Raw genomic sequence first — 213,752 nt, forward strand, 5'->3', positions numbered from 1 at the left:
TTTTTTGTCTTTCAATCTATCCGTTTCCTTTTTTTTTTGGAGGGGAGGAGAAGGGTGGATTTCTGCAACGGGGTAATCGTATCCAGGTGATTCCCTCGATGTAGTCAACGAATGAAATTTTCGAGCCGGGCGAACATCGCCGCGGATTGGAGAGCGATCGAGTTGAATTGAATCCCGGAATGGTGGAAGTTTCGTAACAACGTGTGTACATAGATTTCTTCGGACTCGGGATTCGCGGCGCGGAATAGGCTTGATTTTCGGGATTGTTGCTTGCCGGTTATCGAACACCATCGCGCCGCGTATCGGGAACGTTAATCGGTTGCTTGCGTTTGTTAATCGGGAATTAATCGAATTGCAAACCCTGCGGGGAGAAATTGAATTTCAAACACGGTAAAACGGTAACTCGAGCGGAAGGCTTCGGTGATTTTTTGACGAAGCGTCAAATTCTGTTCGTATCCTGTTAAAGTCAAACAGATTTTCATTGTATTGCCTACAGTCGTATTTTGGACGAAACGCAAGAAACAAGCGATCGACTTGTACTTTAAACTTGTTATATCAATGCACAGTTACGGTAGCACAACTGAAAAAAGTGAAAATGTAAAATAGGACAAATCACAGAACGATCATTTTTGCAAATTAGATCTGTTAGTTCTTCAGATTCTACACGTGAAACGAATGATATATCCAATTTCGTACGATCTCCTTATTCGTACCTGTATTTTTAAAATAAATTGTCTAACTCTAGCGCACATGTGCTATCTTTTCGTCGAGGAATGAAACTACAACTCTTCAATTTTCATCTTATCACTGTACGATTATTACAGAAGACTTTTTTACACGATGTATATAGATCGAGCGAAGATGTACGAATTTTTATGCTGCGAGAATATCGATCAACGATTCTGCAATAATCGGGCAGTCGAAAAAGAGGCGCAGAAGCGTAAACGACGGAATCGTCGCGACAGATCGTTATCACGCGTAGGCCATGATTTAAGATGGAAAAAAAACGCATTAGCATTTGCCGATATCGTGTCAGAGCATTAAAGAGGCTAAATGCCTTCTCGCGGAATATCACGGCGATATTGCCCGCTTGGAAAATTTATTTCTTAGCGGCGTTATTTTACGCCGATTTACCAGCTTTATTACAAGCCATCTTGAGCAATCTTCATTGTGTACGTACGCGCGTTTAACGACGGATAAACACCATAACGTGTAGCGATGATAAATTAATAACCACGAAACTGGCAACGACAACGTCGAATAATCAGGAACTTTTATCTTCCTCCTTTGAACAATGGCCGATAGGTGAGATAACAATGTAAACGAAAAGTGTGACGGTTAAGAAAAATATGAAGATTAGGAGAATCGTTGAATTAATTGACGACACGGCAAATCCAAAGACAGGATTTAATAGGAATAATTAGAAAGATGACAAAATTTTCTGAACACCTTAAATAGATACGCAAACGTTCCAAGCTTGGAGAAGTTGAAATTTACTTCGTACGTTATATAAAAGTCCTTTCATCTTTATTTATTTACTTATCGATCGACTCTAGAGAATAAGTCGCCAAGTAAATAAAAGATGAAAGATGAATTTTACATGACGTACGAAAATGTTTGAAATAAATGTCATTTTCACTTGAGGTCGTTTATAAATAACGTACAACGTGAAAATTTGTGAGACGAAATCGGGTCGCCTCGGCGGAATTATTTGCGACAACCTCGCCGCAGACTTTACAGCCCACGCTCGGAAATCGATAAATTTTGTTTAACTAAGGAATGAATTCCGCGAGCAGAGCCAAGGAACCAACTGGCACACGAAATCTCTTCTCCTTATCCAAAAGCGGAGATGCAACAGCGAGAACGGCAAACACCTGTGCAATGTAACCAACAATCGCCGGCAAGTCAAATAAGCGATCGAGTTCAGCAAATATTGCGCCCCGTAATATTTGGACAACGTGACGCACAGGTGCGTACCATCAAAGATAACGCAATCAGCATTAACGGAATCTCGTCGAGGTATACGCTGCGTAAATCAAAAATTCCACGCTATTAACTATTCCAAGGGTGTAAGGGGGGAGCAAATATATTTGGAGAGAACGTGGTGAACGTGTTCCCGCTGCATGGTGAAACTAAACGGTGAATGAGTGAGAAATTCGCACTGCGTGTAAGTGTGACGTGGCGGATTTCAAAAAATATCATTTTCACGTTGAAATGCAGTTGGTACGCGTCAGAATAAATTTCGCAAGTAAAAGAGAGACTTAATTATCTGAATGAATCCTCGTAACGGGAGGAATTGACAATTTTCAAAATTCTGAAAGATTCAAAGACAAAGTTTGCGATTTTAGAAATTCACATGATTTCTCAGAATTGTGTTGTAAACATTTTTCCTTTCACTTCGGTTTCAACTTTCGACAAAAAGAAAAAAAAGGGGACAGTTAATTTCTGATTTACCGAGGATACAATTAAACAAACGAACGCGAAACTTTCCACGAATAATCGTCGGTTGGGGTGGGAGGGGTGTCTACGATTAATACTGGATATATATTATGAGATCGCGGTGGTCTTGATCGTTCAACAGGCGTTAATTCCCGGTTCGTGCCCGTACTAACGACGGGTGCTTCGCACTCTCGCGTTTCTTTTTGCCAGAGAATTTATTCCTTGAACGTGGCCCGCTGCGGCGACAGATGTATACTAGAGATTTACGTGACCCTCGAGGACGTTGACTGCGCGCGCCAGTGCTCGATAATTAATGGTCACTTTTAAGACATTCTAAAACGCGTCAAAAAGCCGCCAGAACATTTGCCATGATTTACGATGTGCAAAATGTAGCCGAGGCTACCTGAGGGTTCGTTCCGCGGCGTGCGTGTCTTCGGCTCTCATTTGCATGCGTCCATGGTCTACGTATTCGCACGTATGTACACGCCGGGCTCACCTCGGCGGATACGCGAAGCTCCAAGTATATATTTCGTTGAAACGTTCACACCATTTCGCTGAAATTCACATTTGTAGAATGGAGAAGAAGATGAAACGTACAGAAGATGAAACGCTGAGGTGAGATGAAGACGGTGAAATTGAGAGATCGTTAAATCTCCTCTCCCCGGAAAGTCGAGATAATGGTTACCAAGGAAATCGTGGTCGTCCAGCCTCGAACGTTATAAACGTTAAATAATACGCGTAATTATCTATGTGTCGGAACAGAAAATCACAGACGAAAGTTAGACGTTATACTCTGTATGTGCAGTTAACGTCGTTAACAATTAATCAACTCAAAGCGAAAGTATGATCGTTTAAACGAACCTTAATAAACTGCGTGAAGTAACGTTAGAATCACCTTTCAGAAAAATGTACGATCGTACTTTACCGCCCACGGACACAGAAATATAGAGAACATAATTTACACAATTTCATCTTGACGTTTCCCTCCATTTGTAACCGTTTCAAAAGCTCTCGCTTGCGTGAAAATGTATCGCTTCGACAGGTAACGAACTATCGGCTTTGTTCCATGATCCCGTTTCGAAAAAAAGAAATTTTCGATTCGACGATGTATATAAATCATAATTGAAGGATGCCCTCGACTCGCTGTACAAGAGTTTGTATTGTTCGAAAAGGGCAAATAATTCACGTACGAATCGTAATGACGATTATTCCCTCTCTGCGTCGTTCCTATTGTAGGTACCTTTCCAACCTATTCAAAAGTATTCGCCCCCTTGTAATCCGGATCGCCAGATGTCTTTTCACCTTTTAGGTAGCAGCAATAATTATTGTACCTTTATGTCTCATTAAATCTATGTCTTTCTCTTAAATCACTCGCCTGCTTGCTCGCTCGTAATTACGCTTCCCTCTAATCATTCTTTCGGATTCCCCCTCCCCCTCCCCCTCCCCCCTCCTCTCGTCGCTCTTCTCTTCACTCGTCTTCTCTCGTCTCCGCTTCTCTTTTCTTCTTGAGTTATTCAGCATCCTCTCCGCAAACAATCGCTTTCCCATTTGTTTCACGACATAACAATCCCCTCTTTATTCTATCTCGAGTTTGAACAATAAATTAAATCCACGTTCTCAACATTTTCTCGTCCACGTCGCGGACGTCGTATTTCTTTATTACACTTGGCCGGCTTGGTTTTTAATCGACGTCTCTCGCACGATTTATCGCTAACGCGCGACGCAAAACTTTCAAATCACACTCGAAGTTACGAACTTTCCGTCTAACCAAAGTGACCCTCGCTCCTTTTTTCTCTAAATGGAATGTTGCCTCCCTACCTTTATTGAAATTTATCGCGCACGCGGCGAGAATATCGCCGAGTACCCTTTAAAAAGGAAATAAACCTGACCCTTATTGCTTCGAACATTAGGATCCTGAACAAGATTTGAAATATATATATACGACGCACAGCGCTCTTCGATATTAAACAAGCCTCCCGCCACTACGCTAATTCCCTTTAAACTGATTTACAACCGCACCTCGTCGAATCAGGAACATTCAATTTGTTTAAATTGCGATAAGTCTGATGCATTTCTCATACCGGACAATTAACAGACTACTAAATGACCAGTTCGTGTAGAAGAGATTCAGAAATTTCCTATGACACGTAAAAGTTTCGTTTTGTTGCTCTTTCAAAAAAATTCAGTAAATTTATCAGGACAGTTGTTATTTATTAATCAATCAATTCGTTCGTTTAATTTGTCATCTTCGATGTTGTAAACCGACGTATGTTAGTGTAACTCACATTTACGCGAAATTGCTAGCAAAGTCTCACAACGCGTAACAAGATTTTTGCCTTTCGTCGACGAAACATTACCGCAAAATGGGTCAGATCGACTCTTCGAGTCCGTCTCGTTGGTTGTAAGTTTCTTTGGCGGCGCCGTGGCCGCCGAATTTTCGAAGCTTCTACGTTTCAGAACGAAATCTTCCGGCTGAGGAAGCAATTCCCAATACTTCGTCCCGAGGTTCTCGTAAAGATATATAACGTGTGTGTATGTGTGCACATGTGTATTCAGTACGTACGCGTACATACTCCGGGCAAGAACGCCTAATGATAAATTTCACCGGAAATAAGATCTTCGCCGGAAAGGACATTAGCTAAACAGTGACAATTCTCATCAGGCAGGTGGAGTCAACGTACGAGCCGAGTATTTTGGTACAAACGGTTTAATTATCTGGCTGTCTTACGTCGCGATTTAACGCGATGAAATTATATCGTAAAGGGAATTTAACCGAGCGTAATTCGCCAAGGAAACGAAAATTTCACGTGACGCACTAACACACACACGCGCGCATGTAACCACAATTGTGCCAGAAATTTGGCAAGATCGACTCGTTATCGATTCTACTGATGAAAATTTGTCAGGGAACGGCGAGTTCCCTCGTAAATATTTACGATCACTTTCCTCGGCAAACAACGAACAAATTTGCGAAGATGATCGAAACGCGCAGCTCTTAACGGGCTTCGAAACTACCACTTAACCGGAGAATCGCCGAATTTAATGGAACTCTTGTCACCGGCGCACTCTGTTTCACGTTCGATTCTTCTTTTTTTCCTCTCTCTCTCTCTCTCTCGTGCGAGGCCTCGAACGAATCGTTTTTAGCACCGGCATTAGACCGTGTAAATACCATCGAGAACTTGCATGCCGGCGCACGTAGGTACTATTGGTAATTCAAACATGTCAGCAGCGAGCGACGAAGACCCCCCGCCCCAGTTCGTCACGAACAATAAGAGAGCATCAAGAATCGGTGGAAAATTCACCCTCGTAAATCACTTTCGCCCCGTGTTACGTGGAAATTAAACCGGGGCCGTACACAGCCCGCGAGAAGATAAGACCGCCGGGTAAAGTAATCACGAAAATAGTTGCCGCGCGAAGTTGCCGCCAAGTTATCGCGCGATTATATGGATTTTTTAAGCACTTCTGCCGCGATTACAGGGTCGTGAGCAACGACCGATCGTTGGATCGCCTATTTTCCCCACGGAAGATAGAGGGAGCGAAAAAGTGCTCGAAGAAAATGGGACGATTAACGAGAAGCTTGTTATCTCCCGCGGACGATGAACGAGATCGCGTAAAATATAAAAATCTAACAGCGCTTCGTGTTAGAAAAGAGGAGACAGGGAGAAGGAGAAACTTTAGCGTGAAAATATAATATCTCGAGATGAATCTGCCGATATTTACGACTCTGTAGAGATGTATATCTACGCATATATATCGCATCTTTGTGTAGGAAATTTTTGGCCTTAAATTGTCGACGTACAAGGGAGTTTTGTCGGCGATCTATCGAAGAATTGATCGAGCATCAAACAACAGATTGAAACTACTAGAATACCAACTGAACCCAGAGATATTTAAGATCACATCAAAGTGATAAACAGCTGAAATTTCGAAACAGCCAATATATATTCCAAGCGACATCAATTTCATTTATCGACATTTCAGAAGAACAAATTAGTGTTAAATATTTTACCATTCACAGGGGATGATCAGGGATTTCACAAGACCAATTTACACTTTTAAAATGTTAAACTTATATAAACTGAAATATCAAACTTATTATATAACTTCCGAGATATTAAGCCTTTCTCTCCTACGAGTAAACATCGTTGATAATAAGTTGACGCAACAGCGACACAAACAGAATTAATATCAAAATTGCGATGTTCGAAAATGTATTTAAAAATGATACTTCTCGACGATTATTTCGCGGTATTCGAGTAAACCTCGAACTCTAAGAAAAACTCGATGGAATCGGAAGATCTTCCAGCTTTTCCCGAGATTTAAAACGAAATTACACAGGCAAACGTATAATATAATATTCACCCGCGTTTCGCATCGATTCGTCGCGAAACACAATTGGTTATTTAAAGTCGACTCGCCGCTCCGGAAGGAAATAAAACGGGACGCACGCTCAGAAAGCGTGCTAGAACGTGCAAGATATGGAATAGCATTGACCGTTTCGTCAATATGTGCACAATTAATGCACGTACGGCGCGCGAGGAATCGTTTTATCCGGTCCATTTTCAATATCCACAATTCGGTTGGCGGTAGCCTAGGAAATGCTGCCGCGAGCGCACGAGCGTGAAATCGTATAAGTTTTATTTCGCGCAAAACTGACATATTTCCTCCTTTAAAAATTTCATACGGAAGTAGGCAGCAGCGAGACACGAACGAGCAAAAACGAACGAAAGGACCATAACGGAGCCGAAACGTATGTATACGAGTGCATACATACATACATACATATGTACATGAGTATAGACACAGACATGTGGCGTATATTCAAATAGAGATTTCGCGGCTGTCATTGTATCTCTTCTTATACCGCCGACACGAAATTTTCGATTTTACTTGGCCCCGGTTGACCAACGATGGAGACAAACGAGATCGAAACATTAACGATCCAATAACTCGCGGTGCACGTCGCACACACGCGCGACAGAAAAGAACGTTTCGTGTCAGGAGCAATATCGTCGGCGTTATCTCGAGCGACGAAAAATGTATTACAAGACGGTTAGCCCCGTCGACCGAGCCGCATTTTCGCGAACCAGCAAATCAGATTTACGACGCGTAATATCATTACGTCGAGTCGCCGTGGTTCCGTTCGCGACGTTCTGTCGCGCTGGTTTGAGCGTTCGTTTTCGCTCGTTTCCCTTCAACTCACTTTCTTCCCTTTTCTTCCTCTTTTTCTTTCCGTTTCCACACGAACGACAGTAGAAAAGGGGGTGCGAAAGAGAAAAGGCGAGACCAGGCGAGCAAAACCGTAATATCCGAAGGAAAATTTGTTCGGCGAAATGAAATTATCCAGCGACGATCTTGCATTATACTCGCGGTCGTACGTGCTCGGCATAACGCATCGAAGCTGCCACGTTCCTCTAATACGTGGAATACGTATCGAACGTATCGTATCGTAACTTCCATTCTCGAATCAGCGAAATGTCTTGACCAAATTGCTCGCGACTCGATTGTCCCTTTTTTTTTTTCTTTTTTACGAGGCCAGTTGATTCATCCCCATTCGAATGGTTCACTTTCGTTGGCATAACGATGGATTAGAGAGACGACGATCGGGAGAGAGAGAGAGAGAGAGAGAGAGAGAGAGAGAGAATGAAAAATGTCGGCCAAAGTTCAAGACACGATCCGCGGATATTAAGTTTACTTCGATCGAGTGTAAGTCGCGGAACGGAATGACACAGAAGGACGTATAATTAAACGGTGCCGTGTTCCTCGGCCGTCGCGGACTTGCACGAGCCCGACGACGTCCGCCAGCGAGATATAGAAGAAATGGAATTAATGAGAAAAAGTTTGAAGCGATGCGACGTCGTTTTAATTAAGACGATGATGCAACACTGTGCGCGCCAAGCTATATTTTAATACATCTTATACACCGACTCTACCTTGGAAGGGTTCTCGTTTTTTTCTTTCTCTCTATCTCTCTCTCTCTCTCTCTCTCTGTCTTCTCTCTGTCTCTGTCTTCGAACAGCTATCGACTCGAGGCACCTTCACAAATTAATTCCGTCCCCCCTCCCCCTCTCCTCCTCCTGCTTCCGCTCGAATGGCAAAGGCAGGTGTGTTTTTGAAAGACACTCGCGACAGATGTTCGAAATTCATCCCGCAAGATTAATAACGCGATCATCGTATGGAAATCGTTCGCGAGGTTCACGTATTCCCCGATGATACGTGCAGAAGTTAAATTTTCATGCGCAGCCATGCGTTAAACATTTTCCGACCGCACGAACAGATGCCGAGATTCTAATCGTCGATCGTTTTCAACCAGGTTCCCCGAGGTTTGCGAGTTTCAGTTTCGCTGTTGCTGCCAGCGTTATCCAAAGGATTCACCGCGAGATCTCTTATTTGAGAAACTTTTCCTTTCGTCCCTTTTACGGTACCGGAATGAACGAAGTAATAGGAAAAGCAAGAAATGAAGCGAAGCACGTTGAAAAATATTATACACACAGACATATTTCATCCCCTCGCGCCCTTCTTTCATCGCCACTCCTCCTCACCACAAGCGACAGTGGCTCAGAGTTAATTGCAAATAAATTTTAAATCGCAATATCCTGCGCCGCGATGCAGGAAGCTGTCTCGTGCGTCGTCCATCGTCCACAAAATCTCTTATAAAGAAGCACCATAGCGAAACTGTACGGTCGACCGATATACGATACAACCTAAAACCCGAGTACGTTATATCCCGAGAGCGTCATAAAAAAATCGGAAAATAGAGAGCGGATGCAATCAGCACTTACATGTTCGTCAGAGGCTGGTAAAGCGTAAAAGCGTAGCGAAAGAAAGTCAATCGTTGTGGTGGGTCATATCGAGACGCACACCCACATACGCGCACGCTTCTCGATCCCTCGATGCTTCTCTCTCTTTTCTTTTTTTTTTTTTTTTTTTTTTTATTCGAGGAACTTATGATCGGTTACGGAGAGGATACAAAGAGCCCGGCTTTTTCACAAGACGGTGAAATCCTTCGGAGTGGGTTACTAGTGACGGAGACGCTGCTCTAAACGTGCTCGATCACGAACAACTACCGATCCGTCACTTGCTGGATCATTCCTTCACGGGACGCGAGCGAGACAACTCCTTCTCACCTCTCTCGGGATTCGAAACTCCTCGTTTTGAAAACGCGCCACCTCGAGGCGCGGTGCTTCGCGGCCGCGCGACCGATTCCTCCGATTGGTAACTCGTCGTCGTCGTCGTCGTCGTCGTCGTCGTTGTTGTTGTTGTTGTTGTTTCACAGATTCAGAGTGCGATTATAATCGCGACTATTATATCACGACGCTAGATCACGAAAACGGTAGATAAACGAAATCGAAAAGGCGATCAGAAAATCCACCTCTTTCTACAGAGCCGAGCACACTTGTATTTTTACCATGCGTGCGCGCGTTAAAACGAGGAACGAAGAAAAAATGTGATGCTTCCGCGAGCACGAAGCGTAGCAGAGGTTCGGCGAACCGTGTGCGGCCCGCACCCTCGCACGAGACGTACTCGTAGGTCTGTCCTCGAGCCGGTAGGATGCCAACACCGACGTCGGCGCTGCCACCGCTGCCACCACTGCCCGCCGGGGGTCGAGGATGGCTCCGGCTTCGCGACTGCGCCCTTTCGCCTCTCTTCAACCCATTACGGTTCTCACCCGTTCGAGCGCGCACAGTCATAAACACACGTACACCGAGGGAGACCCTATCATACAGAGGCCCGCCGCACGGCCGTACGATGTAAGACCAACACACGTTTGCCAGTGGCGCGCTCGTACTCACCCTATAATAACGTTTCCTCCTTTGTATAGGTGAGTTGCTTCTTCCTCGCGCCCCCGTTCGTCCCCCGGTTCGTCCTGGCCTTCGTTTCATCCCCCATGGCCTCGTGCCGCGTCGCAAACCCTCTCTCCCTCCCCCCCCCCCGTTAGCCGCAACACGTAGCCGAGCCAGCTACTCCGGCCTGCCTCCGTTCTACACACCCGCGATACATCATCGTATCGCTTTATGTCTCGCGTAACGTTTTATTAACCAGAAATCAAGCACGCCGGGTGCTTCTTTCCGGGCGCTTCGGCCTGTCAGACCACCGACGACTGAATCTCGTCGCCCGATCGCGGCTGAGCAACCACGAATCGGAGATTTCCCGTGGAATCAGTTTCGCCGATAGTCACGGGTAATTGACTCTTCAACGGCGTAACGTGACACGGGGGGGCAATCGCGTGTCCCGATCGCAACAAGGGAAACGAGTGGGCCGACCACGTGCCCTATCGAGCCGATTCTCCGGATCGTGGAAGAATTATCAATAATTATTAATAGTGGGAAATGGAACACATCGCGGTACACAACGCTCGGCTGGTTGATATATCCTTGGTCGATCCGTGTTATCGCTTCTCGTCGTCGCGTAATTGATATCGCGAACGTGGAAACCAAAATCTGTGGAAGTAAATCGTGCGATTGGATTTAAAGCGAGGAGGATCGGAGGATCGGGGATGCACAAGGATACGGCCATTGTAGTGGATGCTGAAGAGTTATTGGGATGTTGAAGACGTTCGCGGAATAATTAAGATACAAGGGAAATCGAGTTTGGCGCTTATGAATACAGAGAACGACACAGATGAAATCATATCCGCGTGTATTGACGAACAATGCGTATTAATAAACACGAGGAAAACGTTTCTACGGTTCGAGAGGGTTTTTTTGGATTTGTAGAATATCGATAGGTTTTGTTCCATTGCTGATTCAAATCGAACAAAAAGAAAATGACTGAAAAATATATGAGAAAATATAGAATGCATTCAATTTAATTATTTAACGTTGATCTTAAAATAACAATTTAATTAATAACGTTGACCTTATCTGCAAAATTCTTCACAAAATATTAATTGATTAGTATAACTGCACTGTTGAACGTTTGTTCATTGTTACAGAGATAAACCTTGTGTACAAAATGCACATAACAGATAAATCGATCGAATAAACAGTCATTAATCAAGCAAATAGTATGTCTTTTGATTTACAGTTATCACTTTACAAGTTTTTTCCTGATTTAAAAAAATGTTTAACCGATATGTAATAAATAACCGGTATTTATGTTGTTATTTTTTCGTTGCTTGCATTTGGAGAAAAATCTGTCATCGTTCCAAGTGACTCAATATCCATTTGCGCGATATCTAACTTTTGCAACGATAATTCGTGACATTGCAGAATTTGGAAAAGGAATCCGACATATATAGATATTACAATTATTCCAACGAAATAGGACACGATGCTATTTGGATAAGCTATTCATAATTTTGACGAAATCAGAGAAATTACAGAAGCATATTTCGGCAATGTCGATGTCAAATTTCTAAATTCCATTTGCAGTAATCTTTCATTGCTTTGAATGATAAATTGAATGCCCTTGTTACTTGTTACAATCCAATTCTTTTTTGGTAAGTGAAATTTGCAAAACTCTTTAACGTTTCGAAGATTATAAATTAAAATCTCCGGCGAATGTAAAACGTTGCATAAACAGCCAGACCGGGAGAATTGTTTTTTAATCGTTCTTAAAATTTTACGGAGTTTCTACGAAATTGTGCTCCTTAATAATGGAAGAATATACAATGTACATCTAAGAGGATTTGCCTAAAAAACGGTTCAGCTCTATGAACGAAGAACCAGCAAAGAACAGAAAAAAGTTTTCACGGTGTTGAGAGGTGCTTTTAAGCTGCGTATAATTTACCAACGGATCAATTACATGATTCTCTGTGAAATAGATGGCAAACATTGCCGAGAATATTTCAATATATTTGTTCGTTTTAATCCGTTATCTAGTTTTTATTAAACGTAACTTTCCACAGTGTACTTTCAACTTTCAAACACGACACGAAAAATGTGTAATAAAAACATAGTTGGGAAAGAGGGGACGAATGCATTCTGATCTGTCTCTTAAATGAAGAATTTCTATCTCGTTATTATTATAATCTAATGAAAAAATTAACATTCACATTAAATATTAAGCATTTAACAAAATAATTTAATAAATAAAATTAGATGAAGTGTAAATCTGAAGATAGATCTGAAAAAGATAGGAGAAGGACCAATAATCATAATAGCAATCCTTTGCGATTAAATAGTTTATATTATTATTATTATATAGAAAGCTCTGAATCCAATCATCAACAGATCATTTTCCATTAAAACCACTTTTATTTTATTAAAAATAAATTGTGCTCTGGGGTGTCGAAATCTTCAGTCGATCAAATCAACTATAATATAATTATCGATTGAACCGTGTCTGTAAGATAATTTAAATTAAAAATTTAATTTTAATTTAAAAATGTCTTACATTGATCAGCTCCTCTATATGTACAATTCAATTGTGGTCGAAGTTTCATGGAATAGAATTTCAGGCTATATCAAATCTTATCTCTTCCCAGAATAAATTCAAACTGGCAACCGGGTACCGCAAATTGAGCCAGAAAGAAAAAAAAAAGGGAAAAAAGACACAGAAACCCGCGAACGAAAACTAACACGTATTTGCAGACAAGCGCGAACAGCGTCGAACCGATCTAATCGCGATCGAATTTCGTCGCTGGCAGAATTTCAATAACGTCGTATGAGGTGGTCGTGAGAATGCGAAGCGGAGATTCCGTTTAATGCCGTCGGGCGAAGAACGATCATCTCGTCACCGCCCCGCTTCATTTATCTTGATAACAAATTTTTCCGTCGGCTCGTAGAATTCTTTTTTCTCTCGCGGATAAGCGAGCTCGGCTGACACAACTGCAAAAACGTTTTGAAAAACAGAAACACGCTCCGAACTCGTCGAAAAATCTCCAAACACTCCAAAGTACCGAGATCCCATCTCTATCCACTCAACGTTCGAGTTTCATTTGCGCAAGTATTCGTGAAAAAAAAAAAAAAAAAAAAAAAAACAGAAAAATTCGTGACTATCCCGCCCCGAGTGCCTTTTGAAAATATTTATAAAGAAGCTCGAAACCCGACAGAAGATCGACGCTAATCCCTCTCCGCAAATGCGCGAAAACGAAAGGACGCGCCGCGTAATCGCGCGTGTTGCACCGCACCGGTAAAATAAGAGAGTCACGCTGTCACGGGAAAATAAACGTCGAGGCGTAAGGTTCAACGCGACTAACCGACAGCCAGTCGTGCATCCGTGACGCTTACGCACGTGTAGAGACGCTCCCGAGTATTCCTCTACCGGCTAGACGGTATTTACGCGATTCCGAGTGACGTGCCATCGTTGAACCACCGCCGCGTTTCGTTTCTGAAATATGAAGGGCGAGGACCGAGACGCGAGCTGGGGTGTTGTTTGGTCTGAAGCGGAATTTTCTCCGTGTGAGATTCGAATTCATCGGGCGGAGGGAATCCGTGGGTAGCGCGGAAGTGTTGCCGCGACGAGACGAGACGAGACGAGACGCGACGCGACGCGACGCGAGACACGCTCTTTCAAATTGTTTTCCAGCGTGAACGGCTCCGTCCGGAGCCGAATACGACGAACGTCACGGCGAACGTCGCGCGAATTCCTGACAGAGCTCTGCGGCGAAGGCGAGCTGAATCGATCCTTTTACGAGCGCTCCGGTTGTCCATGCAGAAATCAAAGTCACTTGACACGGCGGGTTCAGAGGAATTTCATTTGCCAGATTCTAGCAGCGCGACGAACCCTCTCGACCGACTAATTCGCGCGACGCTCTAGATACGGGGCTAGAACTTTGTAACACGGACGAACCGCGTTTTACCTGCTCCCGCTATCGATTCTTCCTCCCCCACCTCCCCTCCCGACGTAACTGGCGTAACTGGCGTGCTTCAACCAAACGATACCAGAACGAATACAATCTACTTAATGAAATGTTTTCGTACAAAATCTTAGTTCCGACGATGTGTCACGAAATCGAGAGAAAGAAGGAAATTCTCGCGATTGTTCTTCCCACCTGGAGCTATTTGGCTTTTCTAACTGACTTCGTTGAGTTTCTTTCACTTATCTGGTTTGACAGTCTTCGTTCAAACTTTATAGACGAATTTATAACTGTAGTATCGGTTATTATAATTAATCTGTTACAATTTTAGTCGTGTTTAAATATAACAGATGGCCTGTTTGTTGATCGTAGTGTAGCGACCGTTGCCTCTTCAGAATTAAAATCAGCGCCATCTACGTTTGTAGGTGTAGCCGTATTTTCTTTTTATCACGTCGGCGTCATCAATTTTGTAGGTACTATGATTGAGAATAATTACCATCATAGTATCTACAATAGAAATATGATAGAGATCAAAATCTATGATCATCTCATGATCAAAATCAATATGAGAAAGATACATTTACATATATGTACGTAAAACTTAAATCTCTGGACATTAGTGTTCTTAATATCTATCTGAATTAATTTTTTTTTTTTTTTTTACCAGCAATACGATGCAAGTTGTATGAAAAAAAGAGAAAACATCAATGACTTTGAGAATCCTGAAAAAAATGATCTCGGAAAAAAGATATTCTTACTAGAGAAAATTATCGACTATTCATGTTGAGCGAAAAATATTTTTTGCATCGTGTATGATTCTTGAATAGACCACTCCGCATATCTATTTGTGAGACGATTATATAGGTTGAGGATACTTTGCTGTAACTTCTACTGTGCGTCACGACACATGCATAAGTCACGTCTCTACATATACATAATATATAGAATATCAGTCAATGGCGGACAACGAAAGCGGATGAATTATAAAATCTGAGCATTCTCTTAGGTCGAAGCAGGATTTAACATTTAAGCTGCTCAGGATCGGTCGTCGTTCCCCCATCGTGGCAAGTCTGCTCGTGTGATTTACACATGGCTGGCGCGTTTGGCCGATATGTGTATGCATGTTCCCCTTATGAAGGGGAAGGAAGAATCGGTCTCGCAGTAGTATGGGTAAATTAACGATGATACGTATGTCTTGACGCCGGTAATTCCCCGGACAATTGCCATAACAGCTTTTGAACGTGCGTGCATGTGCTCGATCAGGTGCAGTTGATCACGAAAATATTCTAATTCATGATCTATGTACGTCACTGCGTCATTACTTTTGAAAATGCACACTGATGCAACGAGACGAAAGAAATGCTACTAAATATTACTCTATTATAATAGTCTTATATATTCTTATTAAATATATATTATATATTCTTTACTTTATCATGAAGTATATTACGTTATTAATTTTACGTTAATTCATCGCAACATTATTGAAAAGTATAATTTCACTCGCTAAAAGTATTTTCTCATCACTTGTTCCTTAGCACTGTAACATTACGTGAATTTCAATGGTAAATTTTTAATGCTAACGCCGAATAAAAATTAATATAATAAAATTATATATAATTATATAATAAAATTTAATTGCTAACGCCTAATAAAAATCACACTAAGTAATCAGCCAATTATAGTATTGAATCTTCTTTTGTTCATCATTATATAAAAATATGTAATAACAAATCAATCTGTGTGTTTTCAAGTGTCCTGCTGTCCTCACACTGATCACAGTTTCATCTTAAAAGCTGAAATCTAACATCGATCGGACAGAAAGTAAAGTTTTTGAATGTTTTCGCAAGCAACAGTACGGTATATGTCCATCAGCCTGTTCAAGTTGTATTAAATGTTCGCCAAAGGAGGCAATAATTCGCTAGAACGACCAGTGTGCACGGAGCTAACAAAGTTAATCGTTTCCACCGTACCGTAAGAAGACGAGGCCGTTACGCCACGTCTTTCGCTGTCCGTGACGCCAGTCGCGAAGAAAGGAACAAAAATAAACGAACAACTCGTAATTACCTTGCACCTTGTTGTACAAAGATTTGATTGAGTGGCTCGAACAATTTCAGGATCAAGCGAGTTTCTTGAAGGTGCATATTGATAAAGAAACAAGATAATAATCGTACATATTGATAAAGAAACAAGATCTTTAATGTATAATAATTCTAACACTTTAAAATATTAATCATTTTCCCCCTTTTTTTAATATACTGAATTTGTCACAACAGTGAGTCTAAACGAGATTTGTTATTTAACAACAATATCTAAGACAAGAATATAAAGAACAGTTATTTGCAAAATCGAACAAATCTCTTTATTTTATATTTGCGACACATAAATACAAAGCGTAAATAAATTTATGAGTGCAGAAAAGGATTTGCTTGTAAGACGAAACAAACAGTAGAAACGGAGTGTTCCATGCAGCACTCAGACGGTGGTATGCTTTTAAGACAATTAGAGATAGAAAATTATTTCAAAGAGCAAAATTAAATAGTGTTGCGGAGATACCCTTTCTATATAATTTTGTATCTGTTCTTATATTTAGTTCCTAAAGATTCAATTCCTCCTTAAATTAGAATTACACGCGTAACGACTCGAAGCATATCGTAAGCAATACGAAACATGATTATATTCGAATTAATTTCTATTTCGAGAAATTGTGCGTCTACATGCAAATTTAATAACTTTTATTCCCGCGACAGATACCAATTAAACAGGCGATTGATCACTTAAGTGAATAATACGGCGTTTAATTTTAGATGTGAAATTATTTTCTAATCTTTAAATTTTTAAAATACAGACCCGTGTATATTTACGTGAAACACGCTTTATTTAACTACGAACTTAAACAACGTCGACAAACAAACCGAAACAAACAAATTTAACATTTGAAAGTTATTATTGTATCGTTTCATAAATTTCGATGTACGGTCGATCAAGACGATACTTTACATAAAAATGATAAATCCGTTGCAATTATCATTCAGATTATGTTACGTAACATTCTTCCAACATCGTTCAATTATTATTTCTTGGCTCATTTTTACGAACTTTGATATCTTTTTGTGTCAGACGTTATCTGTCTTCCGGTTTTAATAAGAATTTCTGCGCATCAAGAAGACGAATTGTAGCAAAGAAAGGAACATATATTTCTGCCAAGAACGCGTCGTAAGATATTCCTAAGTAGATGCTACTATGGCCAACCTCTTATCTCTTACTCCAAGGATACGTATATACGTGAAAACACAATTTCTCTCTTAATCATCCTTTTGTACAAACACGTCTTTTTATCTAATAACGTCTGCTATACTGATGTCCAAGCTTGCTTACAGTCCACGTGATGAAACGATAACATACTCGATATTTTCGTTTACTTCTCAAAATGTACAAAATATATATTGCACATTCCGTTTCACATGGAAAATTGCTTCCGTAAAGAAAGCGATTTATGAGAAAATTAATGTAAGTGAAAATACATTGAGACTAAATTTGATGCGATCTGCTTGCAAATAAAGTACGCTTTTAATTATTGTTTCTCCCTTCCGCTAAATTTCTCTCTGCAAGATTTTTCGCTACGATTAATCCATCAAAACTAATGCTGTAAAATCTTTATTTATTCTCCGGACGGTTTCTGAGCGTTTTCTAATGCAACTCTCTACCGGAGATCTCATTATTTATGCGATTATTACGCCAGGCGAATAGTAGCAGTGGTTAGAAGAGGGGTGTGTAGCCGTGCATGTTCAACCATCGGACCTGAAAATTCTGAGGACGTGCTAGGAACCTCTCGAAGCAATTGGCCATCTCCCCGCTACGACTTGACACACTGCTCACGTATAATCTTTCCAGATTAGCTGATTCCTCGCCAATCCGCTGTACGCACAAAACGTGCAATACGCGTGCAAATACTCGAACCATTGGTGCATCCGCGCGTAATTGCTCGACGCGTTTCGTACAGTTTCTTCGTGCTGTTCTTCACCAGAATTGTCGAATGCAAGAAGGACGTCGATTGCGTTCAAAAGTACAATTAATACAAATAATAAAATTATACCTATAATAATAAAATAAATATAAATTTAATTTATATTTATTTTATTATTACTATTATTATTAATAAATATTAATTTTAATTAATTTTATTATTATTATTATTATAAATATAAAATTATACTATAGCAAATGTTATTTATATACCTTACAAATTTAATATTTCTAATATGCGAAGTTATTGCAAGACTCATATCAAAAAATACGTAATATCAAAAAATTTAACATTTCTTCCTAATAGTTTTATTAACACGATTTGAGTTACGTGTTTTTTTTTTTTTTTTTTTTTTTTTTTTTTTTAGTATAGAATACTAATATACGTTTTTTATTCGAAAAGGAATAAAGTCTTTTCGGTCAAGTCCTTTCTTGCGTCTGACAATACAATTGCAAGCGTTGATAGAGAACAAACCATTGGCCAGAATTAATACCTATTCGCAGCAGTCGCAGTTCGTACGAACAAATGAATGAATGAACGAACGAATGAACGAACGAACGGACGAACGAACGAACGAACGAACGGACATAACATAGGTAGGACCAATGGCGTGTTCAATCAACGAACGTTTAAGAGCGAGCGCCTAGCATTAAGCATATCTGCTTGATATAACTAGTGATCAGTGAATGCTAATAATCTTACTATAGACAACGTAGATAGGGATAATCGGAGGAGCAACTAAGATGATTACCGCTTATTGTTGTATTATGAGATAACTACTAATGAATCGCCATTACGGGGCAAATACGCAATGATCGTATCGTATGCTTAATACCAAGTCCGCATTCAGCTCACTCTCTCGTTGAAGCAAATAAGTTTATGGAGCGATGCTGGCCCAAAAGTAGGTGAAACGTCTTGGAAAATTGATAACCAATTTTGTTTTAAACGACAGATTTCGTTACAAAAGAAAGATAGAAACGAGAATGATCTCGGTTTGACATGTATGATAATTCGACGTGTAATTAATGCTTTTTGTTGGAAACATTTATGGAAATCTCGTCTTGAAAACTGAGAATTTTAAAAGACGAAGAGAAAGATAGAAATAACAATAATCTCGATCAGATTAATACGACAATTCGATGTACAATTACTACTATTGCTTTCATTTGGAGGAATTATAATAAAAATCCTTCAGTTGGAGATAAATTTTATATTCCTCTCGTAAAATTCACATAAAATTCACACGAGATACATGCAAGTTTTATTCGTCTATTATTTTGCATTCTACTTCACTTACCGGTTTTTTTTTTTCTCGAAAATATCGATAACGAGCAGAATTCTATACTGACTTCACTCTACTTGTTACTGACTAAAAACTAGTGCTCTCTCCTGTTTTGTTTCATTTTTCATCGAATTTCGATAATTAATCGGAAGAAACGTTGAAATGCGTTTACTAATAATTTACGATATGCACGTCAATTAGAACGGAAACGGAGCAACACGCGTCAGGTTAATTTTCAAAAGCTTATCCTCTCTTTCGAAGAAAGGAAGATTAATCCCGAACACTTTGTTATTGTCCTTTGTAACTTCTTTTTATCTCCAAGTAATGAAATGGCGTCGTTAATTTGCGCTACCTTTAAAACTGCCGTTGACAATATAATATATTATCCCGCGCTTCCCTCTCGCAGCATATCTCCGGAGCAATTAATAATTGCGGATGATCAATTGCGAATTAAAATAGAATATTTAAAATCAACAGCAACGAAACGAGAGCGTTTTATCTATTATTTGAAACTTTCGTTTCAAATTTCTAAACGTAATTTCATTAATTAAATAGATAATTTCACTGCTACTACCACTGCTATTAAGTTAGTTGTTATTAAGTAGTTATAGTACCATTGAATTCTAATAGCTTGTTTGAATAATTAAAATTTCTATTAAATTTCAAAGAGAGGAACGCCACTTTTTATAGAAACTAGCAACTACCAACCTAAACTTAGCATCTGTGCCGAACACAATTGGGTCGATAGGAGGAATTGGTACATATTGATCGTAAATTGACATTTCATTGGACACACTTTTTGCGATATATATTACTAAAACAAAGGTGGCAAAGATTTATGAACGGCAAATATCTAGAGAAAGAGAGAGGTGGCTGCAAGAACTTCGAAGGCGTACTGTATTAGATTTTTCTACCGTATTTTAGATTTCTTTTATCTCAAAGTATAAAACGTTTCGTACATAAATTGAAAATTGATTTAAAAATACATAGTCCGATATATAATTATTTATTTATATTTATCCTGATAAGTTAGTTCCATTCGCTGCATCTTAGTTTCTGTCAGACTATTAACGCATATTCGAAGATATGATCAAGAAGTAAAAGAATTTGAAGTATCAAATCATTGCAAACTTAAAATTTGAAACTTGAACTAACAGCAATTTCCAAACCGTCTTCTCATTTCTTACTAATTAAAATTTTCTCATTAAATAAAATTTCTTACAACTTACTGAACAAAAGCTGGAAAATTCAAATTCCTGCTGTCAGTTACAACTAATCTATTTATATTCTTATGAACATAACAAAAAGAAATGAAACTCATCCCCACTAAATATCGTAACGAATATTATACTTTTTGGTATACTTTCATTCACAGTTTTATCCATTACATGCATTTTACGCATTTTATACATTAATTTTCCCATACATTTATAACAGTGCAATGCTTAATACAACGAGCCTCAAAAATATTCGCACCATCGTTCTCCAATTGGCAATGATAATTTCAAAATTTCCTATCAACAAGAATAACTAATAATTGTTTAACATTACTCGTTTTCGAAAATACATCGTCGTCGGCAGGAATCTCGAAACAATATCAATCAAATATTCAAAGTCGACAACTGAACAAGCAGAAATATTTCTGTGACTCGCTGTGTCGGTCATTTTTCAAAGATCACCAGTTGCGCGTGATTGCGTGATCCTTCGCTATTTTCTTCATCCGCGAGGCTGTATTAGACGCACGGCGAGCATAGGAGGCTGTTGGTGGATCGGCGAACTTCGAAACTCGCTGCGGCAATACTCTTGCATGACATAGCCGGTTCAAAGACTTTTCAGCCGCGGCCGCGGATCAAAGTACCGCGCCGAGTGAACTTTCAAAGGCTTATGAAATTCCAGCAGTCGCTTTTGTGCGGGAATCGTTGCGCGGTCGCACGACGGTAACGAGCGAATCCGTAAGTTTTTTTTCTTTCTAATTAACGGGACGGAAAACGTGGTCGCGCCGGCACTTTTCAGTCGTCCACCGTTGAAGCCGTGTGTATGTTGCTCGCAACTCGAGATCCCAAGGAGAGACGAAGAGAAAACCGAGAATTCCGCCGAGTGCTCCGCGTTTTGCGGCGCGAATGGAGAAAAGAAACGCGGGATCGGCCGATCAATAAATTCTTCGTCGATTACTGTCTCACAACGCGGTAGATATCGCGAAAAGTGGTGACATAACTATTTAATTTGCTGGGGATGCGATACATACGCTCTTTAATTCATCACGTTATGATCATGATACGCTCTATAACCCATAAAGTCCCACTACTTTCCAAAATTCCTCGAACACCAAAAACTTGTATAGCTACTTTTGTTGCTAAGGAAAGCGCAGAGTATAAGGTGTAAGAATGACTTGTGACCCGAAAAATAAAAAGAGACATATTTAATCTTCAAATTTTTGTCTCCGACCTAGAGTTAAGCCTAGTTAGCCGATACGTCGCTAAGAATTCAGGAACCGCTAAATCTTGATTTTTCGACTTTGTCGTTAAAGGATCATTGGCGAGGTCTTTACGCGAACCTCCGAGCTAATCATTTCCTTCCGACCAGTCGATACTTTGTAACATAGAGACTCGTAGTATCTGGCGATCCTATCAAACTATCTCGTCGAAATTGTCGCGCATTTATCCGTTGGAATTTTTCGGAACCGTGGCAATAGTGTGGAAATTGTCAACGATATTTAATTATATGATTTAAACAACTGTGAATTCACTGTAAGTAAATAAGTGATTTTAGTAACCGATTTTAAGTGATTCCTTAGCGACAAAGGTAGCTTTACTTGAACACGACAGAAGAAAGTTCGAAAGGCAAACAGCACGAGACGATTCATAATTCTGTAAAACGGAGTTAGATTTGACAAAACCAACGAATATCAGAATAGATAACTGTTACTCTACATATAACTTTTTATTCATTAATGAATCATCGCTCTCAATTGACCACATATATGTAAGTCAAAGTCAACATTATCGGCAAGTAATATCGTTTCCTGGCCACAACGTAGTACTAACTAATCACGCGACTCGACGACCTGATTTAAAACTACTTCACGTTCCCTCCGTATTACTTACTTTACATATGTCGCGATGCCAGTTTGACAGAGAGCGAAGGCTTAAAATTCCAGCAGGCCCGTCACACCGGATACGGAATAACAAGCGTATCTCGTAACAGCCAATTCCCCTGACAGCGTAGCTTGTGAAAGCAGGCGGAAACTAACGCGTCGCCTGGCAAGACAGTTCGTAACTCTGCGGAACTCGTTGAAACTCGTAATATCTTTGCTACTTCTCCCCGCTGACAACGAAGAGAGAACAGATTGCAGATGTATAGAAAAGGTAGCTGGCATCCTCCTGGGGAGAAAGATGGTCCCTACTCTTCTTGTCCCGCACATCTTGGCGGTCGATGTTGCCGGCGGTCCTGGACTTCGAAACGTAGCCGCGCCGATGGCCGTGCTGTTAGTCAACGAAAGCCTTTGATCTTTTACCTCTGCCCGTTCGTATCGGTCGCCCTGCAGCCTCCCTCGCTATCGAGCAACGAATATAGTATACGAACGCCGAGCATGCCTTGGCCCGTGCTTTTATCTCATCGTTTTTTTGATTTCATTAATCTCGGGAAACCTCTGTTGTTATCGTGACGATCGCCGAGACGCAGATTTCGTCTCGTCGCTGAGCTTTGTCGACAACCAGCTACAAAGTAACCACGGTGCAAATCTCATTACGTTACGATCGAAAGAGAGAGAGAGAGAGAGATTACAAAGGAGTTTCGTGGCGCTCGGGTAACGAAAACACGGTTAGTTCGACGAGACAGATGGAAACGTGTGGAAGGAGACAGAGAAAAGAGGGTTGAATATGGTTGTATAATCGAAGCTCGGCCGGTTGAAAATTTATCACTTTTGGCCGGTGGCCGTGCTCGTAAAATACATCTGCCCTTAACGGGATATCGATGAAAGCGATCGGCGCATGTTTTCGAGAACGGCGGCCGACCACCTCGTATAAACCAGTCTCCACCTCCCACCTCCTCCTCCTCCTCCTCCTTCTCCACCTCCTCCCGTTCCCCTAGAATGTGTAATAAAGTGGATCAATTAAGGCGGGCAACGATGGAAATTTAGATGTTAATTAACCCACGGTCTAGAATATGGATGGTGTTTGAATGTAGCGATGGATTAATTTCGCCGAAACGTTTACCCCCTCCCGCTTAAGCGGGAATGCAAAGAATTGTTGGCGAAGCTGTGCCCCGCTAATTAGATGAAAAAATATCGCGCAGCAACTGCTGCATTCGTCGTGGGAAATGCGTTTCGCGTCTCGTTGATAAAAACAGCGTGGAGTTGAATGATACGGCAGACATTGCTTTAACGTCGTTGGAAATATTTTGTGACTTTTTAATTTGCCTCCGTTTCGACTCGCGTCGTGTTATTTGCACATAATCTGAATAATGACGAAACCCAATGGTACCCCGACATTTGCCAGGTAACACCCGTTGTGAAATATTTATCGACAACGTGTTTCGTACGAATGAAACTTTTGACGATAATCGTGTCGGTAATTAGACAAGTTTGTTAAAGCTGTTCAGCTATTGCTAATAATACACGATTCTGACACGAATATGTTTGTTCGAGCGAAAATAACGCGGCGTAAACATGATCTCGACGATGTGGTGAACAACCGGTTAACTATCGCACGGTACATTTGAACTGATATATATTCTCGTACGAGATGCGACAAGCGACGAGCGTTAAATATTTATATTAATTTTAATTCCAATTTGCAAGTTCGTTTCCATATCTAAGTTAATAATTTGTAATTTTTTTTTTCAAAATACTGCGACAAGTTACAGGGCGTAACAAAATTTTCATAGCATTGTAAGAAATATTAACGCGTGCAATGTTTGTTTTTCTTTTTTTTTTTTTTCTTTTTGAAAATGCCTACACTCAATGTACGCGGCGTTTCAACATTTAACGAAGTACGTACGTTCTAATAATTTTTTCCAGACAATAGAGCGTAGCGAAATCTCAATAATAAAAAATATTAACGCGTATAGTGTCCTTTTTTTTCAAAAATACCTACACTCGATGAATGTAATGTATTTTTTGTTCCTCGCATCTATTCGCGAAGCACAACGAAATACAAGTTGAGGTAATTTTATACCTTTTGTTACGCATTCTCGTGCTCGTTACTCATTCAATAGAGAACGTAATACAACTGCCAATAACGTATTTGACTTTATTACAGAATTTCTCGCATGCACCCATTACATAAAATGTAATATTCATTCCAAGCTTTTAATCTCTAGAAATATCGTTTCTTATGTCATCTGCTTTATTCCTATGGGATATTCGTAATTTGAAATAGAAAGTATCATTACGCGCATAAACGAATCAATTATAAATAAGACTTATACTTTAATTATAGGTTTTTTGCTTCTCTCAAATCATGTATGAATATATATATAGTTGCTTTTTATAAATATATCAAATGTTTTAAATAAAACATTTGGACATTTCGTTAAAAAAATATTTAATACAAGCAGATATACGTGTCACAAATATACGTGTGAAAACCTCAATATAAACCCAGTTTACCAATAAACCTCAATATAAAGTGGAATCATTTTTAAACATTTATTATACACTCTTTAAACTGGCTATTCGTGCTACATATTAATTCTTTACTAAATATACACTGGTGGACAAAAGAAAGATTACAATAAGGATACTATAAACGTGTCAATAATATATACTTGACATTGACAATAGTAGTCCGAATATATTTGTTCATTATTCTTGTTAAATACCATGTTCTAAAACTATGATATATTTGCCTCTCAACCTCTTTACACTTACACTCGTGGGATATACCAGGACGTAAGTAGAAACGTCCAGTCTGTAATAAGACCACAATATTCGGCGATAGAGTCGATATATTCGTCACTTGGTGACTTGATTACTAATATTACCTGATCGAAACTGCAATATTTTATACTCGGACATATGTATAAATTATTTTGTTAACATTGCATATTAACTTTGTATATTATAAAAACTTTCTTTCGTCCATTACTATATTGTAAATTCTGCATACATTTCAAATTCTGCCAATATAATCTTAATAGTCGTCTCTCGTTCTACACTATTCTCCCACGTTCTCCTACAATAAGCGTTCAAATATAAATATTCGACATCTGCAAATAGTAACTGATTGGTCATCGCTTCTCGTTCAACACCCTCAAATGGAACACGTGGAGCAAAGAAACTGTTTGGCCTGTTTCGACCTCGTATCGAACAATTAAATCCGATCGATCGCCAGTCAATCGGCGCAGAAAGATGTATATTAGCGGGCTCTCTCACCAAAGCGCATCGTTTCGAATCGGCAACGGGCAAATGATCTCCGTTGGTATGCAGCATCGACCGTCATAAAAATTAAACCAGGCCTTCCATCGAAGTCTTCGAATTATTCATAACCTACCGAACAAAGCTATTTCTACAAATGAAATATTCACGGGATTGTACTGGATTCCCAGCGCAAATCCAACTACCGACGGTACTCAAACATCGGCGACGTTGTTGCCGAGGCGAGAAACGCCGCGCTACGTAGCACACTTTCGTACTCTCGCGGTCGCAGTTGGCCGGAAATAAATTTCCGAAATTTCGCCGCTGAGAGAATGACAATCGCGCACCTGAGCCGCGACTAATAAAACCATTGACTAAAGGCAGCCAGCGGTCTACCGATCGCAGCGCAAAACGATTCAACGTATTCGTCATCGATTGTCCGTACGAACAAACGAACGAACAAACGAACGAATGAAACGAGGAAGAGACGATCGGCGAGAAATACAGAGAATGGGAAATTAACGAAGCTGGAGGAGTGGGACGGGTCGCCTGGGCAATCACACGAGGATGGGCGCGAGCGTCAGAGCGGGAACGAGGATCGAAACGAAAGCGGCTAGGCTATCTCGGGCTAGATGCCGCATTTCCATGACGGCGTCGATGAGCCGAGAACGATCGCGGCTATTCCATTTTCCATTCGAGTGGATTCGCTCGCTTAATCGATAGTTACAGCGCAGACACGCCCGGCGCTAGCTACGATAACTCGGTCAACGCGCGAGTTCGGGGCGAGACTGGAGGCCAGGTCAGCGAGCCGACCACCGACTACCAGATGCAAAATCATTCCGCGACGTTATCGACGGTCGGCCAGACGCGATAGCGGTTATCAATATCATTCCGCGGATTTAATGGACGGCCGGCCGATCGACCCAGCTTTGCAACCGTTCTCTTTGTTCTCTTGTTATCACGCGAGTTCCCGCTCGCTTCGCTCCGAACGTGTCCGCGTCGACGTACGGAGATTTTTAAGATTCGACGAGAGAATCTCTCCGAATCGAATCCAACGTTCGAACGTAAACGATCCGAAGGTTTGATCGTACCAACGGTAGGTATTAGATCCGCGCCGGGCTTGCCGCTTTATCGTTCGTTCCGTCTCGTTACACTTCCAACAAATCGAACCTCGTGGCATTCGTCAGCAGCGAATGGCAACGCGTAAATAATTGACGAAGCACGAGCGATTGCTACGTATTACAGATGATTTGAGTTATTACACGCAGAGGGACTCGGTTGGTTTGTGCGTCGACCACGATCGACCAGAAACAGATGGGATTTCTTTCCGGCGAATTTCACCGGAAGCTGGACATTGTTTCATTGCAGCGATTGCGTTCGGGAATGTCTCCGAGACTTCTAGAAATTGGCTAAACTTTGCCAATTATACAAGGCGGTAAGTAACAGCGTGATTGGACACAGGGCAAAAATAAGTCGAGTACAATAGCTGTTTCTAGAGGGATGAAGAAATCTTTCTCTGGACGAAGTGGTATAAATTGCGAAGGTATTTCTATCGTTTGATTAAAAAGCACTAAGCATCTCTGTTTGGAAATATGATTTGTAATAAAAGTTTTAAAATCGTCTGAGATAAAAAAGAAATGTAAAATATAAGTGGGAGTATTTGTTCGGCGTGGAAATAAAGTAATCCGTGACAAAAACTGGTGAAATTGATAATAATGATATAATAGCAAACGACAAAATTAAAAATGACTCCTCAACGTGCGTGTAAAATGAACCAGAAGATTTGATAGCTCTGCGTGCAGTAGTGGTAATTGAAATTTATTGAGCTAATTTCGGCTAAATTGCCGTTTCACTAACTCCAAAAATCAATGTGACTATAATTAAACTCGGCCGATTAAACCAATGTTTTCACCATGAATTTTTAATTTAATTTGTTGACGCAAGAATTATGATCATCAAACGTAGGAATTATTCATTTAATTTGAAGAGGAGAAAATAAAATTTTATTCAATTACGTAGATCACGCAATATACGTATGAATCTTGTAGCATATTTTAAGTAGAAAAAAATTGAGTAATTATTAAAGATAGTCTTAGTCAAAATATCTCCCAAAACTAATAGTTTTCCGAAATATATCAATACTTCTTTATTTAGAATAAAAAGATGCATCTATTGGGGTATAGAAAATTAGAGTTTAATTTTAAAAAATTAAATTGACTTTAAAATCTCTGAAACACCTTTACAAATAAATTTCATCGAATTACTCCCTCGTCGAAACGTAACAAGATTTGTCTGAAATAATCAATAGTTTAAAAAGTGATTTCATTTATAGATTAAAACAACTTCTGTCAATTTTATTAAAAGTACTTGGAATTTTAAGATTTCTGTCACAAAACGTAAAAAGAGAATTTGTTTTGAATAAAAAATTTTGAGACTGGTATTCACGTTATACTATATTCGCACTATATTTGCTTGATAACGACATCAAAAATATACAATGCAGAATAAAGTGCACTGCACGATGGAACAATATAATATAACCTATGGCTACAGTTAACAACATCGGTGACGGTAATGGAGAAAAAAGGGAAACAGCTTTCAGATAGCAACAAAATAGCAAGATGAGTGGACTGGTAACGAGAATTGAAAACGATCGAGCTTGGTATGTTCGATTGTATAACTAGTTGATTAAACTTACTAAAGTTATTGTACATTTAATATCTGTCCACAAATATTCGCATATTTTCGCAACGATGCTTTCTCGCATCTAATATTTATAAATTTTCCACGCAACCTATATGTATATATATGTACATATATTTAACGCAACGAATAATCAAATCGTGCACGTAGCATTTTAAAATTCGATAACTCTCAAAATAACAAAATAACAAAATAACGACTGTGAATTTCGATCATTCGAGATTACTGAGAGATATTCCTCTGTTTGATTAAATATTACTGAACAATACGATAAATTCTTCACACGGAATTTTGTCGCTTTGTTTCAGTTTTCAATGGCTATGAAAATACGAATGTAAGTGAAAAATTATAACAAGAATAAAGCTACAGAGTATATTAACTCTTACGATCGACAATCATCGAATTGCAAATTAATACCAATAAATGTTGAAATTTTTCATCAATTATGTGATTATACAATTTGTATAATCCCAAACTCTTGCAAATAATAAGCGAAATTCTTCTCGCCTAAAGGAATTCTATATTTTTATCCTTTTTTTGTCCCATGCCTCATCTAAGCATCTCCAAAATCCTGATGCTCCACCCATGTGACACATAATTCTTATTATTCAAAAAGTGAATTTTCGACGTGGAGGAAGCCTAAAGGGCCATTACAACTTCAAGGTCTAAACAAACTTCCAAAGAACATCCAGGAAAGAAAAAAAAAATTAGAAAATTTAATTTTCATTTAGAAAGAAATGCAAAAAATTCTTTCTCATTCTCGACTTACTCCCCTAAAACTCTAAAAAAATCATAATTGTCGCCACGTTGAGAACCACGGGGTCAAAACGATTGATATGTTCAAAAATTCGAGGAAATTTATCCCCATACAAACTCTGCGAAAGTTCATTCTATAGCAAATGTAGAAAAAAAATTCCTTCTCGTTCCTAATCTACAGGTCGAACTGTATACTCGATGGACTGAGAGTGAACGAAAAAGTGGATCGATCGATTAACGTAACGGACATAAATCGATCGTTGCCTCCGTTAACAGAAAATATCGTGAAGTTCGTTAACCGTGGACCGACGTGGTCTTTATTTACCGGGCCGGGCATCGGTTGATAATCGTTTAAATGGCGATTAAAACGAAAACTCGTCGCCGAGGCAGTACGCGAATAAATTGAACGAGGGCGCGGCCGCACGTGGACGCATTCATTCGCGACCAAATTACATGCTCGTTCGCCGAATAATCGATGTTTCTAGTTGTCCGTGACATCGTTAAAACGACACGTTTTGCTGATGCTCCGGCGGAGAAATAATTGGCGCGCGGCAATGAGCCCGCGTATCCCACCGTATGAATTTATGGACAGCCTACAGCGCACACGGTGCGTTACAATGGCCGGCGCCAGTTTATTCTTAGTCGCGCAGACGCCGAATGTGTTCTCGCAGCCAATTAAAATTATATCGCGGTAACAAGTCACGTGTAATTGTCCGGTAAAATGAGATCGCGGCCCGGCCTCCCCAGGTGACGACGGTAATGAAAGAAAATTTATTGAGATGAACGAGCCAACGCAAACGTTCGCCCAAGCGCTGGCGACAATTCCGTGTATCGCGTGCCACCAGCCAGACAACCAGTATCCTTATAAGAGTTATCTCTCGCAAAGCGGCTCGAACACGACGCAGCCACGATGGTATTACGTCTTCATTTTTCTTCGTTCCTCTTCGTTTGGCCTTTTTTCCTCCTTGCACGCAATACGATCGACGACGACCGAGAAGAAATTTATGAACGAGAATGGATTCACCGTGGTTGCTTTACGTGTAACGATCTTTGATTCGCGAGTATCAAGCGTCTTGTTTGTACAGTGTTCGAAACAAAATTGGGAAACCTAATCCTAAAAATCCACTTTGTTTTAAACAAGAAATTAGTATTTCGCTAGAGTTTTATTATACGGTCATGCTTGTGGACATTGATAATTTGCGAGGAGAGCATAATAATCACATGAATTTGGTAGTCGATAATTTGCCAAAGCAAGGACAGAATAGCACGTGTTTCGTTCGTACAATTTTGCAAACATATGAATTAGATCTTTACGAGCAATAGAATATGTAATTGATTCAAATAACGTGGCATCAACACGTGAAATGAAACTCTTGATACGTGCTTCATCTTCCCATATTTCTTCCCAAGTACGCTGTAGCATCTTAAATGATGCTGCAGTGTGATGCAAGTGAATGATATCAGCATTTCATGGAATTTATATGAAATTTACCGGTAAGATGGAGCATTAACTTATAACACCTGTACCGTGACAGGGTACTTAACAGAAGCCTATGCAGCAAAGTGACATTGCACAATCTAACGTCTTTGCCTATGAGTCTTCGTTATCTTCTCAAACATCCGATATTTTATTAAATATTTCAACTTGAATGAAATTTACATACATAAAAAGAAGAAATATCGAAACATTCTAACACCTGCTGCAGATTTTCGAAATTTTCTTACCAAACAAGCGAGTTTGATCTCAACCGAACTGCGTCCTAAACGATTGCAAATCACAGAATCGTTCGTCTCCAGTCGTGTAGAATTTTCCAAAGGTTCGCAAATGTTATCCAACGTTTGACAAAATACGTGCCGCCGAAACGAGCTCTACGAACGCGCAGCTACTAATTTGTACATTACTTTGCACCGGTTTGAAACAAGCTATAAATAATACCCTGTCCCAAGTGGTCCCCGATGTATGTAAAACAATTGATAGAACAATTCGCTGCAAACGTTTCGCCTAGGATTTGTTACACCACCCCCCAGTTCCCGTTTATCGTAAAACACACCGCGGCTGTTTTGGGTTTCAATCGTAACCGCCTGCAGCCCGGCGAAACGCTTGTTCGCAGATTAATACGATTTTCCCTGTCCTGGACCGTCAACGTTGCCCGACAACGTTCCGACGTTCGTAACCATAGCCGGTAGTACCTGCGCCCTGTATCCCCGTATCCGATACTCTCGTGGCCATATCCGTGCCAACCCACCTCCCTTCCTCTACACCATCTTCCACAATAGCCGGCACTACCCGTCAACCTGTCCCGATCCGACGCGATTACTTTTCAGTTTCAATCGCGACCACCCGGAGGCTTGTTTTCATATCGATCGTGCCGATTCAGCCTTCGAAACGCATCCCACGATGTCGCCCGTTACACTTCGACGCTTATGTTTGGCATTACGACATCGCTATGGCAACTCGGTGCAACCATTCGACGACGCTTTTGTATTTGCTTTGCTTCGCTGCTCTCTCTCTCTCTCTCTCTCTCTCTCTCTCTCTCTCTCTCTCTTTCTCTCTTTCTCTCTCTCTCTCTTTATTCGCGTTCTGTTCATGCGATTTTCCGCGGCGTAGCCGACCAACCGACTCGTGTCGTTTTGGTACGTTATTTTGTCAGTCAGTTATCCGGGCAATCAATTAGAAAATCGTTAACACGCGCGCGCGAATGAAATCCAGAGAGAAATCCATTCCGCTCGGGCGTGCTAAATCGGACGCGAACGAAAGTGTCGCGAGGGAGTTGAAAATGCGTCGCCTGAAGGAGAAACAGTACAGGGATAAAGGAAAGTATTTCGTGATACTAATTGGCGTTAATTTCATTTCTTGTTTAATTTTGGTAATTTCGTTAAATTAATATCGAGAAGTGTCTAGATTCTGACATTCCAGAGTCACTCTGATACTTCTCTTGCACTTCTACTCATGCTTTTTAATAACACCATCACATTCTATGTGTTACAATAACATGCATGAGAGTAGAATAAAAAATATCATGATATTTCAATGAATTCTGAACAACAAAGTAATAAGAAATAATAGAGTTTGTCTATCTAAAATGTAATTTGTCTGACAATCGCTCGTCGATTATACTTATACGTTCGTAAAAGATTTCCATAAGATTTCGCGCGACCCAGTCAGTAACCTTCCGATCCGTAGGATCTGAGTCACAGTAATCACGTATATTTGTATGCGAGCCGAGGTACATGCGAATGCAAAACGTAAAGATTCGTAAGATTCTTTATTCCGGATCTACCGTATAAAAATCTCGTTTGCGTAATCACGTTCGTTTCAGAAACGAAAGAAAGGACGGAATAGAATCCCGCTGACACGAGAAAGGCCTGAAAAGATGCCGATTGATTTATACTACTTCGTGTGTAGCCCGCCATGCCGGTCGGTACTACTACTGGCGAAAGCAATCGGTGTCCACTTGAACTTGAAAACGATTTCACCCTTAAAGGGAGAACACATGAAGCCTGAATTCGTGAAGGTTCGTTTTCATTTCATATTATCATAACTAGACTCTTTTATTTGGACTAATTTTTTATGCAATTTCGTACTTTCATAAAGATAATTAAACGAATAGAATCTACTTACTATAGCTTTGTTTCCATTCTTTAGTGCTATAACGAGTATTAAATTTCGATATTTTATATATTTCTAAATATTACGCACGTTCTCTATTTTTCTTTTCTTTTTTTTTTTTTCGCGCTCTTAAATTTCCCATAAATGCATAAAACTCTGCAGTCCAAACATGACAGTATCTACAATTTTTGTAAAAAAGTTTCTCCTAAAATATTAAATTAGTGTTTTATAACGATGTTTTACATTAAAGACGAAACACATCGATTCCTCTAATACTACGATTAAGACACAAAATTTCCATCAAAGACATTAAAGTAAAAAAAATGGAAAAGTTTTATAATACAATAAAATATTATAATTATAAATATAAGCTTGTATTTGTATATCAGAAAAATCGTTTAAATCTTTAAAATCTTTTTAAAATCTTTTTAAATCTCTACACTGTTTTAAATTTATAAAATTTCTAACAAAAATTACAAATTGATCATTCTAACAAAAATTACAAATTGATCATTCCAGTGGTTAAATTTTACACGATTGTAAAATCTAGAAGGTAAAAGAAATAGCAATGAAAAAGTCAATAAACGAATCGTCGGAATCCTCTTTCACAGCCACGATGTTGAAAAACAGAATTTCATAAGTCCTTGAAAAAATAATTGCAAGTGAAATGTTAACACAAAATTTACTCGTTAATCCTTAATGGATTAATTCGTATAAAAATTACAATGTGTATAAATGAATGACAGTAATGTTTAAAACGTCGCACCTATTTATACAACGTAAAAACATTGCGGTATGAACAAGCTCAAAAAATTAATACACCCGCTGCTGAAAAATTAAAGGAGAGACGCGTGCGTAGTTTTTTTAAGAAATTAGTCGAAAAATATTTCTATACTAAATGCTGGAAATTCAAAAAAAAAAAAAAATGTAACAATTGTAAGTCTAATAATTTTTGGCTAACAAATTCACCAAAGATAGTAAAAAATAAATATTCTTTTACGCATATATGTACATATATTGTATTCTGAGCGTAAAGATGAATTACTCGTGTAAAAATTTCATGCATGTGTACATTCAAAAATTAAAAAAAAAAAAAATTAAATCCACATAAGGGTAATATGACATTGAATGTTTTAATTAAATGCAGTTGATAAACAATGATATACTATAATTACGTTCCTTAGCTAAATCCACAGCATGTAATACCTACGATAGACGACGACGGATTTATTTTATGCGAAAGGTATGAAATAATGATTTATCGTCAGAAGCAAACCTACTCTTTCATAATATTATCACGCGCTTACAGTCGACCAATTATGGGATATTTAGTAAGCAAGTACGCCAAGAATGACTCTTTGTATCCGAAAGATCCGAAAAAGAGAGGCATCGTGGATCAAATGCTATATTTTGATGCCGGCTCGCTTCACGAGAACATGATTAATTGTTACGTATGTATTCTAATACTCTTATTGTTGTAAAAACAGCTTTAATAAGTGATGTAACATTCGCTGTTAATAGCAGCATGCGTGTATGTGTATGCATCGATGTCGACAGTATGATAACAATTCTACTTTATTATTAATGAATTTTAAATATGAAAAAAATTTGGATTGGAACCAACGTTTATACAGGGTGTCACAGTTTTAGATTAGACGATCAAATTTCATCAGTTTGTTCTATGAGTAGAAACAAGAAAAAGAAATATGAAACACGAGTTCATTGTTGTCACGTTACAAGATAATTTAACAATATCTCAAAATAATTTAATAATATAAAGGTGTTCATATGGAATATGCTGTTGCAACGAGTTTCAATTAGCAATAATGATAGCGAGCTAGCGATCATTTCCAAAGCGTCGAACAAAAAGTACGCTGACGCTATTTTTTGCTCACAGCAAATATGTATATGTATATACGTTGGTTAATTTCCATTTTCTTCTAATTTTCTTGTACAGCGCTCGCAAACCTACATTTATTTAACATTAATCACAGAACAAACATGAAGTTTGATCGTTTGAAACTGAAACACATTGTGTGTATGTTTGTTTTATAGCAAATTTAATATAATTAAATCATCACAAGAAATACGCGTTGATTTACGGATTAATTATAGCAATTATAGTAATTATATTATAGTACATAATCGACAGTTATTTATCCTTGATACATTAGTATCCTGTAGTATTCTTTGGAGCACATTCCCTAAACGAAGAAAACGTACAAGCTGTGGAAAAATCATGCGATTTGTTAAACACGTATCTCGCTGATAAGGAGTTCGTTGCTGGTGACACTCTAACCATCGCTGATTTTGCCATCCACACGACTATTTGCGTTTTATTGGTAAGTGTGCATTTCGAGAAGGTACAAAAATTAGAATTTCTCTCGCACATAAACAGTAATTAGATATTTATTTGTACATAGCATGTATATAAATTTAAATAGAAAACGAAAGTGACATTCGATATTTAAATAACTTGCAAAACGAGACGTTGACGTAACTTTTTATGGACTATCAACTTGGAGCAATGGTGAATTTAAATGCTGTAACAAGTAACAAGTAAAACGAAGGAAAAAAAGAATGTCTCAAGAAAAAGCGGCTTTCAGGGTTAAAAATAACTCTTGACATGAAACATTTCACGTCAGATTGACGTCAAAGTTAGGATAAAACACAGCGGGAAAAAAAAACGGGACATAATATTCTTTCTTTGATCGTTTAACGATACGAGTACATCAATCTTTATCTCGAGCCTCATTAAAACCGTTATAACAGAGAGTGGCTTGAAGAGCTGGAGATTTGTAATTTATAACTTGTCAATACTTGTATATTACAGTGTAAGAAACAATCGAACATTTTACAAAATTTACCTTTTCAATTTATAAAATTTAAAATTCTAAATTTGAGTTTCGCAATGCAATTTGATATAAAAAAAAAAGTATACTACTTTTAATTCTTTTTCAATTAATAAAGTCATTTTGTTCCTAATTGGTCTGTTAAAAATATCGTGATCATCGTTTTACGAAATATTATTCTCCTTCTTACTCTCCTAATTATAGAAACAGTGAGCGAACGATATTATAATAAAAAAAATGTTAAAAGGTGAGATATTATCAGCAGAGTGTAATATATGTACTTTGTCAACAGTGCTTCGACTTTGATATTGGCCGATACGACAACGTAGAAGCCTGGTACAATCGTTGCAAGCAACTTCTGGATAAATTCGGTTTTGAGGATGTGCACTCGCCTGGAACAAAATTGTTTACCGAATTGTATCGATCGAATTTACAAGAATCTAGTTAACACTGAGGTCGTACAACAGGATGGTAGAACCGTGAACTCGGTTGCCAGTGCACCGATCATCGAGATTAGACATGAAACCTATTAGATCGTTTCGTAAATCATCGTTTCACTTTAACGAGAACCTCGTCTTGTTGAATAGAAAAGAAAGTGAAAGAAAGTGAGGCGATGGATTTGCGTATAGAGTACAAACATTTAGCTATTTTCAATTTGTTTTATAGTTTACCGATGTTATTCGTAAATGGACTTTGATAGTTTGCACAATTATATATGTTATTAGTTATATACATGTTCAATTTGTAGTCATAGCAATATACACACTGTATATTGTTACTTCTTCACAAACAAAGGATGTTAGATGAAATAAAATCATTTCAATACGTATTTGCACGTTTGTGGTATCGATCTTTTGAAAATGATGTTGTATCGGCATCCCATTTATAAGGAGACTCGATAACTAACTCGTTTACATAGTTTGTAATTATCTCGTCGCGAGCTCTCGAAAAGTACACAGTTAGATTTGCTTTGCGTGTTCCAGCCAACTCCTTTATCCCTATTCCGATTATCTGTCGCAAATCAAGCGACCAAAGTTTCAAACAGAGAGTTTCGGTACATTTCAACGACTTTCGTTTTATAGTAGAATCCATTTATCAATCGTGTCTAAATATTGTTTTCAGCGAAAATTATTACATAGATACTCGACGCGAAATTTATTCGATTCGTAGCGAAGAATCGTTCGTTCTTGTATGAAACATACATACATTTATGCTAAAACATTTATATAATTCCAGCCGAACTCAATCCGCAGTTAGTACGGATAAATAAAGTTTTTAAAAGATTAAACATCGATGTAGAAAATATGTCAGTTATTAGTATCTATTAGTTATTAGTTAATATTGTTAATAGTTAATATTAGTTAATATTAATTAATTATAAAATATTTAATTTTTTCTCGTTTTTCAGGAACGGACTTTATATATGTAGAAGATTGAAATTATGTGTAAATATAAATATCTGTAAATTAAATAAAATAGTTATCTATCATTTATCTAATCATAAAGTTACACTATAGATAGTATCATATGTTCGATGTAAGATCCATTTTATACAAAGTTAAGTTTGAATTCCTCCGCGTGCAGTGTTGTACAATTTTGGATACACTAATGATGCAAACATGAAATATAAATAACCTATCATTCATATTCTAAGTAATTCATTTCACCTTTTTGAAGCGAAAGGTTTATGTAATTAGTAAAACTCGTAAATATTAACTTTAAAAAAGTTAAAAAAAAATAAAAAGGAAAAAAGGAAAAAGAAAAAATTTTTCTTAATTTCGACAGACACGTGTGAATATTGAAATAATTATAATCGAAGCAAAATCGTTCATTGAAATGATCATTGAAATTATGAAATTGGCTGCGTTCAATGCAGACAATTTATGTCAGCGATAGTCATTCTATTGAACGATGTTCACTTCCCAAAGCCTAAGTCAACTGTACTTATCTACGTTATTAACTATGTAAAATTAAACATCTACAATATTTAGAATTTTAACGTGAAAATTTTAATTTAAATTAAATAAATAAAACATTGTCTTTTTTTTAATTTATTACATGTTCAAACGTTTTCATCGAGATTACGTAATCTGATTTCATAAAAATATATCGGTTATATAAATATATAATTTATGACATAAATATATAATTTATATATTTTATATATAATGTTATCTTGTCTTATTTATAGATAGAAATAAACTTTGGTGTAATTCAAATCTTTTGTAAAAAAAATTAAAAAATATATATTACTCGTCCCGAATAACTAAGTTGTTACACAATAATAACAATAAATGAGCTATTGCGTTCATTTACCAAATCGATGAAATTACGTTTAAAATTTAAACTCAAATAAATATTGTATTATTACAAGCATAACTTTTATCTGGCTATCATAAAACATGCACAAAACATTATGAAATATGGAATAGTATTTACAAGTATGGAATAATTATATTGGCTTTTGAAAAAAATTATTTATTATATCAAGGTCAAAAAAATTTTTATCATTCAAAGAAATTGAAATATTTAAAAAAATTCAAAAAGTAGAAAACGACTTAGGTTCTGATTGTATGGTCACTTTTATTTTACTTATTTTATTACTAATTACTTTTGTAATTATTACTGAGATTTTTTTTATAGATTGGCTACTTTCAATAAATCGATAAAAGAGAAAAAAAGAACTAGTGCAATCTACAGTTATCGCGATCTTTTACACGTGCATAGTCATCTGTAACTTTGCACTTTTTATTTCGAAAATATGATTATTCAGCCTTGAGCCTCGTCACATTACTTGCTACGATTAACAACAAAAACTTACGGATAGTAATATTAGTGTCAATGGCAATATTTATGCACGTGACATTTTCAAATATTTGTCACTTCTACGATTCCTAATATAATATAACATGTTACCTATCTAAAAAAAATTAAACGACCACGGACAAACGTCGATAAACCAATCGCGAGAGAATAAAAAACAAAGTTACTCCGAATCCCTTTGAAAATAAAAGGGAAACTCTATTGTTGTTCCCATGTTTCTTTCTCATCTCTCTTTTTCTTTCCTTTCTCGTTCGCCTTCCATCGAAGATGTTTCTTTTTCCCTTTTATTTTTTTCACATGCGTTGACCGATCATGCGTGAGGCTACGTGCCGAGAATTACGCAACACGGACAATAATTTCGGCGGACGATTCGACGATGATGCGGCAGAAACTGCGGAATCCTGGCCGAGCATGCCGGCTGAAAAACCCGTTGCGCTTCCGTTCCCGGAATTCCTGTTCGACGGTCCATAGCATTCTCCTGTTCCTGAATTTAATTAACTCACGGTCCATTTCGCGAATGCGGCCGCGCGGATCGCCCTCGAGGAATCATTGAAGGGAAGGTAATGTTTTTACCGGTGAAATTGAGAACGCCCGCGAAGAAACTTCCGCAGCCGCCGCCGCCGCCGCTGCACGGAAAATCAACCGCCTCACAATCGCTCGGTACTCTCGCTCTCTTCACAAACCGTTTCCTCCGCGCTTTCCCGCCCGTTGTTATTTTTTCTTCTGATTTTTAACCCCATCGATCGGTCGGTTAGGAAAACTTCTTGCAACGTGTGAAAATTCTTTCGTATTCTCGACGGCGCTCAAAGTCAATTCTTCTTCTAGCTACCAAAACAGAGTCTGAGAGAGACTTCCATATATAGATGTTCACTTTGATACAAGTTATTATTACGCAAAATAAAACAAAACGCAATTAATCATTGTGACCTTATGTGATTGGACAGCGATTTTACTCTAGCAGATCCGATATCCAAACAAGAATTTTGTAGGTCCATTGTAAAAATAAATCACAAACCGCAAAGGATGATTACGACCTTAAGAGAATGCGTAATAATAGTGAATCATTAAGAAGAATTATTAGAAATGTTTTACAAATCAAGTAGTTTAAGAAATAATTCGGAATCTCGTGCATATCTTTGAAATAGAAGTTTTTGTACATGTTTTATACATTCGTAGTGTAAACAGTTATTTGACATAATATATATGTTGCTAATGTTAATATTCAATATTTATTATTACTGATATTTTATTAAAAGAAAATAAATTTAAAATAAACTAAGAAAATTACTGATATTATTACTGATATTTTATTAAAAGAAAATAAATTTAAAATAAACTAAGAAAATTAATGTTTCTAAAAGGTTTTCACCAGGTATGATTTTATTCAATACATAACTATCGCTACGTATATTATAGTTGTTTCATTATAAGAAAAGTTTGCCAAGTATTTTAATAATGATTCATCCTCGTTCTCGAAAGGGAAGCAAATATTTAAGAAATTACAACTGCATAGTTTCTCAACGTAATTTTACTCTATTAAATGAAAAATCGAATTCTCATTTTTTCCTTGACAACGTCAAAGACTGTCTTACTATCTATCTCACAATTTAATCACATTATTATTGCAATGAAATAATAACTATGTAAAGGAATTGATGTTAATAGATAAAGAAAATTTGTTTCGTTTATTGAACGATATAGTTTATCAAATAACATAAATACGAAACATTTCTTAATTATCATTTGTCGACATCTGAAATTTTATTTTAAAAAAATATTGTAATATCGTGAATCATCAGTCGGTTCATCATTTCGATGATTAAATCATTCCTAAACAAATCTAATTGTAATATAAAATTAGCAACACTTGAGACTTATGTATATTGTAAAAGCAATTCGACAAAGAACATTCAGAACAAAGAATATTCAGAAGGAAATTGGAATATTCGCGTAGATGCTCATTGATTTGCAAGAATTAAATTAGTAATTAGTAAAATTGCATTTCCTCTCAATTCTTATAACTTACTTTCGACCAAAAGCAAAATCAAAAATTACAATGAATTCTGGAACGATTAACGTCACGGAACGATTAACGTCAAAGATCGCTGGACTTCGACGCTAGGCGCACAGCCACTTTTGCGGCTTGTACAAGTTGGTGTTCGAGATTCGTACTTGAGGGACTATAGGCCGCTACAAGACAATGAAACGATCTCGATTCATCGTTTAATACCGAGTAACGTGCATTCAATCTGCCGTCATGGTGTCGCTTGTATCAGACTCGAAATTGCAGACGGAGCTTATGAATCTTTCCTGGGTGAATTTTCCGCACGATTCGATCTACATGGGTGAATTCAATTTTGCCGTGCTATTCGTAATTAATCCGCGTCTTCCAAAAGAGCGTTCCGCATCCACGGTATGGCTGTAACCGCAACTGATTAGAGCTACATTTCCGGTGGCGTGGACGTGCGCGGCGACGTTAAATCGAAGGATTTGCGGTCTTCTTGGATCTCTCGGTATTTCCACGGTGCATGCATCGCGAGAATCGGCTGGGTAACGAAGGAAAAGTGGGTCAGCCCGTTTACAAGCTCGTGATCGATTCGCGTAGCCCGTGAACGCACTGGCATTGTGCCGTGTATCGAACTGCTTTCTCAAAAACGATGCAATCGTCTATGAACCTCGTGCAGCCCATTACACGTGGCAAAACGAACGAAATATTTATTTATACGCACGAAATGTTTGACAATTATTTTGTTTAAATGTTCGCGATTATTACGCAAAATACAGATACGACGAGTAAATGCAAATGTAAAACAGCTTGAATATGTTATGATAAAGTGCAAATTTTAAGTCTCAGTCACTTACGTAACATCAAAGGTCGCTCAATAATTAAAAATTTAAAACAAGTAACTTGTAATGTTGTTGACGCACTTCGCTAATGTAAGCTAGTCATTGCTAGTTTACAATTTATTATAACTTGCTAATATGAATCTATATGTGCACTCATTTTTACAAAAGTTTAATTTTTAAGGACATGTTTTTAAAACGTTTGAAAATACCGTGGAATCAAATAATTTTCTGTAAAGATTACTACACACACTGTACTCAACTTGTTTTTCAAAATTCTAAGCTTACTTGCAAATATCCTTTATAGTACTAGTGTAGAGAAACATCGCGAATTATTTAACTTAAATTATTTAAACGTTTAATATATCTTCATTGCTATCAATACTTTAAGTCATAAAACTTCTTAATACTATTTGCATCAACACTTACTTTTTACGATAAGATATTTTTTACGATATTGTACGATATTTTTATAGATTTTTTTTTTTTTTTTTGAGTCTCTTACACAGCTCGTAAACACTTGATTTGAAATAATCTATTCTATATCTTTCGACAAATATCATTCATTCATTTTACTAACATATCTAAGCTCTAATAAATTTAACGATCTGAAAATTTAAAAAAGATGGGAAAAGATCAAAGGGAAAAAGCATAGACGATGGCGGTGAACTACGTATTCGTAACAGGTTGAAACCGATCGGACATGCGCATGCTCTCTTGCTGGGGGATTTATAGTAGATATGCTGGCATTTATAAAGAGACTGGAGAGCTAACTTCTTTAGACTGTACGCAATTTTCCTGGCACATAATTGGGAAGCTTGTATTTAAATTTGCTTTGCGTGTCCCTACTTATCTGTCACAAATCATTTTTGTTTTCGTCGTCAATTACATATAAACGGTATGGAGTTTCCTATATATTGTGTTTTCTGATGTCATTTTAATCGTTCATTTTATGTCTTTATTGAATATAAGAAACAAAATCTGTTTCTCGCTGTATAATTAATATTTGCGAATGAGCGAATTAATATACTGTTTTACGAAAAACGTTCGCAGCTTCCAAAAATTAAATATAATAAATATAATTTAACGTTGTAATGAAAAGAAATTTAATTCATAATGCAATTTATTTTATTAGTATAACAGAGATGACATGTTTCGATTCTTTTTTCGTGTGTATTTAAACCAATGTTTACGTAATATATTAAAATAATATTATATTAGTATATTCCAAAAATTATCTAGAACTCTGTTGAGTCATATTATTTAAATAAATACATATTACATAAATAAATATATGCCGCGATAAAAAAAGCAATGATTTATTTCACGTTCAAGTCCAAGTTACACAAATATCAGCTTGACATTTTTCAATCATTTGACTCTTTTTTGTAAGTCCATTTTTAACTTTTCATTTTTTTTATTACTCTATAAATAGATAATCTTTACTTTTGAGATTAGAAAAAAATTATTATTCGAAGGAATAAATCACGTTTCATCTGAACTGTTACTTTCATTTTAAAAACAATTTACAAAAAACGGCTTCATTCGAGTGTATTTAATTGAGAGATAACAATTCTTTAAACAATGAATCGCACGTGGTTACAGAAATCAAAATGCCGATTATTAGTTATGAAACTACAGGAAGTCCTCCATGCCGTCTCGTTAGATTGGCAGCTGCCGCGCTTGGTGTCACACTGAATCTCAAAAAAATCTCTTTCGAGAATCTAGAACATCTAACACCCGAATATTTGAAGGTACATAGATGATACAACAGTATTTCATGTAAATTGAAGGTTATTCTATTACACTTCAATTCAAATTCGATATTAAAACACAAAATAATTATATTTATTTATATTCAATACTTTTGGTAATATAATTAATGTCTTTATGTATGTAGATGAATCCACAACACATGGTACCTACAATTGATGATGACGGTTTCATCATGTGTGAAAGGTAAAATTTATGTAAACTTCAATATTTAATATCTAACATTTTTTCTTGTTTCTTTTTTGATACATTAACTTGCTATTGTACGTATAAATATTTTTATTAATTTATATATAAATATTATTTAGCAGTTTTATAAATGTTTTTAGATTCGATTTAGATTAGATTTAGTTTATGCAATTAAATTGACGTATACAGCCACGTGATAATATTTCAAATAACGATTCGTAAAAAAGAAATTAAAGAAAAATAGAAATCTTGTTCGAATTAGAATTATATTATTATTCCAACGCGATTTTGTAATAGGCTTGCTTTAGTTTGTAACACTTACTTTACATTTATTCTACACGTGTACAAACATAGGACTAATAGAATAAAAATAGAAACATTATACATGTTTTCATTAGCCGAGCTATTATAACATACTTGGCAAATCAATACGGCAAAGACGACTCACTATATCCAAAGGATCCGAAGAAACGTGCGCTCGTTGATCAGAGATTATATTTCGATGCATGCACGTTGTACAAAGCTTTCATAGATTATTACGTAAGTTTCACATTACTTAATAATTTTTAACGTCAATTTCTCTATTATTAGTTTTAGTATTTCTCTATTACTAAGTATTATTATTTCTAAATAATTCATTTAGTTCTATGTAAGTGAACAGTAATATACTGTACTTTAAAATATACACATGTGAAGCAAATAGATAGTTAATCGTAAAATCTTTGTTATAGTACCCTATATTTATATATAAGGCCCCTAGAGATCCAACGAAATATGTAGCTATTGGCACGGCTTTGTCGTTTCTTGAAAAATTCCTCGAAGGACAAGACTACGTGGCAGGGAAAACCATGACTCTCGCTGATCTAGCAATTGTCGTCACTGTTTCTACATTAGAGGTAATTCTCTTGAAAACATTGCCTTATTGAAACTCTACTCTAAAAGTTGGAAACAAAAAAAGTATAAGTTCTTGAAATGAACTGAAACTATTCTTTATTCATGCAAAGCCACATTCATTCGTTGTATTATTTTGATAACAGGTCTCCAGCTACGATCTCAGCAAATATAAGAACGTGATAAGATGGTTTGCGAGGATCAAATCAGAAGCTCCAAAATATGAAGACAACGATGTTGGAGCAAAGGTTCTTAAACAATGGTCGGAAGGTGTGATGAAAAATTGAACAACGTTACACAAGATAATTTAAATGTTAGAAATTAACATTGGAATCGTGCTTTTAATTCTTTTCATTTTTAAAAAGTTCTGCTTGAATTTAAAGAAGCCTCATTACTTGTGATGATGCACACAGGTACATAAATTATATACTATGTAACTTTTGACAGGGTTCAACTAACTATCATTCAGCCACAAGATTAATATTAATCCCGAAAGTTGTCCTTTCTAACAGTAAAGAACACTCTCTATTCAACGAGGGAAGACATTGAACGATATTATAAATGACCATGTATGACCTCGAAAGATCAATATATCACAAGTTCATAAAGTCATTTCAAAATAGATGTTCGATCCCGAAATTACTGTCGTTTAGTTATTATTAGCGAAAAAAAATGTAAGTAGTAATTACTGACAGTAGTAATTAAAAAACACATTTTTAACGTATGCATACGCTAAGTATTATAACACGTGCAAAATTGTGACATTAAATATATATTTCGTAAACTATTAATAAACAAAATTTAAAAAATGAATATTACGTTTAGAAGTTATTGCAAGAGAATAAGTGAGAATGAAGCAGTACGTGATACAAATGTCCAATTGTTTCGTTCAATTGTTTCGTTCATACTATATGAACACAAATGAATATTTTTCTTTAACATACTGACAAGTGACAGATCGCATTCGTCGATGCTCGTTCATGTTCACAGCACTATTCACATTTTGATCGTTCATGTTCGTTCGTGCTCATCCACGTTCGTCAAGTCCACCCTCAACACGCTCGTAAATACACACTGTAGTAAAGGCGTTATAACAAAATGTCGATGCGTATAATATAGTCTGTGAAATTTACGTTTTCTCAAAAATTGTAAAAGTTCGATTTTAAAAACTAAACTTTAGAAATATTAATACATGATAATAAACATATAAATTCTAGAAATTCGGTGCAAAAACTAAATTTTAGAAATATTAATACATAATAATAAACATGTATGCGAATACTAAATTTTGCAATGGGATATTAACTCTTTAAGTGTTTAGTCCGTACTTGAATATTGTACAAATAATTTCATAATCAACAATAATAAAATAATTAGTTTACTTGATAATTAGTTTACTTGTCTCAAAAAGTATGACATATTGCAATATATTGAATAAATATCATATCAAAAAATGCATGTTTAAAAATAAATGTGTTTTTTAATTTTGTCGTATATTCCTCAATTAGTATTAAATTTAACTAAGTTAGTAGTATTCTAGTAGTTTTAAGCGTCCAAAGGGTTAAGTAAGAAAATTTAACTTAGCTAAAGAAAATAAGAATGAAACTTAAAATATTAAAAATAAAATCTAATTTAAGAATAAACTTAAAGATTTAAAATAAACTCCCGATGCTTTTCAAGATAAACTAAAAGCACAGTATAATTAATGTCAAACTGACTGACATAAGAAGAAAAACCTGTTTCGAACTCATTTAAGGTGCAATTAGTATTATCACGTAGGATATGGTAAATAGTGCCATCAGCATCGAATACGAATTAATGAACCTTGTAATTATAGTAGCCACTTGCTGTTCGCAATGCGGCCAATTTACTTTAACAGTGACCATCCTTTTGAAGTTCATTTGCTAATTATCTTCGACCACGGTTTTATGTACGTTTTAATTACACTACAATGATCAGAAAAATTCTTTTTAATCAATACTTTATATTCTCTTATTGATGTAGCCAAACAAGGAAGATCTTTCTGTTTTCGCGAAGAAACTTTGAATCCTACGTTAAACATTTCCTAATGAATAAAGCATCATCAAACAAGAATAAATATTCTTAATAGATCTTAGAGAATTTTTATTATTTAATTTTTTTATTCATTTATTTTATTTTTATTTTACAATTTATATGTAGAATATTTACATTTATGTACATATATAATTTATGTATAGATTTCTATATATTTACATATAGAAACTTACATTTTTATTCCCTTTCAAAACTAATATTATTATACATAATTCTGATAGTAATATTTCGTCTGAAGAAAAATATAATTTAAATATTCCTCACGAATGTTCCTCACGAAAATAACAATATTCATTAAAAGAATTGAAACTGACTTTAATAAAAATGAAAGACAGAGTCAGTAAATGAAACTATTTCCAGTCATTGTGTCAATTTTAAAATATGACATTTTTGTATCAATGATATTTATCAGAAGTGAAAAACAAAAAAATTAACTGTGGTTATAACCAAGCGATGGAATTGCCCTCCCTATTATAGGTAATGTATCTATTATATAGTATATATATCGAATGTGCCAGCGCATAAGTTCTACACACAATCAATTCACCCGTACGAAGAACTGTACTGTACTTTCTTTTTATCATTCGCAAAAAAAGCATCACACTTATATCTCTCAAAGAATAATAGTTGCAATCGTTAACAGCGCACGCTAATTGTATTCATTATTACAAAATTATTACAAATTATACTACAAATTATTACTACATTATTATAAAAAATATTAATTATTTCTTTGCATGTCGTGATCGTTTACTGTTTCGTGCGATTAGAACGAACGCCAATTAAGACAGGTAAGAAATGTAATTTACAATTTATTATATTACATATTCCATTTTTCTTCTTTACATTATTTATATTTTTGAACTTTACTTGTACTTGTACACATTTCGCATGTATGCTCGTTAATAGCAGATAATAAGCTGTCACATAGTTTAGCTACGTACTTAAGTTTGTTATATAAAAAGTAGAACTCTATCGATTACATTAATTGAAAAAAAAATTAAACTACTGAAATACATTTCGATTGGCCAAGAGATAAAATTCATACGTAAATGTAAATGAAATTCATATTTGTGCTTGTCGCAGGTTTGAAACCCATTAAATTTCAGTTAAGCATCGCTTGTTTTATTCATCACAACAACAAGCAAATTTTATTTTGTTTGTTTTCGATTTTAGCTACATCATTTTTTTTTCTGTCTCATTTTTGCTTCATTTTTTCTCTATGCAAATTCTCAATCTTTATTAAAGCTTGAGAAAAATCGAATATTCATAACGCAAACAATGCAAAATCGCTCACAATAACTCTTGGCATTGATGAATAATGAAGGGAGTGTGATGTGAGACGCATTAAATGCGAAGGAAGGCACACAGGATAGTTCTGTAACTTTCGTATATGTGTATATTCATTTAGTCAGTGATATTGATTCTATCGAAAATCGTTGTGAACGAAAGCGGCGACGCTCAAAAGAAGAATGTCTGTAATGGAATATTTCAATACTTTTCGCTAGCTATATCAAAAGTTTGAAAGCAAAATATTTTTTTCGTTGGAAATGAAACGCTATTCGACAACAACAAAAAAAAGTATCGCGATAATAATTTTAAAAACAGCGGTTTTTTGTGAGTTTTATTATAATTTAGTTATTATGTTTTACCACCTTGAATTTTAATTATACTATATGACATTGGTTGTAAACCGATTCACTGATTCACTAATATTAAATATATTCCTTTAGTTAACAAACAATCATGTCAGTGGATTTGTATTACACGCCAATAAGCTCACCTTGCAGAGCGGTACTTTTGACTGCTGAGGCAATTGGTATTTCTTTAAATTTGAAAGAAATAGATTTATTTTCTGGTGAACAGCTAAAGCCAGAATATGAACAGGTGAGCATGATTAAAAATCCTTTACAAAGTTTATTGGATTAAATATCTATTATCGAGATAATATATATATATATATAATATTATTAATATATATATATATATATATATAATATTTATATAATATTGTATGAAATGTATGAAATTTATGTATTTCTATAATATTTATTATGATCAATATAGGAAATATTATAGATAATATTACAAAAATCAAAAATTAAATAAATATCAAAAATTAATGAAACATTATAAACGGTTCCTCAATTGTACATCATTTCGAACAATTAACTGAAAGTAATTAATAAAACGCGGTAATTAAATTAAATTGCATTTATTCGGCTTTCTTTCTTTAGTTCTTTGTGTTCATTTTATTCAATCGATTCTCACCTAAGTTAATGCAATATCAAAATGCAATTTTACTTGATTGTAACTATATAATTCTAATGTTAAACAGTCAAAATAACATTCGATATCTCTATTACAGCTGAATCCACAGAAAACTATTCCGTTTCTTGTAGATGGTGATTACAAACTGAGTGAAAGGTTTGCAATTAACTAATACACATTGCACATTTCGTTTGAACAATGTAACATAAAATAGAATATAATCGTACTTATTTTTGTACTTTATCGCCTCTTTTAATAAACGATTACAGTCGCGCCATCATGTCATATTTAACTGATCAATACAGTAAAAACGTTCATTTAAATCCACAAACACCGAGTGGTCGAGCCTTAGTCAATCATCGATTACATTTTGACATTGGTACTTTGTATAAAGGCATGAAAAACTATTATGTAAGTATTCAAAATGAATTATTTTCTTATTTTCATATTTCTCTTTTCTTGTTTCTTTTTTTTTTAAATAAAAAAACTATAGTTCATAAGGTAAAATAAAAGAGACAGTATCATAAGATTCAAAAATTATTAGGTAATTTCCAATATCAATCGTAGATAACACCGCGCCGAACTGTTTTTAAATGAATAATTTCGGGAAATGATAAGAATAACTCATAATCATGTTAATGGACAATACATACTGCACCCTAAAATTCTTTTGATACCTAATAAATAAATTTGTTACAGTATCCAGTTGTGTTTAGAGGAGCAAAGAATTACAATCCAGAACACTACAAGGTACTGGAAAACGCATTTAATATACTCGATAAATTTCTAGATGGGCAAGATTACGTCGCTGGACGCAATTTGACCATTGCTGATCTGGCAATAGCAGCCACTGTATCAACATCAGAGGTAAATGTAAATTATTAGGAAAATGAAAAGTTAATTAGAGATTTGAACGATGATTATTGATTGTAGGTTTTCGGTTTCGAAATCGACAAATACACAAATGTTGCTAAATGGATGGATAAAATAAAATCATCCGCACCAGGTTATCGTAAAGCCAATGGCGGACTAGAAATATTGAAGAAATTTGCCGATAATTCAGAAACAGAATAATCTATGCCAGTATTAATATATTGACATGTTATTTATTAAATTCAGAAAAATTTAAGATTTTAATGAATAGGCAAATTTAATGTAACGTAATATTTTTAATAAAATGTTATATAATCATCTTACAACACAAAGTGCTCCTACAAAATAAACTAGCATCAAGTTACAAATATGCTTAAACTGCAATTTTTAGAAACAAACAATGTCATTATCAGCCTTCCAAACCTTATTCGATTATTTCCATTCCTACTCTCTTTCTTAAAATCATCGCGTTCTTCTTAAATCTAAATCAATTTTTCTCCAACCATCATAAGAACTATTACATGATTCGCACAATTAACAATCGGTCAATTATATTCAATCCAAATTTATTAGCTCTAAATAAAAACTCGGTAGGAAATCAATCGCCTGTACCCATTAAATAACAATGGAAATAATTCAAACTTTCGAGCATTCATGATAGAAACAAGCAAACAATGATACGCACTTCGTCCAAATTAGTTTAACTGAATATCGTATCATTTCTTTATATGACAACAAAAAACTAACAAATAGAGGCCAACTTATCATCATCATAACGTATCTGCAATAATGTTCCAATATCATATAGACATGTTTTTAATGTTTAATATATAATAATATTAAACAATATATTTGTAATTACACAAGGAATATGTATTTTATGAGATATCCTTTTTTGGCCTTTCTCCAAATATAGCAGTACCAACTCTAACATTGGTACTTCCCAATTCAACCTGCATAATATAGTATTATATTTTAATATATTTTTGACATTTTTATGAAAGCACAAAAACAATTCTTATTGAAATTACCGCATGTTCATAATCACTTGACATTCCCATTGATAATTCTATCTTCTTTGAATCAATACCTAATTCTTTTGATACTTCTTCCCTACATTCTTTCAGACACAAAAAGTCAGGATTTGGTCCTTTAGTGACATCATATCCAAACATACCTATTGTCATAAGACCTACAAATTCTAAGCTTGTACAGTTATCAATAATATATTGAACAAGAGAACAAACTTGTGTTCTTTCACAACCACTCTTCTCTAAAAATATAATATATTTAATTGATTAAGTTGTAAAATCAGAATGATTAAAATTAACCAATAGTTAAAATTACAATATATAATACCTTGCTCGTTGCTAGTATTGACCTGTACCATTATTTTTAATTTCAAATTTTCATGTGTTCTACATTTAGACCAAGCAGCATTTAATGCTGATGCAATTTTTTCAGTATCTACTGTTTCAATAATATACAAATTTGGAGTAGTTAATAGTTTGTTTATTTTATTACGTTGAAGATGACCAATAAAATGCCAACATATATCTGTACACATTTCCAAAATACTTGAATGATTCCCCTTTTCTGCTAATTCATTGACATAATTCTCTCCAAAATGTCTTTGACCAGCTTTATATGCATCGACAATTAATTCAACTGGTTTAAATTTACTCACAGCTACTAAACGAGGCTCAAAATACTTGTATTCCTACAAAAAAAAGGTTAAAAACATAAGTTATTACTGTTTTTATCTCTAGCTTGTTTGTATTTTTATACGATGTATCTGACATATTTATACAATTCTAAACTAATCATTACTATATAAAATGTGATACTTATAACATACTAATGGTCTTCTAGCAGAAGCAACATTAATTTTATCCCGTACTACTTTTAAATTCGCTATTAATTCTGCCATTTTCACTGATTTGTAATCTCTTTATCAACATTTCTTATCAGTATGAATAATTTATGATTTATTGTGTAACATTTAAACATTTTATGTATGCTTCTAGCATACACAAAAATATGTGTTACATATTCTATTTATATAAGAAACTATCTTGACTGAAGTGTAGCACATTTATTATTACAATTACAAACGATCATAATCCATGTCGTGGATGAAGTCATTTGAGCAGCAAGTAAACAATGAAAATAAAATTATAGTGTATCACAATCATAGTTATAGTCTTATGTATTCGCCTTAACTCATTATGAATGAAACTGAACATTATTAGTAACCTAGATGTCGCTGACGAATATAGGGAAAACTCCTATATTAGCCTTATGTAAGAATAGAATAAGATGTATACTCTGTAGTCCAATATTGTGCAAATCAATTTTGAATGCGAAAAAAAGTATTCTTAGTTTGAGGATAACTATAAGATATTGTAATAGTGGTAATTCTAACCGTAACTGAATAGTGTGTATATTGTGAAAAGTGATTGCATGAAGTGAAATTAATTTAAAATTCCAACATGACATTTCTGAAAACTATACAACCAGGTAAATTTAATAAAGATTTTTTATTTGCTAGTATTTTTTAGGTACTTGATAATATGTAACCTACAAATCTATATTTTATCTTAGTTGTATGCTTAATTTTATAAAAGTATAATTTTTGCAGGTTTACAATTACTTCAAATTTCTACAAAAATCTTGTATGTACCTGTACGAACTAAATATTTCAGTATTGCAACAGACCCTATTCATAATCATACACAGAGAACATTCTTATTAGAAATCATTCGTGGCATGGGAATTACTCTAACTCACGCATTGACTGAGCCTGCAACAATAAACTATCCTTTTGAGAAAGGTCCATTGAGTCCAAGATTTAGAGGTGAACATGCATTAAGAAGGTACTAATCAATTTTTTTTATTAATTAATCTCTAAAAATATAAATATTCACAATTTAGCGAAGAATATGTTCTTTTAAATATCATTTTATCTATAATATATAAAATTTAAATTTTTTAATTCAATTAACGTAATATTTATGTATAAGTAAAATTAATAATTTGTTTGATTATTCTTAACTGTAAGTGTTTAAGAGTAATTGTATATATAAATAATATTAATTTTATTGTGAATATTAATTTTATTTAGATATCCTTCAGGTGAAGAGAGATGTATTGCATGTAAATTGTGTGAAGCAATTTGTCCAGCACAAGCAATCACTATTGAGGCAGAGGAAAGAGCAGATGGGTCTCGTCGTACAACAAGATATGATATAGACATGACAAAGTGTATATATTGTGGATTCTGTCAGGAAGCTTGTCCTGTGGATGCAATCGTGGAGGTAATAGAGCTTGAATAAATTTCAATATAGTTATTTTTTCCAAATTTAATAATCTAGCTCCATCATTGGACAGTTTTTTTTATTTCTTTTGAAAGTGACCTAAAAATCCAAATATAATAATATAATAATAATAAGTATATAAAAGCAAAAAATAATGTCTTTATCACTTGTTCTTCCTAGATTAAATTCTTTTCCTTTCTCAAAGATCTGAAAGTACTTTTAGAACAAAATTGCTATATGTTCTGCAAAAATTATAATTCTATCTCCATAATTGAAATTTGAACGAACACTAATATATTTTCTTTTTTTATATTTATTTTAAATAACACGAAAATGAAAAATAAAAAATTATACTTATTTGTTTGTTCTTGAGATTTAAAAATTAATAAAAGATTTTTTTAGGGTCCAAACTTTGAATATTCGACAGAAACACATGAAGAATTATTATATAATAAAGAAAAATTGTTAAATAACGGAGACAGATGGGAATCGGAAATCGCAAGTAATATTCACGCAGATTATCTGTATCGATAAATAAACTATAAAATGTAGTAAAATATTCTATTTATAGTACTAATAATAAAAAAATGTAAATATTACATTTATTAGTACTAATAATAAAAAACATTTAGTATATTACTAAATATTATCTATATAGTATAATTTTCATAAAAGGATAATTCTATTTTTTTTTTAAGAATACAAATTGCATTATAATTCCTTTTCTTTTATAGTTACATAAAATTTTTTCAATGCTTTACTATCTTTTATTTAAAATTATTTTTTATCTTAAAGTTTATTTAAAATTATTTTTTATCTTAAATTAATACTTTGACTGCCACAATAAAAATTTGAAGTAAAAATAATTAATTATTAAAAATAAAAAATGCGATTTTATTGTAAATTCCATTTTTTTCTGTAACAATATTTAAATAAAAATTAAATTCTGTGAAACACATTTCACATGGCAGTCAATGTATTAATTACACATTGCGCTCCTTCAATCTGAATAGAAATTTCAAATCCTTATAAAAGCATTTCTTAGAACAAATATAAAAGAAAGTTGAGAATCTAAAAACAAAGATACAACTGTAAAAGTTCATAAATTAATTCTTTGAAGTAGTTCTTTTACAAATAAAAATTTAGTCAATCAAATCATGAAACGAATCTCGTGGAACTAAAAATTTATCTCTGTCCTTATCCCCTAATCTATTGTGCCCCTTGTCTGATGGTGCTACCGTCTAAACACTGCTTAACTTCGCCTATCACTATTAACTAACTAGGATAGACCAAATATTCAATGTTTTTTCGTGTCCCTTATATTGAAGACACAGACGAGATATATGACTAGATCAAGCATTTTATGGGATTTCGTGTCTCATACTCTGGAATATCAATATATGTAATAAAAAATCATTGGTTTTTTAGCGCACTCTATGCTTAAATAGCAGTAAGTTGGGAAACTATATAAAATAAACCGATCAAAGTTGATCAAGTAATAAATGCGTCAGAAACATGATTTTTAAAATCCATTACAGTGCTATTAAATTTTTAATATCAAAATGTGAAGCTAATAATTAACCGAAATCATTCTATCATATATCAGAAAGAGCTCTATCCATGTTTTAAGGTATTAAGATGATTTTCTTTCATATAGTAAATTAAAATTTTAACGTTATTAATAAAATATTAAAGAGCCTGCCAGCTCAAATAAATTTTATCAAAAATTCGATATAATATGAGAGAAATTAAAAAAAAAAGAAAGAACAACCCTCATTGTAGAAGAAATAATTAATCCTAGACTTTCTAAAATATTTTTGTACGAAAAACATATACATTCAGATGAAATATTTTTCATACGCTTACAAATTAGTTACCCATATATCAAAACTACATATTATTTATTTTTCATTAATCTAATGGATGTGTATATTTACATAAACACCTAACCGAGATCGCAGCCAATCAGTTCGTGCCACATAATTGTATCAGTTATGCAATTAATTGTTTAGCCATATAATAATGCAATTAGTAATTATATATCAAATAATATCGATTGCACCACGTGGAGGTGCTGCGAATCTAAAACAAGAGCCAAAAGTATTACTGAAAAGAGAATTGCGACACAGTAATCAGAAGAACCACTGAAAAAAAAACCGATACAGTAGTCAGAAGAGTTACTAAAAAACAGTTCCTTCTCAACAATACAATAACTAAAGGGATTATCTACATTACAAACCCGAGCAACAAACTTCATCTTGTTTCGTAACATTACTTTACTAATTGTGAGGTAGGAAATTTTCAAAATCAAACGCGAAAAGTGCTTCGTTATATTTAAAATTCTCGAAAATAACTACGCTATCTATGTACTCATGTTTAAAAATATGCAATACTAATTGCGACGTGTCCAGTACAATGATATTGGAGGTTACTGATGAATGGCCATCTCTGTACAGCTCTTGTAATTGCATCAGATGATCTAAAAGCAGGAACAACTTTCCACGAATCCAGTGGAAGAATTTTATAAACGCAACGCTACTTCAAGAAACGCGATCATTCATTATCGCAACATTAATATAAGAGAAAAACTAATTTGAACAATATCGCAAATTAAGAGTAAAAGTAATTGGAAATCGCGATGAAATAATGCCGCAACACTAACTCTAAAACTAAATTCAATGAAAATTATTATGAACAATACAAAACTGTATGAACAAAAAGCTATTTCAAATATTTTAACACTCTAAAATTAATTAAAAGCAATGACTCTATAATTTAATTTAAAACAATAAAGCAAGATAAATTTTACTATTAATACTACAAAAATTCAAACCAATCGCGAAATCATAATTCGCAACTCTAAAACAAACACGATTATCATTTTTTCGCAACTCTAATTTAAACCGTAATCAAATTTCTCGCAACACTAATAAACAGGCGCGGAACTATTTCGTAACTCTAATTCAACCTGTAAACGATTTCTCGCAACACTAGCAAGAAAAAACGCGATTTGCCCAAAGAAGATGAACAATGATGGAGAAGAAAAAAAATACAACTACAAATACTAAAAGAGCACAGTGACAAAGTAGTAACGAGAATGACTTCCCATGCTATGGAATCATTTAAATGATCCAGAAGATAAGAAGCCATTTGTTGTGACCCTCTTCGTGGCAGTTTGCCGGGCCTCTTCGGCATCTAGCCACTTCTTTCTTCGAGCGCAATGCCCGCTGAAACTTACATCTAGCTCGAGTCTTTCTAATCGCAAACTAAAATATAACTTATAAAAGTGAGATAATAATATAAATCGCAAAAGCTGACCTCAATGCACATGGACGGTCATCGATCGTAGTGATCGTTGTCCGTTCGTACGTGCGTACTCGAGCAATACCTACATAAACGTTCGTTTCGGGACCTACTCGCGACCTATTCGCGACCGCGACCGCGATACTAAATTCGAAAAATCGAAGAGTAAAACCAGAAACAAGTGGCATGTTCCATTGTACCAATTTCATTGTCGATTTTTCAAATTAGATTTCCTGAAACAGGTTGGACACGCGACCAAAGACTGTGCCAACCTGCCCGGCCCTACCTACTTATAATTAAACACAGGCACTCCAGAAAGTAAGCTACCTATCCTAATCAGTCGCTCTATATTTAAAAAATAACAAAACAGGCACACCAACACACTCATACCACGATTCTCACACATACCACTCGGGCGCAGACCTAAACTAGGGAGAACGTCCCGGGACGTCTCCGACACCCGAGCTTAACATACAACTTTCACACTCTAATTTACGTACCATTTTCCTGAAATCGACTGACAATGGCTAGCAATCATTGCGTAAAACGTGATTGAAACACGTTTACAACTATATGTGAGATATTAATAACTGAGATAGAATACATATAATTTTTATAGAAATTACATGTCCAAGTTGACATGGAATTATTATTATAATTGATTGTATAATTATTAATGTAATTGTAGTGTATTTAATAGGTATTATTATAATAAATTCATACATCAAATATTTGTAATGAATGAAACAATAGAAACGACGCAATTCCACATCCTAACCACACACACATGAAGAAAATACGTCGTGCACGATACGCTAACATATTGTCAGTCGCTGAGAAATTTTTTATAAAATTACAAACTATGGTCATCGTGCTCAATGTCTTTCACCCACCCAAGTAGCACCTGGGCACGTGAGTGAGATCCTGACAATGGACACGGAAGGGATTAAACCTGAAAATCCTGAACTGAAAAAATGATTAATTTATATAATTTGTATCTAACGGACTATTGTATTATTTTATTTCAAACTGTAATGACTCTACTCTTTCAGAAATTATTCAAATTGCAAGAGAATAAAGACAATGAATAATTTGTTAAAAAAAAAAAATACCATGAACAATCTAACAATTGACTCTAAATTAAATATTGATAGAAATAATCTCAGACGACTTCTTCATCAAAGCACATTTTCGAAAGCAGTATCCAAACTTGTTGCTTTGATTCAAAAATCTGTCTATCACGAAATAGCTTCTTGCACATAAAATTTCATACATATTTTTGCGGAAAAAATCCCAATCTATTATGTTTCAAATTCTATTAAAGTTCATGATTATAAAACTTAATTAATTAAATCATTTAATAGCATTATAAAAGGGTAGATGAAATTGAAAATTATTAATTATTAATTACTATAACAAAATATATCAGCAGTATCAAGTAATAACTGCATCTTTCAAAGCTACGAAGGAGGATATTCGTCTTTTCTACTATGAAATGCTCAAACGGAGTCGTTTTAATAATAATTATTTATAAATATTTATAATTTATCTATTCATATGGATATTTTACTTTTGGAAATATTTATACTGAAGATATTTTGATTTTATAAGCAATTACAATAAATGTATATATCCTAATTGTTAAAATCGCGATGTGCAAGAAGCCCTATCCTGATCTAATACATGAAAAAACCTGAAAAAAATGTTACTACTCACGGGTATAAAATATACCCGCGGTCACTATGCTCATCAAAAACTCTACGTATACAACCAGTCACCCGTGCCGATTCGGACCTTTCGTCCTACGACATGATTGAGTGACCGGAGGAACATAAATGCATGCGACTCACGCGATAGATGTGAAGAACGTTGTCATCGATGCTGCACTGGAGCAGGGAAAGTTATCGTAAAGACTCTCATCAAGTAAATACCACTGAGAATTCCATGGAGAACGCCGTGAAAAATTTCTTAAAAAACATAAAATATTTTGTTTTTAAAAATACAATATTTGTGAAAATTTAAATTTTAATAATGATAAAAATTGGGACTAATAATTTTAAGTGCTTTTATTTTATAATTTTAATTTTACATTCGATTTCAGTAGAAAGAAAACTATGAAGAATTTAAATACACCGTGCTAAAGTACTTACATTTTTAGCTTTTGAAGCATCATGTGATTCTTGGAAGATTAGGGGAAGTGTAGAAGATCTGTAACAAAACATCAAACATTATACTCCGTTGTTAAATTTGAAAAATTGAGTAAATTAAAGTACAATATATAACTTACAATCTTGATGTCCTGGAGAGGCCTTATCCTCTTGAGCACTGACTCTATATCTCGAAAACGAACACTGAACAAGAAAAAATACAAAAAAAGAAAAATAAAAGACTATCAATGCGCGCGTTTAAGTAATAATCGACGAACTCACTGACTCCAATCTCACGAATTATAATTTAAATGAATTGATTATTTAATCTAATGAGAGCCATTTTGCTCAGAAAAATATAAAAATATTTCGCAACAAACACTGACTCTACCGACCGCATTGCGCGCGGTCACTAAAATTTTCTGAAAATAAAGTTGGATTAGTTGGAGGAGGGCAGAGGATAAGTTCATTTAGAAAATACTGCTATTTTTCTAGAACATGATTGTAAACATGATGATGAAACTTGAATATGTATTAAAGATATTAGTTGTAAATTAATAGAGTATATCTCAATACTGAATACTGTAAATGAAAGACGAGTATTGTATTCTAAATGTTCATTATTAGAGTAAGAAGTATGCACATTAATAATATATCACGTCAAATGTTATAAGTATCCAAAAATGTTTCACAAATCAAATGTACTTAAAAAATAGTATTATGAAAAACGCGTGAAAAATTTTGCTTTGAATAATTAATTACGCATTAATCGTTTGTGTATACCAAAAATAAATGAAATGTTACCAAATTTCCGTCAAACAATATCAGAGTGTCCATTAAATTGTGGCGTCTATGTGTTCTATCTTATCTCTGGAATCAAGGAATAACCTGCACAAAAATAAACCAAAAGTTAGAACAAATATATCAAATGAAGGCAAATATGTAAAAATGAAACGATAATCACCTCAAATTCTACTAAAGAAATGTACGAGATAAGCTACCGGTAACCGTACGAGTGAAATCGACGATTGAAATAAAATCGACACGAAAAGTTTCAAAGTATTACACGATTTCGTTACCGTAATGCTCAATTAATTGTTAAATATACGCGTATTAATTAAATGATACTATTAATAACGTATAAATGCACGTTTTATCTTAAAAAAAATACACAACACAAATACAAATCTAATAACTATTGATTTAAATTTTTACCTGAGAATTTCTGAATGACACTTCCTTCTGAATGACTTTTTTGGATAACACTTTCTTCTTTAGAAACGAAATGTGCTACCTTCCGCCATTCTTTCCGTTTAAAAATCGATCGTGAGAAATATCGATATGTTCGAGAAGTATACTCAGCACTGGGGCGCTGTAATCTCTAATTAATTTAACCTGACACGCGCGCATTTCACACGATATGTTAACTGACAATGAGACTAAAAATAAAAAATTCTGATCTAAATACACAAAATTCATGAGAAATTCTTAAAAAAAATATTTTTATACTTCGAAAATATTCATACACTAGATGAAAAATGATCGATACTTTAAACTGTTATAATTTCGAGAAAAAAAATGTAGAATAATTAACTTGATTTTGTTTTAATGAGTGAAGTCTCCACTTTAACAAACTTGAGTTTATTTCGTTCAAAAATATTTATTTTTATTATTGTTCGATAAAGACAGCAATAAAGATTAATTCCACCCTTCCACTCCTATGCAGTGCTAACATTTCAATTTCTCTAGGCTTGCTAATAGCAAAAAACTATATATTTAATTTAACAAACATTTTAACAGATATGACTTCTCGCTCTTGTTTTTCTATGATGTATAAATATTTACAAATTCTGTTTTATAATAATCGAACGGCTTCATCAGTGACATCTACTGTTACGCAATTTATAAACGTCAAAACAAAATCCTAACCTATGAGTCGCGAGAAGTTCGCGTCAGTCAACTTTTGAGGTTAGCTGTCAAAGCATAAAGATGTTTATCGTTACGAAAGAAATTGACAGCGAAAATATTGGTAAATTATGTCGTACATGTCTAAGAGAGGATGGCGACAAAATGGTTTGTTTATTCGTGGGTCCGGCCGAGTCGTCTCTTGCTGCTAAATTACGATCTCTCTCCTGTCTCGAAGTAATACACATTTTCAAACTCGTGATTGTTTGATTAGAACGAATATGAAACTTGATTTTTCTACATCTGAAATCAGGTTTGGCAAGGCGATGGTCTTCCAGAGAAAATGTGCGACCGTTGTGTAACCAGAGCGGAATCAGCTCTATTGTACAGAGAACAATGTCGTGCAGCTGACAGAGCATTAAGACAAGCTGTTTTAAAGGTAATAGGATTTACCACGATGTCTGATATAGATCAAATCTTCTTTTAAGATCTTGCCTGAAGTAAGAATCACATCACTTTCTTCATTATTTTTGTTCAAATCGCATTCTAAATAGACTTGATTGAATGTTTCAACCTGAATTTTGTACAAGTATCTATATTGAGTCTTACTTTCTATATATGTATAGTTTTATAAGAAAATCTGGTGCTATATGTCTATACTTTTATTCATCATTAGACTGAGGATTTTTATGCATTTATGAAAAATTTGAAAATGCAAACACAAGCATAATGCATGTAATATACAAAAAATATATAAAATATTCAAAATATAATATTTCTTATAATACTATGTAAATAAAATAATTTTTCACTTAGGTTTCACTTAAATTATCTTTATAAAAGTATAAAATTGCATAAACATTCACAGTCTATTCATGACCACATGCGCATCTCATTTAGAAAAGAATATGAACTTTTGAAATACAGGTTTCAGGTCTAACATCATATGCTGCAGGTTACAAATTATACCAACAAAATCAAGGTTTTATGCCTATTCAAAACTCCCATAAGACTTTGAAATGCATAGAATGTGGAGCAGTATTTACAAACTACCAGGATCTCTGTGCCCACAGCAGATCACATTTGCCTTTTGTTCAAGATGATATACCAATGCAACATATGCACATAGTAGAATCGCAGAATCCATACTTCAATTTTAACTTTGGTCACCTAAGCTCTAATTTAACTCATGAGAGCATTCAACATACGCAGCTATCTCCATTAATTAGATCGAACGTGATGCAAATGATTCCAACAAATGGAGAAAATCCTACTCGAGCTGCTTGCGCGCTACACTGTTCTCTGTGCAATCGCACGTTCACCAATAGGACTCAATTAATTAGTCATAGTATTACTCACACTTCGGAAAGCATTGAAATGCCCTGCGATAACGAGAATATAGATATCTGTGAGAATTCAAATCAAATTCCACAAAACCTAAGTTACGAGAGATCGATTAATTCTGTTGGGAATTCTATTCAGAACTTGTCTTATCACAGGTCAACGACAAACGACAATAACGAGATGCAAACCTTGGGATTTCCAGAAAATATGGATCTAGGAGACGAAGTTCGAGAATGTAGCTCTCGAATAAGAAATACAACGATACCTGATTCAGATTCGTACAACATAGATAACTGTCGTGCTGCAAAATTTGTGAAAAGTTTCGAACGTACGGACAACAGAGAAAGCATCGATAGATATCAGTCATACTCTTCAAATCTTAATTATAGCAAGCAGCAAATCGAAAACGGACATTCTGTAACTGTACAGATGAAAAAGTACAAATGTGATGTATGCTCCAAGTCATTTTCTCAAAAATCAAAATTGTTAACACATCGATTCTCTCACTCTGGCCAACAACCTTTCAAATGTCTCAGTTGCGAGAAAGGTTACTCGTCAAAGAGCAAACTAAATGCTCATATGCGTCTACACACGAAAACTAATGTACATCCATGTAAAATGTGCGATAAAATATTTGCATATCCATCTTATCTACGGGAACACTTGAAAACACACAAACGAAGCAGTAACAACAACGCGAAAATCGAAGAGAACAAAACTTTCGAATGCGTCAACTGCAAGAAAAAATTCCGTCTACTAAAAAATCTGAAAGCTCACGAACGACTTCACACTGGAAAAGGTCTGGTACGATGCGAAATATGCGATAAGACATTTAGCCGAAATTACAATCTGAAGATTCACTTGCGAACGCACAAAGCAACGAGGCCACACAAGTGCGAGTATTGCAATAAATGTTTCGTACAAAAAGGCAATCTCGCGGAACATATGAGAATTCACACGAAAGTAAAACCTTTCGAATGCAAAGTATGTGGAAAGCGCTTCTCGCAGTCGAGCCATTTGAAAAATCATGAAGTATCTCACACTACCGTTAGGCAACATCAGTGTCGATTGTGTGGGAAACGATTTAAACTCGCGAATCATTTGAAGAGACATCTGATTTTGCACAATGGTACGAAATCGTACAAATGCCATCAATGTAATCAATTGTTTTCTCAAGCGTTTAGCCTCACGAGGCACTTAAAAAGACACGAATCGCATACTTAATTGATATGTATACGACTTTCGTATGTACATATCATCTTACAAATATACAGTTCTATGTATATAACTTTTTAATATTGTCGTCAATCACTTATTTCCTCTATCTTAATTAAAGATATTTTATATTGACATCATACTATCATATTAAATATAATTCGTATAATTAGTTCGTTGTCTTATCAATGTCAAATAGGAGCAACTTAAAAGTAAATTTATTTTTTAGAAATCAATTATTTATTTACAAAAATAGATGATACTTTATATTATTATATACTTTTTTTAAGGCAGGAAGATTAAGAGTTATGATTTTTCATTGCAAGATGATAGATTTGTATAAACCTATAAGAGAGTTACCTGTATAATGATAACTAATTCATTTGTAGTTTTTAAGGACAGTGGTGAGTATGTGAAGACCTTCTTGAAGTTGTTCTTTTGTGATCGTGAGTGGAGGTGATATTCTTATTATTTGACTATGTGCGGGTCTAGACAGCAAACCTGCTTCTTTCAATTTCAAACAAATATCCCATCCTTCGGCAAAATCTGAAGAATATTAGAAATTAAGCGAAGTAAGCAATGTATATCATCACAGACTTAAAGAAATACCTTTATTGATCACTAAACCAGCCAACAGGCCTCGACCTCGAAATTCTACCACTATGTCTTTCGGAAGTTTTTGTAATTCCTTTCGTAGAATTTCTCCAAGCTTGTACGCGTTCTCTGCAAGATTTTCTTCTTCCAAAATTTTAACTGCTTCTAGAGCGACTCTATTACCAAGTGGACTTCCACCGAAAGTGCTACCGTGGGACCCGGTTTCTAAGCACATAATTATCTGACAAAATGGTAGATTTAGATTGAATTAATGTTACGTTATGTTTAATACTTGTTTATGCGAATTTTTAATCTTTTCACATTCAATGATATACATACATGCGACATTGTACTTTAACATATCGTTATTAGAATAATTTACATTTTCATTTTAATGAAATAATTGAAATAGGGTTGGAATCAGATTTTCGATAAAACTGATCATAAATCTTATCAAATTCTCAGAAAAATGTGTTTTCGTTATTAGTAAGTAATAAAAAAACAACTTTTCTCTCAGACTAGGAAAAGATTCGATCTTGAAAATTGCACTTACCTGTTCGTCCGCTAAAATACCAGAAACAGGATATAACCCTCCAGACAATGCTTTTCCTAATACGAGAATATCTGGTCGTTGATTTTCGTGATTTACCGCCAATCGTTTGCCTGTTCTACATAAACCAGTTTGGATTTCGTCAGCAATCCATAATACGTTGTATTTGTTGCACAGATCTCGTACACCTTTCAAGTAACCATCCTGCATATGAAAGTTTAGGATTTGGAAAGATCAAGAAATGTTCTTTCAAAAAATTTTACAATAAAAATAGAACTCCATTCATCCGAACTCCAATTATTGAAATTATTGTTCTCTGGTCTATATAATTCGAAATAAGTTAATTATATACGTTTAAATTTTATTACCTTTTGTCATACTGTGCTTTTTATGAATAAAATTTTTCAAAATTTGAAAAGACAATGTATATCTGAAGATACACAAGCGTGAGAAAAGTCAGGAGAATAACAAAGTTAAATGAATTCCAGTCGATTTTATTCGAATATATATTTTCCTTATTTGAATTGTTTGTTCCCCGATGAGTTTAAATAAATGAAATTCTACTGCAATTAATTTTACGATAATTTTTTACTATCATTCTATACAAATTTTGTTAAAAATGAAAATAACTTACATCAGGTATCACGACACCAGCTTCTCCTTGAATTGGTTCCATCATGTACGCGCAAATGGTTGGATCTTGTTCAAATTTTTCTTCCAAAGCTTTAAGATCATTATATGGCACTTTGTCGAAGCGGGGAACATAAGGTCCGAAATCGATATAGCAATTTGGGTCTGTAGATGCAGACAACGCAGCTATAGAACGTCCCCAAAAGTTATTTTTTGCAAAGACAACGGTTGCCTGTTCTGAAGGTATCTTCTTTATTCTATAACCCCAACGCCTAGCCACCTTAACAGCGGTTTCAGCTGCCTCAACTCCTGTAATAAATATATTTATGTATTTTAATTTTTAATTTTTTTAATTTTACTCGCTATGCGCACATGCATTGTCACTCAAAAAATTCGAACACTCATTTACTTTACTACAGTGACTTTAATTTTTATAATCATTATAATTATACTGCTGCTCATAACCATTCGAACGACTTTGAAAATGTCGGTGGACGCTGCGTAAATAATTTAAATTGCCTCAATTAAATTAAAGAATCATATGTGTTAACAATAGATAACAAAGAACTTGTTGTTAGAAGTAAAGTGTAAAGTATACCTAAAAGGAATATGTGTTGTTCAAATAATTATATATAACACTTTCAATTTATTTTCCATTTTTCTTTTTTTTCTCATACCAGTATTCATCGGCAAGAATTTATCCCAACCCAAAAGCTTCGTCAAATATTCTGCTAATGCACCATGAGGCTCCGAATAAAAAGCTCTGGACGTGTGAGCGAGCTTCCCCACTTGTTCTCTCATTATTTTCACCAAGCGTGGATGACAATGACCTTGACTGACCGTTGAGAAACCCGCTAAAAAATCGAGATACCGTTTTCCTTCGACGTCCCACAAATAAACGCCTTCGCCCCTCGCGAGGACCACCGGAAGTTGTTTGAAATGTCTACCGCCATATTTCATATCACGATCGATCAGTTCTTGCGAACTCAGAGATCTTTTTAAATTCATTCTTTTCGTTAAATTAAAGATTCGTGACGTTATAATCGGCTGCATTTTAACTTTCAAGTGTAATATTCTAACTAATTTTGAAGTTGTAGAATCATTCGGAGAAGAAACCTCCTGTTACTGTGTTTTCAGAGTCTGTCTTACATTTATATGGAGAAAAACGGAAAGAGTAGGGGAGACGTGTATTGCTTATTTACACGGGATGTTTTTGTATATAATTGATATATGTATCGGGGGGATTTAAAATAATAAAGGTTACAGTGTAACTGAAGAATTCATATCTGATAAAATATCGTTATGGCGCCATCATGCTAAACCAAACGAGAAACTGCAAACAATACATATATCATAATAATCTGATCGCGAAACGATGTATCTGAAACTCTCTGTAAGTATTTGGAGTAATCCTGGTTTACTAAAAAATATTGTAATAAATTTTATTAGAAAATAAATTTTATATAGTTGCGACAATTTAAAAATGTCCAAATACTTATAGATGTACTTATTTACTTGCGTAAGCGGGAAATTATATATATATATATATATATATATATATATATACATATATGTATATACACACAAACTTTCTATTTTTTCTTATTTGCTTCATACTCTTCTAAAACGGAGAAACAAAATTTATAATTATAGTGTGTACAATTGCTAACAACAAAGATTACGAAGCTTTCAAGTAAAAAAAGGATTATTTGATTAATATATTAAAATATATATTATTAATATATTAATGTTTTTTTTTGTTTTCGTCTTTCAAATATCCGATAGGAAATTGATTATATATGACAAATGCACAAGTTAAGCATGTCTTAAAAGAAGCAATTGTCAACGTTGACCTATAATGTTCAAATGCGATATTAGCATTTAAGTTTAAGCCAAGATCCAACGTCTGACAAACGTCAGAATAAACATTGATCTCGTGACGGTACAGGATAGAACCATATCACATATAGCTATTAATAACCAGTATGTAACTCGGATAATTGTTTTCTCTCTGCATGTGGAAGATAACAGCTTCGACAGCTTTCTAGTCGAACGATGTTTTCTTACTAAACCTGTCCTTAGTTTAACTTCATCGAATTTAACTTCATTAATTTACAATCCATCCAGATTATATAGAGGATTGAGAATCATAGTGTTTTAATAAATTTACTATAATGTTCCAATATTTATGAACGGTAAGGTATTGAAATCGGAGAAGATGTAAAATATCTGGTCTTTTTATAAAAATTTTCGAATTTATCATTGAAAAAAAAATTCATTGCATGTTTTTCTTAAAACTGCTTAATCTTTCTCATGTAAACTATTCTATAATGAAAAAAAGAATGAAAGTCTGCTGGTATTGGCAAAAACGAAAATTTTGCTATGTATTAATTTTGTACTAAGCACATATTCTTTCTATTTCGTCGATATAATTATATAATATAAAATTTCAAAGAATTTTTTTATAATACAATTTATTACTTAGCATACCGGGAAATAACTCGAGAAATGATATCAGCGCATTCTTTTATTTGCGATTCAGTGATGACTAACGGCGGAGCTAATCTGATTATATGACCATGCGTTGGTTTCGCGAGTAAACCTTCGTCTTTCATTTTTAAACACACATCCATGGCATCGATATCTTCTTTGATGACAATAGCATTAAGTAGACCCTTCCCACGAATAAGAGTAACTACATTCTTTGGTAATTTGTTAAGCTCGTTTCGGAGAATATGTCCGAGCTTTTCGGCATTTTCCGCTAATTTTTCTTCTTCTAGCACGCGAAGCGCTTCAAGGGCAACTCTGCATCCTAGAGGGTTGCCACCATAAGTCGAGCCATGTTCACCAGGCTTTATAGTCAACATTACAGAATCATTGGCTAATACACCAGAAACAGGATAGAAACCACCGGACAGAGCCTTTCCAAGGATCAAAATGTCAGGTTTTACATTTTCATGATCTACGGCCAATCGTTTTCCTGTCCTTGCTAAACCAGTTTGTACTTCGTCGGCAATCCACAAAACGTTGTACTTCGTACATAATTCTCTCACACCCTTCAGATAGCCATCCTTAAATATATTATATCAAAATAAGAAATAATCTTTCATATATAAAGGCTACGGAAAAGAAGAACACGCTAAGTACATTCTTATTAATTTTTCCGAGTCACTTTATGATTCAAAAATAATATTTTTATATAGAATCATGATACCTTTGGTACGACGACACCAGCTTCTCCTTGGATGGGTTCCACCATGAAAGCACAAACATGAGGATCGGCCAAAGTTTGTTGAAGCGCTGCGAGATCGTTGTACGGCACCACCTCGAATCCAGGCATGAATGGACCAAATCCACCATAACTACTAGGATCCGTGCTTGAGGATATCGCACTCATTGTTCTACCCCAAAAATTACCTTCCGCAAAAACAATTTTCGCTTGATATTGTGGTATACCTTTACACGTGTAAGCCCATTTGCGTGCTAGTTTACAAGCAGTTTCTCCGCCTTCTACTCCTGTGTTCATCGGAAGCCATTTCTCATATCTAAACATTTGATATTTCATTCGATTATTGAAATTTCGTTTAATTATCTAAAAATATTTAACGTTTAAAAATATTTAAAAATATTTAACGTTTAACATTGATTATTAAAAACATAGGAGATATTTTATCCACTCTGTTGCGAGAGATTTCTACTATGTACTATATACTAAATACTAATTACACTATATATCAAATTACCTGAATTTGAAAAACAAACAGTTTATATACATTAATGCTCAAAAGAGTTCAAACACTTGTTTATCTTTCATAAAATATAATTCAATCAATAAATTTGCGGAAAGAAACAAAATTAGATAAAAAATATTCCCCTTCTACTGACACAGAAACTGTCGACATTATTTTAAATAGATATAAGCGAATATAGTAATGCTTTTTAAACAAAATTTACATTTAAGAAGGTAATAAACATTGTTATTAATTTGAAAAATACTATATTTTAAATTCATATGGTATAAATTTAAAATTTTTTTTTGCTGTCTATTATTTTTCATTCCTATAACAGATTTTCACGTATAGATTTCTGAAAATGAATTTTTTTGAAAAACAATAAATATTAATTTTGATCATCAGTTGCAAATCATTGATTTGTATATTTTACTAACATTTATGTATTGCACGAAACGGTATATCGTTATATGCGGAATTAGGCCGATTATCTGGTGCGAGGTGCGAGAGCAGACATTGTGTAAACATGTGAGAGCATATCTCCGCAAATTGCAAAGATGCAAACAAAAGGAAAGAGAAGGAGAATATGCTTACCCGAAAAGTTTCGTAACATATTCTTCGAATTCTCCTAATGCATCCGAGTAAAAAGCACGAGAAGTTAATGTTAAAACCTTCGCTTGTTCGATCAAAACCTTGTAAATTCTTGGGTGGCAATGACCTTGATTAACGGCAGAATAAGCACTCAGAAAATCATAATAGCGCTTGCCCTCAACGTCCCACATGAAAACTCCTTCCGCTTTGCATAACGCAACGGGAAGGGGATGATAGTTGTGAGCGCCATATTTTGATTCACGTTCGAAAACTTCTTGTGACGTTATAGATCGACGATTTCTCTCAGCCTACGATTATTATTATTATTATTATTTAAAAGGTTGAGAAATTCGACAAAGAACGTTTTTATTATAAGCACCGCAATACATTGTGTCTTCGCATACTTTAGATTTGACATTTCTTATTACCTGGCAAACCAGATTCAAAAGATATTCCTTCCTTCTAGATATCACACCAATTTTTCTGAACATCATATTTGTATCTTTCCGCTCACGTACTTCTATAAAAACAAATCGTTTAATCGAAATCTCGCATTAATCAGTAGAATTTAATTCATAAAATCGACATTGCGTGTATGAGTATCTCAGTGCAAAAATACGATATTTTTTTATTGATATTTCAAGTTTCGTATCATTCTGATTAAAAAGAAAAACAATTCTTCTGCATCACTTGATGTCACTTGAAAAAGTAGTTTAAAGCCCTTTGATTTTTCTTCAGTGCAAAAAAATTAAAAGAAATAGGAGACATTATCACCGCAGGTATTAATATTTGCCAGAAAAATTATCACAATTGTACCCCTCCCCCCGTGTTATCGGTGTGGCAAAACAGACTATCAACACGGTGTTTGTTTAAATTATAGGTAAGTCTTTACCTTTGCAAATGATTGTTCGTATTAGCGGGATCTACGCGTTGCTACCAGTGATCGATGAATGCAACGACCGACTGACTAGTCGGAACCTCTTCTCCTTCTGTGCTCTTGAATTTATTCCGAACTATCCTCCGAAATATCCTCTCTTTTTCTTTTTCTCTCTCTCTTTCTCTCTTTCTGTTTTCCTCCTCTAACAATATTTGTTCTACATTAGGTTTTTCCAAGACTGTCAAATTCTAGAAGATACGATATATCAAATACATCTCTACATAGTTAATCTTATCGCATAGCTTAATATTTATTTTTATCCATTGTACGTACATTCGTATTCATATCGGAGATAAGAAAAACGATATAATTGTACTCTATTAGCGGTAAAAGTACCACGTCTTATTATTTAAGCCCAAAAGTCTCAGTTGGAAAATAAATGTGATATTCTTCTCCAAATGACATCGAATCATCATCCATTTCAGTATAAGGCAATTTTGTATTTTACGAAAGATTCAGGAACTGCATTGGATAGTGATGAATATCACAGTAGATAGTTCCTTTCATCACTACATGATAAACAGAGAATTGTATTGATAAATTATATAACTTGACGATCTTTCTCTTTCTTCTTATTTTAACTGTATTTTCGAAAACTCCATGCACCGAATTGGCTGAAATTTTAGAAATAGGTTCCTTTTCAATAAGAATGAAGATTGCAAAAAAAACTTTTTGAAACTTAATAATTAAGACACTTTTTTTTTATTAAAACATTTTTTTATTTTTTTCCATGTCGATAAAGTAGATTTCTATGAGATTTTACCACGTGATAACAGCCACTATTATAAATGGAGTAACATGTCAATAGAAATATGTTTTAAATTCGTCTCGATGTTCTCTACAATACGGTGGGAAAAAAATGATGTGTTTCCTATTTGTTTAATCCAAAATGACCTTGATTTAGCTATGAAAACAAACAGTTTTCGAAATTTTTTTTATTGACACCTACTGTACATCCTGTACCGTTCAACTTTTGTTGTAAACTTTTTTTTGTCAGATGGCTGTAAGTGGGTAAAAAAATCGTGCATTGCGTTACAAGTAACAACCTGATATAACTTCCTATGCCTATAGGTACATGCTTATAGATGTCGGGTCGATATTACCCGCCAAATTTATGGCCATGTTTGTTAGTTCTTAGAATTTGTGATACGATTGAAGCATAAAATATTATTTATTATTTATTCGTCTCCTTAAAATTCGATTATCGTTATTATACGTTCCTTGAAGATTAAATTTTTGATAAAAATGAGCGAAAATGATTATGATGATTTACGTAAAAGAAATATAGCCGAAAAAAATGCTATCGTAAGTACTTCTGATTTAAATTTCTAACCTATAAGCGACCGGTATATGTGTATTTAACTTTTTAGTTTGCCGAGATTTTCAATGATTTAGAAAAGAAAACAAACGAAATAAAGGAACTTGAAGAAAAATACAATGACGCGAAAGATGCAAAAAAATCTACATCCACAAAAAGCCGTAAAATTCGATCTATTAACAAGTTTAAAATTAAACGCTCGGAACTTGATTCATGTAAGAGGTATAATACTAGAAGTAGATCGAGGAATGTTTATGAAGATAAGGGAGAAGAAAAGGAAAACAATTTGACTAAATCCGAAAAAGCTAAACGTAAATGGTTAGTTTTATTTCCGTGGGCAAAACCATTCCAACGATCAATCGATTTAATGAAAATAGAATGCGATGCGGACGAAGAGCAGTACAATGATAATTTGTCTGAAACCAAAGTTAAAATTAAAAAACGAATTTACAATATGAACAAAGTTACTTATAACTCAAATAACATACCATCTGTCGATGAAATTACGGATGAAATGCTAGCTAATGTTGCAACTAAATTTTCTTTAAAAGAGTATTGCAGCATCAATGGATCAACCTGTCATCAATGTAGACAGAAAACTTTAGATACAAAAACTGTATGTCGTTCAGGAGAATGTATTGGACTTAAAGGACAATTTTGCGGAGTTTGTTTAAAAGGCAGATATGGTGAAGACATTGTTACTGCATTAAAAGATCCTGTATGTTTTATATTTTCATATATATATATATAATTTATTTATTTATTTTTTCTTATAATTATTATTTTTACAGGACTGGGCTTGCCCACCTTGCCGTGGTTTATGTAATTGTAGTATATGTAGAACAAAAAGTGGTTTATCTCCAACTGGAAAATTAGTTCCAGTGGCAAAGGAAGAAGGATACTGCTCAGTTATGGATTACCTACAATTTGCCGACACAGACGATACATAATTTGGAATGTTACAAAATTTATAATTGAATCTTGATGAATATTTTTTACTGACTGTAACATTTTTTATTTTTTTTTACAATTATTTTTTATAAGCATAATTTTTTATATATTTATATTGTTTCTTCTTTGTTTTTAATTTTCTTTTCCATTGTTATTTTACTGCAATGATGCCATAACGTCGTGGAGATAACATAGGATCAAATAAACGTAATATCGCAATTTTAGAACACTGATTACTGTTCTGTAAAAATATTATTCTATCCAACATAATGGCTGCTTCTAATACAAGACCAACATGTACCCTTAACATTTGAAATATATAAAACTTCTTCGTTAAATGTGCATAAAGTTGAAATGTATTTGTTAATGTTTCCCGTGATGGTATCTAGGAATGTAAGTATTCTTTAAAAAAAAAAAAAATGTACAACTGTAATATTTATAATGATGTTGTTATACCTTCTCCAAATCTATTCCAATTTTTGAAAATGCCCATTGAGCGTAACTTGGAAAATCGTGTAAAGGTCCTCCGCGACCTACTTTAGCATTATAAATACCTATTAAGAAAGAAAAAAATAATAACGTATACTATATGAAATAGAGTGAAATTAATGTAAAAACAAATATACCCAAGGAATGAAAAGTCACTTGTAAAATTGCTCTATAGAACAATGACGAAGGTACAAACTTATTTTTCATGCTCCTTTCAATAGATTGTTGTGCTAACATTCTAGCATTCTTAGAAAAACTAATTTTTTTATTAAATGTTTCATTTGACAAATGATAACAACAAGGCACTATGCATAAAATATTAATGTCTTTCGTAGCTAAAAATGTTCTAATAACTGAATCAGTGAGAGAACCACATGTATGTAAACCAGTTAATATAAGATTTTTATTTATATCCCAATTGCAAAAATTTTGTTTTATCATTTTTATATAATCGGTTCTATCATTTATTTCTTCAACTACATAGCGTACCTAAAACAAAGTGTGATTTATTTGTATGTTATAAAAACTTAATACACATTTAACTATTATAACTACCAGCACAGGAGAAAGTATTAGTTTCTTTTGTAATTTCTTCTGTCTACAAATTGCTCCATTGCTACATAATTGTGAAGAATCTATTGCAAGTACGGGAACTTGATGATTTTCTGCTAAGAATGTTGATAGATATGCTTTCCCAGCACCAGCATCAATTACTAAATTATTTGTTTTTGCAGCAATTTCCCCAATGATATTACCAAGGGATTCAACCTCGTGTAATTTTTTTGCATTTATAAATTCTACCTTAATACTTTCATACATACATTTATTTTCATTGTTAATATGTGGCAATGTATTTGAGAAATCTTTTGAATTTATTTCCATAGAACATGATTGCAAAGATAAAGATTTTGCCAATTTCATAAAATTATTTAACATAGGATAATCGTCATTTTCTGTCCAATTCATCCAATTTAATTCGTTCTTCTCTAATTCCGATCTTAAAGTTTCTGGTAAACATGTCATCCATAAGTTTTCAGTAACAAAATCAACTATATGACAATTTATCAACTTGTGATACGTATTAATGAAATATATAACTTTGTCGAAATGTTCATCATACATAACTACAATATTTATAACATTGAACTTAGTACAATATTTATTTATTATAAATTTTTTCAGACAGATAATAATAATATACTTAATATGACTATGAGAAACAAAAAATATGAAGCCAAAACATTAGTAATATTATTTTGGTTTTTGTTCATTTAAGTATATTCTTGTGTAATTAAAAATTCAGTTTATCCGTTTCTGGGTATGACGAACATATTTTCGCTAGTGCACAAAATTTGGCATATTGAGATTTAATATTATCTATGGTTTTCAACATATCCACCGTCTCGTCATTAAATTTGGGAACATTATAAATATCCTGCAAAAGCTTTCGTGCAATGGAAACACTCTTCTCTGTGTTACATTCGTTAGTACTCAAGTATTGTTCCAAAATACCACTGTAATACCCCAATTGTGCACCTAACGAACTGCCTTTATGGTGTCCATAATGAAATGCAGTTACAAAATGTTTTTTGCCAAATTCGAAACCTTCTTTGTAACCTATATCTTGGGCATTTTCTTCAGCGAGTAGTAAATCTTCGAACTTCTTATTTATATCTATATCTTCTTCATCAGACATAATTACCGTTACGTATACATCGAATAATCTAATTTAATTTAAAAATCTAATTTTAACCATTCCAGATTATCAGTAGCTACGAAACAAGCAAATATCAAATAATTTCGAGTTACTATATTTAAGTACAAACATGTTTGCCAATGGTTAAAACCATTATCTGCTTCGTTCATAGTTAATAATGAATATTCAGTTAAGGTTATAAGTCCGTACGAAAAACAAATATATATATTTCTTTTTTTTTTTTTTATTAGAAATTGTCATACATAAGGTTGTAGAAATATCATTGATTTCGAAGAAATTTACAATCGTAGATCGGAATATATTTGTATTGGAATAACATGGCTAGAACCAACTTCAGAGGTGTGTCATGTTTGCAACAAACGCGCTGTCCTTTCACGTAGCGTATCCAACAATTTTTTAAGTTAACATTTCGTAAAGAATGCTCGCGTTAGGACCTAAAAAAGACGGTGGACCCAATACGAAATTTTTTGAGTCCCAGGAGATCCTCACACAATTAGATGGAATTAAACAATGGCTGTTGAAAACCTGCAAAAAGGTACATCAAAACGTTTGGCTTCGAGATATGTATATGATCAATTGTTCACTAGTTTATATGCTATATTCTGACACGAATTAGTTTCTTCATATTTTTTTCAATTGTTTTGTTGCTCTGTCTAATTGTTACTCTGTAATTTATTAAGATCATAACTTTATTTTTAAGTTAATGTAGATATTATAAACATTAGTAATATGTAAATTAATCATTTGTTATGTCTCTTTTCTGATAAAATGTTGCTTTTATACATTCAAATAATAATTTCATTATATAGCATATGAATATTTTATTTTATAAATTACATTGCACAGAAATGTATTGAATTTTGTCTAATTATTTTGACATTTTAAAATATTTTTCTTATACCTCTATCAAATATTTTTTAGTATGTCCAAACGGATCCTCCCACAAATAAAAGTTTAGCTACGTTGGTAGTACAATTATTGCAATTTCAAGAAGATAATTTAGGGAAGAATGTTTCGAAACCTCCAATGACAAGACTTCCTGTATGTATTCTTCGATTGTTAGAATGTAAAATATTTCTTTGGAAACTAATACATTTATGAAATTTGTAGATGAAATGTTTCTTAGATTTTAAACCTGGTGGTGGCTTATGTCATATTCTTGCTACAGCATATCGTTTTAAACAAGAACAAGGATGGCGTCGATTTGATTTCCCTGTTGGAAAAGTAAGCATGACATAAACATAATTTAATAATTACATAATAAATAAATATTGGCTTTTAGTCAGGATCTCGTATGGACAGAACAGTAGAAATGTTAATGGCAGCTGAACGAGCTTTGGTACAGAATCGTTGTATGATTATACCAAATGTATATGTTAGACCTGATGTAGATAAATCAACAGCTGCAAAAGTAAAAGAAGCAGTTCGGCGACATCAAGGTAGTATTGTTGAAAATGAAACAGATGCAACACACATAATTTACCCTCCAGTTGATCCTATGGAAGAAGAGTATGCACGACCTTGTATGAGACGAGAAAGATCTGTCCTTCTTCATTGGTATTATTTCCCGGATAGTTATGATTCTTGGACTACATTAGATCTACCCTGGGACTTTCCAGAAGGTACACTTACAAATACAAATATGAAATCGGTATACAAAGTATCGGCAACGTGGGCGTTAGACTTAGATCAATATAACGAATGGATGAACGAAGAAGACTACGAAATAGATGAGAACGGTCAAAAGAAAATACATAAATACCGACTTTCGGTAGAAGATTTAATGGCTCAGCCGTCTCATCCTCCACCTTCAGCAAAAAAACCAAAAAGAAAACGATCTCCTAGTCCGTCACCGAAACCAGGAAAACGTAAAAGCGCGAGAGCACCATCAGGTGTTCAAAGTACTTCATCTTCGTCATCACTTACGACTCCAAAAAAATCACGTGGCGGAGGAGAAGAGGAAGATGATCTCACTCAAGGAATGGAAGATCCACCGGCGGAACCTCGGATCGTAGAAGTAGTTGCTACTCCTACGAATCCTCCTGTTACTGGTCAAGGTAACATTCCAACAAGTGGCTCTACTTTGACCACAACAGGCAGTAAAAAACAAGATAACGAACTTCAACCGCTCAAATCTGGTAATATGGCAGATTTGGATGAACCTATGGAAGGGGATAAGGGAAGTTCTCAAAGCACTCAAGATAGGGAGGAACGAGACGCAAGCAAAGAAAGAGGAGAAGGGAATAAAGGAGACGAACCGGAAGATAATGTTACTGAGCAAACGCATCATATTGTTGTTCCTAGTTACTCAGCTTGGTTTGATTACAATTCGATTCATACCATAGAAAAGAGAGCTTTATCCGAATTTTTTAATGGTAAAAATAAATCTAAAACACCGGAAATTTATCTCGCATACAGAAATTTTATGATCGACACCTACAGATTAAATCCTACGGAATATATTACATCGACTGCTTGTAGACGTAACTTAGCAGGTGATGTCTGTGCAATTATGCGTGTACATGCGTTTTTGGAACAATGGGGACTTATTAACTACCAAGTGGATGCAGAATCAAGACCGACACCTATGGGACCACCTCCGACATCACATTTCCATGTGTTGTCAGATACTCCGTCAGGTTTGGCCCCAGTTAATCCAAATCCTCCAAAAACACCACAGCCTTCTGCCGCGAAAACATTGCTCGATTTAGAGAAAAAATCATCTAGCCTAGCAACAGAGGAGAAAGCTACGGCCGGGGTGATGGCAAACTTTGGATTAAAAATCGATCAGTATTCGAGAAAACCAGCGGTTTTGAAAAACAAACAAGCTGCTGGTGCTACTCGTGATTGGACAGAACAAGAAACGCTTTTACTGTTAGAAGGACTAGAATTACACAAAGATGATTGGAATAAAGTTTGCGAACATGTTGGTTCGAGAACGCAAGATGAATGTATCTTACATTTCTTGCGGCTTCCCATAGAAGATCCATATTTAGAAGAAGGCGGTCCAGAAGGTTTAGGTCCATTAGCTTATCAACCAGTACCATTTTCTAAAGCTGGCAATCCAGTTATGAGTACTGTGGCATTTTTGGCCTCGGTCGTTGATCCTAGAGTTGCTGCAAGTGCAGCCAAAGCTGCTATGGAAGAATTTGCGGCCATTAAGGATCAAGTACCAGCAGCCTTATTGGACCAACACTTGAGAAATGTTCAAGCTAGTGCCAATTCTGATGGTAATTAACCTTTATTTTACCTTTTACCTTTCTTTTTTATTTTCTTCTTATTATATTAGAGCATTAAATGATAATTTTGAATAATACCTTGTCATATTAATTATTTTCCAATTATTTAGGCAAATTTGATCCAGCCGCGGGGCTAGCACAATCGGGTATAGCTGGGACAGGACCACCCGAACCTCCAGATGATACACCAGCTTCAACTACTGGAAACGTACCAACAACAGTGGCTACATCTCCACATTCGGCAACAACAGCTTCTATAGAAATGAAAAAAGAGGAACAAGAAAAACCTAAAGAATCTGAGATTGACCAAAGTCAATTAGATATAACAAAGAAAGAAGATGAACTAAAAGAAACCGAAGAAGATACAAAATCAACTGTGGATGCTGAGTCTATGGAAGCGAAAGAAAAGAAAGATAAGGTAAATTATTATCTTTATTAAATATTATTCATCTCTGTTGTCATTTATATGATTTATTTATTTTTTTTTTCACTGAACTATAGGTGGTACGAGACGCTCAACTGCAGTCTGCAGCTGCAGCAGCATTAGCGGCAGCTGCTGTTAAAGCAAAGCATTTGGCAGCTGTAGAAGAACGTAAAATTAAATCTTTAGTGGCATTGCTCGTTGAAACGCAAATGAAAAAATTGGAAATTAAATTACGTCACTTTGAAGAACTGGAAACTACAATGGAACGAGAACGTGAAGGTCTTGAATATCAGCGACAACAACTCATTACAGAAAGACAACAGTTTCATTTGGAACAGTTGAAAGCTGCGGAATTTAGAGCTAGACAACAGGCACTTGGGCGTTTAGCTCAAGAGCAGCAGCAACAGCAACAAAATCAACATCCTACATGGCAACCTGCTGCACAACAACAACAGCAACAACAACCGCCAAGTCCACAACCACCAGGTCAACAACCACCATCGCACACACCTCCCCAACAAACATAATTTTTTTGTAAGGTATATATCATATTTATAAATTCCAATTATTAATCAGTATAACAATGTGTTATTATATGTTGACAGAAAGTATGAATGTAGGAGGAAAAATTTTTTTTTTTTTTTTTTAATGGGGGTTTAGCGTCGCATTGACTACGAGGTCTTTAGCGACAGGAAAAATTGTGACTGAAATTTTTAGTATCAAGTATAGTATTTTTGCAACATAGAATAATATTCGTTTTATTATTTGCTCTTATTTAATGTAACTAGACATTTTCAACAAACTTTTATATCATGTAAATGTCAGATCTTATAGAAATTTACATAATTTAATCGCGTATAAACATATACATAGTTTACGCGATAATTTTACAATTACATTTGATTTGTTTTGTTGCGATACAAGAAAGATATTCAAATAGTCGTCATAAAGATTTTATATAATTCAACCTATAAAGCATGATTATGGACGAGTTCCAAAACTAGATCAGTCATAAGTCGCGCACATTCAGCTCCTCCTCGCGGTGGTGCTCGTGTATTTTGTTTTCCTTCACTTGTTTCTGATTTTTCATATAAATCTGGAGCCTCTTCGCTTTCGCATGTGGCAATTGGCAACATATCCAATGCAAGTCCTATACCGAATCGCCCGCATCGCCGCATTTCCTCGTTTAATCTATAAATGACGAGAGCCGCTAGATTAAAAAATGTACTAAGAATTTAAAAAAATTTAGCCATAATCTTTTTTCTCTTACAAACATATGTTAAATATTATTATTATATGTTACTATATGTGTTATTACTATATGTAGTACTATATTACACGTGTTGCTTACAGTTCCCACATTACGGATGGATCTTTTGGTGGCTGTTTTGGATTAAGCGTTTGTAACGAAGACATTAGATGAAAATGATAATGTTGAAGAAGTTGTGTCATGTGCGTTCGTCTAATTTCTCCGTTTGCACAACAATACAACAAATTCGCAAGATCAAGAGCAAGTGAACCAACTCGAGATAGTTGAAAATCAACTAAATAAACAACCTGTAAAGTCATTAATCGTAATTTAAAATTTGATTCAACTAGATTTTACTATTTCCAATTTCTATTCCCTAAATTAATCTAATCGAAATTTAATCAGTATTGATATTCATATTCAAATTATTTGTACTTTGTGAATGAAACAGAAAACCAAAATAACTATTTTTGCACTATACTTATATCTGTTCTTTCTTTCCTTGTTTCAATAAATTGAATAAGTATGGGAATAGAATTTATAAAAATCCTAACTATTTCGATAAGAAAACACGATTTATTTATACTTATCAAGAATTCTATGCTTGATGCTGGATAAAATTAAGTCGATAATTAAATTCGAATAATTTTTATTTTTATGAACTATACGAATATTTGTTATAATATTGAGACACACAATTAACAATTGATAAGAAGCAGGAAAGAGATAGCATCTAAAAATCTTATTAACGAGAAATTCAAAAAAATAGTACTTGTATAAGACAATTGGTAACAGACGCAAAAAAAGTTAGTATCTAAAAATCTTATATAAATTAATGAATAATAAAATTATACCGAGAAACACTATTTCTTGATTCTTCGATTCCTATATAGTTGAATCGTATAACACGTGTTTACACACTTTTTTATATATTTTGATACGATCATACATGTAAAGAAAATATTCTTTACCTGGTTATTAAATGATAATAAACATTATCTATACATAAGACTTACTTCTTCGTTTGGTAATACCAAATCGTCTTTAAATAAAATATTATTAGTCCAACAATCACCATGACAAAAAACAGTAAGGGGACCTTGCATGGCTGTTATTTCGCTCATAGTACGAAAAAATACATCATCATTAAGAAATGACCGTAATTTTTCCATTATTTCGATTCTTTTGAATTCCATATGAGTAGGAAGACCATCAGATACCATTCTGATAGCATTCTTAGCAGCAACTTGATAATATTGACGGTACCAATCCTCGTTTTCTGTCCGAAAAAGAACTTCTTGTATACCTTGACCACTGCTTGGGTCTGTCAGTCTTGCAAATTCTTCCGGCCTTGTACATCCATACGTACACGTTAATATACATACTTATACGAATATAATAACGTAACATAATAAAAAGAAGCGCAGAAAAAGAAATATTATTTGACTTGCCTTGTTTCTCTAAGAGTTAAACTGAGCGCATGAAAACCTGCTAAAGCTTTCAGCGCTCGTTTCAAATGTTCAAGTTGTAATCCTTTCCTCCTATCTGCCATTTTAAAGCCTCTTTCTCGTAAATCTTCCATAGCAATAAGATCAATTCGCGCCGTGTATATTTTTGCGACTCCGCTAAAAACCTCTCTACCATTTGTTTGTAATTCATTCAAAGCAGGCCACACATGCGTATAAAATGCTACTTCGTTTTGAAATAGAAGTTCGCTTTTAAAGGCCTCACGATGTTCTCTTGATCGAGGTAAAACTTTGTAAATAATCGCACGTTCATAATTGACCCATTCACAATTTTTTATTTGTTTACGGCCTTTTGCTCGAACACGATATAGCATGGATGTATAATTGTCACCTCTTCCTGAACCAAGTTCTTCTTCCAAGCTGGTAATCTGCACATTAGGTTCATCTTTTGTTATCAATTCACGCACAGATTCTAACGTAAGACGCACGTCTCCTTCCTCATCCATCACTTTGATACTAAAGACAGAAATTACAACTTTTAAAATTATAAAAAAGAAATTAAAAAGAAAAATTTCGTGTGTCTGCAAGATTCTTGAATCAATAAATATCGTAACACTTTAGCCTTTGAACGTGAACGTGAACGAGTGAGTTACGATGTTACAATGCAGGAAATAAGTATTTGAGTGACGAGAGAATAGTAGCTCCCACTATCACAGAGCTTAATTTATTAAACGTAAGTACCCTAGCTAGGGGGGCAAGGACATTAATACATACCAATCATGCATGTAATTTTTATTCTTTGAATGACAAATTGATTGAAATTTTTGTATATATAACACAAATTTAATAAAGGAATAATATCAATTTTTTAAGGAGTAAGAAAGAGATGCCCACTTAGTCTTATTCTATTTAACATAGAATACAGAAGATATAGAGAATATGGGAAAAATAAAAGAATGGAGACCCAAGAAAATTTGCAGAAGATATGATTGCAATAGTGACAGATGCTACAAAGAGATTGAAAAAACTGTTAGAAAATCTAGAATCATACACCAAAAGGAAAGAATTAAACATAATGAAAATCACAATCTAAGAAAAAAAGAAAAGAAATTGAAATAATAAGCAACCAACATACATTTACTACAAGAAATAGACACAGGAAGCGGAAACAGATACAAGAGAAATTATAGAAAGCACTAAACGCGATATGAATACAGTAAAAAGAACAAAAAATAGGAAATTCGACAGATGGTTTTAGCTTATTAAACATATTAATTAACTCAATTATACAGAAATATTGGGCTGGCAAAAACGAGAAGAAACAACAAACATAATATAAAAGTATGAAGAAAATTAAACAAAAAATTGGACAGTCTAAATAAAAGCATATCAGCTTATTTTCTCCATTTGCAAACTTGTGACAACATATCCTGTATATGTAGTTACATACAACAGCACAGTATCATCATACCTCTCAGTAATAAAGCGACTTAAGACATCATTGTATACTCCTGGACCGGTCACATGTGACCTCTGTAAGCATCACGATCAGCTGTTGTTGACAGTATCATGAACTATTTCTGGTGTGATACCATTGCATAAACCTTGAATATTATTGTATCCTTCATAAATCATTTTCGGCATACAATTGTTGTTATCTTAACTTACATCATTGTACATACCATTCTACAGCTATTCCTCAACTTTTCAACAATTCCTCGCATATCTGGGTTTTCTCTGTTTTTGCCACTCGTTCATTTCTTCCATTATACGTTTACCAAGAATTGCCAGATTCATTTAATTTGTATGTGATGGTAACCCATTAATTACAGCTTATACTCCCGACTAATGATACCTGATTTATATTGTTCCTAACTTATAAGCAAATAAAGTATGAATATATAAACTTGAGTTTGCCAAGCAAATTCTCCAGAAAGTGAATAATAAATGATTTTCCACTTCATTCATTGCTGGAACTAATCTTAAGAGCAACATCTTAACATTGATACTCGCACTATAGATCATCAAACGAAAGATACATTGTAAAAGCCAAAAAATATAGCCATATTTCTTATAAATAGGGTAAGACTAACATAAAACATTAAATCAAAGTAAAAATAGATATAGAAATATACATAAAGCCAAAAAACAACTATGATGTAAATACTTAGAATTAGTCAAAAATATTAACTATAGCAATCTATTATATAAAAAAAATATAAAAGCAATAAAATCAAAAGTTATTAAAGTATATGAGTATAAGTTTATAAATTTCATGTAACTTAATCTATTATAATTTAAGAGTTTTATTAATTGTAAAGACAATAAAAAGGAAAGAGAATATATAATTACATAATATTTTGTGAGAAAATAAACATTTTCTCACAAAATTATAATTTAATTTGATTTTTCTGTATCTAAGGAATTTAATGCTTCCACGCCCACTAAATCAATCAATCTCTGACGATCTACATTTGTAAATTCTGAAAGATTCTGTAATTTTGTAGCCATTTCAACGATATGTGGAAATCCTGAATTTACAGAATATTCAAGAATAAGCTATAAAAAAATAAATACCTTAAAATTATACTTTAAATTTAAATAAACGTACGAGATTACAAGTATGAATATACGTACAAAAGCTCCTTCGATACATTTTTTAAAAATGTAATTGTTGAATAATTCATTCACTTGTTTTTCATTCATTGTTGGAAGAAATACATTTGATTCTTTAACAGTATATGTCATAACCTTAATACTTTCTTCTACGCGATTACCATGTAACAATATTATTGCTATGCAAGCTGTCACAGCATTTTCAATTGCAGTATATTTTTCCTTTTTGATTTCTTTCTGTAAATAACAAATCTTTTATTTTTATTTTTCACTTTATTTTTTTATTTTTCATTTATTACTATGAACCAACCTGAATGATATTCCAACAATCCCAAGCTATATTCACAAGATCTGTTCTTAAAACCGAATCAGCAGGTAAAATATTTATTTGTATTAAACGTAATAAAATAAATTTCGTTGAAGGTTCTATAAGACAATAAGTATTCATGTCTGACCATAGTCTTGGTATATATTTCATTAAGTGAGGTGATGAGTTATATTTAAAAGCTTCTATAATTTCTGTTAAAATCCGTTTTGATGGCACAAATACGTTTGGAACTAAATTCTCATAAAATTTAAAAAACTCCTCAATAGTACTTGTTGACAATACCAACATTAAATATGAGCTATAATAAGCGTTTTCCTATATAAAAAAAAGTAAAGTTTAATATTTAGATAAAAAAAGCAATAAATAATAAAAGCAATAAATTAAATCATACATACTATAGCAGCAGTTGCAATAAATTTATAATTATCTTTTGCCAGAAAAAATTTATGAATCTTATCACCAGCTTCTCTATCATTGAATATAGAAGCTAAGTACATAGCATGTTTAAAAAATTTTAAATCTATTGGATCTTGAATGATAAAAGTTTCATTTTCTACTGAATGTAGAATTTGCAGAAAATTATCATGTCCTTTCTTGTCTGCAACGAGAAGTAATTGTAAATATAAATAAACATAATTAAAACGAATAAATTATAAATGAGATATGATTACTGTTTCCTGTAAATATATTCATAATATAATAATATGATGCCAGTGAAAATTTTATATTTAATCGTTTAAATTCCATAAGAAAACGTTTTGCAATCTCTCTCTTATTATCTGTGTTTGTTACTCTAATCACATTAAGAGCATTATTCAATGTTTTAACATTTGGCTTAACTCTTTTTTTATTTATTATATTAATAATATTAAATAAATTTTCTATTTTCAGTTCATTCTTGTGGCCAAAAATATCTGGAATTAGCCATAATATGTAATTATAAGTAGTAATATTTAATGGAATATTTTCTTCTTCACATTTTTGATATAGAGCCCAAGCTTCAGCTGTCTAAAAATATAAATTAGAATTAATAAAATTAAAAAAAATATAAAGTTGTGCAAAAATTAAAGTTGATATACTCTTAAGTGTTTTGTTAAACCACATATCATAACATTATATGCCACTGCTGCTGTTAAAGAATCTTGTTTAATTAAAAACCCAAACAATTCATTAATTTCTGATGTGTACCTAAAATATAAAACTATTGAAGCTAATATGATGTAAGTATAATTCTTTACTTTTATTATTCTTTTAGTACTTACTGCCAAATATGTGTATCTTGGGATATGACAAACCATTGTTCTAAATGTAAATTATTCTGTGCAGCAGTTTCATGGTTATAAAAACACAATAACTCTAAAAGTAATTGTTTTGTTTCATTAGAAACATTGGAGTCTAACAATTTATAAATATGCAAAGCGTCAGACACCATACGCTTGGATATGGCGTGTAAAAGTATTTCTTCTGATACTTGACTTTTATCAGTATACATCAGAGGTGGCTTAAATGCCTTAAATACAAATTACTTATGTCTAAATCTGTGAAACAGTATATATTACATCTATATTAAATAAAATTTACTTCAATTTCTGGATCTGAGAGATGTTTCGGAAATAAATCTCCATGTTCTTTATGAATCCATATTGCAGCTTTTTTGCCTGCCTCGTATGACAATGCACGATTACGATAATCAAGTTTCCTTACTGGATATAAATAAGGATCATCATGATATATATAACTAAGATTTATAAAATCTTTTGGTATAGTACTTTCAAGGGCCTTTAAAAAAAATCAAAAAACCAAAATTGTTAAATTAAATAAATAGTCGAATAAAAATAAATTTTTCATATATTTACGTGTAAAATATCAGTAGAGTCACGTTGTATTCTAGCTGGTATTTTAATCTTAGAATTTGATACTGATGATGAAGATTGTAACCTTCTTAACTCATACCATGAAGTTCTGTAAAGCAAATAATAATATTAGAAAAAACATGGTATAAATAAAAAGAACTAATAAATAAAAGGAACTAAAAAAAAAGGTATATGTAATAAATAATATTATAACATTCTCGATTTTTCTATTAAGTTCAAATTGTATCATCATGTTAACTAACCTATCTAAAAGGCATCTCAAGCGATTCATTGTGAATGTTTTGATTAAATACAAGATTATGAAAATCTTGTTATTTAAATATTATAGTTAGCAAAAGTTAAAACGTGAATATACATTTGTTAATATAATTTCTTTCTTTCATCAATCTAAATTGTTTCAGTAGAACTACATACACTCGCTCACATAAGTATGCATACACTTGCAACACGAAGCTTTCATTTCTATATTTATGTATTTGGTTGCCTATATGCAGACTTATCTTTTTTTGTATAAAGTTAACTAAATTATAAACATATGATATATAATATATAATATTTACAGAATATTAATAGAATTAAATTATGCATTACAAAATAAAGATTTTAATATTTTACACAAATTTAATTTTTTATACAAATAAATTAAATGTTTAAAAAAAACAGTTTAATATAAATATTAAATAAATATTAAAAATTATATATTTATTAAAAAATTTTACTTTTCTTAGAAAGTAGATTTCAAAACATTAGTTTATACATACTTATTTCTTTATAGTAACAATTCGTATACTTCTAAATTTTCTTATGTTAAATGTCGCATTTATTTCTAAAAGAAAGTCGAATATCAATTAAATGTCGCATTTATTTCTAAAAGAAAGTCGAATATCAGTTAAATGTCGCATTTATTTTCAAAAGAAAATCGAATAATCATATTCGTATTCATATTAAATGCAATAATTGATATTAAATTGAATTTGAGATTTAAATGGTGACGTACTTCGATTAAAAAAACTTGAAAGGCTTAAATGTAAAAAATAGAATTTACAATTCGCTGATATGTAAAAATATTATTATGCATAAACATTATAACAATATATCATGTCAAAAGCAGAATTATAATCAAATGAAATTTTTTTACAAAATAGCTAATCGATCCTACAACGAAGTTAGTCGTAAAATTGATATCGCATAAACAATGAAAGGTAAGTTTCCTTAAGAAAAATATTACTGAAACTTTATTACTATATTATAACTGAAAAATTTTTTATCATTGAACTCATGTGTTCACGTATATGTATATAATAAATGAATATGGCAGCTGCACAGTCATATCTACAAGATAAAGATTCATTTCTTTCAGCGCATTTATTGTTTAGCATATGAATAGTAGGAACACGTATTCGTGTGCATATACACGCATGGATGTTGAAGTATACCCTTTGGCATATTACAAAGAATTGAATAAAGTTTATAAGGAAGCCAAAACCAGTCCGCGAAGAGAAGCAGTTCTCTGCCGTGAGAATATGCGTGCGCGTAAACGTGTTAACATGTGATTGTACGTATATGTGCGTTTACTATATAGTACTCACATAGGGAAGAAGCCAGGTGTTTTATTTCAAACCGTGGGACTCTTAAAAGGGGATGCTTACACCACGTCTTCTACTTAAAGAATATGAATGAAAAACAAAATTCGTATTTCACCGACTAACAAGAGAAACGACATCAGCTTCACTACTTTCATTGTATTTTCTTATTCAATCGAACGTAACTTGACCCCTAGTTTTCTCGTTTTTCTTTTCTCCTTCTTTCAACCAATTTCCCTTTTTCTTTGTATTATATTATAGTAGAAAAAAAAATCGAACGGTACTTCAGCGCAAACTGTCAAGCAACAATTCATATTATATTATATATCGTATCATTTATATTGCTTCGTAAGACGAAGAAAGAAATAATATTCTATTGTTGTCACTTTCCTCCGTTACGCAATTTTCTGGAAATTTAATGAATACAATTATAAAAAAGTCCCTTTCTTTTCGTTTATAGTTATAATTTACTGATTGCTTATCAATAAATCTGTAAAGCTTTAGCAGATTTAAAGTTTCGAGAATTATCGAATTTTGTTTGAATTTATCGAATCTGAATCAGTTAACAAAACAACTATACGAATTCATCTACCGATTTTTAATTTCGATAATTTTAATATTTAACATTAATGTTAAAACTAAAGAAAAAAATTTTTGTAATATACGGATTGGGATGATAAATTTAAAATAGAACGAATTTAATTTTTAATTTCTTTTAAAATATTCTTTATTATTCGCACATAAATTGTAAAAGATAAAGATTGACACATGTCATTTCAAATATTTATATTCTATGTATTTATTTAGATAAACATTTCTTTGTTTTTCTTTTATTTCGCAAAATAGACATCAGTACACATCTTAATAACATATTTTTACAATATATTGGCATATGATATACTATACACTAATGATTATTCGAAGAATAAATAATCTGAAGGATATTTTAGTCCGTTATCAAAAGCGCAACAGATGATAGGTCGAATAGATATAGCAGGCCGGGACGAGTGCAATTTGATCTAACCTTGCAACAAATAATGCCCACATCCCAACCTGCCAGTATCCTCGACGAATTCGACTGAAATGATTAGCATCATCTTCTGGTGTGTTCTTTCTTTTTTTCAATATCCATCGATCGTTGTGTCTTCCGTCTTCTATGATGAAGTATAATGCATTTCGATAGGCCGGGACAAGTGCAATATTGAGAATTATATTACTTGAAACATTGACACAAATCTCGGCCTACCTTCTATGCAAAATAAAAGACTTTCCTCGTGCCGCGATAAATTATATTTCTAACAAAATAAATTTAAATTGAATAACGAAATTTTTATATGCAAAAAGAAAGTTACACTACACTTAAAAAAAAAAGAAAGAAAAATTGCTTCTATGAATTTCTAGAAAGAGGTCTTCGAGTAAACACGTGTTCTCTGGAAAGTTTCCTATCCTGCGACCAGGTATACTTTTGTACCCTCTTCGATTCGGACTTCAAAATCCTTTCCAAACCGAAGAGAATTCTTTTGACATATTTATGTTAAACATTTGAACATGTCGTTTTCTTTTTTTTATAGAATTACGATATGTCGTGTGCTAGTTATTTTGTACACGAATCCAAGTCCACTATTGTTTCGAACACAAATATTGTAAATGTAATCAAGTACAATTAACATAAAGGTTACGCATTGCATAATTTTACATTAAACATTATTCGAACAATACTTCAATATTAAAAATTACATTTTACAGAAGTCCTTATAATTTTCTTGGTTAATTTTCACCTATCTAGTAATAATATCTACTATGCACATTTGATCAAATTTAATCGGATAGTTTCCTCAGTCTTGGAATTTATATTTTCAAACACGATACTAAAGTGATGAGTAAGGAACATTTGTTCATCTATTCTACAATCATCACAAATGTAAATGGTAATAGGAATCTACACATTTCGACAAATATCACCGGTACGAATCCTAACCCCTAAATCAAAGTAAATACAACGTTTTTTCGGTTGCAATATCCCGCGCAACGGTTATCTTCTTTCTTCCTTATCCCTCACTACGTCCACTGTCTCATCCCGTCCCGTCCCATTCGTCTTGTGTTTCATAGCTGGAAAGTGCGAAGTAAACGTTACAAAAAATCGACGTAGAAAACCAAACCATCAGTTTTTCGTTCACTGCACGACACTATCGACAAGATATTACGTACATATCACGGTACATTTTACAATGCATTAACGATAACAACGACGAAACGATACGGTTACAACGATAACTTTGAAAACTTCTTCCGTTGAGATTGTATTTCTTGAAGAGGTAACCGAAGAGAAACACGAAAGACGTGACAACATCCCACCCAGAGAGTTCTCAACAAACTGCTGCTCGTGACCAGGTGTCTCCTCTCTTTATTCCTTTTGGGTCCCAAGTACATAAAAGCCCCCAGCTATATAGGTACCCCTTAGAGCCGGTAGTGGGGGCTTATTCTTATTTAACAGCAACGAAGCAGGAACACCAGCAACAACCAGCTTTAAAGCTTCCCTCTTTTTCCTTTCCGCGTCCTTTTCCTGATCTCTTTTTATTCTCCGTCTTTCTTCATCGGCTTCTACCTTTAATTCTTTCAACTTCCTCCCCTTTTTCTTCTGCTTACTGTCTCTTTCTCTTTCTCCCTTTCTTTTTCCTTCCGTCACGCTTCTTCTACTTTCTTACTACCTAGCTCTTTCTCCTATTTATTCGAAATGGCTTTATTCTTTCTTTTTACCTTATGTTTTGTCTTCGTCCTTCTTAGGCCACTTTGTGGTGCAGATCTATCGTTAAAGCCCGCCAAAATTGTATCAGCTGTCTTGAATTTTGCTCCGCCTGTCAAGTACATGACGTATACGGTTCTTCTTGTTCTGTCTTTTTTGTTAGCTAGGTGTCCTATGGGAAAAAAGGGTCAGTCGAATCTTACAATAGTAAGACTATTACAATTTGCGCAGTGACACTTCTCGAGCATCCATAATAAAAATTTATGCGTACGTTAAAGACATTTTTAAATAAAACGGTCCCGTGTTTATTTTAAAAATCATAGCTTATAGTTTATAATATGAAACATTACAAATGATCAAACGTGCAATCGTTGAACGTATACATGTGATCCAAAATATTAATATTGATATTGAAGATTATCTTTATTCCTTGACGAAATATTATTTTTTTCTATATTGTATATATATTTAATAATTCTTTTTAAATTGTAAAGACAAGTTGTCTGCCTTAATGTATGAAATAACAGTGATATTGCATGAACATTTCTATCAATTATAAATTAATTCTAAGTCCAATGTACATAATCCAACTACATAATACTGATTTAGGACACAGCAATTTAATTTTTGGCAAGTTGATAAAATCGACTGACACATGTATCTATTATAAATTAACTGAATTAGATTTAATACTTGATTCTGTCATTTTATAAAAATATATAAAAATACACACACACACACACACACACACACACACACACACAAGACTCAAAATAAAGATAAATTTGAAAATTAGAATACACGATACACGATACACTTAATTTAGGAAGGGTATACTTTGATAATCGACTGAGTTGCTATAAGTTTTCAAATAAGTCGTTATCTTAATGTCATTGTTTGGTTTCACATTGACGTACATTGGTACGTAAAAGAAGAAAGAAGATTGAAAACAGAGAGTGATTGAGAACCACTTGTAGGAGGACAGCTGCCGCAGCGAGCGCATCTGCTGTCGGTTGCGCGGGCACGCGCGCTTACATATCCTTATTCCTATGTTGGTACTATACACTCTATATAGATGTACGCGGGTCGAACGCATACGGTACTCCTCTGTTCTCTTTATTTCCACCGTGTTGTTCCATCCTTTTTTCGCTAGTTCTTTCTTTTTCCCTTTCTTTCCTTATTTTTGTCCGAACATTCGCTGTCCCCCCCCTCCCCCCTCTTTCTTCTCATTCTCTCCTTTTTCCCCTCCTATCTACCTGTGTCCTTCGTTCATTTCAGTTGGTTTTTTTTTCTCACCCTTCAAACTGCGACATCGCAGCATTCGAATCCCGTTTTCAATATACCGTCTAGCAAACGCGTCTTCTCGTTGTATTGGGGGTTGATGGACCATCGTCTTCCCTTTAATACTATCCAGAGTGAGGATTTATAATCCATGAAAGAGAGGGTCTACTCGTGTTTATGGCATATACGATGGCTGTCTGATTTTGAAAGGCCCGTACACCTAGTTCATAATACCAGCAGTAGGGTTTTCTACGGTGTGTAACAGCACACGATGCAGCTTGCCATACAGCCGGTATCTAGGCCGGTGGTACCCGAAAATTTTCTTTGTTCTCATTGTTCACGAAATTTTCACTGCACATTTACGACAGCTAAAGTTTCCTTGAAAATTGTCAATTTTCCCTATCGAAAGATTTTTCCATCTGCTTACCTTGTTCTGCACCTATCTCCCTTTTTCTTTCTTTTCCCTTTGTGCTTCACAGAAACTCTCACGAGATTTTAAGTTCAGTTCTTTTGTCCGTTTGCATACCTGCTCTCGTTGAAACGAACCGATGCGATAGTTATCGACGCTCCGTTTAAATTTCACTCCAAATTCGTTGGTTTTATCTGTTATATTTATTTTCCTGAACGAAAAGAAAATGTATTAAAAAGTTTGTTATCAATATTCAATATTGCAAACTACATCGATAATTTTTTTTCTAGACAAAAGCAAAATTAGAATTTTGTATTATAATCTCTCTTGATTTCTTACATTTTTAATATTTATCTCGTTAATAACATAATACTATTGTATCGTTTATATAATATTATCATATCAATTTATGTCATTAACAATGTAATATTAATCTCGTTAATTAACCTTTTACAACTTTTTAGAAGATTACAATTTCTTTTCTATAGTGTTATTTTTATTATCTTATCTATAATAAAGAAAGTTTTGAAATATATTGACACATGTCGGAGAATAGCATTGATGTACAGCATGTGCTTCACACCATAGGGCCCAGATGGTAAGCGTTGAATCCCTTTCTTAAATTTTCATCAGGATATAACACTACTGCTTTCTAGACCACCTGTTCTATGCATAGTTCGAAATTATTTCTGAAATTTCACCATTACATGTAAATACGGATATGGATTAATTGCGTCTATGATAAAAGGAAAAAATATGTTATTTCCGTTAATTTCTCATACTCTCCAACCTTTCTACGTACATATGTGTAAATTAAGATAATTCTCAACCATGTATCTTGTGTTATTTAAGAATTTCTTATATATATCTGTTAATTTTTTTATCTATTATTTTAAGATTATTAATAATTAGACAGGAGAATGAAACAAATGATACTATGTCTTATGAATCATTTGATTTATATTTGCATTTAATGGAATATATCTATATGCACCCATAATGTATAGAGTTAACAAACGGTTATTCTGAACGACACTTTGAGACGAATTTCAAAAGATCTTTGTTCGCATCGAGGAAGTGAATCCGTGATCGAATTCAAACGTGTTCGTGTATACGAATACTTTATGTCGTCTATAACAACCGGAAGTTGAACATACATAATGTTTCTGGGCGCGTCTGTTTGTGCTATTTTTCGCTTCACTGACAAATAAAAACAAAGTATTGATTAATCATGATTTGACGAATATAATATTAATACAATACAATTTATATAAAAAATATTTTACTATTTCCGCTAATTTTCAAAGATACTTTGAGAATAATATTAAAATTGAAAATATTTCAGAAAATTATAATCTGTAAATAATTACATTCTTTATCAATTTTACTTGTAATATAATAAATATAAATTATTGCAGTAGTTAATGTGTTAATTATAATAAAGTTTATTCTTTAGTACTTTGATAAATACTTTTAACTTTTAATAGTTTTGTACTTTGATAAGTACTTTTAACTTTTAATAGTTTTTTCATAAATAATGAAATAGTTATAAATAATTTTGTAAATTATTTTGAATGACAGAACAATAAAAATATTTCAATCCGGTAATAAAATAGATTTCTTTCTTATTGATCGTATGAACGGTCGGTAAGGAATTATCAAAATGGACTACAATGAAAAATAGGTCAAATCCTTTCACTCGTTGAAATTAATTCTTCAAAGTGTTTACGATGACACAAATAGAAAATATCATAGTTAAATTAGTTAAATCAAACTTTTGGGAAGAATTAATTGCTATTAAAAAGAGTATTGTGTGAAATGCAGAAAATGAAATTATTTAGCTATCAATTATGTTAATTAATGAAAAGAAACTTAAATATGCGAAATATTGAATAATATTAATAGTCGATTTGATATAGTGGTGACATGTTTGTATTTTAAATTTTAGTATTATTTACAAGTTTTTATACTAAGTATTTTTGCTTTTATAATACATCATTATTAATAATGGTTCAAATAAAAGATAATACCGTCCAAGTAGTATTTATTTCTTTATTGTTGGACCTTTTAGCATTTACTATGATATTACCGTTGTTACCTGCCTTATTAGACTATTATAAAGAAATAGAAGATGATAGAGGCATATATTTTAAAATTTTATATTACATACAAAATGTAAGAACATTTTTTGATGCTCCTGATAAGGTCAATACGGTACTTTATGGAGGTTAGTCTTTTTTTTCTTTTATTTATATTATTAATATATTAATATGTATTAACATAGGTGCCCAATTTGTCTTATAGGTTTTCTTGGTTCTATGTATTCTTTTTTACAATTTTTGAGCTCTCCGATAGTAGGAGCATTATCAGATATATATGGAAGAAAGCCACTGATGATATTTTGTTTAACTGGTATTGCATTATCTTACCTGTTGTGGGCACTTTCTTGTAACTTTACTATATTTGTATTAGCAAGATTTGTTGGAGGTATTAGTAAAGGAAATATTAATTTATCAATGGCTATTATCAGTGATGTTACATCTCCAAAAACAAGGGGAAAAGCAATGGTAGAGTTTGTTAAAATAAACATATAGATAAGTACAGTACATATTGAAAATAGACAAATTTAAATAGTGAATAAATAAATGAATTTTTATTTTATTTTCAGGCACTTGTTGGTATAGCATTTTCTATAGGCTTTGTAGTAGGCCCAATGATAGGAGCATTTTTTTCATGGGTTTTTAGTGATAATAGAAAAGAGGCTTGGTATATAATACCTGCAGTATTTGCTCTTTTTTTAGCAACAAGTGACTTGTTCTTTATTATTTGTTACTTAAAAGAATCTCTACCATTAAATCGTAGAAATAATACACTCATATCTAGTGTCAGTGAAATTTTTACTTACATTAATCCTATAGATCTATTCCAGTTTAATGGGGTATCTGGCTTAAATTTGCAAGGTGAAATAGCAGATTTAGAATATGAGAAAATTAATATATTATAAATTCTATAATGATTAATCAAGATTATATATAATATATTTCAGACAAAAAGAATTTAAGAACACTGGGTTGTGTATATTTCATGTATTTGTTCATATATAGTGGTTTGGAGTTCACCTTAACTTTCTTAACTCATTATCTATTTAAATTTACAAGCATGCAACAGGGATGGATGTTTTTAGGAATTGGATTAGTTATGGCAATTTTGCAAGGAAGTTGGGTACGAACGATTCCACCCAATAAAACAAAATCTGTTGCAGAATTGGTATATATATTTGAAAACTTTATATAATATATTTGATAAAAATTAATTTTATTTTAATTAAATTATATAATTCTATAAATATTTTAGGGTTTGTGGTTGATCATTCCAGCTTTTATTTGTCTAGGTTTTGCAAGTGATATATTGACATTGTCAATTGGATTACTTCTGTTTGCAATTTGTGAGTATACTATGACATTTACAATTTACATGACACTTATGATTTATATGTATAAAATACAATAAATATCCATCAATTATTTTTTTATTCGTTATAGCTACTGCAATGGTTGTTACATGTATGATGACTCTTGTGACACGTATTGGGCCTGATCATCAAAAAGGTGCAATAACAGGTGTTTTTCGTTCTCTTGGAGCATTGGCACGAGCTTGTGGACCTATTGTAGCTTCTTCAGGTAAAGAGAAAGTTTAGAATCATTTAACTTACTAATTTAAACTAAGATAAGAATTTTTATTTCAGCTTTTTGGTACATGGGTAGTAAAGCAACATATCTCACTGGTGCTGTATTTCTTCTTTTCCCACCCATTATTCTCCAAACTATAAAATCATTTTGAAATGAAAGTATTTACATAAGTATTGTATACTTATATTGACCAGTATTTTTATATGTTTTATAATGTTTGTTATGTAAACATTTAAGAAAGTATTCTTTATACGTTTATTGTGTCATATATAAAATGTGAGGCAATATATTCCCATATACAAATTTTCTTCCTTACTGTTTTCTTTTTACCCATCATATTTAATAGTTATCGATTTATTGAACAATTATCATGTTAGTAATATTGTGATTTCTCTGATAAATTAAAAGAAGTAAAAGTAATAATTAATAATTAAGGTAATAAATGCAATTAATGCATATATTAGTGAGGAAAAATATTACAATGGAAGATAGAAATATTTTTTCCGATTCAATACGTCCCTAGGAAAATCATGATCTCACGTCTGTGTGATTGGTGCTTGGTCACGTGATATACTCTTTCCCCTTTGCGTCGCGCCATTTACGGTAAGAAATTCTCGGAATTCCTCGTTCGCGGCACTCCGTTGTCCGCGCTGATGTGAGTAACAGAAGGGGGAGAATTATTGATGCGATTTGCGCGTGCGACCGGTCTCGGCAATCATTACGTTTACAATTATTGCGCGGTAGACTAAGTTTGTTCAGTCCAAAGGTTGCATCTTCAACGAATTAAATCAAACTGAAAAAGATAGGTAACAGAATCATACAGCACAAATCCTAGTTGCTTCTGTCTTCGGACTAGAAGCAGGTGAGTCCAAGCGATTCTTAAAGTGAACATTTTTTTCTTTTGCCCCTCCCGTTTTATCTATTTACGCGTTATTGCAATACGTCATGTTCTGTTATTTCTGAATTTCAGTACTATACTTTTTATTCGAATTTAATTAAAAAAAATCAAATTGAAGCTCAGTTAATTCAATTTTTTTATACAATTTTTCTTATCTGAGTTTCAAAAGTAACGTAATTTTTCTTATCTGAGTTTCAGAAGTAACATTTTAAAAGTATATATGTGATGCCTAGTAATATTAAGCATTTTTTTTTATCAGGCAATACTAGTTCTATATATTTTACTTGAAATACAACATTCGTAATGCCAAAGTATTAATGTTAATGAATGTAAAATAATAATTTAACTAGAAATGGAATATATTTAAGGTAAAGGATTCCTAATTGCAATCAAAATGTCACTGTGGGCAAAAGCACAACAGTTACCACAAGATGCATTGCAAGAAGTACGGTCAGTTTATGGAGAACATTTTCCAATTGAGGTTCGACACTTTTTATCTTCTTGGATAGAAGAAAAAATGTGGTAAGTTTATTATGTTTTTTAAAAAATTTATGTATGTAGAATATAAAAATCTATAATAATGTATAGATTTCTTAAAACAATATTTTTATTATAGGACTGATGTAGAGCCTGATAACCCACAATGTGAACAATATATAGCTACTCTTGTTAGATCTTTAATTCAAGAATTAGAAACTAAGGCAGCATCATTAAACACAGATGACATGTTTTTAACAAAATTAAAATTAATGGAGGCTGCAAAAAATTTTCGTGTAAGTTTTATAATAAAATGTTAATAGTTGATTTGAAACACATTGTTTAATGCAATATATGTTTTTTCAATGCAGCAGAGATATACACATAATCCTACAGCATTATTCAGAATAATTAGACATTGTCTAGGGACAGAAATGAAATTAGTAGCTCAAGTGGAGAATTTGGGAGGTGCATTAATGAGTATGGCAGGAGGAAAAGTAGGATTGATTAGTGATGCTGTTGCTGAAATAGCCCAACATGTTGAGTCTCTGCGACGTAGAACCCAAGAAACTGGAGAGGATTTACGAAAAATGGAACAAGAACAAGAAGCATTTGCTATTAGTTATCATGAATGTACTAAACTAAATGCACATCTTCAACATCTTGCAACACAGCCACAAAATCAACAAAATTTAGATATGGAGAAAAAAATTAGAAGGTAATTCAACACATTTTAAAAATCTTAAGAAAATACATTAATAATAATGTATTTATATCTAGGATGAGGCATTTGATATTCAATTGAATTTATTCGTCTATTTATAACAACAATAATATTGACATAAATCAAAATATCATGTGCTTCACTCTATAGATATATATAACATCATAAATGAAAAATAACAAAAATTATTAAAATAACTAAAATTATATTACAGACAAAAAGAGCAACAAGAACAATTATTAAATCATAAAGTAGCAGGTTTAATGCAATTACGACTAACATTAGCTGATAAATTGAAAGACACTATTACTAGATTAAATAGTTTGCAATCTAGAGTTTTAGATGATGAACTTATTAGGTAAAATTTATTTGATCTCTTCCTCTTTCTTTTTTTCTTTACAATAATATTACAAGCTCTAAAGATAATAAAACATAATTATTTAGATGGAAAAGGGATCAGCAATTAGCAGGAAACGGTGCACCATTTAACAGCAATTTGGACTCTATTCAAGAATGGTGTGAAAGTTTAGCTGAATTAATTTGGCTTAATCGTCAACAAATTAAAGAAGCAGAACGTTTAAAACAAAAATTTGCATTAGAACCACCAGGAATGCAAGATATTCTTCCTGCTTTAAATTCCCAAATTACACAGCTTCTTAGTTCGTTAGTTACAAGTACATTTATTATAGAAAAGCAACCACCGCAAGTAATGAAAACCAATACTCGTTTTACAAGTACGGTACGTTTGCTTGTTGGTGGAAAACTGAATGTTCATATGACTCCTCCTCAAGTAAAAGTGAGCATTATCAGTGAAGCTCAAGCAAATGCTTTATTAAAAAGTGATAAAATGGCAAAGAATGGAGAAGCTAGCGGTGAAATTTTAAATAATACAGGGACGATGGAATATCATCAAGTAAGGGCAAGAAAGTAATAGCTAAAATTATTCACAATATTATTAAAATAAAAAATGTAATTATTTTTATTTCTCAGGCGACAAGACAACTTTCTGTAAGTTTTCGTAATATGCAATTGAAAAAGATCAAAAGGGCAGAGAAAAAAGGAACGGAATCTGTAATGGATGAAAAATTTTCGCTTCTCTTTCAATCACAATTTAGTGTTGGAGGAGGTGAATTAGTATTCCAAGTTTGGACATTAAGTTTACCAGTTGTAGTAATTGTACATGGAAATCAAGAACCACATGCCTGGGCTACAGTTACATGGGATAACGCGTTTGCTGAACCAGGAAGAGTACCATTTGCAGTACCTGATAAAGTTCCATGGGGTCAAGTAGCTGAAGCATTAAATGTTAAATTTAGATCTGCAACAGGTCGTTCATTAACAGAAGATAATCTACGTTTTCTCGCGGAAAAAGCATTTCGCGGTGGGAACGCAAGTGGACAAGATTACTCTAGTTTATTTTTGAGTTGGGCACAATTTTGTAAAGAACCATTACCAGAAAGAAATTTCACGTTTTGGGAATGGTTTTATGCTGTGATGAAATTAACCAGGGAGCATTTAAAAAATCCATGGATGGATGGTTACATACTTGGATTTGTGAGAAAAAGGCAAGCAGAAGAAATGTTAGCAAATTGTGCATCAGGAACTTTTCTAATGCGTTTCTCAGATTCTGAACTTGGTGGTGTTACAATTGCTTGGGTTGGAGGTACATTTGTGCATTTTATTATTTTATACTAGATTCGTTATTTTTCTTTTCAATTAATGTTTCTATATTTGGACTTAAACATTTTGTAGATCAGACAGAAGTTTTTATGTTACAACCATTCACGAGCAAAGATTTTACAATACGCAGTTTAGCTGATCGTGTGTCCGATTTGCAACATCTACTTTATCTATATCCAGACATATCGAAAGATCAAGCCTTTTCTAAATATTATACGCCATTTACAGGTAAATACTTGCATCTTCTTTTTCTTATTCATTTACAGAATACTTTGAATTGAAATTATGTGAAATGTATTTTGTTGTAGAAAATCAGTCTACATCAGCGAATGGATATGTGAAGCCATTTTTGGTAACGCATGTGCCTGGTTGGGGTGGACCTGGTATTGGTGGTCAAACACCGTCACATTCTTCCGTAGTAGGAGTAGGAAGTAATGGTCAAAGTGGTCCTGGTAGTAGTTATCCTGCAACACCATCCACTATATTTCAAGCACACAGTCCAGATCCTTCTGTAACGCGTGATACTCCATCAGTGGCTTCCAGGTCAGTTCCTTGGATTTAAAGTATTAATAAAATAAACATATACATTTCTTTATTAACATAAGCTGCCATTTAAGAAATTTGAATATAAGATATGCAAGGTTCTTTTTTTACTTTCGTGCAATGTATTTAAATATGAAATAAGTATCAAAGTGCGTTTAAATTTTTTAATTCATAATATAATTTCTGGTAATTATATGACTATCGTATGAACTGTTTGCTAATAACATAACGAGTTGACACGCTGTTTAAGTACTTAATGATTGATCAATAGTAATAGATCAGTGAAGAGTTTCCAAAAGCACAAAAACAGCACATTCCTACAATTGATAACACTTTGCATGTCTTTCATATCCTATTTGTGCAGACGAATGTCAGTATTGTTTTTTATGTTTTTTTTTTTTGTGAACGTTTAATAAATACTATTATAGTTTACAGCGATATTGATATTTCACATTTTGTAGACTTTTTGAATAAAAATTTGGAAAATTTTTATATTACTGTATCGTAAAATGGAAGTATAAGTAATGTTAAGTCATATTAAATAATTTTATTTACAGTTAAATAAATTGTACGCTGAAGAATACTGGATGCATAAAGATAATTTTGATAAAAAGTATATTTTATTACATACACGATATTCATGAAAATTAATTAGTTTTTTGTAAGAGTAATCATTTAGTTTTTTTTCTTTTAAATTAATCTTGATGTTATCCAGTACTCTGTGCTGATATTACAGATGTTTATCAATATGAATATATTTAGCGTTAAATGGCATTAAGTTTAATATAATTCAATAATTACGTCATTCAAATTTCAAAGTCCTCCATAGAAAAGTTTTATACAATTTAAAGAGAATAAAAATGGAATGATTGATAAATATATATATATATAAATATATATATTGATAAATATATTTACAATTTTATATTCATTCCAAAGATGCGATATCCTCCAGTACAGGGGGACTGCAACAATTATATAACGTTTCATATTTTATAAAATTACTTATAAAGCATACTATAATGAAATCCGTCCAACGGATAAAGTAGATATAATAGAATGGAGGACTTTTGAAATCTGGGCAATGAAAGGAATCTATGAAATAATTTGAATGTTAATCTCTTTAAGTTTCTCGCTTTTTTTTCTGTTTCTATTATAAGTTATGAAGTTAATTTGTATGTAGTGCATATAAAAAAAAACAGCTTAAGAGCCAATAATATATGTATGTGTGCGTTCTCTTCAAACTGCCAAATTTTATAAATTCTTTTTTTTTCTCTCTATCTTTCTTTGAAAAAAAAACGGCTTATCCATGGCATTACACGAAACAAAATAAATAAAAGTGAAAAGCTGCTGCATCGCAGTAGTACTCTATATGTATAAATACATATGTATGCATACCTGGATGTGTGTATGCACACACATATACATGTATATACGATATAACGTATGCATATATACATGTGTGTGTATATTTATATATATAAATTTATGTAAAAGAGTAATGTATTACGAATCTACGTAATCATATGTAAAAATAATATACGAAATCCTGAAAAATTAAAGGCATAGGCCTGGAGCAAGCCGGTACAACCACAACAACGGAAAATTAAATGCATAAATGCTACTCCTGATAAAAACACAACTCCAATTACAATTACAATTCTAGTACTGGCAATCGAGTGTATTTAAATATCATTACGATACTGTTACAAAATAATAGCACTAGAATTTTATTAAAAATTCATTTAAATAGTGTCATACCATAGTACGTGTATCTTTAATAAAATAGAAACATCGAGGATCTCAAGTGACCGATCAATTTCGATTAGGTTGGGGATTTTTTGTGGTTGTTCGTATTTCCTTTGCCGTGTTGTACCGGCTATCAGGCTAATCGGTCACACGTTTCGATGAAATAAATAGAATAGATTTTTTTCGTTGTTCGAATCCATCAATGAAAAATTCAATATTTTAAAGTAGACAAACAAGAGAGAAGGAAAAAGAAAGAAAAAAAGAACAAGATTAAATTGAATCGGTATTTTTATTATATACAATATGTGTTTGAATTTAGTCCTTTGCCCATTATTATGCCAGTGATTGGAGTTGTGTTTTTAATTTGTGGTAGCTACGCTCCGGGCCTTGGCCAGTCCAGCGTTGGGCGAACAAATTCAGACATGGACTATGTGGAGCTGATGAGTCACGGTGAACTACCCTCAATTGACGAAAATCTCAACTTGGATCAGTTTAGTTTCTCCGAATTCATACAATCGTACAACACTAAGCCACAATAGGTATGTCAGGCGCAATAGGTATATTTCTTATATCTACCTATCGATCAATTGTTCTTGTTTTTCATCGCAATGATATTTTTAATCGTCTGCATGACGGATGTAGTCTGTTATTATTGTTGTTTTATAGGGGAGGGATGTAAAAATGTTTTCGTTGTCTGCAATATATATATATAGATTTTTGTCCCCGAGAAAACGTGGCATATCTTTCATTTTGATAGTATAAAAGTGCAATATGTTTAAGAAAAATCAATTATCAGTTAGTTATAAACAAATAATTGAAATTGATCTTAGTTGAGTTGCAATTACGTGTCTGAGTGTATCATGTACTCTGTGTGTGCCGTTTTACAAAATTAATACTTAGTTTTCAATTCAGTACTTGTTACATTAACGATGGTGTATCGTTTAATGTTTGGAATACATGATTGTAGAAACTGGTCTTATATTTTGTCATTTAAGTTTTACTCGAAAACAAATACCGTTTGGCACAAAATGTCGAACATTATGTATTTTATGATAAAACGTTACTATATAATATGTTATTTTAAATGCTATATTTTTACAGAATAATGATAGTTTTTTACAGGTATAACATTGAATGAACTTTGTCTTTTTCTTAAGCATCTTATGCAAAAAATAACTTATAATATATGATCTAGTAAAACTTCTATGTATTAATTGAAGAAAAATGCACAAGAGATAATGATGCAAATGATGATTAGATTTAGATGTGAATTGACAGTAGAATTGCTATTATAATACGTGAAATCTAATACAGACAATCATTTCTACGTCCAGTCATGTATATAGTGAATTTACAGAAAATAAGTATTTTAATTTAATTTACTAATGGAATAGTATGCCGAAATGAGAAAACGGGATTTTGTGCAACGCTAACAAAGAGTGTGTATAACATGTAAACAGTGTGACCTAAATATGTGCCTTATGATGATCTTCGAATTAATGCTCGTTATATTTTTTGAGAGCTCTTACAAACAAGTTGCATGTATTTTTAGTAAAAAAAATTTTGTCTTCGTCTCACTATTTAACTTTGATAAAGAAATAACATATTTCCGTTTAAATATTCAAATATTCAAAAATCATTTATGTTCAAAAATTTTATATTCAAAATTTTTGTGTTCAAAAATATTTTTTAAAATTTTTGGAAAAATCGAAAATTTTCATTTATATAACATTGGTGTATAACATTTTTAATTTTTCAATTAAAATTTTGATAATTTTTCAATTACCGAAATTAAATTTTTTTAAAAGTTTTTAGATCTCTAAGCATAGGAAGTTTCTATTGTCGATTAAAATAGATAATTCATTTTTTAACTATTGTTCCCTCCCCTGTAGTTTATATTCTCTATTGAAAATTCAATTGTTGCGCATATATAAAACATCGATGTACGCTAAATTTCACTTTAAATAGGGATAGGATTGAAAATAGAGTTATTCCTATTAAATTTACTATATAAATATTATTAATATAAATATTATATGTATATATATGTACGTATCAGTTCACATACGTACATATTTATGTATGAGTGTGCATGGATGTACCTGATCATGTATATGCGTATACGTACATGCATGTATATGTATGGATATAGCTAAATTTCTAAAGAATGTATGTCAATATTGTTTATTATTAAATCTATTGTCTATTATCCTTCATCAAAGATTAGAATTTATTTTATTATTGAGAACAATTTTTACTGTTTGTGAAAGATATACGTCATTATTATTCTTATTCATCGATATATAATAATTATTATTATATAAATGTAAAATAAGATGCTGAATTGACGTATCGAATAAAATAGCTTCTAATTCGATTTTTTAAATTATTTTCGTTCAAATTTTAACAATTCAATGTTTTTTCCTTTAAATATTTATTATAATATACGGTAGAAATTTGTTTGTGGAATAATGATAAAGTGATATAAAAGTTTTGTCATTCAAGAAATTAAATATTCAAAAATCCATTTTTATTTGCAATTCAGTTACAATTTCAGGAATTGTCACATTTGGAATCCAAACATTCACAATCTTTAGGCTCGCAAGTATCTTCGTAATATCCAGGTGCAGGATAACTAACTTGATAAATAGTATCAGCACACATAGGATTTGTAGGCGGTTGATATTTATCTTTAAATGTCCATGGTATATGTTCCTTAGGAATTGGAGTCCAAGGCTGATATGACAGTTTATTTATAGTATCATATTCAATTTTTTCAGATCTAACAATTTAGTAAAAAATTAATTAATTAATAGTTAAATTGATCAAAGATAGATTGATGCATAGATTTTGTTTGTCAGAGTAAATTCAATTTAATATTCATCTGCATAATTATGTCTCTTTTATAAAAATCTTCAAATTAAAAATTGAAGAAAGAACATTTACTACACTTCTTACGATTTTAAAGTTATTTAATTTATTTAATCAAAACTGTTCTATAAATACTTGAAAAAAAGAAATCTATTTGTACCAAATTTATTATTATGAAAATCTTTTTGAATATTTGATTATTAAAGAATTAATAAAAATGTCTTAACTATAACTGTAACTCTATCAACTATAAACTCTGAAATTATTTACATTAATTTATGTATTATAATTATACATAAGTTACATGCAACTATACATATATACAGCTATATATATTGTATATATAAGTTAGATTATCAAAATCTTAGGTCAGATATCATTTTTAATAAAATTTTTAATCCATTATTTTATATATTAATTACTTTCTTTGAAATAAAAGTATTAAGTTAAATAATATTACATTATTTTATGATTACTTAAATTTTTTCCAATTTTGGAAATAGTAACTGTTTTACGATTTTGAGCAGCAACTTACTAATACGTACTTATGTATATGTGTGAATAATAAGAATATCTAGTCTACCTCTGATATTGAACGACAGGTTTGAAACTTTGAATCCATTCTATTGGATCGGGTTTCGTGTAAGATAATTTTGTTGTAGTTCTATCATCGATCGGTGTATCTGGATTTCGAAGATTATCACATGGAATAATAAGATCCGGTCGTAATGTCATTTTTTTAACAAAGTCGCAGCGGTTGGTAGTCTCAGATTGTATCGGGCCATCGCCTATCATATTTCTGGTGCGAGGAAATATTGGCAAACGTTTTTCGCTATAAACCGGTTGGTAACTTAACTATAAAAGGATTAAAACAGAAGAAAGAAAATTAAAAACATAGAAAGGAAAAATAGCAAATGCTATTCAGTAAATAAAGAAATTGCAATAAAAAGACAGTTCCATTTTCAAATAAAACAATAAAAATTTTTTGAAACGTGTTATAAATTCATAGTTATCTAATATTTATATTAATAAATTTTTTTAATATAAACATTTTTTTTCTATAGAAAATATTTAAAATTTAAAAACTGGAATTTCCTTTTTATTGCTACGAATCATTCAAATATCATAAAAATACATATACTTTGTTTGTTGTATCTGTCGATATTTTGCCATCAGGTTTCGAGATAGCATTGCAAGGAATAATAGGTTCCATGCGTTCAACAATGGTCGATTGCAAATAACTTTGATTATAAATAGTATTTCCATAAAATTCACCACCGCTAGGAAAGACATTAGCAGCACATGGCCTTATAGGTTTTTCCATACATTTTTTCTCATTTTTTAAAAAACTTTCGGTATATGTTGTTTTTGCATACATAGCAACATCTGGAGGCCTATAAACGTTATATTGTGATGGAAATATCATATAACTAGTTCAATTGTTTAAATCAAATATATGAATAAACCATAGAAATGAAACATGATAAACATACGTTTGATTAATTTTCCAATTTTAGTAATTAAAATAGAGCATGTGCGAATAATTAAAATGACATAATATAGGAGAAGAAAAAATATTTCTAAATATTATTAATGTTGAGGCTAAACTACAGATATTTATGCATTTATGGAAAATTAAAAAATTCAAAAAATATACAAACTATCCAAAGTATAGCACTGTTATGTATTTAGTCTAAGAAAATAGTAAAATAAATGTCCAGACACAGTTTGGTACTCATAAAGGCTATTAACAGCATATAATATTTTAGTAAATATTGTAATATTATATTTTAATAAATAATTCTCCCTTGTAAGACACAAATTAACATGACTTATCATATCTTTTCCTTGTGGTTTTGAAATGTAATACTTGTAAATTGGTTTCTGCTGCCAGGAGTATGTATCCTTTTCTCCAATGTGAACAGGCTGATAACTCAACTTTTGCGTAGTGTCATGAAGAATCGGTTCACTGGGTGGACAATAAACCACTATGGGTTTGAAATTAATCGTTGGTTCCATACAACCTGGATCCGCATAAGAAAGTTTCGCTGTAGTATTGGCATCTAGTTTGCCGGAACTCAAGCGAATATTCCCACAAGGTATTATGATTTCTGGCTTCTCCATATATTTATGTGAATAATCTTGACGAACCGTGGTAACAGATTCCATTGGACCAGATACGATCATCGACCTAACACGAAAAAGTAACAGATTTGTTAATTTCATTTTCTAAATTAAGAGTAAATTTTCTAAACTTGTTTACCTTTGCTTAGGTATAATTGGTTTTGTTTTAGGAATGCTTCCAATATATTTGTAACTTAATTGATTAGTTGTTTCACCAAGAAATCGAGCATCAGATTTAGTGAGAGTAGGTTTGGGTCGGATGGGTTGGGATCGACTTCGTCGCATTTCTGAATGATCCACATTTAAATATGATAAGTGATATGTGGTATTACTTTCAAATAATTTCGAAGGAGGTTTGTACATCCTCATAGGAGCAAATGACTTTGCTCGAGATGGTTGCACATATTTCCTTGCGCACTAGATATGAATAATATTAATGATAACCATCATTACTTTGTTAGTAGAAAATATAATATAAATAATAATATAAAAAATAGATTTGTTACTTTAAGGTTACAGGGACACTTCACTGGTTTTTGACATGGTAATCGAAATTGCTTCTTTGTCTCCACTATTTCCATTTTACTTAAGTACTTAGTATTATATATAATACCAATTCAAAATTATTTTTCTTTTTATCAATAAAATAGGAAGATATTTGTAATTAATAAATTTAGATTTTCAAAATATTTATAATATATAAAATACAACAATATAAAACAATAAGATTGTAGCTGTAAACGTCAACCTCTACATAACGTTTTATGACTTCAGTGACATACTAATTTAGCGAAAAATACTTCAACGTTAATTACCGTTAGTTAAACAAAAACAAAATAAAGCCAATGATAAAATCGATGCATTGAGGATCAATCATAAATTTAAATAACTGCAGATAAGAGTTATAGACCGAAGTGATTTACTACTAATAACTATAATAGAAATTTCTGTCTTAGCTACTAATTTATTTCCTCATACGTATCGGTTAAAAATATAATATGAATACGTAAAATGTTTATTTTAGAGAATAAGAATGTCTTTTTACTATTTTAGATCACAGTTAATTTTTAAGATTAGACAGATGTTCCTTCTCGATAGTATCTAGCGAAAATGCATGTAAATCGATGTTTTCAAGACAGTAATACATGGAAGACATAGAAAATATACAATGCGATTACGTGTAATTGATCACGTTTTGTTTTAAGGGGATGTCATTTGTATGCATAATCGTGAAACATTACCTACATTCGTTTTATCATTTTCCTTACATTTTTACATTACGAAGCATATCGAAAAATATTATGTTAACATTATATATATTTACTGTATACAGTATAATTATACTATGGTTCGAATTAATATAGTCAAATTAAAAGAAAATGGTATAGACATAAGATAAATTAAATGTAATTGTCAATAAATCTCTGCAGATTGTTGATTAGAAACTAGCGTTGAAAAAAGGAGGTAGTAATGCGTAATAAAATTAAGACAGCACAAATAATAAGATGTGACAACTGTAATGCATTGAATTGTTCTTTTCAGTCAACACACAAAACTAATGCCGTTTTTTAAACATTCAACAAGAAAGCTTTTTTTTAACACCAAGAAAAAAAAGGGCTTTTATTCTGGAAGCGCTGTGTAAATGTATCAGAGAATGAAAATAGTCTTGGTGCTCCGTTTCCCTTGGCTCTGTAAAATAGTATTCGTAAGATCAATTTATATCGTGGATCATATATATGTTTTTGTAATTTATAGAATGTATGTATAATACAGAAATGAGAAATCTCACGGGATGACATAGGAATAAAGGGAGTAGTCTTCTCATTCACCAAGACATTAGGTTACCTAGTGCTGTTTGTGATATATGAAAACTTTTTCTTTTGATCAATAAATATTCTTCTATTTAAGAATGTCTTTCGGGTTATATAATATTTGCCAAAAACAACTAAGATCCGCTTTCCTTCCGAGGGACTTCTCATCTCTGCACAATATAAAATAAGTACTTTTCAACGATCACAGCAGGCATTTGAACCAATTGCACAGGGCTTTTGGCATCCTTTAAAGCTTGTTGTAAATTTAAAATCTGACCGCGCATTACACTCATTTGTTTATCAAAATGGTGTCGATCAAAACCTTTGTCTTGCTAGAAAAATAAATGTTTTTTAATGTCAAATTCTGATTATAAAATACCATTTATATCTTACAATTATAATTTTATAATTTTGCACGACTTACTTTGAACAATTGATATAAATCGTCACAAAGATCTTGTACAAAATTTTGATCCGAGAGTTGTGGTAATACAAGCTCTCGTGTTACATCACTAAATGGTTGTTTCGCTTGACTTAACCATGCCCAGTGATAAGGATAAGCTCGCCAGGAATCAGGATGTTTGAAAGGAAAAGCCAAACCATTATCTATAGCGGCTATTTTTACTTCACCCTGTTCTGATCCATTTTTTCCCTTACTATTATCATATTTAATTAACCAATTATCGTTACCTTTAAAAAAATCGATATTATTGAGTGGCTTGTCCTTTTACATAATTAACACAAGAATCTTATAAATTATTAAATACCTCTGTCAGTATTTCTAATTATATAGTCCAAAATAACTAAGCGTTCGAACTGAAGTTGAAATTCTCTACTAAGACGTGGTGATAAAGGTTCGTTTTCCCACCGTCTTAACCAATAATCGGCATCCTTATAACCATCTACAAAAATTTGAAAAGAACCAACTTTCGGCGGCAAGCCAATACGATTGAAGTGAGAGCCTACTGTAGGAAACTGGTCCATGATAGCTTGCTTCATACGGGCTTTTTGACGGTCTAAGCGTGGGTAGTTAAATGTTTTACTGACAAGTTTGACTACTCTAGTATTTGGAACTATGCCCAGACCTAATTTACGGTCAACTAAACTCGCCCCTGCCTCGCTTAGGTATCCTTGATTTGGAATTAAACAACTTCTCCCAAAACAGCAAGGACAGCAGAGCTTGTGCATCCATTTTGTCCATTTTGGATTTAACCTTCCATAAGGTTCTTCATCTTTTGGCTTAAAAACGCCTATTATTTTCTGTAAAACAAAATACTCTGTTATTGTTACAAAGTCATGATACATAGCAGTCTATGTTTTTGAATAAACTTTTAATTTTTAAATGTACAATGAAATTATACCTTACCCTTGCGGGATTTTTTACAAAATAACTGCCACTAGAACCTTGATATATTCTCTCAGGAAAGATTCCATTATCTATTGCAAATTCAGCTTGCCATACTAACTCAGAAAATTGTGGATCATCTATAAAATATAACACAGTGTACAACAGATTCAATTAAAAATAACAAGAGTAACATTTAATTCTAAGTCTACGAGATTAGATAACAAACCAGGAAAACGATTAAAAGTGACATCAAGCTCTAATCGACCAAGGAGAGGCTGGCTCTCCCGGTCAATCCCAGGGGAATCAATGGCTATAGTTTGTTCGTTACTCAAGTTGGGAACAAATTCAACGTCCGGTATTAAATCTGAACACTCGTTTACTGGTAAACAATTGTTAGATGTGATTGACAGATCTACCAAAGCATCAGTTTCCACTAAGACAGAAGTATTAGTATTGTTCTGACTATGATATTCTCGATAAGGCACGTGTAATTGCCGCTGTTCTGAGTCGCTCATTACAACCGAATCTGCTAGTTATTTGGCAGACTCTTTTACCACTCGATTGTTTAAAAACTTGCTTGCACAGATAATCCCTATCTACCTCCCCACATTCTTGTCCCACCTGTCAATGACGCAAACGATCGAATTCGTGTTTAGCAAGTATTTTCGCCATTACAAACTCTAAAACAATCATTACGTCATTAAAACAGCAACACTGAATTTTTGTAAATTTATTAACTTATGAGAATAGCCATGGAATAAAAACATATGTTTACAACTTAAGGGTGCACTGTACAACTAATTAATAACTACAATTCGTTATTCCAGCAGACGATATCAGCTGATAGGATTAACGCCATACTTAATTTTTTCTATACTGTTTTATACGCTTACACGTAGATACAATTGTAGTTTTTCATTTATATAAAAAATGCATATTCAATTATATATATATATGTATTAATTACTTTACATTTTATAAATACGCACTCATAAATTTGACCACAAAACATATACAAATAGAGTGATAATCATATTTTGTAGTCTTCTTTCAAATCAGAGATTCAAATCGGTAAATAATTATAAATTTCCCGTGAAATTTAAAGTAAATGTATAATACACACACTACCCTTCCCTAATACACTTGGTACAAAATTAAAAAGTTTGAAATTTAATGATTTTATCGAAAACGTATAAAAAAAAGTAAATTTTGTAGATATATTTGAAATTCTGAAAAATGCACGATATTCTTTACAAAATAATCTAACTTTATTTTTCGCTTACTTAACAAACGATCGTGTTAACAATAATATTAATAAAATATATAGAATTTGTTACAAAAATTGTCGAGAAAATCAACCAATCAGCGTAAAGAACAGTCCGTTGAAATAGCAAGGAAGATAACGTTAGAATAATCATAGTCGTGTGTCGTATAACGTGTGTAATGTTTGTACCCGCGTGCTTAAGCCGTTGCTCCGAGAGCTTCGGGTTTCCTTGAACCTCGCTCGATTATTAATTTATTTTAATTTATTTTTTCGTAATTAATATCGTGATGTGCCTTTTGTGTTATTATTTAACTATTTCGCATAATTCGATAATCCGAGCATTTTTTTCGCGGAACTTTTTACCATTATTGTTTTTCAAGTACCAATTGTCATGATTGATAAATTTGAAATTCTTATAATTTAATTTAGTTATAAATTTAATTAACGTATTTAATTATCAATTATCAATGTAAATATTTATATTCTAAAGAAAACTACATGTATATTCAATACACGTATACGCAAGTGTACATAAAGGAAGGAAAATAAATTGTACATACGAAATTTTAATCTTGATTCTAAATCGAAAATAAAAATTTATCTTTGCAAATTAATGCATCCTGTAAAAAGCAACATGTTTTTTGTATGTGTAACCGTGGGCCTTGTACTTTTGGCTTCTAAATACCACAAAAATGTTTTCCAAGGCGTTAAACATCTTTGTCAATGTATGAAAAGTAAAAGTTGTAAGCAAGGTGATAATAAGAAAAAAGATCTTAAAATCTCATTGGACAAAATTATTTTGGCCGATACTCCAGAAAAATGTGATTACGCTATTCAACGTATTCACTGGTAAGTTATACTATTATTTTTATCTCAATATTACATTGTATATGTCCTAAATGTTATCTATATAGAGAAAGTATACACTAGTACTATATTTATATTTTTTTTTATATCTCTAACTACAGACTTTCAGGACGTTAATTATGTTGATACATATTTTTTCAGTTGATTACTTATCACTTCAATAAGCTTCTCTATATGAGGACTTTAAGAGTATATACATATATTTTAGTTATATTTAATTATAAGATATATATCTTAGTAGTAATGAATTCCATAATTAATGTGATGTTAAATATATAGATTTTTTCACTATAAGATATAGATATAAAAATTATTTTTACATTTACTTTTAAACATCTTCATTATTTATTTGTTTATTTTGGAATAAATATATTTTGTTTTGTTAAAGCAACTTGTCTAATGATGTGTTGGGTTTTGATTGTGAATGGGTTAATGAAGGACCTGCTTCTTTACTTCAACTTGCTACATTTAATGGAGTGTGTGGCTTGTTTCGCATTGGCAAAATTGGATATATTCCTCAAAAATTGAAAGTACATAATATTTTACAAATTTAAATCAATACGTAAATTAGACGTTTATGTATATAATGTGACAAACATTCTTTTAGGAATTACTAGCTAATAAACATATTCTTAAAGTAGGAGTTGCTTCATATGAGGATGGACAAAAGATATTAGCAGATTATGGATGTAAAGTTAGCAGTACTGTTGATTTAAGAACATTAGCAGCACGTGTGGATTTACCAAGTCCGAAAAGTTTAGCTGCAATGAGTTTGCAATACTTAGATTTGGAAATAGATAAAGTAATGGAAATAAGGTGTAGCGATTGGAACGCTGGCACCCTTACTGACGAACAAGTGGCATATGCTGTTTGTGATACAATTGCATCTGTTCTTATTTATGACCAAGTAAAGTATCCATCAATTTATCCATCATAATACTATGGAGAATATAGATAGCAATAAATTATTTTATATTTTATAGATCATACAAAAAATAAAAGAGAAATATTCTTTGTGGGAAATGTTAGTAAATTATATAAAAAGCATGTATAATAGAAACTTAAATATGCACTTTCATTACCTACCTAGTGATGTAATTGATGTGAGGTAATAAACCTAATATATTATTTTATATATTGTACTTATCTTTGATTATTGCTATATTAATTTACAGAAAATCACTTCTACATTTCGTATTTCAGGTTTAAGAGCAAACATGAACACACAACTATTAATCAAAAAAATAGTGAAAACAATTATTTTGATAAGATTACTAAAAATTTAAAGATAAATAACAATATGATACATAAAAGTTATGTACCTACAAGAAAGAAACCATTATATCATAATTGTTACTTACAAGCACCAGATGGGGAAATATTATGTACATGTGATCGTAAAAAAGCAGAATGGTATATTACAAAAGGATTAGGAGAAACAGTTGAAAAGGAACCATTTACTGTGAGGTTAAAATTTGAACCATCTGGACGAGCTTTGGGAGAGGTTGGAAAATATTATACACAAGTTAAAGTCAATCAATGCGTAGTTTGTGGGAAGTCAGACATGTTTACTAGAAAAAATGTCGTACCACGAGAATATCGTAAATATTTTCCATGTAAGTTGAAATATAATTTGATATACATATATATAATAAGATAAATTATGAATAATTTAAATTTGTAAATATTTCTTAGGGGTGATGAAAGCTCATCAGTCTCACGATATATTATTATTATGTCCATCCTGCCATGAAATAAGTAATTATTATGATCAGCAATTCAGAAGAAAACTAGCAGATATGTGTGATGCGCCTTTGGCTGGTCCATTAACGCATGTACGTAGTAAACATGTAAATGATTCAAGGAAGTTACATTCAGCCGTTAAAGCTCTAAAAGAAAAAACAACTTTACCCGAATCACGACGCAGAGATTTAGAACATTATATTTTGGAATGCACAAAAGAGAAGCAAATCACTCCAACTCTACTTGATGTATTAAGTAAAGAGTTAGAAAAAAAAATTTCAGTACCTAACTACGACCAGTCTAAATGCCAACCTCATGGTTTAAAGGTATCATTAATAATGAATGATAGAAATATTTGTAAAGTTTTTTTTTATTTATATTAATATTACAAATTGTATTTTTCAGGTTGTTCAATATTTTCATGAAAGGGAAGGAGGATTGGTAGAATTAGAACGTATGTGGAGAGAGCATTTTCTTCTGACTATGAAGCCAAAATATTTACCAAATTTATGGTCTGTTCATCATAATCAAGAGAGATTAACTATTCGTCAATCAGAGAACAGAATTGAACCAGAAGATGCAAAAGTAGCTGGTTTGGCATACTGAATTTTATATATTACGTACCTAAGGACTCGTATAAGAGCGAGTACTTGTATTAGAAGACTGTTACATAAATTATGTGCATATATTTATATATACAAGCATATACATATTTATATATTTACACACATGTACATAAGAATCAATACCTATTATAAGTGAGATTATTTGCAATTTGTACAAACTGCTTTAATTTATAAAAAAAAAAGAGACTTGTGATACTTTAAACAATGTTTTCTTTTATTTCAACACTTTAATCAGCATTAAAGTATAAGTATACCAATTTTATCAACCGACGTTTCATATTATTTATTGGTGACTAAAATGTCATTACATTCATATATACTGACTTCAAAGATGTATCAATTAAATTTAGACTATATAAAAATGTATTATAGTTGTTTTGAAGCATTTTGTTGCTTGGAATTATTATTTGGAGGAGAAGTCTTCATAGTTTTTAACTCTTCATCAATACGTTCTTTAGCACGCACAATTTTTGACTGAATATAAAAAGAACCACCTTTTGATCTATCATTAACTTCCATGAGGTACTTGTAATTACGTTCAATAGTATCTACTTGATCCACTCGTTCAACATTCAAAATCTGTAGTGCTTCTTCTAAAGAAATACCGGTTTTGTAATTGGCAGCAACATGTTGTGTACCTCGTGCACCACCGCCTGTTTTATGTGCAGCAGCTTGACTTGCTGCAATTTCTTGTCGTAATGCCCGTGCAAATGCTTTAACAACAACTTGTGTTCCCATTATAATTATTTGTACTAAGTGTTTTGCCATAACCTCTTCTCTTATTGGAAATAATTGCCAAAATAATTTTGAACGTACTATTTTCTTTTTCTTGCGGTTTAATTTTCAGGGAATATTTATACTAGAATTCGTTTTTTACAGTATCCAAATAGCGATACCACTGTTTTTTAATTTTTATGACGATTTCTTTATATAATTTATTTGTTGCATGTCTCATACTTGTATTGCACCATTTCAGAACGCGCCATAGATATAGCTCATTGTATACATATGATCGTTTCCGTTATTGATACCTATGTGCACATGAAGATTTAATTAAATGAACATTTATATTAAAGTATAAAGAAAAATTTATACTGTATTATAACATATATATATATATATAAATTATTTGTATTATATTACATATCCCTTAAAAACTTTTCATTTCTAAAGAACATTATTAGGTTAATACTATTAGGTTAAAATTCAGTTATACACAAGATAAATATTAATTAAATATTGGTTGATATTGCAATTAAGAAAATACAAATACAATAATTTATAATTATTATTACTTTTATTATTCAATAACTTCATATTTACAATTTCTTGGTCAATTTTAATGTGAAGTAAAATAGAATCTGTCTTTGAACTTTTGCTAAGATGAAATGAATGTATTTATATTCTACCAATGTAGTTTGAATATTAGATATATGTTCAATCAGGTATCGGCAGTGTATTAAAATATTTTAATGCATTAACTGCACAAGAATTTTCTAAATTATACAAAGGATGAATTATTTTCACTAAATTTGTATTAGGTGATCCAATGATCAATGGCCATGGGGAATTCTGTGCAATTGACAATCCACTAAGTGCATAACATGTATGATATACATCTTGACTTCTGAAATGAATATAATTTATAAAATTGCTTTTATAATAAATAATAACAGTGTTGCATACTTTCCAGGCTTGTCCACAAGACTACCATGAGGATGTTGGCAACAAATTAACAGATATTCTTGTAAGGCCTCTTGATTAAATAACCAATATGAAGAATTAAATACTTTGTTTTCCATAGTTAAAATTGTATGAATCAGAGGAAAAGCTCCACCTTGCCAAAATGAATAACAACCATCTACTAGTTTCTCCGTGCGTCCTTGAAACCCACCTTCTAAGCGCATTTGTTTATTTACTATCCATCTCTGAAAGTAAATAGATATGAATAATGAATTCTTCAATGTGTGTATAAAATTTACTATATCAGCTGAATACCAGAAATGATTTCAGACAACAGAAGTGAGGTTTGCCAAGAAGCATAAGTGCTGCTAACCCACAAAATCCATATCCTCCATGAGCTTCCATGCCAGGAGACCCACCAAAACCACCTTCCCACGTTTGACATTTAGCTATCCAACTTTCACTGCCTTTGAATATTTCAGGGGTATATACATTTGTCAGTTTTGCTACAGAAAGAGCACAATATATTCCTCTTATATCTGTTTCTCCATCTTTGTGTAAACTGAAAGAACCATCCTCTTCGCGTAGAGATGATAGAAACTGTTTAAGTCCTTTTCTAACATCACAAAATCATACAATTAATATTTTTAAAATCTCTTAAAATGTACTTTCAATCATAACTTTATATTTTATATGTGTGTGTGTGTGTGTGTGTGTGTGTGTGTGTATATATATATATACCTATCAATTACTTGATAAGCTTGAGGAGTACCAATAGTACATAAAGCATTTATTGCTGCATAGGTAGAGGCTAAATGAGGATGTTGCCCTGGACCTCCTCCAAAGCCACCCTCTGGCGATTGACATTTGGCCAAAAAACCAATAATTCTAGAATATTCATCATATTCTAAACGTTCTCCTAGGATTTGAAGGGAATGTAGGCTCCAGTAACACAACCATGGCCTGCTAGAATCTAAACACTAAGAAAAGTAATACATGAAAAAATATACATAACAATTTTAAGTACAATAGAAAAACACAATTTACCTGGTAAGCTTCACTAAGGTGAAACAGAGATTTTTTTAAAAATTGAATATGCTTCTGTCTTGTTAAAACTGGTTCATTATTTAATTTGTATAATTTTAGTATATCGGTTTCAACACGATCCTATAATTAAAATATTAGGAAATATTAACATCAAAGAGAAAGAAAGCACATATTTGATTAGCATAATTAATTTATTGATATTTAAAACGTACTTGTCGTATTGAACTTGTGGTTTGATATCCTTCGTCATCCTGTTTTTGTTTTAATATCTCGGCATAAGTTCTAACGTGTGGTTCATCACGTTCACTAATCACTGACTTCCACATAATCTATTAAATATGTGGATATATTGTATTAACAAATAGAACAAATAAATCGTCTGTTAAAACATAGAGATAAATATAAAGTAAAACGAAAAATGTACTACTGTAATTTTAAAAAGAAAACAGCGAAAGGGACATTTAATTTCAAATGAAATTTTTGAATCAACGAATATTATATGATTCTATCGCTCTATTATTAATTATATCGCTTTCACGTCAAATGCATAATACATAATTACTTCGAGATAAAAAGGTTAAAATTTCACTGACAGTAACTAATTAGAACTTGCATTAGATACGTAAATGATTAAAATGCAAGAAGAAAGCTTTAGTTATTAAACTTGTCGTACGATGGTGCACCTCGTCTGTAGAAAAATTAACCTATTTGACCGTTTTTTTGTAATTTTTATACAAGTAAAAGTTTCAAAAGTAATTTTATTATAAAATATCTCTTTTAGTTACCGTTAATGTATATACATGTATATATTGACCCACTATTAAATTACACGATAAACAACACGTGGTGTTTAATAAATATCGTGTACAATAATAATAATGTATATCAATACAAACACACACTTTTTACCAAAAAATTTCATTGTTCATACATTTTATAGTGAAAGGACTTGTTTCTGCTGGAATCAAAATGAACTTGTAATATTTCCATACGGAAATAATGACTCTGTCGAAGTTTTGACAACACCAGCACCAATAAAAACTGTACAATGTTTTAGCGGTAGAATTTTTTTAATTTGCATTCCACAAGGCGTTTATAAACTTTCGAGGGATTGGAAATTTGCCGTTTTAAGCAAAAGTGCGATTGGAATAGGTACTGTTTTTTATGAGGTACTGATACCAAGAAATGGATATCTTTATTTGGATAATAAACAAAAAATGTCAAACAAACTATTATTTAAACTTTCTTCCAAAGAAATTAATTCCAGTCAGCTATGTGTTCATCTGTTAAACGTGGAAACCACTACAGAATGTTTTATGAAAGCCTTAACAAATAATTACTCTACCGTAGAAAATTTATGTATAATTGCAAACGGACAAAAACTTTTAACATTAATTAACGAGACTGTACAAATAATACATAGCAGTATTTACTCCATTAGAGATGTAATACCTGTATGGAAAAATAACAAGATTGTAGCATTACTTCTTGCTACTACCATAAATGTTGTTATTATAATGCATCCAAAAGATGACACACTTATCTTTGAAACAATTTATTTAAAGCCAGAAATACAAGCCATTTGTGCTGGTTTTAGTCAATCCTTAGATGACATGTTATGGATTGTTTATTTATATGAATCTGAATTGTACTATGCAAAAAAACAATTACTCGTTGATAACGTTCATCAAATAAGAGTTGAAGATAAAAGCTTTGTTTGTTTACAATCATATGATTCTAAGATGATTTTAGGTTTGACACAGGATAAACAATTAGTAGAGATTTCTATAAATACAATAGAAAGAAACCTACCGGTAGAGAATGATACTTTTATTAATCTGCATTCCAACATGTTAGAAACTGCAACAGTTATAATGGAGAAGATTTATAAGGGAACTCAAGAATTACAAATTTTAAATGAAACATTAACAGTAGAAACAGATAAATTAAAAAGAATAAATTTATACGCACATAAAGATAAAGTACTCTTTTGTCCGAAAATAACAACAAATTATGTAGCGAATCGGTTATTTTTATCTGCAAATTTTCACGATGTCTTTCCAAAAAATAGTTGGGTCATTCTTAATATGAAATTTAAATATCAAAATTTATTTTGTATGAAAAAAGTAGTAAATCAAGAGATTACAATCGATATTTATGTACCTGAAAATTTAGCGATAAATTTTTCGCAAATTGCAGTGGATTTAATAACTTTTAAAGATGAAGGACATCCTTGGTGTCTAATAAGGAATTATGTAATGAGTGATTATATTGAAAAACAAAAGAAAAAGAGATCAAATTATGATTTTATAAATTCTAAAATTGCCAAGCTCGAAGCTTTTATACGAGAAGGAAACATTGATATGAAAAAATTATCTGAAATTAAGAAAAGTGTAAGGAAAGAATTTAATGATATTTAAATTTAAATGATATTTGAAATAAACTTTATAACTTGATATTTATTTTATATTATATTTTTATGACGTGAATTTGTATAGAAAATAGTAGGAATTAAATATAGGTGATCAATAAAAAAATCCATTTGAAAACAAAACTGTATCTTTATTTTATGAATATAATAATATGTTGATAAATATTTGACTTTTTTTCTGGATACCCATTTTTAATTCTATAATTATACAATATTAAAATTATGTGCAATATGTTGTTTCCCTGCATTACACCAATATAGAATATATTAATTTAGTATCAATGTGTATGCTTTTTTTTTAAAGAATATTCTGGATTTATTAAGGAGTAATGATTTTGACAGAATTTTATGCTATTGATGTAAGCAAATAATACACTTATTTTTATTTGTAGGCACACTATTATTTAATGTTAATCGACTAAAATCATCTTACAAGTACAGTTAGCACATAAATAATTCTTTTACTTTTTTTCACATATTTCATTAATATTTAGGTCTTTGTTATAAGATATAATTTTTATTGTAAGAAGAACAAACTTGTAACACACTGTTAGTAATATCTGTACTTTCTAGAAAAACTAAGTATAAATAAGTCACAGTAAGTACTTTAAACTGTTGCTAATAAAATGCATAATTATTAAACTATTTGAACTATAAAAATGTTATATGTTATAAAATATGTTGAGAATAAAGAACTGATTAATAGAGAAAAATAGAAAACAAATAGTAAAAGAACAATAAATGCTATCCAATAACACTATATTATCTATTTATTGTAATTTAAAAAGTATGCATTGTCTGATGTTAATTGTAACAGAATATATTAATATGAGTATATAGACTTCAAAATGATTAAATATATATCATATTCACGAAAAATATTCCACGAAATTGTCCAGAACATTTAAACATATATATTACATAAAATTTCTTGAATAATAAATATATATTTATATAAAAAATAAAATATTTTTTTAAATATTTATTTTTGAAGCTTATGTTATGCTAAAATGGATATTCTTTTGTATAGAAAATGTATCAGCTTTGTAATTTGAAATTATATTATCTGATTCAATTTTTGAATAATTAATATTTACAAGTAATGAGAATAACTGTTTTTAAATGTAATACATATCTTTAAAAATTATTTAAAACAAGTATTGAAATATCTATAAGTTAAAAAATATGGCAGTAATAGTTTATCTATTAAATTTAAAAAAAAAATAGTAAATTGTAATGATTTAACTCTAAAATTACAAGTCTATTCTAGAAATTCTATATTATAGACTTGTTGAATTAAGTACAGAAATTAAATTTTTTTGTGATATTTAAGTGTTTAATTAAATTATAGACGCTTTAAAATTTAGAAAAATTTCTATTCATAAAATATTTCAAACTACCAATCTATATGGAACTTATATGAAGATATGTGCAAGTGTTGAACATGAAACTTTATATTTGATATACTTTTTTGTATAGTAATAAAAATATAATAATTGAGAAAAAAATAGAATAAAAGCATATATTAGGCATATATTATTAAAATATCGAACTCTTTGAAATTCGCTATTTTTCTGTAGGGATTGTACCATTGTGTTATCGCTCAACATTTTTTTTTTTTTCTAAATACACACAACTATTCATGTTATACAAACGTAATAAATGAATGAAAGTTTATGAAAAGGAGGAATTCTATTTCAAGTTGAAATTTAATTTAATTGAATTTTGTCATAGTAAATAAATTTAGATAAATGTATAGTTTGAATTTACTATGAAAATTATATCTATTTCTTATTAAAATGCAATTTATTAAACACGATTAAACAGAGTTTATAAATCTTTTAAGGCACTGAATAAAATACATAGTATTTTTACATCGAAGGTCTCATAATTCATTATAAATGGGGACAATTTGTTCCTTCTATTTACACTATTCACACTTGTGTAAGAAATATGATTTAAGAAATACAAGATAACTGAGGAAAAACATATTGTTTCATATGCATCTAAAAAATATGTTGAATTATTCATTCAAAGTTTTTTTTAAATCTTCTATTATAACAAGATTTTAATTACATCTTTGAATAGAATCCACTTAGACTACATAGATGAACAAATCACTCATGGTGATTGATGAAGATGATTCAATAGATGAGGCCTTCAGAGGTATCTTTAAAAAAGAAAATTCTCTAAGGGAATTTTCTATACACATAAAAAAACAGACCCAGCAAAAGAATCAAAGCCCCTACCTGTCCTCACTAAACCAAAGATCCAAAAATTAACAGAAGCAAGATCTGAAATTACTATTTCTATAATCAGTCTAGTCCTGTGTTGAAAAAATAGAGTCTAAGATGGAAACTGTTAGAAGGAGATTAAGGACCAAACACAATTGGATGTTTTGACACTCAGGCCAACAACGAGATAGATTAAAATCACTTTCTTCTAGAGAAATTATAGTTAGTATCAAGAACATATCCTTTATAATAGAGCTCTTTCTAAAGACGAGAAAGTTATGGTGATTCTTGAAAAAAAGAAAAAAAGAAAATTAGCAATATGACAAATTCAACCAAAGAAAAAAACATGAAATAATCTGAATATCACATGTTGGTATTCAGGGGAATAAACAAGCTAATAAAGCATCAAAACAGTCAGAAGACATATAAAAAAAATATGGAACACATGAACCCATATGTTCTCAAGCATATTCAATCACACAGCTCAATTTAATTAATTAGTAGAATTAGGATAGGCCACACAGTGCTATCATATTCATTATTTACTGAACAGTCATCATCCCCTATCTGCAAACAATGCAATTCCATTTTTCACCAAGCATATTATACTAGAGTGTAATGGTTACAACTGCGAGAAAAAAACTACAAAATTGTTTAGTGATATGATTGAATTGCTGAATTTTGATTAAAGTTTGCAGAATCTCCTCCAATTTCTAATATTCAAAAAATTATATTTGAAGCTATAAGCTGTTAACTGTATTACATGTATTATAATATTTTTGACTAAAGTTTTTTTAATTTAATAATGTAAGAAATGTAAAAAAAATCTAATTGTAATTATACAATTGCAAATTTTGTTGATTATTTTGTTTAAATTTTTTAAAACTTCCTTTACTTTATAGGATATAAGCACAACAACGGCAATTGTTCATATATAATCATTGAGAAATGTCATGTAAATGTGTATTTCATCGATATAAAATGCACATTTCATAGGTATTGTTTTTATGAAAAAATGCATGGTAGAGTGATATTTACAAATGTTTAAGAATCATATGTTGAAAAATATATATGCATTTTGTGATAAATAATAAAAAATGAAGTTTTCTACAATAATGAATATACGATCTTCAATAAGTGTTCCGCTCTTTTAAGATATAAAATATATATAAAAGAAAAAATTATGCAACATTTATCAATTGAACATGGGTTTAAATTTTAATTACGTATTAAATTGTTTACGTAAACTACAAAAAGAATTAAATATATATGAGTATCTGAAATTTTGGCAATCTTCCCTGAGCGTACTAACTTTATAGAACTAGGATATATATCATGGATGCTTTCCACGAATTTAAAACTTAAAATACACAAGATCAACTATCAATTTTTTTTGCGATAAATATTTAAGTAATTTGTTAAGTACCTAATGCCGTGATAGCATTGTATGTCATAGAGGTTTTTCCTGCTCTTCGTTGTTTGATACCTGCAGTGTTAATGTCGACTCATTTACATGTTGTCGACTATTCTCCGAACGTTAAGAGTCTTCTTTTTTAGGCAGGAGATTTGTTCTTTCTTCGTCTTCGATTAATTTTTTTGCTGATATGGCTCTATTTGCTTCTTGACGAGCCAGAATCTCTGTATTTAAATCTAATTTAGCTTGTGTTTGACTGGGGCTGATTACAATCGTTGCCTAGAATATATGTATAAAGTTACTAATTTTAATTTCTTTTGTATTTTATAATCTTGAAATAATAAAATTGTAATAATGAAAAGTCCACCTTTGCCGGCGAATTTTTAAGTTTTCCATTATGATCACTATAAGATGAGATAAATTTTGAATGCGTAACTGGACTAGCGCTGACTGGAGCAGGTGAAGTTGGAGCAGTTGCACTATGAACAGGTGATTGCACGTTATCTTTTTCTTTTTCCTTTTCGTTTTTACTTTCTTTTTCTTTGTCAATAGGCAATACTGGAGATTCTGGCATGCTACGATCATCTTCATCCAAAGAATGTAGTAACTAAGAATTATAAAATTATTATATAGTAGAAATTTGGTCACATTTTCATGATCATTAATGTTATGCACACTTTATGCAATTAACCTTTTCTACTTCGTCGTCAAATTGTTCCTGACCGGGTAATGAATCTTTCTGACTTCTCTCTAGAAGCGTGGCTCGTTTTGCAGCCAAATATAAAGATCTTTTAATTTTAACATAGAACACTTCCGACACTGCTCGTACTGTATAATCGGGAACAAATGTATATCGTAACATAGAATCTAAATTGATCGACTGTATGCTTCCCACTGTTTGAGGATTTGTATTGGTAGGTGATTCGGCTGAAAAATTCGACTACGTATAAGTCTATAAAACATTGAATATTCTAAACATTAAGGATAAACTTAATATAAATTTTACCAATTCCAACATTAACAGTAAGTGCTTGAGAACCAAAATACGTAAATGGGCCACTTTCGAACATCATATTCTCTTTTCCTACTGTAACTTCAACTCGACCTTCTAGGATTAAAACGAAGTAGTCAACCGCTTTTCCTTGTTGATATATTACCGCTGCCGGATCATTTCTTGCTTTTTCGCGTGATTTCACTTTGATGTGATAAATAATATCTTGTTTAAGTAAACGACGCAAAATAGTTTCCGATATTGTATCGGGCTTAAAAGCGTCTACAGCTGTGGATCATATGTTAGACTCAGATACATTTTAAGAGTACTAAAATAATTTTTTATATAAATTTCATATTTTCTTAAATCAAAACACTTCTTCCTACTTGTAGACAAATACTGAAACATAGCCAATGTTAATTGAGGCGATATATGAATTCGTTGATTTTCTTTCTTCTCTGCAAAGACGGTAAAATCTTGTATTTTATGCCTAGCTTGTCTTCTGCGCTTAGTTTTATTATCCGCTATAAGAAAAGATGATTAGTATTAATTGCATTCATACATATATAAGAGTCATAAAGGTGGCTTACTAAAAACATCAGTTTCATCTATGATCTCAGCCTGAATTAATTCCTCTATAACATCTTCTAATGTAACTAATCCTATTACTTCATAAAAAGGATCGCCTTCACCTTCGTTATTAACCCTTTGAACAAAAGCCATGTGACCTTTATGACCTAAAACGAGTGCATGTTTCTATAAATATAGTTCACTTTTAAAGGACACCAAACAAGTTTAGTGAAAGTAGATAATTTTGAAAAATATGAACCTTCTTTAAATTGTTTAAACATAATGTCCAGTGTAACATCTTCAAAAATGAAGTTGCATGGATTTTGATAAAATTGACATAAAGTTTTTAGTGGCATATTATCATCTGGATCTACAAATGCAAGATCTTTGATATAAAGCATTGTTACAATATTTGTTCTTACACCTTCATATACTGGTATACGAGAGAAACCTAAAAAGTAATAACAATAAGTATTCATAAATAAACATTCTATATTTTATTGGTAAGCATATAAATAAAATAAAATTTAAACCTGATTTCATAATTTCTGATACTGTTTCAAAATCTAAAATGGCATTGTAATTCAACATATATACATCTTCAATTTTTGTCATTACATCTGTAACAGTTTTTTTCCGCAATTCTAATGCTCCAGCAATAATATTCACTTCATCCTTTTCTAAATCATTATACCCTGTTGTTACCTGCATACAATTATATATTATATATAATTCACATATATAGATATGAAATCTTTAATAACGTTATTAAAGATTATATGAGTGAAACACTTGATAAAAAATTATTATATTAATTATATAAGATATTTTTCTTTATGTTAACACAAACATATATATATATATATATATATATGTGTGTGTGTGTGTGTGTGTGTGTGTGTGTGTGTGTGTGTGTGTGTGTATGAATAAATGTATTGGAAATACATTTTGAAGATAAATTCAACTTAAATTAGCGCAATATAAGAGTATAAGGTTATCTTATTTAAGTTTCATAATGATAAGAAATCTAACATATACGCTGAAGAGTGTAAAAACTTCAAACAGACGTCAGTAGATCTATATCTTACCTACATATGATTGAATTTAGATGTTAGTATAATTATCTGCCCTATCCATAGTCATTCTGATAAGATCCATAACAGTAAAAACTTTGAAAAGGTGTTTGATAATATATACTTTAAATTGCAAACAGAAAAGAAGACTATATTAGGAATATAGGAAGTTTAAAAAAAGAATTATAACATTATTACTTTATTTTCCTTACCCTTACAAGTTCCTTTAATCGTTCACGATTATACACATTGCCGATTTCTTCTCCAAGAAGGAAATCTAAAAGTTTACTAATAGGATAACTCAATGGAAATGTTATTATCATAGTTAATTTTGTGATATAAATAGTTTTTGCTCCAATACACAATCCATGTCTACTGCAAATGGCCTAATAAAATATAAAGTATATAAATTATTTGTAAATTTAAAAATTATGTTTCTATTCAATACTTCTATTGAATAAAACATGTATTCTTATAAATATATACTTACCTGTGGTGAAATTTCACCAAAAATTACAATGGCTAGAGTAGAGCAAATAACAGCAACTAATCCAGAAGTTAAATCATCTAACAAAATAGTAAAAATTGAATTCACCAAAACATTGGAGAATAAAATTGAACATAACAAATAATTCCCATGATTTCGCACTGGTTGTATTGTTCTCGCATATTGTTTTTCCTTTAGTATATAAATAATTGAATTAAATTATTTGTAAAATTACAAATTGGCATAAATTTCAATCAAGGTACCTTTTCTGTTCCAGTATTACAAAGAATCTTCAATTCAGTTCTATCCATTGCCATTAATCCCAAATTCAAACCAGAAAATAAGGCAGAAAAAGTAAGACACATAAGAATAATTAAAATACTAAGCCAAAGTGGTAAGAATTTTTCATATGTATATATCTATAATAATGAATGTTTTTAATAAATTTCTTTAATTGTATTTTGTTTTTATTACATTTTATTACTCACAGTTTTCCATGATTCAGTGCCTTGATGTTTAAAAAGTAAAAGGTTTGAACCTTCTTCCCCATATACTTGTTTTACACATATGTAAAAAGGTGAACCAAGTGGTAATACCACATCAACAGTTGCAGTATTATTTCTTACATTTTTCATCTGTATCAATTATATTCAATTATATACAATATCGTTCATAGTATAAATATTTGCTAAAAAACAAGTAGAAATACTTACTAAAAATGCATTGCTTTTAATCTTATCGCAAATACTACCCCTTTCGGCAGGTTCATCAGTAAAAGTAATCCAAGTATCTTCCGTGAAACCAAAGCCAAATAATCTTATAACTGTCTTACTTCCAGCAAGTATTTCTGGAATACCATCCTCTCTATAACTAGGGTCCTTTTCTGATATCTCTATTCTCAGACCCTCAATAAACACATCTGTATGGATTTGTTGAGTCAATAGATTTTTGGGGTCATCATTGACACTGGATAACAAATTGGCACGACGCATACGAAAATATTTTCTGAAATAAAAAAAAATAAAATGAAATAAAAATCATTAGAGATCGATCAAATATTAATCTTTATTAAAAAAGAAAGGAAATTAAGAATTTCTAAAATTAACAAGAAGTTTTATAAAATTTACAAAGTTTACTTGTTTTTTTTTTAGAGTAAAATCAATGTTTTTAATTAAAAAAATTACGAGTTATAATATATAAGCACAGATAGAGAGAAGTTAAAATGAGATAAACTTATTTCATATTCAATTTTAATTAATTAACTTTCAGGCAAACTTATTTGAGTGTCTAGTTGCAAAATTGTGAACAGAATCAAAAAGTAACGTTACATTGTAACAGACAAATTAAAAATCTCATATATGTATAAATTATAACGTTATAGAGAAGCTCTTTGTTGTCGATAACATCGGCACAATTTCCGCCTTCATAAAAAATGGTGTCAAGTCATACGATAAATATCTATTACTTATAAAGAAAGAAAAATTTTTTTAATGATGTTCGGATAAAGACAAGTTATCTGATATTTAACTTACTTTGATTGTATTGGCGATCTGATAGTAAAATTGCTTCCAAGATTGGTCCATATTTCACCGAATGTGCTGACAATTTTTAGACAGAAATAGATCGTGGTAACCTTAAAATTAGGAACTTTGTCGAACTTATATATAGCCCGACTGCCATTCGGTGAGATCCAAATTGCACTTAATTTATTTTTTGATTCGCAATTATCGAGCGTACGTGACCAACGTAATGATATATTATTCTCGAGGCCGGTGCCAAAAACTTCAATCAAGAAACCAAAGCTAGAAGACACGTTCTCTTCCGCGACAGAGTCCTTTTTAATGAAGACGTTCACTGATTTGACATTTAAATTATCAGATACTTTCACTTTCGTAAATGTATTAACGCTTACTAAATTGGATATCACAAAAATAAGTAATAAAAGAGCTGCCGGTGTGCTTGAGCAGACAACATGTTGCGCCATCATGCGACAAGTGCACCGTGACAACTTCATACAATCTTCATCTAGTACTGCATTTATAATCTCGCATCCTCCTATTACGCTTGCGTAATACCACAGACTAACTATAGCATAGATTTTACATCATAAGAATTTAGTGTTATCTCAGATGAGTCAGACACACTGTTTTCGGGAAAAGCTAAAAGTAGCAAAAACAAAGTAAAATAATCAAAATTCTTAAACTGATTTCAGCCAATGATTTAATTAATTATTACACTAAAATTGGCTATCATCGTCAATGCCCCGTGAATAACATGTTGCGAATGATATTTAAAGAGGAAAATTTGCAAGTTTCCAACGTAGAATATCAAAATGCATCAAATAAGATTGAATCTATTTTATACTTCATTCGTGGTGTGTATAGTCTATCCGTTTCGGCGGGAAATAGTAAGTTCTGCGTGTGTTGTTGGTGTATGAAATATTTGACGTTAGGCTCCCAATATTAAAAAAAGATTTGATGCCGCTAAATTAAGAATTAAAATTATTTTATTATTAAATTTTTTTATTTTCCTGTACACAATGTCGAACAGTTAGTATTTCGTAATAAATTAAAAAGAAGGTTAGTTCGAAATGTTAGATTAAAATTGTGTTAATAATTTCTTTTAAATCTTTCAGCAACGCTTACATCTGTACAGCAAGAGATAATTAACATTATTAAAAGATTTAAATTTGAGGAATTAGAGTTATCGATAATGCCAATTTTTCCAGAAATTTCATGGGATAATGTAAGATCTGAATTAATTAAACATCATAAAAATTTTACATCTGCTAATGTAGGACAAGTTATTAAAATGATTATTACTGTGAGTTTTATGCACGACTGTATAATCTTATTTATTTTATTTTTTGTGTTACATATTATCTTTCTTATTTATTTTTTTTTTTTTTTAGCAAAAAGGACTTAAAGAAAAGATTTTAACAGATCGCTTGTTGTCATTACATTTAATTGGTAAGACGCACGAAATTTATTTGCAGCACTGTATTTATTTTACAGATTTAGAATGAAATTCATATTTTTTAGATATAAGTTGGCACAGTAATAAAAAGATGTGGTATGGTTATACATTAACAGGCTCTAATAAATCTGCAAATTATCTTATAAACAGAGAGATTCAAAATAACATGATAGATAATCTTAATTCATTAAACATAAAAATTAATTTAAAAATATATACACATAATAATATTACATATGTCTCTTTAGTAGAAACAAAAAGAAATAAAAAAAATAAAGTTCAACATACGATGTTCTTTTGTGCTTTATTTATGGGTCAAAAATATTTCTTTTCTACAAAAAAAAATATTCCGTCTGATATCTTAAATGCAATAACAAGAAGCTTGGGTTATGAAGATGTCAAAAGATTAAAAGTAATGGGTAGAGATCTTAAATCTTTGAGCGTATTATGTTGGAAAAGAAAAGAAGGGGCAATGAATGCTCAAAATATTAATAAAACTTTGATATATGAAGATGATACTCCTGATAGGAAGTAATATTTCTTTTACAAATTGTTAAATAAAATAAAACTTAAAAATTATAAAAAGTAGTAATCGTACATTCATTCCATAGGAAGACAGGTGTAGATTTTACTCAACAAAAGCAGCGGAAAAAGTACGCGAGAGCATGCTTTGGTGATAATCCTCCTATTTTAGAAGTTGTTGTCGTAAATGGGCCTACTCGACCTATATCACATGAAGATATATCAAAAAAATTGCCAAATATAAACATACAAGCAACGTAAGTTTTAAATGAAATCACGATGATTATTACTTACATATGATTTAATATGTAATTTTAACAGAATTTTAATTTTTTATCTATCAATTAAATTAAATTTATTTCAGGTGGGAATTTCGTAGTCAAAATATTGCCGCATTTTTATCAAAATTAATAGAACGACGTATACTTGTTACACCTGTGCCTCATTATATATCAAATTTAATGATATTAGGAAAAAATGAATTAACACTTAAAAGTGATTAATAATTAATATTTAACATATAAAACTAAAGCAGGCAAAGCTTGCTTGTTATATTAATTATATAAGAGACAAATTTAACACAAAGTATTGTGATATGTAAAAATGTAAAATAATTTATACTGTTACTGTTTTTAATATTAAGTGTTTCAAATTTTTGTATTTCAAAATAATTGTTAAATATAATGAAATGTAATTTTGATATAATTAAAAATGAAGAAACATCTTTTTATTCTTATTAATTAACAAAAATGCGTTTATCTTGTTTATATAAAAAATATACTGTATAACAAAAAATCTGTTAAAAATTGTAAAAATTAACATACTAATAATATTTTCATGTATATATTACAATGTACATGATAGAACAATTTATTTAGTATTTTATTACAATATAATGATTTATAAGCAAACGATTTTATGTATAATTATAATATGTATTTTAATTACATAAGCGTTATTTAAGTTAAATATTAAATGTCTTACTACCACAGAGGATAGTTATATAGAAATATTGTCAGATATTGTGTTAAATAAGTTATTACAACAAATATGATTGTGTTATCTGTGACAAAATACATTGATTGTTACAGACAATTCTATAGAAATGAAATGAAACCAGATAAAGAATTATATTTGTAAAATTTGTATTAATTTTGTACTTAATATTTGTACCTAATTAGCAATATCACAAGTCAATGATAAAATTACATATATAAATACAGGTAAATTGAATAATTATGACATATATTATTACATTAAAAAAATTATTTATGTGTATATATACTATAAAAATTTATGTTTTCAGCTGGACATATCATTATCATCTAATTCATCTTCTGATGTCAAATCTAAATCGTCAGCTTGTGATAAGCACTTATTACAATAACAATGGAATAAGTATAAAGAGCTTAAAGCTTTTTGTCGAGAATGTCTACTTCTTTCTAAACAACATTCATCAAGATAGCTTATGCATATTTCTTCTTCAGGATGAATATCACGTATAGCTTTCAGAACCAATATATTGTTTGAGTAAGGAAATTCTACAACTGCATTTGGTACGCAACTATGATTTATTGATGACTGAAGAACATAAAGACCAGAACCTTCATTATTCAAAAAGAAAGCCACTGCTAAAAGAGATAAAAATGATAGTAAAGTAAAATTCATACTCTTACAGTTCATGTTCAAATTCACATTAAAATCTACAAGAGTTTACCTTCTTCCATATCATCATAAATTTGTTCTATTAATTTATCAACTTGAATTCTTTCATCTCTTGGTAATTCCAAAGCAAATACATTTTTAACCCAACGACTAAATGCGCTAGTTCCAATTCCTTGGCCATTTGTACCTACTAAAGCTAATAGACTTTTAAAACCTTCTGGTGTAAACCACTGCAAATTGAAATTTAAACAATTACTTTACGACATACAGTATGTTTTGAGTTATATTTGCACTACATACATGTTCTGTAAATTCTGTATTGACAGCTTTTTGCATCATTTGTCTGAGTACATCAATCTGACCAATAAATTTTTCTCCTAAAAGTTTATGTGCAATTTCATGTGTATCATTAACTGTACGATGACAAAATTGAGAGAAAGTTGAAAGGACTTCTTCTTTATCACTGGCTTGATTAACAAGAGCTACCATTTTAACTAATAGCATCACTGTTGCTGATTCTGGTGGATAATGCATTTGCTTCCATGTTTCATTTAATTGCACCAAAGGATGAAACTCATCCTTTTCTTTTGAGTGTAAACATATTGTACTATGATATCTAAATTTTTTAACATTTCATACAGTTATACAATTTTATTAACATTAGTATTAAATTTGTAACATTGTAATATTACCTTAAATAAGCATCATTCTGGCATTCAATGCTACAATACTTCGTGCCACATTCAAGACATTCTGTAATTGAATCTTTCTTTGTTTCGCAGCATTCTGGATGAGGTAAAATAATTGTTGAATTTCCAGTCAATCTACGTACATTCTCCTCAGCAGTTTCTAAGGGTTTTAAACAATTGTCACAAGCTAAATATCCATATTCTAAATTCCATGAGAATTGACAACAAATTATAGGTTTCTCTTCCAAAATTGTGTCCCCATCTTTAAATGAATGGATAGCGAAAAGACCCTTGCCCTGTAAAACATATATAATTATTTCACCTTTAATAATAATTAATAATTAGATATATTGATAAATGCAACAAAGTTTCATATGTCTCTTATTTACTATTATATAAAAGTTTTTATATAAAATAACGATCACTTATGCACATACTGAATTATACCTTCTCATTGTTGACTAATCTGATCTGAAAGTCATTAGAACTCATTGTAATTTGATTCTTTAATAAAGAAATTACATTAATTTCTAACCTTTAAATGCACATCTGTCTTTCACAACTATACTACTGCAGTCAAATAGTAATTAGTGGAAGTCACAGTCAGGAGTTGCCCTAAAAATATTTCGCAATAAAGTATTTTCGGCGTGATAATATTTTTATTTAAAGTTGAAACTGAAATATCTTTATTATTTATTCAAAGAAATATTATACAATTCAACGTGGAATTATCATTGACTTATATAGTACTTATGATACTTCCGTGAAGGCAAGCTTCGGATCTTTTTGCATTAAGTTAATTGTTCCGTTTCGGTTCAGATTTACTTGGTAAAATAGATCCAAGGGAAGTTAGTCTTAGCGTGTTGGATTACAAAGGATAATGAACGGAGCAATGGCCATGGTAAGCTAATTGTTATCACTATTTCTGCAAAAAATTGAATTTCTCATAGTAATAAATTTTTCGGATCATGATGGCGGTTGTAAAATGCTTCCAACGTACTTCTGATTAATATACTCAGAGTACTCAATAAAACATAATAGCAATATATTTTACATTATTTAAACAACATTCAGTCTTTAAAAATAAATAAATAAAATTATTAACTCTTTTTCCTTTAAGTTTTATTTTTAATATTATATTGCTTTAGATTCATTCAAGGTGTTTATATTTTTTCTGAAATTTTTTTGCGTAAAATATGTTCTTTTCCATTACAATGGAGATTATAATTATATCTAATAATCATAATTTTATGTAAGCTTATACTATTGAAGGAAGTGGAACTACTTAGGAAAGTAGTTCAATTGATAAATATTTTAAAAGTTCTTTTTTATTAGTAATCTTTTGTTTTTATTGTATATTTCTTGCTTTAATTGTATAAATAAATCTTTTGTATGTTTTTAGGCACCAACATCTCAGAATAATGTGGAACCTCCAAACAAGAAACCTAGAGTTGAAGGTACATTGCTAATATTCCCAAATGAATGTATATTCCTAATGTACACTAATAAATTACACAATTAAGCGTACAACTGGAAAAGACGGTGAACACAGAAGCAACAGCAAGCATAATATATTTCTAAGCAAAGGAAATCGTGAAGAAAAACATATATTATTTACTTAGGACAATCAAGTGCTAGCTTTCTATTAAACTGCTGGCAAGCTATAAGTGTTGAGTGGTCTATTGCAGTTTCAGAATATATTTTGGTAGGCTAGGGTGATAGGTGATCGTTGGCCCTCAATAAAACTAATGTATGGTTGTCCTTCTGTTCTGAGATGTTACAGCGGAGAGACAGTACAGAATCTGTGGCCTACGACTGAGCTGTGATCATGAGCGTGCGCCAAACAAAGAAAGAGAACGCTACATTCGTTGAACAGAACAAATCAGAGTTTTGCAAACTCCCACTGACACAGCATCTATTGTCGAGTACCAAATGTGATGCGTATTTTAGATAGGTCAGCATTTTAGGGTAATTTTCTTTCATCCTAATTATAAGCTTCTAATTTATTTTATTAAAATCAAAATAATTATTTGAGTATATTTTATCTAAAATATTGACTAAGTCTTTCTTTAATTTCATGTCTTTCTTTTTCCTCTTAAAAATTTGAACAAGTAATGTCTTTAATTTCGGATTTAACTTTTAAATACAAAATGCAAAGGAAGAGGCTTATAAATAGGAAATGCAATGGCGATATATCTTTTTTAAGATATTCTTAAAATTCGTCAAATTTATATTATTATGTAAAAATGAGGTAATTTGTTCTTTTATTAAAGAAGAGACATACCTATTGCAAAGAAATGAAAAAGTTGTTAGAGTAGGGTGCACAACGCAAACAAAATATATTTTTGTGAAGGTCGATCGCATTAGATCTTTTTATTAATTAGGATCGCCATTGCTATACAGAAAATGTTAGGGTTAATTACGTGGTAGGTTGGAGAAGGCAAACTGTAAGAAAATGGCGCAGAAAATGCACTGAGAGTATTCTCCTTTGCTTTGTGCTTACAGATTTGTGCGTCGCCTCAATCTCGGATAGTTTGCGCACAACCATCATTGCTCAGCCCAGAACACGGTTAGCTGTTAATCAAATGATCGAACAAAACTAATAATATTAATTCGTGAAACTGCAAAAGTCATAAAAGAGAAAGAGAAACGTTTCAACGTGTTCTGATTTCTGTTTCAGAGACTAGCAGACCAAATTGGTTATGATCATACGAAACCTAATCTAATTATTGGTAGTCTTTTTTTGGGGCTGATAGTGTAAACAGTAATGAAATTTAGATGTGAAAACACTATTAATTGATTAATTGCGGTGATTTCTCTTAAATTTTGCTATTGTTTTAGTGCAATTTTGACATTATTCCTCTTTCAAAACATAAAAATGTTTTTATTTTAATGACATGAAAGAAAAAGAAATGTATTTACATGTATATGTTATATTTAAACGAGTATATACATATAATTATGTACATATATTACTTTATATACAAGAATAACGTTACTGTTCTTGATTGTTTTAATTTCTTTGAACTTACAGTTTGGAGGACGATTCTACCGCAGTGGGAATTGCTGTACGACATCGTTACTTTTTCCGTCTCGTTTTAAGTCATTTCTTTCACTTTCTATCCATATTGAAGATTATAGAGATGTTTAAAACTTGTACTATATAAAATTTTACAGTATACTTGTGCACCAAATATTAAATATTCTTGAATTGAATATTAGTCATATATATAATTCAAATTCTGTTTAATTTTAATGAATAATAAGACTAAAAATTAAGAAATCAAATCTGTATGTCTTATGAAACCATAAACTGTTCTGGTATCCCTATCATCACAAAGCAAAAAGTAAAAGTTGGATAATATTTTTCAAGAAGTTTGTACGAGTATGTGATGGTGGAAGTACTAAATGTAATATGTATTATGTTTCATTATTGTCTAATGCCAACTTTTTTCGTAGGAAATGCATCAGAGTTCTTGCCAGGCCCTATATATGATCTTAATCAGATTAAACAAGTTGTTGCTGGTATGTAATAGTATAATATATAGTTTCTTATTTTAAATTATTAAAATAATTTAATATTTATATATGATGTACATAAAATAATTGTGACAATTAAAATTTGCTGCTCCAATTGAAGTTATATTGAGAGTTGATAATAATTTAATGGACAAATAGCTGATAAGATCTGATAGAATATTATTTTTTTAAAACATGTATTGATGAAGCATATTTTATTTTACATATAATATCTATTTTGTTACAGGACCTGGAGCTAAATATCTTACATTACCTGGCATTCTAGGTGCGGGTCTTCCAAAAATTACATCAGAACAACAGGATACAGTAAATAGAGCAAAAAAATATGCAATGGAGCAGAGCATCAAAATGGTTCTAATGAAGCAGACTCTCGCGCATCAACAACAGGTAATTTTTTAACATGATGATAACAAACTTTACTCGCCTAATACATTTTGCATTCTATTGTACATTCATTGATTCTTATATTGGAAACATCTGTTGTCTGCTACTGTAAATGTGTTTGAATTAGAATAATGAATATGTTCAATATGAAGAAAAATTAATATGAAAAGAATTAATGAAACAATCAACATTTATATTATGAAATAATGTTTTGTTTAATTTTTATTATTATTTAATTAAATGATGATTGTTTATGCGAATGAACAATGGAATTAATGTATACATTTATGAAATGATATATTAAAATTATGGGGTTCTTTTTTGTCTCAAAAAATATTATTTGTTAAAAGATTTACATTTTTCCTCTACTTAGCTCTTTGCCAGTTACATAACAGAAATTGAGAAAAATTTGTCTATAACGTTTTAAGCTGATGTATGTCCTTGCAATTTAGCTCGCCCCGCCGAGTAATATTTAATTTAATTCTAAATATATTAACCTGTGTTCGTTATGACGAGCGAGTAAAGTCAAAAAATATAACAGAAATTTAAAAAAAACGAACACTGGAACCTAACTCTGATTGGTTGATTTTTTCTCCCTGCAGAAGAATAAGTTGGTCCTGCGGCAGCAAGTTTTATTGCTAATGTGCAGGTTAGTGTCAACCAAGTCAAGACAGAAACGATACGAAACCGCCTTATGATCAAACACTCCTAAACGTTTCCCTGAGTTACTACTGTAAGCGAAGGTTAGATATCTTGAGATAATAGTAGTCGGCGGGAGCAGAGCTGTACCAGCGCGAAGGAGGACAAGTTTTTGTGCATGAATCTCTGGATGATTTGAAAATAATAATCAGTATATACTTTCGAGCTCAACTACTCTTTTCTTTTTTGTTGCAGAGATATTGATTTATATTTGGAATGCGATGTTAAAAATTTGGATTATTTTTTGATTTTACTTTATTAAAAACATTATATTTAAACATTTAGTATTATTTAATATATTTATTATGAAAATATAATTACTTTCAATTTAATTTTGAATTTTAGATTAAAAAACAATAATATTTTTAACAACGTGTTCTGGGTGCATATTCAGCATAAGGATACAAACTTGTTTTTGATCGATACAATCTACTTTGTACTGTTATTTTATACAATATAATTTTTAATCTATGTATAAGTATTATTGATTAACTTCAAATTCATACATCACTTATTTAAAAGAAATTACATGTAATTCCTTAAGAAGCTATAAAAAAATTATTTCAAATAAATTTTTGAAGCTTTGTAATATTAAGGTAAGAGTAATTGAGCAACGAAGGTGGAATGGTAAAAGAGCTTGGGGGATTTTTGAAATGAACGAGACATGGTGTATGTAAGGGGGAGGGATATCAATAGAAGGCCTATGGTCCTTTGTGTTACAGCAAATGGCTAGTCAACGGAATCAGGTGCAGAGACAGCAGGCTCTCGCCCTCATGTGCAGGTTTGTTTGTTCTTTGTCTTAGCCCTCCAAATTTTGTCCTCGATACTCATCGTTTTAAGTAAAAGATATTTTTTCAACCTTAATTCTGTACACGATAAAAACTTTTATTCGTCATTTACATTGGATTTTGCTAAATTTTGATTACTTAGAATAATTATATACACTTTCTCTCTGCTGTTAAGAATCGAAATTAAATAATTGTAGTATAATATTATGAATTTTATCTATATTCCTTTCAATTACTGTCCTAAATTACTGTGTCAAGTTTTCGAATAAATTTTTATTTAGTAAAATCATATTATAGTTGTAATTGATGATATATTTCTATACAATTTCAAATTGTTGTATTTACAGCAAATGTTTCTATTCTTATACATTCTTTTGGAAAAAATTTGTTATGCTTTTTTTTTTATTTGATTATGATAGGATAAAATTGAGCACGTTAATGAAATAGGTATTGAACAGTAATATCTCGGATTAATATAACGGAGGGCGACTATCATCTAAAATAAAATTCCTATATGACAGGGTATATGTGGGCAGCATCAGTTTTGAATTAAAAGAGGATACGATTAGGCAAGCTTTCTTGCCTTTTGGTCCTATAAAATCAATCAACATGTCTTGGGATCCAGTCACACAGAAGCACAAAGGATTTGCATTCGTCGAATATGAGATACCTGAAGCAGCACAACTTGCTTTGGAACAAATGAATGGTGTCATGATTGGTGGACGTAACATCAAGGTAGCGGGACGTACCTATATAACGAATTTCCTGTCCCCCAGCAATCCTATCATCCCGCCGGAGGTCGGCAAATTTTTATTTAGCCTTATCCAATTTGAAATTCCTTTTGATTGAATTGCATTATATTTATAAAATGCACTTCGGTCAAAAAAATTTTGTTAAACTCTTAAACTCTAACAATTTCGTTATTTTTTTTTTTATTGTAGATCTAAAAATTTCTTATAGTAATACTATTATATTATAATTTTATAATAGTACCATTTTTATTGAAATTTTAGTGACTTCTATTCTTATTTATTCTAGAAGAAAAAAATTTATTTGTACGAGGATTAATATTTTGAGATTAGTAAATGTATTATTATTGCACTAAAGTTGTGTTCAAACAAAAAATAGAGTTCCTGAACCTAATCCATTGTTTATCTATATTTTTGTTTGTAATTAAAATATTAATATTTGACAGATTCGTTACAAATATTTTTTTTTTAATAATCGAAAGTATTAGTCATGAACTTTTATTTTTCTTCAGGTTGTGGGGCGTCCGTCGAATATGCCTCAAGCCCAATCTGTTATAGATGAAATTACCGAAGAGAGTAAACACTATAATCGGATTTACATTGCGTCGATTCATCAAGATTTAACTGAAGATGATATTAAATCCGTATTTGAGGCATTTGGTCCGATTACATATTGTAAATTGGCACAAGGCAGTTCACCCCATCGACATAAAGGTTACGGTTTTATCGAATATGAAACAATGCAAGCTGCGTTAGAGGCTATTGCATCAATGAATTTATTTGACTTGGGCGGACAATACTTACGAGTGGGGAGAGCTATTACACCACCAAATGCTCTCATGGGTCCGCCAAGTGGAACTAGTATGATGCCCACTGCTGCTGCAGTTGCAGCTGCAGCTGCAACTGCAAAAATCCAAGCGATGGATGCTGTAGCTAGTAATGCAGTTGCTCTTGGTTTGACCAAACTTGGAGCAGCTGCTCCACCAATTTTGAATCAAGGTATGATTTAAAAGTTATTGTTGGAATTTTTGAATTGAAAATTTTCTTCAAGATAATTGTGAATGACTTTGGTATACATAGCTTTACCAGGTATAGTAAGGCCCAGTATTGCCCCTGCAACAATGATGGCACCACCGACTATAGCAACCGTAGCACCTGTTATACCTCCGCCTGGTATCGCTATACCACAAACTTTGACTCGACCTCCTGCGATAATTCAGCCGATACCTGGGCAGCCAGTTGTTATACCTCCTCCAGCTGTTGTAGCGCCTACAATAGTAGGAACTCCAGTCGTAAGTTCATTTTTTTTTTTTATATTCATGCTTTAAATAGTTAAATAATCAAATTATTTGAAATGTTGCTAGATACCTGTTACAACTACAACAAATTCTGATATTATGAGACGGGCACAAGAACAAGCGGCTCATCAAAAACAGCAGGAAGAATTACAGAAAAAATTGTTAGAGGAGACAGAACCGCAAACATTGCAACAACAAGAAAATATGTCGATCAAAGGACAAAGTGCGCGTCATCTTGTTATGCAAAAGCTTATGCGCAAAGTTGAATCTCGAGTTGTTATTTTACGAAATATGGTAGCTCCGGAAGATGTAGATGAAAGTTTACAAGAAGAAATTCAAGATGAATGTTCTAAATTTGGAGTTGTAGAAAGAGTTATTATATATAATGAACGACAATCTGAAGATGACGAAGATGCAGAAGTTATTGTAAAAATTTTTGTTGAATTTTCTCAAATGAGTGGTAAGTTTGTAATGGTAAACGTTTGATGTTGATATAACGTTTGATACTAATATTAAATTATCATTTTAGAAGCGGAACGTGCAAGAGATTCTTTGAATGGTCGTTATTTCGGTGGACGATTAGTAAAAGGAGAATTATATGATCAAGCTTTATTTGATAATAGTGACTTTTCTGGTTGATTATAAAATACTAATAATCTGTTGAATTCCGTCAGTTACTTTTGAACAAAAGAATTTATACTTATCGTTGAGTGATGTTCCATGTGTCTACACCGGAAATACTGTCTTATCAAACTTCGATAATTATAGTCTATCTTCTGATTAAGAAGTTTAGCTTCTTTTTAATTTTTGTCTAGACTTAAAATTAGATCAATCGAAACTATCATCAATATCCAGTAGAATGATATTTTAAAAGATTATTTCAAAATATAAATTGAAAATTATTGGATAGTCTTGCTCAATGAATCACTATTATCAACACTTATGTTTAAAACATTTTATTTAAATTCAGTAGCAATACTGTTATTTCTGTTCAGAAAAATTTAATTGATAATTTGCAGAATATAAGTGTGCAGAAAAGATATAGGATATTAATGAATTGTTTTATTCATAGACTATATACAAATAATATACAATATACATTAAAAAATTAAAATTATGTCATAATACAAGTGTACGTTATAATAAAGTTTGTACATATTTACTAGATATGTCATTAATTTTAACATACTGAAAGCACATATATTTTATTTACATTTATTTACATTTATTTTGCTTTTGTATTATTTTTTTTATTATATTTTACTTCATAGTCTTGATTTATATAATCATCATAAGATGGAAATGGTTTATATTCTCCCTCGCTAGTTAATTTTACCTCTTTTGTTTTATTATTTGAATATTTTGCTTCTATTTCTGCAGCATTTTGTTTTTTAAGCATTTGTAATTTGTAATTTTCCTCTATTTCTTCTTTCGTTGGCGGATCTTTTCTACGATATCTTAACCATGCTTGCCATTCTACAGGCACTTCTTGCGAATGATCATCTTCATTCACAGGTACAAAATATCTAGGTTGATATTTTCTTGTGGAATTTGGTCTTTCAATTTCGTAATACTTTGTACCAAAATAATCTTCGCCAATTAGCTTATGTCGGGTTGGTTTAAGTGTTGCAACAAAATTTTTAAAAATAATTTTCAACAAACTTCGTTCTTTTCCAGACATTTCAACTTTACATATAAAAATTCAATCGTAATAATTAACAAATAACTGAATTAAATATTTATATTCTCAATTTTTATCAGTATCCTTACCTAAATAATTATAAATAGGGTTCAAATTTAGCTTTGATTAAACAGTAGATAATTAAAAATGTATATTAGTTATACTATATCACATTTATATGCGCAAAAATGTTTTTTAGTATGAAGAATTAAATATGAGAGGATATTTCTCACGTGTTCAAATGTACATGGAAATAAGTACGAATAAGTATTTAATTAAATAATAGAAATAGGTTATACCGATTACTGCACGCAATGCACGTACATAGTAAGAACAGTGTAAACTGATATTTTTGCGTTATGTTGGTAGTCTTGAATCTGAAAATTTACATATTGTATTTGAGTTATTTATTCTTAATCTAATAGCAACTTCGAAAGAAAGATTTGTTTTTGGATAATAATAGTATTTAAAATTATTAAATTTATTCACTTTATATTACGTCTCAACACAATAATATTTATAAAATAAATTATTAAAACGGGGAAATAACGTTTTACTTAAATATTAATGAAATTATACGTTAACAGATATATTTTCATTTATATTCCGAATGTACTTAATTTTCTCATATTTTGTAGAATTTCATTTATACAAAATTATCTCTGAATATTAAAGGCAATATAACTAATAATTACCATTTACAAGAAGAATTTTATTTCCAAATATACATCGTAAATAAACGATTTTACGTTTTCTGCTGTTGTAAAACAAGTTTGTTTCACAACATTTAATAAGATTATGTATTCAGAAGGCTTCCGCAACTGCGATGACGTGTCGCAAAATCAATTCTGTAATTCAATATAACGAGTGCTTAATTTTCACGCGTGCAAAACAATCTTATGAGAGACTGTTGATTTAAAAGTTTTATTGTTGTAAAAGAAAACTAAACGTTTGTACCAGAATTTTAAAATATACATGTAAAAATAAACTTTTCGTGCTTACAGACAAATCGTAAATTTTATCGTTATTAACTCCATAAAACTGGAATTGACTTTGGGAAACACACATACACACACATATATACATCGACTATCATTTAGGATATTTTGCAAAGTAGATTGCAGAGTTTGATAAAAATGTATTTAAAATGCATTCGTAAGTTAGAGGACCTCTTACAGAATACGGGCACACTTGCCGATTGATTACGTCACTTCCAGGCGTGGTACAGTAGAATGTGTGATGTGTGTGTGTTACTGAAAATGGCCGTGTACGTGCGGGTCCGTCTAGTTTACTGATTTCATGCACGATATTTTTCACATTCTTTTGAATACTCGGATTTTGGACAGTGGATCTATTTGATGATACGTGCAGTTAATGAGAACGTGGAATCGAAAGATTTTGGTGGATTATCGATGATACATGTAAGTCGAGACGAAGTGTGCCTGTTTCGTGAACGGTGGATCACGAAAAGAGAAGGTGAGCAGAGGATATGCCTACAGATTTTTTTTCAAAAATCGTACATTTTAGGAAGAAAAGTCGAACAGAGTCTTTGTCCCACTGCCTTTTTAATGATACATTCGTGTCGCAGCTTCAACTATTTATTTCCTTTTTTATACGACTTTTCAAATCTTCAATTGAGAGAAATACGTCGGCTTTGCTAAGTTGCAAACAGCATAGACGACGAAAAACTTTGTTGTTGCATTCGAAATATGTAATTACATTGCCTTTTGGTCTAATTCTCGCTTTAAATATTCAAGTGATTTTAATTCGACTCTATTTTATCAGAGTCTATTTCTGATGTATTTTCAAATACGTACAAGACGGAGAAAGTGTATTTACTAAACGATGGCGGACAGATACAGCCGTAGATTACTTGTCAAAATTGTGTCAACCTCGTGACCGTCAATTTTGACATTTTCAATATCTTTTTAAGCTCATAGTTTCTTTGCTCTTACAATTTTGAAGAATTTCTTTATTCTCTTTCCTTTGTCGATTAATCAATCTTACACTCTTTATTGAGTAAATGAATAAAATTCGCTGTATATCTTAAACATTTCATAGATAAGTAAACAGATATAGAAAGTATAACTTAATATAATTTATCAGTGGAACTACAAGCTATATGAAACTATATCAGATAGTATAAGCTTTCAAAGTGAAAATAATGAATTATTGAAGCTGTAATGAATGTTAAATTTAGAAATATTCCTTTTATTGTATTTATCTTTTTGATGATTTTATGTCTGTGCTTTTTATATTTACCTCATTGATTAATTATATTAATTATTAATATTAATTAAACTATATAATGTAATTATATAAATTACATTTTTTAATTTTACTCATTTAATTACATCTTTTTCTTTTAAAAATATATAATATATATAGTTACACATTTCATATCAATATATTTTTGTATAATGTTTTAATTTCTATAAATTAAGTTTGATAAGTAAAATGTCATCTTAGTAGCATTACTTTTAAATATTAGACAATATTTAAAGAATATTAACTTTTATTACATTTCTTTTTCAGCTTGATATATTAGAGGTGGAAATATAAAACTATCAATGATGGGTTTCGTTTTTTGTATTTGTGTTATTATTTATTTAAACAATATATTTGCTAATTGATTATATGTTGTCAAGATGTGGGAGAGGTTTGATATAATTCCCTGGTATAAAGCAGGGATATAAGCAAAATATATCTTTTAGAATGTTTTCTATTCTAATAGAAAATATATTAAAATAATGAAAATTATGCAAATGCATACATAAGAGGAAAATAATTTTGTGCACATTATAATAATTTCATATAACAATGAATTATTTAAGTGTTGTATAAGATTTATATTTAACTTCCACATAAGGTATATATTTGTTGTTAAATGATAAATATTATTGAGTTTTATGACATAATGTAATAGAAGTATAACTTTTATACATGCAAATATATTAAATAAGAATTGCAAAAATGTCATTCTTATCAAATTTAAAAAAAGCATTCCACTTTGGTGGAAATGATGCGAAGAAAAAGAAATTGTACAATAATATTAAAATGGATTGCAATCCAGAAGAATTCTGGGAAATGATAGGTGAACTAGGAGACGGGGCATTTGGAAAAGTTTATAAGGTAACAGATCTTTTGTATTTGCATAATTTAATAATAAAATTTTTTAAATTATAGCTGTTTAGTTTATTAAACATGTATTAAATATTCCAGGCACAGCATAGACAAACTCATCAGCTTGCTGCTGCAAAAATGTGTGCATTGGAAGGAGAAGATGATCTTAGTGATTTTATGATCGAAATAGATATTTTATCAGAGTGTAAACATCCAAATGTTGTTGAATTACATGAAGCATATTTTATTGAGAGCAAACTATGGGTATGTTTTATAGTTTAAATTTTAGTTTAAATTTATATTTTACAATGTTACTATTAATATTTGTACATTTTCATTCATAAATTTATAGATGTTAATAGAATATTGTGATGGTGGTGCTGTTGATTCTATAATGGTTGAATTGGCAAAAGCTTTAACGGAACCACAAATAGCTTATATATGTCAACATATGACCAAAGGTCTTGCATTTTTACACAAATCTAAAGTTATTCATAGGGACTTGAAGGCAGGAAATGTTTTATTAACAATGGCAGGAGGAGTAAAGTTAGGTAATTTTCATACTTAAATTCTTAGATTGATAACTATTTTATATGTTATATATAAAAATTAATAAATTTCTTATTAACAGCTGACTTTGGAGTATCTGCAAAAAATAAGCATACTTTACAAAAACACGACACATTTATTGGAACACCATATTGGATGGCTCCAGAAGTAGTGTTATGTGAGACATTTAGAGATAATCCTTATGATTTTAAAGTAGGTAGCTCATTTTTAAATTATAAGTTCTTTTGTATTTGAGTATTTATATTATGGTCACTTTTCGTAATTAATACTTTTCATGTCAATATATACGTATATATTTATACAGGTAGACATTTGGTCGCTTGGTATTACCTTAATAGAATTTGCGCAAATGGAACCACCAAATCATGAAATGTCTCCAATGCGCGTTCTTCTTAAAATACAAAAAAGCGATCCACCAAAACTTGATCAACCTGGAAAATGGAGCAAAGATTTTAATGATTTTATTGCAAAAGCTCTTATAAAAGATCCAACATCACGACCTACAGCTGATGAATTGTTGAAACATTCGTTCATAAATCGTAATTTGGATTCAAAACCGATCAGAGATTTATTATTGGAATATAAAGCTGATGTTGTTGAGGAGGAATTGGTCGATGAAGAAACAGAGGTAGTTTTTTATTTTTTGGTGTTAATTAAAGAGAAATTTTTCTATTTAAATCATTTTCGTGTGAAAATAATTTTAAGCGCTTTAAAACTTTACCGTTTCTTAATTTGTAACAATGTATAAAGCTTTATAAACAGCATTAACATGTATGTACGTTGTTACACGCTTTCATTTTGATAGAAGGCCAAAAAGGCGAAAAAACACAGAGAACAATATCAACGGATTGGTAAGCTGCTTTTGAGCAAACTGCATAGATTGAATTATATAAATTTGCTAGTTTATAAATGAAAAAAATGAACAATATCTGTATTCCGAAAGTTTATTATATTTGTAATGAAGTATTTTTGTATTCGGTTATGTAAATTTTTAATAAATTTCATTTCATTTTCATAATATATATAATTATTCTTTGTTATATTTATGCATGATGAACATGCATAAAATCTTAGGAAGATTCATGCATGTAATATGCGTTGTAAAAATATGCTTTTTTCTTAATTTGCGAAATTAATACGATAATTTTATTTTTATTGAGAATTTATAAATATTTAAATTATTATTATATTTATTATTTGTTATGTACTAATGTACTATACTAAATACTATATTAATGTATTCAAGATTATAATTTCAAAAATCTTGAGCTTTTCATTTTTTTTTTAACTATTTAATCTAATAATATCCTAATAAATATGGTATTGTAATTTGGATAATTTGGCTGTGCATGCGGCTCTCCTGGGCCTCGCCAGCCCCATCATCCCTGCGTTTGTCAGGTCAGTAGCTTATGCAATAAGCGTTGTCTAATTTGATTTCAATATATTTTCTGTATATTGTAATTGTTTGCTATTTTCTTTCTTTTTAACAACTGCAATGCATAAGCTATTTTTATATTAATAAGCTTATTCATATTAGTCATAAGGTAACAATTTTAATAAAAATATTTTAGTTACTCATTTTTATTTCACTATTCTCTTTTCATATTTACATCATGTAATAGTTTTTGTTGTTCTAATTTTTTCATTTTGTGAAATTCAATTTGCAAATTTTATAGATTTAGAAGTTACATCTTGTATCCGTCTGAATATTTTTTAAATATAAATTATATATTATATGTGTTGTATATAAATTATATAATTTTATATATAAGTAAGATAGAAATATACAACTTTCAGGAGCAGCGCACATCTCAGCTTCGTCTGGAACTGGATCAACTCGGAGATGACTCTGCGTCTATGCGCAGTGACGCTGATGTTCAGAGTACATATGATTCATACTACCTATATCTAATACTGCGTTAGATACTAATGAGAATTATTATATGTTTATATTTTTATTACTATTATTTTTCTTTTTTTTCAGTTTCTGAAAAAGAAAATCTTATTGCATCACCTGTGTCAGCGAAAAAGGAAGAAAGCCATAAACGAGAGATTAATAGAGATGGTGAAAAGGAGGATAGAAACAAGAAATTACGTAAAGCAGAATCAAAAGACAATATACTTGTTTCTGCTGAGAAAAAACAAGTATGTTCTGTTTCTTTTAATGAAAATAATCAATTTAATTTAATCTGTTGATATTTTTATATAAATAATAATAATAATTTGATTTTTAGGCACCTAAACCTCCTAGTACAAACGAAACGAATGAACGTAGAGTATCTCGAGAAAAAGGACCTGCGCCTCCTCCACCGCTTATGCGTCAAAATAGTAAAATTGATGATAAAGAAAATAATTTAAAGAATACAGATAAACAAAGTGACGTAGAAGTATTAAACGAATGCAAGATTACTGATAAACAGCAAAGAGATAAAAATGAATTGTCTCAGTTAGATCAAGAAATGGTAGGCAAGGGGCAAACAAACGTAGACACGGTTTCCGAAAAAACAAATGTACTAGCTAGCTTAGAAAAGATTGTATCAGAGAATAATGAAAGGGAAAAGAATAAAATAGATGATATGAACAGAAGTAATATCAGGCAAAGATCTGTAAATGATAGGACAAACTTATCATCGAGAACACAATTGTCATTAGAAGAGAAACGGAAATCGGCACCAGTTAAATTAGAATTGGTTGAAGACTGGACGAAACCAATATTTAACAAACAATCGTCTTTAGAAGAAAAGAACAGGTATTTATTTTTATTTATATTAACTTTTTGTCTAAATATTCACACATATTTCCTTGAATTTACATTTAATTTAATACTGCTTATATGAAGGACGTTCAATTTTAGAATTGAAAAGAAAACACCAATTGATATACAAATTAAAAGACAATCTTCAGGAGAAGAAAATTACAAGAGTTTACAAGAAAAACGAAAATCTGTAGAGCAAAAATTAAATGCAGTTTTAGAGAAACGATTTTCAATGGATACTGAAATGCATATGAGTGTTTCTTCTATAGGGACATTATCTCAACGAGAAACTTTAATTACAAGCGCCGAAAAGAATATTATTAAAGCTTGTTCTACTGAAGATGTTAAAACTGATTATGGAATGTCTAAATCAGAATCTGTTGTTAAAAGTCATAGCGAAGGATCTTCTAGACATGTTTCTTTAGAAAACTTTTCCGATGAATTTGACGGAAAACGGGATAACAAATGTCGAAATAAAGAAAATGCAATAAGTAACAGCGATAGCGTAAACTCTGAGGGAAAAGATTCTTCCGTAAATGTATCAGTAATCACATCAACTCCCATTAAATATGCTTTGAGAAGAGATAGTGCTGACAATGTAGTCGTCATTACTGGTAATGTTAAAATTTTGCATTATACATATCTAATGATCGTAAATATTTAATTCTTGTTAAAGAAGATTAGAACTGAATTGTTAATACTTATAGGAATAAAGAAACACGTGTTGATCTTTTAGGTAAACCTGACCAAGAAGTACGTCCGAACACATCAACCGTCCGAATCACAGCAGATAGTCCAGATTTATCGAATAGTCTAGCGAGCAACGTTAGTCAAGTAACTGTTGTAACAACACATCCTCCGGTTCTTGTCGATGCTGTATCACTGGCAGCGAATTCTTCTTGTCGTCAACCACCAACATCGGAAGTTGTTATTGTTGCGAATGAATTGAATAAAACACAAGTGAATGAAAGCTCAACCGATGACGATGGATTTACTAGTTTAGATAGTTTAGAGTATATGCCTCAGGAGCAACCGATAATTCTCACAGATGTCTCTAAAAGAGTTGGCAAAAAGCTAGACGAATCCGAAGTCCTCATTGTAAGTCCGATCGTAGACGAATTACAGGATACTAGTCATGTTTCTGTTGTTACTGTCGGTGATGATAAGGAACAGGTGAAAGATTCTTCAATAATTAATAAACAAGAAGCCGTACGAACTTCTTCTTCTCACAGTGACGCAAGTTTAATTGAAATGTCGAGTACAAAAAGCGATAGCGGGGATGAAATTAACAAAATGATAGTCGCCGGGACGACTATAGAATCCATAGATGATGTGGAGAGAAATTCGAAAAAAATGAATGGTTTATTAAAGAACGATAAATCTACAATTGTCGGCCGTATCGATGAAAAAATGTTAAAAACGCTTAAACAAAAAGAAGTGAATAAAGGATACAAAGAAAAAAGAGTATCTCCAGACAGCTTCGAAGGATCTAGATCTCAGAGTGAATCTGGATCGACAAGGTCGCATACGCCTAGTAAAAGCATAGATCGTTCTGATGCTGAATCAATTTCTACTACGATAAGTCAGGATAGCAGGGAATCTAGCAAGGAAAATCATTTAAGTCAGGGGCAATCCACAGAAGTAGACGAGGAAGTAGTATTGCGACGAAAGCCTGATTACAATCGTGACATACCACGACCAACAAGAACGAAAGAGGACATTCAAATGATGAATTTGAAGAAAAAGACAAGAAAACGAACTAGAAAATTTGAGATCGATGGTGTTGTAGTTACCACGACAACGTCAAAGGTAATTTATGGCGATGATGAAAATGGTAAAGTTTACGATGACCAAATCTTTAGGAAGCAAGAGTTAAGGGAATTAAAAATGCTGCAGAAAATGGAGCAGAAACAGTTTCAAGATTTATCACAGAAGGCACAGTTCAATAAAGACCAACAAGAGAAGCGTTTTGAGCAAGAAAGACAACTTTTGGAAAGAACTGCTGAAACTGACCTCGAGACACTTGCTCGACAGCAGAGACAACAGATCGAACGAGCGGAAGCACAGCAGGAGGCTGATCTCAGGCTTGCTTCAAAAAAGATTCGTAGTGAGCAAGAAAGAGAATTGAAACAGTTCCGTGAAGGATTGAAACAGGAACTAAAATTACTTAAACAAGAGGTAGATTTAATGCCGAAAGATAAGAGGAAGAGTGCATTTAAGATACGCAAAGAAAAATTGGAGGCCGAACACGAAGAAAGAGAGAAACACTTTTTAGATAAGCTCAATGAAAGTCATGAACTATTGTTGAGAAGATTGTCTGATAGTCATCGTGAAAAAATTGCGTTAATGGAAAGACAATTTTTGCAGCAGAAACAACAATTGATGAGAGCTCGAGAAGCATCTATTTGGGAGCAAGAAGAACGGCACATTCATGAAAAGCAACAATTGTTGAAAAAACAGTTGAAGGATATTTTCTTTTTGCAAAGACATCAAATGCTGATACGTCACGAAAAGGAATTGGAACAAATGAAGAGAATGAATCAACGAAAGGAGGAGGAATTGATTAAACGACAAACGGTGGAACGTAGAAATTTGCCGAAAAGAATTCGCAACGAGATGAAGGCACGCGAAATGATGTTCAGAGAATCTATGAGGATTTCCATGTCGTCTGTTATCGCGCCAGATCCTGATGCTGAAAGAGAGAAATTAAAGAAGTTTCAAGAGAACGAGAAGAAACGATATAGAGCCGAACAGCAAAGATTTGAACTAAAGCATTCGCGTCAACTAGAAGAGGTAAGAGCGCAAAGCGATGCCACAATCAAAGAATTGGAACAATTGCAGAACGAAAAGAGGAAGATGTTGATGGAACACGAAACATTGAAACTAAAAGAATTGGAAGAGGCATACAGTAAAGAGCTTCGTGAATGGAAAGCCCAACTCAAGCCACGAAAGCAGGTAAATCAATATTATTTTCTCTTGTAATTTTGCCTTTCGTATTTTGCAAAGCTTTTCTTTCTTCCCTTTCTTCTCTCGCTCTTTTTCTTTTTCTACTTATCTATTCTTTCATTTTTTCTTTTTTTTTTCTTTTTTTTTTTTTTTAACAATTATACATACGTACAGCGAAGTCATAGGATTCCTTGTCTTGTGGCTTGTGACATTGATCGATGACCAGCGCGAGAAGAGATACAAATCAATCGCGATTTTTAATCAAACCCAAATAGGGATAGTTTTACTGAAATAAGCTTAATGTACTTGTTATAGAAGTTAGAGGCTGAGCTGACGGCTGAAATGGAAGTATTGGAAGTTCATTACCGAGACTATTTGCCCTCGAGTCGTAGTGGTTTCTCTTCTCCCCCTTTATTTGTAGATTATTCTCTCTTTAATTTTGAAAGTTGGAAGAAATCTCCGCGTTTGCCCCGCTCAACTCCAACATCTCCTTCCCCATTTACCATTCCACGGGTGTCTCTAAGAATTGGTGGTTCGGACACCGGTTCCATTAATGGCATGCTACCACGAAGTCAATCCAAACCAGACCTGACACCATCTCCGTCTCGTAGATAGTATTCCGAATATTCTGTTGTGTCTCCTTCCAAATGTTTTCGTTGTTCGTTGAGAGAAGTTTCGAAATAAACTTATAACTTATCGTAATCCGTTCATTTATTTGATGTCTTTTTTTAATTAACATTTATCTCAGAAGACAAATTTCTCATTTAATATTTTTTCAGCTACTTTCTTACTATTTATTTTTTATTTCGAAGTTTCTCTTATTTAATTATGCTTTGTGCATTTAAGGGTAACATGCCCGCTTTACTCACCATTGCTTCCATTATTTCGCAATATTTATCGTTTGTTTAAATACTGTATACATTTATTACTGTATATGTATATACGTATACGTATACGTATACGTATGAGTTTGTCTCTCCCCTGCCCACATATATACATATGTACATTTAATATATTTTTGCGTAACCAATTTTAAGAAAAAAAATATATATATGTTATTTGGGCTTATAGTTAATAACATTTGAATGATAAAGTAATCAGTATAATTAATTTATAACATGAGTTTTGTTCGCGATTCTTGAAAAAAGATCAACAAACACGTTTTTGCCAATTGATAAGAGCTTGTTATTATTAACTGTTAGATAAAGTGTATAGCTATATTTTTCTAAGCTATAATTGAAATATTAAAAAATAAGTTTAAATTATGATGTCGTAGATTTATTGTCCATATGGAAAGTATTTCGTGAAATTTTTCATCACAGATAAGGAAAGTACCACAGGATATCAATTTGACAATCATTAATATTGATAGAATATTAACAAGCCAATTATTAATATATATTTTTAGCGAAATAGATTGGTACATATTTTACACAGATTCTATATTTAATTATAGACATTTATCGTATTGTATTATCGATAATACATGTAAGTGCCGTGTTTCGATAGCAGCTTTTCGATGGTTATTAAATAAAATCATAACAGGGTGAATCGGTGATAATTATGGGCTATATGTTGTATACTTACCGGACGTAGTAAAATGTGCGGTAAATGCTTATACACATCAAGGGTTCTCATATAAGTGTTTCCAATGTATATGTTAGATTATGTTGTTCCCACTTTTATTACGTACCTCTTTCATTAAGAATCCAACATACAACATGTCGGGAAAGAGATTCCACGACTGGATATCAGAACGATCTACTAGGTAATAAACAAGGTCAGTCCAAAAAAAAGTTGATGCGAATATAAAGTAAATAAGACATAAATATATTAATAAGCGATTAAGAGCAATTAAACATTTAACTCCAAGAGACTAACTTCATACGTTTCTTTTTAATTCTTAGTTTATTTAAAGTTTACGTATAGGGAATATCCATCGTTATTTAACATGCTACGTGTTGTTATCCACTTATTTCATTATGTGAAATTTTCCTTTGCAGAAATTGGAAGAGCAGTTTGCGTTACAGTTGGAGGAGCAAGAGGCAATTTACGGACCAAGCGCGATACCATTGTGCTTGCCAGCAGATCTTACCGATTTAACGCATCATACAGTTGGTTCGACACGTAGTTCACTTTCTTCGGTGAGCGAGGGTTAATGTCTAGTTAATCTCTATCATCGGATTCTGATTCTTTCCCTGTAAGAATGACAAATGAATCAAGATAACGGATGACTGCAAATGTCGAGATAACTCGAAGCCAAAATACGCCAACTCTTTGCACGTCTGTTTGATTTGGCTTGAACTTTGAAATGAGTATCGACGAGTAATTTATTTTGGTTATAATAAAATCTATAACATCAAACACCATAGGCGATATAAGGCGCACAAAGTGTGTTAATTCTTTAATTTGATAACGATGTAAAACATTAAAGTATCATCACAGTATCTGTGATTTTGCAGCATCACTGCAACGATATACATATACACGTTATGATCGAACTGCAAAACAACAAACTTAACATTTTTAAGAGAGAGAGAGAGAAGAAAAAATTAGAAAGTCGGTTTTCTTCCTTAAGATATATTTTATATATCAAATACGAATTGTTACATATAAATGAGATGAATTTCTTACAGCAATCTTCTCGAAAATATACTGCTAGGTATATACAGCTCATACAATCCGCCCGATGATTTCTCTTGAGAACTTGAAGGAACAAATGAGTTCTCGTGATCTATCGTGTACGTGATCTTACAATAAATAAATTTTTTCTACATCTTATATACGCATGTATATTGAACTAGTATTTGAGGACAATTTACCATCCTATTAAGAATACACGTAACAGTATCAAGTGTGTTCATAGAATACTTGGCGACTTTATACGTACGTAATGCACACGTGGAAAAAGTATATTTTCGATTGTCGAGTGTATATACATGTATATGTATTGTCGAGTGTCGCGATACAGGCATTTGTGAGGACTTCGTTGGTGTTGAAGCAAGTGTAAATGTAAGTCGTAATTTCGCGTGTTTTAAACGGATGCGTGCAGCGTTCAGATATCACTTACGAAGATATCGAAACGTTGTCATATCTGAACCAACGTGTAACAGTCGCGTCTTCATTGTTAGATTGTTCAACGAGTTATATCATTTTTAAAAAAAAAAAAAAAAAAAAAAAACGCTACGAACTGTCATCATTGTGTAAAAACACTGAACAATTTCCATTGACCAGAAAATTCAAGAAGTCGTCAAATTCGAAATTCGACAAACAGTGGTATATAGCAAATTTTGAGAGATTTGTTGTAAAGATTTCTTCAAATTCATTGTAGATTCAGTCAACTTACGATTTGTAGCATTTTCGAGCAAGGCTTGATTTTGGAATCAAGAGCGACGCGTCTTGATTCCAAAATCAAGCTTTAAAACGAGCCCAAGTTTATTCTTACAATTTCATTTTACAAAGTCACAAATGTTTCAACGTTTAGTGACGAGAGTCATTGCGTAACGTAACAAAAATCATATCCCAGTGCGTACAAATTCATTCATCCTTCGACGCGAAATTCATTAAAAAATTTAATACAAATGTAAAGAATAATATAACGATGGATAACAATAATAATAAGATTAGAGTGCTGCAAATGCTCGGGTGAGTACGCACGCATGCAGTGACGTATCTATAATTTATTGCTAACTGAAACGCAATCGTCTCGGCCAATCTTTGTACAGCGCTGTAACTTTCACTCGACGAAAATTTTATTTGTACTGATTCGTTGAGGTATAAGAAAATACTCTGGACGACACGAGACGGTAAAAATTAGGAACTATGTGTTCGCGTGAGACACAACCACGTTGCTCAACGAAATCTTAGATTATTCGGAGACTCGCTCCACGCGTGTTTCTTCGTTCAATAAATAAGAATGTCGTTGAAGTCAAACTTTTAAAATCATAGCCTACAGTAGCCGTAAATCTCGATGATTTTTTCTGAAAAAATCGTGAATCTGTCGAAATGAATTTTCACATTTTTACGTATCAAAGGATACAGTCATGTAGTGTTCAGGGAGACAAAAACATTTAAATTATAATCTTTGCTCTTTCTCTAGTGTTTGCGAGGGAACGACTTATAAATCTGTCTAAATTCCAATTAAAGACAGAAGAAATAAATACAGCGAAAATAGAACGTTTCGCGTAAAAGTTACCGACAGTAATCAAAGAGTCACGCAATATGTCTTTTACGATGCAAAATACGAAAAGATACTTATTTAATCGTGCAACGATCATTGAACAACTTGATTTGCAAGAACGGAAATTGAACTCTTAATAAAAAAAAAAAAAAAAAAAAAAACTACGTGACATTTAGTTGATAATCAAGTAAATAACGTTTCAGATTTCAAAGCGGAAAACTGCTAACTCGTGTGGGACTCGTTTCATGTAACATTTACAGAATGTAAATCAATGATGTCAAGAGAGTCAAACAAAGATTCGTCTCCTCGTTGCTTTGTTGCATCGACCGTCATCGACCTACGACGCGATCGATAAGAAAAAAAAAAAAAAAAAAAAAAACGCTAAATCTCCATTGATAGATTGTTTTTTTTTATCAAGGTACGAATATATTTTTAGTAAGTAAACGTTCAACATTACGAATCAAAGGTTCACGCCAAATATGTACAATGTATGATTGCTTACTGTGCGTCTATATAGTCCGAGGACATTGTAGGGAATCTCTTTGATGCGTATTCAAAATGAACATGTGTGGCTAACACTCGTCCTAGATGTAAAGAAACATATTTGTATAAAATATTTCCTCCTCATATCTTTTTTATTTCCTTTAATTGTACAGTACATTAATTTTTATATTTTTGCCTGTTTACGTTAATCTATCTGATAACGATTATTGTTTAAGGAACTTTGTACATAGGAAACCGGAATGAATTGTTTCATATATTTTGAACATTCTACTAATCGTATTGAGAGAATAATATTTACGACTTTAAAAGCAATTCATATACCAAGTTTCTAGCAAGAAACGTAAGAATGGTGGATCTTCTTTGTTGGGTGATTTTCCTTATTAAGTGCATATATATCACATATGGATGAAATAATTTTGCGACGTTACGACTAACTGGAATGAAATTTGACCACGTATTTTGCGATCAATCTTCGTTTAAATTCTTTCTTGATCGGAGACGATACGAATGATATAAATGAAGTGAAGTACGAAAAGCGCAGTAATTTGTCTAATAAAAACAGAAAAGAAAAAAGGACGTTTGCCAAAGCATATGTACATACATGTATTCTTGAAGCGTTAAGATTTTGGGAATATAAAGGAAACTTATGAGGTATGATATGACAAAAAAACATCTTAATACTGCCCTTTATTGAATTTATGTCCAGCGCTGCAATTGTTAGAAAGTACTCGTTAATTGTGCCTGTTGAATCCTACATATTTTGTCGACGATTTCATGTTTTTTAATTCATCGAAAGAACGATGCATCTGGTTCTTCTTAAAAGGGATCAATTGTAAAAAAAAAATATGACGGAAAGTTGATTGAAGCTTCGTTTGATTCATAAATGAACAGAGATCGATAGATAGTGCGAGTTCTAGCAGCGACTATGGGAATTTTATATAGGATTAACAGATTCAGTAATTTTTTAAATATCAAGCACGTGTGCATCGTACGTTGGGAATTATTGCAAAGAACTAGCAAATGGACAGAAAAAAAGAACGAAGACATTGTCGTGTGCGTTGTATATTTGAGTGAAAATATTTATATTACGACAATTAAAGCATGATGTAATATAAAGAGGAAATTTGTTAGCGAATCGAATTGATTACGTCGATTTTGACGAATAGTCATCTCGTTAGCATTGTCATTTTCTCCTTATCTCTTGGTTTTTGCTGAATGCTTTTTCAGTCATTCTTAATCATTGTATATGCATTGTATGTTTAAGCATATGAAACTGTTTGTTATAGTTTTTCAATTTGTACCCATTACAAAAATTTCATTGGATCACAACCTACAACCTGCATACAGGCGCATACTTTTATATACATATAAGAAATCAATAGACTGAGAACAAGTAAAAGAGAAGAAAATCAGGAAATGAGATTATTTTATATTAAGGAGCAAAATTTGGTAAAAAAAAAACGTCTTTCAAACAAAAGACTCTGAGACATTTTATTTTTTGATCTAAATGAAATATTAATTGGTAATTCTACGAATATTTATTAAATATTTATAACTTAAAATTTTTATTCCGAACAGAAATATTTCGGAAGAAATTAGAAAATCAACATCTCAAATATTTACTGTGTAACATAGAGCTTTTCATGTAAGCTGTATACAAAGAAATTCTCGTTTATGGTTTCATAACAGAGCATTTTTTACTTCTAAACCTTATTGTTCGAGCGATTTTATGCCTTTTTGCGTGTATGTGTATGTATGATGTGTGTGTGCGCGCGCGTAAGCGTGTGTTTTCTTAATTTAAGATTTATTCATTTTAGATTGACTTTATTTTACACATATACAACGTACTTCGTCAGCAATCAATTTTGCGGCTTTAAGAAATACAAGACGATCGTTCTTGCGATTAAAAGATAGTGAATTCATATTTTATGAAAAAATATACAAACTCGGATGATTTATGTAGAGAAGAAGTCATAAATGAATTTGTTTGTAATTAAGTTTAAGAAATTGAGTTCGAAATGATACAATGTTCAAAGTGATTCAGTGATTGATATATATATATATATATATAAAAAATCATGAAGATATCATAAATATGATTCACAATTGAGCAAGTGTGTTTGTGCAATAAAAATTGTTACGAATTTCGTATACTGATCAAGTCGTACGATGCTTATTACGATTGAATGGAAAATCGAACGTATTGAAGTTCCGAAGAATATTAAATTAGATGACAAAAAAAGACAGTAATGGATTGTGATTTGTTTGATTGCATTTATTTACCGAATGTTTTTTTTTTAACTTTGATTTGACGATTTATGAAAAAAAAGTTTGATATAAAGGAAATTAAATTAAATTTATTTATGTTAATAACATACAAGAAATTAAATTAAAGGAAAATCTTTAAAATCAAGATTTTGTAAAATATAAGAAATGAATAGATTACTTATAATTAACTAATATAATAATAACTTTGTTGCTTTGCTGGAATAATATCATGGCCATTTTGATCAGTATTTAGATTTATCTAGTTTTTTCTTGAATTTAAAAATAGATAATTTGATTTTCGCGCGCAGCATAACTTGTGTAGCATGGACGTCTTTGTTAGACTCGACACTCAATCGTGAATAGCAACGTAGTAACATTTCTTTTTAGTAATAGAAAAATAAACTATCAAAAGTTTCTAAATACATTCGTTTAAATAGCTACAACAGTTCAACATGCAATGGTGAGTGGCAATGTTTTTTAATTAAAAAAATGAGTCTAAAAGGGCTTTCAAATATATTTTAAACGGTATTGAATATATATTAGATATATATATTTAGTTTAGTAAAAGTAATTAATAGCTTACGAAACATATTTCTATTTAACGATATTTAAATTAATTTTTAAAAAAATTTACATAACATAAATAACAATTAAGAAACCTATTAACTTGGAAAAATTTCTCCAACGGGATTCAAACCAGTGACGGAGATGTCTTACTATATTTACAATGAAAGATATAATTTGTAAGTTTGATATCATATTGATAAAGTAAAAGTAAAATATTTATTCCAAGAGAATTGCAAGAGAAACATTACTAATAGCATTTATTTTAATAACTCTATATAATTAGTAATTATTAAAATTATTTATGATTAACAAGATTGATTCATAGATGGAAGTAATTATTTTATAAGCTTTTTTTCATCAAACTTATTTTTATTTATTAATTTCAACAAAACGAATTTTCTAGTATGCTATTCAACATTCTATAAACTTGAAAATGTATGTTTAAAAATAATAGTAAGGGAGGTTCGCCTTCTACGTAAAGCATATGAACATAGGTTAGGGAAGGAAAAACTCACTTCATTTTTGCTAGTCAATTTCAGATCATAATGTATCATTATGGCTACTGTTGGTAGTTTCAAAAAAGTATAGTGATATTTGATTATCTATCTTTATTGTTACTTTGTTAGTGGTTTTGTAACGTAACGTTGTACAAAATTTTTGTTAAACTAGAATTAAATGTGGAATTAAATGTGAACGTTTCGTATATTTTAGTTTTCCAAAAATGGATTAATGTAGTTAGTATTTTGAAGTATTTAAACAAAATCTAATGTCAAATTTTATTAGTTCTTGTAGTTGTGAATACCCATCAGTACTGTGTAACATGTCCATTAACAGTTCGTGTTGGTGTTACTTGATGCAATTTTGATATATTATAGGAAGAATTATAATATTTTAATATAAAGTAAGTACCTCTTGTCATTGCGTTTATAATATCTTAATGACTTTTGGAAGAATGGAATAAATTACATTGTTATTAATTTCTGAAATATTTGAATGTTGCTTTTAAATATTGTTTTAAAATTATCTTTTTTAAATATATGTATGAAATAACATTCTTGTTGCTATTGGTACAAGGTTGTGTTTTGTGTATAGAAACGTGTTTAACAAAATATAAATTTTTTCACGATATGAAAGTTTATTAAAAAAAAATTAGATTACATGAACAATGAAATATATTAATTTTTTTAATTATATTTGTTATATTTGTAATACAACAGCAATTATTACATCTATAAAATTAATATCTGTAAAAAAAAATTTTTTTGATAAAATATGGCTTCAAATGTTATAATGGAAATGAATGTTTTGTCATACTTAATTTTTATTGCAATTTTTATAATACATATGTTTTATCTATATAAAGAAATTATTAAAATATATTAAAAATTAATGATAAATATAATGTAGGAAACATTTGGAAATTACAAGATTTTCTGTTGATTATATTAATTGTTAAATTTAATATATTATTTTGATGTGTTTCTTAGGGAAATTTATTATCATTACTAGAAAATTTACATAATGAAAAAGAATTTTGCATTAATAAGATATAAAATAACAAATGATTATCAAATGGTTATCAAATGATTCAGAAGTATTATTAAACATTTTATACACTAAAATGAAATTTTATGTCGTCTTTTGATTATGCCATTATATATATATATATTTTAAAAGACAATATCTATAAAATTTTAGATAGTTGGTAATGTAATAAATTATTGTGGTTAATATGCAGCAAACTTGATTGGAACTTTAATGAAAAAATATATTTCAGTATATTTATAAAAAGAATGTAAAGATGTTAAATAATTTTATATATTAATTATTTTGAAAAGGAATTAATTTTATTGTTAGAAAAATTTTATACAAAACATTCAAAATTAAGTATAAATAAATAACATTAGAATAAATACTATATATTTTGGGTTGCATTGCAAATAAAAATGAACAAATTTCTTTGAATATATTTAATATGTAAAAAACTTATATATATAATTGATAAAATAGTATTTTTATATCATATTTTTATTTATAAGGTACGTAAATAGTATATGTTTCTTGTTTAATGGAAATTAACTTAATATGTAAAGTAGATTAATATTCAAGATCAAACTTCCTTGTTTGCATTATATTTATATCAAAGATCATACTCATCAAAGAAACTATGGATCATTATTGAATTATCATATTAAAAATCCAAGTATCACAATGATTTAAGATATGTTTATATTTTATAATCAGATAGAAAGTAAATAATATATTATTAGGAAATTATTCTTTAGTTGGTGAATCATCTTCTCATCATCCTCTGATGAATCATTCCAGAGTGGAATATTTTACCTATTAAAAAATAATTTCCTGTTTAACGAGAACATGCTAGATAACTTCTTTAACTAGATTTAACTATATTTAACTAAAACATATAAATATAAATAAAGTTAATGATCATTTTCCAAGAGAATGATTCACTAACAACCTATAGTTTCTTTGATCAGTCATTGTGATGAATGAAATATGATACAAGAAAAAAAATTTGAACAGAGTTTCAAGTTTAACTTTATAATATCTTTTATAGGTTTATTTCCATTAAACCAAGGGTATAGATATCAGATAGTTGTGATATACAATTTTTTTTACATCTTATGTTGTATTTTGCATTTTTTAATATCATTAAACTACATGCCAAGAATTTATATCAACTGACATAAAATTAAAATTACTTTTATATCTCAAAATTTAATAAAATTATTTTTATATATTTTTATATATTTCTTATAAAACAGTAAATGTTTATTTTACATTTAAGGTTTCTATTTCATTTCTTAGTTTAAAGAATTATATTGTTTTTATTTTTAACATATGTTTTTTTAATTTATAATACCAATTCTTTATAAAATGATTAAAAATTTAATTTCATATATTATTTTGTAGGATATAATATTGAAAGTAACTTGTAAGCATGTGCAATTCCTGTCGATCGTTGAAAATGAAAATCTTTCAGTAATGTATGTTAATTCAATATCGGAATATTTTGTTATATGCTTGAATTAGTTGTTTGTCCAAATAGCATTTTCTAAAACATGGTATTCGTTTTGATAATTTTAATTCTAACATCAGCTTTGAAATAAAACTATGTTTTTAAGAGTAGATTACTATATATTTTATGTTTTTTTATTATATATGTTTTCAATTTTGCCATTATTAACCTTTAAAAATTAAAATGCTAGGAAAATGTTCATAACATTTCTATTTACATTTAATGTAGTCTGCATTCATAGGTTGACCCATTAGTAAGAATTCTTAAGTTTGTGTAGGTATGAGTGCAAATTTAATATAGAATACTGTAAGTTATATTTTTGGTCTTAGGAAGTAGTTAAAAAGATTATGTAGATTTAAGGATGAGATAGATTTAGAAAATATGGGAAATCATGAAAATAATGATATATTAATCTATTATTTATTGTAGCCTCTATTATAGAAATTTAGTATATATATTATAAAAATATAGAGTTACACTTCAAAAATACCATTTCATTTAAAAACAAAAAAAAGAATATTTCCCACAATAGAATCTGGTGATATATATAAATATTAAAAAATCATATTTTTAATTTAAAAGAATTTGAAACATAAAATTAAACATATAATTTGACTTATTATTTTTCATGCAGAGATAAAATATTGCTTTTGAGAGCATTGAAAATAATTCACTGATATAATTGTATAAGACTAGGCTATTGTGTTACCTCATGTTATTTCTAGGTGTGTTTATTTTATTTTTGTAATTGACAGCAATTATAAGTATAATTAGAAGCATTTTCTTTATTATAACATATGATTAGTTAGATATAATTTATTGTTGTATATTGTTGGATTTATCTCAACGTTGCTATATTATAAATAAAGAAGTATATTATAAATAAAGAAGTATAGGATTTCATTAAAAAGATAGTTGAATTTTAATATCTCTTCTATCTCTTTACTTATAAAAATATATAAGACAATAATTTTTATGACAAAATACATACATCCTTAAATGTAACTTTATCTCGAGAAATATTTTTTCATACAACTATATGTAATAGAGAATATTTAAGTGATTTTATTTTTTCGTAAAGCATCAAATTAGTCATCCACGGATTTGTGTCATCCACAAAGTTTCAATAGTTTGTAAATTTCTTTTATTTTAAACCTAATGACAAAAGTAGAAATATTTAATGACAAAGGAAGAAAAAAATATCATTCGTTATTTGTATTTATCACTACAAAAGTGGCAACATTTTGATATCGATGCGAATCACTTAATGACATCATTTCACAGCACCGCGTATATATATAACATATCTACATATTTATGTATATCATAACTAGACTTCATTTCTCTCAAAATACATCACTGTGTATACTATGTTTTTGGTAATACAATTGGGTTAGCATTGCTTAATAACAATATAAGTTTTATATTCTAAGAATCTATATTATAAGATCATTTTTTAAAATATTTAAAAATTAATATCTTCTTTCTGTTTTAAATGTGTTAATTGAATGTTTTCATTTATAATACCTATATTCTAGTCGACTATAGTAAGGACACTATAATTATTCATAAAGACTATATTATAATTGTTACCTAATTGTTGCATTGAGGAAAGGGTTTTTCAATCAAGCAAATGCCTGATATATGATAGTCTGATATATTAACGTTCTTTTTTTTCGTATCAGTAAGACTATATTAATGCAAACTTTTATTTTTCATTGTTAGTTTCTTTGTTAATAAAACTTTTTTTTTACACCTTTCAGATTGAGATAAGAATAGACACGATATTGTCATTTATTCAATTCAGTTGGTAGGTTCTCCTTCTCGTTCGCTCTTTTTTTCTGCATTCGTCCCTGTTCAGCAAAACAACCACAAAGAATTTGAGGAATCGTGTCTATCGTTTGTTCTGGTTGTTACCTACCAAGACTTGACTTCCGAATCCCTATGCTGGATTCACAATTGACCAGAACTATTTATCAGCAGTTCACGGTCAATTTGCGATCTGATAACAAACTGTTCACAAGTAGAAGCAATATTATATTCATATTGAGACTCACAAACAAATATAAGCAGGCCCTTTGCGAATAAGCCTTTTGACTCCTGAGCGAACAAAGCTCTTTGCTCGCTGCTCATAAAATCCACTCTGCAATCGGACGAGCAGTATGAACTCAGCATTACGAAGTCTTTATTGTATTGTGTCAAGTACAGTATTGCCTTGTTAATGGACGCATTTCTTGCTCCGTTAATAGATGCGGAGTTAACCCTACCATTTTCTGAAACTGATTTGACAAAGAGAGCGTCTGCGTTATCTTTCATGCGTCATCGGCGATATCTCGACTAACAATAAACGATGATAATAAGAGCGAGGTTTTCATAGTTTTTCCTGTACTAAATTTAAATCGTTGAGGTTCTTCTAATAAAAATGATTTCGAACAGTTAAAGTAGTTATCAAGCCATTGGCTTTTTATTTCCTATCAATTTTTCGATATATTGCGTGTGTAAAAGTTCCTTTAGATTCTTTACGATTTGATCAAAAAATAACTCGTGATCTAAATGAGTCAGAGTAGAAGAACAAACATCTACTGACTCTTCGTTGAAGATTCTTTCGTATGGAACATTTCGTATAGAACTTATTTTCTCTTCTTTTTAAATATCATCCTAAAATATTTTAGGGTAAACGGTAGAGTGATTCTTCTCAGTCAGTTCTTCATCTGTGGCAATTATATTTTGCTCAATTGTTGAATTCTTTCAGGTTGATATTTATCGTCGACTAAGTTTTCTCATACGTTACTCACAGAATTTTGTAACAGTTCGTCGAAATAACGATTGTTTTTAATTACTCGACTGAGTGAAATATCTAAATATCAACGCTCGACAGAGTTTATTTTGTTATTGCTTACACGGTTAAAAAGAGTTATTTTTTCATCGATAAAAAATTTTATAAAAAATTTTACAACCTTCTGTCATATTAAATCATATTTTTAAAATTCGATAAGGTAGCTGGGAACTTTTTGTTGGCTGAGTGTATTGATATATTGCTGAGCACAATAATAAAGTCTTTAAATCACGGTTTTATTGCTCCGTACAGTGATAATACTGTTGGTGAAAAAGAAGTATGCGTAAGGTGTGTATAAATGGGAATGAAAATTCGTTTGCAAAGTGCAACGAGAAAAGCATTGGACGTAAAGGCATTAATGATTTTATTTCTAATTGGAGGATTTATTATGGATCAGACATTTTAGTAGACACTTTGAATCTGAAGGGAAAATAAAAATTATATTTTAAAATATATCTTTCTGTAAGATTTCTACTAATGAAATTCCTCAATAGGGACAGTAGAATTTTAATCTCGAATCTTCTCTTTTCGAGCATGCGAGATGCTTTGAATTTATTGAAGAGCGTACTTTCGTAGTTGTTATAATTTCAATAAATAGAATGTTAAAGCTGGTAAGTAAAATATTTATTAATACAGGTTCCCCTCTTTTTTCTTGGTTACTAATATTATTATAATTTAGATTAACACGTTACATATATATGAGCACTAATCAAACTGAAAAATTGATCAATGTTTAATATATTTAGAATATAGAATATAAGAATATTTATCTCACTCTATACCACATGATTCTCTTTGTTTTTATTTCCACCGTGTCTTATTTTTGGATCGTTGGATCAATATTTGTTGAAACTATATTTCCATTATTCGTTGGAATAATTCTAAAAACTCTAACTTTAATTCTAACTCTTCTTTAACCAAAGAATTTTGATTCATTTTTTTTTTATCCAATTTTTGTAGCTCCTTTGTTCAAAGCGGTTGCTTTGTTTTTTTATCATTCGCGGTGATGTAGATAAATTTACGCGATTTTCCTTTGATCGCGAAACTGACGCGATGAATTAATGTTGTAGGAAGGAGGGTTCATTGACATGGCAAGTGGATCCTTCATTTACGTATCTTGTATCTGGAACTAATTTCATGTAAATCGCGGATTTGAGATATGTTGGTCATATATGTATGTGTTTGAGATCTATTGTGTTTCAACAACGCGTGCTCTTCGCGATGTTGGAACGATCGAGACTCGTGCGTATATCTTTAATTGCGAACGATTTTTCAACAACATCGGATTATCGATTCTCTGAAACGTCTTAATGTTAATAGTATTTGTCTTGCAATTGACACGTGATTGTCTGAGACAAGTGTATCGATAGTAAACCTGTCGAGTGTTTCAGCGGAGTGATCCCGATAAGACATAGATGTGAATAAAAGGTGTTTCAACTTTGAAGGGTTTCTGTAAATTAATGTGTCAGAACTTGCGTTCACCATGTTCCCAATCCTCGCACCACCACTTGATCTTCTGGGCTGATTATTCGAAATGCCTCCGTAATCATTCAGACCTTTGAGTGAGTGTTGGTGGACAAGAACAAGAATAGTGTTTGTTATTTCAAATACAGAAAGATGAGAGATGTAACAATGATTTCGTAATTTATCTGGATCAGATCGTACGATTATACGTTGATTAGTATCTTACATTTGGTTTCTTTAACTTTTGTTAGTCAAGGTTATGCTATTTACTATATTTCATCGCGTTCATTTTGAAAAGTTTTTTTATCTCGGGAGTCCAGTTGAGATTTTGTCTGAACGTTAGTCGAGAAACTTTTATTTTAATTACGACCAGCTAGATCAGTAGCTTTTTATTTTCTCTGCTTATACCGAAGAAGAGACAATAACGATAGTTTTGCTTTTTAAGAATTTAAATCCAATTTCTTCCCGTAAACTTCTGGGATTTGTTCATTGTATTTTGGAGCAATATTTTTGTCGTATGTTTAAAGATTTTCACTTGTTGTCGAATGTGAAACATTAGAAATACAGGGCAGCATTCAGAGTTGAGCACTTTAGGGCTCCATTTGACATTCTTTAGTAGTCAGACAGAGATCAATTCGAGTATATCTGACACCAAGGAAATATTCGTTCATTTCTTCAAAGTTATTTTCACATACTCTGCGTTCGATATCGGGATAAATTATTATATCAAGTGATTATTGATAAAATCCGTTGCATGTGCTAGATACTAATGTTACGTTGTTATCTACTATATAATTGATTGATTGGATCTGAAATCATTTTGGTAATCCGTGATAATGTTATACTTGTTTGAGTGTATCATCGGAGTCGTTTATTTATCGCTCCCCTCCCTCTCTCTCCCCCCTCCCTGTTTCTCAGTTAATTAAGCTCGATAGGTCGGTAATTGTACGTGAGACATTTTTCTTTTCCAGGTTTCTCAAGATGGGTATTACAATGGCTTCATGTCATTTGTTTGGGAAAATGTTGGTCCATATACAGTTATATAGCTTCAGCAGGTATTTCCATGCTTTCTCTGGTAATTTTTTTTAAATAAAGATGTATTTCTTATATTTCGCTCGGATATCTGAATTTGATATATATTTTCATAGAATTTAGAGTTGAAATTAATTCGTGTAGCTGTGTTTATGATAATTGCTTATAAGTTCGATTTGCTATTTTTGTCGATCTGTTTACCTCTTTTTCTCTAACTCGAGGAAATCTTGGTCAAAATTTCAATCGTTCGAATTTTTTTGACGAAAGTTTTGGGTAGGAAGGGCGGCGATTTGATATAACATTGTCCCGTTGATTTTTAATGTTCGACACGTTCAAATGTTCACACGATCATTGATTTTTTTTTTTTACTGAAACGTTCATGCTTCTGTCTGGATTGGTTCTATTCGCTTTGTTTGATAATTTTGCAATATACAAATTTTTAATCTCTTGTACTCGACTTGATTGCTTACATGTTACATTATTGCGTGTTATATGTGTGTCTGATATCGTCAATCGGGATTTCCTGATTTTTGTTTCGAACTCGAAGGCTCTTTCTTGCTTTCGGCTCTCTTACTTTCGGAACGGCTGTGTATTCTGCTTCTATAATAATTGTTTCTTTGAAATTAATTGAAATCGTTACTTATCTGTTTGGCATTATCCTCGAGATGGCAGCAAAGTTTTCTTAAAGTTTGTCTACTTTTCTTTATGTAACTTGGTATAAGCACTTCAGTTAGCTTTTTTGATTATTTTATTCAATTTTGAATGTTTTGAATATTACTTTGAAGTGAGTAGTGGTGGATCGTGGCCTGGGATAGTGGTGAATACAACTTTCCTTATTCGACAATCATTGTCGATGATTTTATTCATCTAGTGATCACAGATTGATACATTTTTTTGATCTGTTACGACCTACTATGGAATTAGTATTTATTCGATGTTTTCGATAACGTGCCAATAATATCAGGGAAAAAAAATTTCTCTCGATGTTGTTCTCCTTCGTGACGTCGTTCGAATTCAGCTAAATAATAAAGCTTCATAAATACGTTGAACTAGTTACATTATTCCAAAAACATGACAGAAAAGAAAAAAGGAATAATAAAAATGAAAGTTTTTAAATAGATTATAAAAATTCAGCCTTTTACAATGGTGGACACGTTGGAGGATCAACTACTATTATTTAGATTTTATCTTTCGAAATCCATATTGGCCTTGGTATTAATACTTCACAGATAACGCGAATATCTTTGTTTTCAATTTTTTTTTGATTAATTCAATTTTTTTAATATCATATTCGATTCGTTTGCTATCCTTTTCTACATTCGCTGTTGCATAAAGAGATTGGATTGAGCCGGGTCTACAATCTGTTTGGTAACTATTGCACAATTGTACCGATTTCGAACGAAGTTATCTAATACTGTACTGATTTAAATCAGTGATAAATGCACAAAGAAATGCACCTCTTCCATGATCTTGTATGTGCTAGAGAAGAAAAAAAATATTAGTAATTTTCTGAACCCTTTAACAAGACTGGATAAAATAAAATTTATATCGATCGAATTGTTATTGGTTGAATAAAATTCTACAAAAATTTTTTATTTTTTATTTTTTTTGCTTAGAAAAACAATCTTCGTTGAGAGGGATTAAAGGAGTGATCCTAGCACGATGATGATTACTTGGAGGATAGGAAATCTGAGATGAACTGGTTAATATGATACTTGTTCACAGTCAGCAGTTTTGAAGCAGTGAAATGTTCTTTTTGCCGTCGAACACGAATTTTTCGTAATTTTTATTATCTCTTCCTGTCATATTTTCGTTGCGCGCACGTTGCGGATGATTATACAAAGTTTTTTATAGTAAGCTAGTACGTTCCTAAGCTTCATTGCAGTATAATATAAGCAGATATAATACGAAACGTAAAACGTGCAATAACAATCTTTCATCGCACTTGCAACGTGCAGTACTCGGTTCTTTCCTCTCTTCTTCGTCGGACTTACAAAATAGTTTTTGTGGGCATTGGAAATTCCAACTGACCTGAAGTATATTGTAGGATCGAACATATTCGAAGGGAGAAGGCAAAATATTGAACATCATTTTCTTCTTTAAACACTTTGACCGAAAAGATTGCACAGTTAAGGTTACATACTACCTGTGCATCATAGCTATACAAGTACGTGCCCTAACTGCAACTAGGTAATACTAAGTCCTGACAGAGCTCTCAGTCTATCTTGTTGGTTCTTCATAGACGTTTCTCACATCAATCTTTTGTAAAGTATATTTTGTTGAATAAAAGTTCTACTTATTCCAGCTGTATTTCAAATGATTTTGACGACAGCCAATTTTTAACAAAATTCAAGGTAGAAAGGTATCTTCATTTTTCTTAGTGTTAATGTAATTTCTTTCGTTGTTTCGTGACTGAATGAATCACGTTGAGTTGCTGACATGAATTCACGCCATTTTACTGTTATGTTTTTGTGTGTCGCCAACGTGATTTCACGTTATTTCATAAATTTTGATGTTATCAGACTGCCATTGCCGAATAAGAGAAGGGAGAAGAAATAAAGATTAGTTTGGCAGTCTTTGTTTTACAAAATGTAAAGATGTATTAATAAGAAAATTTGCCGATTTTTAATAAATTTGAAAAAATTGATATTCGTTGTAAAAATACAATTTTAATATCGAGCTTGATTGATAATGTAATAAAAGCGTGATGTTTAAAAAAAAGAAAGCAAATTAGAGAAATAGAATTTCACTTTGTGTGAACACTATATGTTTCCATAGAAATTGTGCTTTCCAGGAAGTTGAGTTGATAAATGTAAAATAACTCTGATTTTATGATATTTTATATTTGTTTATATCGTCTAATTGCTTTTGTATAAAATTGAAATATTGATTCTTAGGTATCAACGGTATGGGTCGTTACACAGGAAAAAAATGTCGTTTGTTAACGATGTTATGGCTCACTGGTATATTTTTCTTAGTCGAAATAATTGTGGGCTATCTAACAAACTGTATGGCTTTAATAGCTGACAGTTTTCATATGTTGTCGGATGTAGCAGCTTTGATTGTTGCATTTCTTTCCGTAAAGGTAAATATCAAATTACTTTATTTTAATTTTATTCTGCATTACAATTCACTGACTTTTAATCGATTAATATTACAATTATGAATTTTACACTTTGCGTTGGTCTCTCTGAAATATTTTAAAAGAAGATATTTTAGAGAACAAAAGCGAGGAGAAAAGTTTTGTTTAATCGAGATATGATTAAGTAGCGGTAGCATATTTGGCATTAATTTTGGATTTATACTATACATTTATATAAACAAATGTATTAAAAGAACATGACTGTATACCAGAAACTTTTATTAATCTTTTTAAACGTTTCTTTGATCTTTTCTTTCGAATATTTTTGTAAATAAATATTACTTTGGAAATTTCGTTCTTTTCACAGATGTCACCAAAGAAATGGTCTAAGAATACATTTGGTTGGGCCAGAGCTGAAGTTTTAGGAGCTTTAGTAAACGCCGTTTTTTTAGTCGCATTGTGTTTCAGTATTACTGTGGAAGCGTGTAAAAGATTTATTGAGGTTGAAGAGATACATGAAGCAAAACTGCTTGTAGGAGTCGGGGCACTTGGCTTATTAGTGAATATTATTGGACTATGTCTCTTCCATGGTAAATATTGCCGATTGTGAGAACGATATTACTTATCGTAGATGAGTAACGTTCGAAAATTCTTTCATAATGTAAATAATCGTCATAACTGTAAGAGATACAATGAAGAGCATAACTGTGTCAGTGACAATGAAAAATTGCCAACAATTCAAACGGAGATAACTTTACGAAAAATATCGCGATTCACTTGGGAGATACTTTCATTCTCGAAAATTGTAAAGATTCAAACATGTATAGCAACAGAAAACATTTTTTCCACGATTAAATCCACCATTGTCTTGAAAATTGAAATTTCCCCTTTACAACGATCTCTTGAAACTCGCCGTATGATATTTTCTCACCATTTTTTTTTATTCAACTTTAGATGATGAAATGTTAGGATTTCTTCAATTTTTGTCATTTAATTCTAATATTCAACGTTTAATAAAATAGTGGAAAAAAAGTATACAACAAGTTTTAACTTCTCATTATAAAGAGGAAACTTCAAAATAATGGTAAATCTAGTTACAAAAAAATTTTTCAATGTTTTTACACACGTTTGAATTTTTATAATTTTCGAGAAAAAAGTATCCTGATTTAAAGTTATCTTAAAAAAAAGAAAAAAAAAAAAACGAACTCCTGACTATTATAATAGAGGCTTCGCGCTTTAAAATGAGACCAAGTGGATCGTTTTTTTACAAAGTTATTGTAGTTTAAATTGTCTAGAATTTTTTATTGTCATTAGTACAGTTATGCTCTTCATTGTATTTTATCATTGTATCAATACATTAAGCTCTATAAGTAAATATTGGTACTTATTATGTAATGAACGTAAGAAGATATGAAAGATTATAATGATAATAATAATATTTGGAAATTAATATTTTTCCTTGTATATGATCATATAATTCTTGTTGTAGAACACAGAAGTTCTCATGCACATTCGCATGGCATATCTCGAAGTCACAACCGATTGAGTACTCTAGTAGGAACGGACGATAATGAAAATGATGAAACATATAGGCCATCGACGCCTCAAGTCAAAAGGACACATGGCCATGTACATGATGCAAGTCAAATGAACATGCGCGGAGTGTTCCTTCATGTACTCTCAGATGCATTAGGATCTGTGATTGTGATAGTCTCTGCTTTAATTGTTTGGTTGACTGACTGGGATTACAGGTAATTAAATAACTAACACATGCCATAGTATATAATGGATTATATATTTATGGAAAAAATTGTAGCAACCATACTTATTAATTTGTATTAATTTGCACTTTCACTTTCGATGATATGATCTTAATGTTTGTGATCATAATTTGTTTATTTTCTTTACAGATTTTACATTGACCCAGCTCTCTCGCTTTTAATAGTTATTCTTATTCTACAATCGGTATGGCCATTACTCCAGGAATCTGCATTGATTTTATTGCAGACCGTACCGACACATATTCAGGTAATTTGAATAGTAACATTTATGAAATGAAGATTGACAGCACATACAATTTTCTTTTATAGTTTAAAATTAATTTATATAGTTTAGTTATTATTATATACTGTTCAACTGCAACATATCTGTTATTCTAGGTGGATGCCATTCAACAACGTTTACTAGAAAATGTTGATGGCGTTTTGGCTGTACATGAATTTCATGTGTGGCAATTAGCTGGTGATCGTATTATCGCTTCAGCGCATATAAGATGTAGGAATCTGTCAGAATATATGAAAATTGCAGAGCAAGTAAAAGAATTTTTTCATAACGAGGGCATACACTCTACTACAATTCAGCCTGAATTTATTGACGTAAGTAATTTATACATCACACACATATATATAAATATTTCTCGACCATTTATCTGAAGATAAAAATTCTCAAGGTCAATCTCAAATGGATATAAAATTTGAAAATATTCCCAAAAGTAACTGTCATCAAAATATCAATTAAAGAACAAATGAATTATAGCATAAAATGTGCATTCTATGTAATATTAAGCATAATATTAAAATTCTAATTCTACATTATTAATATTCTAGTACCATTCTAATAGCGAGGTCAAGGAAACACCAACTGAAGATTGTGTACTAGATTGTCCAAAGACTGACAAGCCTTGTAATCATGCAACATGTTGCGGACCTTCTAAGCAGGTATGTATATTACGTTTGAACAAGTAATCGATTGACTTAAAATCTGCCCCTTCGCTTCCGCAGTATAATTGGAAGAGAAATACAAATTCCCCTTCTGCCTCCCCTAAATCAAAATGTCTTGGACGATGCATAGAAGCTATTAAATCAGATTCAAATACAGTTATAGGTAACTGTTATTTGTTGTTTATGCTTGATTGTTCCAGTGTTGTACAATTGATTGATAGGATGCACTGAAGTCGTAATTGTTTATATGTAATAAGCTGTACTTTGTCGAAATGAAGAAAAATCATTCTTGAAAATGTAATATAATATCAAGTGCAAGGATATTTATGAATATTTAAAGAAAATTTTCTAATTCAAGCATTAATAAATTTAATAGGATATTTTTAATTATTTTTTCTTCTTTTTTCGCTTCTACTTAGTCATCCAAGAACTCAGAAAAATTTAATCTTTGGATTTTTAAAATAATTTTTCAAAAGAATTTCTATTATAATATTAATAAAAAATGTTATTAATAAAAATCTTTTGGTCTCGTTAAAAAGTATTGAAATATTCAATACTAAATACTTATAATATAATAGTTAATGATTATTGATTTGGCGACAGTTGTGTTCAAATTTGTATAATTTCTTCGCACGATGACATATGATTTAATATTAAAAAATTTTTTTTAACATAATTACCTTATTTTAAGTTATTTTAACATTATATACTATACATTATATTATATATTATATTAGATTATTATAATTATTATAATTAATGCAAGTTCAAGTTTGCATTAAAAGATATTAATCGCTGATATATTAACAGTACAAGCTCCAATTATACAAGTCACTGAATAAGCTGACGAAGATTTACCTTCACCATGCCCAATTCAACAATTTGTAATTATCCGTCTAAACAATATATAAACTGCAGACTTTCCATGAACCAGTAATATATATACTTAAGATTTACTTGGCCCTTGATTAAAAATTTCATCAGTCAGCAGTTTATTTTTAAACAATGATTTATCTTTTGCCAAATTGTTGCCCTTACCTTGTAATTGTTTATAAGTTATTTTAATTCATAATTTATTTTGTTATTAAATGTATAATAAATATATTTCTTTGTTGTGAAAGATTAGTCATTTTGGTAGAATTGACCTTTTGATTGTTTATTTATTTTTATTTAATATCTATTATACGTACTTTAATATTTTCATGTATATGTTTTGATAATTTTTGAATCGAATGTTCTAATTTTTAAATTCAAAGATTCACTTTCTTGCAACAATGTAATGTATGTTTCTTACAGGGTCGTGAAACTCCATCGCCAGGAGAAACACCGTATTTGTGCAGACAACGTAACAGTCTGGCACGTTCCACTGGTTCAATAGGAGGAGCCGAACAGCAAGAAATAAATGAAATGGAACGCGGACATTTGTTATCACTGCCCGCTTTACATCACTCCGTCCAACTTCCACATTCTCATGTTAATACACCGGTTGTATAAGTTGTCATTATATTATAAAATATCTACCTCTGTAACACAATCTGCGGCGCGTTACAATGTTATTATAAAAATTCAATAAAGTAATATACATACTGTATTTTATGACTATTAAAGTCAAAAGTATATTTTCATTGCTTTTTATCGATTGTGTAACTATTATCCTAAGTTTTATAAAGTTTGATATAAAAAGTTTGATGCGTGTGTGATATTTGTACAATCATTAATAAATTAGAAACAGAAATGATGTTGGCCGTAATTCTACGAGCCTGTTTTAGCAACCATAAATAAAATATTTGAAGACTGTTTAATCTGTTGTGAATGTGAGATATCAATCAAAAGACTCTCGAGTTTTAATACCACAAACGCAATGAAACATATTTGAACTCGTTTAGACATAAAATAGCAATCAAGTGAATCACCATAAATGATTCTTTCTATAAAAAAAAATTAGTTTCTCATCTTCTATAATTACAATCATTTCTCTCGTAATCCCGAAAGCAAAACAAATTGTAAAATTTGATATATTATTATTTTTATATTTTGTATGAAATTAAATATATATTTCTAACTAATTTATATTGCTGTCCTTGTCGCACATTATCACTCTCCTTGTCTACCACTCGAGTATGTCTGTTCTCGTTCCACACTATCGCCCTCCTTGTCTACCGCGTGAATATGTCTGTCCTTATCACACGCTGTTGCTCTCCTTGTCTATCGCGGTTATATCTCTGTCCTTATCGCACGCTAGTGCTCTCTTTGTCTAATGACGCTAGACAAGGAACGCAACAGTGTGCGAGAAGGACAACCTTCGATCTATTGAAAAAAAATTCAACTTTTTACACACACGTTTTTTCACGACAAAACACGCATGGAATGAAAGCGGAGAGCCTAATTTTAAAGAGGCATATGAAAAAGTTCATAAATTATTCTTTTTAATTAGATTTTTTTAGTAATTAGTGCGCACTGTCATAAAATGGACATCGTGGCGCCATCTAGTGGCAACGCAGTGGTACTAATTATTTATAAAAATACTTATTTCTGCATTTTATGGGTCAAATGAGATATGAAAAGAAAGCTAAGGGTCTAATTAGGGTAATAAAATCGCCAAAATTCACAATTCATTTCGCTAAATTAGGTTTTTTCGCAAATGAAAATTTCTCCGTTTTTACGGGGTAAGAAACACTAGCGCCGCGTTCTGACAGACAGGTGGCGCCATCTATTAATAACCAAGTGGTACTAAAAGTAGAAAATTCTGTTTTTAGTACCACCGAGATATTAATAGATGGCGCCACCATGGCCTTTAAACAATGACAGATGACAATTTTTTTACAAATTACGAGAAGAAATTAATTAAGAGGAATCATTTGTGAACTTTTTCATATGCCTCCTTAAAATTAGGCTCCCCGCTTTCATTCCATGTGTGTTTTGTTGTGGAAAACCGTGTGTCTAAGAAGTTGAATTTTTTTTGCAATAGATCGAAGGTTGTCCTTCTCGCACACTGTTGCTTTCCTTGTCTAGCGTCATTAGACAAGGAGAGCACTAGCGTGCGACGAGGACAGAGATATAACCGCGATAGACAAGGAGGGCGATAGCGTGAAACAAGGACAGACATATAGACGCGTTAGACAAAGAGGGCAATAGTGTGCGATAAGGACAACAATTTAAATTAGTTCCTATCCTAGGAGTGATCCACACGGTGTATGCTTAAATACAAATCTCATTTGTAATTCAAAAATTTCTAATATAACCAAATTACTAAAAATTGTTTACGTTCATTTCAGTCATCAGACTTGAAATTTTGCGATCTCTCATTATTTATCAAAGTGGAAGGAAATCCGATTTGATATTTTACTGATCTATGATATTTCTGAGAATCGCTTGTCTAGATCCGATCTTGAAGGCATCATGATCATCAAGGGGACAATGATACAGTAAAGTGTTATTAATGAGAAATAATATAATAATTTCATTAAATGTTATTTTATTCCAGTCCCTATCATTTAATAATTTTGTTCTACTATTTAATAATTTTGTTCATATTTTAATGTTACATGTTTTATTTACATGTTTTAAGAATAATACAAACTAGGAAGGGTGTCCTTGTCCGATAAGTTGGATAACTCCAGAGTTATTTCTCCCAAAAAATTCTCAAAAAATTATTTATTGTCGTATTCACTGTTACATACTGAAAACATTTTCGTCGCTCTCTTATAAAATATTTTCAAGTTTGCTTGGGAAATAAGAATGCTTTTGTTCTATCTTTATCAAAGAAATGTAGAAAGCACAACTAGAAATAAATTGAATGATGATCGAATTAGAAAAGATATGAAAAAGATGTTATTTATTTATAAAAATTAATATTTTGATTATTTCTTTGTTTTTCTAAAACATACAAGAAAAGCTGATAAAAAGAATCCTAAAATTAAAAGTTTAAGGGTTTAAGAGAACCTGGGGATATCAGATTCTATCTCGAGAATTAAGGAAAAGCTACGAAACGTTCTTATCATTTATTTTTTACAGAGTTTCCATTCTAATATTATTCTTATTACATATTTACAAATGAGTTCATTGTGCAAACAGTGTTTTAAAAGAAGCATTAGATATTTGAATTATATACATCCAGACAGTTCTTATTAATCGAATTTTGAATTTTCGAGTTTAGACATAGAAATATCTTGTTTGTGTACTATCATAATAAACTCAATTCGTAAAAAAATAATGTATGTAATAATAGATGATACGTGCTGGAAAATCGTACCCTCTAAACCTTGAAGTTTTACATATAAAATCCTACATATATCTAGCAAAATTTCTAGTATTTAAAAAAATAGTGGAAGCTGCTGTGGATTGTAATAGCTCACAATTATTAATATACGTAATTTGCAATATTTCATTTTTCTTTCTCTCGTTCTCCATTATATTATGGAGAGTAGCAAGCTAGAGAAATTTTTCCAATATTTCATCATATTTATCGAACATGGGATAAAATATTATTATTCTAAATAGTAAAAATTGACTAGTAAATAAAAATACAAGAAATACATAAAAATATTTTGGTCCCTATAAATTCATTGATCCAACAATATATAAAAATTCATATAAATTGTTATTAGACGAGATTGAAACATTTGTTACTTTGAAGATAGAAGTAACTGTTGAGTAATTTAGAACAGGTACTTAGTTTTTGAGCATTAATCTGATAATATACACTGAAAACATATTTCAACGAAGAATCACAAATTATACACAAATTAATATTATTTGGTAAGTTTCTTTAATTTTATATTTGCATATCTATTTTACATATTTTACTTTCAAAAATAGCAAATCCAAAGCAGTGCGACAATTGAAAAACTTGGAAGAACAATTGAGCTCATGGGATTTTATATGTAAAACTATGAGATCCTTAAGGTTTTTTCCATATTATTCAATTAAGTTGATTCATTAAACGTATTATTTTGTCATGGATTTAAATTATCCATGGGCCAAAGAAGGCCCAAAACAAAAGGCCAAAACATAGGATTAGAAAATCTTCATTTCCTTCAAAATCCTAATGTGTATACATATATCAAAAGCAAGGATATACAGAGTAATAGAAAATAGAAAATTTATAGTTAATAAACTTAAAATAAAATTTGGTACATGTAAACATAGCAGAAGCACTGTTCGTTTATAAATGCGTTTGTAAAAGTATGAGGTATGAAAAAAATTTAAAAATTATACCATATATATATGTATATATATATGTATATATATATATATATATATATATATATATATATATATATATATATATATATATATATACACACACACACACACACACACACACACACACATAGATACTAATTATAAACGCGAATAAATCATTACAAAACAATTCATATATTCTGGCCACACTCCAACTTTTACCATATACTTTTACCGTCTTTTTATAATACATATTTTTTATGAACATGTTAGTGTTGCCACATCAAATTCGAGTTGAAATAAAAATTTGTTAATGTTATTTATATTAAATGGTACACATATGCGTGAATATTAAAAATAATACTTATAACATGTTTAAATATCAAATCATTTTATGATCCCAGTTTTGATTAATCAGTTTTATTGAATTTTTCAGTTCCGCTGAAAATTCATTAAATCCTATTAAAATAAAACAATCCAAATATTACATATATTAAATTGTTAAACGTTTTTCTGAAATTTGTGTTCTAATAATTATACTGGCATAACAAATTAAATAATATGAAGATATATACACAGTAATGTCCAAATCATGAACACTTAGATTTTTTATTGTTATTAAAGACGTAAAAAAATGATTGGAAGGTTGCATGATTCGAGGTATTTTTGCAGATCATTTTAGGATTTTAGATTGTCTGAATAATGATGTTATATTGTGATATTAACATTTTTTTTACAATACCGTGAGTTTCCACCATCACATAATGAATGATAAATTAAGATATCTTGGATAAAGATCACTTATGAAACTTTTCATTTTCAAGTACGAGTTTGATCTATTATGCTTAACGCCATCGTTATTCGACAAATATGGACCCTGGGGTGAAAAAATGGCAATTGATATTTATAATGAGAAGGATGTAACATATATTAATTTCACTCAAAAGTTGAGAATCAATGTAATCTTGATTTTTTGCACTTTGGTTAATTAATTATAGTTGCAATAAGCTTGAAATGTCCATCTGATATTAAAAATTCGTCCTTAAATCATGCAGCCACAAGTACTTTTTCATCCTCAGTTCACAAGGAAAAATAATTTAGTTGCTTACGATAATGGGCACTCGGTAGATAAAAAATCACGTAACATTCAAATCAGTCTTATTGACCAAATTTAACTTCAACTTATCAATATCCTTGAACAATTTGTAGTTTAACATTAATATCACGCTTTTTATTATTAATATATTAAGAGGACTCGTCGTTCCTTTGTATTCTTTCGCTACCGTATTAATATTTGACAATTAATGATTGATCAGTCCACCTGACATTAATTTCGTTAACTACTTTACACATTTGTCGCATATCAAATAGCATATATGTACGTTTCATTATAGCACAAATGGTTGAAGAACCACATTTAATAAACTAGACGCGCACGTCGAATCAAACGTAATATTCGTTGATATTCAGCGCGTCAGGATCGCATCCCTATACACAACTCTCCTGCGTTGATATTAACGGTGTACGCACCGTAACAATTTCTCTCGTCGGGTGTTTGCTATTCATCGTCGAAACATTACAGTCCTGGAATGTACTTCTTGTCGACAGAGATGCCAATGTGAACGGCGAAGTAGATGGAGGATCGATCTTCAACGGTCTTGCATTGTGATCTATGCAAGCATAAATCGTGGCTTCCCTCGTGCATGGTTTACCACCTACGATCACCTCACTACTATAACCTTCGAGTGTACTTAAATTGCCAATTCCACTTCCACCAATCAATTTCGTATCGTTTACTAATGTTGATAGTGTTGATGGACGTGTCAGGCATAGTTCAGCGTACGTTACTTCGTCTGATAACTAAAAAAGATTAGAATGAAATTGAAAAACAAATGAATGACATTATTATATAATTTCACAAACTAAGGAATTTATTCATATAATCTGCTGTTAAAAAAATTTATTTGTTTGCACAATTATCTAGAGTCAGGGAAATCATTAAGAGGAGAAGAGAAACAAAGGACAGAGACAAAGATAGACCACTTCCTAAATAATAACAGACGGATGGCTCAACGATGATATTATTCAATTTTTCTATTTAATATAATATTATAAACATAATATTCGAAGGCAACATGCTGACTCAATAATTTAACAAAACTCATGAATATAGCGAGCAGGTTGGTATCATTCAAATGGATATTATATATTTTGATAATCAGAAGTAAAGTAAGTACGTTAGGAACGTGGCACCACAAGAAAAAATATAAGCTAGTTCATTTTCATTGCAATTTTAATACTGCGTACCATTGGATTTATTTTATTATTCGCATCTTAAGATTTCACTTTCATCGAAAAAAAAATTGAAAAACAACTTTGAAAATTTGAAGAATAGAAATATGAAGAAGAATTGAATAATATTCTCTTTCAGGTACACGGATGTCAAAAAAATTTCGAAGTCCCAGTCTCCGTATCTTAAAATCTAATTCTTAATATTTGTCTTCTCGAATAAAATAAGGTTCTCTTCAGTTACTATAAGTACAATTGATTAAAATTACAAAATTACTCTACAAAAATGGAAAGAAAAGATAATTTACTCCTTGTTAAAACAAACCAACCTACTAGAATTGATATAACTTACCGATAATGCTGGATAATTATTATATTCGTGCGAATACGGTGACAATCCTTGTAGGTGTGTCACCTGTTGTATAGAAAGCGAAGTTGACGGAAGTCCATCTGGTGTATTTTGTGTGGCCATAGGAGTGCCGGATATTGATCCCGTCAATTGGTAATCTGAACCTTTAGATTTATCATCATTGTTATTATATTCATTTATTGTGTCAGGAAAATATCTTAAGACTGGTTAAAAAAATTTAATAGGTAGAAACTTTTATATCTATGAATTGATAATTTTTAATACATAGATATTCAAGTAAATATATTACGATATTATATACCTTTATTTATTGGTACGACATCCGGATTCCTGTCGTCGGTATCGTATAAATCTTCGGAACTCGGTGCTGTGCTCTTCTTCAGTGGTAGATCACTCGGTCTTTGAGCTCTCCGTTCGTTTCTAATTTTCATAGCCACTAGAATAGTAATAGTAACGAAAAGTAATGCGAATACTACTCCGATCAGGCTTCCCAATAGTGGAGTAATTTCGAATGGCACTGGTATACCTGCAAACAAAATATGTGAGTCATTTTTTATATTGTTATTATACTTTTTATTCACTGTTACATTCATTCAAAATGTATCTATCAAAGAGGCGAGAAGATCCGAGATAATACGATGAAAAAGAAACAGTATTATGAAAACGTGAAAGAACAGTATGACATCATTTACCAGTTTGCTTCTCAGCGATTTTCAATGTAAATCCTTCTAACAAAGTCGGCTCGCTTCTTCCTTTCGCGTTTACGGCGTATAAAACCATGTTGAGAATTCTGCCAGATCCTAATCCATGAACAGTGAAAGCAGCATTCTCCTTGGACGTGATATTCGCTTGCAATATCCCCGTATGCCGATCGAAGACTTCAAGAAGGAAGTGTTGCGGTTGACCACCGTCGAAACCAACGCAACATTCCACGGAGAGTGAGTCGGTCGTTTGATTAGACAGCGTGCAATTGTAGAGGGACTCGGGTTTCCCTGTAAAAACATTTTTTTTTTTTTTTTTTTTTTTTTTTGGAAAAATTAAACGATGGTGGTAGCAGCGATAAAGTTTTTTTACAGTCTGAAGTTTGATTTCTATTATATTAATAATACATAATTACTGGTAGTTATTGTACAATAATTTAAATGGGATAATATTATAATAGAAACACAGTATTATAAAATGTGCATTGTATTAAGAACAGAGGGAGAACAAAAAGAAAAGACTTGCAAGAAAGTTTCAGGACTGATAAAAGAAGTGATTAACATGTTCTGGTAGTTCACATATATGTTTCCAATTATATTTTTAAAAGCATAATTTAAACTGGAAAATGATGAACCTGCTAATAAATGATAAATCTTATATAAAAAATAAAGTTATATAGCAGGCTAAATAATAATATCCACTGTAAATTTAAAAAAATTGTCTTATTCTTATATCCATGCTATCTTATAACTACGCCGCTCTCCTATCATGCACAATGTGGAGTTGAACTTGTTAAGATTGATATGACAAAGGAATCGAAGGGGAGAAATGGAAAAGAAGGAGAACAGTATGCAAATAATGTGATAAAAAGTGGACAAATAGTAAAAAGATTGACGTGAGCTACATATATACTCATCGTCAAGAAGATTCACGTCAGAATACTATTTGCATTAGTCCTTGCCCTAACAGTAAGTACATATCTGGTGCTTACAAATGTACTACCTGACTAAGTTTCATTGTCCCTATAGATTATTAAAGAAAAAAGGTGGCACAGATCAAGCTATCACAGTGATATATTCGTAACTTTCTAAATTTAACGGATGGCATATAAATATTACCTTGTAACAGTGTGGGGCCGAGGCCTCCATACCCGTGAAAAGGAGCAATAACAACGAGGAATTAGCGAGGGCGCATTGGCAAAGTTTATTAAGGTGCGGCTGGCCAATCGCAGGATACAAGTGTTGTGGATTTGATTCCCGTTGCCGGAGCCCTCATTTTTCCTCGGCTCCTACAATAGTACAATATAGTGTCGCAAAATCGACTTCGACAGTTTATCTTCTAAATTATCAAAATAATTAGTGAAATGGGAACGGTGAGATGACAGACACATAGATAAGATACATAAGTATTCATTTGCTTTTTTCTTTCTTTTCTTTTGCAACAATACGTACGTTTCATCATATTTTGAATAATTTCGATCGTAATAATTTCGGCAGAGAATCATTAAACACGTGAAAGATAAACTGAAACGAATTTTGCGCATATATATTACGTAATTACGAGAAATATTTATATGCCATTCGTGTTGAATTTGGAAAATGAATACGTTGTTCAAAAATACATTAAAGCGTTGGTATATGCAACGTTGGTTGTTGATAAGATCACAGGATCATTAATCCTGAACAAAGCGCAATTCTCTTAACTTTTACGCCCTTCCCTAATGTTGCTTGCCAGCTTGTTTTACATTGCAGTTTGTAAGTTATGAACGATTTAATTCTTTACACGCAGGCGATTTGTATAAGAAATCGGCTGCAATTGCCGATAAGATTTTAATGCCACACCACTATGTCACTCGCTTAGCTAAACCCTTTAACTATTTTTAGAGAAGAATAATACAATGTCACTTAAGAGATATAAAGCTTAAATCTTGAAATTTTGAAGATATCTCTACCTAGTTAAGAATTGTACTAATGACAAGATATGTAATAATTTAGGTTTAGATACATGATAATTGCCAAGCAAGATTACAACAGATCTGCCTGTATTCGATTTAAATGAAAAACAGATACAGAAATAATTTCGTAGTTTCGAAACCAAATGTAGATAAAGATAAAGAACTATAAGAAATTATACTAGCAAACGCATTCATTATTAGCGCTAATCTATAGATAACGTCAAACTGATTTACTTGATTCCTTCGTTACAAAAGGTATACCTGACCTTATTCACATACAGAGCAATTAGAATCTGATATCGGACTATTCATTCATCATACTGACATTAGCAGTTATACGCTAACAATAGTAGTCATATCTATGCAATTCACGAGTAGGAATACAGTCGACTAAACACCTAAATATCTACGTACATTCAACGTACATATAGAACACGCTGTTCAGGAACTAATTAAAATTCTATAGTCATCGAATCATAAAGAATTGTCGGATGAATTAACGAAGCTATTACACGTCTACTATTACTTGTATCATTTCAGATATTGAAATGAAAATCGTCTATATGCACTAGACTAATGCAGCTTCTAGGTTGAGATTAGGGCTGTATTAAGTAAGTTAGAATAATTCATATTTACATCTCTTTTGATGAGAAGAGGATTAGAGAGGAAGTGTGGATGTATGTATATGTGTAAAAGGTAGATAAGGCATTTAGATTTGTTATTGGTAATGAAGCAGATATAACTATTTAATGTTCAAAATATGTTCTTGTATTTGCCTATTATTTTCATTCGTTTCCTCTGACGTTTGAAATTCATGTTTCCTCGATTATTGTAGAAAATATAAAAAAGAGAAATGCACCTCTACACTTCGGTATATTTTACATTTCACTTTTACTCGTGACATTCTTTTGAACAGCGAATAGTTTGGGAAATAGTCGCCCCTTGAAGGTTTACAATTGGATATCTTATAGTTTTTATTTGTTCTATCAGGTATCCTATAATTTCTTTTGACAGTTATTTTACGATAATTCACTATAATATGTAAACATACCTGCTGGAATGATATGAAATATGCAGGCGTTCTTTTGTTGACCAGCAGTATTACTTGCCCAACAGAACACCGTACCGTAATCCATTTCTGTAATTGGTCGATAAATAAGAATACTTTGACTGTGACGTGTAGAGTTCTTGTACCGCGCCTGAGGTACATCAACCATTTCTTCTGTATTGTTGAATGTCCAACGGAAACTATCCGGAGATGGGTATGCCTCGACGCTGCAAACTATTCGAGCATCTTCGTGACGGGCTACACCGTAAATTCGTTTTTGTTCCGCTACACAAATAGGTTTATCTAAAATAGACGAACACAATGCTGAATTACTTAGGGAAAATGTTTCGATGCACGAACAAAAAATGAACGACGATCGTAAGACACACATTAAAATCTTAAACTCAAAAGTAGCAAATCTGTATCATAAATCTGATCAACGTCGATTTTTAATCAATAAATAGCTTTGTAAATGTTAATTGCACATTATATTTTTATAAATAAACTTACACATAATTTTAAGCTCGACAGTATTGCTGTAACCATCTCCTTCGACGTTGCTGGCAATACAAGTGTAATTGCCTGCTTGAGAACGATTGACCTCCCTCAAAGCCAAGCCATATTGTTGCACAATCACACCATTTTTTGCGTTGTTTTGAATAATATTCCCCTGTAACAGCGTATTTGTTATATTAATCAATTAAATTTGCGAAACGTTTCTTCTGACATTTGTGTTATACAAGTTTTATTTTGTTTTACTTCATTGAAATTGTTAGAAAAGGAGGCTATTTTGTACTAGGGAGCAATTACGATAATAAGTTGATTTTGACTAGAACTGTAATTGTTGCTCTATTATTCAGTAAAATGTGCTAGCAATAAAGTAATGTAGCTTCTGAGAAGAAATTTAATGATATTAAGTACGCCTCTCCTTCCATTTCCATGCATCTTCAACGCGTCTTTTCTTCAAGAAGGTGAAGCGATACTTGAATGGACGTGAAGTTTTCGGATGGTAACGTCATAATTAACATATAACTTACAATAATGGGTAAATAAATGGAGGAGCGTAAAAGGTGAAATTGATTTTAAATAATATAAATGAAAATAGTATCGTTGTTCTGCGTAAAATATTCTAAAAATGAGAGTAAAAGAAAGCGTATGAATGGAATAAAAAATAAATGCATGGATACTCGAAAATAAGCATGTTACACATTTTCTGTATATTTCACAACGCACGCTACATGCTATTGCTTTTGATCCGTGATAACATTAACTTTCTACATTAAATATCACACTTACTGAATAGTTTGAAATAGATCATGTTGTTGTACTTCAATCCTCGTTATACACATTTACATAATCATATTTAATCTTGGCTTCGAGCTTTTTGTTTTTAATTACGAAATGATTGTACATATATTCAACTAAAACTTACATTATGCTTCCATATAACTTTGTAAGCGCCAGGATTAGCATGAACTTTGCATTCAAAATATACGTCATCACCTTCCTCAATATCGTCTGGATTCATATTCGATCCTAACTCCAGATGTAAAATTGGAACAACTGAAAGATAAAACAAGAAAGTGCATTAAAAATATTGCATAACAAACAATGAATTACTTATATATAATTTGATACAGCATTTCGTAATCTTTGTCGCGTAGTTATTCATTCAATCAAGGATTATTTAAAGAGACTTTCACGATCTTTGCCTAACTGTTCCGAAACTTCACGTCCGTCCAGATTATAATTCATCCTTATGTAATCCATATATGTAATATCAAAGAAATATTATATTGTAACATTTGTAAAAAATTGAAATTACAATAGTGCATATTCCTGATAAATATATAAAAGAATGTTATACTTACAAAACACATTTAACTTCCATGTGTCTTCAACTATACCTCGTTGAACTTTGAAATTTTCTGCTCGGCAGATGACTATTTTGTCATGATCAAGTAATGTTGGTTTCAGTATTAACGTGGAACTTGTCATATTACCATCTTGAGACACCTTTAACATGTGAAGATAAATACAAATTCGTTGAATTCATTTTATAAACGTGTAATGCAATTCACGCATAAACGTGTAATGCAAATTATAATCATAAATCATGTGTCAGAGAAGATCTTTTTAAAGTAAATGAGAAAAAATAAAATACCTTTTCCGTGTAATTATTCAGTTTCCTTCCATCCATGTACCAAGATAGCTTAGCTGGCGGTCTTGATCCAACAGTCATACAATTTATGTCATATTTTCGCCCGGCACTAAGGGGTGCATGCTCACTACTTAATATTGTTACAGACAATGGCTTCACTGAAAGATATATATATATAGTGTATATTAAATGTAGATCGGTAAGATTTGAAAGGCCAATTTTCACGAAACGTATTTCATTAGGTCTTTCAATCGAATAGTGGTGTTTAAATAGAATATTATGTACAGAACTCACAATGCATTTCAATTGCAACTGATGCAGACACAGGTTGACTGATGTTGTTGTTAGATGCTTGACAAGTAAATACCGCATGAAGATCAGCTCTTGAAAGTTCTCTCACTATTAAAGTATTTCTACGAAGAGATGGAAATTCTCCTGCTTCGTCTTTTGAATCTAGAAGCATCTCCCCGCGCCACCATCTTAGTTTCGGTTCCGGTCGACCTGAAAAGCAGCATAAAATTGTTGGTAACGAGTTGGTAAAATTTTATTGTTATTAAATGTCTTAGCATCATTTTTTATTCTTAACATAAAGAAAACTGACCTCCAGAAACAAGACACTGTAATTTCATATCACCGCCTTCTTCGTATGGGCCTGCTACCGCTGACACAGTTGCTCCATGTTCATCGATAATGTTTGGTTTGTGCGGTGGTACTGTAATATATCATTTATTGACAAAATTGAAGAAACTATGAAATATTTTGAAATGCCATTAAAGGGAAAGGAATGAGTAGTCATTCTTATAGACGTAAAAAACTCCTTTAATAGCTTTAGGCTACCCTAAATCTATATTTAAACTAAAATCTATATTTAACGAGTTGAAACGAAGAAAGGTTCCACAGAATATTCTAAAACTCACAACGGATTACTTGCGAGATCATAAAGTTTCAGTAAACATCAGAGAAGCAGTACATGAGTAATGTACCCCTGAATCTCCTTTTTTAAAATATAGTGCATCTATGGTACATAGAGATAATAACAGGGACAACGCAAACGATATAATAATAATCATAATTGGAAAAGTCCGTTTATAGTTATTATATTGCTATCGTGTGATGATAAAGTGCAATGAATTCAATGCCTACATACAGAGGTCCATGTAATACAAACCTATAACCATCAGATGAATTCTGGAATTTCTAGTAGGACTCTTGGCAAAATCTACTCGACACCTGTATTCGCCTTCATCTCTTTCTTCGATGTGATTGATGTTCAATGTTGCTGGTTCAGTAACTATCCTGAAGAATGCCCGGTCATTTAAATGGTCCTTGTCATTCCAATGGGAAGCTTTTTCAGAATGTTTCCCTCTCATATCGTAACTGAAACAATTATTTGTAACCGATGACAATTTTGAAAGCCTACTGTATAACTTTGCAACGTAAAGAGTACTAATTAAAATGTAATACAAAGTGTATTTTTTTACATCAACAAGTTTGCTGCTTACCTGTAAATAGGTGTGATATCGCTTTTGTACCAAACAACTAGAATTGCAGAGTCATTCTGTCGTGGTGGACGGATGTCACATGGTAATTCTGCTGTACCTTGAAGAACTGCCTTTGCTGTTACAGTTGGTCCTGTAATATAAAATATTTATTGTCATTATGAGATATTTATTGTTATCACATGGTCACAAAGCACTTGTTATGTACTACAAATCTCTTTATATCGACAAATTTTTTCCAAACTTATTCTAATCCTCGTGCAAACGAGTGCCTATGCTTGATCATAAATTATGTATACAGCAAAGTCTCTATGGAGAGACTCGAGAACCGGGTCCGTTGTAGAGTAGTTAGCGAATAGTAGGCGCAATTCTTCAAGTTCTTTGTATTTTCCCGACAGCAACAGACACAGAGTTTACTGAGCGAAAGAAAGAAAAGGATTGAGGGTCGAGGCAGTTGAAAGAGATTAAAAACTTACACATCGATGTGGCAACACTAATACAATGGAAAAGACTTCTTTCTATTCGCTGTTTGAATAATAAAAATTTCATCAACAGAATGGATGAAACTTTCCTGATTAAAACGAGATATAATTTATAAGATTTGATTATATTCATTTACTTAATCACTATTGATAACTCACTTTTTACTCTTAATTACTATTAATAACTGGTCTTCATTATCTGAAAAATTTCAGAAAATGAAAATAAATAGTATTTAGTATTACATTGTATATATCATTGTGTATTCGACGAAGTTAAAAGATAAATAGCAAAAGATTTTAAACTTTGAAGAATGATAATGTTGTAAATCCAAGTATCTGAATTTAACTAAAATCCAATAAGAATTAAAGTATAATACTAATTCTAAAGCTTTGACACGTAGAATATCTATTCTTGCCACATGCAGTTAAACCTCCGCACGTTACATGGATTCTCCGAATCGCTTCTCACTCGTCACATATAGAGAATCGTGTCGCTAACTTCGATAACTACTCAAATCTGTGCCTCATTCTGAGTACTAAGCGTGTAGAAGACTGTCCCGTCCGAGAATAACCAGTTTAAATCACTTCAGTGTTGGATAACTACTCGAATTCGGCACAGCTGTCGACTGCAGTTAGCGAACGGCAGATGCGATTCTCCAATGTCCTTATATGTATTCTGCCAGAGGAAATGCGAATCTACAATCTAAATGAATCAAATTTTCTAATACATTCTAATACCCTTCGTTTCAATAAAATTTCGTTTTAACAAAATCTCACCAATATGTTGATCAAATTTTTATTCATAAAATTATTGCTGGCATCAGGTGTAGTTTTTCAAAAAAATCCATCTTCAATCGTCTCAACGTAGTTGAATTTTATGTATTTAGATATTTGTAAAAATATCTGATGAATCGTAATTCAAGTATATGTTTGAATGTTATGTTGTTATCCTGTAAATACGTACCTTAAACACGTATCTTGATTGCATTGTACCGAGATAAGTACTATATAATATGTTACAATTAGCAGAATACAGTATTACACAGAAAGCAACTACGTTTCCTTTGAAACCGTTGCAGAATACATTGCGGGTGTATCCACGTGTATAGTAGACTATAGAATTTCTGGTGTGAATGAAGAGTGCTTGAGACAGTGCGATAGTGTCTTACGCCCGTTTTAGAGTTAAGTGGAGCATTAACGCGAAGCGTTTAGTACACGAGGCAAGGATGCATCGATGTCTCTTTCACAGCGGATCGTTCACGATTCAATCTCGAATGTTCGAGGAACACCTCGTTTATCATTGTGTATTCTGATTACAGATCCAGTTTTTGCACATATATCTTTTATAAAAAGAGTGTTAAAATTTTGATTAGTCATCAGCTACTAGAAAAGAAAGAAAAAAATGAATTTGAAGAAACAGGTAATAATGAATATGTCCATTTGTCTTCGTGAAAAATTTTTCAAATTAGTTTTGTCCCGTTGTATAATTATGAATATCATTGTGATATTTTAATTTTTTTATGTTTTATATTAGCGTCTTTGTTATTAAAAGTGGCGTCTTAATGTAATTAAAAGAGTCACATTTAAGAATTATTAAAATAAAATTATATTAAACTTGCCTGGATTATAAAGAGAATCTATATATCTGATATTATAAAAGAACTGTTATTGGTTTTCTTTCATCTCTATTTCTATTTATCTTGTCATATAGAGCAAACTGTAACAAATATTTCCAAAGTCAAAGTTTTTTTTTGCATGGACAGTAATATATGGGATACCTTGGAATTTTATTCTTAGACTGCTTCTTTGATATTTATGATATTCACTCTTTACGTGTTTGTCTATTAACATTTTTATGCAGATATTTTACACTTACGACGAAAGTGGCACAACTAAAAATCGTGATTTTCCTGTTATCATTATGAGAATACTGTGGAGTAAATTTTATTCATCTATTTTCATAATTTGGCTGATAAGGCGCAGTTGTGTCGTTCTTTCTAATTTATGTGACACCGTGCATTTGATTATGAGCTATGCCCTGAGTATCATTGTAAAAATATCTTTTTCTACAACATTTACACACACAATATGTAGTATATATTTGCTACTTTCTTTTGTACGAGGAAATAAATAATCTTTCGTTTGAAAAAAATGAAACGTTTGTTGTAAAACATTGTACAATATTTTCTTTTTCATCTTTCTTAAATATTTACCTTACAAAAAAATACTGGCTAGTAACAGGCAGGACATCTCCATAACTTTGATTATTTTGGATATTTTTATAGATACAGAAACATTTTGCGTATAAAAGTTTTATAATATGAAGAAAAATGTAACTGCCAGTAATAATTTTTTATAGGTAAGGAAATTTTAAGTTTACTTTTAAATGGTATGCAGTACTTTTTGTGAACTAGTGTTTTCACGTACATCTGCTATATCAATTCTGCCAAAAATATGGGATTTGAATTAATGGTGGAATCGTATATATTAAATTTTGAATAGAAATTAATAGGGCTTTATGACAGACTTTATCGATATCCGATTTGGCTTACGGTCTTCTCATATTATTTAATAGCATCTATGTTAAAAAATAAGATATGTTCGTTTAGATTAATATATTAATATAAATCCCTTAACAATATCGTGAGCAATTATAGTCACATAATTGAAGAAATATGTCAATGAAAATATGTACAAGCTAACCGATATGCATCGCTATTCTCAAAGGATCAGCTCACGTTTTATGGTGTAATGATACTTTTGCGTGCGTGCGTGCTTTGGCTACTTGAATCCTACATATCTAAGGTGATCTCGCGTGGAGCAGAAAGAAAGACAAATTGCTGTAGTAGCGGGATACAAAAAAAAAAAAGAAAAAAATTGCTATATAGCTACGTACGTAAATGGGATGCTTGATAGAACTGCTTTGCGAAAATACCAGCACATCTTATTTGATTTAAAAGCAATATATGTCTATTAGATTCGGAGCATTTTTATGTTATTTTTAATATAAATCAGTAGTTTCACATCTCTGTTGACAAAACGTTACGTACAAATACATACTTAATACAAATTCTTCAAAGTGTTTACAATATTATCATTCTACAAATTAAGAAATATTATGAAATATTATTCTAGAGAAACGAAATCTTATTACCATTCTATTAAGAAAATCTTCAATTTGGTTTACCAATGAAAACTAATAACGATCCAGATCGGAGCTCGTAGGAATACTTTTGAAATTATTATTTCGAAGAATAATATGCAATAAAATTGCTTTAGAAAGTAATCGTATTGGAATAAAGTTCCGAAATTAATCCAAGCCTGTTTGTTTGAAATCAATTCATAGTTAGAGTTGTCTAAAGGAACTCTGTAAATCTTTGCTTGCTACGTACATGTATATTCCGAGCGCGCAACGAGTGACATACAGGAGAGATTATAACACTCTCGGGAATCTAGTTAATATGTCTTACTCGAGATGTTTGGCTGTTTGTCACTGTTTCCCTGTATATCCAATTTCCCTTGTTATTTATTTGACTTTGTATTGCACACGGTTGAATTGCCACTGACTTAAACTGCAGAATCACACATGGAAAATCTACGTGCGTGTGCTGTTGATTTCATAACTGAGATGCGTGACCGACTGAAGGAATGTGCTCAAGAAGTCGTAGATCGACCCAAATGTCGTGACGAATGCCATATCGGCCAAATGGATTTCGGATGTAAATTGGAGTCAGAATGTATGACCGCCGGTGTTCGCTCGGGCCATGTGATAAATCGGCTTGAATGATTGCCTCTGCTATTGCCTGCGTAGATCGTCGTTTGCGAATCAGGCAAAATTTGTTAAATATTGAACGACGATATTATGGGATCAGTGAGTAAATTGCTGATAGTTGATATCCTATTTTAGAATTCTTTCCTCGTTCAAACCTACAACGTTCCAAACGCTCGAATTTTATTAGGTATAAAAAGATAACATTGCTACAAACTGACAGAATGATTTTGAAATTTGAATGATGTCAAAAAAAAAAAGAAAAAAAATGTAATGATTTAGCATATAATTTTAATGGAACTTGGAGTAAAATCTGAATGTAGTTTGTTTTTTAATGAAAAGGAAAATTAATTGCTTAGAATTCATACTCAGAATTATGAGTAGATCCATGATTAATAATAAAAAAATGATATCAAGAAGTGTTATATGAGAACAAATCATATTCGCTGCTGTGTTCTCTTCCGACTCTCTATTATAGCTTTCAAACATGCGTGATTAATGGCAGTAATATGCCTGTTCGCTGTTTCTGATTAATTTATATATTTTATATCAAAAGATATATGCAACTGAGAAATGTCAGCAGACTAACGAAGATGTATTAAATATATATATATATGTGTGTGTGTTTGTATGTGTGTGAAGTTAAAAAAAAGCAAAAATATTCAAATACAAAATTTAAGGTAAATAAGAATTATTCCATGGTTATTTTGTATGAATAAAATCATAGATTATTGTTATTAAAGAGTTTCAAATTAAGTATTTATGGATACAAGAGAAGATATGAAAGCAAGATGAGAAAGGAAAAGAGAGAGGGAGGAGAGAGAGATTATGCTATTCTGCAAGTGTGTGTTTACGTTACGTTGTATGTGTTTATACAGTAGAGATGATTCGGGTGCATTCCGACAGCTGCCGTTGTCTCTCGAGAATGCCAAATGGAATCTGAATTCTGTCGGTTAGGCTCGAGCCACGAGAAATACCGGTATCAATGCAAACTGCTGTTCCCTTCTACATCCAACCAGATACGCTTATCTGACACTATCGTTTAACGTTCCTATTATATGATATGCAACATCTTCTCCATCATCCTCCGATAATACTTTCAATTATACTTTAAAAATCACCTGAAAGGATATATTGAATAAAAGCTTTTGAAATTCTATGTAAAACTAAGAGACTGTTCAATAGATTACAAAAGTACTAAAAATTTAATATAACTTCGTATTGAAATGCTGTTGGTTTAAATATAAAAGTAAAACTAATTTTAAATGTAAAATCTAGAATCAATTGTACGATAAATATAATCTTTTTAGTACATCTTTAAATGCAAGAAATATATCTCTATACTCTTACAGAGTATGCTTCACGAAATACTGAAGTTCAAAAATATTAAATCACTTGCAAAAGTTTCAGTACTTCGTTTGCTTTGTTATACATACTAACGTTATGCTTTTATTCCGCCTGTAAACGGAGCAATACGAGCTTGAAGGAGTCACGTACCAGGGTATTCGACGATAACGTATCCCTTATATAAAGTCATAAACACGATCCATACCTTAACTTTTTCCACTATCTGTTATCCATATTCTTAATGCACTTTTAACGATTCGTTTTTTCTTTTTTCATATTCGCTTCATCAATTATCGTTATCTTCTTTTTCCAACGATTTTAGACATTCCCTATAACTAACAAAAAATTTGAATGCCTTTCCTAAATATTATTATAATAATTTTGAAGGAAATACCTATTTCCAAATCTTTCTTTTTAATCTTCAGTTATGGAATTGAAATATTGAAATATTAAATATCATTCGATAAAAATGGAGATATCTTATTTTTATATATAGGTTTGCAGTCTTTTGCCTTGTTATCAGCGAGATCATGTGGCTCACTGGTGCGGTGTAGAGAATATCAGAGTGAACGAAAAATGCCAAAACCGGGATGATCGGTTCATTGGCTGTTTAACTCTTTGCTTCGCTCACATATACAGTGACCCTTATAAATCCATTATTCAAATAATTATTAAAGCAATAATTCTAGTAAATTGAAAAAATATTAAACATATATATACAATACTTTTTTGCATAAAAACATAATGATATTCCACCTTGCTAAAAAAAATCAAATCTCAAAGTTTGTGAAAGGCCACATCTCATAACTTCGTGTAACAAATTCAAACTATCGAGAATTTAAAGACAGTCTAGTCTCTTTAGCTAGACGTTGGATATTTCATGAAGAATAAAAGTAAGAAAATATATCAATTTTTCCAGCAGTGAAAGAAATTTCTAAAAAACATCGTTTTTTTTTATTTTTTATTCTTTATGATCCATCGTCTAGTGGGATAACTATGAAGAAACAATAGAAATAGTTTACGACGTAAAGCTGAAGCGTACGATTGAAGTAAAACTACAATACTACATCGTACTCGATAAAATGTCAATATCGTATTGTTACAAATGATAGATAGCATTGCCTAATGTCCAGACTCAAAAATAGCCTCTTATATACGAAGTGCGTTGTAAAATTGTCAATCAAAACTCTCAAGTTTTTGTTCGGTTGAACGAAACAAAAAAGTATAACAACATTTCAGACTTGAAATGCAATTTAATCTCTTCATACGATAAAGGGGCTTGTTGATTAAATTTCTCTTCCTACATTGTTTCATCGTCAAACTGAACTTATTAATAGATTAATTGGTTTGAAACCAGCTCCTACGAAATTTCACCTACATGTAAACAACGTTTTTGAAGAATTATACAAATGATGTAACGTGATCCAGTATCCCCATTGTCTAAGAATTTTGCACTAAAATGCAAAGTACTTGCAAGCACTAAAATAAAAGGCATGATTCGGATAAAAAAGTTAATATTTCTCACTAAATAAAAAAGTGGTATGAACCAAAAATACGAAACTCCCAAGTTGGTCTAACGAACAACTATCAGAGTCTACAGAAAACTAAGGGTTTTATTTCGGAATAGCTCATTTGTATATTATAATGTATGTATCTAACCGCACATTGTCAGTCGTGGTAGTGCGTAAATGTACTATATGTATCTTTCAGCACATGCGCCATGTTGCAAAGCCACATGTATGGTCTTTCACGTGTTCATGCAGGTGCAACTAATAAGCCCAGCTGGACACATTCCACAATCTCCTGTACAATCTCTTATCACGAACATAAATTGTCGTATGATATTAGCGAATTTTAATCGATTCCAATAAGAAATCTTGAGTTCCATTTTTCCTGTAAAAAATAGTAATCTCTTTTCAGAAATTTACGAAGTTGTTTACATCAAAGCACAATACAATTACATTTACTTTTAACAAAAGAAATCTCAAAGAAGGATCTATTTTAAAATTCTATAGAGATGAATTCTATGCTTTCTGAAAGTTTAATGATTTGTTTAAGAAATTTTTCCGCGTAACTTCTGAAGATTAAGAAATTGATGTAAAGTCAAGACTGAGAATCTAATGTGTTACATAACTTATAATATCTATTTTCATTTGAGCTCAATTTATAAATATGGTATAAACCAAATACAATGAAAGAAACAATTATAAAAATGAACATACCGGTAACGATGTGATGTTAATTGTTTTTAAATTGAAGCATGTGCATTTCATGTATCAAAAGGAAAAATTTTCCATTGTTTTTATGAATGATGATACAAAATAGTATATAATTGTAACTCATTGTTGTCTCAATGTTGGCTCGACGAAAAACGTAGTGATGCAGTTTGAATGGCAGGCAAAAAAAAAAAGGATTCTTTGTCACAATAAAATCGCCATTATTCACGGGTGACTGCCAAGGAAAGAACTGCATACAGAAGTACAATGAAGACAGCACAAGAACATTCTTGCTAGACCAATGTACTGAAAGCATAACGATCTGAAGGAGAGTGCAAAGGAAAGAAAGAACACGAAGCTCGATTTACATCGGGCACATTAATGCTGAACTGACTAAACCAGCTTCGAAGCAATGGCGCACCGGCAATAAAGTCTTGCCATGTCGACACTTTTATTTGCCTACACCTTTGCACGGTTCCTCGTTTCACACCTGAATGCATTTTAACTTTTACTACCGACGTGAATACTTCATTTGATAAAACGCAAACGATTCAACGATTGCGGTCGCTCCCTTAGAAAAATCCATATTAAGGTTTCAAGAAAACACGTACCCGAGAGATGTGGCAGCTCTCTGTAGGGCAAAAGCTCTGTTGAGCAGTATTTAAGCTCCTGACTGATGATACGATTTGTACGCTTCTCTTCGTATAAATATATTATTGAAAACGTTACGTACAGACTCCTATATTGCGATCTCATGATGCCAATTCACTCAACTAAAATAAAATGTTTTTTAATGTAAAGCTTGTACAATAGGAAATAATTGAAATCTAAAATGAAATACTTTTTTAAAGCCGTAGAAAATATTACAAACCAAAATAAAACGCCTTTCATTGAGTACTCTATCTCAGTAAATTTTTCCGTACTTTTAGTGTATTTGTGTACATGTCAGAAAATGTGTAAACAATGAATTAGAACCGGTGATGATCACCATGTGACTTGTTTGAGGCAGTTACCGATCGATGATATAAACGAAGCTTACCATATCAGCCGCATGAGGGCTTCACGAAATGGATTAAGGTTCACTTTTGATAAAATGATCTCTTGAACCTGCACAGCACAAATAAATACGTATTCTTGAAGCTTTTCGATGATCATGTTTGTTTTCGCTAATAGCTTTTTACATGTTCATCAATCGACATCGAGTTTTATTGCTTATCAGCAAGAGACTCTATATATGCATTAATGAATAATAAAAGAATTTATAGTAAACACATTAAAGAATAGAATAACGGACTTTTTCAAGTCGACTGAAAGATACGAACATTTAAGAGTTTAACTTTCATTGTCGCCATATTTATTAAGTAAAATTTTTATATATAGTCACAAATAAACTTATAGAAACGACAAATTTTATAAAATAATGTTTTACGGAAATTAGTGATTTTTATATAAATGAAGACAATTTATAGTTAATTATTATTTAAATCTAATATTAATATTAAAATTAGATATTATAAGATCAGGTAAATATAAGGTGAACGCGAATGTATACTTACATACGTACGTATATAAGTATATATACACTTGCGATGAAAGCGATCCAATCAAAAAGATGAATCTTCCACACGAAATGAAAAATACATTTTTATACATAATTAGACACTACTCAATGAAAAATATAATATTCATAATATAATTTATACCTTATTAGTAGATACTTGTTCGCAATGATAGGATAAAATCCATAATATAATAATGACGGGGGCGCGTTCGTACGATACAGTTCAGTGTCACGTAAACCAGAAAGAGCGATACAACTGCCCTCTACTGGTCAGGTAATGAAGTTAAATCGAGAATAATCGAAGCTTTCGAGAATAATCGAGAATGGAAGGGCAGTTTTAGTAACGGTTAACGGTCTGATTCAAAAATCACGGTTTCGGAGTTGTGTTGCTTTCGTTGCATGTATGCAATATGAAAGTATTACGCGAGTGATTAAAAGTGAAGCATGTGATGTGATGAGGTTGTGTATCATTCCACTTTGCTGGTAATAACCAATTTTGTTTCAAATTTTCACACTTGCACTAATCGAACCTAACATCTAATTTCCAATTGCATTTCAGGGATTTCACGAGTGCAATGAATATATCTATTGGTCAGATAATGCAATCGAGAATAATCGAAGTTTTCGAGAATAATCGAGCTAGGGAAGGGGGTGTTTCAGTAACGGTTAACGGTCTGATTCAAAAATCACGGTTTCGGAATTGTGTTGCTTTCGTTGCACGTATGCAATATGAAAGTACTTACGCGAGTGATTAAAAGTGAAGCATGTGATGTGATGAGGTTGTATATCATTCCACTTTGCTGGTAATAACCAAATTTTGTTTCAAATTTTCACACTTTTACTAATCGAACCTAACATCTAATTTTCAATTGGATTTCAGGGATTTCACGAGTGCAATGAGTATATCTATTGGTCAGATAATGCAATCGAGAATAATCGAAGTTTTCGAGAATAATCGAGCTAGGGAGGGGAGTGTTTCAGTAACGGTTAATGGTCTGATTCAAAAATCACGGTTTCGGAATTGTGTTGCTTTCGTTGCACGTATGCAATATGAAAGTACTTACGCGAGTGATTAAAAGTGAAGCATGTGATGTGATGAGGTTGTATATCATTCCACTTTGCTGGTAATAACCAAATTTTGTTTCAAATTTTCACACTTTTACTAATCGAACCTAACATCTAATTTTCAATTGGATTTCAGGGATTTCACGAGTGCAATGAGTATATCTATTGGTCAGATAATGCAATCGAGAATAATCGAAGTTTTCGAGAATAATCGAGCTAGGGAAGGGGGTGTTTCAGTAACGGTTAACGGTCTGATTCAAAAATCACGGTTTCGGAATTGTGTTGCTTTCGTTGCACGTATGCAATATGAAAGTACTTACGCGAGTGATTAAAAGTGAAGCATATGATGTGATGAGGTTGTATATCATTCCACTTTGCTGGTAATAACCCAATTTTGTTTCAAATTTTCACACTTGCACTAATCGAACCTAACATCTAATTTCAAATTGAATTTCAGGAATTTCACGAGTGCAATGAGGGTATCTACTATATTTTTCAACATCTTTTTACAAATTCTTGGACTCGAATCCTGCCGCGACGTTTAAGGTGAGTACAAATTTACTAGGTTACCTTACTGATTAATCCACTAGGAAGCTTTGGATAAAGTACTTTCCTTTTTTTCTTATGTTTGTTTTACGATTTATATATTTAATAAACGATGAAAAGAAATCACATAATCAATATAACTATAGGCTATTCTGTACTCGATGTCTCATGTTTTGCATAAGTTGAAATATGTAATCATAAATGTGTACAAAAATATATATATAGAGGAGAGGTATCTCATCGTTTTACTAAAATTGAAATTGTTTAAAAAAATATTGACTTTTAAAATTGCCAGTTTGGCGATTTTGACGAAAACTACTTTTGAAAAAAAATGTTTAGCTCGTGAACTTATTCTTTCTTTTAGTTTTAATGATTGAAATTATTAACAAAATAAATCAGCTATTCTTTCTCATGTAATTAAATAAAATAAGTTTAATTCTTTTTTTTATCATAGAACATGAAATCTTAAATTAGGAGTAAAATTTGCAAGATAAAAACATTTTAAATATACTCATACTGTAAACTTCACGAATAAAATAAAAAATTCATTTAGAATAACTCTATGTCGTTCTGAACCAAATAACTTTGTTCTGATATGGTTTTTTGTATCAGCAAAAAGAATGAAGATATTTTAGTGGACAAGATAAAAGAAATACATTATATATGTTCGTCCAGATAAGAATTAGTAGTGACGTACTTCCTTCTTGGAAGAAATGCGTTGTAGAAGCAAGGAAGGATGACAATTGTAATAAAAAATGAAGTTCATTGGATTGACCATTCTCTAGGACCACTTCCTAGTCAAGGATTTCTCCAGGAATTTCTACTTTCAGTAGAGGTAAAATTATTTAAATGTTCGCCATAGCAATGAACCCCAGAAAGATACGAAATTGTTAAAGCATAGAATGGGTCTATTAAAAAAAAAATCATCAGTATACTCACAATTAAAATTATTGCAATTATCATAATATTCTAGGACATGATGAATAATTTATATTGTACTGTTTTTAACAGTTATCCGAAAATATGAAATTTGCTCCTGACTCTGAATCTATTACAGTGGGATCTTCACTATCTAAATATTATCTTAAATTTCGAATGTTTTGTTACTGAAATAGAGTACTTGCAACACAACGTAAATACACATGTCTTCTCGCGTTGTAAATATATAATATGCGTTACATTTATGTACAATATGTATTAAAACTCTATTTATTTGAATCAGTTGGTAGATAAACAGTTCAAATTTCAATTTACGTAATTGGAATTCACCACCACAAGTAGAATTAACTTCAACAGGAATTCATTTAATCAGACTCTAATTATAATTTCCAACAAACGGAGAATCGAGGTAAAAATAGGTGGACTTTTACTTATATAGGATGTTTACGTAACTATGAATCAGCATTTACTTCGTCGTTTTGTTCTATATTTTAATAAACGATGAAACTTTTATCTTGCAAATTTTACTTTTAATTACGCAGAATAGCATACAGTTTTTTTAATTTTATAAACAAAAATTTTGCAACTCGGAGTGGATGAAAAATTATTGTTATATCTGTACAGTTATTATATTTGGTTGGCAGATTTTTCGGTTTAACTAACAGTATGAATAAAGAGATATTTAAGCGTTGAAAATAGGACATTTTGAATGAAAATTTATTGTTAGAAACTATCGCTGATAAGTATAATACGAAGTGATCATGCGAGAACCAAGAGTTTAAGTCTGAAAAATAACTTTTTAAGCACCGCTAATATTAATGTATATATTTAACGCCTTAGAACGACGTGAAAAATTAAGTAAACAATATGGTCCTGGAATGTGTTATATAGATTATTATTATTAATAATATATTATTTATTTGCTTACGCAAGTTCATATAATATTAATACTTTGCGAAAGCGAGAATTAGCTTTGGTGGTATTGTGTGACTAGTATTACACAACTTCTTTTTATTGTTATAACTTTATTTACACTGTACTTATATATTTTGTAAGTTATATGTATTTTAACTTTTTTTGAAAGTTCTTTTACACTTTCAATTTATACTACAGGGATACATACATTTGTGTAAAAAAATTTAAGAAATACGCAAATATTTTTGTTAAAACGGTAGAACAAACAAAACAAACTTCAAAAGTATGTCAACTCTGCTGTCATTCACAGTTATCGGTCAATATTCCTATTTCTTTTTTGATATTTTTTATATCTCTCGATTCACTCTTTTGTGTTAACTGAAAGAACTTTTTTCTCTTTATGCCAGAATATTGAAATTTCGTTTGAAAGTTACGATATTTTAAACGAAAGCTATTTTGATATCTGTACATTGTATGCGTGAAGATGTTCTTTATAGAGTTCTAACTGTTCTTTCTTGGGCGAGGTAGAGTGCTACAAATTATTTTTTCAAAAATCATTATAAATATCGATTTCATTTTTTTTTAAATTAAGTGGACTATTAAAAAACAGTTTATTAAAATGTCTGAACAAAACTTTCTACATAGAATGAGACAGTCATTAAACGTTGATAACAAACCAGAGTCGCGATTGTAATTATTTAAAACATGTACTCTCGTACTCGAAGGATTGTATCAAGAATAATTGTTCGGAGATGTTCATTAAAAATATAGTCACATCACGTCGTAAGGATCGATAAAGGGGGATTTTTTAAAAATTCTATTGATTTCCTTTTGAAATATGTATGTATCGCATCGTGAATTCGAAGGTTTCTCGATCTATTGCAGACTGTAAACTAGGATTGACTTCGATATCGGAGAATGGGACGGCCGCTAAGCTAGGATTCACGATTTATATTTGATCGAACTCGATGCCAGATCCCAACGCGGTCAATCCTTGCGAGAGTACATCTACGAAGCCAGGTCTCTGGCAATAATTCGAGAAAGATCTTCCTGACGACGTTGACGGCTCCTTCGGGAATGGATCCCTGAGATAAATGGAAACTCAGAGCATTGGGACTATTTTCTGTCCCCCTCTTAAATTCGATGAAATGTCATCACAGCTATATACAGGCACTGTGTGCGTTTAATCATAATCATAAAAAGATTTTCGAAATTTCTTGCCCAGATTGGCCTGGTATGAAATAACGCGAACGTGATTTAGGTACGATGTAAGTCTGGGAGAATTACGAGCAAAAACGACGTTGAGAAATCTGATAGAAATGCGAGTAGAAACACTACAAAAAGTGGTATGTCGACGTCGTGAAGATAATAAGCAAAACAGTGTTTCGATCCGTTTCTAAAATTTGTACAGTTTCACAGTTATCTCTGTACAACTGCACGACAGCCAGAGTTACGACAAAATTTCACATTTAAATTTTACCTCGATGTTCGCTACATTATATCTCTTATGTCTTTATATCATCGGGATAGACATAAAACTTGCGTTGTCCTCCTTTCGCAAATACGATCCCTATTTGCTTCTCCGATATCGAACTTTTCTGGCCATTCATTCATCGCGATTCTTTTCTTGATCTCTGCCACGTTCTTTTGAAAAGCGGGGCAATTTTAATAAATCTTCTCTACCTCGGCTACAAAACTTGATAATATTCGATACTCTTTGGGGATTAGTGTTGCAAACGGTAATGTCATCATTTCCTTCTGTTCAATGTTATTAATTAACAATACGCAAGTGTAGATTTAAAAGTCACCAGAAACGTGGAAACGTAAAAATGTGCGAACTATCGGATAAAACCACTGGAGTTTATTTCATCAAGTTTACTTCTTGAATCGTATTCAACCCCCTTTGCGTTTATTTCCTTGTAAAGCATTCTCTCCTTTACATTTATGAATCTTAAATTAGAAAGACAAAATATTGCGTTTTGCTGGGGAGTTATCTCTTTGAAACTATCGCGTAATCTCCTTTCGTCTCGTTTTCATCCGAGTTTGTGGCTACAATCAGCCGAAATCCAATAAAACAGACGATTTTTATCATTACACCGACTCGAAAGATAAATTCTGGATGAACGACGAATTACGACGGCAGAGAGAACAGAAACCGTTTCCGTCGTCAGAGGGTTGGTTAATCCGGTTAGTCCAGAAGTTACTAGTCGAATCAGCGGAAGAGAAAGACATGGACAGTTAAGGAAAATCGACGATAGAAGCAAGAGAGTTAGTCACCTCTACCGTCCTATTATTACAGCTAAACTTCTACCTTTGCCAGTAGAAATCCAATCGATCCTTATTTATCGCGTGTCACCCTAACCACTCTGTTCTTAAGAATAAGTTTCATCTGGGAAAAATGTTTCTACATCTGTATCGAACTTCTTACACAATTTTCAAAACTGTAATCCGATTCGGTCGTTGAAGGCCAACAATAATAAAGTTTCTCGACATCTTGTCGATAATAGCATATCCTTTTTTATGTACACTGTACATATATATATACAATTGAGCCTCGATAACTTAAATCTCCGAAAAAAAAACCTTCGAATTATTGAGGTTCTCCCGTCTAAACGAGTTTCCCAGTTCTTATCTCGGAAGGTTTAACAAACATCGATTTACGGAGGCTACGACGTTAATTGAGTTTTAAAATTCATTTTAGCAAATAATTTTTATAAAGAAGTTTTTAACGAAGATTATTGAAGTTTATCGTTTGGGCGATGAGGGTGAAAAATGGGGAAACTGTTCTTTAATTGATCACTTTAATCTTTCGCTGCGAATTACGCAAGATGTAATTGTACGATAGCTGAGTGATTCTATTGGATCCATTGTCTTCCATTTGCAAAAGTCGAACTTGATATTTTACATTCAAGTTTGACGATGAAATATCATACGTTCTAAATACACGATGAATAATTTGAGTTAACGAAAGCTTGTGTTTCGAGTTGTAAAAATTTTTATAGCTGAGGAAACGAAGATGATTCATTAAGTGAGGAAAATTTTTGTCTTGTTATATAAGGTTTTCGAGTGATTCGGGAGTCACTTGCATTTTGAACATCTAAAATTTAAAAAAAAGTTTGAACTTCTTTCCCGCTCTGTGCAGTACTAAACTCGTTAGAGAATAAGAAATAATAAACTCGTTAGAGAATAAGAAATAATAAATGTATATATATATATATACATACTTTGTACAGTATTAATACATCATACGTTTGCGGAAGTGATTTTTTACAAATGAAATGTACTTTCTCGTCGCGTGTACTCTGGGCTCGATTTTTTCTTGTAAGTGAATTATACTTTCTTGTCGCTCGATTTCAGTGATTAAAATATCAATTAATTAGACGCTTTAGGACTATGCTATACTGTGTGGTAGGACGAAAAAAAGGGTTGGAAATGACGCTATTCAGAAATGTTTGATAAAAATTTAGTGGTAGTTGTGAAATTGGTATTCGAATAGGATGAAAGTAGGGCATTTGCGTAGCGAAAACAAAGTTTGGAAATTCGTTGGAATGAAAATGGGAGGGGGAAAAAGAGATAGAGAGAGAGAGAGAGAGAGAGAGAGAGAGAGAGAGAGAGACAAAGAGAGAGAAAAGAGAAGAATATCGCAGTTACCGCTTGGTTGGAAAGTTGGCTGAGGGTTGCTGCGAAGAATACTCTTTTTTAATCTGGTAGCTTTCATCTAATATTAACTGGAATTTAAAGGGACTGAGGTAAGAGATTGCGGGTCAAGAATAAAAGGAAAAAAAAAAAAAAAAAGGATGGATACGGTTAAAATGGAATCACTGGCAAGAGAAAGAACGCACGAATGATTTTACGCTGTGGATTTTACGCCAGTCACAGTTTCATTGCTCGAAGCTTGATAAATAACTTTAGATTTTCGTACGACTGTCCTCTGCTTTTTCTCATGGAAAAAGAAATAGCTCTTAAAGAATCAACAACACACGCTGGAAACTGATCACGTTTCTTACAAATTGAATTTTAATACTGAACTCACAAAAGAAATATCAGTTTTGTCGTTGTATGCTATAACATACGCATGTATGTCATAAATATTTATTTTTACTTCATATATATCGTATTCGTATGCTTACGACATACTCGTATTGTCGTAATTATCGTTGAAAGACTGGTCGTGTCGGAGAAAGATCAATCGATCCAGTTTATTATTTTTTATTCTCTAACGAGTTTAGTACTGCACAGAGCGGGAAAGAAGTTCAAACTTTTTTTTAAATTTCTGACAAATCTAACGCGATATCGCGAAGATACGCGCATTAATCGAAAGTTTCGCGTCTATAAATAAACTTCTATCGGTCTAGAATGATGCTGAGTGAAGATTAAAATTAAAGCAACGCTGACTACGCTGCATAAGAAGTAACGTGCATGTTTTTCGAAACATATACTGAGAAAACACACTTGAGAGATAACAGCCGCGCGATTCGTTCAAGTTCTTCTTGCTTCTCTCGTTTATTTCGTGCGCGTGCATACGTATGTGAGTATTATACCGCATGATAGTTGCGCCTCGGTGATTCGAGGTGTGTGTACCGTTTGTCGCGTTTGTTACCATCCCTTCAATTACGTAGGCAAGTTCGTTGATTAAAGACGTTAATCCCCTTTCTCATTCGGAAATTCCACGGGGTGAGCTTTGACATTCTTTCGCGGATTCGGCTGCCGGTAAACAGATTTGATATTTAACTTACAATTTGTTTTGCAAAGCGCAGGTACAGGACGTATCTTCGTTCTTTCGTTTGTACGAGGTAAATTGCTGGATATAATATTATTGGGTCTGAGAGAATTAACCGTGTCCCTTGTCATTTAAGTCGCCCCATATGTATATTCGTTTGTTCAGAGAATTTCATCGGCTCTCAGGAATATTTTCAGCGGATTTTTAAATATCAGTAGCTGATAAAGGGGAGGATATATTTATATTCTTTGTGTTTGTTTCATCATCCTCTTACTTTTTTAAATCGTTCAGCATCCGTAGCTTAAACACGCGACACGTAATATAAATGTCAACGAGGATATTATTTATTTGTAAATTAAATCGATAATAAACACGTGAGTGGAACGTACATATAAAAATCGCTGAAATAGAATTCTCTCCCACGTGTCATTTTATTATTTTACTTCGTGATACGACGTGCCTTTTTTTTCTCAAACGATACAATGTCAATTCAAAGAAGTAGTGTAGGAAGAGGAGAAAATAGAAAAGGGGAAGGTAGAAGTTTGAAACTGGGAAGAAAGTTTATTCGGTAAAGCTTGGAGCGACGAAACCTTCGAGTTTGAGATAACGAAATCTAGAAGTGTCAACGAGTCACCGCCGAGTGTTTTATCGATAGATAAAAGTAATTAATGTTACTGAAATCATTCCTAATCATTTTTAACATATTTACATTGAAACAATTTTTGCATTGAACAGCACGAGTTATAGTTCGATACAGTTTGATATGTAAAATGTATTATCGTTTGAAGATTTGAACGCGAGATCTAAATAGCGTTCTTTGTATCAACTAATATACAACATTTTACTTAAAAACTTTATTAAAACTCAACGGACACGAGCGCTGCACGGCTCGTTACTCGTCAGCATGCACACAAGACTTTCATTTTAAAGTTCTGGTAGTAAAAGATAAAGCGAGATTGGGTACATGTTTAGCAGATGGAAAGATATTTCTTTCATAATCTCGTACTTTCCCTTAGTTTGTATCCGCTTGTAAAATGTTACGTGATTATAAAGAAAGTCCCATTTTTTCCTAGATATTTTGCGCCTAGAAATCTTCTCTCGTGACGTTAAAGATATCATAAATATTTACAAATAATCTTCTTCGTGGCTTCGTAATTGAACAATTTGTATGGGATATTCTCGTTCAAAGTACAGTCTGAATTGATCTTGGATTTTTAAATGAATTTCGGATTATCTTGTCGTTATACCTGTATTACTGATTATTATACTTCTATATATATATATATATCGGTGAATGTAATCTTTCGCTTCGTGTAAACTACCTCGTACATATACGTGGCATGTACAGTTGGCAGTTGACCACAGGGACGGGTATTAAAAAATTTAATTTCAAAGGTTACTATTGCGGAGGTTTAATTTAATTTCCGTAAATCGGATTTTTCACTCCAGGAATGAGTTTACTTGCTCGCCCAGCATCCAATTTAGAAACAGAAAAATACTAAACAGTATTTCTCCCCCTCTGTGTATTAAGCGTGAAGCTTCGCTTCGGTGTCTACACCAGGATTGTTGAAACGCAACACTTCAGCGGATAACACTGAAATATTCGCTGGAAGTATTAATTAAAAGACACGTTATAAATTTGTATTTGGATTTTCCTTTTGGCCGATTGTAAAGATTATAATATATATAATAACTTTATCCCTCCCTATACGTACATATAATAAACGTAATATTGTATAATAAATGTGTCATAACCACTCACTCATTTAAAATGGGTAAAGTACAAACTGTACTTATATATGTACATTTTACAATTTTTCTATATATATATATAATTAAATATAAAAAGGAAGTCTGACAAAAGTTCAAAAGTTCATGTGACATTTCACAAGTGGATTAACGAAGGAGTAGTGTGAGATTATGAAGGAAATATTTTTTTCATCCACGAAAGTTGTATAGAGTACAAGTTGAAATTATGGTTTCATTTGCATAATTCAAAGTGCTACACATATGTATTTCACACGTCGATTTCTCTCTTGCGCGAATATTTATATAAAAACGAAGAAAAAAATAAACGATTCGCCCGACTAGTTGATTTAGTGCTTAAAAAAAAAAAAAAAAAAAAAATGGTTGATAAATACAGCAAAGTTTCAGTGTTGTGAAAAAGTGAAGTTCACGAGTGCAAGGGTAACGATGGTTGGAATTTTGTAACGAGAACTACGGACCAAGTGGAGAATGGATGCCACTGAATTTGATCAGTTCGAGTTTAAATAACTACTTTTATACAAATCTGTTTTATATAACTTGCTCGGTTGGTGGTAAATCTTCAAAGGATCGACGAGGATTGTTATTCTATAAAATATTTTGCTGGGTCCTATTCACCCTCTGCGTTTCTCACTCTCACTCTCGGCGTATTCAGGACAAAACTAGCTGAAATCAGGAAACGGCTACCAATTCATGGGAAGTCGTCTCTCCGGTTAATTGTTCTCGATCTATAGCTATTTAAACGCACAGTTTTGTGTTGAATAGAAACGCGAACAAAGGCTACTGATAAAAATCAATATAAAGCGTTTACTCGACACGTTTAGCGAACAGCGTGATCGCTGTCTCAATGGTTATGTATTTTTCTTTGTATACCGTTAGCGTTTCCTTATCATTTGAAATCGAAATTCTTTACTCTATTATCTCGTTGTAATTAGAATCTTTTACGATTCCTTTAAAACACTGGGATAAGTTTAAAAAAATAGTCATTTCAACAAGAAAATCGAAACTTTATTGGGCATGTATTATTATATATCGTTTAACGAATGATTTTTTTTTTAGTTTATATCGTTGCTCTAATTATTTGTATAGTACCGATATTACTTAAGTTAATTAGTTCGAGTTTTAGCATTTTTTTGTTAAAGAATTTGCCAATTTTAGTTTTTAGAATTAATTATGCAACAGCGTCAATTTCTAAATGACATCATTAAGTTAGACTAGGTATAGCAGTTTGTGGTAGATTACTCTAAAATTCAGAGTATTTATTTCATTTGTTATTCACTTTACGCATGATAGAGATCATTAACAAACGTTTCAAAATCAAGAAAACTTATTCCTAAATCGTCACGGCTTTCAATGAGAATACCAGTTGAGGATGAAAATTAAATTTCTAAAAATGGGAAATACGTATGACGTTTATCTTCCATTTCGTATTTCAATTTGGCCCGTCTTGTTCCGTGAGACGTGTGATCTCTCCTTACTCGCAAATTGTCCTACTTCTGCCCCTATATTCTTGCGGTTACAATGCAACGATATGCTTGTACGTTTTGTGTCGTTGGCATACTTCATCGGCAGTCAATAGCGTAGTCCCGGGAGATAGAGTAGGATTACATTGGATGCTGTGACTCGGCTCGTTTGTAAGAATCAACCGCCATTGCACGACGCAGGAATGCAAAAGCAGGTTAGCGAGATACCAGCGCACAGTTTCTTGAAAGCTTTCTCGAGGCATCGCGAAGTTCGACCGCGCCGAGATAACCCCGGCATTATATCAAGGGAACAAGAGTAGGATGATGCGTCTGACAATTAGACACGGAGGGCCCTGAATCAGGCAACGAAGCGTGAACTGTTCCAAGAATACATTTTAATGAACGTTTTCGCGAAACTTACTTAACCCTCAACTGGTATCATCGGGGCTGTTCGCGAGACCGCGACAACGAGATTCTGGGATGAAATCCCTTTATTTTAGAATTTTTAGTTTAACCTGTCAAGAACTCTTTTCCTTCTTTTTCCGATTATTTTGCTTCAACGAATTTGTCTCTTCTCTCTCTCTCTCTTTTTTTTTAACTGTTTTGTAGTCGCGAAATGGAATAATTTCATAAAATTAAAAGGTAATAACCAGACTGCGAACGTTCGAGCAAATGCATATTTTAATACGATATGCACACGTGCGATATGCAAAATAACGTCTTTCCCCGTTATTTTTTCTACAATTGTGTAAAATTAAAAACAAGTAATAAGTTATTTATAATTACAAAATGTTGTTTGTTGTTGGAATGTTGCTTGGTCCTTAATTTTACTGCTAACCTCTACCGCGAACAATGTAAAATACAAAACAAAATCGAATATTCGATTTGGAAAACGAACAATACTAATTGATACGGATAGCCTTAGATTTTTTTAGTATGCTCAGAATTTCTGTAATTTCACTCGACGGCGCTTGCAATTTTTCAAGGGATTTTCTTTATTTCGACCAGAGGTTTCAGCATGCATATTGCACACGTTGCATGTAGTTTTAATAAAGTCAGTTCGAACAATTATTTTGTGCTATTAACAATCGTATATGCGTATCTTTTTACGGTTGTACCATGTGAAAAATGTGCACTGCCGTTAATTAATAAAAATTCAAGAAGAGTAATTTCAAGCTCCGAACGTCGGCAAATGAAAATTTAAATGGTATGTTGTGAAGTTAGATTCTTACCAATTAAAAATTTTATAATAGCGAACACTGTTTCGATCTGACTGACACCCGTGTCGCGTGGAATACAATACTTTTACATTAAACATTTAAAAGCAGGTGTAATATTGGCTCTTTCTCTTTAACTTTCCATGCAATTTTTATGACAAGACAATTCTTGACACAACGTTCAGTCGTTCAAAATTGTCCAAATTTATTCAGGATTATTGGAAAATGTTTTGCATGTAATAATTTATGAACAATATTGTCAATTGTGCAAATAGGTCATCGTAGTTTCGAAATAAGCGAAAAACTATATATGGATGCATATATAAAACCACCTCCTTAAATAATTCTCTCTATTTTGTGCGGAAGTTTACTCGCTGCTTCAGAAACTGATCGTCTTCGATCTTTCTTTAACATCGATCGTCACTTTGTAGGTCGCGCACCTGACTGGCAAAGTTAAGTTGGTCAAACTGTACAGGTTCTGGAGATACATCGCTCGTCTCTCAGGTTTCCTAGATACATCGTACGAAGGGAATCAACAAATATCAAATTAGACAGTTCGTGATTTCATCTAAAAAAAATATTGCTACGCAATGAAATTAAAATGATCCTAAGAGAATTTTTTTTAGGTGGTCGTTTGTACTTCTGGCATGTGATTTTCTTCGTTATTCATTAAATTTCAATTCGATCTTCGTCAGAATCTGAAAACCAGCAAACACTATGTTTGATAAATGATTCAAGCGAAAATTATTTAAAATACATGCTGAATAATAACATGCACAGAAACGTAGGATTTTACATCAGTATTGAGACTATTAAACAATTTCGACTAGTTATATATATATGTATATTACGAATGAACCTTGTGCATGGCCATAAGAAAGATAATGGCAGTAAATTGCTCGCGATTGTAATTGCGGTAAATGATAGATAGGAAAATTGCACGTAATCTGAATTTATATGTAATTTCAGAATAATATGATATTGCGGAAAACAGAAAAAATGTCCGTAAATTACGTATATATACATGTATGCATGCACGAATTCAGACACGCGCATCTAACGCTAGTACTTTTCGGAGTCGAACAAGTCGATTAGCATAGAGATTGAGTCGTGGCTGTTTATGCAAATGCAGTACGGTAGTAAAGGTAGTAGTAGTAATTGACGTCTACGTCGTCAACGACGATGACGTTATTTCGACTTAAGAATTGGGCCGATCTTAGAATGTCTGCTTTTCTCTAAAAAAAGAAAAAAAAAAAGGAAGATAAAATCACGTGTAAGAGTAAGAATAAAATTTTTGGGCTGAGGCGAAAAGATATTGCAGTAAGTTACAGTGACTGAGATTTTCTGGATTATATTTTATCAAAGAAACAATTTACTGATTAGAACTCAAATTTTAACTCGATAAATTCACGATTATCATTGTTCATTGATGAAGTGTTTTGTTTTAATGAGTTACCAGAGTTCAAAAGCCGAGGGAAAATATTGCATCAATTCTAATTATAATAATTATACTGTTGGGTGTAGGCCTTTCTCAAAAAATGTCCCTCGGTTTTTAAAATGGACTGTTTCTTACGTGTGATTACTTGCGATGTTAAAAAATTTCACATTTCTTCTTAAGATAATAGTTTCATTGACATAATTTCAATTTATTTATTTACTGAATACTAAATTTGAACTTGGTATAAAATATTACTACAATACTACAATTATACCCAATATTACAATTATTCCCTTAGTGTATCACTTGCAAATCACAACCAAACTATATATTATTCGCTGACGTTTTGACGTATCTAAAGTTTATCTCTTTTCCTCTTAAAAAAAAACAAAAACCAATACCAATTACAGTTCGATTCTAATTTCTACCTTCTTTCTGGCTATAGAACTACTTATCGAAATGGTATAAATTGATAATAATCAATTTGACTGGAGGTATTATGTGTCTGGTGGTGGGTCTATTGGCGAGTACAGATCGGCAGAGGACGACGTCAACGCCATTAACATCGACATTAGCATTAGCATTAGCATTAACGCCAGCACTGGTAGGAACGTCGTCCTCGGCTTGTCCTCTCTGTCCGTCCGTTGCCACCTACATACATCCACGCAAAATGGTTCGTTGCTCGTTTAGGTGGACCTTCCATGATTTACACCGAACATGTCTAATATCATGTCTGAATCCGTAGACTCGAAGCAATTAGTATGATAGTTCGTATATAAAATCCATTTGAAATCAGTCAACATAGATCTTACACTGTAATCGCTGGTACTCCTGACAGTAACACACAAGTGATTAGATTACATGACATTTGATTGCTTTAGGGTTAAATTTATATTGATATTTCATAATAGGTATCTTTAATATTTAATATAATTGATTTCTTCAGTCGTTGACAGCTCTAATATTGAAATTATTTATTAAATTAAAATTATGAAATAAAATACCCTAAATTTTAGTAACTTGTAATCATCTTTATAATCCAACAAGTACTATTAAACTGAGAGTTAATGTAAATTTTCAACGAAATTCACTTCTTTCTGATTAGCAATAATATTGAACATATGTTTCTTCCCAGAATCCTCCCACGATTTTAAGAACTTCGCAATTTTACGAAATACATTGGTGAACTTTACGGCGTATTTTTGCTAGATATATTATAACATTAGTTTCTATATATGCTAGATATATTATAACATTAGTTTCTATATTAGTTTTTAATTAGTATATTGGTGAACTTACGGTGTATTTTTGCTAGATATATTATAACATTAGTTTTTAATTAGTTCCTTAAACACTCGGTCCCACATGAAACGAAGAAGCATAGCGTTGATAATTACGCAGTCAATTATTACCTAGCTGCTTTCCATTTCTAGCTACATAGTTGCCCTATATCAATTTGGTGAGCAATCTTGCCAAGAGAATCGTGTTTCAAACAGATTAACTCGGGATTTACAGTCGCATGACGGAAGTAATCCACACGATTCAAGTGTCATGTCACAGATTCTTATACGTATAACGTCGTGTTATCCATTACGGTTACGTCCAGATTTCTTTGCATGACATTTACAAATCCAAATACGAAGCTAAAAATTACTAACCAGGGGACCGGGTTTTCGTGAACAAAACGTTAAATCCGTCCATCTTGTTTATACACGTTTGGAACAAATTTGGGACGATTGTCCGCGTTAATTTAATTAATTTATTTTGAACAATTGACGAAAGCCTTTATTACTAAATGACACTGCACGCGGAGGAATTAAATTGAATTTCGTACAATCTCATCAGCTTATTTTGCCTTTAAATTTTCATTTAATTACACGAGGTGAGATAAAATCAATGTAGGGTGTAAAATTTTTAACACAGAAAAAAAAAAACGCATTTTCATATCGTGCTCGCGATGAAATTCGTTCAATTTCAACGAACTCAAAAAAGAGAAAAAAAGAAATAATAATTTCCATGCTTATGCTACAGTGTTGCATGTTACGCGAGATATCCAGATTAAATCCAATCCATTGTTTGCTGATCTTATTGATGAATAATTCATTTCGGCGTGTATGACGTTAAAAACATTTATCATCCGCCTGTATTCTCGTTTTCTTTTCGCTTGCGTTTATTATATCCTACAAAAGTACCGATGTTACGTAACTTCTAACAAGAGCGGGACTTTTTTGAATATTCTAAATAATATTATAAGAAATTTCGTGTAAAAATATAAAAATACCTGGATGTTAACATTAATGTTATTTATATATTATCCGTATTCAGGTTTAACATTAATATTGTTCATTGTACTAATGACACGAAACATTTTTCAGTGAGAATAGTAGCACCATACATACATGTATTGTACCTTTTAAATTTTTTATATCTACTTGTTTATTTAACGTTGCAATACGACAGAATTGATGTTTCTAAAGAATCAGTTAATTGTATCGTATCCGTAGAAAATTCCTTTCACTCGTTGCGAAGCCTTTCTGTCCAGACATCGCATACCTCAGAAACATGCTGAATGCAATTTTCTGGAAAGGTGTTCGAGAAACCATTGTTCAGCTGTCTCGCGATAAAATTGCTTCAACATTCGATTGAATCATACGAGCATACGCTAGAACCACTGGGCACTTATCCAGGTTGTGATCTCCGATCGCTGATTGTATTTGAATTCGCTCGTCTTTCACATTGCTCGAATAATGCATTCTTCGTTTTATCGCCCTGTTCTTTAACAACGGCGTCCAAGATCGTCAACTTGAGTTCAATTATCGGTATCGGAGGTACAAGTAATAGTAACTCGAATCAACTTCAATTTCCCAATTGGTTAGCGATTCGTCAGACGTTTGAAGTCTCTATTCGTTATCCATCGATCGTGCAGACCTCACATTTTCGGTACAACGTAATCGTATCCTGCGTTGAGAATAACTGAATAAATTAAATGCAAATGAATTGATATTGCAGTATTGATAATACAAAGGGAAACATACGTTTCAGATCAGATACTAAATTCGTGTATTTTCTATTTATCTTCAGGCAGGAAGATAAGCTTTAGTTTTGCAACGTTTCACCTATCTCGGATAATGTAGGTGAACCACTTGCGCTGGCAACTGATTGCGGACCATAACGAGTGACCAAACCGTATACAATAATTCGTCGCTTTCTTTTTGAACTCGTC

At 31.8% G+C, this 213,752-nt stretch overlaps 28 protein-coding genes and 1 long non-coding RNA gene across 69 annotated transcripts in view; 13 read left to right on the forward strand and 16 right to left on the reverse strand.

Moving 5' to 3' along the window:
* LOC122536223 (acid sphingomyelinase-like phosphodiesterase 3a) overlaps positions 1 to 9,982 on the reverse strand; it is a 44,579-nt gene extending 34,597 nt beyond the window's left edge. The window contains exon 1 of the mRNA XM_043668410.1: positions 9,567 to 9,982. The gene's annotated coding sequence lies outside the window, so the exon portion shown is untranslated. The remainder of the gene's footprint in view (positions 1 to 9,566) is intronic.
* A 22,545-nt stretch (positions 9,983 to 32,527) lies between these two features.
* Positions 32,528 to 49,877, forward strand: LOC122536224. The gene is made up of 17 exons (XM_043668412.1): positions 32,528 to 32,551; positions 32,626 to 32,820; positions 34,100 to 34,158; positions 34,225 to 34,366; positions 35,090 to 35,257; positions 36,060 to 36,210; positions 42,279 to 42,332; positions 43,040 to 43,188; positions 43,335 to 43,393; positions 43,795 to 43,936; positions 44,128 to 44,292; positions 44,434 to 44,571; positions 48,101 to 48,250; positions 48,732 to 48,790; positions 48,904 to 49,045; positions 49,334 to 49,501; positions 49,568 to 49,877. Exons 1-17 carry the CDS (start codon positions 32,537 to 32,539, stop codon positions 49,706 to 49,708), a joined length of 2,097 nt encoding a protein of 698 aa, XP_043524347.1. The 5' UTR covers positions 32,528 to 32,536; the 3' UTR covers positions 49,709 to 49,877.
* On the reverse strand, positions 49,784 to 51,641 carry LOC122536273 (pyridoxal phosphate homeostasis protein). 2 transcript variants are annotated; one of them, XM_043668508.1, is made up of 5 exons: positions 51,366 to 51,641; positions 50,867 to 51,227; positions 50,539 to 50,780; positions 50,370 to 50,460; positions 49,784 to 50,288 (listed from the first exon to the last, which is right to left on the reverse strand). In XM_043668508.1, the coding sequence occupies exons 1-4, from the start codon at positions 51,435 to 51,437 to the stop codon at positions 50,386 to 50,388; spliced, it is 750 nt and encodes a 249-aa protein (XP_043524443.1). In that variant the 5' UTR covers positions 51,438 to 51,641; the 3' UTR covers positions 49,784 to 50,288; positions 50,370 to 50,385. The 2 variants fall into 2 exon arrangements, with proteins under 2 accessions (XP_043524443.1, XP_043524442.1); XM_043668507.1 differs by having other exon boundaries at positions 49,784 to 50,460.
* A 136-nt stretch (positions 51,642 to 51,777) lies between these two features.
* On the forward strand, positions 51,778 to 53,463 carry LOC122536274 (NADH dehydrogenase [ubiquinone] iron-sulfur protein 8, mitochondrial). The gene is made up of 4 exons (XM_043668509.1): positions 51,778 to 52,027; positions 52,149 to 52,383; positions 52,632 to 52,824; positions 53,227 to 53,463. The coding sequence occupies exons 1-4, from the start codon at positions 52,000 to 52,002 to the stop codon at positions 53,356 to 53,358; spliced, it is 588 nt and encodes a 195-aa protein (XP_043524444.1). The 5' UTR covers positions 51,778 to 51,999; the 3' UTR covers positions 53,359 to 53,463.
* Positions 53,464 to 60,116: 6,653 nt separating this feature from the next.
* Positions 60,117 to 62,816, forward strand: LOC122536265 (zinc finger protein 184-like). 2 transcript variants are annotated; one of them, XM_043668491.1, is made up of 3 exons: positions 60,117 to 60,416; positions 60,493 to 60,618; positions 61,107 to 62,816. In XM_043668491.1, exons 1-3 carry the CDS (start codon positions 60,264 to 60,266, stop codon positions 62,745 to 62,747), a joined length of 1,920 nt encoding a protein of 639 aa, XP_043524426.1. In that variant the 5' UTR covers positions 60,117 to 60,263; the 3' UTR covers positions 62,748 to 62,816. The 2 variants fall into 2 exon arrangements, with proteins under 2 accessions (XP_043524426.1, XP_043524427.1); XM_043668492.1 differs by lacking the exon at positions 60,117 to 60,416 and having other exon boundaries at positions 60,608 to 60,679.
* A 125-nt stretch (positions 62,817 to 62,941) lies between these two features.
* Positions 62,942 to 69,959, reverse strand: LOC122536266 (ornithine aminotransferase, mitochondrial). Its single transcript, XM_043668494.1, has 10 exons — positions 69,727 to 69,959; positions 69,263 to 69,354; positions 68,838 to 69,142; positions 67,727 to 68,057; positions 67,196 to 67,583; positions 65,190 to 65,570; positions 64,517 to 64,821; positions 63,886 to 64,086; positions 63,348 to 63,573; positions 62,942 to 63,284 (listed from the first exon to the last, which is right to left on the reverse strand). The coding sequence occupies exons 2-10, from the start codon at positions 69,326 to 69,328 to the stop codon at positions 63,118 to 63,120; spliced, it is 2,370 nt and encodes a 789-aa protein (XP_043524429.1). The 5' UTR covers positions 69,329 to 69,354; positions 69,727 to 69,959; the 3' UTR covers positions 62,942 to 63,117.
* A 936-nt stretch (positions 69,960 to 70,895) lies between these two features.
* LOC122536269 (cell division cycle-associated 7-like protein) lies at positions 70,896 to 72,264 on the forward strand. 2 transcript variants are annotated; one of them, XM_043668501.1, is made up of 4 exons: positions 70,898 to 71,076; positions 71,142 to 71,392; positions 71,465 to 71,807; positions 71,881 to 72,264. In XM_043668501.1, the coding sequence occupies exons 1-4, from the start codon at positions 71,017 to 71,019 to the stop codon at positions 72,037 to 72,039; spliced, it is 813 nt and encodes a 270-aa protein (XP_043524436.1). In that variant the 5' UTR covers positions 70,898 to 71,016; the 3' UTR covers positions 72,040 to 72,264. The 2 variants fall into 2 exon arrangements, with proteins under 2 accessions (XP_043524435.1, XP_043524436.1); XM_043668500.1 differs by having other exon boundaries at positions 70,896 to 71,076; positions 71,142 to 71,807.
* On the reverse strand, positions 71,879 to 73,757 carry LOC122536268 (methyltransferase-like protein 25). 4 transcript variants are annotated; one of them, XR_006308363.1, is made up of 5 exons: positions 73,085 to 73,748; positions 72,667 to 73,018; positions 72,497 to 72,594; positions 72,135 to 72,425; positions 71,879 to 72,009 (listed from the first exon to the last, which is right to left on the reverse strand). XR_006308363.1 is itself a non-coding variant. In XM_043668497.1 (5 exons), the coding sequence occupies exons 1-4, from the start codon at positions 73,649 to 73,651 to the stop codon at positions 72,192 to 72,194; spliced, it is 1,251 nt and encodes a 416-aa protein (XP_043524432.1). In that variant the 5' UTR covers positions 73,652 to 73,748; the 3' UTR covers positions 71,879 to 72,009; positions 72,155 to 72,191. The 4 variants fall into 4 exon arrangements, 3 of the variants coding, with proteins under 3 accessions (XP_043524432.1, XP_043524434.1, XP_043524433.1); XM_043668497.1 differs by having other exon boundaries at positions 72,155 to 72,425; XM_043668499.1 differs by lacking the exon at positions 72,135 to 72,425 and having other exon boundaries at positions 73,085 to 73,757.
* On the reverse strand, positions 73,738 to 74,258 carry LOC122536271. Its single transcript, XM_043668502.1, has one exon. It carries the CDS (start codon positions 74,223 to 74,225, stop codon positions 73,821 to 73,823), a length of 405 nt encoding a protein of 134 aa, XP_043524437.1. The 5' UTR covers positions 74,226 to 74,258; the 3' UTR covers positions 73,738 to 73,820.
* Positions 74,259 to 74,419: 161 nt separating this feature from the next.
* On the forward strand, positions 74,420 to 79,638 carry LOC122536262 (SWI/SNF complex subunit SMARCC2). Its single transcript, XM_043668489.1, has 7 exons — positions 74,420 to 74,781; positions 75,168 to 75,287; positions 75,357 to 75,470; positions 75,529 to 77,476; positions 77,596 to 77,903; positions 77,987 to 78,448; positions 79,263 to 79,638. Exons 1-6 carry the CDS (start codon positions 74,665 to 74,667, stop codon positions 78,434 to 78,436), a joined length of 3,057 nt encoding a protein of 1,018 aa, XP_043524424.1. The 5' UTR covers positions 74,420 to 74,664; the 3' UTR covers positions 78,437 to 78,448; positions 79,263 to 79,638.
* LOC122536267 lies at positions 78,641 to 82,803 on the reverse strand. Of its 2 annotated transcripts, none has more exons than XM_043668495.1 (6): positions 82,307 to 82,803; positions 82,096 to 82,228; positions 80,610 to 81,140; positions 80,175 to 80,508; positions 79,261 to 79,466; positions 78,641 to 79,100 (listed from the first exon to the last, which is right to left on the reverse strand). In XM_043668495.1, exons 3-6 carry the CDS (start codon positions 81,128 to 81,130, stop codon positions 78,878 to 78,880), a joined length of 1,284 nt encoding a protein of 427 aa, XP_043524430.1. In that variant the 5' UTR covers positions 81,131 to 81,140; positions 82,096 to 82,228; positions 82,307 to 82,803; the 3' UTR covers positions 78,641 to 78,877. The 2 variants fall into 2 exon arrangements, with proteins under 2 accessions (XP_043524430.1, XP_043524431.1); XM_043668496.1 differs by having other exon boundaries at positions 80,610 to 81,052; positions 82,307 to 82,801.
* Positions 82,804 to 82,914: 111 nt separating this feature from the next.
* On the reverse strand, positions 82,915 to 85,900 carry LOC122536264 (protein PTCD3 homolog, mitochondrial). Its single transcript, XM_043668490.1, has 10 exons — positions 85,685 to 85,900; positions 85,425 to 85,530; positions 85,150 to 85,347; positions 84,831 to 85,078; positions 84,648 to 84,756; positions 84,240 to 84,576; positions 83,964 to 84,166; positions 83,551 to 83,883; positions 83,262 to 83,477; positions 82,915 to 83,183 (listed from the first exon to the last, which is right to left on the reverse strand). The coding sequence occupies exons 1-10, from the start codon at positions 85,711 to 85,713 to the stop codon at positions 83,022 to 83,024; spliced, it is 1,941 nt and encodes a 646-aa protein (XP_043524425.1). The 5' UTR covers positions 85,714 to 85,900; the 3' UTR covers positions 82,915 to 83,021.
* Positions 85,901 to 93,106: 7,206 nt separating this feature from the next.
* LOC122536240 (major facilitator superfamily domain-containing protein 10) lies at positions 93,107 to 95,454 on the forward strand. 2 transcript variants are annotated; one of them, XM_043668437.1, is made up of 7 exons: positions 93,109 to 93,685; positions 93,763 to 94,025; positions 94,127 to 94,418; positions 94,505 to 94,725; positions 94,813 to 94,903; positions 95,001 to 95,138; positions 95,204 to 95,454. In XM_043668437.1, exons 1-7 carry the CDS (start codon positions 93,466 to 93,468, stop codon positions 95,296 to 95,298), a joined length of 1,320 nt encoding a protein of 439 aa, XP_043524372.1. In that variant the 5' UTR covers positions 93,109 to 93,465; the 3' UTR covers positions 95,299 to 95,454. The 2 variants fall into 2 exon arrangements, with proteins under 2 accessions (XP_043524373.1, XP_043524372.1); XM_043668438.1 differs by lacking the exon at positions 95,204 to 95,454 and having other exon boundaries at positions 93,107 to 93,685; positions 94,813 to 94,932; positions 94,965 to 95,032.
* LOC122536245 lies at positions 94,757 to 95,379 on the reverse strand. Its single transcript, XR_006308360.1, has 2 exons — positions 95,241 to 95,379; positions 94,757 to 95,132 (listed from the first exon to the last, which is right to left on the reverse strand). It is a non-coding gene; the product is annotated as an uncharacterized LOC122536245 (long non-coding RNA).
* A 353-nt stretch (positions 95,455 to 95,807) lies between the features above and the next one.
* On the forward strand, positions 95,808 to 103,439 carry LOC122536235 (signal transducer and activator of transcription 5B). 2 transcript variants are annotated; one of them, XM_043668429.1, is made up of 10 exons: positions 95,808 to 96,009; positions 96,414 to 96,567; positions 96,662 to 96,818; positions 96,894 to 97,240; positions 97,461 to 97,604; positions 97,691 to 98,159; positions 98,237 to 98,909; positions 98,999 to 99,154; positions 99,235 to 99,469; positions 101,033 to 101,735. In XM_043668429.1, the coding sequence occupies exons 2-10, from the start codon at positions 96,440 to 96,442 to the stop codon at positions 101,085 to 101,087; spliced, it is 2,364 nt and encodes a 787-aa protein (XP_043524364.1). In that variant the 5' UTR covers positions 95,808 to 96,009; positions 96,414 to 96,439; the 3' UTR covers positions 101,088 to 101,735. The 2 variants fall into 2 exon arrangements, with proteins under 2 accessions (XP_043524364.1, XP_043524363.1); XM_043668428.1 differs by having other exon boundaries at positions 95,810 to 96,009; positions 101,592 to 103,439.
* A 278-nt stretch (positions 103,440 to 103,717) lies between these two features.
* On the reverse strand, positions 103,718 to 107,067 carry LOC122536244. The gene is made up of 6 exons (XM_043668449.1): positions 106,720 to 107,067; positions 106,353 to 106,630; positions 105,960 to 106,280; positions 105,231 to 105,483; positions 104,673 to 104,944; positions 103,718 to 104,000 (listed from the first exon to the last, which is right to left on the reverse strand). The coding sequence occupies exons 1-6, from the start codon at positions 106,792 to 106,794 to the stop codon at positions 103,772 to 103,774; spliced, it is 1,428 nt and encodes a 475-aa protein (XP_043524384.1). The 5' UTR covers positions 106,795 to 107,067; the 3' UTR covers positions 103,718 to 103,771.
* A 145-nt stretch (positions 107,068 to 107,212) lies between these two features.
* On the reverse strand, positions 107,213 to 110,380 carry LOC122536239 (phosphatidylinositol 4-kinase type 2-alpha). 4 transcript variants are annotated; one of them, XM_043668435.1, is made up of 7 exons: positions 110,362 to 110,380; positions 109,599 to 110,052; positions 109,391 to 109,509; positions 108,792 to 109,284; positions 108,449 to 108,714; positions 108,217 to 108,356; positions 107,213 to 107,902 (listed from the first exon to the last, which is right to left on the reverse strand). In XM_043668435.1, the coding sequence occupies exons 2-7, from the start codon at positions 109,885 to 109,887 to the stop codon at positions 107,809 to 107,811; spliced, it is 1,401 nt and encodes a 466-aa protein (XP_043524370.1). In that variant the 5' UTR covers positions 109,888 to 110,052; positions 110,362 to 110,380; the 3' UTR covers positions 107,213 to 107,808. The 4 variants fall into 4 exon arrangements, with proteins under 4 accessions (XP_043524370.1, XP_043524368.1, XP_043524367.1 ...); XM_043668433.1 differs by lacking the exon at positions 110,362 to 110,380 and adding an exon at positions 110,266 to 110,319; XM_043668432.1 differs by lacking the exon at positions 110,362 to 110,380 and adding an exon at positions 110,111 to 110,259.
* A 402-nt stretch (positions 110,381 to 110,782) lies between these two features.
* Positions 110,783 to 114,074, forward strand: LOC122536236 (exonuclease 3'-5' domain-containing protein 2). Its single transcript, XM_043668430.1, has 7 exons — positions 110,783 to 111,485; positions 111,892 to 112,033; positions 112,111 to 112,410; positions 112,487 to 112,611; positions 112,707 to 113,119; positions 113,199 to 113,572; positions 113,652 to 114,074. The coding sequence occupies exons 1-7, from the start codon at positions 111,250 to 111,252 to the stop codon at positions 113,850 to 113,852; spliced, it is 1,791 nt and encodes a 596-aa protein (XP_043524365.1). The 5' UTR covers positions 110,783 to 111,249; the 3' UTR covers positions 113,853 to 114,074.
* Positions 114,066 to 114,717, reverse strand: LOC122536243 (mitochondrial import inner membrane translocase subunit Tim16). The gene has a single exon (XM_043668448.1). It carries the CDS (start codon positions 114,638 to 114,640, stop codon positions 114,239 to 114,241), a length of 402 nt encoding a protein of 133 aa, XP_043524383.1. The 5' UTR covers positions 114,641 to 114,717; the 3' UTR covers positions 114,066 to 114,238.
* Positions 114,706 to 117,622, reverse strand: LOC122536241 (protein farnesyltransferase subunit beta). 5 transcript variants are annotated; one of them, XM_043668441.1, is made up of 8 exons: positions 117,534 to 117,622; positions 116,815 to 116,931; positions 116,603 to 116,722; positions 116,297 to 116,535; positions 115,871 to 116,171; positions 115,559 to 115,800; positions 115,168 to 115,499; positions 114,706 to 114,903 (listed from the first exon to the last, which is right to left on the reverse strand). In XM_043668441.1, the coding sequence occupies exons 2-7, from the start codon at positions 116,926 to 116,928 to the stop codon at positions 115,310 to 115,312; spliced, it is 1,206 nt and encodes a 401-aa protein (XP_043524376.1). In that variant the 5' UTR covers positions 116,929 to 116,931; positions 117,534 to 117,622; the 3' UTR covers positions 114,706 to 114,903; positions 115,168 to 115,309. The 5 variants fall into 5 exon arrangements, with proteins under 5 accessions (XP_043524376.1, XP_043524375.1, XP_043524374.1 ...); XM_043668440.1 differs by lacking the exon at positions 117,534 to 117,622 and adding an exon at positions 117,388 to 117,469; XM_043668439.1 differs by lacking the exon at positions 117,534 to 117,622 and adding an exon at positions 117,165 to 117,283.
* LOC122536237 lies at positions 117,481 to 119,196 on the forward strand. Its single transcript, XM_043668431.1, has one exon. It carries the CDS (start codon positions 117,481 to 117,483, stop codon positions 119,020 to 119,022), a length of 1,542 nt encoding a protein of 513 aa, XP_043524366.1. The 3' UTR covers positions 119,023 to 119,196.
* Positions 119,197 to 120,355: 1,159 nt separating this feature from the next.
* Positions 120,356 to 127,835, reverse strand: LOC122536234 (unextended protein). Its single transcript, XM_043668427.1, has 14 exons — positions 127,335 to 127,835; positions 126,516 to 126,807; positions 126,291 to 126,437; positions 126,066 to 126,221; positions 125,806 to 125,994; positions 125,528 to 125,701; positions 124,776 to 124,947; positions 124,502 to 124,693; positions 124,263 to 124,409; positions 124,059 to 124,196; positions 123,688 to 123,960; positions 123,373 to 123,608; positions 123,049 to 123,288; positions 120,356 to 122,960 (listed from the first exon to the last, which is right to left on the reverse strand). Exons 1-14 carry the CDS (start codon positions 127,814 to 127,816, stop codon positions 122,805 to 122,807), a joined length of 2,994 nt encoding a protein of 997 aa, XP_043524362.1. The 5' UTR covers positions 127,817 to 127,835; the 3' UTR covers positions 120,356 to 122,804.
* Positions 127,836 to 127,896: 61 nt separating this feature from the next.
* LOC122536242 lies at positions 127,897 to 129,924 on the forward strand. 3 transcript variants are annotated; one of them, XM_043668444.1, is made up of 6 exons: positions 127,897 to 128,209; positions 128,438 to 128,625; positions 128,714 to 128,771; positions 128,844 to 129,309; positions 129,390 to 129,557; positions 129,665 to 129,924. In XM_043668444.1, the coding sequence occupies exons 1-6, from the start codon at positions 128,077 to 128,079 to the stop codon at positions 129,801 to 129,803; spliced, it is 1,152 nt and encodes a 383-aa protein (XP_043524379.1). In that variant the 5' UTR covers positions 127,897 to 128,076; the 3' UTR covers positions 129,804 to 129,924. The 3 variants fall into 3 exon arrangements, with proteins under 3 accessions (XP_043524379.1, XP_043524381.1, XP_043524382.1); XM_043668446.1 differs by having other exon boundaries at positions 127,897 to 128,176; XM_043668447.1 differs by having other exon boundaries at positions 128,092 to 128,351; positions 129,665 to 129,923.
* Positions 129,925 to 130,428: 504 nt separating this feature from the next.
* On the reverse strand, positions 130,429 to 132,255 carry LOC122536260 (SET and MYND domain-containing protein 5). 2 transcript variants are annotated; one of them, XM_043668485.1, is made up of 5 exons: positions 132,102 to 132,255; positions 131,658 to 131,950; positions 131,266 to 131,581; positions 131,018 to 131,195; positions 130,429 to 130,931 (listed from the first exon to the last, which is right to left on the reverse strand). In XM_043668485.1, exons 1-5 carry the CDS (start codon positions 132,144 to 132,146, stop codon positions 130,603 to 130,605), a joined length of 1,161 nt encoding a protein of 386 aa, XP_043524420.1. In that variant the 5' UTR covers positions 132,147 to 132,255; the 3' UTR covers positions 130,429 to 130,602. The 2 variants fall into 2 exon arrangements, with proteins under 2 accessions (XP_043524420.1, XP_043524421.1); XM_043668486.1 differs by having other exon boundaries at positions 132,092 to 132,191.
* A 135-nt stretch (positions 132,256 to 132,390) lies between these two features.
* LOC122536258 (poly(U)-binding-splicing factor half pint) lies at positions 132,391 to 140,274 on the forward strand. Of its 14 annotated transcripts, none has more exons than XM_043668476.1 (12): positions 132,428 to 132,555; positions 133,057 to 133,111; positions 133,429 to 133,622; positions 134,160 to 134,223; positions 134,335 to 135,179; positions 135,421 to 135,581; positions 137,000 to 137,058; positions 137,587 to 137,863; positions 138,327 to 138,813; positions 138,895 to 139,106; positions 139,179 to 139,572; positions 139,642 to 140,274. In XM_043668476.1, the coding sequence occupies exons 5-12, from the start codon at positions 135,047 to 135,049 to the stop codon at positions 139,749 to 139,751; spliced, it is 1,833 nt and encodes a 610-aa protein (XP_043524411.1). In that variant the 5' UTR covers positions 132,428 to 132,555; positions 133,057 to 133,111; positions 133,429 to 133,622; positions 134,160 to 134,223; positions 134,335 to 135,046; the 3' UTR covers positions 139,752 to 140,274. The 14 variants fall into 14 exon arrangements, with proteins under 14 accessions (XP_043524409.1, XP_043524416.1, XP_043524408.1 ...); XM_043668482.1 differs by having other exon boundaries at positions 133,429 to 133,608; positions 134,160 to 135,039; positions 135,114 to 135,179; XM_043668475.1 differs by having other exon boundaries at positions 133,429 to 133,608.
* LOC122536261 (NADH dehydrogenase [ubiquinone] 1 alpha subcomplex assembly factor 2) lies at positions 140,160 to 141,883 on the reverse strand. Of its 2 annotated transcripts, XM_043668488.1 has the most exons (4): positions 141,796 to 141,883; positions 141,489 to 141,641; positions 140,883 to 141,170; positions 140,160 to 140,798 (listed from the first exon to the last, which is right to left on the reverse strand). In XM_043668488.1, exon 4 carries the CDS (start codon positions 140,791 to 140,793, stop codon positions 140,338 to 140,340), a length of 456 nt encoding a protein of 151 aa, XP_043524423.1. In that variant the 5' UTR covers positions 140,794 to 140,798; positions 140,883 to 141,170; positions 141,489 to 141,641; positions 141,796 to 141,883; the 3' UTR covers positions 140,160 to 140,337. The 2 variants fall into 2 exon arrangements, with proteins under 2 accessions (XP_043524423.1, XP_043524422.1); XM_043668487.1 differs by lacking the exon at positions 141,796 to 141,883 and having other exon boundaries at positions 141,489 to 141,648.
* A 146-nt stretch (positions 141,884 to 142,029) lies between these two features.
* On the forward strand, positions 142,030 to 153,342 carry LOC122536255 (serine/threonine-protein kinase 10). Of its 6 annotated transcripts, XM_043668466.1 has the most exons (13): positions 142,030 to 142,269; positions 143,329 to 143,925; positions 144,016 to 144,180; positions 144,269 to 144,467; positions 144,548 to 144,678; positions 144,791 to 145,114; positions 146,284 to 146,368; positions 146,471 to 146,631; positions 146,721 to 147,235; positions 147,341 to 147,855; positions 147,978 to 150,196; positions 152,191 to 152,331; positions 152,824 to 153,342. In XM_043668466.1, exons 2-13 carry the CDS (start codon positions 143,767 to 143,769, stop codon positions 152,878 to 152,880), a joined length of 4,671 nt encoding a protein of 1,556 aa, XP_043524401.1. In that variant the 5' UTR covers positions 142,030 to 142,269; positions 143,329 to 143,766; the 3' UTR covers positions 152,881 to 153,342. The 6 variants fall into 6 exon arrangements, with proteins under 6 accessions (XP_043524401.1, XP_043524403.1, XP_043524399.1 ...); XM_043668468.1 differs by lacking the exon at positions 152,191 to 152,331; XM_043668464.1 differs by lacking the exons at positions 152,191 to 152,331; positions 152,824 to 153,342 and adding an exon at positions 150,503 to 151,963.
* A 4,972-nt stretch (positions 153,343 to 158,314) lies between these two features.
* Positions 158,315 to 173,471, forward strand: LOC122536222 (zinc transporter 1). The gene is made up of 8 exons (XM_043668409.1): positions 158,315 to 158,607; positions 168,976 to 169,163; positions 169,528 to 169,750; positions 170,650 to 170,911; positions 171,071 to 171,188; positions 171,320 to 171,535; positions 171,767 to 171,877; positions 173,177 to 173,471. Exons 2-8 carry the CDS (start codon positions 168,987 to 168,989, stop codon positions 173,372 to 173,374), a joined length of 1,305 nt encoding a protein of 434 aa, XP_043524344.1. The 5' UTR covers positions 158,315 to 158,607; positions 168,976 to 168,986; the 3' UTR covers positions 173,375 to 173,471.
* Positions 173,472 to 175,570: 2,099 nt separating this feature from the next.
* On the reverse strand, positions 175,571 to 196,626 carry LOC122536228 (synaptogenesis protein syg-2-like). Of its 3 annotated transcripts, XM_043668417.1 has the most exons (16): positions 196,605 to 196,626; positions 195,941 to 196,008; positions 195,513 to 195,674; positions 187,091 to 187,220; positions 186,757 to 186,965; positions 186,190 to 186,300; positions 185,883 to 186,089; positions 185,592 to 185,746; positions 185,299 to 185,443; positions 184,860 to 184,990; positions 183,938 to 184,097; positions 183,431 to 183,730; positions 180,416 to 180,715; positions 180,025 to 180,249; positions 179,706 to 179,866; positions 175,571 to 178,924 (listed from the first exon to the last, which is right to left on the reverse strand). In XM_043668417.1, exons 3-16 carry the CDS (start codon positions 195,655 to 195,657, stop codon positions 178,553 to 178,555), a joined length of 2,751 nt encoding a protein of 916 aa, XP_043524352.1. In that variant the 5' UTR covers positions 195,658 to 195,674; positions 195,941 to 196,008; positions 196,605 to 196,626; the 3' UTR covers positions 175,571 to 178,552. The 3 variants fall into 3 exon arrangements, with proteins under 3 accessions (XP_043524352.1, XP_043524353.1, XP_043524354.1); XM_043668418.1 differs by lacking the exon at positions 196,605 to 196,626 and having other exon boundaries at positions 195,513 to 195,594; positions 195,941 to 195,958; XM_043668419.1 differs by lacking the exons at positions 195,513 to 195,674; positions 195,941 to 196,008; positions 196,605 to 196,626 and adding an exon at positions 191,040 to 191,391.
* Between the last annotated feature and the right edge of the window lie 17,126 nt (positions 196,627 to 213,752).

The sequence above is a fragment of the Frieseomelitta varia genome, unplaced genomic scaffold (genome assembly GCF_011392965.1).
Source record: "Frieseomelitta varia isolate USP_RPSP 00005682 unplaced genomic scaffold, Fvar_1.2 scaffold_816, whole genome shotgun sequence".
Classification (NCBI taxonomy): domain Eukaryota; kingdom Metazoa; phylum Arthropoda; class Insecta; order Hymenoptera; family Apidae; genus Frieseomelitta; species Frieseomelitta varia.

What these genes read in the sequence shown, in the direction of transcription:
- LOC122536269 (XM_043668500.1), top strand. Translation starts at nt 71,017, where the DNA reads ATGAGCGAAAATGATTATGATGATTTACGTAAAAGAAATATAGCCGAA. An exon ending in TAGCCGAAAAAAATGCTATC is followed by an intron (nt 71,077 to 71,141) that starts GTAAGTACTTCT and finishes TTAACTTTTTAG; the next exon opens with TTTGCCGAGATTTTCAATGA. An exon ending in TTACTGCATTAAAAGATCCT is followed by an intron (nt 71,808 to 71,880) that starts GTATGTTTTATA and finishes TTATTTTTACAG; the next exon opens with GACTGGGCTTGCCCACCTTG.
- LOC122536222 (XM_043668409.1), top strand. Translation starts at nt 168,987, where the DNA reads ATGGGTCGTTACACAGGAAAAAAATGTCGTTTGTTAACGATGTTATGG. An exon ending in TTGACTGACTGGGATTACAG is followed by an intron (nt 170,912 to 171,070) that starts GTAATTAAATAA and finishes TTTTCTTTACAG; the next exon opens with ATTTTACATTGACCCAGCTC. An exon ending in CCGTACCGACACATATTCAG is followed by an intron (nt 171,189 to 171,319) that starts GTAATTTGAATA and finishes CTGTTATTCTAG; the next exon opens with GTGGATGCCATTCAACAACG.
- LOC122536265 (XM_043668491.1), top strand. Translation starts at nt 60,264, where the DNA reads ATGTTTATCGTTACGAAAGAAATTGACAGCGAAAATATTGGTAAATTA. An exon ending in GATCTCTCTCCTGTCTCGAA is followed by an intron (nt 60,417 to 60,492) that starts GTAATACACATT and finishes ATCTGAAATCAG; the next exon opens with GTTTGGCAAGGCGATGGTCT. An exon ending in TAAGACAAGCTGTTTTAAAG is followed by an intron (nt 60,619 to 61,106) that starts GTAATAGGATTT and finishes TTTGAAATACAG; the next exon opens with GTTTCAGGTCTAACATCATA.
- LOC122536262 (XM_043668489.1), top strand. Translation starts at nt 74,665, where the DNA reads ATGCTCGCGTTAGGACCTAAAAAAGACGGTGGACCCAATACGAAATTT. An exon ending in CTCCAATGACAAGACTTCCT is followed by an intron (nt 75,288 to 75,356) that starts GTATGTATTCTT and finishes TGAAATTTGTAG; the next exon opens with ATGAAATGTTTCTTAGATTT. An exon ending in TTGATTTCCCTGTTGGAAAA is followed by an intron (nt 75,471 to 75,528) that starts GTAAGCATGACA and finishes ATTGGCTTTTAG; the next exon opens with TCAGGATCTCGTATGGACAG.
- LOC122536255 (XM_043668464.1), top strand. Translation starts at nt 143,767, where the DNA reads ATGTCATTCTTATCAAATTTAAAAAAAGCATTCCACTTTGGTGGAAAT. An exon ending in CAGTGACGCTGATGTTCAGA is followed by an intron (nt 146,369 to 146,470) that starts GTACATATGATT and finishes CTTTTTTTTCAG; the next exon opens with TTTCTGAAAAAGAAAATCTT. An exon ending in CAATGTAGTCGTCATTACTG is followed by an intron (nt 147,856 to 147,977) that starts GTAATGTTAAAA and finishes TTGATCTTTTAG; the next exon opens with GTAAACCTGACCAAGAAGTA.
- LOC122536273 (XM_043668508.1), bottom strand. Translation starts at nt 51,437, where the DNA reads ATGGCAGAATTAATAGCGAATTTAAAAGTAGTACGGGATAAAATTAAT. An exon ending in CTTCTGCTAGAAGACCATTA is followed by an intron (nt 51,228 to 51,365) that starts GTATGTTATAAG and finishes TTTTTTTTGTAG; the next exon opens with GAATACAAGTATTTTGAGCC. An exon ending in CAAGTGATTATGAACATGCG is followed by an intron (nt 50,461 to 50,538) that starts GTAATTTCAATA and finishes TATATTATGCAG; the next exon opens with GTTGAATTGGGAAGTACCAA.
- LOC122536267 (XM_043668495.1), bottom strand. Translation starts at nt 81,130, where the DNA reads ATGGATGAGGAAGGAGACGTGCGTCTTACGTTAGAATCTGTGCGTGAA. An exon ending in TTAACTCTTAGAGAAACAAG is followed by an intron (nt 80,509 to 80,609) that starts GCAAGTCAAATA and finishes TGGATGTACAAG; the next exon opens with GCCGGAAGAATTTGCAAGAC. An exon ending in CCATCCGTAATGTGGGAACT is followed by an intron (nt 79,101 to 79,260) that starts GTAAGCAACACG and finishes CGTCATTTATAG; the next exon opens with ATTAAACGAGGAAATGCGGC.
- LOC122536258 (XM_043668471.1), top strand. Translation starts at nt 133,076, where the DNA reads ATGTGGAACCTCCAAACAAGAAACCTAGAGTTGAAG. An exon ending in GCTCTCGCCCTCATGTGCAG is followed by an intron (nt 137,059 to 137,586) that starts GTTTGTTTGTTC and finishes CCTATATGACAG; the next exon opens with GGTATATGTGGGCAGCATCA. An exon ending in TCCACCAATTTTGAATCAAG is followed by an intron (nt 138,814 to 138,894) that starts GTATGATTTAAA and finishes TGGTATACATAG; the next exon opens with CTTTACCAGGTATAGTAAGG.
- LOC122536234 (XM_043668427.1), bottom strand. Translation starts at nt 127,816, where the DNA reads ATGAAGTTGTCACGGTGCACTTGTCGCATGATGGCGCAACATGTTGTC. An exon ending in TTAAAAGCAATGCATTTTTA is followed by an intron (nt 126,438 to 126,515) that starts GTAAGTATTTCT and finishes TAATTGATACAG; the next exon opens with ATGAAAAATGTAAGAAATAA. An exon ending in TTGGTGAAATTTCACCACAG is followed by an intron (nt 125,702 to 125,805) that starts GTAAGTATATAT and finishes ATATTTTATTAG; the next exon opens with GCCATTTGCAGTAGACATGG.
- LOC122536236 (XM_043668430.1), top strand. Translation starts at nt 111,250, where the DNA reads ATGCATCCTGTAAAAAGCAACATGTTTTTTGTATGTGTAACCGTGGGC. An exon ending in GCTATTCAACGTATTCACTG is followed by an intron (nt 111,486 to 111,891) that starts GTAAGTTATACT and finishes GTTTTGTTAAAG; the next exon opens with CAACTTGTCTAATGATGTGT. An exon ending in CTGTTCTTATTTATGACCAA is followed by an intron (nt 112,411 to 112,486) that starts GTAAAGTATCCA and finishes TATATTTTATAG; the next exon opens with ATCATACAAAAAATAAAAGA.
- LOC122536243 (XM_043668448.1), bottom strand. Translation starts at nt 114,640, where the DNA reads ATGGCAAAACACTTAGTACAAATAATTATAATGGGAACACAAGTTGTT.
- LOC122536239 (XM_043668435.1), bottom strand. Translation starts at nt 109,887, where the DNA reads ATGAGCGACTCAGAACAGCGGCAATTACACGTGCCTTATCGAGAATAT. An exon ending in CACTTTTAATCGTTTTCCTG is followed by an intron (nt 109,510 to 109,598) that starts GTTTGTTATCTA and finishes TATATTTTATAG; the next exon opens with ATGATCCACAATTTTCTGAG. An exon ending in TTGTAAAAAATCCCGCAAGG is followed by an intron (nt 109,285 to 109,390) that starts GTAAGGTATAAT and finishes TTTGTTTTACAG; the next exon opens with AAAATAATAGGCGTTTTTAA.
- LOC122536224 (XM_043668412.1), top strand. An exon ending in AGAACATGATTAATTGTTAC is followed by an intron (nt 34,367 to 35,089) that starts GTATGTATTCTA and finishes TTGATACATTAG; the next exon opens with TATCCTGTAGTATTCTTTGG. An exon ending in TCACTGTTTCTACATTAGAG is followed by an intron (nt 44,293 to 44,433) that starts GTAATTCTCTTG and finishes TTTTGATAACAG; the next exon opens with GTCTCCAGCTACGATCTCAG.
- LOC122536261 (XM_043668488.1), bottom strand. Translation starts at nt 140,793, where the DNA reads ATGTCTGGAAAAGAACGAAGTTTGTTGAAAATTATTTTTAAAAATTTT.
- LOC122536268 (XM_043668497.1), bottom strand. Translation starts at nt 73,651, where the DNA reads ATGTATGATGAACATTTCGACAAAGTTATATATTTCATTAATACGTAT. An exon ending in AGTGACTTTTCATTCCTTGG is followed by an intron (nt 72,595 to 72,666) that starts GTATATTTGTTT and finishes CTTTCTTAATAG; the next exon opens with GTATTTATAATGCTAAAGTA. An exon ending in TTGGAATAGATTTGGAGAAG is followed by an intron (nt 72,426 to 72,496) that starts GTATAACAACAT and finishes TTACATTCCTAG; the next exon opens with ATACCATCACGGGAAACATT.
- LOC122536244 (XM_043668449.1), bottom strand. Translation starts at nt 106,794, where the DNA reads ATGGAAATAGTGGAGACAAAGAAGCAATTTCGATTACCATGTCAAAAA. An exon ending in CAGCAGAAACCAATTTACAA is followed by an intron (nt 105,484 to 105,959) that starts GTATTACATTTC and finishes TAACGTTTATAG; the next exon opens with GCCTCCAGATGTTGCTATGT. An exon ending in CGACAGATACAACAAACAAA is followed by an intron (nt 104,945 to 105,230) that starts GTATATGTATTT and finishes ATCCTTTTATAG; the next exon opens with TTAAGTTACCAACCGGTTTA.
- LOC122536242 (XM_043668444.1), top strand. Translation starts at nt 128,077, where the DNA reads ATGTTGCGAATGATATTTAAAGAGGAAAATTTGCAAGTTTCCAACGTA. An exon ending in GTTGTCATTACATTTAATTG is followed by an intron (nt 128,772 to 128,843) that starts GTAAGACGCACG and finishes CATATTTTTTAG; the next exon opens with ATATAAGTTGGCACAGTAAT. An exon ending in AATATAAACATACAAGCAAC is followed by an intron (nt 129,558 to 129,664) that starts GTAAGTTTTAAA and finishes AATTTATTTCAG; the next exon opens with GTGGGAATTTCGTAGTCAAA.
- LOC122536260 (XM_043668485.1), bottom strand. Translation starts at nt 132,146, where the DNA reads ATGAGTTCTAATGACTTTCAGATCAGATTAGTCAACAATGAGAAG. An exon ending in ATACAGAATTTACAGAACAT is followed by an intron (nt 131,196 to 131,265) that starts GTATGTAGTGCA and finishes TTCAATTTGCAG; the next exon opens with TGGTTTACACCAGAAGGTTT. An exon ending in TTATGATGATATGGAAGAAG is followed by an intron (nt 130,932 to 131,017) that starts GTAAACTCTTGT and finishes TATCTCTTTTAG; the next exon opens with CAGTGGCTTTCTTTTTGAAT.
- LOC122536228 (XM_043668417.1), bottom strand. Translation starts at nt 195,657, where the DNA reads ATGAGATCGCAATATAGGAGTCTGTACGTAACGTTTTCAATAATATAT. An exon ending in AATTCATCTGATGGTTATAG is followed by an intron (nt 186,301 to 186,756) that starts GTTTGTATTACA and finishes GATATATTACAG; the next exon opens with TACCACCGCACAAACCAAAC. An exon ending in ATTTCATATCATTCCAGCAG is followed by an intron (nt 180,716 to 183,430) that starts GTATGTTTACAT and finishes ATGTTTTTACAG; the next exon opens with GGAAACCCGAGTCCCTCTAC.
- LOC122536274 (XM_043668509.1), top strand. Translation starts at nt 52,000, where the DNA reads ATGACATTTCTGAAAACTATACAACCAG. An exon ending in TCTGAAAACTATACAACCAG is followed by an intron (nt 52,028 to 52,148) that starts GTAAATTTAATA and finishes TAATTTTTGCAG; the next exon opens with GTTTACAATTACTTCAAATT. An exon ending in GGTGAACATGCATTAAGAAG is followed by an intron (nt 52,384 to 52,631) that starts GTACTAATCAAT and finishes AATTTTATTTAG; the next exon opens with ATATCCTTCAGGTGAAGAGA.
- LOC122536264 (XM_043668490.1), bottom strand. Translation starts at nt 85,713, where the DNA reads ATGAATCGCTTGAGATGCCTTTTAGATAG. An exon ending in CAAGATACACATATTTGGCA is followed by an intron (nt 84,757 to 84,830) that starts GTAAGTACTAAA and finishes TTTATATTTTAG; the next exon opens with GTACACATCAGAAATTAATG. An exon ending in ATTGTTGGAATATCATTCAG is followed by an intron (nt 83,478 to 83,550) that starts GTTGGTTCATAG and finishes TGTTATTTACAG; the next exon opens with AAAGAAATCAAAAAGGAAAA.
- LOC122536237 (XM_043668431.1), top strand. Translation starts at nt 117,481, where the DNA reads ATGTATATCAATACAAACACACACTTTTTACCAAAAAATTTCATTGTT.
- LOC122536266 (XM_043668494.1), bottom strand. Translation starts at nt 69,328, where the DNA reads ATGATGTTCAGAAAAATTGGTGTGATATCTAGAAGGAAGGAATATCTT. An exon ending in GAATGTAGTTACTCTTATTC is followed by an intron (nt 65,571 to 67,195) that starts GTGGGAAGGGTC and finishes TACACTTGAAAG; the next exon opens with TTAAAATGCAGCCGATTATA. An exon ending in GTATTTTAGCGGACGAACAG is followed by an intron (nt 63,574 to 63,885) that starts GTAAGTGCAATT and finishes CCATTTTGTCAG; the next exon opens with ATAATTATGTGCTTAGAAAC.
- LOC122536240 (XM_043668437.1), top strand. Translation starts at nt 93,466, where the DNA reads ATGGTTCAAATAAAAGATAATACCGTCCAAGTAGTATTTATTTCTTTA. An exon ending in ATCTGGCTTAAATTTGCAAG is followed by an intron (nt 94,419 to 94,504) that starts GTGAAATAGCAG and finishes AATATATTTCAG; the next exon opens with ACAAAAAGAATTTAAGAACA. An exon ending in ATTACTTCTGTTTGCAATTT is followed by an intron (nt 94,904 to 95,000) that starts GTGAGTATACTA and finishes TATTCGTTATAG; the next exon opens with CTACTGCAATGGTTGTTACA.
- LOC122536271 (XM_043668502.1), bottom strand. Translation starts at nt 74,225, where the DNA reads ATGTCTGATGAAGAAGATATAGATATAAATAAGAAGTTCGAAGATTTA.
- LOC122536235 (XM_043668428.1), top strand. Translation starts at nt 96,440, where the DNA reads ATGTCACTGTGGGCAAAAGCACAACAGTTACCACAAGATGCATTGCAA. An exon ending in ATGGAGAAAAAAATTAGAAG is followed by an intron (nt 97,241 to 97,460) that starts GTAATTCAACAC and finishes ATTATATTACAG; the next exon opens with ACAAAAAGAGCAACAAGAAC. An exon ending in TTAGATGATGAACTTATTAG is followed by an intron (nt 97,605 to 97,690) that starts GTAAAATTTATT and finishes ATAATTATTTAG; the next exon opens with ATGGAAAAGGGATCAGCAAT.
- LOC122536241 (XM_043668441.1), bottom strand. Translation starts at nt 116,928, where the DNA reads ATGTGGAAGTCAGTGATTAGTGAACGTGATGAACCACACGTTAGAACT. An exon ending in ACCTTAGTGAAGCTTACCAG is followed by an intron (nt 116,536 to 116,602) that starts GTAAATTGTGTT and finishes TACTTTTCTTAG; the next exon opens with TGTTTAGATTCTAGCAGGCC. An exon ending in CTTGTGGACAAGCCTGGAAA is followed by an intron (nt 115,500 to 115,558) that starts GTATGCAACACT and finishes TATTCATTTCAG; the next exon opens with AAGTCAAGATGTATATCATA.